Genomic DNA, 288,358 nt, shown 5'->3' with positions numbered 1-288,358 from the left:
GTCCGGGGGGTGGGGGGGGTGGTGTTTGCCGAGCCCCTGTTTCCGGGCGAGGGAACAATTCTGCCAGCCGACCCTCGAGCCCAGTGAGGTGATGTTCGGTCGGTACTTTGAAAAAAATCTAATATTAAAGAATTGCATTAGAGTTCGTTGCCCCAAATGTCTTCATTTGAATGCCTAGCTTCCCGTTCTAAGCAAGCCTATTGTGCATGCGCAGACCATTCTAGGGCGTCCTGCTGTTTTGAGCTTCTTGCAAAGCTACAATTTAATCATGGGGGCAATACTGACAATGCCATACCTCATGCAAGCCTTCTGTATGATGGTGCTGCGGAAGAAATGATTGATTCAATGTCATCGTATGAGGAACCTCAGAGCAGGTAGGGTCATGGGCAGGAGGCCTTACCCATGTCGGGTATATCGAGACAGGCGTTCATACCTGCACCCGAGTGATGCAGACTGTGATGAGAAGGCTGCGTTTCTACAAAGAAGTTGTAACCGAGATCTGTGAGTTAGTAAAAGCAGACCTGCAACCTAGAAGCGTCAGGAGAACTGCTTTGTCAGTTGAAATGAAGGTTACAGCTGCACTTTCATTCTATGCATCTGGATCGTTCCAGGCCACAACTGGGGATGTGTGCGCCATTTCTCAACATGGAACACATATCTGCATTCGGCAGGTGACTGCTGCACTATATGCCCGGAGCAATGACACTTAAAATTCCCCATGACCGCCCAGGCAATGCATGAAACGGCTGCAGGCTTCTCCAGGATTGCAGGCTTTCCAAAGGTACAGGGCTGCATTGATTGTACCCACATCGTCTTGCGAGCACCTTTGGAGGATTCTAAGATGTACAGGAACAGAAAGGGCTTCCACTCCCTGAATGTGCAGCTCGTGTGTGACAACATGCATCGCATCATGGCAGTTGATGCGAGATACCCTGGGAGCACCCATGATGGCACTCTCGCATAGGATGAGCGCATGTTTCAGCAGCAGCCAGAAGGGCAGAACTGGCTGCTAGGAGACAAAGGCTACGGCTCGCCACGTAGCTCATGATGTAGCTACGCGTAATCCGGATGGAAGCTGACCGGGAATACAACATATCACACATTGCGATGCGCAGTATAATACCATTGGCTTCTTGAAACAGTGTTTCTGATGCCTGGACCATTCCGAAGGCTACTTGCAATACTCCCCTGAGATTGTCGGTCAGTTCACTGTTGCATAACTTAGCCATCATGAGGCAGCAGCAGTTTCAAGAAGCCAATGGTATTATACTGCGCATCGCAATGTGTGATATGTTGTATTCCCGGTCAGCTTCCATCCGGATTACACGTAGCTACATCATGAGCTACGTGGCGAGCCGTAGCCTTTGTAGCAGCAGACTCAACTGAGGTGAGAGTGGCTGATGATGAGGAGAAGATGCAGATGAGGATGATGATGAGGAGGAGGAGGACGAGGATGAGAAAGCCATGCAACTACCTAAACCGGAGCATGACGGCGGAGGAGAGCGGGCCGTCGTGACCCTTTAACGATTGCTCGAGCTTTGCGCTAGCAGCTCATCTGTGAACGCTTCGTTGCCTGAAGGCCCAGCGGCAACTATTCCAAATGGACCATGTTTACTGTTTGGACCTGTTCCGTAATATTGTGTTGTGTTAATGGAACAAATAATGGATATGATTCTTCTTTACTTCAAAAAGTTGTGTTAATAATCGAACAAATAATGGAAATGATTCAGTTATAATTTAAAATATATTACATTCAAAAGTTTAACAAACACTTGTTTGTACTTAACTTAACTTTAATAAAAATAATCTTGTATCAAACTTAAACATTTTCAGTTAAGATCACTTACAAACTTTGAGGTCACTTACAAACACTAAAAACTGCCACATATTGGTTGATTGTTTCCCTCATGGAAGGCCACCAAGCTGTGAATGCTACCTTATAGAAGGTTACCAGGGCCGAATAATGTCCTGCCATGGTGTGGGAGTGAAAGAGGGAGAGCAGTTCCTGACCCACCTCTGGTGGAACACACACCACCGGGCAGGCGTTTGGCTTTCTTTTGAACATCAGGAACTGCTCTACTGAGTCAGGGGCAGTGGCTAGTAAGGTATTGGGAGCCCAGGCTGTCGGTTGAGGAAGGGATCTGCCTTTCTCGTGCCAGGCACTGACAACGGCATATGGCCAGTATTGCTGCTGCAGTGATTTTAAATCTAGGTGATCTGTTGGGGAGGCCTTGCTAACAGCTATATCCTCTATCTCCCCACCAATCGCAGTGTCCTTGACTACTCTATCTGCTCTGGAATTTCCCTCACTATGTGAACCCCCTTTTCTATGGGCTGCTATCTTTCCTATGAAACAGGGCTGGAATCACTGTTTAAGGTATGACCAGAGCAGGCGTAACCAGGGCCCATGGACAAGGGTTTTACCGTCTATTGTACGACAGTCATTTTTGTGGTATAGGGGCAAGGAGAGCAAGGTGTTTATAGTATAGGCACTATCGGACCAAATATTCACCGTCTATCTGACGTTTCTTTCACAGCGATTAGAAATGTGGCGAGTTCTGCATATTGTGAGGACTGTCGGTTGCATCTTCGCTGGATGGTTCTCTCTGGCAATACCACAGCATATCCGGTGTGAGGGGATCCCTCGATGTGATATGAGGACCCATCGATATAGACATCTGGGGCACCCTGTATGGGCTCTTTCTGCACAGGATGGGTCTCAAAGTTAATCAGGGGTAATGGACATTCATGCACATCCCCCTCCTAGATCAGAAATTGTGGCAGCATGTGATGGGTTTGAAAATGGCATCAATGTCTATTTCCCATAAATTCCAATGTCCATTTGCTGAGGTGCTGCGAGGAAACTAGCAAATCTCCAGGTTTCATCAGTAGTTTCAGAGGTGTGTGTCCGCTGTGCAGGATTGTAGCCTGTAACCCAGTAATAAAGGTAAAGTGATGTACCGACCAGGAGACAGCCAGTAGGTAGGCGGCATACCTTTTTTCTGCCCCCTGCAGGATTCGAGACGCATATGCAATGGGCTATAGTCGATGAGCTCGCGTTTGGCACAGAACTGCAGTGAGGCTTTGCTCTGTGGCCCCGACCTCCAAATGGAAGGACTGCGTGGGGTCAGGAGGGATCAGACATGTGGCCTGTATCATTGCAGTTTTAATTTAGTTACGGACTGGTTGTGAACATCAGTCCATGCCAGACGTGTCATCATCACCCTGCAGTTTTATCAAATCATACAGGGGCTTTGCGCACTCTGCAAAGCCTGGGATAGAGTTCCTTTGGTACCTCACCAAACCCAAGAATGATCGTAGGGCTGTTTTGGAAGTGGGTAATGGCAGTCACTGTATTATCACCACCTTGGGAGAGTCGGGGGATGATCTCTCTGGAGAAATGGACACTCCTAGAAATGTGACCCGTTCTTTTACTAATTGAGCCTTACGGGGTTTCACCTTTAGTCCCGTCTGAGCCAACAATGTCAACAGTTCGTGCAAAAGGGACAGATGCTCCTCCATGAAATCAGTAGACGGTTGTTTACATACTGTAGCAAGCAGGTAGGGTGGGAAAAGTCTATTAAATATCCAGCCATTCTTTTGTGGAAGATCGTTGGGGCATTGTGGAACCCCTGAGGCAGGCATGTCCAGGTATAGCTCTGGTACTCAAATGTGAATGCAAATTTGTACTGGTCTTCCCTCTTAACAGGGATACTCCAGAATCCATTGGCGATGGTGAGGGTCGAGAAGAACTCAGAACCAGCAGGAATTTGAGATAACATGGTGGGAGTTTTTCTTACTATCGGGGAGTAGACTGGTGTTACAGAATTTAACTTTCTGTAATCAATAGCTAACTGCTATCAGGCTTTTTAATCGGCCATGTGTGTGAATTGGTCGTGAAAGTGTCGGTTCCAACTGAAGTTCAGTGGCCTACGCGGTGATTGTATCACCATTAAACCCTTTAAGGGCCATACAACCCTTGCCTGCCACGGCATGGCGTTCAGGGTATGGGGTGTGAATGATGGTAACGGCTGAGCCAGTATCGATAAGCAAAATCTGCTGCCAGTCCCCGTTTAAGACAGCAAGGACTACTGGTCTCCCACTACCACCACAACAGAACCCCACTTCCGACCAATCTTTGGGGCTGGGCCCCTTCATGGGATGGATTCTTGGAGGGGTCCCTCCAATGGATGTGCATTGACGATTGTGTGCACCAGTAAATGATTTTGCATCCCCCCCAACCCCCCCCCATGACAATTTGAGCTTTTATGAGGGTTATCAACTAGTTCAATCGTTGATCCGTCCTAGAGGGTTTATGTTTGTCCCTCGGGAGGTATCTATGCGTTGCATCATGGTCCGCTGCGACTGTCTGGGTCCGCTGCAGTCTTTTGTTAGGTGACCTACCTTCTTACAATTAAAGCACTGCCCTTAAAAAGGTAGTACCTAGATCCCTCCACCGCTAACACTGATTTCTTGGTGGTGGGTGGTGATTTCACCTTTAACTGGTCTTTTACCATCCCCCAGGCTCTTAGAGCGTTGGTCTCTATATCTGTCCACTGATCAGCAGGTTTCACGGCTATGCCCAGGGTGGTTTTAAGTAAAGTGTGGAGTTGGGTCAGGAACATCGCTTTAAATTGTTCCTGATTCTTTCCTGCTGCAGCATTTGCGGGTGCCTGGTTCTCGGTACATTCATAGATACTATACTAATCGCCACTAAGTTTAAGTTTCAGATCGGTAAACGGTTTAGGATCTTGGTCATGACTACATCAGACGCTGTGCCATGCTGGAGGATTGGGTCTGGCAGATTATTTTTTTTTTTTTTTAAGAGCAGTGGAACAAGCGAAGAGGATTTGTGTTAAGTTTCCCTCTTGTAACTCGGGGTGACCCGTCCTGAAATCTGCCCACCTCCTATTAACTCCCAGTGGGTCGTCCCCCTCATTATTGGGCCCCAACTTATGGCTACCCGCTGTGGCGTCAGCACCAGATATGGGCCGTGAGTCGGTATGGTTACTGGTGATGTGGCCATGCACATTATGCCGTAAGCAAGTGGTTACTATAAGCAAAAGACGTAGCTGTAGCCAATCATGAGAAAATATATGAAAAGGTGTCCATAAGGGACTTACAAGAGTTACGGGCATGGTGCATCTGTAAAGGCCAACATGCATCCTTTGGGGAGCTCGTGGCATTTATCCAGGAGAGAATAGATCAAGAAAAGATACCTTGTGTCTGCAAGGTATCCTATCCTTCACCACCATCCTGGGGATTATACTGACTGCCTTCCTCATCCCAATCTGTTTCCCCCTTGAACCCTTCTTTTATGGCTCCCCGTATTACTGCGGATACCAGGGCCTGCTGCTGCCCTAACTTATCTTTAGCCTAGCTATTTCTAGTTGGCACTGGGAGTGGTCTGCCTCCGTACTACCACTACTCATCATTTTTTCTCTTACCTGGTGAGGCGGGGAGGCGAGCCCTGAGGGGATCTCGCTTCTGGTCGGAAGCGCCCAGGCGTGACCCGCTCCTGGCACAGTGGCAGATGCGGAGTTTGACTGGGGTGGTACACCTGTCACACCATAACACAGGTGTCCTAAGGCGAGCTCAGGGAGGACAGAAACCTCCCGTGGAGCAGAATGGCCATTATGTGGCCTCTTAATTGCTTCCTTTAATGCCCCCCTAACATCTTATACATCTTGCCGGAGCCCCAAGTTTTCCAATTTATATATTTTTTAGCTTCTATCTGTTTTCATTTGCGGCAGCCATGGCTGTTCCAGCATTTAAATTTGAGAGGCTTTGTTGCTGTATTTCGCCCTCCTTTAACTGCCTAATATGCTGGTTGTCTTCTTCCTTCTCTCCTTTTATGCTTTGAATCTCTTTTTCTTTTAGTCGAACCTCTTTTATTTGTAATTCTTTTAAATCTTTTAACTCTTCCCTTAAATTTTGAGACTCTTTTGCATCCTGACTCATTAGTTCCTCATCTCTCTGAGCACAGTAATTTGTGCCGAATGCCAAGAGACCATTTGTCCGTTTGGGCCTTATCTTTCCTTGATCTATTCTCTCCTGGATAAATGTCACGAGCTCCCCAAAGGATGCATGTTGGCCTTTACAGATGCACCATGCCCGTAACTCTTGTAAGTCCCTTATGGACACCTTTTCGTATATTTTCTCATGATTGGCTACAGCTACGTCTTTTGCTGGCTTTCTGTACATCACCATCCCTTCATCCTGTGTCTTTTGAATTTAACTACTGGTGGGTCCCCACTTAAACAATTCCAACTACCGAGATGACTGTTTCTAAGATGCAACATTCCCAATCCGTTTAACAGTTTGTAGTTTTAAGCTTCGCAACACAGGTTAGAATCGCAACTCCTGAGATATCCAATTGTTTAAAAGAATAATGAAAAGCTGACTCATCAGATCCTGGACGAGCCCCCAATTTTGTTAGATTTCTAAATCTCTGGCATTAAATTGACAGCAAGACCAATTCTTTCAAAACAATTTGGAATAAGTTTATTAAGCACACACACGTAGGCTATCAGACAAACAGAAGTCGACGAGTATCCTACGGATTCTACTTAGTTACAACAGATACAATTATGTTACAATAATGAGTTACAGATTTAGAAAGACATATAATTCCCTCTGAATCAAGGCAAAGCACACTTCCTTGCTTCTGGTTCTGTGCAGGGAGATTTCCTGCTTTGCCGTGTGGTCCGAGAAGAGAAAAGATGGCGAGCAAACTTTGCACTTGAGTTTTTATCTCCAAGTCCATTGTTTCTCAGAAAGCCCCAGGATTGGGTCTTAGTTTCAAGGCAGTCTTTTATTGGCTTTCCTCACACACGTGACTGACTGGGGGATTGGTGCCATTTCTTGATTAAGTTAATTGCTTTCCAATTAACACTTTTTCTAGTTTGGTGAGTTTCGATGGGTTTCAAAGCCATGCTTCTTTTGTCCCTTAAGCTCCGCCCAGACAGACAAGACATAAACTTGGGAGGTATCCATTTTGTCTCTTCTTAAGTTTAACCTGCAACCTTCAGTTACATGGATCGACTGGAGCAGCTTATAGCAGAGAAGATTGAGAGGAGATTTGTTAGAGGTGCTTAAAATCATGAGTGGTCGAGACAGAGAGAAACTGTTCCCATTGGAAGAAGGGTTGAGAACCAGAGGACACAGCTTTAAGGTGATTGGCAGAAGAACCAAAGGCGACATGAGGAAAAAAATTTTACGCAGCGAGTGGTTAGGATCTGGAATGCACTGCCTGAAAGGGTGGTGGAGGCAGATTCAATTCTGTCTTTCAAAAGGGAGTTGGATAAGTACCTGAAGGAAAGATTTGCTGGGCGGAGGAGTAGGACTAGCTGAAGTTTCTTCTTACATAGAAACATAGAAAATAGGTGCAGGAGTAGGCCATTCGGCCCTTCTAGCCTGCACCGCCATTCAATGAGTTCATGGCTGAACATGCAACTTCAGTACCCCATTCCTGCTTTCTCGCCATACCCCTTGATCCCCCTAGTAGTAAGGACTTCATCTAACTCCTTTTTGAATATATTTAGTGAATTGGCCTCAACAACTTTCTGTGGTAGAGAATTCCACAGGTTCACCACCCTCTGGGTGAAGAAATTCCTCCTCATCTCGGTCCTAAATGGCTTACCCCTTATCCTTAGACTGTGTCCCCTGGTTCTGGACTTCCCCAACATTGGGAACATTCTTCCTGCATCTAACCTGTCCAACCCCGTCAGAATTTTAAACGTTTCTATGAGGTCCCCTCTCATTCTTCTGAACTCCAGTGAATACAAGCCCAGTTGATCCAGTCTTTCTTGATATGTCAGTCCCGCCATCCCGGGAATCAGTCTGGTGAACCTTCGCTGCACTCCCTCAATAGCAAGAATGTCCTTCCTCAGGTTAGGAGACCAAAACTGTACACAATACTCCAGGTGTGGCCTCACCAAGGCCCTGTACAACTGTAGCAACACCTCCCTGCCCCTGTACTCAAATCCCCTCGCTATGAAGGCCAATATGCCATTTACTTTCTTAACCGCCTGCTGTACCTGCATGCCAACCTTCAATGACACCCAGGTCTCTTTGCACCTCCCCTTTTCCTAATCTGTCACCATTCAGATAACAGTCTGTCTCTCTGTTTTTACCACTAAAGTGGATAACCTCACATTTATCCACATTATACTTCATCTGCCATGCATTTGCCCACTCACCTAACCTATCCAAGTCGCTCTGCAGCCTCATAGCATCCTCCTCGCAGCTCACACTGCCACCCAACTTAGTCTCATCCACAAATTTGGAGATACTACATTTAATCCCCTCGTCTAAATCATTAATGTACAGTGTAAACAGCTGGGGCCCCAGCACAGAACCTTGCGGTACCACACTAGTCACTGCCTGCCATTCTGAAAAGTCCCCATTTACTCCTACTCTTTGCTTCCTGTCTGACAACCAGTTCTCAATCCATGTCAGCACACTACCCCCAATCCCATGTGCTTTAACTTTGCACATTAATCTCTTGTGTGGGACCTTGTCGAAAGCCTTCTGAAAGTCCCAATAGACCACATCAACTGGTTCTCCCTTGTCCACTCTACTGGAAACATCCTCAAAAAATTCCAGAAGATTTGTCAAGCATGATTTCCCTTTCACAAATTCATGCTGACTTGGACCTATCATGTCACCTCTTTCCAAATGCACTGCTATGACATCCTTAATAATTGATTCCATCATTTTACCCACGACCGATGTCAGGCTGACCGATCTATAATTCCCTGTTATCTCTCTCCCTCCTTTTTTAAAAAGTGGGGTTACATTGGCTACCCTCCACTCCATAGGAACTGATCCAGAGTCAATGGAATGTTGGAAAATGACTGTCAATGCATCCACTATTTCCAAGGCCACCTCCTTAAGTACTCTGGGATGCAGTCCATCAGGCCCTGGGGATTTATCGGCCTTCAATCCCATCAATTTCCCCAACACAATTTTCTGATTAATAAGGATTTCCCTCAGTTCCTATTCCTTACTAGACCCTCCGACCCCTTTTATATCCGGAAGGTTGTTTGTGTCCTCCTTAGTGAATACCGAACCAAAGTACTTGTTCAATTGGTCCGCCATTTCTTTGTTCCCCGTTATGACTTCCCCTGATTCTGACTGCAGGGGACCTACGTTTGTCTTTACTAACCTTTTTCTCTTTACATATCTATAGAAACTTTTGCAATCCGTCTTAATGTTCCCTGCAAGCTTCTTCTCGTACTATATTTTCCCTGCCCTAATTAAACCCTTTGTCCTCCTCTGCTGAGTTCTAAATTTCTCCCAGTCCCCGGGTTCGCTGCTATTTCTGGCCAATTTGTATGCCACTTCCTTGGCTTTAATACTATCCCTGATTTCCCTTGATAGCCACGGTTGAGCCACCTTCCCTTTTTTATTTTTACGCCAGACAGGAATGTACAATTGTTGTAGTTCATCCATGCGGTCTCTAAATGTCTGCCATTGCCCATCCACAGTCAACCCCTTAAGTATCATTCGCCAATCTATCCTAGCCAATTCACACCTCATACCTTCAAAGTTAGCCTTCTTTAAGTTCTGGACCATGGTCTCTGAATTAACTGTTTCATTCTCCATCCTAATGCAGAATTCCACCATATTATGGTCACTCTTCCCCAAGGGGCCTCACACAACGAGATTGCTAATTAATCCTCTCTCATTACACAACACCCAGTCTAAGATGGCCTCCCCCCAAGTTGGTTCCTCGACATATTGGTCTAAAAAACCATCCCTTATGCACTCCAGGAAATCCTCCTCCACCGTATTGCTTCCAGTTTGGTTAACCCAATCTATGTGCATATTAAAGTCACCCATTATAACTGCTGCACCTTTATTGCATGCACTCCTAATTTCATGTTTGATGCCCTCCCCAACATCACTACTACTGTTTGGAGGTCTGTACACAACTCCCACTAATGTTTTTTGCCCTTTGGTGTTCTGCAGCTCTACCCATATAGATTCCACATCATCCAAGCTAATGTCCTTCCGAACTATTGCCTTAATTTGCTCCTTAACCAGCAATGCTACCCCACCTCCTTTTCCTTTTATTCTATCTTTCCTGAATGTTGAATACCCCTGGATGTTGAGTTCCCAGCCCTGATCATCCTGGAGCCACGTCTCCGTAATCCCAATCACATCATATTTGTTAACATCTATTTGCACAGTTAATTCATCCACTTTATTGTGGATACTCCTTGCATTAAGACACAAAGCCTTCAGGCTTGTTTTTTAACACCCTTTGTCCTTTTAGAATTTTGCTGTACAATGGCCCTTTTTGTTCTTTGCCTTGGGTTTCTCTGCCCTCCACTTTTCCTCATCTCCTTTCTGTCTTTTGCTTTTGCCTCCTTTTTGTTTCCCTCTGTCTCCCTGCATTGGTTCCCATCCCCCTGCCATATTAGTTTAACTCCTCCCCAACAGCACTAGCAAATACTCCCCCTAGGACATTGGTTCCGGTCCTGCTCAGGTGCAGACCGTCCGGTTTGTACTGGTCCCACCTCCCCCAGAACCGGTTCCAATGCCCCAGGAATTTGAATCCCTCCCTGCTGCACCACTGCTCAAGCCACGTATTCATCTGCGCTATCCTGCGATTCCTACTCTGACTAGCACGTGGCACTGGTAGCAATCCCAAGATTACTACTTTTGAGGTCCTACTTTTTAATTTAGCTCCTAGCTCCTTAAATTCGTTTCGTAGGACCTCATCCCTTTTTTTACCTATGTCGTTGGTACCAATGTGCACCACGACAACTGGCTGATCTCCCTCCCTTTTTAGAATGTCCTGCACCTGCTCTGAGACATCCTTGACCCTTACACCAGGGAGGCAACATACCATCCTGGAGTCTCGGTTGGGGCCGCAGAAACGCCTATCTATTCCCCTTACAATTGAATCCCCTATCACTATCATTCTCCCACTCTTTTTCCTGCCCTCCTGTGCAGCAGAGCCAGCCATGGTGCCATGAACTTGGCTGCTGCTGCCCTCCCCTGATGAGTCATCCCCCTCAACAGTACCCAAAGCAGTGTATCTGTTTTGCAGGGGGATGACCACAGGGGACCCCTGCACTACCTTCCTTGCACTGCTCTTCCTGTTGGTCTTCCATTCCCTATCTGGCTGTGGATCCTTTCCCTGCGGTACGACCAACTCGCTACATGCGATACTCACATCATTCTCAGCATCGTGGATGCTCCAGAGTGAATCCACCCTCAGCTCCAACTCTGCAACGCGGACCGTCAGGAGCTGGAGGTGGATACACTTCTTGCACACATAGTCGTCAGGGACACTGGAGTCGTCCCTGAGTTCCCACATGGTACAGGAGGAGCATAACACCCGACCGAGCTCTCCTGCCATGACTTAACCCTTAGATACACTTAAGTTAAAGTTTATTCACTGTTATAGAAGAGAAAAAAGAAAAGCTACTCACCAATCACCAGCCAATCGCTTACCCCCTTGGCTGTGACGTCACCTTTTGATTTCTTTCTACTTCTTTTTTGCCTTCTCTCCCTGCTGCAGCTGCACAGGTACGCCTCTCGCTGCCGCTGGGCCTTTATAGGCCTCACCAACGCCAGGAACTCCCGCCTCTCGGACTGCCGCCGCCAGGCCTTTATAGGCCTCACCAACGCCAGGAACTCCCGCCTCTCGGACTGCCGCCGCCTCTCGCTGCCGCTGGGCCTTTATAGGCCTCACCAACGCCAGGAACTCCCGCCTCTCGGACTGCCGCTGCCAGGCCTTTATAGGCCTCACCAACGCCAGGAACTCCCGCCTCTCGGACTGCCGCCGCCTCTCGCTGCCGCTGGGCCTTTATAGGCTCACCAGCGGCAGGATTAATTGAATAACTCTACCAAAGAGCTGTCACAGGCAGTCCCTCGAAGACTTGCTTCCACACCAAAAATGAGTTTTCAGGTGACTGGAGAGCCCAATGCGGGACCTACAGTCTCTGTCACAGGTGGGGCAGATGATGGTTGAAGGAATTAGTGAGTGGGGTGCTTGGGTTGCTGTGTGCTCCTTCGCTGTCGACGCTTGGCTTCAGCTTGCTCCCGGTGAAAAGACTCGAGGTGTTCAGTGCCTTCCCGGATGTTTTTCCTCCACTTTAAGCGGTCTTGGGCCAGGGATTCCCAGGTGTCGGAGGGGATGTTGCACTTTTTCAAGGAAGCTTTGAGAGTGTCCTTGAAGCGTTTCCTCTGCCCACCTGGGGCTCACTTGCCGTTTTGAAGCTCCGAATAGAGCGCTTGTTTTGGAAGTCTCGTGTCAGACATGAGAATGATGGGGCCCGTCCAATGGAGCTGATCGAGTGTGGTCAATGCTCCCAGCAATCCCCAGCATCGAAGCATTGACCACGCTCGATCAGCTCCGTTGGATGGGCCACATCGACCGCATGCCTGAAGTGTACTTGCACAGAGCAAGCACAGGCTCGATGGGCCGAATGACCCCCTACTGTGCTGTAACATTCTATGATTCTATAGTGCCTGTGACAGCTCTTTGGTAGAGTTATTCAATTAATCCCAATCCCCTGCTCTCTCCTCATAGCCCTGAAAACTTTAGAGCAAATTTATGTTTTTGTGCATTTTCGCTATATATGCCGAATAGGAACTGAATTGGAACTGTGCAAAATAATTTTACAGCTACAATAACAACAACTTGAATTTATATAGCACTGTTAACATAGTGAAACATCTCAAGGTGCTTTATGTCGAGCCTCCACGGCCAGCAGGTATAGACAGCTTTCCTCCAGCTCATTAGTTTGAGCTGGATTTGAACACAGCTCGTAGAGGCCAAAAGTCAATGAGGTGACCGATTGTACCATCCAGTTCTTGCTATGTTAGTTAGACTTGACTTTTAAGGGGAACTTAAGCCACTATCAAAAGCTATAGCTTCAAAAGATTTATTACAGCCCAGTAACAACGAAAGGTCATCACAGTAGAAGGCAAGCAACACACAATTGTTGCAAATCTGTGGATGTGATGGCGGTCGTTTTAAAGAATTCAGACAGTGACTGCTGTTTTGAATTGTTAACGACTGCTCAGGTGTAAACAGCAAATTATTCCTGTATTCTGAATGAGATATTAGAGTTTACCAATTGTGTTTTTCTGCTAACATGGAAATATCTGCCAATCTATGTGTAGATGAAAACATATCTTAGTTCTGTGGTGCACTGTGAACATACCATCTTCCTCCAAGACCTCTCCTCCATTGTCCAGCTGAGAGGGACTGCTTTGCCTGGTTCCACTCTTGCCTATCTATCAAGCTCTGTCAAGCCCGTGTGGTGGCTGGTGTGCAACGGCCACCACACTTTAAAAAAGTCCAAGCACAGGCATCTTCCACCCTCCAAGATGTAGTTCGGGATCTGGAATATTAGGTCCTTCATTGAAACACCTGTGAACGCAGCCCTTTTTGGCGTGGAATCAAGTCATCCTCGCTTCAAGAGACCGCCCATGATGATGATGATGATGATGATGATGATCTAATTGTAGCCAGAGAATCTTCTGCAATGGCTTCTCTTTCCACCCTCGCATCCTTACCTCTGGAGTCCCCCCAAGGTTTTATCCTTCGTCCCACTCTATTTCTCATCTACCTGCTGCTCAACAACAATATCATCCAAAGACACAACACCAGGTTCTCCATGTACACTGATGATGGTCAGCTCTACCACACCACCTCTCTCAACTCTTCCACTGCCTCTGCATTGTCACACTGCTTGTCCGACATTCAGTCTTGGATGAGCCGGAATTTCCTCCAATTAAACTTCGGGAAGACTGAAGCCATTGTATTCGACCCTTGCCACAAACTCTATTTGCGAGCCACTGATTTCTGCCCCCACCATCCCCTGTCTCAGGCTGAACCAGACTGTTCACAACCTCAGCATTTCACCCAGTGATGAGCTTCCAATCCCACACCCTCTCCATCATAAAGACCACTTACTTTCACCTCTGTATTAATCGCCCATTTTCACCCATGCTGTTGAAACCCTCAGCCATGCTTTTGTTACCTCCAGACTCGACTATTCCAATACTCTCCTGGCTGGCTTCTCATCTTCCTCCCTCCATAAACTTAAGCTCATCCAAAACTCTGCTGCCCATATCCTAATTAGCACCAAGTCCATTCACCCATCACTCACCCTTGTGCTGACCTATTTTGGCTCCCGGTCTAGCAAAGTTTTGATTTTAAAATTCTTATCCTCATGTTCAAATCTCTCTATGGCCTCACCCCTCCCTATTTCTGTAACCTCCTTCAGCCCTACAACCCTCTGAGAACTCGGTGTTCCTCCAACTTTGGCCTCATGCATCCCCCGAATTCCTTTGTGCCCTCAGCTGTCTTGGCCTTAAGCTCTTGAATTCTTACCCTGTATATCTATGGCTCTCCTCTTCTCTCACCTCCTTTAGGATGTTGCTTAAAACCTACCTATTTGACCAAGCTTCTGGTCACCTGTTCTAATGTCTCCTTCTTTGGCTCAGTGTCACTTTTTCTCAATTTTTGAGGGCCTATGAGAGGAGTTGAACATGAGGATGAAAATTTTCAAAGCGAGTCAGTAGTGGATCAGGTGCCAATGTCGGTCAGTGAACAGGGGTGATGTGTGAATGGGATTTGGTGTGGGTTATGATACAGGCAGTAGAGTTGAATGAGCTCAAATTTATGGATGGTGGAAGATGGGAGGCCATTGAATAGTTTGGAGGTAATAAAGGCATGGACGAGTGCTTTAACAGCAGATATGCTGAAACAGGTGGGGAGATGGCCAATGTTACATAGATGGAAGTCGGCAATTTTTGTGTTAGAGAAGATATGGGGTCGGAAGCTCAGCTCAAGATTAAACAGGACATTGAACAGGACAGATCTGGTCTGTCACAATGCTCAATTTTATTTTGAATGACCCCATATTTATGCCTGTATTACCTTGCTGGGTAAGCTACATTTCCCAGGAGCTTGCCATTGATTGTAAGCCCTATTGATTGTGAACTGAATTAAATGGTTAAGCCTTGCAAATGTACTATGGAACCACTTACCGACTGCAATCTTTTCTTTGACCTACAACTTTCAAGCTTTTATACCTAAGGCTGCCTGATGTATCAGTAAATGTACCTAGTGAATAGTTGAGTCAGACAGAGCAGGAAGATTACAGACTTGATCCTAGTCCATAGGAACAGGCCATTCAGCCCCTCAAGCCTAGTCCACCAGTTAATTAGATCATGGCTGATTTGTATCTTAATTCCATCTACCTACCTTGGTTCCGTAACTCCGAATACCCTTGCCAAACAAAAATCTATCAAACTCAGTTTTGACATTTTCAGTAGGTAGGTTAACATCTTTTTGGGAGCAGAGAGTTCTAGATTTCCACTGCCCTTTGTGTGAAGAAGTGCCTCTCGTCATCACCGCTGAACCAACTAGCTCTAATTTTAAGGTTATGTCCCATTGTTCTGGACTTTCCCACCAGACGAAATAGTTACTCTCTATCTATCCTATCAGCTAATTTAATCATCTTAAACTCCTGAATTATATCACCCCTTAATTTTCTATGGTAGAGGGAATACACGCCTAGTCTATGCAACCTGTTCTCATAATTTAACTCTTTTAGCCCTGGTATCATTCTGTCTGCGATGTAATCTTCCTTACTCAAGGTAATAGAGCTTTCATAATTTCCTTCAGTTTTCCTCAGGGGGAAATGAGATACCCACCCCAGATCACTATCCTCAGTGATCTGTATATGGACATCAGGCTTAGCAGTCCTTTTCCTGTCTACCAGTTAGTTCCATAATGGATCATTTCTCGCCTGCTCCTCACCAAACGTCAGCGCACTCCAATTCTCCCAATAGGATGGAGCTACCAAGATTGAAAAGAATAAAAGGGAAGATGAGGTGCATCGGGAAAGAGCAATTAAATGACACAAAGCTTTTTTTTCCTGGAAATTTCCTCCTTATTTTCCTCGCTCCCAACTCTCTCGAAGGGATTGGACCCTCTCTACCTTCACTCTGTAACTTGGTTTATCAATTTAAAACATAGATGAGAGTAAAGGGAAGATTTTCTGCGACCCATCATTGGTGAAGAGCAGCCTAGAAATGAACCATAATGGAACTAATCTATCTTGGTAGTAAAGGCAGCCGCCAGGCCGAGATCACTGTGATTAACTGTACTGATTGGCTGTAAAGCGCTTTGTGATGTCCGGTGGTTGTGAAAGGCGCTATATAAATGCAAGTCTTTCTTTCTTTCTTAACAAGAGCTCAGACATTTGGAAAATTAAGAGTAAAGAAAGTTCATAGACTAAGAGCAGGACACGTGGCATGTAGGTACTGGGATTTCACTTTACAAGAATATTTTAAAAGCTATTAGAGATAAATAAGGAAACAAATACAACTCTAAAATTAGATATTAAAGAGAATGGGAACAAAAGAAAGAGACACAAGCAATGAGAGTCTGCAGTGTAGTAGTTGATAAGGTAACTAAGCGTAGCAAAACACCATTAAGGAGCATATGGGAACTCCAAGTGATTTGTCAATTGGAGCCTGACTGTCTAGTTTGTCTGAGAACTGTTAAGTCAGGTTTCCAGCAAACAGCACACAGAAATCGACTGTCTGTTCCCTGTTCTTTAACATGTCGCATCCACCTGTTTTCAGTAAAGTGTATAAGACGTTCAGAAATCATAGTGATGTCGAGTTTTATTTGTAACTGGGGCAACCCCCAATTTTGGTGACAAAAAATTGCTTAACGAGGATCAATAAGGGACATTTTTCAGCCCCAGTTGCAGCACTGGTACTTACACATGTTCTAAACAGCTGTCCTGGCCAGCTCGGAGAGTTGTTAACCTGTGGAATTCCCTGCCGCAGAGAGTTGTTGATGCCAGTTCATTGGATATATTCAAGAGGGAGTTAGATATGGCCCTTATGGCTAAGGGGATCAAGGGCTATGGAGAGAAAGCAGGAAAGGGGTACTGAGGGAATGATCAGCCATGATCTTATTGAACGGCCTACTCCTGCACCTATTTTCTATGTTTCTATGATTAGCCCTCATTTATTATTCAAGGCGAGCTCCCCGGGCATGGGGTTTGCATATCTGGCGTGGTTGGGTACGGTAGTGTGGTGGTTATGTTAGTGATCCAGCAGGCCGGACTATTAATCCACCTGGAACACGAGTTCAAATTCCACACAGCATCTGAAAATAAAAGCTGGTATCAGTAAAAACTGCCATATTGCCAAAAAAGACACAACTGATTCACTAATGTCCTTTAGGGGAAGAAACCGCTCGGCATTACAACTTGTGGTTGACTCTTATCTGCCTCTCGAAGTGGACTAGCAAACCTCTCAATTGGTCAAACCACTACCAGCTGCTCAAGAAGAATGTCCACCACCACCATCTCAGGGAAACTAGGGATGGGCAATAAATGCCGGCTTTGCTATCGACATCCGCCACCGAGAATGAAGTTAGAAAGAAATGTCAGCAGCCATTAGATTAAGCATTTAAGGCTACTTAAAGACAAGTGGGGACAAGAAATTGTTGGCAGCCTTTCCTAAGGCCGTACGGGGTAAAAAATATATGTAAATAGCTGTCAAAACCAGTGGCGGGAGGGAGCAATTTTCCCCCCAACTTACTTTTGGATACACGGTCCCTTTAACGGGCTGCGGGGCCTGTATTTATTAATGGCTTGGATGAAGGAATAGAAAGTTGTATATCCAAGGTTGCAGATGACACTAAGTTAGGTGTCAAAGTAAGTTGAGTAGATGGGAGCAGGAAGTCACAAAGGGGCATAGACAGATTAAATCAGTGGGCAAAAGTGTGGCAGCTGGAGGTTATCGTGGGGAAGTGGGAGGAAATACATTTTGAAGAAATGCAGATCAGAATATTTTCTTCCTCCCTAGGAGCTGTGGAGGAGGAAAGTATTTTTGGGTGTCCTTGTATACCAATCACTAAAGCCAGTGCACAGGTACAAAAAGTAATCAAAATGGCTAATAGGATTTTGGTCTTCATTTCAAGAGGGGTGAAATACTTTGAGGGAGAACGTTATGCTTCAGTTGTACAGAGCCTTGGTTAGGCCCCATATGGGAGTAGTGCATTCAGTTTTGATACCTCAGGAAGGGGTGCAGTGCAGATTCACCAGAATGATACCAGGGCTTAAAGAGTCCAAGTATGAGGTTGCCTAAACCCCTCAAATCCCCTCTAAACCTCCCACCAATTACTTTGAACCTATGCCCCCCTGGTTGTTGATCCCTCTGCTAAGGGAAATCGGTCCTCCCTATCCACTCTATCTAGGCTCCACTTACCCATGTTTAGTCCAGGAATGAGAATTTTGCGCAGAACTGCCACTGATGTAACAATTTCACAAATGGAGACCGTTGTCCACAGTCCACTATTTCCATTTACTGACATACATTTGCTGGCTGCCATACTGGGTCAGCGTCTATAGAACAGTGCATCACTCTAAGGTGTGGCAATCATCAGCCAGGAGTGCTTTCATTAATCTTTGATGTCTGTTCTGAAACTTTAACACAGCTGTAAAGCTGATGGCAGCCAAGATGGCAGCGGCCCAACCACCGGGCATCTCCAATCCGCTGACATTGGGTGGCAAGGGACGAAGTAATTGATAAAAAATGGTAAAAAACGCAGCACCGGGGGCCGGGGCGGTAAGAATTGGAGGAACGGTGGGAAACGGCGGGCGGCGAGGACCCAGGGAAGGTACAGCACGGACCAGCAGCGAGGTCATGACCCAGGGAAGGTACAGCACGGGCCAGCAGCGAGGTCATGACCCAGGGAAGGTACAGCACGGGCCAGCAGCGAGGTCGGGACCTGAGGCCAGCAGTGAGGTCGGGACCTGAGGCCAGCAGCGAGGTCGGAACCTGAGGCCAGCAGTGAGGTCGGGACCCAGGGAAGGTACAGCATGGGCCAGCAGCGAGGTCGGGACCTGAGGCCAGCAGCGAGGTCAGGACCTGAGGCCAGCAGCGAGGTTGGGACCTGAGGCCAGCAGCGAGGTCGGACCTGAGGCCAGCAGCGAGGTCGGGACCTGAGGCCAGCAGTGAGGTCAGGACCCAGGGAAGGTACAGCATGGGCCAGCAGCGAGGTCGGGACCTGAGGCCAGCAGCGAGGTCGGGACCAGGGGAAGGTATAACACAGACCAGCAGCGAGGTCGGGACCCGGGGAAGGTATAACACGGACCAGCAGTGAGGTCGAGACCCAGGGAAAGTATAACACGGACCAGCAGTGAGGTCGGGACCTGGGGAAGGTATAACACGGACCAGCAGTGAGGTCGGGACCTGGGGAAGGTATAACATGGACCAGCAGTGAGGTCGGGACCTGGGGAAGGTATAACACGGACCAGCAGTGAGGTCGGGACCTGGGGAAAGTATAACACGGACCAGCAGTGAGGTCGGGACCTGGGGAAGGTATAACATGGACCAGCAGTGAGGTCGGGACCTGGGGAAGGTATAAGATGGACCAACAGCGATGTCATGAGCCAGGAAAGGTACTGCATGGACCAGCAGCGAGGTCGGGACACTAGGCCAGAATACGCGTGGTCACTAGTAAAGAACCAACAACCAAAGTGTGAGCAGCTGGAGAGAGTGTGGAAACATGCAGGAGAGCAGCGTGTTGGAGCCTGGGGTCAGTATTCTATGGACAAATTCTCAAGCTGCTCTAAGATTAATGCACTCACCTGCACTGTGAGCTCTGAAAAACAGGGAGATCTTGGATCCCTTTGCCATTGGACCAAGTCCTTGCTCTGTCAAGTTCGTGTGGTAGCTGGTGTGCAATGGTCACCTCACTTTAAAAGAATATTATTTGAATGGGGAGAAATTACAACATGCTGTGGTGCAGAGGGACCTGGGGGTACTTGTGCATGAATCCCAAAAGGTTAGTTTGCAGGTGCAGCAGATAATCAGGAAGGTGACTGAAATGTTGGCCTTCATTGTGAGAGGGATGGAGTACAAAAGCAGGGAGGTCCTTCTGCAACTGTACAGGGTATTGGTGAGGCCGCACCTGGAGTACTGCATGCAGTTTTGGTCACCTTACTTAAGGAAGGATATACTAGCTTTGGAGGGGGTACCGAGACGATTCACTAGGCTGATTCCGGAGATGAGGGGGTTACCTTATGATGATAGATTGAGTAGACTGGGTCTTTACTCATTGGAGTTCAGAAGGATGAGGGGTGATCTTATAGAAACATTTAAAATAATGAAAGGGATAGACAGGATAGAGGCAGAGAGGTTGTTTCCACTGGTCGGGGAGACTAGAACTAGGGGGCACAGCCTCAAAATACGGGGGAGCCAAGTTGAAACCGAATTGAAAAGGAATTTCTTCTCCCAGAGGGTTGTGAATCTGTGGAATTCTCTGCCAAGGAAGCAGTTGAGGCTAGCTCATTGAATGTATTCAAATCACAGATAGATAGATTTTTAACCAATAAGGGAATTAAGGATTACGGGGAGCGGGCGGTAAGTGGAGCTGAGTCCACGGCCAGATCAGCCATGATCTTGTTGAATGGCGGAGCAGGCTCGAGGGGCTAGATGGCCTACTCCTGTTCCTAATGCTTATGTCCTTATGTTCTTATGTCCTAATTCATGCACAGGCATCTTCCACCCTTTAAAATGAAGTTCGGGACCGATAACATCAGAACCCTCATGGACAATCCCAACGGCGACAAATCGGAACGCTGCACTGCTATCATTGGCCGGGAACTCAGACGCTTCGACATCGACATCGCTGTACTAATAAAAGTGTTTATTGATTGATTCTGTGTATGTATAAATGTAAAAGTGTAATTAACGGAAAAGCCTGTTTGTGTTGAGATTGCCAACGTGGGCTAAGTTTTGTAAGAAACAAAATGAAAGCCCCCAGAGCTGCCACATGGGTTTTGTGTCTTGGAAAGCCATTTAAATGAATCAAAGATGGCTGAGCCAGACCAGACAGCCACATGTACAAGGAGAGCCAATAAGGAGCTACCTGGAGCCAAGATCCAATCGGAAGGCTTTCTGAGGACAATAAAAAACGCAAGCCAGGAACTTTTCTCCCCTCTTTTCTCTCTTGGACACATGGCACGAGACATCCCTAAAGACCAGATAAAACAGCAAGCCATGTGTCCAAACCAGCCAGCAAAAGAGACGCAACGTATATCACTCGTTATTATAACCTCATTGTAGCTCTGTCATAACATAATTGACAACTGTCGGTAATGTGCATGTGTGTGTCTTTTTAAGATAACTGATCACCTGATCACTGCTGCTGATGTGCATGTGTGTATGTTTTTAATAAACCCTTCCAATTGTTTTGAACGATTGTCTCACTGTCAAATATAAGCCCAGAGAGATTCAGAAATCCTACAAAATTGGTGGAGAATGCGGGCAACTGGTGAGACAGCTTTTTGATGATTGTTTTGAACAATTGAAAATCTCGGGAGTTGCGGTTATAATTGAAACAATTAAACAGATCGGGAGTTGCGTCTTAGGGAAGCAGTCGTCTCGATAGTTGTAACTGTTTATGTGGGGTGGGTTGGAGCTGTTTAAGTGGGGACCCACCAGTAGTTATATTCAAAAGACACAGGATGAAGGGATCGGTCATGGACAGAAAGCCAACAATAAAAAGTAATGTTGAGCTAGTTTATCAGGAGAGGTTGTCCAAAAAGCTCCCAATACAAGACACAGAAGAGTTAAGGGCACAGGCACAGTACGAGGGTAGACATGCATCATTTGGGGAGATGGTGAAACTCATCCAGGAAAGAGTAGATAGGGGAGAGCTGAGATCAAAATGGGCAAACAGTCTCGTGGCGTTTCGCGCTTTTTATTGTGCCAGGAAGGATGAGGAATTAATGAGGCAAGACGCCAAAGTGATGCAAGAATTGAAAGAATTGCAAGTAAAAGAGATTCAGTTAAAAGAAAGAGAGATTGAAGGTATAAAACAGCAAAAGGAAGAACGTCTCCAACTTGTGAAGCACTTAAAAGAGGGAGAAAAACAGCATTTAAGACAAGAAATTGGCCACTTAAATCACAGTATTAAGCAATTAGAAAGAGGGGCCGAACAGGCAGCTTCACTACTACAGCAACAAAGTCTCTCAAACTTAAATGCCAATGCAGCTGTTGTTGAAGCAAATGAAAACAAATTAGAGTTAAAAAAATATAAATTGGAAAACTTGAGGCTCCAGCAAGAGATAGAAGATGCAAGAGGTGCACTGAGAAGTCATTAAGAAGCCACATAGGGAGGCAGATCACTCCCAGTGCCAACTAGAAATAGCGAGGCTAAAAAGTAAGTTAGGGGAGCAGCAGGCCCTGGTATCCGCAGTAACACGGGGAGCCATAACAGAGACAGCAGAAGGGGAAAAGGGGGAAACAGATTGGGAAGAGGAAGGCAGTCAGTATAATCCTCAGGCTGGTGGTGTAGAATGGGATACCTTGGAGACACAAGAGTCAATCGGAGCCGTAGTAACCACTTCTTCACGATACTGGCAACATCACCAGTAACTATATCGACTCACGGCCCATATCTGGTGCTGACGCCACGGCGTGTAGCCACGAGTTGGGGCCCGTTAATGATGGGGACGACCCACTGGAACTTAATAGGAGGTGGGCAAATTTCAGGAGGGGTCACCCCGAGTTGGAAGAGAGAGATTTAACATGAATCCTCTTCTTGGCCTGTTCCACTTCATTAAAAGATAATCTGCCAGAAGCAGTCCTCCAGCCTGCGGCAGTGGTCAATGCACTCATGACTGAGATCCTAAACCATTTAGGGATCCAAAACTTGAACTTAGTGGCTCTGCTTAATCAGACCAAGCAGCGCACAGAAGAGACCCCTAGAGCCTTCAGTAATCGCCTGTACGATATATATCAATGTACGCAGAACCAGGCACCTGCAAATGCTACAGTAGGAAAGAATCAGGAACAATTTAAATCGATGTTCCCGACCCAACTCCATCCTTTTGTTAAAACCACCCCAGGAATAGCCATGAGGCCCACCAATCAGTGGACAGATATAGAGATCAACAGTCAAATAGTCTGGGAGATGGTAAAAGACCAGTCAAAGGTGAAGTCACCACCAACTGCAAATAAACCAGTGTCAATGGTGGAGGGATCTCGAAACTACCCCTTTTAAGGGACAGTGCTTTAATTGTAAGAAGGTAGGCCACCTAGCAAACGACTGCAGCAGACCCAGACCAGCACCGAACCATGATGCAACGTATAGATACCTCCCGAGGAACGAATCCAAGCCCTCTGGGACAGATCAAAGATTGGACAAATTGATAACCCTTATACAAACCCAAATTGCCACGGGGAGGATGCAAAATCATTTACCGGTGCACGCAATCGCCGATGCACACTCATTAGAGACACCCATTCCAGGATCGACCCTATGACAGGGTTCGGCCCCCAAAGATTGGTCGGAAGTGGGGTTCCGACGTGATGGTAGCAGGAGACCAGTCGTCCTTGTTGCCTTAAAAGGAGGCAGGCAACAGATTATGCTTATCGATACTGGCTCAGCCGTTACCATCATCCACGTCCCATACCTTGAACGCCATGCGACGGCGGGCAAGGGTTGTATGACCCTTAAAGGATTTAACGGTGATACAACCACCGCGTATACAGGGAAGGTCACTGAACTTCAGTTGGGAGGCCTCACCTGTAAGGTCCCAGCACCTATGCTGATGACCACCCCCGACAAAAGGGGAATTTTAGGGACTGATGTGTTGGATCAGTATGGCGCAATTATAGATTATAATCAGGACTGTGCCTAGATGGGATTGGGAGATGAGGCGGGAGTGATAGAAATTTCAGATGTTCACTCGGTTTTTACTGTTAAAAAGCCTTCTGAGTATGACCCTCCAGGGAGCGAAAATGAAGCTGTGGCGAAATGAATTCAGGAACACCTAGCGGTGTTTGCCACGTGCAAGCATGACTGTGGAAAAATGGCAGGTGAGGAATCTATTGAGGGACCTCCCCACTCATTCACTGAACAGTACCCCATCCCAAGGGAGAGTCACCCTTACATCCGAGACATCATACAATCCCTAGTCGAGCAGGGTGTTCTTAGGACAGGCACTTTCACGCCCAATTTACCCGCATGGCCGGTTAAAAAGCCTGATAGCAGCTGGCGACTGACTATTGATTACAGAAAGTTAAATTCTGTAACACCAGCCTGCTCACTGGTAGTAAGAGAAACTCCCACCACATTATCTCAAATTCCTGCTGGTTCCAAGTACTTCTCGACACTCGACATCACCAATGGATTCTGGAGCATCCTTGTTAAAGGGGAAGACCAGTACAAATTTGCATTCACATTTGAGGACCAGAGCTACACCTGGACATGCCTGCCTCAGGGGTATCACAATACCCCCACGATATTCCACAAAAGAATGGCTGCAATTTTAAAAGACTTTTCCCGCCCTACCTGCTTGCTGCAGTACGTAGACGACCTACTGCTGGCAACCGACAGCATGGAGGAGCATCTGTCCCTTTTGCACAAACTTTTGACATTGTTGGCTCAGACGGGACTAAAAGTGAATCCCCGTAAGGCTCAATTAGTAAAAGAACGGGTCACATTTCTTGGAGTGTCCATTTCTCCAGAGGGATCATCCCTCGACTCTCACAGGGTGGAAATAATACAGCAACTGCCATTACCCACTTCGAAAAAAGCCCTACGATCATTCTTGGGTTTGGTGGGGTACCAAAGGAACTTTATCCCAGGCTTTGCATAGTGTGCAAAGCCCCTGTATGATTTAATAAAACAGCAGAGTAATAACATACACCCGGCATGAACCAATACCCAAACCCAGTCTGTGGCTAAATGAAAAACTGCAGTGATACAGGTCGCATGTCTGATCCCTCCTGACCCCACGCAGCCCTTCCATTTGGAGGTCGGGGCCACAGAGCAAAGCCTCACTGCAGTCCTGTGCCAAATGCAAGCTAATCAACTGCAGCCCATTGCATATGCATCTCGAATCCTGCAGGGGGCAGAAAAGGCGTATACCGCATGCGAGCGCCACCTACTGGCCGTCTCCTGGTCGGTACATCACTTTACTTTTATTACTGGGTAACAGGCTACAATCCTGCACAGCGGACACACACCTCTGAAACGACTGGTGAAACCTGGAGATTTGCTAGTTTCCTAGCAGCGCCTCAGCAAATGGACTTTGGAATTTATGGAAAGAGACATTGATACCATTTCCAAACCCACCACCTCGCTGCCACAATTTCTGATCTATGAGGGGGACCCGCATGAATGTCTGCTAGCCCCTGATTAACTTTGAGACCCATCCTGTGCAGTAAGAGCCCATATAGAGTGTTACGTCTTGAATAGTCAAACTAGGTACTGCAAGCTCAAAGTAAGTATGACCGTAGTCCTTTATTGCAGATCTCAGAGTGCCTCTCCAGCCTGTGAGGCCTCCTTATATACAGGTGCTCCCAAGGGATTATGGGATCCCTTGGGACTCTAGGGGATAAGCCCTCTGGTGGTTAGACATGGTAATTACAGATTTACATACGTAACACAGGGTGCCCCAGATGTCCAAGTCGATGGGTCCTCATATCACATTGAAGGATCCCCTCACACCGGATATGCTGTGGTATTGCCAGAAAGAACCATCCAGCGAAGATGCAACAGACAGTCTTCACAATATGCAGAAATCGCCGCACTTCTAACTGCTGTAAAGGAGACCTCAGATAGACCCATGAATATTTGGTTCGATAGCACCTATGCTATAAACACCATGCTCTCCTTGCCCTGTACCACAAAAATGACTATTGCACAATAGACGGTAAGGTCCTGGGCCATGGGCCCTGGTTACGCCTGTTCTGGTCATACCTTAAACAGCGATCCCAGCCCTGCTTCATAGGAAATGTAGCAGCCCATAGAAAAGGGGGTCCACATAGTGAGGGAAATTCCAGAGCAGACAGAGCAGCCAAGGACGCTGTGATTGATGGGGAGATAGAGGATATAGTTGTTGAGCCCTGCAATGCTGTTAGCAAGGCCTCCCCAACAGATCACCTAGATTTTAAATCCCTGCAGCAGCATACTGGTCAAATGCTATTGTAAGCGCCTGGCACGAGGAAGGAAGACCCCTTCCTCAACCAACAGCCTGGGCTCCCAATACCATACTAGCCACTGCCCCTGACTCAGATGAACAGTTGCTGATGTTCAAAAGACAGCCAAACGCCTGCCCGGTGATGTGTGTTCCACCAGAGATGGGTCAGGAACTGCTTTCCCTCCCACCCCACAGCAGGACACTAGTCGGCCCTGGTAACCTTCTATAAGGTAGCATCCACAGCTTGGTGCCTTCCATGAGGGAAACAATCGACCAATACGTGGCACGATGCCTACCGTGCCTGCAACACAATCCTCTCGCCTGCACTAACCCAGCCTTGCTTCAAAGCGCACCCCCACCTCAAGGGCCATGGACTCACCTCCAGGTAGACTTCATTGGGCCACTTCCACAGGCACAGGGCAATTTTCAGCATGCCCTAGTGGTAGTGAATCAATTCACTAAATGGATCGAAGCATTCCCCTGCTGCTCCAACACCGCAATCACAGCAGCCAAAACACTATTGAATCATGTATTTTGTAGGTGGGGAGTACCAGTACAAATAGACAGCGATCAAGGTTCACACTTTACCGTAAAGCTTTTACCCACCTGCAGGAAATGTTGGGGATAAAACACAAATTATATATTGCTCACCATCCCCAGTCATCCGGAGGGGTCGAAAGGGAGAATGGGAGTCTCAAGTTAATGTTAAAAAAATTGTGCGCAGACCACCCCACTCAATGGGCTAACATGCTGCCAATGTGCTTAATGGCAATGAGGTCCACGCCTCATAGAACAACAGGGGTCTCCCCATATCAGGCCATGATGGGGAGGCTCATGCGAACACCAGGCCAGCTAACACTAACGGGGAAGAGTCCCCTGACAATGAAAATATGTAGTTCCAAGTGGCTGGAACAAGCGATAGATCACACCGATCAGATCAATCGATTTGTGGCCACCAAATTGGGGAAGTCAAAAAGACAACTTAAAAAATACTTTGACAAGAAAGTACGTCCCTTTGAATACAAGGTGGGAGACTCAGTGATGATTCCAAATTATGGGAAAAAGAAGCTGCCTTTGAGCCCAGGGGGTGAGAACCGCATAAGATTATAGACCAATTGAACCCCGCGGTTTATTTGATTCAGTTACCGGAGGAAAAGGGTGTTAAGTACAAGAAGTGGTTTCACATTAATCAGTTAAAAACTGCCAAAGAGTAAATACTGCACTGATTTGTTTCCCCCGGACCATGTTACGGATCCTCACGATTGTCAGGACGACGCTGGCCAAGACCGAAGCCGAGGGAAGATGGAGACGCGGGAGCTGCAGCATGACTCACGGACATCATCAATCATCAATGTGCTTTGAGCAGCGACGGTGCAGTGAAGATACGGGAAGGGGAGAGTCTCCGCTGGAGATGTTATCGGACTGTTATTAAATCACCGGCACCTTACGAGGTGGGGACCAAGTCAGGCCACCCACTTTGATGGTACGAGACGTGAATTGGCTAGAATAGACTGGCGAATGATACTTAAAGGGTTGATGGTGGATAGGCAATGGCAAACATTTAAAGATCACATGAATGAACTTCAACAATTGTACATTCCTGTCTAGAGTAAAAATAAAACGGGGAAGGTGGCTCAACCGTGGCTAACCAGGAAAATTAAGGATAGTGTTAAATCCAAGGAAGAGGCATATAAATTGGCCAGAAAATGCAGCAAACCTGAGGACTGGGAGAAATTTAGAATCCAGCAGAGAAGGACAAAGTGTTTAATTAGGAGGGGGAAAATAAAGTATGAGAGGAAGCTTGCCGGGAACATAAAAACTGACTGCAACAGCTTCGATAGATATGTGAAGAGAAAAAGATTAGTGAAGACAAATGTGGGTCCCTTGCAGTCAGATTCAGGTGAATTTATAATGGGGAACAAAGAAATGGCAGACCAGTTGAACAAATACTTTGTTTCTGTCTTCACGAAGGAAGACACAAATAACCTTCCAGAAATACTAGGGGACCGAGGGGCTAGTGAGAAGAAGGAACTGAAGGAAATCCTTATTAGGCACAAAATTGTGTTAGGGAAATTGATGGGACTGAAGGCCGATAAATCCCCGGGGCCTGATAGTCTGCATCCCAGAGTACTTAAGGAAGTGGCCCTAGAAATAGTGGATGCATTGGTGATCATTTTCCAACAGTCTATCGACTCTAGATCAGTTCCTATGGACTGGAGGGTAGCTAATGTAACATCACGTTTTTAAAAAGGAGGGAGAGAAAATGGGTAATTATAGACCGGTTAACCTGACATCAGTAGTGGGGAAAATGTTGGAATCAATTATTAAGGATTGTAAGAGAAATTTGGCATTAGGGGTACCAGCGGGACAAGGGTTAAAGTGCTGGTTCCTGCAATGGCCCATAAGGAGGTAAAAGGCCTCTCTTCAGCCTTGTACCAAGGCTCCAGAAGTTATCAATTCAATAATATTCCGACAGGATACGATGTGAGAACCTAAACAGACATTGATAAGACCTTGTGAAGAGGCTCGAGGCGACTCACAGGCACCAAGGAAATGTATAACAAATTCCGACCTAATGAAGTAATTCTAGTCATGGCCTAAAGCGGTCACGAGGGTCTTGGCCTGTCAATCCAAAGTAGCACTAATAAGGTAGTCCAATTAGAAAAGTAGCACTGATAAGGTAGTTCAATTAGAGAAGTAGCACTGATAAGGTAGTTCAATTAGAAATCTAGGGAGTTTTTGTCCGGGAACAGAGGGGTTTTGAAATGTATAAAAGTTGTATGATTGTGCTGTTCAGGGAGCATCTCCACTCACAGGCGACTGTGATAAGAGGTGTTCCCGGACGTTCGTAATAAAGATCGTTATACTTTGCCATCCGTCTCTGTCTGCTAACTTCAAGAATTGCTACATGGACTGGGGCGAGCGTCGACCCTCTATATCAGTGGGCCCGCTCGTGGGAGAGGAAGCCTTCCCATCTCCCCCTTACATTTGGCGCTGCGAGCAGGGTACAGACTTCCCGAACGGAACAATGACCCAGCTGTTGGGGTGAGTATGTTTTAATTTACCACCTTCAAGTTAGAGCTGTGGCATTGTAAACCTCGAGGGAAGGACATCTGTACAAAAGAACCATCTGTAGTGGAGGGACGGAGACGGAGGACAAGGATGATCTAGGGGTAAAAGGGGGGTCAAAAGGTGCATCCTAAAACACGCGCGTGGAGGTAGCACGGCAGTGCGAGGGTACGACGCAAGGGAAGATATAGAGGGAGGTCTATTGACCCGAAGCGGTACGAGCGCACGGTGCTGGGGCGAGAGAACGGCAGTGCGATCAGGGTACGACGCAAGGGAAGATATAGAGGGAGAGAGAGGTCTATTGACCCGAAGTGGTACGAGCGCACGGTGCTGGGGCGAGAGAACGGCAGTGCGATCAGGGTACGACGCAAGGGACGATATAGAGGGAGAGAGAGGTCTATTGACCTGAAGCGGTACGAGCGCATGGTGCTGGGGCGAGAGAACGGCAGTGCGATCAGGGTACGACGCAAGGGAAGATATAGAGGGAGAGAGAGGTCTATTGACCCGAAGCGGTATGAGCGCACGGTGCTGGGGTGAGAGAACGGCAGTGCGATCAGGGTATGACGCAAGGGAAGATATAGAGGGAGTGAGAGGTCTATTGACCCGAAGCGGTACGAGTGCACGGTGCTGGGACGAGAGAGAGAGGGAATAGAGACAACGTCCCTGAGCAGTGATGGGATATATTGACCCAAAGCGTGCAGTGGTACGAGTGCACGGCGCCAAGGGAAGACATATAAATAGCGTCCTGCACCCCTGACACGAATTTAAGGGAGTACCCAAGACCCTCATAGCCCGAAGAAGATGGGTAACACGGCTAGTAAAAAAGCAAATAAAACCAATCATTAATTGTAACTTGCGTAATTACATAAGGCCATAAAAAAGCTGATAATGACTATCTTAAGTGACATATGGATCCAAAAATAGAACCGGCCAACCAATTAATAAGCTTTGTTGAATGAAGAGAGACTTTTATGAATGTCTGTCATTGAGTGAGAGTCCCTATGTGATTATTTGACTGCGGAATGAACTTTTCGTGTTTTCCAAACAGAGTGAAAGTTTTTTAACCCTTTGTAGTGTTGTCCTGTATGTGGGAAGTTTTAAGGCATTTTAAGTTAGAAACGCAGGTGTGGATTTATTCGGTAAGTTATGGAGCTAGGAAATGCACAAAGGATAGATTTGTTGAGCAGAAAACAGCAAGCTTTAGCAGTTTAGAAGAGACATTGTAACGACCTTGAAACTGGAATTTGAGATAACGAAAAGCAGCCCTCCATGTAAAATACAAAACCTAATTTGAAGAAAGGAGATCTAAAAAAAAAAAAAGACGTAACGTACTAAATAGGTGCTGACAAAAAAAAAGTGGTGTTTGCGATGGAAAAAGACATACTAGTTGATATCGGCTGTGAAAAGAATATTTGTTTAATTGGAAAAAAAAAGAATTTGAAGAGGTAAAAGACACTCTCCATTGATGAACGTTGTTTATCAAGAAAAGTCCCGAACAGTCTAAACAAGCAGGAGGGTTTTGAATTTAATGAGGAGAAAAGATCTAAGCTATGTGAACTCAGCACAGAAAGGAAAACTGGAAATTAGAGAACCTTACTGAATTTTTAAATTCTTATGGAACTGGCACGGAAGTTTAGATTTTGTGCTGAGAGAGAGAGAAATAAAACACAAGATTTGCCCAGCGAACGGGACCGTAAAATAAAACGAAATGTTGGAATGTATACAGCTTGTGTGAAAATTGGATTTCAGTAAACAAAATAGCTATTAAAAATGTGTGGTCTCGTTTTTAAAAAAAAAATCTTTGGCAAGTACTTGAATTAGAAGTTAAAAAAAAATTTGGAGTTTAATCTAAAATGCCATCTTTCCTGATGAGAAGACTGTTATTATGACGGCTTTACTAATGATTTCTGCTGTTTTAACGGATTCCTAATTTCTAAGCAAGTTTTGAAGGCACAAAGACTTAAAAAATAATTTTACGCGAAGTCACATAATGACATCAGGCTTTCTTATAAACCTGTAAAGGAGTTAACCCTTTCCATTGACAGCTGTTTTATACTGGACATTATTAATTTGGATTTCTAAATAGAATAAAAAAGGCTCACCTGACAGAGGAAATGGTGGGATAGTCGGAATAAAAATAAAAACAGAACTAGCCTATGTAATAATATTCGCCTGATACAAATAAAAGAAAGATACTCAAACAAAACAAATTCAAGAGTTAAAAGCTAAGATAAATAAGCTGGAAGAGATTTTTTTTTTTTAAATGGGACCAGACGGATAGTGCAGTGCGCAGCCATAGCACCATCACCTATGGCAATAGAGCCCACGGTGGACAAGTGTAGTCCACAAACCCAACCTAACTCTTACCTCCGATTTCACAGATTGACCTCAACATGCATGGATAAAAGATGAGTATCCCAGAATCTAATACCTGGTGATGACCAGGCTATCTGTTTAAAATTTGCAGATAAAACACTCACCGAGATGGGACCGCAGCGGCTACTTCGACTCTGGAGACTCAGGATACTGGGGACCTTGAGACCCACGCAGGCACTGGATAATACGAGAGATATAGCACACGCAGGAAAGACACAACTACATGAACTAGCTTTGTTTAATTTAACTGCCGAAATATGCATCCCAGCAGCCAAGAACTGGAGCAAGGACAGAACTTATTTTAACGCATGGCTATGTATGGTGTATTAAATAAGGTTGTAATGCAGCAGGCTGCCGATGCTATGGGCGCCAGTATGGGGAAGGGCGCAGAAATCCAACTGGATGGAATTTCAGTTCTAGAAGCTCATGCCTGGGCGGTCGAAGCTGCAAAACAAGCCGCCAAATCCACCCGCAAGAGAAACAGAAGGGTGGGAACAGAACGGAGCAAAAAGGGGGGCGGATGGAGTGTGAAGCCCTACCACTGCCCCAACAACCACCCTGGGGACAACAACTCTTCCCAGCACAACCACGCAAGTCCCCCCATAAGCCCGTCCATAAAGACTGAAGCCAAAGGGGGGCTAGTAATAAAAGAATCTAAAGAAAGGATATAATTAGGATGCGTCAGCGACTACTTAACCGAAATCTAATGGATATCATTCTTCCTAGCTTCTGTGGGAATGAAACTATAAAGTCTATACCAGAACCTGGCACAACGGATCCTCGAAGGCCCAGAATCCACTACCCTGAGATGCGGCAGGGGTTATGACGATGAATTCCATAGACCTGTATGCAATATCTGACCGGGCTAACAACTTAATGGCGTAGTCTTGAGGGGTTTACTGGGGAGGGACTTGGATAACCAAGCCCTACATGCGCGGTGGGGAGATGGCGCGGAAGGGGAACTGTTACAGGTGGCCCATATGATGTAACAAAGGGAGACCCCTTATACCAGATCGATAATATCGGTGAAGTAAGAAACCAAACTCGGTTGCGTTACCATCAGCCTGCCAGACGGGTGATTAAGGTTAACAATAGTACCAGAGGCATTGCCATAACCGACTGTTATAAAAATAACCAAGTGGTTTTATGTCGAGGTACACCACGAATGACGAATGATGATTGCGGATTCCACCAGATAAACGGATGTATGCTGAGTATTACTCCTCTTGAACACGACCTGGAGACCATCGCTGCCCCGCAAGGGAACGGAGAGTGGTGCGTGAGCACGGGGGCAGCCAACTTAACCATATACATCCCGAGACAATGGAAATCATCCATGGAACAATACCGGAATTAAATGAGGAACAATTACGTCTGGTGCAAGGAATCCAGAATCAAAGATGACAGTATATCCGGCTGATGGAAGAAATAGACAATTTACAGAGAGACACTAACGCAATGCTGGCTGATTATCCCTGGTACTCAAAGCTGTGGGACATTGGACTTGATAATCAAATTCATCCATGGATAAAAATAATATCACATGTACTTATAGTAATACAGTGCCTGGTTCTGATGGTCATGATGGGATTAACATGTGCACGAATTAAACAGGTCAAACGATACGTCAGGGCACGCACTATGATTAAGGCCATAAGGGATGAAAATTTAAGCAGCCTTACAGGAAGGACTTACCTTATATAACTCTGTGGGAAGGTTTCAGGAGGTCCCGAAGCTTGGGAGATGGCCACCCGGGTGAACGAACCTATCTGGAACTCGCCTACAGGGAGATAGTTATCGGGAAATATGGCCAGCTTGGCGTATAGCCAAGGACCAAAAGGGGGGAATTGTAAGAGAAATTTGGCATTAGGGGTACCAGCGGGACAAGGGTTAAAGTGCTGGTTCCTGCAATGGCCCATAAGGAGGTAAAAGGCCTCTCTTCGGCCTTGTACCAAGGCTCCAGAAGTTATCAATTCAATAATATTCCGACAGGATACGATGTGAGAACCTAAACAGACATTGATAAGACCTTGCGAAGAGGCTCGAGGCGACTCACAGGCACCAAGGAAATGAAAAACAAATTCCGACCTAATGAAGTCATTCTAGTCATGGCCTAAAGCGGTCACGAGGGTCTTGGCCTGTCAATCCAAAGTAGCACTAATAAGGTAGTTCAATTAGAGAAGTAGCACTGATAAGGTAGTTCAATTAGAAATCTAGGGAGGTCTTGTCCGGGAACAGAGGGGTTTTGAAATGTATAAAAGTTGTATGATTGTGCTGTTCAGGGAGCATCTCCACACACAGGCGACTGATAAGAGGTGTTCCCGGACGTTCGTAATAAAGATCGTTATACTTTGCCATCCATCTCTGTCTGCTAACTTCAAGAATTGCTACGTGGACTGGGGCGAGCGTCGACCCTCTATATCAGTGGGCCCGCTCGTGGGAGAGGAAGCCTTCCCATCTCCCCCTTACAAGGATGAAATAGCAATGCATTTGGAAAGCAGTGACAGGTTTGTCCAAGTCAGCATGGATTTATGAAGGGGAAATCATACTTGACAAATCTTCTGGAATGTTTTGAGGATGTAACTAGTAGAGTGGACAAGGGAGAACCAGTGGATGTGATATATTTGGACTTTCAAAAGGCTTTTGACAAGGTCCCACACAAGAGATTAGTGTGCAAAATTAAAGCACATGGTATTGGGGGTAATATACTGACGTAGATAGAGAACTGGTTGGCAGACAGGAAGCAGAGAGTTGGGATTAACCCATCCTTTTCACAATGGCAGGCAGTGACTAGTGGGGTGCCGCAGGGCTCAGTGCTGGGACCCCAGCTGTTTACAATATACATGAATAATTTAGATGAAGGAATTGAGTGTAATATCTCCAAGTTTTCAGATGACACTAAGCTGGGTAGCGGTGAGAGCTGTGAGGAGGATGCTAGGAGGCTGCAGGATGACTTGGACAGATTAGGTGAGTGGGCAAATGCTTGGCAGATGCAGTATAATGTGGATAAATGTGAGGTTATCCATTTTGGTGGCAAAAACACGAAGGCAGAATATTATCTGAATGGTGGCAGCTCAAGAAAAGGGGAGGTGCAACGAGACCTGGATGTCATGGTGCATCAGTCATTGAAAGTTGGCATGCAGGTAGGAATAGCTGGTGAAAAAGGCATATGGTATGTTGGCCTTCATAGCTCGGGGATTTGAGTATAGGAGCAGGGAGGTCTTACTGCAGTTGTACAGGGCCTTGGTGATGCCTCACCTGGAATATTGTGCTCAGTTTTGGTCTCCTAATCTGAGGAAGGACATTCTTGCTATTGAGGGAGTGCAGCGAAGGTTCACCAGACTGATTCCCGAGATGGCAGGACTGACATATGAGGAGAGACTGGATCGACTGGGTTTGTATTCACTGTAGTTTAGAAGGATGAGAGGGGATTTCATTGAAACATATAAAATTCTGACAGGACTGGACAGATTAGATGCAGAAAGAATGTTCCCGATGTTGGGGTAGTGCAGAACCAGTGGACACAGTCTAAGGATAAGGGGTAAGCCATTTAAGCCATGAGGAGAAACTTCTTCACTCAGAGAGTTAATCTGTGGAATTCTCTACTGCAGAGAGTTATTGATGGCAGTTCATTGGATATATTCAAGAGGGAGTTAGATATGGCCCTTACAGTTAAAGGGATCAAGGGGTATAGAGAGAAAGCAGGAAAGGGATGATAAGGTGAATGATCAGCCATGATCTTATTGAATCGCAGTGCAGGCTCGAAGGGCCGAATGGCCTACTCCTGCACCTATTTTCTGTTTCTATGTTTCTTCCTCTCCCCCTCAATGTTTACAATATATGAGGGGCCAATAAGGATATTTCCCCCTCAAGGTGGGGAGTTTGTAAGAATAAAAATGTTTATTAATTGATTCTGTCTATGTATAAATATAAGTGTAGATTAACGGAAAAGCCTGTTTGTGTTGAGATTGCCAGCATGGGCTAAGTTTTGTAAGAAACAAAATGAAAGCCCCCAGAGCTGCCGCATGAGTTTTGTGTATTGGAAAGCCATTTAAACTAATCAGAGATGGCTGAGCCAGACCAGACAGCCACATGTACAAGGAGAGCCAATAAGGAGCTGTCCTGGAGCCAAGATCCAATCCGGAGGCTTTCTGAGGACAATGGCCTTAAGGAAGATAAAAAAACGCAAGCCAGGAACTTTTCTTTCTCTCTTCTCTCTTGGACACACGGCATGAGACATCCCTGAAGACCAGCTAAAACAGCAAGCTGGGTGTCCAAACCAGCCATCAAAAGAAACGCAACGTATATCACTCGTTATTATAACTTCATTGTAGCTCTGTTATAATATAATTGACAACTGTTGGTAATGTGCATGTGTGTATGTCTTTAATAAACCCTTCCAATTGATTTGAACGAATTGTCTCACCGTCAAATATAAGCCCAGAGAGATTCAGAAATCCTGCATCGCCGCCCCGAGCGAGACATGGCGGGCAGGAGAAGGTCAGTTCAAGGAACAATGTGGTGGATACACCACCTTCTGGAATGGCAAACCAGAAGAAGAATGCTGTCTCTGTGAGGTTGGCTTCACCATCAAAAATGAGCTAGTTAATGTCTTAGAGATTCCCCCTATGGGATAAACAAATACCTCATGATCCTTCGGCTCACTCTAACCCAGAACCAATATGCTACGGTCATCAGTGCGTACGCCCCAACCCTGGAAGCTAAGGATGAGGTCAAATAAATTCTACTCCAGCCTTGAACAATCACTGTCCCGAGTCCCAACGGGCGACAAACTGATTCTCCTCGCCAACTTAAATGCCACATTTGGAAAGGACACAGACTTCTGGAGAGGGATGATTAGCAGGGAAGGGGTAGGGAAAACCAACTCCAATGGTATCCTACTGGGCCCCTCATAATTTTATACACTTCAATAAGGCCTCTTCTCCACCGCTTCTGTTCCAAAGAAAAAAAAAACAGCCCAACCAATCTTTTCTCTAAGTTAAAATTCTCCAGTCCAGACAACATCCTTGTAAATCTCCTTTGTACCCTCTCTAATGCAATCACACCTTTCCTGTAATGTGGTGACCAGAACAGCATACAGTTCTCTAGCTGTGGCCTAACTAGTGTTTTATACAATTCAAAATCTGGCCCAATGTAATAAGGCTCATCGTTACTTATCAGACTTGGTGGGCTCTGACTCCCTCACACTACAATAGTGACTACACTTCAAAAGTACTTCATTGGCTGTAAAGCGTTTGAGACATCCGGTGGTCATGAAAGGTCCTATATAAATGCAAGTTTTCTTTCTTTCTTCAGTGTTCTTTGCTCTGGATGTTAGCTTTCTTAAAACAATTGCTTAGAAGTACGCCCTTGAGCTCATCCAAAACTCTGCTGTCTGTATCCTAACTCGCACCAAGTCCCATTCACCCATCACCCCTGTGCTCGCCGACCAACACTGGCTCCCGGTCCGGCAACGCCTCAATTTAAAACTTCTCATACTTGTTTTCAAATCTGTCCATGGCCTCGTCCCTCCCTATCGTTATAACAAAAGCAAAATACCGCAGATGTTGGAATCTGGAAAAAAACAGAAAAGGCTGGAAATCTCAGCAGGTCAGGCAGCATCTGTGGAGAGGAAACAGATTTAACGTTTCGGGTCAATGCCCCTTCATCAGAACTTCATCCCTATAACCTCCTCCTTGACTCGGTAAATAACCCACCGAGATATCTACGTTCCTCCATTTCTGGCCTATTGTGCATCCTAGATTTCCATCGCTCCATCATTGGGGGCCAAGCCTTCAGTGACCGAGGCCCTAAGCTCTGTAATTCCCTCCCATACCTTTTCACTTCTCCAGCTCTCCTCTCCTTTAAGATGTTCCTTAAAATCCACATCTGTGACCAAGCTGTCCTAATATCGCCTTATGTGGCTCTGTCAAATTTTCTGTGATAACAATCCTGTGAAAAGCCTTATAAATGTTGTCTGAAATGGACTAGCAAGCGATTCAGTTGTACTTAGGACAAAGTCAGCACTGTGAGGTCAAGTTTCGGGCTGCACCTAGAATGGCACAGCCCCGCGAGCCACGCCTGATTTCCGCGCTCAAAACTGCGCAGAAAACTTACCTCGGTATTCTCCACTCCCTCAGGTCGATCCAGGCCCTCAGCGCGGCGCAGCACAAGCTGTGGGGGGCGGAGTCAGGTCATTGCGCTGAAAACAGTGCCGGGCCTCTGCACATGCACGCTACACTGTGTGCGCATGTGCAGCAGCTCCAGGCGCCCGAAACTGTCTGGGAGGGGCCCGAAGCACGCCGCCCCTAGCCCTGGCCGAATGGGCTCACTGGGGCGGCGAAGATCGGACTGCACCTCCCTCCTCCAGCTAGTGCTCTGGCTCCAGCTCCCCCCCACTGTTCAGCTCCTGCTCCCTCTGGCTCCCTTCCCCCACCTCCCGCTCTGCTGCCTGCTGCTGCCCTCCCCCGTCCCCAGCTCCCGCTTCGCAGCCCTCCCCGCCCAACTCCCGCTCCGCTGCCTGCCACTCACCCCCCGCCCCCAGCTCCCGCTCCGCTCCGGGTACCCCCGCCCACCACACCCCCTTCAGCTCCGGTCCGCTCACTCTTCACGTTTTCGGCGGGGCCCGCCCAGCATCTTGCTGGGAGCGGGCACGGCCCGAAGTCTTCGGCCCGGCTTTTTCTCGTTGGCCGGGACCATTCAGCCTCCCCCCTCTCCTCCCTCTCCCTCTCCCCCTCCTCCCCCACCTCTCCCCCACCTCTTCCCCCCTCTATCTTTCTCCTCCCCCCGTCCCTCTCCTCCCCCCCTCCTCCCCTCCTCTCCTTCCTCTGCCTCTCCCCTCCCTCCCCCCACCCTCTCTCTTCTCCTCTCCCTACCCTCTCTCCCCCCCTTCCCTCTTCTCCTCCTCCCTTCCTCTCTCTCCTCCCCTCCCCTCCCCCTCTCTTCTCGCCCCCTCTCCCCTCCCCCCCTTCCTCCCTTTCCTCCTCCCCTCTCTCTCCCTCTCCTCCCCCTCCCTCCTTCTTCTCTCTTCCTCTCCCCTCTCCCCTCCCCCTCTCTCCTCCTCCCTCCCCTCTCCCCCTCCCTCCCCTCTCCACCCCCTCCTTCCCTACCTCTTCTCCCTCCACCCCTACCTTTTCTCCTCCCTTTACTCCCCCCTCCTCTCCCTCCGTCCCCTCCCTCCCTCTCACCCCCTCTCTCCCTCTCCTCTCCCCCCCTCTCTCCCCCCTCTGCTCTCCCCCTCCCTCTCCCCCTCCCCCTCTCCCCTCCCCCCATCTCTCCCTCCCCTCCCCCTCTCCTCTCCCCCTTCTCCCCTCTCCCACCCTCTCCTCACCTTCCTCCCTCTCCTCTCCTCTCTCCCCCTCCCATCCTCTCCCCCTCCCTCCCTCTCCTCTCCCCCCTCTCCCTCTCCCCCGTCCCTCTCCTCCCTCCCCTCCCCACGCCTCTCCCTCTCCTCCCCTCCTTCCCCTCGCCTCTCCCTCTCCTCCCCTCCCCCTCTCCCTCTCTGCTCCCCGCTCCTTCCCCCTCCCTCCCCCCCCCCCCTCCATCCCCTCTCTCTCTCCTCTCCCTCTCCCCCTCTCCCTCTCCTCCCGTCCTCTCCTCTCTGCCCTCTCCCCCCCTCTTCTCTCTCCTCCCCTCCCTCCCTCTCCTCTCCCTCTCCTCTCCCCCTCCCTCCCTCTCCTCTCCCCGCTTTCCCTCACCTCCCCCTCTCCCCGCCCTCCCTCTCCCTCCCCCCTCTTCTCCCTCCCCTCTCTCTCCCTCTCCCCTCTCCCCCCCTCTCTCTCTCTCTCTCTCCTCCCCTCCCTCTCCTCTCCTCTCCCTCCTCTCCTCTCTCCCTCTCTCCCCCCCTTCCCTCACGTCCCCCTCTCCTCTCTCGCCGCCCTCCCTCTGCCTCTCCCCTCCCTCTCCCTCACTCTCCCCTCCCCTTCTCCTCCCTTACCTCTCTCTCCCCTCTCCCCCCTGCCCCCCTCTTTAGCTCTCCTCTCCCCTCTCGCCCCCTCTCTCCCTTCTCTTCCCCTCCCCCCCCATCCTCCCCCTCTCACCCCCTTCATTTCACCCCCTCCTCTCACCCCACCCTCTCTCCTTCTCCCTCCCTCTCCCCACCCCCCTCCCCCTCCTCCCCTCCCTCCCTCTCCTCCCCTCCCTCTTCTCTTCCCTTCCCCCCTCCTCCCCTCACCCCCCTCCCTCTCCCTCCCTCTCTCCTCCCCCCTCCCCTCTCTGCCCCTCATCCCCCCTCCCTCTTCTCTTCCCCCTCCCCTCTCTGCCCTTCATCCCCCCTCCCTCTTCTTCTCCTCCTCTCCCCCTCCCCCTCCTCCCCCCTCCTCTCCCCCCTCTGTCTCCTCCCCCTCCCTCTCCTCCCCCCCTCCTCAATCTCCTTTCCCCCCTTCCGCCCTTTTCCCCCCTCTCCTCGTCCTACTCCCTCTCCTCCCCCCTCCTCTTCCCCCTCCTCCTCCACCCTCTCTCTCCTCCCCCTCTCCCCTCCTCCCCTCCCATCTCCTTCCCCCTCTGCCTAAACTTTCAAAACGGGCGTAAATGGCTGGACACGCCCCCTTTTGAAAAAAATAAATCTGTTCCAAAATGAAACTTCCAACTGACTAGAACTGGAGCAAACTAAATGCCAAGAATAAGGATAAGCGGTAAGACATTTAGGACCGAGATGCGGAGGAACTTCTTCACCCAGAGAGTGGTGAACCTGTGGAATTCTCTACCACAGAAAGTTGTTGAGGCCAATTCACTAAATATATTCAAAAAGGAGTTAGATGAGGTCCTTACTACTAGGGGGATCAAGGGGTATGGCGAGAAAGCAGGAATGGGGTACTGAAGTTGCATGTTCAGCCATGAACTCATTGAATGGCGGTGCAGGCTAGAAGGGCCGAATGGCCTACTCCTGCACCTATTTTCTATGTTTCTATGTTTACAATTTCTAAGATACTCCATTCTAAACCAGTTGCTCCAAAAAAATAGGAGCAACTCAGGCCGAAACTTGACTCCTGTGTGTGTACCCTCAGCATATGAACTGCAGCGGTTCAAGAAGGCTCACCACCACTTTCTCAAAGGGCAATTAGGGATGGGCAATAAATGCTGGTCTAACCAGCGATGCCCACATCCCATGAACAAATCAATTTTAAAAAATGAAATCCAATGATGCCAAAACAGAGGGATCTCTATTCTGTGACTGATTCAATTATAACACTATTGTTACAGCTTCAGTTCTGAATTTTTGTTTGCAAAATGAAAATTAAACGAGAATCTTAATCTTAGTAACTGATGCCTCCAAGCTATAAGACATTGGTAACATATTGAAACATTTTGGCTTCAGGAAATATTTTGATTAAATCTAAGTACAGGCTTAAGCTTGTGAAATTGTTGATTTTTACATCCTCATTTTACATGTTTCTTCACCATCTGTTGCTGTTGCATTTGCAAAAAGGACTTTCTCATTTTCCTGTGCGGACTTTGGTTGAACAATCGCATCACAAATATTAAGAGCTTGATAAGCTTCTTATGGAAACAATAAAGCCATAGTTTTGTCCAGGAGATACTTGTGGTTTCAGCTGTTACGGTCACAACACTCACAGAACACTGCAGGACAGAAAAGGTTAAGTTCTTTGTCCTCATCCTTATAGCTCTGCTAGAGGAACCAGATTTTTCTACAGCTCATTTTTCACTGGGAAAAAAACGATATTTGTGCTGGAATTCCATCAAAGGCAGAGATCTGTCTGACAATTGAATCTGAGGCAAGTTCAAATCCCACCATTAATGTGCAAAGTTAAAGCACATGGGATTGGGGGTAGTGTGCTGACGTGGATTGAGAACTGGTTGTCAGACAGGAAGCAAAGAGTAGGAGTAAACGGGTACTTTTCAGAATGGCAGGCAGTGACTAGTGGAGTGCCGCAAGGTTCTGTGCTGGGGCCCCAGCTGTTTACATTGTACATTAATGATTTAGACGAGGGGATTAAATGCAGTATCTCCAAATTTGCGGATGATACTAAGTTGGGTGGCAGTGTGAGCTGCGAGGAGGATGCTATTAGGCTGCAGAGTGACTTGGATAGGTTAGGTGAGTGGGCAAATGCATGGCAGATGAAGTATAATGTGGATAAATGTGAGGTTATCCACTTTGGTGGTAAAAACAGAGAGACAGACTATTATCTGAATGGTGACAGATTAGGAAAAGGGAAGGTGCAACGAGACCTGGGTGTCATGGTACATCAGTCATTGAAGGTTGGCATGCAGGTACAGCAGGCGGTTAAGAAAGCAAATGGCATGTTGGCCTTCATAGCGAGGGGATTTGAATACAGGGGCAGGGAGGTGTTGCTACAGTTGTACAGGGCCTTGGTGAGGCCACACCTGGAGTATTGTGTACAGTTTTGGTCTCCTAACTTGAGGAAGGACATTCTTGCTATTGAGGGAGTGCAGCGAAGGTTCACCAGACTGATTCCCGGGATGGCGGGACTGACCTATCAAGAAAGATTGGATCAATTGGGCTTGTATTCACTGGAGTTCAGAAGAATGAGAGGGGACCTCATAGAAACGTTTAAAATTCTGACGGGTTTAGACAGGTTAGATGCAGAAAGAATGTTCCCAATGTTGGGGAGGTCCAGAACCAGGGGTCACAGTCTGAGGATAAGGGGTAAGCCATTTAGGACCGAGATGAGGAGAAACTTCTTCACCCAGAGAGTGGTGAACCTGTGGAATTCTCTACCACAGAAAGTAGTTGAGGCCAATTCACTAAATATATTCAAAAGGGAGTTAGATGAAGTCCTTACTACTCGGGGGATCAAGGGTTATGGCGAGAAAGCAGGAAGGGGGTACTGAAGTTTCATGTTCAGCCATGAACTCATTGAATGGCGGTGCAGGCTAGAAGGGCTGAATGGCCTGCTCCTGCACCTATTTTCTATGTTTCTATGTTTCTATGGCAGCTGGGGAATTTAAATTCAGTTAATTAAATAAATCTGGAATAAAAAGCTAGTATCAGTCATGGTGACCATGAAACTGCTGGATTGTCATTAAAAACCCATCTGGTTCACTAATGTCCTTTAGGGAAGGAAATCTGCCATCCTTACCCAGTCTGGCCTATATGTGACCCCTGACGCACAGCAATGTGGTTGACTCTTAACTGCCGTTTGTGAATTTGTACCCACAGTAGCTGGGGAATTTAAATACAGTTAATTAAATAAATCTGGAATAAAAAGCTGATGTAATTATAACCATGAAACTACCAGATTGTTGTAAAAACCCATCTGGTTCACTAATGACCATTAGGGAAGGAAATCTGCCATGCTTACCGGGTCTGGGCCTATATGTGACTCCAGACCCACAGCAATGTGGTTAGCTCTTAACTGTTCTCTGCGGTTCAAGAAGGTGGCTCATCACCACCTTCTGAAGCGCAATTAGAGATGGTCAATAAATGCCGGCCTTGCCAATAACGCCCACATCCCATGAGCGGATAAAAAATTCTGGCATCTTGTGCGTCCTCGATTTCCTTCACACCACCATTGGTGGCTGTGCCTTCACGGCCTCGGCCCTAAGCTCTGGAATTTCCTCCCTAAACCTCTCTGCCTCTCTACCTCCTCCATTAAGATGCTCCTTAAAACCTACCACTTTGACCAAGCTTTTCTAATATCTCCTTATGTGGCTCGGTGTCAAATCTTGTCTGATAACGTTATGGTTAAACATCTTGGAGACGTTTTACTATATTACAGGTGCTATATAAATGCAAGTTGTTGTTGCAGCTCGTTGGCCAAACTTGAAAGTGTTTTTGGGCCTCTCAACACAGGCTTCAGCCAACAGACACAACCGCCCTGCTGACTTCAGCATTGTTTCACATGAAAGTTGAAGAGTTCCACCCATAACTCAAAAGCACACGACTGTGAAATAAATGAAAGAGCCATATGAAGTCAAAGCTTCTATCAAGATATTCTGCTTTGCTCTGGGCACAAAATGCCCAATAAGTTGTTGTATCCCTATTCTCAGCTCTTTGTCTATACCAGTTTTAAGAATTCATTCACTGGATGTGGGCATCACTAGCACGGAGAGCATTTATTGCCCATCCCTTGTTCGGCCATTTCACAGGTAAGTTAAGAGTCAACCCCATTGCTGTAGGTCTGCAGTCACATAGGCCAGACCAGGTAAGGGCAGCAGATTTCCTTCCCTAAAGGACATTAGTGGATCAGATGGGTTTTTACAACAATCCAGTAGCTTCATGGCCACCATTACTGATATCAGCTGTTTATGCCACATTTATTAAATTTACTGAATTTAAATTCCCCAGCCGCTGTGATGGGATTTGAACTCATGTCCCTGGCCTCTGAATTGCTAGTCCAGTAACATAACCACTATGCTATCATTCCTGTTTAGAAGGTTTGGTGGATTCCAGGTTTATGCACTTAGTTTCATCTTTCTCTCTGAAGAAAAGTATCTGACTTCCAGTCAGTACCAGTCATTACTTTCTCCAATAATACAGGTCAGGTCAGGAACTCTATTTCGCTTTTTTTCTGCGCTCTGCTCTTGAGTTGCTGACTCTTCAAGCCCTCTGGTACATCATGGAAATAATTTTTCTTGAAAATGGAGGACATCACAGCCAATTCCAATCCTACTCCCAACCGACATGTGCAAATGTGCATTTTCCAGAAGGAAAGGTGGTCACTTGATGGCGATCAGAAGAGGGTGCCTCAGATGATTTCCCCCTCATTACGGTAAAGTATTGCGGCCACTTATAGCATTCCCATTTCCTGGCATCTTCCTGCAATGGCTCAGTTCCAGTCAAGAACTCACCATTTGAGCAGTTATTTCTGTAAATGGTCTAGTCCTTTACATTGCAGCCCTTGCGACATTTACCTTTTCATAACTACACATATTTATTGGCCTCCTTAACTCCACCCCCCCTCCCCACCCAGCTATCGTCTCCGGGGGACGATAATGAGGCATTAACGACTTACCGACCGGGCGCGGCAAGATGAACGACTCCCGCTAACTTGGGCCAGAGGATTGCGGTGGTGGTAACACTTTACACCACGATCTCCTTCGCCCAGAGATCGTGACGTCATTGCCTTGCGCATCGCCCCAGACCCGAATTTCAGTTCCGCCCCTTGCAGCATCGCCGGGTGAAAACACAGGCAGCTACAGGAGGCGTTGTTCGGGAAGCTGGGAGCTTTGAGGGCGGAAGTTAAAGGGGAGGTTGCCAAAGTCAGTAGGAAAATTGTTGATCATGGTTCCTTGCAATTCTTTTGCTTCCTCTTCGGCCGCGCTCGATCAGCCCAGAGGTACTGAGTCCCCATCGCTTATAGTGAGTGCGTTGGAGTGCATGGGGCTGATCGGGCCGGATCGAGGCTACTGACGGGGGCCAGCTCACTGGTTCCAATGCAGAGCCTGCAGCGATGGCCCTTGCCTTTAAGGGAGGGAAGGAGGCTCAGATCGCGGCGACGCTGCACGGCCCCATTGTACACCGTTGCACCACTATCGCCTCGCCTGTGTCCTTTAGCACTCCAGGAAGGAAGTGGAATGCTTGATTTAGTGCAAAAACCGAATTTAGAAAAAGCTGAGAATCATTAGTGCCTGACACTAATTTTCCCAGCTTTCAAAAGTTAATCATAGACAGTACCTCAGAATCGAGGAAGACTTGCTTCCACTCCAAAAGTGAGTTCTTAGGTGACTGAACAGTCCAATACGGGAATTACAGTCTCTGTCACAGGTGGGACAGACAGTCATTGAAGGTAAGGGTGGGTGGGACTGGTTTACCGCACGCTCCTTCCGCTGCCTGCGCTTGGTTTCTGCATGCTCTTGGCGATGAGTCTCGAGGTGCTCAGCGCCCTCCCGGATGCTCTTCCTCCACTTAGGGCAGTCTTTGGCCAGGGACTCCCAGGTGTCGGTGGGGATGTTGCACTTTATCAAGGAGGCTTTGAGGGTGTCCTTGAAACGTTTCCTCTGCCCACCTTGGACCTGCCTGCCGTGTAGGAGTTCCGAGTAGAGCGCTTGCTTTGGAATTCTTGTGTCAGGCATACGAACAATGTGGCCTGCCCAACGGAGCTGGTCGAGTGTGGTTAGTGCTTCAATGCTGGGGATGTTGGCCTGTTCAAGGACGCTAACGTTGGTGCATCTGTCCTCCCAGGGGATTTGCAGAATCTTGCAGAGATATCGTTGGTGGTATTCTCCAGCGATTTATGGTGTCTGTTGTATATGGTCCACATCTCTGAGCCATACAGGAGGGCGGGTATCACTAAAGCCCTGTAGACCATGAGCTTGGTGGCAGATTTGAGGTCCTGATCTTCGAACACTCTTTTCATCAAGCGGCTGAAGGCTATGCTGCCACATTAGAGGCGGTGTTGAATCTCGCCGTCGATGTCTGCCCTTGCCGATAATAGGCTCCCAAGGAATGGAAAGTGGTCCACGTTGTCCAGGGCCGCGTCATGAATCTTGATAACTTGATGACGCTTGTACTGATGTGAACAGAGGCAACAAACTGTAAGCTGCTCAAATAGAACACAGATGGAATGAAAAATCTTAGCATCTGCAATTGGACTGTGAAATGCACATACTTGAAGCAGCCACCAGATGGGAGCAAAGCTGTAGTATTTGGTATGGGATCTGAATACATGCAGCTTCAAGGTCACAGAACACATTGAAGTAGAAATAGGCAACTGCAGTCCATTTGCTGCAGAGCTTATGCTGTTTCACCTTGGACCAGGATCAGCCTCAGCACCAACAACACCAGCCACACAAGCAGCCTTCTCCTTGATGCACCACAGGAGAAAGGGGATCAGTATAGGGCTGCACCGCACTGGAGGCAATACCCCAACACAGTGCATACAGGCAGAGGATGAGCTTCCTGGACATGACTGAGCAGCAGTGCTTCAGGAGGTGCAGGCTCTCGCACCATGTCATCGCAGACATTTGTAGTTTGCTGGAGGACCTGCTGGACACGCCTTACTAGTGACTGTCAAAGTCACCACTCCTTTCGCTTCAGGCTCCTCCCAGGGATCTGCAGCGGACATTTGCAGGACCTCGCAGTCAGCCACCCACAAATGCAACACCCAGGTGACCGATGCCATGCTTCACAAGTCAGTCACTTATGTACACTTTGCAACTGATGAAGCCAGTGTGACTCAGGGGGCGCTCAGTTTTGCAGTACTGGCTGGCTCCCCACAGGTGTAGGGAGTCATCAACTGCACACACGTGTCCATCAAGGCACATCACCCAGCAGTGCTCATGAACCGGAAGGACTTCCACTCCTTCAATGTGCAGCTCGTCTGCAACCACAAAAAGATCATGCAAGTGTGTGCCAGAGTCCCAGGGAGCCATCATGACTCTTTCGTCCTGTGCCAGTCCACCCTCCCTCAGCTCTTCGCACTTACATAAAAACATAGAAACATAGAAAATAGGTGCAGGAGTAGGCCATTCGGCCTTTCGAGCCTGCATCACCATTCAATAAGATCATGGCTGATCATTCCCTCAGTACCCCTTTCCTGCTTTCTCTCCATACCCCTTGATCCCTTGAGACATAAGGGCCATATTTAACTCCCTCTTCAATATATCCAATGAACTGGCATCAACAACTCTCTGCGGCAGGGAATTCCACAGGTTAATAACTCTCTGAGTGAAGAAGTTTTTCCTCATCTCAGTCCTAAATGGCCTACCCCTTATTCTAAGACTATGTCCCCTGGTTCTGGACTTCCCCAACATCGGGAACATTCTTCCCGCATCTAACCTGTCCAGTCCCTTCAGAATCTTATAAGTTTCTATGTGATCCCCTCTCATCTTTCTAAACTCCAGTGTATAAAGGCCCAGTTGATCCAGTCTCTCCTCATATGTCAGTCCCGCCATCCTGGGAATCAGTCTGGTGAACCTTCACTGTACTCCCTCAATAGCAAGAACGTCCTTCCTCAGATTAGGAGATCAAAACTGAACACAATATTCCAGGTGAGGCCTCACCAAGGCCCTGTACAACTGCAGTAAGACCTCCCTGCTTCTATACTCAAATCCCGTAGCTATGAAGGCCAACATACCATTTGCCTTCTTCACCGTCTGCTGTACCTGCATGCCAACTTTCAATGACTGATGAACCATGACACCCAGATCTCGTTGCACCTCCCCCTTTCCTAATCTGCCGCCATTCAGATAATATTCTGCCTTCGTGTTTTTGCCACCAAAGTGGATAACCTCACATTTATCCACATTATTCTGCATCTGCCATGCATTTGCCCACTCACCTAACCTGTCCAAGTCACCGTGCAGCCTTTTAGCATCCTCCTCACAGCGCCACCCAGCTTAGTGTCGTCTGCAAACTTGAAGATATTACACTCAATTCCTTCATCTAAATCATTAATGTATATTATAAAGAGCTGGGATCCCAGCACTGAGCCCTGCGGCACTCCACTAGTCACTGCTTGCCATTCTGAAAAGGATCCGTTTATCCTGACTCTCTGCTTCCTGTCTGCCAACCAGTTCTCTAGCCACATCAGTACATTACCTCCAATACCATGTGCTTTGATTTTGCACACCAATCTCTTGTGTGGGACCTTGTCAAAAGCCTTTTGAAAGTCCAAATACACTACATCCACTGGTTCTCCCTTGTCCACTCTACTAGTTACATCCTCAGAAAATTCCAGAAGATTTGTCAAGCATGATTTCCCTTTCATAAATCCATGCTGACTTGGATCGATCCTGTCACTGCTTTCCAAATGCTATTTCATCTTTAATAATTGATTCCAACATTTTCCCCACTACTAATGTCAGGCTAACCAGTCTATAATAACCTGTTTTCTCTCTCCTTTCTTTTTTAAACAGTGGTGTTACATTAGCTACCCTCCAGTCCATAGGAACTGATCCACAGTCGACAGATTGTTGGCAAAACGTCTCAGACTTCGTGGCGGAACTGCGGCGTTTGGCCAGTCTCTGTAAGTTCTCCGATGACTTCAGGGGGGAGATGTTAAGGGACTTTTTCATCGAGGGCATTAATCATGCCGCCATTTTCAGGAAGCTCATAAAGACTAAAGATTTGACTTTAGAAGGGGCGGCGTTGATAGCTCAGACCTTTATGGCAGGGGAAGAGGAGACCAAGCTAATTTACGCATGCAGCCCTGGTTTTAACGTTGCGATGAACCAGGGAGTTAATGTTGTAAAAGTGATACAGAACCCAGAACACAGAACCGCAGGCAGGCAAGGGCAATTCGACACCGCCCAGGCAGGCAGACGAGGGCAATTCGACACCGCCCAGGCAGCAACAAGCTCCAGGGTGGGCCTGCAACAGGGACAATGGAAAGGGGATCGGCAATTCACGCCATCACGAGGAACAATACATCCTGTGATGGGACCATGAACACCCTCAGAGTGCTTAGAAACAGTCAAAAGGGCCATCAGAGAGGAATGCCTGGAAATAGTCCTTTTGTTAACAGCAATCTCAGCTCATGCTGGAGATGTGGGGGGAGACACACTGCCAAAAGCTGCAGGTTCCAGCTTTATACCTGTAGGATTTGTAATGTCAGTGGACACTTGGCCAGGGTGTGCAAAAAGGCAGTAGCGAGGCTAGTCTGCGAGACAGAGGAACCAGACGAGGGGTCTGAAATGCAGGATGAGGCCTGGGGAACAACCATGGATGCTGAAGTTCAAAGAGTTCATGTGGCTGACGTCCACAGCTCATACACTAAAACGCCACCCATGATGATGAAAGTCTTACTGAATGGCATCCCGCTGCACATGGAGCTGGATACGGGAGCTAGCCAGTCTCTCAAGAGCGCCCAACAGTTTGAGAGACTATGGCCACACAGAGCTAGCAGGCCCAAACTGGAACGCATTGAGACGCAGCTACGTACGTACACCAAAGAGATCATCCCAGTACTGGGCAGTGCAAACTTGGTGGTAACGCACAATGGATTACAGAACCGTCTGCCACTCTGGATTGTTCTAGGAAATGGCCCCGCACTTTTGGGGAGGTGTTGGCTAGCCGAGATGAATTGGAAATGGGGGGATGTGCACTCCATTTCATCCGTGGAGCGAAGTTCATGCTCGCAGGTATTGCAAAAATTCGAGTCATTCTTTCAACCTGGTGTCGGAACGTTCAAAGTGTCGGAACACTAAAGTAGTGATACACATCCCTCCGGACGCCAGACCAGTGCACCACAAAGCCGTACGTGATGCGTGAGAAAATTGAAAGTGAACTGGACAGGCTGCTCAGAGAGGGCATCATTTCGGCCGTTGAATTCAGCGACTGGGCAAGTCCCATCGTTCCCGTCCTCAAAGCAGATGGCTCGGTTAGGATTTGTGGTGACTACAAAGCCACCATCAACCGAGTGTCGCTACAAGACCAATTACCCGCTTCTGAGAGCAGAGGACCTTTTTGCCACGCTGGCAGGTGGAAAGCTGTTCACGAAGCTGGACCTCACTTTGGCCTACATGACTCAGGAACTGGCTGAAGATTCCAAGCTTCTGACCACCATCACGACACACAAACGATTATTTGTCTACAATAGGTGCCCGTTTGGCATTCGTTCGGCAGCGGTCATCTTTCAGTGAAACATGGAAAGCTTGCTCAGGTCCATACCTGGAACGGTCGTATTCCAAGACGACATCCTTATAACAGGTTGAGACACCGAGGAACACCTCCGCAACCTGGAGGAGGTGCTACGCCGATTGGATCGGGTAGGCTTGCGGCTGAAAAAGGCCAAGTGCGTGTTTTTGGCCCTAGAGGTCGAGTTCCTGGGCAGGAGGGTTGCCGCAGATGGGATCCGGGCCACTGTATCAAAAACTGAGGCGATTCGCCGGGCGCCCAGGCCCGGCAACACGTCAGAGTTGCGATCATTCCTGGGACTTTTGAACTATTTTGGGAACTTTCTGCCGAACTTAAGCACATTGTTGGAGCCGTTACACATGCTCCTCCGTAAAGGTTGGAGCGGATTTTTAGACATATACTTGATTGTATACGGGACCAAACATGTGTTTTATTTTCCCCTTTAAATGAATTTTGTAAGGGACAATACTGATGCATTATGCTTTAAACAGTTAGACTTTAAGGTCGGCTGGCCTTGAGTTAATGGAGATAGGAAAGTGAGATCATGAACACTGGAAAGTTAAGTGCTGGGTATGTTTGTTTATACCGGTGTCAAAAGCCTGCACTTGTTTATACTGCCCTGTCACAATGCAGGATGGGTTATATCAAAAGCTTAGCCTTCGATAGTCAAAGCTTTGTAGTGCTAAAGCATGTGTTGTAAAGTGACGTAATTTGTAAGATAAAAGAACTTCACTGCAGATACCAATTTGAGAAGATGGTTCAAAGACAGGGGTCTTTAACACTTCTCCCAAAGCTTTGTCTCTGATTTAATAAACCTCTCTTTATATATTATACAGTCTCGGAAATATTTTTCCACAACAAAATGGCGTAGTCGACAGGATACTGTCTGATCAGACGTGATCACTTAAGACAGTATCTGGAATCTGGTGTTAGAGACTGAAAAGAGAGGTGTACGGGCACGACGGGATAGTGTATAAGATACGAGTAAACAGATAGCGGGAAGAGGCTGACTAACCAGTTTGAGTTGTCTCTTTAGTAAATAAGGTCGGTGCGGAAGGGAACTGATCACTCCAACCTAGAGCCGAAAACTCCGGTGGTAAGGAAACACGCTAGCTTTGTTGCGAAGACAAAGGGTCTCCACAGAGTAGTCGTGGCCGTGAGTATTACAGAAACAAAGGGAAACGTCCGAGACTGGCGAACATTGAAAGTAAGGAAGGGAATGTAAAACGCGGGCTGCCCGGGTCATTAATTAATTCCTATCATTAATTGTAACTTGCGTAATTACGTAATGCCATCTTAAGTGACACATGGATCCAGACATAAGCTTTGTTGAATGAAGTGAGACTTTTGTGAGTGTCTATTTTGAATGAAGAGAGTATTCGAGTGATTTTGACTGTGGAATGAATGAAAGCCTGCTTGGGAAGGTGTGGAGTTGCCTGCCTGTTTTAGCTCCACCCACTCTTTCCAAACAGAGTGAAATGTTTTTTAACCCTTCGTAGTGTTGTCCTGTATGTGGGAAGTTTAAGAAACTGTGAACCTTATGGTATTACATTTTAAGTTAGAAACGAAGGTGTGGATATATTCGGATGATAAGTTACGGAGCTAGGAAATGCACAAAGGAAACGTTTGTTGAGTAAAAGATAAAAATACATGGTCCCGGTAGTAAAAAAAAAAAAGAATTTGACACGCTCACTTACTTGTCGAAAGAAAACATGCAATTGGGTTGAAAGACATAAATTTAGTCCAGGAATGAGATAAAGAATGCCTTTTAAAACGCTCCCATTTTCCTTTGTGTAAAACCTTGACACGAAAGCTTCTAGCTCAGTAACAAAAAAAGAGTTTTAAATTTAGAAATACTTCAGGGATCAGGTCAAACTCCTGGGCGAGTGGTGAGCTATCTGTGAAGGTGTAAAAGGGACTTTTGAAAAAGGCTAAAACAGTAAGCTTCAGCAGTTTGGAAAAGAAAAAGATAAAGCAGGAAAAGATCTCTGCCACGGGAACAGGAGGAGGGCAGAAAAGGGGGACTTGCCATAATACCCTATAAGACCTGAAGCTAGAACAGCGGTTGTCGAAATAGTAAAAGGGCTAGTGGAAAAGGGTATCTTAAAAGAAACAGTTAGCACCACTAACTCCCCAAAAAGGCCCAGGTAGGGAAATCCCAGGTCCTGTACCTAGGGTACTGCCTCTCAAGGGGCTGAAAGAAATGCCCTCGGATAGGAAAAAGGCTGTCAAGGACATGCCTAGACCAGTAACGGTAAGGGGGTGAGGAAAGTACTGGGCCTCTTTAATTATAGCCGGAACTTTATCCCTGATAAAAAGAGACCTATAGCCTATTACTCTACCACCGAAAGCCCGGTGGTGACTGGGTTATCCAGATGTATAGCCGCGCTAGATTGCGCAGCCTGTGGTGATGACTGGAAACATCATTCTCCACACTAAACACACATTGGTAGAAATGTTAAACACAGGAAAACTGAGAACCGTATCTAGTTCGTGTTAGGTCCGGCCTGCTAGCTAGACCGAAACGAGCGTTACATGTGAATACCTTTTTGTATATGTCTTATGTTTATGCGCAAAATGAGAACTTTTCCAGTTGCTGGGTATGTTCGCACATCCCCATACATAGCAAAGGAGGCATCCCTTTGAGGTCAATCTCCCTTAACATTTCGGAGGTAGCAGAGTGGGTAATGCGACTAAACGGTACAGGGGAAGTAAATGATACTTGGAACCAGAGTGGGGATAAAGAAACGTGGAGATCGGGGGGTTACCTTTTGGATGCATTGACGGATGGTACCAGCCGGAATACAATAGGTCGGTACGACCCCGTTCCTGGTTTTGACCAACACCTCAGGAGTTGGAAGGCCCACCGCTGACATTTGTTGCACTAGAAACCTGACCGGTGAGGAAACAGGTTTTGTAGCAGGATACTTTAACCTCGCCAGGTGGAACATAATAGCCAGTGAAACAACAAACCAGGGGTTCTTTGAAATAGAGGGTTTGAAGAATCAGACAAGTAGCCAGGACTGGGACCCTAAGATTAGGTGGCGACGGGGGCTGAGAGAGAGATTGGGATCGAATCTAACAGCATACAATGGCACTTATTTTGTGTGCGGGCATAAGGCCTACCCCTGGTTGCCTCAGAACTGGAGGGGGTCCTGTTATTTGGGATATGTGGTTTCCTTTTGTCAGACGGGTATGTACTTTAGCAAAAGTACAGACACCAGGTCGACTAAGACGAGATCTTACTCCGGTAGAGAGGCTATTTGGGGTCATGATGCTCCCATTCGGGATAGGACGCACCATGGATGAATTTAGTAACCTAGAGAAGGTACTGGAACAGATAGTTAACGACACTGCTGAAGCAATAGAGGGCATAACGGCTGAAATGGTAGCCATACGCACAATGGTACTCCAGAACCGAATGGCCCTAGATTATATACTAGCACAAAGTGGGGGCACATGTGCCTTAATTGGAGCTGAATGTTGCACTTACATTCCCGATAATTCAGAAAACATAACCAACCTCGCTGATCACATAAGAAGGGAGGTAAAGAAGTTATCCACGACAGCAGGAGGATCTGGCTGGTTTGACTGGCTATTAGGAGGATCCTGGGGATCCAATCTTATGCATGGAGTAATTATTCTGGTTGTAATAATAATTACTTGCTGTTTGATTATCGGGTGTTTTAATATCTGCTGTAAAGTTATGATGGCTCGACTGATGCCAGTAACCAGTGTAATCGCCGAAGAAGCAGCACACCTGATGGAAATACCTGAAGACACCATGGATGAAGAAACAGATGACGATGACACCGACCACTATCTTTGAAGGGTAGCCTAGAGCTACAGGCAAGGTGGACATATGGAACATCAGGGAAGTAACATACCCCAAAGGACGAATATATGACAATATGTTGCTATCATTGTGGTCATCTGGATTTCGTAAACATCCTCCAGGACCAAAAGGGGGAATATTGTTGGAGCGGATTTTTGGACATATACTTGATTGTATATGGGACCAAACATGTGTTTTATTTTCCCCTTTAAATGAATTTTGTAAGGGACAATACTGATGCATTATGCTTTAAACAGTTAGACTTTAAGGTTGGCTGGCCTTGAGTTAATGGAGATAGGAAAGTGAGATAATGAACACTGGAAAGTTAAGTGCTGGGTATGTTTGTTTATACCGGTGTCAAAAGCCTGCACTTGTTTATACTGCCCTGTCACAATGCAGAATGGGTTATATCAAAAGTTTAGCCTTCGATAGTCAAAGCTTTGTAGTGCTAAAGCATGTGTTGTAAAGTGACGTAATTTGTAAGATAAAAGAACTTCACTGCATATACCAATTTGAGAAGATGGTTCAAAGATAGGGGTCTTTAACACTTCTCCCAAAGCTTTGTCTCCGATTTAATAAACCTCTCTTTATATATTATACAGTCTCGGAAATATTTTTCCACAACAAGGTTGTGAATGGTTTTGGGGGGATTGTCAAGAACGGGCTTTCAATAAGGCGAGGAACCTGCTGTGTTCCAACAAACTATTGACTATGTAAGACTCCTGTAAAAAACTGGTTTTAACATGTGATGCGTCATCCTACGGGGTTGGGTGTGTTTTGCAGCAAGGTAACGATGACGGCTGACTCCAACCGGTGGCTTACGCCTCCAGGTCGCTCTCCCAGGCAGAGCGTGGATACGGCATGGTCGAGAAGGAGGCACTCGCGAGTGTGTACGGTGTGAAAAAGATGCAGTAGTACGTTTTCGGCAGATAGTTCGAGCTAGAGACGGACCACAAGCTGTTAACATCCCTGTTGTCCGACAGCAAGGCTGTCAACGCTAACGCGTCAACTTGCATACAGCGATGGGCCTTCATGCTGGCTGCGTATGACTACACCATACGGCACCGGTCAGGCACCGAAAATTGCGCTGATGCACTCAACAGGCTCCCACTGGCCACCACTGAGGGGGCGTCGGAGCAGAGCGCCGAGATGGTCATGGCCGTTGAGGCTTTTGACACTGCGGGCTCCCCCATCACAGCCCACCAGATCAAACTCTGGACCAACAGGGACCCCTCCTATCCATGATAAAGAAATGTGTCCTGACTGGGAATTGGGCGCCCGCACACAGGGCATGCCCCGAGGAAGTCAGGCCGTTTCAGAGACGGATGGATGAACTCTCCGTCCAAGCCGACTGCCTGCTATGGGGCAGCTGGGTAGTCATGCCCCAGAAAGGAAGGGAAGCGTTCATCAGGGAACTCCACAGCGAGCACCCTGGCATTGTGTTAATGAAGGCCATTGCCCGGTCACATGTATGGTGGCCGGGGATTGACTCAGACCTGGAACACTGGGTTCGCAGGTGCACGACGTGTGCCCAGCTGGGCAATGCCCCCAGGGAGGCTTCACTCAGCCCGTGACCCTGGCCCACCAGGCCATGGTCATGCATTCACGTAGATTATGCGGCCCGTTCATGGGGAAAATGTTGATGCATACTCGAAGTGGATCGAGTGCATCATATTGAACTCGTGCATGACATCCATCACTGTAGAGAGTCTGCGTACGGTTTTCGCGACCCACGGCTTGCCAGACATCCTGGTCAGCGACAATGGCCCGTGTTTTACCAGCCATGAATTTCAGGAGTTTATGTCGGGCAATGGGATCAAGCACGTCCGGACAGCGCCATTCAAGCCGGCTTCCAATAGCCAGGTGGAACGGGCAGTCCAAGTCATAAAGCAGGGCATGCTATGCATCCAAGGACCCTCCCTTCAGTACCGCCTATCACGCCCCCTGCTGGCCTACAGGTCCCGGCCACACTCGCTCACAGGAGTCCCGCCAGCGGAACTCCTCATGAAACGCATGCTCAAGATGTGGCTGTCCCTCATTCACCCTGACCTGGCAGACATTGTTGAGGGCAAGCGCCAGTGCCAAACTGAGCTCCATGATCGAGGTTCAAGGGGGAGGTGTATAGAAATAGATGACCCGGTATTTGTTCTTAACCATGCTTTGGGACCCAAATGGCTTGAGGGCACTGTAATCGGCAAAGAAGGAAACAGGATCATGGTGGTCAGACTAAACAATGGGCAGATATGCTGCAAACACTTGGACCAAGTAAAGACAAGGTTCAGCATAGACACGGAGGAACCGGAAGAAGAACATGATGAGATAGCAACCACACCACTGCCAGTGTATGAGCAACAAAGACAGCCCTCAGCATGCACAGTCCCTAGGGCCAGCCCGGACAGGCCGGAATCACCTCAAGTGACAGAGACGTGTGCTGAGGCTCAGTCACCAGAGCCACAACTGCGGCGCTCCACGAGAGAGCGTCGACCACCTGACAGACTTAACCTCTGAAACTAAAAGACCTAAGGGGGGAGGTGATGTCATGTATTTCACCATCTTGCAATGACAATAGTTATGTAACTGTAACTTATGCACACTGTACATGTACCCCTGAAATGCACACCCTGACCACAGGGGGTGAGCTTGCAGGAGACACTCCTCACGTGAGCTTCCAGGTATAAAAGGGGAAGTCCTACCCAGGGTCAGCACTCTTTGGTCCTGGGAATAAAGTGAAGGTCACAGAGTGACCGTGTCTGATATATACATGCCTCGTATGAGTTTGCAACAAAGTGCAGAGACACTACAGGAGTGATGGAATGAGTATGGATGCAGGTCAACATCCCCAGCACTGAAGCACTGACCACGCTCGATCAACTCCGTTGGACGGGCCATGTCATCCACATGCCCGATACGAGACTCCCAAAACAAGCGCTCTACTCAGAGCTCCGACACGGCAAGCGAGCCGCAGGTGAGCAGAGGAAACACTTCAAGGACACCCTCAAAGCCTCATTGAAAAAGTGCAACATGCCCACCGACGCCCGAGAGTCCCTGGCCCAAGACCGCCTTAAATGGAGGAAAAGCTTCTGGGAAGGTGCCAAACACCTCGAGTCTCGTCACCGAGAACAAGCTGAAGCCAAGCATAAACAACAGAAGGAGTGCACAGCAACCCAAGCACCTCACCCACCTGTTCCTTCAACCACCATCTGCCTCACCTGTGACAGAGACTGTCGGTCCCGCATAGGACTCAGTCTCTTGAGAACTCATTTTTAGTGTGGAAGCAAGTCATTCTCGACTCTGAGGGACTGCCTAAGAAGATAATCAGAGATGGATGGGCCACATCTGTAACGATGAGGGAGTGGAATGAAATTGACAAATGGCCTACTTCTGTGGCGTTACTTTGTAGGATTGCATTAGGCTGAGCGTGAGGGTGAGTGGCAGATAGTCAGACGGGGACATGAGTAGGTGCACAGACAGTGAGGGGTGGGGTGCACCTTGCAAGGTAGGTTGGTGTGAGGAGTGACGTGCAGGAGTAGGCTTGGGAAGGCAGAGTGTTGGAGTTGGGGTGAGAGGCACACCGGGATGTAGTTGAGTGTGGCATTGTACTCACCTTTCCTGACTTCATGAGATCATTAAATCTCTTCCGGCACTTTTTCCAGGAACGGCTCACGACACCCCTGCAGTTGACTTCTTGGGCAATCTCCAGCTATGCCCTCGGTATCACTGGCTGACCTCTTCCTGGAGTCACCAGGGAATGGGACCTCCTCCCTGGAGCAGGAAGTCCAGGGAGGAATCTGAAAACCTGGGCGCTGAGGTTCAGGGACTGAGATTGCATCATTGCCTATCAATGCTTGCACCCTCACAGTCAAAGTATTGGATGTAACAGAGATAGGCACCTCTCACAACCACCTCAAACCATCCTACAACAACCTTCACCTCTGATGTGTGCAAGGGTCCTTTAAATAGACAAGCTGAAGGAGTCCTCTGTGACGTCATCAGACCCGCTCCAGTTAATCGGCCGGGAAACCAGCATGACTCAGTCAATTGATCTATTTAAGTTAAACACGCAGTGGAGAGCACGCCGATGGAAAGCTCATGATGGCGACTGTTGTGTATGGAGAAAGTCAGACTGAACAATGTGAGCTCAAAGTAAAGTGTGACCTTAGTCTTTTATTGCAGATCTCCAGAGTGCCTCTCCAACCTGTGAAGCCTTCTGAAATACCTGTGTTCCCAAGGGATTATGGGATCCCTTGGGACTCCAGGGGATGAGCGAGTAAATACAAGCTTACATATATAGCAGCACTCCTCCCCCCAAAAAGTCAATAGTGTAACTATTTACAATGTGAGTCCATCTGGGGCCCTTCTTGCCCTGGTTGATCGTCTCGGAATGAAAGCTGGTGTTAAGAACATAAGAACATAAGAATTAGGAACAGGAGTAGGTCATCTAGCCCCTCGAGCCTGCTCCGCCATTCAATAAGATCATGGCTGATCTGGTCGTGGACTCAGCTCTACTTACCCGCCCTCTCCCCGTAACCCTTAATGGTTAAAAATCTATCTATCCTTGACTTGAAAACATTCAATGAGCTAGCCTCAACTGCTTCCTTGGGCAGAGAATTCCACAGATTCACAACCCTCTGGAAGAAGAAATTCTTTCTCAACTCGGTTTTAAATTGGCTCCTCCGTATTTTGAGGCTGTGCCCCCTAGTTCTAGTCTCCCCTACCAATGGAAACAACCTCTCTGCCTCTATCTTGTCTATCCCTTTCATGATTTAAAATGTTTCGAGAAGATCACCCCTCATCCTTCTGAACTCCAAGGAATAAAGACCCAGTCTACTCAATCTATCATCATAAGGTAACCCCCTCATTTCTGGAATCAGCCTAGTGAATCGTCTCTGTACCTCTTCCAAAGCTAGTACATCCTTCCTTAAGTAAGGTGACCAAAACTGCACGCAGTACTCCAGGTGCGGCCTTACCAATACCTTATACAGTTGCAGCAAGACCTCCCTGCTTTTTTACTCCATCCCTCTTGCAATGAAGGCCAACATTCCATTTGCCTTCCTGATTATCTGCTGCACCTGCAAACTAACCTTTTGGGATTCATGCACAAGGACTCCAAAAGAGTTTCATGCACAAGGACCCCCAAGTCCCTCTGCACCATAGCATATTGTAATTTCTCCCCATTCAAATAATATTCCCTTTTACTGTTTTTTATCCCAAGGTGGATGACCTCACACTTTCCGACATTGTATTCCATCTGCCAAACCTTAGCCCATTCGCTTAACCTATCCAAATCTCTTTGCAGCCTCTCTGAGTCCTCTACACAACCCGCTTTCCCACTAATCTTAGTGTCATCTGCAAATTTTGTTGCACTACACTCTGTCCCCTCTTCTAGGTCATCTATGGATATTGTAAACAGTTGTGGTCCCAGCACTGATCCCTGTGGCACACCACTAACCACTGATTTCCAACCGGAAAAGGACCCATTTATCCCGACTCTCTGCTTTCTGTTAGCCAGCCAATTTTCTATCCATGCTAATACATTTCCTCTGACTCCGCGTACCTTTATCTTCTGCAGTAACCTTTTGTGTGGCACCTTATCGAATGCCTTTTGGAAATATAAATACACCACATCCATCGGTACACCTCTATCCACCATGCTCGTTATATCTTCAAAGAATTCCAGTAAGTTAGTTAAACATGATTTCCTTTTCATGAAACCATGCTGCGTCTGCTTGATTGCACTATTCCTATCTAGATGTCCCGTTATTTCTTCCTTAATGATAGTTTCAAGCATTTTCCCCACTACAGATGTTAAACTAACCGGCCTATAGTTACCTGCCTTTTGCCTGCCCCCTTTTTTAAACAGAGGCGTTACATTAACTGCTTTCCAATCCGCTGGTACCTCCCCAGAGTCCAGAGAATTTTGGTAGATTCTAACGAATGCATCTGCTATAACTTCCGCCATCTCTTTTAATACCCTGGGATGCATTTCATCAGGACCAGGGGACTTGTCGACCTTCAGTCCCATTAGCCGGTCCAGCACTACCCCCCCAGTGATAGTGATTGTCTCAAAGTCCTCCCTTCCCACATTCCTGTGGCCTGCAAATCTTGGCATGGTTTTTGTGTCTTCCACTGTGAAGACGGAAGCAAAATAATTGTTTAAGGTCTCAGCCATTTCCACATTTCCCATTATTAAATCCCCCTTTTCATCTTCTAAGGGACCAACATTTACTTTAGTCACTCTTTTCCGTGTTATATATCTGTAAAAGCTTTTACTATCTGTTTTTATGTTTTGCGCAAGTTCACCTTTGTAATCTATCTTCCCTTTCTTTATTGCTTTTTTAGTCATTCTTTGCTGTTGCTTAAAATTTTCCCAATCCTCTAGTTTCCCACTAACTTTGGCCACCTTATACGCATTGGTCTTTGATTTGATACTTTCCTTTATTTCCTTGGTGATCCACGGCTGGTTATCCCTTCTCTTGCCGCCCTTCTTTTTCACTGGAATATATTTTTGTTGCGCACTATGAAAGAGCTCCTTAAAAGTCCTCCACTGTTCCTCAATTGTGCCACCATTTAGTCCTTGTTTCCAGTCTACTTTAGCCAACTCTGCCCTCATCCCACTGTAGTCCCCTTTGTTTAAGCATAGTACGCTCATTTCTGACACAACTTCCTCATCCTCAATCTGTATTACAAATTCAACCATATTGTGATCACTCATTCCGAGAGGATCTTTTACGAGGAGCTCGTTTATTTTTCCTGTCTCATTACACAGGACCAGATCGAAGATGGCTTGCTCCCTTGTAGGTTCTGTTACATACTGTTCTAAGAAACAATCCCGTATGCATTCTATGAATTCTTCCTCCAGGCTACCCCGTGCGATTTGATTTGACCAATCGATATGTAGGTTAAAATCCCCCATGACTACTGCCATTCCTTTTTCACATGCCTCCATTATTCCCTTGATTATTGTCCGCCCCACCATGAAGTTATTATTTGGGGGCCTATAAACTACGCCGACCAGTGAATTTTTCCCCTTACTATCTCTAATCTCCACCCACAATGATTCAACATTTTGTTCATTGGAGCCAATATCATCCCTCACAACTGCCCTGATATCATCTTTTATTAACAGAGCTACCCCACCTCCATTCCCTTCTTGCCTATCTTTCTGAATCGTCAGATACCCCTGTATGTTTAATTCCCAGTCTTGGCCACCTTGCAACCATGTTTCTGTAATGGCCACCAAATCATACCCATTTGTAATGATTTGTGCCGTCAACTCATTTAATTTATTTCGAATGCTGCGTGCATTTAGGTAGAGTGTTTTCATCCTAGTTTTTAAACCATGATTTTTAGTTTTGACCCCTCCTGCAGCCCTTTTATATTCAGTGGCCATTTTTGTTTCTTGCCTTTGGTTTCTCTGCCCTCCACTTTTCCTCATCTCTTTTCTGTCTTTTGTTTTTGTCTCCTTTTTGTTTCCCTCTGTCTCGCTGTATTGGTTCTCATCCCCCTGCCATATTAGTTCAACTCCTCACCAACAGCCCTAGCAAACACTCCCCCTCGGACATTGGTTCTGGTCCTGCCCAAGTGCAGACCGTCCAGTTTGTACTGGTCCCACCTCCCCCAGAACCTGTTCCAATGCCGCCCGAATTTGAATCCCTCCCTGCTGCACCACTGCTCAAGCCACGTATTCATCTGTGCTATCCTGCGATTCTTACTCTGACTAGCACGTGGCACTGGTAGCAATCCCGAGATTACTACTTTTGAGGTCCTATTTTTAAATTTAGCTCCTAGCTCCTTAAATTCGTCTCGTAGGACCTCATCCCTTTTTTTACCTATGTCGTTGGTACCAATGTGCACCATGACAACTGGCTGTTCTCTCTCCCTTTTTAGAATGTCCTGCACTCGCTCGGAGACATCCTTGACCCTTGCACCAGGGAGGCAACATACCATCCTGGAGTCTCGATTTCGGCCGCAGAAACGCCTATCTATTCCCCTTATGATTGAATCCCCTATCACTATCGCTCTCCCACTCTTTTTATGTCCTCCTGGACAACAGAGCCAGCCACGGTGCCATGAACTTGGCTGCTGCTGCTCTCCCCTGATGAGTCATCTCCCTCAACAGCACTCAAAGCAGTGTATCTGTTTTGCAGGGGAATGACCAGATGGGACCCCTGCACTACCTGCTTTGTACTACTCTTACTGCTGGTCTTCCATTCCCTAGCTGGCTGTGGATCCTTCTCATGCGGTAAGACCAACTCACGACACGTGCCACTTATGTCATTCTCAGCATCGTGGATGCTCCAGAGTGAATCCACCCTCAGCTCCAATTCCACAACGCGGTCCGTCAGGAGATGGAGGCGGATACACTTCTCACTCACGTAGTTGTCAGGGACACCGGAAGTGTCCCTGACTTCCCACATGGTACAGGAGGAGCATATCACGTGACCGAGCTCTCCTGCCATGCCTTAACGCTTAGATACCCTTAAATTGGGAATAACAATGTTACAGTTTACTTAAAAATAAAAAGAAAAGCTACTCACCAATCACCAGCCAATCACTTACCCCATTGGCTGTGACGTCACTTTTTGATTCCTTTCTACTTCTTTTTTGCTTTCTCTCCCACTGTAGCTGTACAAGTACGCCTTTTATAGGCCGCTCCGACACTGCTCCCGCCTCTCACCAACTGCCGCTAGCTCTCGAGTGTTGTTCGATCATTTGTTGGGCCCTCGCTGGGCTGCCTGGTGTATTGGGCCTTGCTGGGCAGCCTGGTGTGTTGGATCCTGCTGGACTGCTGTGGATGATGGGTTCTGCTTCATGGTCAACCGTAGTGCGGGTTGCCACTGGTATGTATGTTGGGGGATCAAAAAAGGTAGGGCCAAAGGTGGATTGCTCAGGGTAGTCCGTGAATCTGAGTTTGATTTGGTCCAAGTGTTTGAGCCCATTTGAAAGTTTGACCCGAAACACCCTGCTCCCCTCTTTGGCCATGACAGTGCCGGGAAGCCACTTGGGACCTTGTCCATAATTTAATACAAATACAGGATCAGTGATTTCAATCTCGCGTGACACATTTGCACTATCATAGTATGCACTTTGTTGAAGCCGCCTGCTCTCTACCTGTTCATGTAGATCAGGATGAACTAATGAGAGCCTTGTTTTAAGTGCTCTTTTCATGAGCAGTTCAGCAGGTGGGATCCCAATGAGCGAGTGGGGTCTCGTGCGGTAGCTAAGCAGGACTCGGGATAGGCGAGTCTGCAGTGAGCCTTCAGTTACCCTCTTCAAGCCTTGCTTGATGATTTGCACTGCTCCCTCTGCCTGACCATTGGACGCTGATTTAAACGTGGTAGATATGACATGTTTGATCCCGTTACGGGTCATGAATTCTTTGAACTCAGCAGTGGTAAAAGATGGCCCGTTGTCACTCATCAGGACATCGGTTAGGTCGTGTGTGGCAAACATGGCCTGCAGGCTTTCAGTAGTGGCAGCGGACATGCTAGTCGACATTATCTCTCATTCGATCCACTTGGAGTACGTGTCTACAACCACGAGGAACATTTTACCCAAGAACGGACCTGCATAGTCGACGTGTACCCTAGAAACATAGAAACATAGAAAATAGGTGCAGGAGTAGGCCATTCGACCTTTCGAGCCTGCATCACCTTTCAATAAGATCATGGCTGATCATTCCCTCAGTACCCCTTTCCTGCTTTCTCTCCATACCCCTCGATCCCTTTAGCCGTAAGGGCCATATCTAACTCCCTCTTGAATATTTCCAATGAAGTGGCATCAACAACTCTCTGCGGTAGGGAATTCCACAGATTAACAACTCTCTGAGTGAAGAAGTTTCTCCTCATCTCAGTCCTAAATGGACTACCCTTATCCTTAGACTGGGTCCACTTGTTCTGGACTTCCCCAACATCGAGAACATTCTTCCCGCATCTAACCTGTCCAGTCCCGTCAGAATCTTATATGTTTCTATGAGATCCCCTCTCATCCTTCTAAACTCCAGTGTATAAATCCAAGTCGATCCAGTCTCTCCTCATATGTCAGTCCAGCCATCTGGGGAATCAGTTTGGTGAACTTTCGCTGCACTCCCTCAATAGCAAGAATGTCCTTCCTCAGATTAGGAGACCAAAACTGTATACAATATTCCAGTTGAGGCCTCACCAAGGACCTGTACAACTGCAGTAAGACCTCCCTGCTTCTATACTCAAATCCTCTCGCTATGAAGGCGAACATAGCATTTGCCTTCTTCACTGCCTGCTGTACCTGCATGCCAACTTTCAATGACTGATGAATCATGCACCTCCCCCTTTCCTAATCTGCCGCCATTCAGATAATATTCTGCCTTCGTGTTTTTGCCGCCAAACTGGATAACCTCACATTTATCCACATTATACTGCATCTGCCATGCATTTGCCCACTCACCTAACCTGTCCAAGTCATGCTGCAGCCTCTTAGTGTCCTCCTCACAGCTCACAATGCCACCCAGTTTAGTGTCATCTGCAAACTTGGTGATATTACACTCAATTCCTTCATCTAAATCATTGATGTATATTGTAAAGAGCTGGGGTCCCAGCACTGAGCCCTGCGGCACTCCACGAGTCACTGCCTGCCATTCTGAAAAGGACTCATTTATCCCGACTCTCTGCTTCCTGTCTGCAAAACAGTTCTCCATCCACGTCAATACATTACCCCCAATACCATATGCTTTGATTTTACACACCAATCTCTTGTGTGGGACCTTGTCAAAAACCTTTTGACAGTCCAAATACACCACATCCACTGGTTCTCCCTTGTCCACTCTACTAGTTACATCCTCAAAAAATTCCAGAAGATTTGTCAAGCATGATTTCCCTTTCATAAATCCATGCTGATTTGGACCGATCCTGTCACTGCTTTCCAAATGCATTGCTATTTCATCTTTAATAATTGATTCCAACATTTTCCCCACTACTGATGTCAGGCTAACCAGTGTATAATTACCCATTTTCTCTCTCCCAACTTTTTTGAAAAGTGGTGTTACATTAGCTACCCTCCAGTCCATAGGAACTGATCCAGAGTCAATAGACTGTTGGAAAATGATCACCAATGCATCCACTATTTCTATGGCCACTTTCTTAAAAATTCTGGGGTGCAGACTATCAGGCCCCGGGGATTTATCGATTTTCAATCCCATCAATTTCCCTCACACAATTTCCCGCCTATTAAGCATATCCTTCAGTTCCTCCTTCTCACTAGACCCTCGGTCCCCTAATACTTCCGGAAGATTATTTATGTCTTCCTTCGTGAAGACAGAACCAAAATATTTGTTCAACTGGTCTGCCATTTCTTTGTACCCCATTATAAATTCACCTGCATCTGACTGCAAGGGACCTACGTTTGTCTTCACTAATCTTTTTCTCTTCACACATCCATAGAAGCTTTTGCAGTCAGTTTTTATGTTCCCGGCAAGCCTGCTCTCATACTCTATTTCCTCCCTCCTAATTAAACCCTTTGTCCTCCTCTGCTGTATTCTAAATTTCTCCCAGTCCTAAACTTTGCTGCTTTTTCTGGCCAATTTATATGCCTCTTCCTTAGATTTAACACAATCCTTAATTTCCCTTGTTAGCCACAATTGAGCCACCTTCCCCATTTTATTTTTACTCCAGACAGGGATGTACAATTGTTGAAGTTCATCCATGTGATCTTTAAATGTTTGCCATTGCCTATCCACCATCAACCCTTTAAGTATCATTTGCCAGTCTATTCTAGCCAATTCACACCTCATACCATCGAAGTTACCTTTCCTTAAGTTCAGGACCCTAGTCTCCATCTTCATAAAGAATTCTACCATATTATGGTCACTCTTCCCCAAGGGCCTCACACAAGATTGCTGATTAGTCCTTTCTCATTACACATCACCCAGTCTAGCATGGCCAGCCCTCTAATTGGTTCCTCGACATATTGATCTAGAAAACCATCCCTAATACACTCCAGGAAATCCTCCTCCACAGTATTGCTACCAGTTTGGTTAGCCCAATCTATATATAGATTAAAGTCGCCCATGATAACTGCTGTACCTTTATTTCATGCATCCCTAACTTCTTGTTTGATGCTGACCCCAACCTCACTACTACTGTTTCGTGGTCTGTACACAACTCCCAGTAGCGTTTTCTGCCCTTTGGTATTCCGCAGCTCCACCCATACAGATTCCACATCATCCAAGCTAATGTCCTTCCTTACTATTGTGTTAATTTCCTCTTTAACCACCAACAGTACCCTATCTCCTTTTCTTTTCTATCTATCCTTCCTGATGTTGAGTTCCCAGCCTTGGTCACCCTGGAGCCATGTCTCCATAATCCCAATTATATCATATTCGTTAATAGCTGCCTGTGCAGTTAATTCATCCACCTTAATTATGAATACTCCTCGCTTTGAGGCACAGAGCCTTCAGGCTTGTCTTTTGAACACACTTTGCCCTTTTGGAATTTTGCTGTAATGTGGCCCTTTTTGATTTTTGCCTTGGGTTTCTCTGCCCTCCACTTTAGACCATAGTTTGGAGGGCCAAGACGATAAACTTAGCGGCACCTCCCTGAGTACATTGCTTAACTGCGAGCATGTATTACATCTGTGAATGCAGGACTCTAAGTCCGCATCGATACCGGGCCACCACACGTGGGATCTGGCTATCACTTTCATCATCACAATGCCTGGGTGGGTACTGTGGAGGTCATTGATGAAGGTGTCTCTGCCCTTCTTGGGGACCACTACTCAATCGCCCCACAGAAGGCAGTCTGCCTGTACAGCCATTTCATCTTTGTGCCGTTGGAATGGCTTTATCTCTTCCTGCATTTCCACTGGGACATTGGACCAGCTCCCGTGAAGCACACAACTTTTGACTAGAGATTATAAGGGATCCTGGCTTGTCCAGGTTTTGATTTGCTGGGCAGTGATGGGTGATTGCTCACTCTCTAACCATGGCTAGATCTGCGGGCTGCGCCATTTCTACCCCCGTGGTGGGCAATGGCAGCTTACTGAGAGCATCGGCGCAGTTTTCTGTACCTGGCCTGTGGCGGATGGCGTAGTTGTATGCTGATAACGTGAGCGCCCATCTCTGGATGTGGGCTGATGCATTGGTATTTATCCCTTTACTCTCGGAAAACAGGGATATAAGTGGCTTATGGTCAGTTTCCAATTCGAATTTTAGCCCAAACAGGTATTGATGCATTTTCTTTACACCATAAACACACGCTAACGCTTCTTTCTCAATCATGCTGTAGGCTCTCTCAGCCTTACAGATTCCTGGATGCATAAGCAACCAGTTGCAGTTTCCCGAAATCATTAGCTTGTTGCAATACACACCCGACGCCATATGACGACGCATCACATGCTAGTACCAAATGCTTACATGGATCATACAACACAAGCAATTTGTTTGAGCATAACAATTTTCTAGCTTTTGCAAAGGCATTTTCTTGGCTTTTGCCCCAAACCCATTCATCCCCTTTTCGTAGTAAGACATGCAGTGGTTGCAAGAGTGTGCTAAGACCCAGTAAGAAGTTACCAAAGTAGCTCAGGAGTCCCAGAAACAACCGCAGCTCTGTCACGTTCTGTGGCCTTGGTGCATTCTCGATTGCCTCCATCTTCGCGTTGGTGGCCCTGATGCCGTCCGCCACAATCCTCCTTCCCAGGAACTCCACTTCAGGTGCCAGGAAAATGCACTTCAAGCGTTTTAACCTGAGCCCCACGCGGTTGAGTCGACTAAGAACCTCCTCCAGATTCTGCAGATGCTCGACTGTGTTCTAACCTGTGACCAAGATGTCAGCGTGGAAGACCACGGTGTGCGGGACCAACTTCAGTAAACTATCCATGTTTCTCTGGAATATCGCCGCCGATTGGATTCCAAACGGACATCTGTTATAAACAAAAAGACCTTTGTTCGTGTTGATGCAGGTGAGGGCCTTTGATGATTCCTCCAGTTTCTGCGTCATGTAGGCTGAAGTCAGATCCAGCTTCGTGAATGTCTTTCCTCTCGCCAGCGTTACAAAGAGGTCATCGGTCTTTGGTAGTGGGTATTGGTCCTGCAGGGAGAAACGATTGATAGTTACTTTGTAATTGCCACAGATTCTGATAGTGCTGTCTCCCTTGAGGACTGGCCCACTCGTTGAACTCGTTTGGGGAAATTATGCCCTCTCTTTGCAGCCAGTCTAGCTCTATCTCTACCCTTTCTCTCATCATGTACGGTACTGCTCTCGTCTTGTGATGGATGGGTCGTGCTCCCGGAATTAGGTGGATCTGCACGTTTGCTCATTGGAATTTCCCGATGCCTGGTTCGAACAGCGAAGGAAATTTGTTTAAGACTTGGGCACATGAAGTGTCATCAGCGGGCGATAGCGCTCGAATGTCATCCCAGTTCCAGCATATTTTTCCCAGCCAGCTCCTACCGAATAGCGTGGGACCATCGCCTAGTACCACCCAGAGTGGTAGCTTGTGCACCGCTCCATTGTAGAAGACCTTTACGGTAGCACTGCTGATTACAGGAATCAGTTCTTTTGTGTAAGTTCTTAGTTTCGTGCAAACTGGAGTTAAGACCGGACTTGAGGCCTTGTTGCACCACAACCTTTCGAAAGTCTTTTTGCCCATGATGGACTGGCTCATGCCTGTGTTCAGCTCCATTGACACTGGGAGTCCATTTAGTTCAACATTCAGCATTATTGGGGGACAATTCGTGGTGAATGTGTGCACCCCATGTACCTCTGTCTCCTCGATTTGAGGCTCTGGTTTGTCGTGATCCTCCGTGGATCTGTCCTCCTCTGCAACATGGTGGTTTTCAGGTTCAACAGGCTTTGCAGCTCGTCTGCACACTCGTTGGAGGTGTCCCATTGTTCCTCAGCCCTTGCAAACGTACTTTTGAATCGGCATGAATGGAAACGATGATCACCCCCGCAGCACCAACAAGGTGTTAATGGCCTTGCATTCATTACCCTTGGTGGTGGACTCAGACATCTGCGGATATGCAGCTGCAAGTATGTGTGACCTGCCCTGTATGTTACGATTCGAAAACAACATCACTTTGTTCACAGTACTTGTAGCAGCACTTGTGTGCTGAGAGATTTGCTTCGTATTGGCACTGGTGACAATGAACGCCTGGGCTATCGCTATGGCCTGACTCAAGGTTGGGGTCTCTACAGTCAAAAGTTTGCGAAGTATGGTTTCGTGGCCAATGCCAAGTACGAAAAAGTCTCTGAGCATGTGCTCCAAATGTCCTTCAAATTCGCAATGTCCTGCAAGGCGTCTTAGCTCTGCGACATAACTCGCCACTTCCTGGCCTTCAGATCTTTTGTAGGTGTAGAACCGGTACCTCGCCATCAGAACGCTTTCCTTCGGGTTCAAATGCTCTCAGACCAGTGTGCACAAATCGTCGTACGATTTCTCCGTGGGTTTCGCTGGAGTGAGCAGATCCTTCATGAGGCCATACGTTGGTGCCCCACAGACAGTGAGGAGGATCGCCCTTCATTTGGCAGCGCTCTCTTCCCCATCTATCTCGTTGGTCGCGAAGTATTGGTCGAGTCGCTCCACAAAAGTTGCCCAATCATCTCCCTCCGAAAATTTCTCCAGGATGCCCACTGTTCTCTGCATCTTTGGGTTCGCTATCTGTATCTTGTTGCCAGTTGTTGTGTATGGAGAAAGAGTCAGACTGAATACTCTGAGCTCAAAGTAAAGTGTGACATTAGTCTTTTATTGCAGATCTCCAGAGTGCCTCTCCAACCTGTGAGGCCTTCTTAAATACCTGTGCTCCCAAGGGATTATGGGATCCCTTGGGACTCCAAGGGATGAGCCCTCTGGTGGCTGTACAGAGTAAATACAAGTTTACATATATAACAGCGACCTGCTATGCAGTTCCCCCGCACCCGAACCCACTCACAGGTAAGCATTCAGCCCAAGGTGTTAAAACAAACACAGTCGAAGGCACAGAATATTCATGCCTTACAGCTTGCAAGGGAGACATCTCCGAAAGCTCTGCTGCCCCTTGTCCTAACTCGCACCAAGTCCCGCTCACCCATCACCCTATGCTCGCTGACCTACGCTGACTCCCAGTTAAGCAACGCCTCGATTTTAAAATTCTCATCCGAGCTTTCAAATCCCTCCATGGCCTCGCCCCTCCCTATCTCTGTAATCTCCTCCAGCTCCACAACCCTCTCAGATCTCTGCGCTCCTCCATTTCTGGCCTCTCAAGCAATTGCTCCACCATTGGCGGCCAAACCTTCAGCTGCAAGAGGCCCTAAGCTCTGGAACTCCCTCCCTAAATCTCTCCGCCTCTCTAGCCTCCTTTAAGATGCTCCTTAAAACCTCTCTCTTTCTGTCCTAATATCTCTGTGTCAAATTTTGTTTGATAACATTGGGAAGTTTTACTATGTTAAAGGTGCTATATAAATACAAGTTGTTGTTGTCCATTCCCCAATTTAAGGAGGCAACAGCACAGGAGGGTGTAGCACATTTACCAAGTGGTAGGTTTCCCAAAAATGTACAGGTGGAGTCAAAGCAGAGGAATGGAATAATACAGGTAAATGTTGGATCCACAGGTGGTAGCAATGAAGCCTTTACTTTGCGCCAGTCTACTGTGCGACAACTATTTCAAACAAGGTGACATTGTTAGAGGAATGGGGCTATCTCTCCAGCCTATTAACGCCAGTAAGTAACCACCCACTGCCCGCACCCCCCCCTCCCCACCACCTCCCAAACAGAGGTGGTAGGGACATACAATGAGCCTCATGCTTCCCCCTGAATTCTTGGAACATAGGAACAGGAGTAAGCCATTCAGCCCCTCAAGCCTGTTCTGCCATTCAATGAGATCATGGCTGATCTGCGACCTAACTCCATATACCCATCTTTAACCCATATCCCTCAATACCTTTGGTTAACAAAAAGCTATCAATCTCCAATTTAATATTAACAATTGATCTAGCATCAATTGCCATTTGAGGAAGAGAGTTCCAAACTTTTACCATCCCTTTGTGCGTAAAAGTGTTTCCTAATTTCACTCCGAGAAGGTCTGGCTCTAATCTTTAGATTATTCCCTCTAGTTCTAGAATCCCCAACCAGCAGAAATAGTTTCTCTCTATCTACCCTTACTGTTTCCCTTAATATCTTGAAATCTTCGATCAGATCAACCCTTAACATTCTAAATTCTAGGGAAGACAATGCTAAAATCTGGAGGAATTTATAACTGGAATATTGAAACAGAGATTCTGCTGTTGGACAGATTAGAGGAGGTATTAAATTAGTGTGCCGAGAAAGTGTCAATAATTATCCTACATAATTTGTATACCTTCTAGCCAGAAGACCAGGAAGGTTGGCTTGAATGGACAATGATAGAGATTGGCCTATACAATGATACATCAATTATCACTTAAAATATAGCTCTGCGCAAACAGTCCTTCATAATATGTTGGCCAGGGTGAGTTATAGAATCATAGAATCAAAGATTTCAGCCCATCATGCCTGTGCCGGCTCTTTGGTTGAGCTATCTAATTAGTCCCACTCTCCTGCTATTTCCCCATAGCTCTTCAAATTTCTTCCCTTCAAGTATTTATCCAATTCTCTTTTGAATGTTACTATTGAATCTGCTTCCACCATCCTTTCAGGCAGAGCATTCCAGATCACTGTTGGGGAAGTCCAGAACCAGGGGTCACAGTCTAAGGATAAGGGGTAAGCCATTTAGGACCGAGATGAGGAGAAACTTCTTCACTCAGAGAATTGTGAACCTGTGGAATTCTGTACCACAGAAAGTTGTTGAGGCCAGTTTGTTAGATATATTCAAAAGGGAGTTAGATGTGGCCCTTACAGCTAAAGTGATCAAGGGGTATGGAGAGAAAGCAGGAATGGGGTACTGAAGTTGCATGATCAGTCATGATCATATGGAATGGGCCGAATGGCCTACTCCTGAAACTATTTTCTATGTTGCTATCACAATCACTTGCTGTGTAAAAACATTTTTCCTCATGACCTTTCTGCCACTGGAACAGTTTCTCCTTAATTACTCTACCAAAATCACACATCTATCAAATGTCCTCTCAACCTTCTCTGCTCTAAGGAGAACCACCCCAGCTTCTCCAGTCTATCCAAATAACTGAAGTCCCTCATCCCTGGTATCATTCTAGTAAATCTCTTCTGCACCTTCTCTGAGGCCTTGATATCCTTCCTAAAGTGTGGTGCCTAGAATTGAACACAACACTCCACCCGAGGCCTAACCAGTGCTTTATAAAGGTTTAGCATAACGTCCTTGCTTTTCTACTCTATCCCTCTATTAACAAAGCCAAGCATCATATATGCTTTTGTAACAGCCTTCTCACCTTGTCCTGCCAAGATTTGTGTACATACACCCCCAGATCTCTCTGGTCCCGCACTCCCTTTAAACTTGTACCATTTCGTTCATGTTGCCTCTCCTCATTCTTCCTACCAAAATGTATAACTTCATACTTCTCCGAGTTAAATTTAATCGGCCATGTATCTGCCCATTTCACCTGTCTGTCTATGTCCTCCTGAATGCTGTTACTATCCTCCGCATTGTTTACTCCATTTCCGAGTTTCAGGTCATCTGCAAACTTTGAAATGATGCCCTGTATACAAAGGTCCAGATCATTAATAGATATATGAAAAAGTGCAATGGTCCTAATGCCAACCCTTGGGTAACATCACTGTTACGGAATACTTGTGTGATCTAACAATCTTGGTCATAAAACTAATTTTCCTACAGACCTGGCTCTGCATTGCTCCCGGCTCATGCAAAGTAGCACACATGTGGAATCGGCTCACAGATATCCTGTTACCTTTCTTTGTCAGCAAAGAGCTGGCAGAACTGTTGACTCCTCAAAATGAAGTTTTAGAAGTTCTCAGGTGCTCCAACCAGCTAGTTTCCCCCTGTTGTTCTACTGTGAGCTTACCTCTTCGAAGTGGCATCACATCACCGCATTCTCGAAGACTGCTAGGGATGGGCAATTCATGCCGGTCTTGCCAGCGATGCCCATATCCAGCAAATAATTAAAAATACACCCATTGGCAAAATTTTGTTTGTGGTGACTTCACTCTTGAACCAACACATTGTGTCAATGCAAAGTTCAAACCTTTTACCACTGATGCAAAATGTGTGGTTTAAACCGCCAATAAGGCCAATCCGCAGTGGAATATGTAACTGCTGCATTACAACAGTAACTACACCTCAAAAGTACTTAATTATCTGTAAATCGCTTTGAGATGTCCTGAGGTCATGAAAGACACTATTTAAATGCAGGTCTTTCTTCCTTTCTTTTTCTTTCTTAATGGGTCACTAAATAAAGATCTACAAAAAAAATAAAAAGCTGCAAATTCTAGAAATCTGAAATAAAAATGGAGCAGCAGCTGAACTCAGAAATGTCTACACTTTTTTGAAGCGTAGCTCATTCAGACCAAGTTCTACATCTCAAACATTAACTTGTCTTTTCTTTTTTACAGGTGCTGATGGATCTTCTTTGCATTCTCAACTTCTTTATCTTTTTTAAAAATATTGCAGTTGTTTAGGGCAACAGCCTTTATTGTTGCAAACTGTCTCATCTTCTGGCATATGCCTCCAAGATTGATACCCACGTTTACAGGTAGGCAGACTGTTATGTATGTGAACCTCACCTGTGTGTAAGACTTGCCACTAGAGGGCACACCTGTGGAAGACCCATGAGTCACCTGTGTACCCTGGTGCAAGCAAGTATAAAAGGCAGGCCACCATGTTGCTGCCTCACTTTGGAGTTATATTAAAGAGACCAAGGTCACAATGGTTTGACCTTGGAGTTATTCTGAACATAACATAGACAGTGCCCGAGTTCACAGTCGATTGTATTACCTGCACGCATGGTAACAGCCCTTTGACCCACCGGCAAAGGATGGAAGATTCAATATCGGAGGAGAAGCAAATATTTTCCACATTTATTTATGTAGTATAAAGACAGACCAGCAGGTGGAATTATTTTTTACCTTACACAATGACTTGAGGTATTGTGCATCGTAAACATTTAATAGCTATGCCTGAAAAGCCATTGGACGTGATGACTGTGGAAAGATACTGACTGAAAATGTTACAGTATTCCTTCAGCTAATTAAATGTAGTATCATGACTGAAACATTTAAGGGAAATTTGGCAGTCAGAAGGCAGCCCCATCAGGTTCCCCAGTTACCCATAGAATCATTCAGCGCAAAGGCCAATCTGCCCTTTTTGCCTGAGCCAGCTCCTTGCAAGAGCTATCCAATTAGTCCCGCTCCCCAACTCTTTCTCCAAATTTAATTCCATCAGTGTCAGCTGGATTTGAACCTCAGATCAGAGAGCACAGAATCCAACCCACTGCACCATCCAGTTCTTCGGCAGTCCCTCGGAGTCGAGGATGACTTACTTCCACACTAAAAATGAGTTCTCAGGAGACTGATGAGTCCAATGTGGGACCGACAGTCTCTGTCACAGGTGGGGCAGATGGTGGTTGAAGGAACAGGTGGGTGAGGTGCTTGGGTTGCCTTCCGCTCTATACGCTTGGCTTCAGCTTGCACTTGGTGATGAGACTCGAGGTGTTTAGAGCCTTCCCAGATGCTTTTCCTCCACTTTGAGCAATCTTGTGCTAGGGATTCCAAGGTGTCGGTGGAGATGGTGCATATTTTCAAAGAGGCTTTGAGGATGTCCTTGAAGCGTTTCCTCTGCCCACCTGGGGTTCGCTTGCCATGTCAAAGCTCTGAGTAGAGCGCTTGTTTTGGGAGTCTTGTATTGGGCATGCGGACGATGTGGCCCATCCAACGGAGCTGGTTGAACGTGATCAATGCTTCGCTGCTGGGGATGGTGGCCTGAGCGAGAACACTGACCATGCGGAGTAGGCATTGGTGGTACTTCGCCAGTGTTTTGAGATACGTAGTCCATGTCTCTGAACCATATAGGAGGGCGGATATCACTACTGCTCGGTAGACCATGATCTTGGTGCCGGTTTGAGGTCCTGGTCTTCAAACACCCTTTTCCTCAGGCGCCAGAAGGCTGCGCTGGCACACTGACGGCGCTGTTGGAACTCGTCGTCGACATCTGCCCTTGTTGACATAGACTCCCGAGCTATGGAAAATGGTCCACATTGCCCAAGGCACGTCGTAAATTTTGATAATCGGGGGGCAGTGCTGTGTGGCGGGATCAGGTTGGTAGAGGACCTTTACCTTACAGATGTTGAGTACAAGGCCTATGCTCTTGTACACTTCTGTGAAGGTGTCGACAATGGTTTGGATTTCGGCTTCCGAGTGTGTGCAAATGCAAGCATCGTTTGCGTACTGTAATTCGATGACAGAGGATGGGACGACCTTGGATCTGGCCTGATCCTCAGATCTACTGACCATCAAACTGCGGAGAGGTTTGCATTTGCCCGTGCTTCCAAATCAGTCCCAGGCTAGCCCTGCATGCTGAGCCCCTTAATCCATACATATAGACACCGACAAGACCAAAGGCCCCTAAAATGTCTGGAAACATTGTCCTTAAAAATTAGATTGTGAGAAATTAGCATATAAATGTTTGTATGAAACTCCTTTTCAGGAAGGAATTGACCTGTTTATTTCAAGCAGATTGATGCCTCAGTCAAAGTGGTGGATAAAGGAACTTTATAGAAGTGCGGACTTGCGTATTCTACAATGCAGTTTTGAGGGCCGTTAAATGACTGGCATATTTTAAAAGTAGGAAATGATCACAATCTTTCAGTGTGTTGCAAACACAATCAGCTTACGACAGTGTTTCGATGAAGACCACATTTCAAGACACCATTCTGGATTCTGGAAACAGGAGGCAAGTGTTCACAAGTCAAATATGGAACAACAGGAGCTCCAGACTTCACTGGTGCTACATTTCCACCAGCCTGTGTCAACATGGACACACTTTCCCCAGAAGACACATGAATCCCGAGGAGACAAGGAAGGATGGCCAGGGTCCAAAACCTAATGTATTACAGAGCTAAACATGGCTGGTCTTCCCCTGCCCTCCCTCTCTCCGCCACATACGCACGCACACAACGCACACACGTGTGACAGCAGTACAATTTGTAAGCTGCAGGAAGGAACAGATAGTACTGCAGCCAAAAGGAAGCTCGATCAATCTTCTCCAGCCACCCGCCTCGACTTGCAGGCTAGAGCACATGTTTGGGGAGCGGGCGGGTAAGTGGAGATGAGTCCACGGCCAGATCAGCCATGATCTTGTTGAATGGCGGAGCAGGCTCGAGGGGCTAGATGGCCTACTCCTGTTCCTAATTCTTATGTTCTAATTAAGGACTTACACCAAAGAAATCGTTCCGGTGCTAGGCAGTGCAATGTTGGCTGTCACGCACGATGGCTTAGTGAACCGGCTGCAGCTCTGGATTGTCCCGGGCAATGGTCCCGCACTGTTGGGGGGGAGCTGGTTAGCCGAGATGAACTGGAAATGGGGGGACGTTCACGCAATGTCCTCGGTGGAGCGAAGTTCGTGCTCACAAGTCCTTCAACAATTCGAGTCACTTTTCCAACCGGGCGTCGGGACTTTCAAAGGCATGTAAGTATTGATACACATCACCCCGGACGCCAGGCCAGTGCACCACAAAGCCAGAGCGGTGCCGTATGTGATGCGGGAGAAAATCGAGAGCAAATTGGACCGGCTATTGCGAGAGGGCATCATCTCGCCTGTTGAATTCAGCAACTGGGCGAGCCTCATCGTCCCTGTTCTTAAAGCGGATGGCTCTGTCAGAATCTGTGGCGACTACAAGGCCACCATCAATCGGGTGTCCTTACAAGACCAATACCCGCTCCCAAGAGCGGAGGACCTCTTCGCCACGCTGGCAGGCGGCAAGCTGTTCACCAAGTTGGACCTCACTTCAGCCTATATGACCCAGGAACTGGCTGACGAATCTAAACTACTGACCACTATCACTACGCACAAAGGACTGTTTGCGTATAACAGGTGCCCGTTTGGCATTCGATCAGCGGGCACGATTTTTCAACGCAACATGGAAAGCCTGCTTTAATCCATCCCTGGAACGATCGTATTCCAGGACGACATCCTCATTACGGGTCGAGACACCGAGGAACATCTCCACAACCTGGAGGAGGTGCTGCGCCAACTGGACCGAGTAGGCCTGCGACTCAAGAAGCCTAAATGCATGTTCTTAGCTCCCGAGGTTGAGTTTCTGGGCAGGAGGGTTGCTGCAGATGGGATTCGGCCCACCGAATCCAAAACAGAGGCGATTCGACAAGCACCCATGCTCTGCAACACATCGGAGCTGCGTTCATTCCTGGGACTGTTGAACTATTTCGGGAACTTTCTGCCGAACTTGAGCACGTTGTTGGAGCTGCTGCACGTGCTCCTGCGTAAGAGTTGTGATTGGTTTTGGGGGGACTGTCAGGAACAAGCTTTTGATCGGACGCGAAACCTACTGTGTTCAAACAAGCTGTTGACCCTGTACGACCCTTACAAAAGTTTAGTTCTGATATGTGATGCATCGTCCTATGGGGTTGGGTGCATGTTGCAGCAGGGTAATGTTGAGGGTCAGCTACAACCTGAGGCTCATGCCTCCAGGTCGCTCTCTCAAGCAGAACGGGGCTATGGGATGGTTGAGAAGGAAGCGCTTGCATGTGTCTATGGTGTAAAGAAAATGCATCAGTACCTCTTTGGTAGGAAGTTTGAATTAGAGACGGACCATAAGCCACTCACATCCCTGTTGTCAGACAGCAAGGCCAACGCATCAACTCGCATACAGCGATGGGCTCTCACGCTAGCGGCCTATGACTACTCCATCCAGCACCGGCCCAGCACTGAAAATTGCGCTGATGCGCTCAGCAGGCTCCCACCGAGGGGGCAGCTGAGCAAAGCGCTGAGATGGTCATGGCTGTCGATGCCTTCGACAGTGCAGACTCCCCTATCACAGCCCGCCAGATCAAAATCTGGACAAACAGGGATCCCCTCCTATTCTGATTAAGAAATGTGTCCTGACCTGGGGATTGGGTGCCCGCACACGGAGCATGTCCTGAGGAGGTCAGACCATTCCACAGACGGATGGATGAGCTCTCCATCCAAGCTGACTGCCTACTATGGGACAGCCGGGTAGTCATGCCCCAGAAGGGCAGGGAGGCGTTCATCAGAGAACTCCACAGCGAACACCCAGGCATTGTGATGATGAAGGCCATTGCCTGGTCACACGTTTGGTGGCCTGGAATTGACTCAGACCTGGAACACTGTGTTCGCAGGTGCATGACATGTGCCCAGCTGGGCAATGCCCCCAGGGAGGCCCCGCTCAGCCCGTGGCCCTGGCTCACCAAGCCATAGTCACGCATTCACGTTGACTATGCGGGCCCATTCATGGGGAAGATGTTCCTTATCGTTGTAGATGTGTACTCGAAATGGATCAAGTGCATCATCCTGAATTCATGCACGTCATCCACCACCGTGGAAAGCCTACGTGCGATCTTCGTAACCCATGGCTTGCCGGACATCCTGGTTAGTGATAATGGCCCGTGTTTCACGAGCCATAAATTCCGGGAGTTTATGTCGGGCAATGGCATCAACCATGTCAGGACTGTGCCGTTCAAGCTGGCCTCCAATGGCCAGGCAGAACGTGCAGTCCAAATCGTTAAGCAAGGGATGCTCAGGATTCAAGGACCCTCCCTACAATGCCGCCTATCGCGCCTCCTACTGGCCTATAGGTCCCGCTCGCACTCGTTCACGGGGGTCCCGCCTACAGAGCTACTAATGAAACGGACACTCAAAACTCGGTTGTCCCTCATCCACCCAGTCCTGACCGACATTGTTGAGGGCAAGCGTAAGGCACAAAACGAGTACCATGACCGTAATTCGAGGGGGAGATGTATAGAAATAAATGATCCTGTATTCGTCCTCAATCACGCCATGGGGCCCAAATTGCTCGAGGGTACCATAATTGACAAAGAAGGGAATAGGGTCATCGTGGTGAAACTCAACAATGGCCAGATATGCCGTAAGCATCTGGACCAAGTAAAAAAAAGCTTCAGCTTCGACACGGAGAAACCTGAAGAAGACCATGAGATGGGGCTCACACTACCGCCAGTGAACGTGCAACAAAAGCAATCAGAGGAATGCACAGTTCCTGAGGTCAGCCCGGACAGGCCGGAATCACCACAGGTGACAGACACTCACGTCAGTGTCCAACAACCAGAGCCCCAACTGCGGCGCTCCAAGAGGGAGCGCAGACCACCTGAAAGACTAAACCTATGATCCCAATAAGACTTTGGGGGGGAAGGTGATGTCATGTTTGTAACGACAATGTAACACCACTGTATTACTGTATACACTCAGCACAGATGCACACCTTGACCACAGGGGGTGAACACTCCTTGTGGGAGACACTCCTTACCTGATCACTCAGGTATATAAAGGGAGGTCCCACGCAGGGTCATCACTTCTGGAGTGCTGCAATAAAGAGTTAAGGTCACTGAGTGGCCTTGTCCCTGGAATGTGCCTCATGTGGTTTCATACTATAGAGTAAGGACTTACACCCTGCCCACATTAGCCCTTCCTCTCAATAAAGATAGTCACCTCTGAAAAACCCTGTTTCATGTTGAAGCAGAGGATACTGCTCTTTCTTGGTGATGGTGCCAGATATTCCCATCACATGCAAACCCATTCACAGCCTCCCTCTCAGCAGATTTTCCAGCACATGCCAGAGTTTCTGAAAAGCTCTAACACAGTCTATAGTTCACAGAGGCTTTGACAGATAATGGCGATGTTTGGTCAGATGCAAGATGCACTGATGCCTGGTGGCATGCCAAGTGCATCATTGCCCGTCAGTATGACGTAAATACAGACGGTAACAATTTGGAACAGCTCCTTTAGGAGGGGTCAGTAGTTGCTATAAATGCCTTCACTTATTTATAGGGAAAGGGAAAATGAAGGAGAAAACTAATCAAATCAATGGAAAAAGCAAGCGCGGTGCACCAGGCAGAGTAACAAGAACCCAGTGCCACCCAAGGAATTACAACAGCAAAGAGTAACATCTGAATCAAATAAACTCTTGCAATACACAAGGAAGTCATATAGCAATAGCTGGTGCCATGCAGTCTCGGTATGGAAGCTCTCCCATTTACACTGTGTCACCAATGGTGACACCATAACTTAATGGTCCAGTAGAAATTTCCCATCTGTTCTCGTCTCTCTTGCCAAGTCTGACTGCTCAATTATCAGGGCTGGCATGAACAGGAGCTTATGTTTGGCATTTGAAGTACTCTGTATTTACTTCAACTCTAACACCTTTCAGTGGTAGTGGACCGGTCGCATACTCATTGTCTGATGACACTCATGTGAAACGTCTTTTACTGCGTTAAAGGCGCTATATAAATGCAAGTTGTTGTTGTTGCTGCTGCTGCTGTCTCTTCAGTGCTCAAATAAAACCACTGATACAACCAGAATGGACAGGGGTAAAGCATAGAAAAAAGCAGGCAGGCAATCGTAGTTTGGTTGGCTGTTTGTCTATCCTATCGCATTTCATGAGGCCAGCTCACATCTTTTGTTATTGCTGGTGTCTCTAACCAGAACCATGTGTAGGGCGACCATTCAGCAGACTGCCAAATCACATCACATTCTAGTGTGGGCAGTGGTGGTAACATATCCAATGTTTACTTTTGTGGGGTTGGTAGGTGAGGTAATAAAATATGCCTGCCTACTTAAGGCCAAAATCTTACATAACTTTACGTAATAAGGAGAGTGTTCCTTTAAAAAAAAATAACGGAACTGTAGAGGAACAGGAGGTCACAAGACCTGGCTGGAAAAAGACAGCAAGCCAAGAGGTTGTAAATTTCAACAGGAACATCCCGTAGCAAGTCACCTGGCTCTAAAGGGAAAAAGTGTCGGCAGATCAAAATAAGACATCCCTCCGGTAAAGTAAACAGATGGGAGTCCAAACGCCGCCTTTATCCGCAAAACAGAAATCCTGCCCTGATTAGCTGATAGAGTATCACTGCCCGCTGCTGCTGTGATGTGTATGTGGAAAGCCGAACACAGACACAAAAACATGGAAACAGGCTTCTTCCTACTGAACTCATCTGAACTTTGTCCTTGAAGGCAGGAAGGCTGCTGACTGGAAAATATCATCCAGGGACCAGGAAACAGACTTAAAAGTAAGCAACTGCCAAACTCTTTTTGTGTTTGTGACTGAACTCCAATTAACCCTGTGAGGCCAGTTTGGGATCCGGCTCAAATCCAGGCCCATGCTGATGACGTACCCTCACTTCCTGATGACGACAGATGGGAGACTCATTCCAGTGCTCAGTCCATTTAAGACCACCACAAAGGCCTTGTCCTGGTGAACTCAAATATGACGATGACTTGGTGCCAAATACTTCAAAATGCTGGTCTTGTTTTTCCCCTTTCTTTAGACTAACCCCGATAGAAAGATCTGACTTTGAGATAGTAACTTATTATTTCTCTCAAAAATCTCAGGTAAAATTTATTATTCTGAAATGCAGGGATTGTTGTTAAATGGGAAAACTGAGTGGCTTCAGCCCGGTTAGGTATTAGCTACTTCTGTAAATCCCTAACTCTGGTGATCTTAGCCAAGTTAGAATTTCTAAAAACACAGGACACAGGAGATAATTGCCTCCACAACAAAAGCAAAATACTGCAGATGCTGGAAATCTGAAGTTTAAAACAGAAAATGTTGGAACTGTTCAGCAGGTCAAGCAGCATCTGTGGGGAGAGAATCAGCGTTAACGTTTCAGGTCGATGACCTTTCGTCAGAACTGGAAAAAGTTAGAGATGTACCAGATTTAAGCAGGTGCAGAGGCAGGGAAAGGTGGGAGAGAGGAAAGAACAAAAGGGAAGATCTGTGATAGAATGGAAGGCAGGAGAGATGAAATGACAAAAGCGAAAGAAGATGGTAATGGGACAAGTAAAGAAACAAAAGATGAGTTCAGAAGAGGTGTAAATGGGAATGACAGAATCATCCTTCATAGCAAGGGGATTTGAGTATAAGAGCAGAGAGGTCTCACTGCAGTTGTACAGGGCCTTGGTGAGGCCTCACCTGGAATACTGTGTTCAGTTTTGGTCTCCTAATCTGAGGAAGGACGTTCTTGCTATTGAGCGAGTGCAGCGAAGGTTCACTAGACTGATTCCTGGGATGGCAGGACTGACATATGAGGAGAGACTGGATTGACTGGGCCTGTATTCACTGGAGTTTGGAAGGATGAGAGAGGATCTCATAGAAAAATATAAAATTCTGACGGGACTGGACAGGTTAGATGCAGGAAGAATGTTCCCGATGTTGGGGAAGTCCAGAACCCGGGGACACAGTTTAAGGATGAGGGGTAAGCCATTTAGGACTGAGATGAGGAGAAACTTCTTCACTCAGAGAGTTGTTAACCTGTGGAATTCCCTGCCGCAGTGAGTTGTTCATACCAGTTCATTGGATATATTCAAGAGGGAGTTAGATATGGCCCTTATGGCTAAAGGGATCAAGGGATATGGAGAGAAAGCAGGAAAGGGGTACTGAGGTGAATGATCAGCCATGATCTTATTGAATGGTGGTGCAGGCTCGAAGGGCCGAATGGCCTACTCCTGCACCTATTTTCTATGTTTCTATGTTTCTAACAGCTGGCATGTGTAAAAATAGGGGCAGAGGTTATGGTCTGAATTCGATGTTGAGTCTTAAAGGCTGTAACATGCCGAACGAAAATTGAGGTGCTGCTCCTCATGCTTACGTTAAGCTTCGTTGGAACAGTGCAAGAGACCGAGTACAGAAGTCAGAGTGGGAGTGGAGCGGAGAATTAAAGTGCTAGGCAACCAGAAGCTCGGGGTCATGCTTACGGACTGAATGAAGGTGTTCCACAAAACGGTCTCTCAATCTGCATTTAGTCTCCTCAATGTAGAGGAGGCTACATTGTGAGTAAAGTATACTAAATTGCAAGTACAAGTAAATCGCTGTTTCACCTGGAAGGAATGTTTGGGGTCCTTGGCACTGGGAAGGGAGTAGGTAAAAAGGAAGGGGTTACATCTCCTGCAATTGCATGAGAAGGTGCCATGGGAAGGGGAGGTGGTGTTGGGGATGATTTGAGCAATGAACCAGTATGTCTCGGAGGGAACGGGTTCCTTCAGAATGCTGAAAGGGGAGGGGAGAGGATGATGTTTTTGCAAGTGGCGGAAATGACAGAGGATGGTCCATTAAATGTGGTGTTTGGTGGGGTGAAAGGTGAGGACAAGGGGAACCCTATTGTGGTTCTGGGAGAGAGGGGAAGAGGTGAGAGCAGATTTGCGGGAAATGGAACGGACACGGTTGAGTGCCATGTCAACCACGGTAGAGGTGAATCCTCAGTTGAGGAAAAAGGAAGACATATCGGAAGCACTAGTATGGAAGGTGGCATCGTCAGAACAAATGCAGCGGAGACGAAGAAACTGGGAGAACGTTTGTCGATAGCATATCCCCAGAAATGGTGACAGAAGTCAAGGAAGGCAAGGGAAGAGTTGGAGATGGACTATGTGAAAGTGAGGGAAGGGTGGAAATTGGAAGTAAAATGAATGAAATTTTGCAGTTCACCGATAATCATCAATGTACTGGAAAAAGATGTGAGGGAGGGGACCGGAGTAAGATTGGAACAAAGAATGCTCCACATACCCCACAAAGGGGCAGGCATAGCTAGGACCCATGCGGGTTCCCATAGCAACACCTTTAATTTGGAGTAAGTGAGTGGAGTCAAAGGAGAAGTTGCTCAATATGAGAACACGTTCAGCCAGGCAGAGGAGGGTGGATGGGGATAGGTTGGGTCTCTGCTCGAGGAAGAAGTGGAGTGCCCTCAGGTGTAGAGGGATTGCACATCCATGGTAAAAAGGAGATGGTTGGGGCCAGGAAACTGGACACTGTTAAAGTGGCAGAGAGCATCGGATGCGTTGCGGATGTAGGAGAGAAGAGACTGGACAAGGGGAGAAAAAATAGAGTTGAGATAGGAAGAAAACAGTCCCGTGGGAAAAAACCAGGCTGAAATGATGGGTTTACCAGGGCAGTCCTGTTGTGGATCTTGGGAAGGAGGTAGAAGTGGGCTGTGCAGGGTTGGGGAACTATGAGGTTGGTGACTGTGGAGGGAAGATCTCCAGAGGAAATGAGGTCAGTGTCAGTCTTGGAAACGATGGCTTGCTGTTTGGCAATGGGTTCATGGACCAGGGGGAGGTAGGAGGAGGTGTCAGAGAGTTGGCAATCAGCCTCTGCATAGTAGAAGTTTGTTCGTCAAACAACAACAGCGCCACCCTTGTCAGTAGGTTTAATGAAAAGTTGGGGTTGGATCTGAGAGAATCGAGTGCTGCAAGTTCAGAGGGAGGTAGGTTGGAGTGAGGGAGAGCAGCAGAGAAATTGAGATGGCCGATGTCATGCCGGAAGTTCGCAATAAAAAGATCTAGAGAGGGTAAGAGGCCAGAGGGTGGGGTCCAGGTAGAGTGAGAATTCTGAAAGGGTCAGCTGTGCGGGTGGAAGACTCCAGGCCAAAGAAGTGGGCACGGAGATAGAGGCGATGATAAAAGAGCTCAACGTCATGCTGAGCTCGAAATTCATTGAGGTGGGGGCATAATTGGATGAAGCTCAGACCTTTGTTCAGGGTCAGAGAGGGGAAGATCAAAGGGGATAATGAAAACATGGCAGGGTTATAATTGGGAGAAGTGACTGGGTCAGAGGAAAGTGAAGGAGAAGGTGGTTCCGGAGAGGCGTTGATGTCCAACAGTTGTTGAAGCTGGTGATAATTGTCTCTCATGGAGATAAAATAGTGGCAATTATTTAAAATCTCTGAACTACTGTTGGCACAACATACCATTACAGTGCCAGAGCATATAAAATAATTAAAGGACTGAATAGCATACCTATTGAGAGAGTATTCCAGTTTAACAGATTGGGGAGGATCGGGGATGTAGGTTTAAACTATGTAAGAGTCGGAATAGAATGAATGTCGGACAGTTCTTCTATTCCCAGAGAGTGATGAGCCTCTGGAATACATTGCCGGCTCGTGTGGTGTGACTCTCTGTAAGCCTTCAAGAGGGAGATTGACTGCTTCTTGACTGGAGTAGAGATTGCATCATATAGGCAATGTCTTTATAGGTAACACTTGCTCAATGTGATCTCCTGGACTGGAGTTGATCGCCTGGGGGAGGTAGAGTAATTTTGCAGAGGATTTTTTCCCTTATTGGCCCTGGGTTTTGTCTCTGGTTTTTTTTGCCTCTCCTAGGGGATTATTTGGCTGTGGGGAAGGAGGAAAGGGGGAAAAAGAGTTTAGTTATCACAAGGTGTAGGGCAGGCTTGATGGACCAGCTGATCTTTTACTGCTCGTCAATTCCGTATGTTTGCAAGCTTTTAGTCACCCTCCCAATAATAATAGACATTAGCTCGCTGCCCATTTTTTGTCTTTGAAGCACCTTGGGTTGGTTTCTTATGTGATGCAACGTTAAACCGAGGTCCCGTTTGCTCTCTCAGATAGACGTAAAAGATCCCGTGGCACTATTTTGAAGAGCGGGGGAGTCTCCTTGTCTCTCTCTTTCCCCCCCCCCCCTCCCCCGCGATATCCTGGCCAATATTTATTTCACAACCAACATCTAAAAACAGATTATCTGGTCATTATCTCATTACTATATTTGGGATTTTGTTCTGTGCAAATTGATTGCCACGTTTCCTACATTGCAACAGTGACCACACTTCAAATGTGCCTCATTGGCTGTAAAGTGCTTGTGGACATCCTGAGGTCATGAAAGGCACTATATAAATGCAAGTCTTTCTTCCTACATAAATGAAAGTTATTGTTGTTCATTACCCACTAGCCCAACATGGGATACCAGCAAAGGGGAAGAAATTGCCTCGTTTTTCAGAGGCCTGTTAGCGCCTGCAGCCCGCGAGGCTGACGCGAGCGGATGTCAACACCAGCTGGCCGACAACTGCTCGCAGGGCGGAAGTTAAAGAGGAGGTCGCGAGCGACTTGCGCATCATCTTAATTGATTTGCCGACTCTCTGGTCGGCTCGAGTATCTAATCCCTAGCGTGGTTTGGGCCGCCATCGTGCAGCCCAACACTCTGTTTTCAGTGCCAGGCTGCAGGCCCGGTCCCACACTGCCCTGCTCTCTAGTGGAGTCCATCAGAGGCCTTGCAGGGTGCACAGCAACCTCCCCTTAAACGAAGGGGAGAGGCATTGAAGCGCTGCAGTACTCACCTCAATAGCAGCCCGGGACCCACCCCTAAAGGAAGTGGAGTGCGCGAGATTGCGCCCCACTTCCTTTGAGGGGTGGTAAGCCCAATTCAGCGGCGGGTTGGGACTTCTGCACCGGGTGCAGGAAGTCCTGGCCCCAGCAGGTTACCGACCCCAATTTTGCCCTGAAAGTTTTCACAATGAATTTAGGGCTAAATTTCTCTTTTAGTAAAGAAATGGGAGTTTCTTTCTGTATTTCAAAACCCACTAGCAACCTCAGAAAAGTTACACATTTCCATGATCGGTTAGACAAAAACAGGTGGTCTCCTGTTTTTACGTCAAGAAATTTCAGTCCCAATTTTCTGAACAATTTGACATCAGTGTCATTCAAACTGTTTATGGTATAATTATTACGTAATTCATGGTGCGTTTTATGGTTTCTGGTATACCAGACACTATTGTCTATTTGGAGGTGTCATTTTGTTGGCCATACACTGTGGGACCCACCGTGAGTGCTCAGTATTTACAGCAGTAATATAGCTCAAAAATGCAGCTGGTCCACAATAGAGTTTCTGCTAATAACTGGAAATGTAATCACATGTTGCATTGCTCAGCAACTCATTTCACACTCCCTTCCCCATGTTAGCACTTCCTCCCCTCTGCAAAACCCTGTTTCACATTGAGGCAAAGAGTTCTTTCTAAGCGATGGTGCCAGATACTGCCAACACATGTAAACCCATTCACAGCTTCCCTCTCAGCAGAGCCTGTCAGCAGATTATCCAACACATGCCACAGAGTTTATAAAAAGGTTCAACACAGCGCTATAGTTCACAAGGCACCAAGTTACTATTAATAATGAAGAGATGTATCTTTACAGTAATAGGGCGAAACTAAATACAAGAAGGAAACAACCAGATCTGCTGCAAATGAAGCAATACATAGGAAAGTGATTTTTCAGGCATTTAAGTAAAATCATTGGGCTAGAGTTTCTGCTTTGGTTGCAATTGGCAATTTCAGCACAAATTGTGTCCAAATTTGCATCTGTTTTGAAAAGGGTATCCCCCCCCACCGAGTTTCCGCTTAAACTCCCATGGTTGTGTTTTCAATTATGAGTGTGTTTCAAGATGCATCACATATCACATATGCTGAACGTAAAATCTGCCGTGAACCAGCGCAATTGGGCATGATTTTAAAATGTAATTGTCTTCAAAAAATTTTGCTTTAAAAAAATTCCTTGATACATTTAAGAGTGGTAACTTGGTGCAGTTTAATTATTACAGCTGAAAATATGTTTATCACAAAAAAATAAGTGTTTTAATCACAGTGTCAATCCACCACCTGTGAGTAATCTGATCTTAAATTACTGAAAATGACTTTTGCAAAACATACAAAACTATTTTCTAGTTTTATTGGGGTACTGCTGTCAGTTCCTTAGTTATTTAAAAAAATGACTTTCAAAACCTTCTAAAACATTCCTAGTAGTGTCCTTGTGCCCAAAAGATCCAGCTTAATTTTTGGAGCCTCCTCAAAGGGCTGCAAACGGGCACAATTAATGGAAATTCCCAATGGTGATTGATTCACCCTGGGGCATGGCCAGTTTTGTGAGCAGGGCCTGCTTCGAGCACAACGTTTTTAAAACTAGTGCAAACTTGCATTGTGCTGAATGTAATTTGCGCTTAAAATTCTGCGATATTTTGCGCTGTTAACTTCAATTTCAGGCAAATCGTGCTGAAAACAGCGGTGTAATCGAACGGAAACTCGAGGACATTGCGTTTGTACCTTGTTATTGTTACCTTTAAGTTGTTCAGCTCTTTACCGCTGAGGAGTAAGACACAAATATTTAGTTGCAGTTTTTCACTAGTGCAAGCTGTGGCTCAGTAGGGTAGCACACTCGCCTCGGAGTCAGAAGGCTGACATTCCAGTGCAGTGCTGATGTGTGCTACATTGTCGGAGGTGCCGTCCTTTAGATGAGACGTTAAACCGAGGCACTGTCTGCTCTCTCAAGTGGATGTAAACGATCCCATGACACTATTTCGAAGAAGAGAAGTGGAGTTATCCCTGATGTCCTGGCCAATATTGATTTCTCAATCAACATAACAAAAAAATTATTACATTGCTGTTTGTGGGAGTTGCACTTTATCAGGGAGGCTTTGAGGGTGTCCTTGTAGCGTTTCCTCTGCCCTTTGGCTTGTTTGCCGTGAAGGAGTTCCGAGTAGAGTGCTTGCTTTGGGACTCTCGTGTCTGGCATGCGAACAATGTGGCCTGCCCAGCGGAGCTGCTCAAGTGTGGTCAGTGCTTCAATGCTGGGGATGTTGGCCTGGTCGAGGACGTTAACGTTGGTGCGTCTGTCCTCCCAGGGGATTTGTAGGATCCGGCTGACACCTGGGAGTCCCTGGCCAAAGACCACCCTAAGTGGAGGAAGTGCATCAGGGAGGACACTGAGCAACTCACGTCTCATCACCGAGAGCGTGCAGAAACCAAGCGCCAGCAGTGGAAAGAGCGTGCTGCAAACCTGTCCCACCCACCCTTTCCCTCAACGACTATCTGTCCCACCTGTGACAGGGAGTGTGGTTCTCATATTGGACTGTTCAGGCACCCTAGGACTCATTTTTAGAGTGGAAGTTCCGAGGGACTGCCTATGATGATGATGATGATGTTTGTGGGAGTTGCTGTGCGCATATTGGCTGCCGCGTTTCCCACAATCTTCTGACTCAGAGGCGAGGGTGTCAGCAGCCACTATCAACAATAGAATAGTGCTGATGAGGTGAAATATCAAACAATTTAACCTGGTTTAAAACAAAGGAGAAAACAATGGCACATTATCTGTAAAAAAAAATGACGTGATTTTCTCACTGATCACATCAGGTTTTAACAGTTGTTTTGCAGACTGGCACTTGTTTGACAGTGCAACAAACACAACAGCATAATAGTGTCGATGACTCACTGCAATGAATCACCATCTCCCAGTCTGACCTCAAAATATATCAAACTTTTAGAGGAGCCACCTTTGGAATAAAGACAGAGCGGGTCTGTTATAGTGCACTCCCAAGGTTGTGTTTTCAATTATATGAGTGTGTTTCAAGATGCGTCACATTATTAATGCCATCCGGTCCTGCCGGTCTGATCTAATCCCTGCTGGCAGGGTTCCCTGTAGCCCAAAAATGATGAGATGAAAATTGTCCTCCCTACAAGCTATATATATTCTGAGAGAAATGAATTTAGGCCACTGCCTAGAGGGTTAGAGTTCATGTCACCAAACTGTCGACAGCTTGCTCCTAAATTGTATTGTTCACTTAGAGAGGCCACACAAAGATGGCTGGTTAGGAAATGTCACAATTCTACAACACCTTGTAGGGGGTTGGATAGTTTAATATACTTGTGACTTACATGGTGCAGGAAAATATTGACACTGCTGGAAAATAAAGGAGGAGCAGCAATGATGCATTTCTCCGTATTGGCATTCTTCACTTTGCTCAGCACAAGCATTCACTAAAATTTAAAAAAATCCAATCATATTGACTTTTTAAAATGTGTTCTTGGGATGTGGGCAGTGCTGGTAAGATAATATTTATTACCCACCCTTTATTGCCCTGAGTGCATGAAGAATCTACCATATAGTGTGGGACTAGAGTTACATTGTAGGTACACCAGAAAAGGGAGGAGAAAAGTTAGTGAACCAATAATGGTGGGGAAGGTGAATCCGAACAAGACATAAAGAATATGAATTTTTGTTGCAGTTTTAATAGAGTGGTTGTCAGAGCTGAAATAGCGTCAGAAAATTTCAAAAGGGAAATTCTTGCTTGACGAATCTTATTAAATTTTTTGAAGAGGTAACAGAGAGTAGACAGGGTAATGCAGTAGATGTAATTTATCTAGATTTTCAAAAGGACTTTGATAAGGTACCACATAACAGACTAATCAGTAAGGTTAGAGAATGCAGAATCAGGGGACAAGTAGCAGAATGGATAGCTAACTGGTTTCAAGACAGAAAGCAAAGAGTAGGGGTAAAGGATAACTATTCAGAGTGGCAGAAGGTGGGAAGTGATGTTCCACAAGATTCAGTGCTGGTCCCACTGTTGTTTATCATTTATATTAATGATTTAGACTTTGGAATCAAAAACACAATTTCTAAATTGGCGGATGACATCAATTGGGGGGGGGGGGGAGGGAAATAGTTAATACCGAGGAGCACTGCAACAAATCACAGGAAGACATTAATAAAATTGCAGAATGGGCATATGAAAATATGAGGTTTTACATTTTGGTAGGAAGATTAGGGAGGTCACTTATTACATAAGAACATAAAAAATAGGAGGAGGAGTAGGCCATATGACCCCTCGAGTCTGCTCAGCCATTTAATAAGATCATGGCTGATCTGATCATGGACTCAGGTCCACTTCCCCCCCCCACTTCCCATAACCGCTTATTGTTTAAGAAACTGTCTATTTCTGTCTTAAATTTATTCAATGTCCCAGCTTCCACAGCTCTCTGAGGCAATGAATTCCACAGATTTACAACCCTCAGAGAAGAAATTTCTCCTCATCTCGGTTTTAAATGGGTGGACCCTTATTCTAAGATCATGCCCTCCAATTCTAGTCTCCCCCATCAGTGGAAACATCCTCTCTGCATCCACCTTGTCAAGCCCACTCATAATCTTATAGGTTTCGATAAGATCACCTTTCATTCTTCATAATTCCAATGAGTAGAGGCCCAACCTACTCAACCTTTCCTCATAAGTCAACCCCTTCATCTCCGGAATCAACCTAGTGAACCTTCTCTGAACTGCCTCCAAAGCAAGTATATTCTTTTGTAAATATGGAAACCACACCAGTATTCCAGGTGTGGTCTCACCAATACCCTGTATAACTGTAGCAAGACTTTCCTGCTTTTATACTCCAGCCCCTTTGCAATAAAAGCCAAGATTCCATTGGCCTTCCTGATCACTTGCTGTACCTGCATACTATCATTTTGTGTTTCATGTACAAGTACCCCCAGGTCCTGCTGTGCTGCAGCACTTTGCAGTCTTTCTCCATTTAAATAATAACTTGCTCTTTGACTTTTTTCTGTCAAAGTGCACACTTTCCAACATTATACTCCATCTGCCAAATTTTTGCCCACTCACTTAGCCTGTCTCTGTCCTTTTGCAGATTTTGTGTCCTCCTCACACATTGCTTTTCCTCCCATCTTTGTATCGTCAGCAAACCTGGCTGAGTTACACGCGGTCCCTTCCTCCAAGTCGTTAATATAGATTGTAAATAGTTGGGGTCCCAGCACTGCTCCCTGCGGCATCCCACTGGTTACTGATTGCCAACCCGAGAATGAACCATTTATCCCTACTCTCTGTTTTCTGTTCGGTAGCCAATCTTCTATCCATGCTAATATATTACCCCCAATCCCTTTTGGGGGGTGCGAGTCTGGGTGGGGTAGAGGAGCAAATGGACCTCGGAGTACTAATACACAAATCACTAAAAGTAACGACACAAGGGCAGAAAAAAAGGAAACCCGGAACTGATGTTTATTTATAGAGGGATAGATTTGAAAAATAGTGACATTATGCAAAACATGCATCGAAACTTAGTACTCCAAGTGTGGTCGAACTATGTACAATTCTGGTCACCATATTATAATAAGGATATAGAAGCACTGGAGAGGGTGCAGAGTAGATTTACAAGGGTGATACCAGAGGGTATAGCTATCAGGAAAGGATGAAGAAACTGGGTCTCCTTTTCTTTTGAAAAGAGAAGGCTGAGGGATGACCTAACGGAGGCCTTTAAAATTCTGAAATGTTCTTATCTACTCTATCAAAACCTAACAGCATAAGAAGTAGGAGCAGGAGTAGGCCATTCGGTTGCTCCAGCCTGCTCTGACATCCATGAAGATCATAAGACCACTTTCCTGCACTGTCCACATATCCCTTGCTGTGACTCAGTGGGTAGCACACTCACCTCTGAGTCAGAAGGTTGAGGGTTCAAGTCCCACTCCAGGAACTTGAGCACAAAAACATAGGCTGACACTCCCAGTGCAATGCTGAGGGAGCGTTGCAATGTCAGAGGTGCCATCTTTCGGTTGAACCGTCTGCTTTTTCAAGTGGATGTAAAAGACCCCATGGCACTATTTTGAAGAAAATCAGAGGTTGGGTATTCTGTGACGAGTGTCTCACCTCCTGACTCCCCAAAGACTTTCTACCATCTACAAGGCACAAGTTAGGGAATACTCTCCCTCTTGCCTGGATGAGTGCAGCTACCAACAACACTGAAGACGCTTGACACCATCCAGGACAAAGCAGCCCACTTGATGGCACCCCATCCTCCACACCTTAAACATTCACTCCCTCCAGCACCGGCGCACCGTGGCCGCTGTTTGTACCATCTACAAGATGCACTGCAGCAACTCACCAAGGCTTCTTCGGCAGCACCTCTCAAACTCGTGACCTCTGCCACCCAGAAGGACAAGGACAGCAGGCACATGGGGACACCACCACCAAATTCCTCTCCAAGTCACACAGCATCCCGGCTTGGAAGTATAGTGCCGATCCTTCATCGCCGTGGGTCAAAATCCTGGAAAGGTTGAACCGCACTGTGGGAGCACCTTCACCTCACGGACTGCAGCAGTTCAAGGCGGAGGCTCACCATCTTCTCAAGGGCAATTAGGGATGGGCAATAAATGCTGGCCTTGCCAGCGATGCCACATCTCATTAGAAAAAAAAAAGAGCACGAGAGTTATCCCCGGTGTCCTGACCAATATTTATCCCTCAATCAACATATCAAAAACACAGATTATCTGGTAATTATCACATTGCTGTTAGTGGGAGCTTGCTTGGGCGCAAATTGGCTGCCGTGTTTCCCACATTACAACAGTGACTGCAATCCAAAAGTACTTCATTGGCTGTAAAGTGTTTTGAGACGTTCGGTGGTTATTAAAGGTGCTCTATAAAGCCAAGTCTTTAATATCCGAAAATCTGTTGATCTCTGTCTTGAATATACCCAATGACTGAGCCTCCACAGCCTTCTGGGTTAGAAAATGACAAAGATTCATCACTCTCTGAGTGAAGAGATTTCTTATCTCAGTCCTAAATGGCTGACCCCCTATTCTGTGACTGTGGCCCCTGGGTCTAGACTCCCCAGACAGGGGAAACATCCTACCCTGTCAAGCCCTGTAAGAATTTTGTATGTTTCAATGAAATAATTTCTCATTCTTCTAAACTCTAGAGAATATAGGCCGAGTCTACTCAATCTTTCCTCATAGGACAATCCCCCCCATCCCAGGAATCAGTCTGGTGAAACTTTGTTGCAATCCCTCTATCACAAGTATATCCTTTCTTAGGTAAGGAGACCAAAATTGTACACAATACTGCAGGTGTGGTTGAAGCGAATAGCATAGATGCATTTAAGGGGCAGTTAGATAAGCATATGAGGGAGAAGGGAATTGAGTGTTTTGCTGATAGGTAGGTAAGGAAAGAAGGGAGCTCAAGTGGAGCATAAGTGTACTGTGACAGGATCGGTCCAAGTCAGCATGGATTTATGAAAGGGAAATCAAGCTGGACAAATTTTCTAGAGTTTTTTGAGGATGTAACTAGTAGAGTGGATAAAGCGAGAACCAGTGGATGTGGTGTATTTGAACTTTCAAAAGGCTTTTGACAAGGTCCCACACAAGAGATTAGTGTGCAAAATTAAAGCACATGGTATTGGGAGTAATGTATTGACGTGGATAGAGAACTGGTTGGCAGATAGGAAGCAAAGAGTGAGAATAAATGGGTCCTTTTCAGAATGGCAGGCAGTGACTAGTGGGGTGCCGTAGGATTCAGTGCTAGGACCCCAGCTATTTACAATATACATTAATGATTTAGACGAAGGAATTAAAGGTAATATCTCCAAATTTGCAGATGACACTAAGCTGAGTGGTAGTGTGAGCTGCGAGGAGGATGCTAAGAGGCTGCAGGGGGACTTGGACAGGTTAGGTGAGTGGGCAAATGCATGGCAGATGCAGTATAATGTGGATAAATGTGAGGTTATCCACTTTGGTGGCAAAAACAGGAAGGCAGATTATCTGAATGGTGACAGATTAGTAAAAGCGGAGGTGCAAAGAGACCTGGGTGCCATTGTACATCAGTCATTGAAGGTAGGCATGCAGGTACAGCAAGCAGTAAAGAAAGCAAATGGCATGCTGGCCTTCATAGCGAGGGGATTTGAATATAGGAGCAGGGAGGTCTTACTGCAGTTGTACAGCGCCTTGGTGAGGCCACATCTTGAGTATTGTGTGCAGTGTTCGTCTCTTAATCTGAGGAAGGATGTGCTTGCTATTGTGGGAGTACAGTGAAGGTTCGCCAGACTGATTCCCGGGATGGCAGGACTGATATATGAAGAAAGACTGGATCGGCTAGACTTATACTCACTGGAATTTAGAAAAATGAGAGGGGATCTCATTGAAACATATAAAATTCTGACAAGACTGGACAGGTTAGATGAAGGTAGAATGTTCCCGATGTTGGGGAAGTCCAGAACCAGGGGTCACAGTCTAAAGATAAGGGGTAAGCCATTTCGGACCGAGATGAGAAGAAACTTTTTCACCCAGGGAGTTGTGAACCTGTGGAATTCTCTGCCACAGAAAGTTGTTGAGTCCAGTTTGTTGGACATATTCAAAAGGGAGTTAGATGTGGCCCTTACGACTAAAGGGATCAGGGTGTATGGAGAGAAGGCAGGGGTGGGTACTGAGGTTGCATGATCAGCCATGATCATATTGAATAGCGGTGCAGGCTCGAAGGACCGAATGGTCTGCTCCTGCACCTATTTTCTATGTTACTATGTTTCATTGTAATCCTATGTGATGGACCATTTCCAGTAGACACCTCAAATCACTGGAGAAATACTACCACCAACGAAGTCTCTGCAAGATCCTGCAAATCCCCTGGGAGGACAGATGCACCAACATCAGCATCCTCGATCAGGCCAACACCTCAGCATCAAAGCACTGACCACACTTGGCCATCTCTGTTGGGCGGGCCGCATTCTTCACATGCCTGACACAAGACTCCCAAAGCAAGCACTCTACTCGGAACTCCTACACGGCAAGCGAGCCCAAGATGGGCAGAGGAAACGTTTCAAGGACACCCTCAAAGCCTCCTTGATAAAATGTCACATCCCCACCGACACCTGGGAGTCCCTGGCCAAAGACCGCACTAGATGGAGAAGGTACATGCAGGAGGGTGCTGAGCACCTCGAGTCTCGTCGCTGAGAGCATGCAGAAAACAGGTGCAGGCAGCAGAAGGAACGTGCAGCAAACAAGTCCCACCCACCCCTTTCCTTCAACGACTGTCTGTCCCGCCTGTGACAGAGACTGTGGTTCCCGTATTAGACTGTTCAGTGACCTAAGAACTCACTTTTAGAGTTTGTATAAATCTTTACAGTAGAGGACACTAATAATATTCCAACAGTGGATAGTCAAGGGACTATAGTGGGGGAGGAACTTAACATAATCACAATCACTAAGGAGGTGGTACTCAGTAAGATAATGGGACTAAAGGCAGATAAATCCCCTGAACCTGATGGCTTGCATCCTAGGGTCTTAAAAGAAGTAGCGGCAGGGATTGAGGATGCATTGATTGTAATTTGCCAAAATTCCCTGGATTCTGGGGAGGTCCCAGCAGATTGGAAAACTGCAAATGTAACGTCCCTATTTAAAAAAGGAGGCAGACAAAAAGCAAGAAGCTATAGACCAATTAGCCTAACATCTGTGATTGGGAAAATGTTGGAGTCCATTATTAAAGAAGCAGGAGCAGGACACTTAGAAAAGCAAAATTCGGTCAGGTAGAGTCAGCATGGATTTATGAAGGGGAAGTCATGTTTGACAAATTTGCTAGAATTCTTTGAGGATGTAACGAGCAGGGTGGATAAAGGGGAACCAGTAGATGTGGTGTATTTGGACTTCCAGAAGGCATTTGACAAGGTGCCACATAAAAGGTTACTGCACAAGGTGAGAGTTCATGGGGTTGGGGGTAATATATTAGCATGGATAGAGGATTGGCTAATGAACAGAAAACAGAGTCAGGATAAATGGTTCATTCTTGGGTTGGCAATCAGTAACCAGTGGGGTGCCGCAGGGATCAGTGCTGGGACCCCAACTATTTACAATCTATATTAACAACTTTGAAGAAGGGACCGAATGTAACATAGCCAACGATCCAAAGGTGGGAGGAAAAGCAATGTGTGAGGAGAACAAAAAAAATCTGCAAAAGGACAGACAGGCTAAGTGAGTGGGCAAAAATTTGACAGATGGAGTATAATGTTGGAAAGTGTGAGGTCATGCACTTTGATAGAAAAAAATCAAAGAACAAGTTATTATTTAATTGGAGAAAGATTGCAAAGTGCTGCAGTACAGCAGGATCTGGGGGTACTTGTGCATGAAACACAAAAGGTTAGTAAGCAGGTACAGCAAGTGATCAGGAAGGCCAATGGAATCTTGGCCTTTGTTGCAAAGGGGATGGAGTATAAAAGCAGGGAAGTCTTGCTACAGTTATACAGGGTATTGATGAGGCCACACCTGGAATACTGGATGCAGATTTGGTTTCCATATTTACGAAAGGATATACTTGCTTTGGAGGCAGTTCAGAGAAGGTTCACTAGATTGATTCCAGAGATGAGGGGGTTGACTTATGAGGAAAGATTGAGTAGGTTGGGCCTCTACTCATTAGAATTCAGAAGAATGAGAAGTGATCTTATCGAAATGTATAAGATTATGAGGGCGCTTGAAAAGGTGGATGCAGAGAGGATATTACCACGGATAGGGGAGACTAGAACTAGGGGGCATAATCTTAGAATAAGGGCCGCCCATTTAAAACTGAGATGAAGAGAAATTTGGGGTTGCAAATCTGTGGAATTCGCTGCCTCAGAGAGCTGTGGAAGCTAGGACATTGAATAAATTTAAGACAGAAAGAGACAGTTTCTTAAACGAAAAGGGAATAAGGGGTTATGGAGAGTGGGCAGGGAAGTGGACCCGAGTCCATGATCGGATCAGCCATGATCGTATTAAATGGCGGAGCAGGCTTGAGGGGCCGTGTGGCCTAGTCCTGCTCCTATTTCTTATGTTCTTACGTTCCTTGATTTCGAGGGACTGCCTATGATGATAATGTAATTTAACCATGTTCAAAAACGGAGGAGAAAACAATGGCTCACCATTATCTGTAAAAACAAAAATGACTTGATTTTCTCACTGATCACTTCAATTATTTATATTTTAAAGTATACAGTCTTAATGCATATAAAATGTTCAAAATCAAAAATCGAACATTCCACAATAGTGAAGATTACACAGTGTGGCAGAAGAGTTTACAAAGGATGCTGTTCATGACACTGAGCAGTCCGTACTGAGCAGGCAGTGGCTACTTATCTCATTGAACACCAGAATAGACTGACAATTCTGCAGCTCACTCTACCTAGGACACGTGAAGAAACAATAGGTGCAGACAGTACTTTTAAATCTCACATTAAGCCCTGGAAACATCTGTATCCTGGCATATCCTAGGAGAGTGCTCAGCAACACCCTGCATCACAGCAGCATTTATTTAAAGTGCTCGCTTCCCAAACTAAAAGAAAATAGCTTGATGCTATTTATTACGAAAATATGTTGGTAGAAAATGGGTTACAGAAATATTGATCTCTATTTACACTTTAATGTATACAGTTTTAATGCACATAAAATGTTAAAAATCAAAAATCGCACATTCCATAACAGTGAAGATTACACAGTGTGGCAAAAGAGTTTACAAAGGATGCTATACAAAGGATGACATTACACACCATCCAGTCTACCTTGCATGGTCATAGCTAGATCAAATAAAGAATTGTTGGAAATATTTAATTAGCATTTCAGTTGACGTCTCTGGGTTTCATGTTTCATACAGGTAACCTGCTTAATTGATAAAAAAGGATTATTTTAATTTTATCAGTCTATCATTCAAAAGTAAAATCCTGTTAATGACAGGAGCACCCCCCCCCCCCCCCAACGATCTATTCATGGCCCTCCACTCTTCCTCATCTACATGCCGTCCCTTGACATCATCATCCAAAGACATGGGGTCAGCTTCCACATGCATGCTGACTAAATCCAGCTCTACCTTTCCCCCCAGCTGTCTCTCTCTCTCTCTCTCTCTCGAGCCCACCACTTGCTTATGAGTACTAATATAGGAGCCTTAAAACAATTGGCACAAACCACAAAGATAGAGGATCAAACTAATGTACACTTCCAGTATTTTGGAAAGAAGGGAGGGTCACCAAAAGAATTGGGATGGAAAGCAAGAGGCCAGCAGTATTGCGTGAGAACAACAGGGCCACCTTCATAAATAACTGGGAATGCTTCATTAATAAAATGTACAGGTACAGGAGAGATAGGCTACACATAAACCAAGCAAGGACAAAGAGACTCACGACTAAAGAAATAAAGACTTGGATTTATATAGCTCCTTTCACAACCACTGGACGTCTCAAAGTGCTTTACAGCCAATGGAGTACTTTTGGAGTGTAGTCACTGTTGTAATAAGAACATAGGAAATAGGAGCAGGAGTAGGCCATATGGCCTCTCGAGCCTGCTCCGCCATTTAATACGATCATGTCTGATCCGATCATGGACTCAGGTCCACTTCCCTGCCTGCTCCCCATAACACATTATTTAAGAAACTGTCTATTTCTGTCTTAAATTTATTCAATGTCCCAGCTTCCACAGCTCTCTGAGGCAGCAAATTTCAGATTCACAACCCTGAGAAGAAATTTCTCCTCATCTCAGTTTGAAATGGGCAGCCCCTTATTCTAAGATTGTGCCCTCCAGTTCTAGTCTCCCCTATCAGTGGAAACATCCTCTCTGCATTCACCCCGTCAAGCCCCCTCATAATCTTATAAGGTTCGATAAGATCACCTCTCATTCTTCTGAATTCCAATGAGTAGAGGCCCAACCTACTCAACCTTTCCTCATAAGTCAACCCCCTCATCTCCAGAATCAACCTGGTGAACCTTCTCTGAACTGCCTCCAAAGCAAGTATATCCTTTCTTAAATATGAAAACCAAAACTGCACGCAGTATTGCAGGTGTGGCCTCACCAATACCCTATACAACTGTAGCAAGACTTCCCTGCTTTTATACTCCATCCCCTTTGCAATAAAGGCCAAGGTTCCATTGGCCTTCCTGATCACTTGCTCTACCTGCACACTAACCTTTTGTGTTTCATGCACAAGTACCCCCAGGTCCCACTGTACTGCAGCACTTTGCAATTTTTCTCCATTTAAATAATAACTTGTAGAAAACGCAGCAGCCAAATTGCGCACAAGCAAGCTCCCACAAACAGCAATGTGATAATAATCAGATCATGGCCTTGAACTTGGTACACTCACCGCCCGCTGCCGCCAAGTTTGTTTGGTGATCTCCCGTGTGCCAGTTTCCTCTCGTTCTCCCGCCGGCAGGAGGGGAGGACTGCTGGGAACTGCCCACTGATGTCCGCAAGCACGCAAGGGTCCTCCCGCCCATCGAGCTGCCAGAGTCCTCTGGTCGAGAGTCGGCGGCAGCAGGGGGAAGGTCCGCTGCGTGGAGGAAAGTCTAACCCCAACGGCAGAGTATGAAGACTTGCAAAAAGGTTAGTAAACATTTTACTTCAGGTGGATGGGGTCCCCTGAAGGTTTTCCAGTGTTTTATTTTGCGTAAAATTTTACGTGTTCCCCCTTTCTTGGGCCCGACTCAATCCTCGGCGGCATTTTGGCGAGGATTGCAATTGCTGCCGAGATTGGGAGCTCCCACTTGCTGCCGCTCACATTCAGGACATAAGTCGATTGTTTGCCGCCGGGCAGTCTTTGCAGATCTTTTTGAGCAATTTCCCTGCCAAAGTACCACCAGGTCTCTCGGCGGTCCTTTGGGCGGCACTTGGGCTGGCCTTAGCTTTGACCAAGTTCAGGCCCAATCTGATTTTGTTATGGTGATTGAGGAATAAGTATTGGCAAGAACACTGGGAATAACTCCCCTGCTCTTCTTTGAAATAGTGTTATAGGATCTTTTACATCTACCTGAGAGAGCAAACGGGGCCTCGGTTTATTGTCTCATCTGAAAGACGAAGATTGAGACACAATAGAGAATAATTTAAACTTGACAAGTGAGGGAGGAAATAGGATCTCATATAGACAGATATAGGATAGAAGACTATGAACAGGTAGGTATGGATACAGGTACCCAGAGAGAGTTACACATGAACCTACTTAGTCTCTTATAAGAGTATCAAAATATCTTAATTACATTCAAGTTCTAATTTAGCAATAATATCCTATCTACTCTGGAGAAGGAAGATGTAAAATTGTCTAATAGAAGAGCAAAATTCCTCAAGGAAGCTTAGCCCTAACACATTTGATAGCTTTAGTGTCAGAGGTAAAGAGAGGTGGTGGTGTGACAGAGCTGCATGCCTGTACCTGTATCCATAGTTTATAGGCCCCAAATAATAACTTCACGGTGGGGCAGTCAATAATCAAGGGAATAATAGGGGCATGTGAAAAAGGAATGGCAGTAATCATGGGGGATTTTAACCTACATATCGATTGGTCAAATCAAATTGCACGGGGTAGACTGGAGGAGAAATTCATAGAATGCATACGGGATTGTTTCTTAGAACAGAATGTTACAGAACCTACAAGGGAGCAAGCTATCTTAGATCTGGTCCCGTGTAATGAGACAGGAATAATAAACGATCTCCTAGTAAAAGATCCTCTCAGAATGAGTGATCACAGTATGGTTGAATTTGTAATACAGATTGAGGGTGAGGAAGTAGTGTCTCAAACGAGCGTACTGTGCTTAAACAAAGGGGACGACAGTGGGATGAGGGCAGAGTTGGCTAAAGTAGACTGGGAACTTTAGCAGACTAAACGGTGGCACAATTGAGGAACAGTGGAGGACTTTTAAGGAGCTCTTTCATAGTGCTCAACAAAAATAGATTCCAGTGAAAATGGGCGGTAAGAGAAGGGATAACCAGCCGTGGATAACCAAGGAAATAAAGGAGAGTATCAAATTAAAAACCAATGTGTATAAGGTGGCCAAGGTTAGTGGGAAACTAGAAGATTGGGAAAATTTTAAACGACAGCAAAGAATGACTAAGAAAGCAATAAAGAAAGGAAAGATAGATTACGAAAGTAAACTTGCGCAAAACATAAAAACAGATAGTAAAAGCTTTTACCGATATATAAAACGGAAGAGAGTAACTAAAGTAAATGTTGGTCCCTTAGAAGATGAGGAGGATGATTTAATATTGGGAAATGTGGAAATGGCTGAGACCTTAAACAATTATTTTGCTTCGGTCTTCACAGTGAAAGAAACAAAAACCATGCCAAAAATTGCTGGTCACGGGAATGTGGGAAGGGAGGACCTTGAGACAATCACTATCACTAGGGAGGTGGTGCAGGACAGGCTAATGGGACTCAAGGTAGACAAGTCCCCTGGTCCTGATGAAATGCATCCCAGGGTATTAAAAGAGATGGCGGAAGTTATAGCAGATGCATTCGTTATAATCTACCAAAATTCTCTGGACTCTGGGGAGGTACCAGCGGATTGGAAAGCAGCTAATGTAATGTCTCTGTTTACAAAAGGGGGCAGACAAAAGGCAGGTAACTATAGGCCGGTTAGTTTAACATCTGTAGTGGGGAAAATGCTTGAAGCTATCATTAAGGAAGAAATAGCAGGACATCTAGATAGGAATAGTGCAATCAAGCAGACGCAACATGGATTCATGAAGGGGAAATCATGTTTAACTAATTTACTGGAATTCTTTGAGGATATAACGAGCATGGTGGATAGAGGTGTACCGATGGATGTGGTGTATTTAGATTTCCAAAAGGCATTCGATAAGGTGCCACAGAAAAGGTTACTACAGAAGATAAAGGTACGCGGAGTCAGAGGAAATGTATTAGCATGGATCGAGAATTGGCTGGCGAACAGAAAGCAGAGTCAGGATAAATGGGTCCTTTTCCGGTTGGAAATCGGTGGTTAGTGGTGTGCCACAGGGATCGGTGCTGGGACCACAACTGTTTACAATATACATAGATGACCTGGAAGAGGGGACAGAGTGTAGTGTACCAAAATTTGCAGATGACACAAAGATTAGTGGGAAAGCAGGTTGTGTAGAGGACAGAGAGGCTGCAAAGAGATTTAGATAGGTTAAGCGAATGGGCTAAGGTTTGGCAGATGGAATACAATGTCGGAAAATGTGAGGTCATCCACCTTGGGGAAAAAAAACAGTAAAAGGGAATATTATTTGAATGGGGAGAAATTACAACATGCTGCGGTGCAGAGGGACCTGGGGGTCCTTGTGCATGAATCCCAAAAAGTTAGTTTGTAGGTGCAGCAGGTAATCAGGAAGGTGAATGGAATGTTGGCCTTCATTGCGAGAGGGATGGAGTACAAAAGCAGGGAGATCCTGCTGCAACTGTACAGGGTATTGGTGAGGCCGCACCTGGAGTACTGCGTACAGTTTTGGTCACCTTACTTAAGGAAGGATATATTAGCCTTGGAGGGGGTACAGAGACGATTCACTAGGCTGATTCCAGAGATGAAGGGGTTACCTTATGATGATAGATTGAGTAGACTGGGTCTTTACTCGTTGGAGTTCAGAAGGATGAGGGGTGATCTTATAGAAACAGATAGACAAGATAGAGGCAGAGAGATTGTTTCCATTGGTCGGGGAGACTAGAACTAGGGGGCACAGCCTCAAAATATGGGGGAGCCAATTTAAAACCGAGTAGAGAAGGAATTTCTTCTCCCAGAGGGTTGTGAATCTGTGGAATTCTCTGCCCAAGGAAGCAGTTGAGGCTAGCTCATTGAATGTATTCAAATCACAGATAGATAGATTTTTAACCAATAAGGGAATTAAGGGTTATGGGGAGCGGGCGGGTAAGCGGAGCTGAGTCCACGGCCAGATCAGCCATGATCTTTTTGAATGGCGGAGCAGGCTCGAGGGTCTTGATGGCCTACTCCTGTTCCAAATTCTTATGTTCTTATGTTCTTAACATGTGGATGAGGATGATGTTGGGGAAAATCATAGATTCTTTGAGGACTTCAGAGATGACACTGTGAGAGTGGGAAGAGAAGCCAATGATAGAGATGCTCTGGCTATGACTAGACCAGTTTCACTGCACCTCGAAAGATATATTGACCTTGGAAGGGGTACAGTGCACATTCACTGGAATGATACTGAGGCTTCAAAGTTAAATTATAACAGGTGGCATAAACTTGGGTTGTATTCCTTGGAATTTAGAAGGCTGAAGGGTGATCTAATCAAGGTACTTTAAAATAATCAAGTGCTTTGATAGGGTAGATCGAGAAATTATGTTGTCTGGTGGGAGAATCTAGAACAAGGCAACATAACCTTAAAATTAAAACTAGGCCATTTAGAGAAAAATTAGGAAGCAATTTTTACACAAAATCTGGAAACCTCACCCCTGAAAGGGTTATGAATGCTGGTGGTCAATTGAAATTTTCAAGATGGCGATCAATAAGTTTTTGTTAGGCAAAGGAATCAAGGAATATGGAGAAAAGGCAGATAAATTGAAGTACAGATCAGCCACGATCTAATATGATGGCTGAACAGGTCAAGGGTTTGAATGGCCTATTCCTGTTCCTATGATGGGTAACAGTGGAACCATGAGAGGGCTGCCTATGGAACTGGACAAGAGAGGCATTAGAGGAAGATGGTGTGATCAATTGTATTCAAGGCTGTGGACAGACTGAAGAGTAAAGGGAGGGATAATGAACCATTGGCAGTCACAGAGAATATAATTCCTGTCTTTGGTTAGGGCCATTTCAATGCTGTGGGAAGGGCAGAAAACTGGTTGGAAGGATTCAAACTATATGTTGTCGGAAAAGTAGGCACAGATCTGGGATGGTACATCTTTGAAGGACTTTGAGAACAGGGAGATGGAATTTGAGACAGTAACTGGTGAGGACAGAACAGTCCTGTTTTGGAGGAGAGGAGTGATGAAGTAAGCTGGAGGTGAAGGAAATATTTATACAATATCAGCTAAAAGTGGGGCCAGGAAGGGAAGCTAGGTGATCAAAATATTAGTGTATTGGAGCCAAGAGGTTGGTCTCATGGATGAGGTGAGCTTAGAGAGGGCAGGGTATGAAGGTGAGGAGAAACTAGAGATGAGGTTTGGGACTTTTTTCATGTGTAAGTTTATACAGTATCACCAAGCTATGGTGGAGAACAATCACAACTGATCAGAACCCTATCCTCACCAAACACATCCTCTCAGCAGGGCCCTGTTGGATAACAATGAGGAGTTGAAACACTAGCTGAATTGCCACACCCAAGGCAACGAGTAACACCTCAGCTAAGTCAGCAAACATCTGGTCTGTCAGGCTCAGCTACTTTACCTTAACTCGTTGAACCCTCAGTGGACCCAGCAGAAGAAAACTGATGCTATAGGCTGAATTTTCTGGGTTGGTAGAAGACGAGATCGGTTGTGGGTCGGGTGGGAAAAAGTTGCTATTTTGGACAGTGGGTTAGGAAAAAAAAATGGGGAGGGGGAGGGGGTCAGGTGAAGGGAATTCTAGAAAGTTAAAGAGAAAGGACAAGGCAATAGTGCAGGGTAGCGATATGGGTAATGATAACCAGAGTGTGACAGGAAGGGACAGAGCGTAAAAATATAAGAGTGCATCGGCAAAAAGGGTCAGAGTTTGAAAAATTATAATAGTAAAAAGACAAAATTAAAGGCTCTTTATCTGAATGCACGCAGCATTCGTAACAAGATAGATGAATTGATGGCACAAATAGAAATAAATGGGTATGATTTGATAGCCATTAGAGACATGGTTACAAGGTGACCAAGGCTGGGAACTGAATATTCAGGGGTACTTGACATTTTGGAAGAATAGGCAGAAAGGAAAAGGAGGTGGGGTAAGCTCTGTTAATAAAGGATGAGATCAATACAGTAGTGAGAAATGATCTCAGCTCGGAAGATCAAGATGTAGAATCAGTTTGGGTGGAGATAAGAAATAGCAAGGAAAATAAGTCACTGGTGGGAGTATATAGGCCCCCTAACAGTAGCTACACTGTAGGAGAGAGTATAAATCAAGAAATAATGGAGGCTTGTAAGAGAGGTACTGCAATAATCGTGGGTGACTTTAATCTTCATATAAATTGGACAAATCAAATTGGCAAAGGTAGCCTTGAGGACAAGTTCATAAGGTGTATTCGGGACAGTTTCTCAGAACAATATATTGTGGAACCATCAGGCTATTTTAGATCTGGTAATGTGTAATGAGACAGGATTAATTAATGATCTCACAGTAAAGGATCCTCTCGGGAAGAGTGATCATAACATGATAGAATTTCACATTCATTTTGAGGGTGAGGAACTTGGGTCTGAAACTAGTGTGCAGGGTGGATAAAGGGGACCAGTGGAGTTTGTGTATTTAGATTTCTAAAAGGCATTCGATAAGGTGCCACATAAAAGGTTACTACACAAGATAAGAGCTCATGGTAATGGTTAGAGGATTGGCTAACTAACAGAAAGTCGGGATAAATGGGTAATTTTTCGGTTGGCAAACTGTAACTAGTGGGGTTCCACAGGGATCAGTGCCGGGGCCTCAATTATTTACAGTCTATATTAATGACTTGGATGAAGGGACAGCGTGTAATTTAGCCAAATTTGCTGACGATACAAAGATAGATGGGAAAGCAAGTTGTGAGGAGGACACAGACTGCAAAGGGATATAAATAGGTTAAGTGAGTGGGCAAACATTTGGCAGATGGAGTATAATGAGAGAAGATGTGAGGTTATCCACTTTAGTAGGAAGAATAGAAAAGCAAAATATTATTTAAATGAAGACTACAGAATGCTGTGGTACAGAGGGATCTGGGTGTCCTCATACATGAAACACAAAAAGTTAGCATGCAGGTACGGCAAATAATTAGTAAGGCAAATGGAATGTTGACCTTTATTGCAAGGGGGATGGAGTATAAAAGTAGGAAAGTCTTACTACAACCATGTATACTTGCATTGGAGGAAGTTCAGCAAAGGTTCATTAGGTTGATTCCTGGGCTGAAGTTGTCTTATGAGGAAAGGTCGAGCAGGTTGGGCCTGTACTCATTGAAGTTTAGAAGAATGAGAGGTGATCTTATTGAAACACAATAATCTGAGGGGGCTTGACAGAGTGGATGGTGAGAGGATGTTGCCCCTCATGGGGGAAATCTAGAACTCGGGGGCAGAGTTTCAGAATAGGGGATCGCCCATTTAAGACAGAGATGAGGAGGAATTTCTTCTCTCTGAAGGTTGTGAATCTTTGGAATTCTCGACCACAGAGTGCTGTGGAAGCCAAATCATTTAATATATTCAAGGCAGAGATAGATTGATTCTTGAACTATAGGGCAGTCCAGGGTTATGGGAAACAGGTAGGAAAATGGAGTTGAGGCCAAGATCAAATCAGCCATGATCTTATTAAATGGCGGAGCAGGCTCGAGGGGCCACATGGCCTACTCCTGCTCCTATTTCTTATGTTCTTATGTCACCTCACTCCCATGCGCCTTTCCTCCAGGCCATCTATTATCACGGAGCTGACCCGGCCGGCAAGGGACCCAATTGAGATAACTATCAGGTAGTTTACAGGCACCAAAGAGCCATTTTTCACTTACTTTTTAAATTTCCCTGTATGGCCATGGGATTCACACAGCTTGGGAAACACGTTCGTCAACCCGAAGCATGAGTTCCGTGGCCATTGCTCCAGCTGATTACTTGACAGCATGAAAAACAAACCCAAATAAAAACATGTTGATTACATCAGCTAACAGATTGATGGAGATTCTGTTCTACTTGAAACGCAACTGGTAAATGTTAATTCAGAAATTCCTGAAGGGATGCGGGTGCTGAAGCCTCCTTGGATAGTGAGCAAAATACATTTTTCACTGGCCATTCCCGGCTGTTGCCTATCAACTCGACAATAATTGATGTGAATTGATTTGCACTATATTAAAAAAATTACATCCTATTTAAATAAATGTTTTTGGTCCGGTTTTTCACAGTATACTGTGATTGTCCAGTTACAGATTAATTCAAGTCATCAACCATAACAATTTCATTCTCATCACTCATTCCACTGGTTCAATTTCAGTCCCTGAATGTAACTAATTTAATTTTTCAGTCTGAGACTTTGGGGGTGAACTTCTGCAGAGATTCTCTCCAATATCCATTGTTAACTTCAACGGAAGGGTTGAAGAAATCCCAGAAACACATAAGCAGGCACCACTTACACTGTTTGTCAGTGTTTCCGCAGCTCTACTGCTGAACTTGCATAAGATTGTAAATCCACCTCTTTACAATTAATTTAAAATCTGCTTGCATAAGAACATAAGAATTAGGAACAGGAGTAGGCCATCTAGCCCCTCGAGCCTGCTCCGTCATTCAACAAGATCATGGCTGATCTGGCTGTGGACTCAGCTCCACTTACCCGCCCGCTCCCCGTAACCCTTAATTCCCTTATTGGTTAAAAAATCTATCTATCTGTGACTTGAATACATTCAATGAGCTCGCCTCAACTGCTTCCTTGGGCAGAGAATTCCACAGATTCACAACCCTCTGGGAGAAGAAATTCCTTCTCAATTCGGTTTTAAATTGGCTCCCCCATATTTTGAGGCTGTGCCCCCTAGTTCTAGTCTCCCCGACCAGTGGAAACAACCTCTCTGCCTCTATCTTGTCTATCCCTTTCATTATTTTGAATGTTTCTATAAGATCACCCCTCATCCTTCTGAACTCCAACGAGTAAAGACCCAGTCTACTCAATCTATCATCATAAGGTAACCCCCTCATCTCCGGAATCAGCCTAGTGAATCGTCTCTGTACCCACTCCAAAGCCAGTATATCCTTCCTTAAGTAAGGTGACCAAAACTGCACGCAGTACTCCAGGTGCGGCCTCACCAATACCCTATATAGTTGCAGCAAGACCTCCCTGCTTTTGTACTCCATCCCTCTCGCAATGAAGGCCAATATTCCATTCGCCTTCCTGATTATCTGCTGCACCTGCAAACTAACCTTTTGGGATTCATGCACAAGGACCCCCAGGTCCTTCTGCACCTCACCATGTTGTAATTTCTCCCCATTCAAATAATATTCCCTTTTACTGTTTTTTTCCCCAAGGTGGATGACCTCACACTTTCCGACATTGTATTCCATCTGCCAAGCCTTAGCCCATTTGCTTAACCTATCCAAATTTATTTGAAGCCTCTCTGTGTCCTCTTCACAGCCCGCTTTCCCACTAATCTTTGTGTCATCTGCAAATTCTGTTACACTACACTCTGTCCCCTCTTCCAGGTCATCTATGTATATTGTAAACAGTTGTGGTCCCAGCACCGATCCCTGTGGCACACCACTAACCACCGATTTCCAACCCGAAAAGGACCCATTTATCCCGACTCTCTGCTTTCTGTTCGCCAGCCAATTCTCTATCCATGCTAATACATTTCCTCTGACTCCGCGTACCTTTATCTTCTGCAGTAACCTTTTGTGTGGCACCTTATCGAATGTCTTTTGGAAATCTAAATACACCACATCCATCGGTACACCTCTATCCACCATGCTCATTATATCCTCAAAGAATTCCAGTAAATTAGTTAAACATGATTTGCCCTTCATGAATCCATGCTGCGTCTGCTTGATTGCACTATTCCTATCTAGATGTTCTGCTATTTCTTCCTTAATGATAGTTTCAAGCATTTTCCCCACTAGATGTTAAACTAACCGGCCTATAGTTACCTGCCTTTTGTCTGCCCCTTTTTTAAACAGAGGCGTTACATTAACTGCTTTCCAATCCGCTGGTACCTCTCCAGAGTCCAGAGAATTTTGGTACATTATAACGAATGCATCTGCTATAACTTCCGCCATCTCTTTTAATACCCTGGGATGCATTTCATCAGGACCAGGGGACTTGTCTACCTCGAGTCCCATTAGCCTGTCCAGCATTACCCCCCTAGTGATAGTGATTTTATATATTACCTATACAAACACATCTTTTATTTGTACCAGTTACTGATACAAAAATCTATAGAGTTGTGATTAAAGCACAATAACTTCCCAATTAATGTACTTTTTAAATTGTTCTTTCTTGATCGTATTTGTAGATGGTGTCATATTACTTAATGATATTAAATATTTCTTTGTCACTCATATACAACTTTGATTATATTATTGTAAAGCTTCAACACACGCTTTGTTAGATGAAACTTAAAATGTACCGTGGCCATAGTCCCTTTAAAGATTCCGGCTGAAAACGCGTCACGAATGATGTCACCAGACCCGCTCCATCTAATTGAGCCGGCTCACTGGTTGGGCAGGTTTAATAAGCCCCAGTTCATTTTCAACAGCGGGAAGGAGCCAGCAGTGAGGTTGCGACCCGCCAAGATAAAGAAAATTACGGTCAATGAGTATGGCGCCAAGCCACAAGCAGCATTTAGTAATATCCTTCAGAAATATAAAATATCTGTTTAACCAGAATTGAAATATTGGTCAGCAGTAAGGATTTGGAAACAAAAACATTCATGTTTCTATTTCTTAACTAACAATGGTTAAATATTCTGATTCTGCTACTCCAATTAAGATATAAACATTATTACAAGGACTTTGTGGGCTTGGAAGGTCTGTTTACAGTAAGATTTAAAATTTTGTCTTCATGAATTTTTGGTTCAGTTCACAGTGCAGTTACTGTGTAATAAAATGCCCCTCACAGAATGTTAAAAATTCATTTTACTCACTTGTTCGTTACCTACCTACATAAACAAAAGGTCACTTTTTTTAAAAACAGGAATGGTTTTGTTCAATTGCCAAGTCTATAATCACTTAGATTTAATCATCGAAAGTCATACTGCAACTGTTGCAAAATGTGTGGGATTGGCTTCTGCACAAGTAGACGTGGAGCAAAGTAATTTAAATGTCTGACAAATATACTGATGTTCTGCATTAACGTAGAAGTGGCAAGGGGGAAAAGCAGTGTGACAGCAGTGGGATGGAGGCATATGTTCACGATCGCCTACATGGGGTGTTACCAATCTCTTAGGATGAGAAGAGAGTGAAAGCCATATGCTTCCTGGAAGGTGAGCAAAAAGTTGAACAGGTAATTCCTAGATTTTGTCCAGACATGCTCCAAACAGCATCAGCACAAGTGCTTTCTCAAAAGCTTCTGAAAAATTACAGGTGGTGTCAAGAGTGCTCACTCAATTTGGATGCCAGTTTGAAACAATGTCATCTGTCATCCCACCACAACCACAGCAAGCAGAGATGGGGTTGAGGAAGATCGGAGAAAATGCTGCAAATGTGGTACAAGCAGCTTATGCAAAAGGATTGCTACAAGTTTGTATATACAGGGAAGAGGAAGTTTTGTGCCCTTTTATGAATTCATGCTCCTATCTTCTAGTTGCCTCCTGTTATAAACTAAATATGTATAAAACAGATAGGAATGCTGCATTTTAAATCATTGTTTAGAACTGGAGACGAAGTGTCTACTCAGAATGCTTAGAAATACCAAGGTCTTGGTACCTGCTGAGATTCTATAGCATTCGACACTATGACAACCATTATCTGTGGATTTCAAGTTAAAGCTTCAGTTTTGTTTATGCATCTTTAAAACAATTTGTTATAGACTTAGAATGGATGAAGTTTGTAGGATTTAATGTAAACACAGGCAGTTCGCTAGATCATAAAGAAGTTAATGATTGTTTAAAAGTGAAAAAGCTCTGCTTTAGGCCTCATAGTTCAAAGGGTAGAGGACTAGGCTTTGTATTGATTGTAACCGAGAGACGAGGGAGAGAGCTTAAAGGAATTCCATAGAAAAGCATCTTCGGAAAGGTATAAACAAAGACATGTGGCCAAAATTGTAAGACATTTTAGGGCACGTTCTTGAAACAAAAATCGAGACAAAGAACACGATACAGTATTGGAATACACGTTTTTAGGGGAACCTCTATAGGTCAACGGTCTCGTCAATATTCCAGTTCAGGCCCACTCCTAAAAGTAGGTTAAAAGTGACCTCCCGGAAGCTTGTACCCAAGATGGGAGAGAGAGGAGGTTCACAGGAGTGAAGAAAGCCCTAGACGAAAGGAAGAGAATTGCTCACGTGTGTCAACCGTCTGTCTGATCGGATCGGTATCAACTATTGTGACGGTAGTATGTTTTTGCTTTATAACTAATGTTATATTCCGTCTTAAACTCTGATTAAACACTATATAGAGCTAAAAATTCGTCTACCTTGCACCTGTTTTTTGGCAATATTTCGCCCTTTTTGGCGAAAAATGGCAAACTGGGAAATTCGGAGAAGTTTTGCGTGGCGGTTTTTAAATATCGCTGGGGAGAGGACCACCGGCGTGTGCAAGACTTAAAACAGCGCTTTCGCCAAAAATTTGCCTCACAGTGCACCTATAGTTAGGACAAAAAAAAACCTGCCTGGGAAAAATCTGCGTTACAGCCCTTGGAACAGCGGTAGGTGTGAAGACCTGCAAAAATGGTAACTTAAAGTTTTATTTTTAAAATCTTTTGCAGCGATTCAATAGTTAAGTGTCTTGTCATTTTTTATTTTTAGCAATTTTTTTTTTTGTTGTTTTCCTCCCTCCCAAGGCCTCTGTCACAGCGATATTGGCCTCGGAGAAAAGTTGCAGAAAATTTATGGATTGCGCCACGAATCCTCGTGCAACGTCGATTTTTTTACCGCTGGGCGAACCAAAGCCCGAATTTTCGGCCTCGTAGCAGTAGCAGAGTCATAGCGATATTTTGTTGTCAAAAAATGCCACTATCACCAAAAATTGATTTTCTAGCCCAATATACCCAACCATATTGGTTTGCACTTGAACCTGATTATTTAAAGTGACTAGAGATAGCTGTAGAGGGGCTATTTCTAACACTCCAGCCAGGCAAACCCTCGTGGAAATGATGGATTCTCATGCATCAAATTAAAAAAAAAATTTACTTGGCACTGCTCACAGGTAGTCCAAATCGGAAGCGTGGTTGTGACTTTCAGCTGCTAATCTGATCTGCTGCTTTTTAGGCAATCGCTCAAATAGTTCCCATAGGGAAGTGGTATAAACAGGAATATCCAGGTAATTGCAGCTGCTCGTAAATTTCTGCTCTGGGCCATAACAACCCATTAGGAAATGAGTGGCTTTAAAAAAAAGTTTTTCCATCGCCAACAAAGTGAACTAGATACAAAACTTAGATTAAAGCTCTTCATACAACATAACTGAAATTTACAGAATTTAAAAAAAACAATACACTTGAAAATGAGAGCCCTTTTTTATTTACCTTACTGGAGGTGAATTCATCAAATTGCAATTACAATTATTTTGCACATCAAAAAGTGTTAATTAAAAAAAGAAATCGCAGAGTTTGACATAGGACAACACTTTATAGTCTACAAAAAACTATTAAAAGGGCTGGATCTCAATTCTCATCCACACTGAGCTCCATTTAAGGACAGCTGAACAAGTTCAGATTCATCTTTAAATTGGACAAGTCTTTCGGTGTAGCAGATTTCAGCTTTTTCTTTCATTTCTCCAAAAAACATTAATGCCATTTCCAGAGGATATTTCTTTCTCTACAGTGGTTCTATCTGTGCAGTGCAGCCTGTAGGACTTTGGGAACAAATTAAGAGAGTATGTGCAGCTATCACTCTGGAATACATTAAAATGCTTGGGTTATTGAATACAATATGCAATAACATTCTATTAATACATTTCAAACCATTGTTACAGATAAGACAGAGAAAAAACATTTTATTCATCTTCTATCAGCTAACTATGAGCATTTAATTTTCTCTTTGCCCATGTGGTATGCTGGGGGGGTGGGGGGAAAGAGAATTGGGTGTTGCAGCTTCAATACAAGATAATGTTCCTATTCAGATGGAAATCACGGTTAGCATTTTTGTTCTTCTCTAATTGGAACAAAGATGATGTCAAAACAGACCACACCCCATACACAATTTAGTTCAATCAGCTGCAAAAACCATTATTGGAATATAACGACAACCCAGCTTTTCACACACTTCCCCATTCGCGAAAATACACAGGCACTTATACTTTTCAATAAAAGATTGGCACCTGGGCTCAAACTAGCAGGTTTATACACTGAAGACTAAGTACTTTTCCTGCAGGCCTTTATTGCAGACACCCTGTAAAACTATGCCGTACAGTTGGAGTCTGTGTACTCAACACCATATAAACTATTCTAATGCACACATTTAAAATGTATGTGTTATAAATGCTACTTTGATAAACTGAAGGCCACAGTGCTTTAAGCAGAGGTTTGTTGTGCGATACTTTGGGCACAAAAATAAGGGCTAATTTAACACACCACTTCTAGCACAGGGCAGGACTGCCCACCAATACTATGGCTACCAACTCTTCTGGGCTTATTAGTTTGTAATCTGTTTATGTACAAGTAAATGTTTTTTTAAAACATCTCAGATGCAATTGAAAATGAAGAGTGAATATATTTACAAAATAAGTATATCCAGGAACTTCTGGTCACTAAACTTGACTGTTCAATTCATACAAGACTGAATACTGGCATGAGTTTATTCGTCAACTAAGTTAGCTAGTTGAGCAACAGAAAGAAAAAGCCACTTCAGACAAAATGGTGAGATATAAGTTAGCTACTGGATCTTAAATTCTGCCCGAGTAAATTAGCACCCAACAGCGGTGTGGGAGTAATTTCACCACACGGACTGCAGTGGTTCAAGGCGGTGGCTCACCACCATCTTCTCAAGTGCAATAAATGCCGGTCTTGCTAGTGACGCCCACATCCCGTGAATGAATAATTTTAAAAAAGCATGGCAAGCGAATCTAAACCTCTGAAATATTTGACATCCTTTCAGCTGACTGAAAACCTGCAGTCATTCATTAAAGAGCTATAGATAAAAGCAGGTAAACTGATTTCATTGACACACTCCAATTATTTTGAAAAGTCATCTCTTCTCGAAGTCTCCGAATCTTATCGGGATACATCGACACGGGTAGCCCTCTAGAATGTTCATTATGTGCATGCCTGGACAATAGAGCTGACAGGCTATTCAGTTTTAGACCTGGTTAGCCATTAGTTTATGCATCCTTTGATTCAATGCCATGAGAAGCTCACTAGGTAACACAGCCTATTCCACCACACAAAATGCTTTGCTTTGAGGGCCATTAGCAAAGCTGGAGTGTACTGCTGTCTTTTCAGTCTACATTTATGCAAAACACCAAGACTGCGACACAAAAAAAAACTGTTGGTCTCTTCAGGAAATATATTTTCAACTAAAGAAGAAATTAAAAGGATGTTGAGGCAAATTTGGTTAACTTCAATGAGCCTGCAGTACTAAATGAGCTCGGCTTCTCCCTGTGAAATACTCCTTGACCACGAAGGTGGGGAATTCTGAACTAAATGCTTCTCCACAATCTTTCAACAGGAAGTGCAATTCAAGTGAGGCCAGTTTGGTTCGCACAGCTGTTTCCCATTCTCGTCCCAAAAGGCATTAGACCACAATGTGACACACCAACCAAACTCATCCAATTAATGAGCCAGAGTTAAGAGGGAGTGCCTGTGACTCATCATCAAAGGAGGTGAGATTTCATTCATGCTAGGCACGATACTAACCTACATGTATGTGAATGCTCAGAAGCTTTATGCAAAAACTACATTTGTGGAAACAGCATTGTTTGTACTTTGAACAAATATAAACCAAATTTCTTAACTCTTATTTTCTCATTCATGTCTGTTCATTTCTTACCTTGTTGTAGTCTGGCCAGAAAAGAGTGTTATTCTACCCTTCCCATTTAAGTTGCTAAATACAGTATTAGTTGTACCAATTGTATGGAGTTTATTACAATAGGGTAACCATTAATGTGCTTAAATAACCAAACAAGCAGGTTTGATCACATTTTTTAAAAAGTCAGTCTATTTCAAAACCAGGCAAAATGCCCACGAGTATTAAAAGCACACTACAGTATTAAGAAGGGACAGAAGTTTGTGGTGGTGTCAAAGCCCCAACCATAGAGCTGTTTAATTCACTGCAAACTTACACTTTTCGTTAGTTTAAAAAAAACAAAATTAAGAAAGGAAGAGTTTAAATTGCTCGAGGTCTGAAGATTATGAATGCTCATTACCGTGACGGTTGCTGAATAATGGGGTATTCCATTAATAAAATGTGGTAGTGTGAGTTGATAGTCCAAGGCAACAGAGTGGGAACTCTGCTTGCAATCATTTGGCCTGGTCTTCCTTTTATTATCGCAGGATTGGCCCAAGAGCAGTTTAGTGACGCCATATAGTTGGGTACAACCAATCCTCTGTCAAAAAGAACACCCTGCACACAGATTTTTAAAGAATTGAAAAATTGAGGACAAGTGGTCAGCAACAGAAAGCACGAGCCTGATTTTGGCCTTCTGTACTGGCCCCATTTGCAGCTTTCGATCCAACAGGAAATTCATGTGCGTAGTATCTTCCTATTTCAGTGCCCATTTTCCCCTTTACATAGGGAGAACAAACTTGCATTTAAATAGCACCTTTCACAACCTCAAGATGTTCCAAAGCACGTCACAGCCAGTCAATTCTTTTTGAAGTTCAGTCACTGTTGTAATGTAGGGAAATGTAGCAGCCAATTTGCACACAGTAAACTCCTACAAAAAAACAATGACCAAACTTTAAAGTAAAAGTGATATTGATGAAGGATAAATATTGGCTAGGATACCAGCAGAACTCCCTTCCTCTTCTTCGAAAAGCGGTATTGGATATTTTACACCCATCCGAGAAGGCAGACAGGACCTCTGTCATTAATTTCTCTTCCGAAAGATGGCACCTTGCTAGTACTGCCTGGAGGAGTCGGCTGAAATTAAGTGCTCAAGTCTTAATAGTGGGGCTTGAACCCATGACCTTCTGATTCAGAGGCAAATGTGCCATAAGTGAACCATAACTGACAGATCTACATATTCACTGGGAATATATTTTTTGTCTACTTCTACACCCCATCAAAAAAAAACCTCACAAAATCCCAAAGTAATTGTGCATTACAGAGCAATTCTTCCCAGTTTCAATCCAACAACATTTTCTCGCAACAGGACCCAAAATTAGATAGCTTGATGCTTTAAACATAGACCTAGCCTAAAATGGATTGAACCCCCCCCCCCCTTCCCCAATCAACATGACAGAGCAAACAACAACAACTTGTATTTATATAGCACCTTTAACGTAGTGAAACGTACCAAGGCGCTTCACAGGAATATTATGAGACAAAATCATTTGACACCGAGCCGCACAAGGAGAAATTAGGGCAGATGAAAAAAAGCTTGGTCAGAGACGTAAGTTTTAAGGAGTGTCTTAAAAGGAGGAAAGAGAGGCGGAAAGGTTTAGGCAGGGAGTTTCACAGCTTGGGGCCTAGGCAACGGAAGGCACGGCCATCAATAATTGAGCGATTATAATCAGGGAGAGGGCAAAATTAGAGGAGCGCAGACATCTCAGGGGTTGTGAGGCTGGAGGACATTAAAGAGATAGGGAGGGGCGAGGTCATCGAGGGATTTGAAAACAAGGATGAGAATTTTGAAATTGAGGCGTTGCTTAACTGGGAGCCAATGTAGCTCAGTGAGCACAGCGGTAATGGGTGAGCGGGACTTAATGAGAGTATCATTTAAACACTTAAATGATAGCACCATTACCCCAAATAGCAAACTTAGATCAAGTCTATTGTGTTGCATTTGTCAATCAAAGCACTATGCAAAAAAGGTAAAGGGAAAATATTTCCTGTTTGTGCAAAGCTGCAGCATCCTTTGGGGAGGGTAGGCAAAAAGTGAATAATACTGTCATTATACTGTCATGTTGCAGTCACTGATGAGTAGAAAGTACAGTAATGCATAGTGAAACCCTGCACAGCTACTTTTCAGAAATTGCAAAAAAACTTCCATGCTTCCTCATAAATCACCATAGCTGCTTTTTGATTACTTAACTTTCAAAAAATGTTTTAATGTCAATCGGGGCGATTTCAAGTGATGCTCGATCACTTTGTACTGCAATGTTTAAACATAGTTTTACTTCAAGCTACATCTAGGAATATGTATGCATCAATAATTAATAAAATTGAACAGAACTGCATTACTAAATGTCTGCTAACTGTTGAAGCAGGTGGCCAAGTAAATGCTTCTGTTTTTAAGGCATACTACATACATTTGAAAAGAAAAGGTGCACGTGGCTGTGTATTACATGATAGATGTCTTATTTGTCTTGCTGCAGCAACCTAGTTTACATCTAATAAATACAAATTTTTCAAATGGAAATTTTATGAAAATCTCTCGAGTTTGTGAAAAATAGTAACTCCTAAATGAACAAAATTGGATGCTGTGATTTGAAGGATTGTTATAGGGGGAGGGGACGTCTAACAAGAACACATACAGGTTCCATTTTGATGGGATAAATGGAACCAATAATGCCATATCACTTAATTTCAAAGCAAGGTTTACCATCATTTTACTTAGCTCGATCTCTGCCATTATATGTGCAATATGATAATGTACCTTGGTTTAATGATCATGATTTTTAATACTTCTATTACCATAATAATATTGTAGAGAAGATTATGCCAAATACAGTAACGATACAACGCGGCCTTTCTTTTAGAGGGCAAAGAATTCTCAACTCACAGGCCTCCTCAGGCTCTGCACTGACTGTGGCCAAGGGGGCATGTTGGATGATGTCCCAGTGTCACTGCCTTGGACACCAGGATGTGCACAAAAATGGGTGGATGTTAAGTGTATCTAATCTCTCCTCCTCTCTATCGCACACCAGGTGTTTGTCGACAGCAAAGAGATAAATACTTATCTATTTATCTATCTCAGGAACTCGGAGGATTGAACCTGCATTCCACCATTATTGTGTGTTGCAAGTCGATGCTTCAACTTGTTAACCATCACCATACAGCGTGTCTAAAATGTAAATAGTGGTTACAAGTTTAATGAACACAGCCTAGAAATTCGGGCGTGTCGAATACTGGGCCTCTGATTTTTTTAAACCTTTACCGATGTATGAGCGTGCACTTCTGGTCTGTCATATTGGAGGCTTAGAAGGCCGCTTAGTGACAGAGACAGACACTGTGTGGTCAAATTTCTACACCCACAAGTTTGAAGTTGAAGTTACACAATTTCCACATAAGAAATATTGTAGGACATTAACTGCACCCTGAAGAGATCAAGAATATAATCAGAACTTGTAAAGAGAAAATTCAGCAAATCTGCCATATTTTATAATCAGTTTTTGTTTCCATTAATTTAAAATGAATGGACTTTTACAAACTAGAAAGCAGGCATGGAAATATGTTTTTTTTAAAAAAAGTTAAATGACTTTCCATTTGTGGAATATTTAAGCAACCAATATTCTAACCTCAGTGTTAAAGGCATTGATGCAGGGTTCAAAGAAAGGTGGTGCAACTTTAATAAACCAATAAACCAAATGTTACTTGTACTGCCCTATGATTGGCATTACTGAAAAGGACTAATTATTTTTCTCTCAGCCAGATTGGTTTCCAGCACTATTATGGAGATGATGAATAGTTGAATGAAACCTCTATCATTCACATAGCTTTCTTTCACCATGCATAAAATAATCAATCCAGAGTGATGAAAAATCAATCGGATTGGCACAAAAAGGGAACATTAAATGTCCATGTTACTTCTTAAATGAGGCATTCCTCAGAGCTTGCAAATTATAGGTTGTCTTCAGAAGCATCCAGTTTAACCTATTAGAAAGGCTAGTTTACATATCTACCCATTCATTAAAAAACATATTGAAACCACAAAACACTGGGAAAAAAGTTAAAGCTTTATTTACATGGCATTCGTAGGACAAGTTTAGCGTCAGTGCAAAGTGGCTTCGGTTACTCACCAATGTTAAACCTGAAGTATAAACTGGTTGTAAAGGCCCGAACAGTGGAGCGCAACTCCTTCCTCTAGGGATTCTCACTCCACTGCACTCTGTTGATTTTGGCTGAACTATGGCTGCAAAACCGCTTCTCACTGACACTATACTTGTAGTATGAATGCACCCGTAGAAGTTTCCTATGCTGCTATAACCTCTGAAAGGTTGAGTTCTACTGCCGAACTTGGGATATCAGTAAGCTTGCAATGTGTTTAAAAATCCCTTTGTTAAAACCTATCCACTTGTACTCAAAAGAAAATAATGGATTTGTGTTCAAGACTCACCTGCAAACCAACTTTGTTTATAGAAAGTAATATCCATTTGCACGGAGCACATGCACCATGTTTGTCTGTAACAGACCTCTGCTTACCGGAGTCCGATCAAACAGGTAAAACAATTTTTTTTTAAAAAAAGTATACACTGTGTGTGTCTGGAATAGTCAAAATCAAAACTCTCTTTTCCTCTCTCCCCTTTCTGTCTAGTTAGGGGCTAGCCTTCAGGAACCTTAATCAGTGGTTGAAAGTTACTGTTAAATTGAGGATTAGCACACTATTAGTGACAACATTCAATGTGAAACAGGAAAGAGTGCGTTTGTGGAACAACCCCCCGCTATTAAAAAATGGTTGCAACACCCACTCAGTGCTAGAAACATAATATACACGTTAGTAGTTCTAGTACAGGGATATTATTTATAAAAGATAGGAAAGTGGGGATACTAGGATCCAAACTCCCTTCTGGTATGAAACCTGGCCCACGAATGCAAATTATCCATCTGCATTAGGTGCATCAAGCTTAAGGAAGCACTTTACCAGAGTCATCAATTTAACTGCACAGGCCACAAAACAATGTTTCACGAGAATATCTGTACCAGTCAACCAGTAGACCACCAATATTTAAGTCAACTCGCATCTTATTTACAATTATCTTCCTGGCTTCATATTCTTTAGGTCATCGCACAAGTTTGCTATTTGAATAAAAGCCACACAGATCAAACATCCTGGAGGAGTTTTTTTTTTAAAAAAAGCATACATAAAATTGCAGGTGGTGAAGTCTTAGCCTGCCTCTTATGGCAAACTTTCTTACAACTTTTAACTAGAGTCAACAAGCCTCCATAAAGAATTGTACTTCCTTCTAGATGGTGATTTTAGAATAAATAAATATTCAAGTTACTAAAGGCGGAAAAAAACATCCGATTGGATTTGAAGACAGGAAACCCAACGGCATTTTATTTTTTATAAAAATCACTGTAAACCATTGTTGGCTGAAAGTGTTCAAGTTCATACGATGGCGCAAGAGTTCTTGTGATTATTAGGGTCCTTGAATCGAAGTCTCATCTTTGGCCGATATTTTTCCAAGTATGAGAGTTGTTTGCTGTTGATGGCACCTCTGCGTTTTCTATTTCGATAAGGGAAGACAAAAAATAAAGAAGTGAAATGAAATGCAAAAAGTTGAAGATAGTGCTTTTTAATTCTTTATATTGCAAATATGCCCATTTTATAGACCAGGTCATAGGTGTGTCCCTGATGTTTTTCCAATCTCAACTATAGGAGATTCAGCATCGGGAACCTCCAGCAACTCGTCTCAAACCAACTTTTCTTCACCCTAGCTACAGTGCAATAGTTGTCAGTACAGTAAGAGCAGACTTTCAGAATGCTACTGTGCAGGCAGAGTAAACCTTGAAAAGATAATGAGGGATTAGGCAAGGTCTCAATTAAAAAAAAAATGGCATGAATAAAGGGAGAAGAAATACAATTACACTGGTTCAATTCGTACTTAGCTGTCTTACTATTAGTGACCAAGGGATGGGTATTACAAGGCTATATTTTTTTAAAAAGTTAAACACATCAATAAGATGGCAGCTGTACAATGGAGAAAGGGCACAACCTGCGTGTTTATTGCATCACAACAGGATCATGTTACACACTGGGGGAAGGGAAGGAAGAAAATAGTTTCCTGCTTTAAAGAGGAATGGATGGGTGGGACTTTTCAGCCGCAGAGAATTCAAAAGACTTTCCTCTGCATTCAGGCTTACGTTTGTGAAAGGGGAAATGCCAGGGTGGGATTCGTTGCACGCTAATGGAATTGTGTGCCTGCCAGCTCATGTCCGATCTCTGAACTTTCATGTACAAGTTAAAATCGGGGTTTCCAATGCCCTTTATGTGCTGTGCAGAGAGAAAGCAGCCAGGTAAAGTTTGCCAGGAGCGGCTGCAGTGCATTCTGGAGGGGGAAGGTGAACAGCCAACTGTCATGGTACATATAGGTACCAACGATATAGGTAAAAAAATGGGATGAGGTCCTACAAGCTGAATTTAGGGAGCTAGGAGTTATATTAAAAAGTAGGACCTCAAAAGGTAATCTCAGGATTACTACCAGTGCCATGTGCTAGTCAGAGTAGGAATTGCAGGATAGCTCAGATGAATACGTGGCTTGAGGAATGGTGCAAGGGGGAGTGATTCAAATTCCTGGGACACTGGAACCGGTTCTGGGGGAGGTGGGACCAGTACAAACTGGATGGTCTGCACCTGGGCAGGACCGGAACCGATGTCCGAGGCAAAGTGTTTGCTAGTGCTGTTGGCGAGGGTTTAAACTAAAACGGCAGAGGGATGGGAATCTATGCAGGTGGCAGAGAAATGGGAATCTATGCAGGGAGGCAGAGGGAGGTAAAAAGGGGGCAGAAGCAAAGGTAGGAAGGAGAAAAGCAAGAGTGGAGGGCAGAGAAATCAAGGGCAAAAATCAAAAAGGGCCACATTACAACATCATTCTAAAAGGACAAAGTGTTAATAAAACAAGCCTGAAGGCTCTGAGTCTCAATGCGAGGAGCATTTGTAATAAGGTGGATGAATTGACTGCGCAGATAGCTGTTAACGGATATGATGTAATTGGGATTACGGAGACATGGCTCCAAGGTAACCAAGGCTGCGAACTCAACTTCCAGGGGTATTCAATATTCAGGAAGGACAGACAGGAAGGAAAAGGAGGTGAGGTAGTGTTACTGGTTAAAGAGGAGATTAACACAATAGTAAGGAAGGACATTAGCGTGGATGATGTGGAATCTATATGGGTAGAGCTGCGAAACACCAAAGGGCAGAAAACGTTAGTGGGAGTTGTGTACAGACCACCAAACAGCAGTAGGGAGGTTGGGGATGGCATCAAACAGGAAATTAGGGACACGTGCAATAAAGGTACAGCAGTTATCATGGGTGATTTTAACCTACATATTGATTGGGCTAACCAAACTGGTAGCAATACCATGGAGGAGGATTTCCTGGGTTGTATAAGGGATGGTTTTCTAGACCAATATGTCGAGGAACCAACTAGAGAGCAGGCCATCCTAGATGGAGAGTGATACAGTTAATTCAGAGACTAGGGTCCTGAACTTAAAGAAAGGAAACTTCAATGGTATGAGACGTGAATGGGCTAGGATAGACTGGAGAATGATACTTAAAGGGTTGACAGTGGATAGGCAATGGCAGACATTTAAATATCACATGGATGAACTACAACAATTGTACATCCCTGTCTGGAGTAAAAATAAAAAAGGGAAGGTGGCTCAACCGTGGCTAACAAGGGAAATTAGGGAAAGTGTTAAATCCAAGGAAGAGGCATATAAATTGGCCAGAAAAAGCAGCAAACCTGAGGACTGGGAGAAATTTAGAATTCAGCAGAGGAGGACTAAGGGTTTAATTAGAAGGGGGAAAAGAGAGTATGAGAGTAAGCTTGCAGGGAACATAAAAACTGACTGCAAAAGCTAAATAGAGATGTGAAGAGAAAAAGATTAGTGAAGACTAATGTAGGTCCCTTGCAGTCAGAATCAGGTGAATTCATAATGGGGAACAAGGAAATGGCAGACTAATTGAACAAATACTTCGGTTCTGTCTTCATTAAGGAAGACACGAATAACCTCCCGAAAATACTAGGGGACCGAGGGTCTAGCGAGAAAGGGGAACTGAGGGAAATCCTTAATAGTCAGGAAATGGTGTTAGGGAAATCGAAGGGATTGAAGGCCGAGAAATCCCCAGGGCCTTGATAGTCTGCATCCCGGAATACTTAAGGAAGTGGCTCTAGAAATAGTAGATGCATTGGTGGTCATTTTCCAAATTCCATGGACTCTGGATCAGTACCTATGGATTGGAGGGTAGCTAATGTAACCCCACTTTTTAAAAAAAGGAGGGAGAGAGAAAACAGGGAATTATACATCAGTTAGCCTGACATCGGTGGTGGGGAAAATGCTGGAATCAATTATTAAAGATGTAATAGCAGTGGATTTGGAAAGCAGTAACAGGATCGGTCCAAGTCAGCATGGATTTATGAAAGGGAAATCATGCTCGACAAATCTTCTAAAATTTTTTGTGGATGTAACTAGTAGAGTAGATAAGGGAGAACCAGTAGATGTGGTGTATTTGGACTTTCAAAACGCTTTTGACAAGGTCCCGCACAAGAGATTGGTGTGCAAAATCAAAGCACATGGTATTGGGGGTAATGTATTGAAGTGGATAGAGAACTGGTTGGCAGACAGGAAGCAAAGAGTGTGAATAAATGGGTCCTTTTCAAAACGGCAGGCAGTGACTCGTGGGGTGCCGCAAGGTTCAGTGTTGGAACCCCAGCTATTTACAATATACATTAATGATTTAGAGGAAGGAATTGAAGGTAATATCTCCATGTTTGCAGATGACACTAAGCTGAGTGGCAGTGTGAGCTGTGAGGAGGATGCTAAGAGGCTGCAGGGGGACTTGGACAGGTTAGGTGAATGGGCAAATGCATGGCAGATGCAGTATAATGCTGATAAATGTGAGGTTATCCACTTGGTTGGCAAAAACAGGAAGGCAGATTATTATTTGAATGGTGACAGATTAGTAAAAGGAAAGGTGCAATGAGACCTGGGTGTCATGGTACATCAGTCATTGAAGGTAGACATGCAGGTACAGCAGGCAGTAAAGAAAGCAAATGGCATGCTGGCCTTCAAAGCGAGGGGATTTGAGTATAGGAGCAGGAAGGTCTTACTGCAGTTGTACAGGACCTTGGTGAGACCACACCTTGATTAGTGTGTGCAGTTTTGGTCTCCTAATCTGAGGAAGGATGTTCTTGCTATTGAGGGAGTGCAGCGAAGGTTCACCAGACTGATTCCCGGGATGGCAGAACTGCCATATGAAGAAAGACTGGATCGACTAGGCTTATATTTAGAAGAATGAGAGGGGATCTCATAGAAATATATAAAATTCTAACGGGATTGAACAGGTTAGATGCAGGAAGAATGTTCCCGATGTTGGGGAAGTCCAGAACCAGGGGTCACAGCTAAGGGTATGGGGTAAGCCATTTAGGACCGAGATGAGGAGAAACTTCTTCACTCAGAATTGTGAACTTGTGGAATTCTCTACCACAGAAAGTTGTTGAGACCAGTTCGTTAGATATATTCAAAAGGGAGTTGGATGTGGCCCTTACGGCTAAAGGGATCACGAGGTATGGAGAGAAAGCAGGAATGGGGTACTGAAGTTGCATGATCAGTCATGATCATATTGAATGGTGGTGCTGGCTCAAAGGGCCGAATGGCCTACACCTGCACCTATTTTCTATGCTTCTGAAGATTTGATCACTGAATATCACTCACACAAACGACAGTCAAAACAGTTTTTCAGGAACAAGTGGCACTTACTGTCTGATGAACTGAATGGCATCTTCATACATCATTCCGCTTTCGATAAGGGCAACTGCTACCAATACAGGAGCTCTGCATTTTTAAAACAAGTCAGCGTAAGCATAGCATAGCACAGAACATTGATCCGTTTCTTTCATTAGGCTATTGTGCAAAACAATGCAATCCAACATCCAATTATTGATCATTCATAAAGTTTTAGTTAAAATACAGCTGTTGGGAACAAAACTAAAAATGCGAAAATGAATCTCTAGGCTAAGTTGAAAGAAGTTACTCTAACCCTGTACATATCACTGGTGAGACTACATTTGGAACATTGTGGAACCATACAAGTTTACAACACAGAAGGAGGCCACTTAGCACCTTGGGGTAGATTTGACTTTGCGCGAGTATAAAACTTCAATGGAAATAAAAAATCAAAAAAATCAGGAGATGTAAAATGGGATGCCGATTTGCTATCATCCACTTTACATGATTGCACAAAGTCAAAATCTACCACATTGCGTCTGTGCTAGCTCCTTTACAAAATAAATACAACAATCTCACTGCTCCACTCCCTCCCCATAATCTTACACGTTTTAAAGAATGTTTTAAATATTTATCCACTTTTCCTTTAAAAGATGCAGGCCACAATTATGTCCTGTAGCTCCACCTGCTCAACCAATCCTCTGCGGAAAGAAATTTCTCCTAATTTCTCATTCTCCTAGTTATTATGCTAAATTGCTGATAAATTCCCCCTGCCCCTGTTACTGCCTTCATCACCTGGCTTATTTCCATTATGGTATGTTTTGGGTAAAGGAAAAGCTTTTCCACATTAATTGCTCTTGCTACCTGTCTGACCATTTTGTTAACCTATGCCCTCATGAATTATTTTATAGACTTCTCATCCCACCATAGGTAGTCCCTCGAAAAACAAGACAGACTTGCTTCCGTTCCAAAAGTGAGTTCTCAGGTGACTGTACAGGAATTAGTCTCTGTCACAGGTGAGACAGACAGTGGTCGGAGGAAAGGGTGTGGAGACTGGTTTTCCACACGCTCCTTCCGCTGTCTGCGCTTGTTTCCTACCTGCTCTCGGCGACGAGACTTGAGGTGCTCAACGCCCTACCGGATGCTCTTCCTCCACTTAAGGTGGTCTTTGGCCAGGGACTCCCAGGTGTTGGTGGGGATGTTCCACTTTATCAAGGAAGCTTTGAGGTGTCCTTGAAAAGTTTCCTTTGCCCACTGCGGCTCGCTTGCTTTGGGAGTTGTGTGTCAGACATGTGAACAATGTGGCCCACCCAATGGAGCTGGTCGAGTGTGGTCAGTGCTTCGATGCTGGGGATATTGGCCTGATCGAGGACACTAACATTGGTGCGTCTGTCCTCCCAGGGGATTTGCAGGATCTTGCGGAGACATTGTTGGTGGTATTTCTCCAGCGATTTGAGGTGTCTACTGCACATGGGCCACGTCTCTCAGCCATACAGGAGGGCGGGTATCACTACAGCCCTGTGGCTTGGTGCCAGATTTGAGCGCCTGATCTTCGAACACTCTTTCTCAGGCGGCCGAAGGCTACGCTGGGGCACTGGAAGCGGTGTTGAACCTAGTCGTCGATGTTTGCCCTTACTGATAATAGACTCCCGAGGTACGGAAAGTGATCCACATTGACTAGGGCCGCGCCGGATCTTGATGACTTTGGGGGGGGGGGGGGGGAAAGGGGAGTGCTGTGTGGCGGGGTCAGGTTGGCGGAGAACCTTTGTCTTACGGATATTTAGTCTTATTCACCATTTGCCAAAACCCCTACTTTTAAGTCATCAGCAAATTTTGACATTGTGCTCTCTGCACCTATTATAGCAGCTGGATAGACTACAGACTGCATTTTTGGATTTTTTTCCTTTAATTTCTCCACTTGCTACATTCCTCCAGTCTTACTTCACCGACCACACTTTGTCACAACTCTGCTTCCTTATTCCTAATTAGTGTCTGATTTTCCACATCTATTAACCATCATTGGTATGTTTTGTTAGTTTGAAGAGACTACACAAATTGTTTAGGCCACTGTCACTTTATTTGAATCACTAAGCTGTTGGAGAACACCACCCCTTATTATTACACTAAAAACCAACTCCTCCTTAATAAAAGACATGTGGTATGTTAGACATTGGCCAATGTTTTTGTATACCTACCGCCCAAGGCCAGCAACACAATGCACTGCGACACAACAACCAGGTTCTTCGGTAAACTTCGTTTTAAGCAAAGTAAGCCAATCATCCACAATTTTCGATGGAGGTGAGCCACCATCATCAAATGGCCAATCCTTAAAAAAGGTAAAAGTAGAAGTAAAACACTTGGCTTTATGCTGCAACAAAGAGAACTTTGCTATCGACTTGCCCTCATATTCAATACATGCCTGCTGCTTAAAAAATGGTACAAGATGAACCTGTATTAAACAGCTAATGAATGATGCTTTTCATAGCAAGACACCTGAAAAAAATCTCAATTAATGTTCCAAGATATAAATAAGTGAACCTGAAAGGACAAACACCATCTTCAATCAATTCCATAACTGATTTGTGTGCATGTTTTTTTTTTTAATTGAAAGGAATTGTGTGGAAAAGAAAGGGAAAGAAACACAAAAAATTGTGCATATTCTGGTGAAAACAAATTATTTACGTCTGTTACGTTATAACTTCCAATTGTAGTTCTTTTCCCACTTGCTCATCGTAAACATCCGACTGCTAATCTTTTATCATTCCGTTCAGTAGTGGGAAAGAGTTCACAGATCATTAGGAACCAACAACAACTTGTATTCAAACAGCACCTTAAATGCAGTGAAAAGTTCCAAGGCGCTTCACGAGTATGAAGACAAAAAATTTGACACCGAGCCACAAAAGGAGAAATTCGGGTAGATGATCAAAGGCTTGATTATAGTGTTCGGTCTTAAGGAGCATCTTAAAAGAGGAAAGAGAGGTAGAGAGGTTTAGGAAGGGAATTCCAGAGCTTAGGGCCTAAGCAGTTGAAAGCACGGCCACCAATGGTTTAGCAATCATAATCAGGGATGCCCAAGAAGGCAGAATTAAGGAGCGCAGATATCTCTGGGGGTGGGGTTATGGGGCTGGAAGAGATTACAGAGATAGGGAGGGGCAAGGCTATGCAGGGATTTGAAAACAAGGATGAGATTTTTGAAATCGAGGTGTTGCTTAACTGGGAGCCAATGTAGTGAACGGGACTTGTTGCAAGTTAGGACCTGGGTAGCGAGTTTTGGATGACCTCAAGTTTATGTAGGGTAATATGTGAGAGGCCGGCCAGGACTATTCAAGTCTGGAGGCAACAAAGGCATGGATGAGGGTTTCAGCAGCAGATGAGCTGAGGCAGGGACGGAGATGGGCGATGTTACAGAGGTGGAAATAGACAAGTCTTATTAATGCCGCGGATATCATAAATTTACAGCACGGAAGGCGGCCATTTTGACCCATTGTGTCCGCACCGGCTGACCAAGAGCTATCTACCTAATCCCACAGTCCAGCTCTTGGTCCGTAGCCCTGTAGTTAATGGCACATCCAAGTATTTTTTAAATGTGATGAGGGTTTCTGCCTTTACTACCCTTTCATAGAAACATGGAAAATAGGTGCAGGAGTAGGCCATTCAATGAGTTCATGGCTGAACATACAACTTCAGTACCCCATTCCTGCTTTCTCGCCATACCCCTTGATCACCCTAGTAGTAAGGACTACATCTAACTCCTTTTTGAATATATTTAGTGAATTGGCCTCAACAACTTTCTGTGGTAGAGAATTGCACAGGTTCACCACTCTCTGGGTGAAGAAGTTTCTCCTCATCTCGGTCCTAAATGGCTTACCCCTTATCCTTAGACTGTGACCCCTGGTTCTGGACTTCCCCAACATTGGGAACATTCTTTCTGCATCTAACCTGTCTAAACCTGAGTTCCAGATCCACACTACCCTCTGGGTGAAGAAATGTCCCCTCATATCTCCTCTAAACCTCCCTCCCCACCAATTACTTTAAATCTATGACCCCTGGTTGTTGACCCCTCTGCCAAGGGAAACAGGTCCTTCCTATCCACCCGATCCAGGCCCCTCAATTTTATATACCTCAATCCTCAATATGTGGTATGACAAGTCTGAAATCTGTCCTGTTGATGCCATAGGAATCTATTTTTTAAAAATAAGGCCGAGAACGTACCATTTGAAAATACTCGGATGCATTCATGGTGCTATTGTTTCTCTCTGGCTGGAAATGCCACATATGGACAGTTTGTCCTCATTATGGCTGATTCTTGCAAGCACTCAGTCACATAGGCCTCTGACAGCATGTTACAGGTCTGGATGCTGCAGACACATATCATTATTCCCAATATCTAGGCTCACAGAGGCGGCTATATTGTACAAAGAAGCCAGCCAGGCGCTAGTGTGTCCATTGTTTGATAACTGGAAATCCTAAACATGAAGGGGTTTGACAGGATAAATTGGGAAAATTATACCCTTTGTTTGTGGAATCAGTGGTAAGGGGCCATTCATTTCAAAGTGTTACCGGGCCAGCAGGGAGATAAGCAGAAATGTCTTTTAGTTGTTGCACCATTAAAGTTAGTTCCATTTCCTAGATCCCTCTTCTCCATTTTTCACTACCAGCATGAACATAACCCCCGCCGCCCCCCCACCACAGAATTTCCTGCAACAGAGGAATTGGCGATGTACACCGTAAATCTCACCGATATTGTCGTTGCTAACTTGCTCCAAATTCTGCTGGTTTTCTGATTAGAAAAGGTGTCAAGAGTATGGAATCCTTTGCAGATAGCACTATTTTCCAAGGAAAAGCAGATAAGCATTTGAAGCAGAGTAAAATACTGGGCTATAGTGACAGAGAATGGGGCAGTGGGATTAGCTTTGGATTGCTCTGGCAAAAAGCTGGCAGACACCATGGGACAAATGACCGATGTTGCAAATCTATATGCTTCTACAGTGAAATCACCTCCTATTACTTCATGAACTGAGGAGTTGTAAAGTTTTATGTAATAATCCAGTAGAATTTGCTCTGTTGATCTTTTGCTATTTAATTTTTTACTTTTAATATAAACCTGATTCATGAATTTAAAGGTACATGGTTTAACAGAGCATTTATCTTTCTCTTATCCAAAGACCAGTATGACATGAAGACTTGTGTCGTTTGAACAGAGCTTATTAATGGTTATAATGGTATTCTGTTTTAACTTGGGCAAAGCTACATTACCACATATTGTGGATCTAATGGTCACACTTCTGTTCATGTGGAGTGAAGGTGAGGGCTTGCTTACAGGAGTAGATCTTGGCATTGAATTTGAGATATAACAGCCCAAAATTGTAATAGCAAATGTCTCCAATTTTTTTGGAAACAAAACTCAACTGACAGCAGACAGACCAAATCTCATTACACTTAAAAAAACAAGTCCATTCCAGTTCAACCACAGGAAGGAAATTTGTTTTCAAACCACAACTTGAGGAAATGTATAGTCTATTTCACATGTTCAAAAGCTGCAATACAAAGAATACAACTGAACTTCCTGCATCTCACAATCTTTAGGTTAGCAAACATCAGCTGACTATGACTTGGAAAGGAGGGCGGGTGGTCTTGGTGGAGGGGGAAGAAGAGCACAAAGGATACTCAGATTGTTCATCTACCACTGCTGGGTAATTGTAACTAATTAAAGGATTGATCGGCTCTCGGAATATTGCCTAAGTGCACATTGCATAAGTTTGTTTCATCTCTGGAACCGGCATAAAAGAACATTAGTTGCAGACTCTAAACAGTTCAGAGAAGAGAGCGCTTTGTCATTGAGTTGCGAATGCTTTATGCATTCATTAATTACACCTATACAACTTTGAGGGGGGCGAAAGAGGGGAAGAATAAGGAGACATTTTTGCACCGTTTATTAAAAGTTAGTTCCATTTCCTAGATCCCTCTTCTCTATTTTTCACTACCAGCATGAACAATATACCGCAACCCCCCCACCCCCGAAAATTTCCTGCAACAGAGGGATTGGAGACGTACACTGTAAATCTCACCGATAACGCCGTTGTTAACTTGCTCCAAATTCTGCTGGTTTTCCCATTAAAAAATGAGCGAGTGTAACGGTGGATCAGGCACTCAAATGCTGATCTAAAAAGTGAAGTGACGGCACAGTCACCATCTTAAAAGTTCTCCGTTTGATTAAGACTGAAGATCTCAATTTTCAAATTGATTGGGCTGCAGATGTATGGTGTGGCAATATTAAGATTGAAAATCCCAGGTGCAAGTAGTGGATACTCAAAATATCCTAGTTGCTTAATCTTTGCTAACAAGGGAGTTGAATCTTGATCTTGAAGCAATAAATATTGCCATTGACATTTTTTTTAAGTCGAAGTGGTAGTGGGCATGAAAACTGGCTTAAATGCAGGAAAATTGCGATCACCATTGATTTTAAAGAGGAGTGGGCTACGCGAATTAACTTCTAACTGTTTTCGGTGAGCGCAACGCCAGAGCTGTGCGTAGGAAAATATGCATTGGCATAAATCGGCAGGAAATCTTTTGCCAATATCTTCTAGTACTCTACCAATGTACCTTTAGAGCAGGTTGTTCTGTGATGCAGTAAGTGTGTTCTCAGGCAACTAATCCTTTCTGTAGGAGTAGCTGGCAGCACAGTCGAGATTGAAGTGACAACCTTTTGTAAACCTTAGTGTCTGTAGCAGTTATCAAAAGTTCCCATGTCGCTTTTGCTTTTTGAAGTTGAACACTTTGCCATATGCTGTATCTAAAAAAAAAAATGTTGCTCAAAGTGTGTGTGTGTTAAAAGTGTTCAGTGGGTCAGGCAATGTCTGTGGTAACAGTTAAATATGCACGATGCAAGATTTACAACATATCAATTCTTCTGAAGAAACCCAAGTGCCTGATGATGGGAAGTTAAATTCATAAATGTGAGAAAAAAACCATATACAGGAAGACATCCGAGGTGGGGAATTAGGGGGGGGGGGGGGGGAGAGAAAGGAGAATATTTGGGTGGGGTGAGGGGGTGCGATGGCAAAGAGAATGGTTCTTGGGAGGTTTTTGAACAGAGATGGCAAGAGTACAGTTGACTACCAATTGCACGAATGGATCCAAATGTACCTTTATAGGATTCCAGAAAAGTAAGGAAAGCTAGTAAGGAAAGTAATGCTTCAACAGTTTATATTATTTGAACGAATATTAGGAGAGTATTAGAGCTGCGTAAATCCAACCAGTTTCCATCGCTGCTACTTTTAAAAAAAGGACCTCGATGTGATAAGAGGCATTCATTTATTAAGTTTGGCTTAATTCCAGTAAGTATGAGGTGATCCAGTGCCACAGCATGTTGATTACATAGGGTCATGACTAATTCCCGAGATAGTAAGTTTCCAATGGAGCAAAAATGCTTATTTATTCACAAATCTTTAACAGCGCCAAGTTTTTATTGTTTTTGCCCTGTTAAAATTTTAGAATTTTTGAAAATTTCAACCTGCAAACGTTCATATGATTGCTTGGACCAAATGGAAGTTTAAAATGAAGCCTGTACTTACCATTACTGCAATACCTTCATTCTCCAGTGGAGTCTTGTCATACGAGGCATCACATACTCTCACAACAGTGGTCACACCATACTTTTGCAGCTCCTAAAGGGGAGGAAAGCACATGGAAACGTACTATTTAAGAACTAATACTGGAAGAGACATTCTGGGAGACGATTGAAGGAATCACAGACACTTGGGCTTATATTCTCCTTGTGACAGGAGACGATTTTTTAAATATAGTTACAGTCTGCATCAAACTAATTCAAATTAAGATCTTTCTGCTTTGATTCTCACTTTCTTAGAAGGAAGAAAAAAAATAGAACTTTGCAAGAGTGAAGATGGAGTTGATTCTCATCAAGCAAATGGGAGTCAGTAAAATTTGACTGCAGGTTCTTCATTTTGGCCATATTCAAAATGCCCTAACTGGTGGCTACAGAAGTTGAAAAACATTATTTTTTAATTGAAAAAGCATGATTAATTCATTTGCAGTATTAGCTGTTTATCACTACTGCCAATTAGGCAGACCGATCAGCTAGCACATGGTTTGCAATGAACTTGAAACTACTGAAAGAATTGTTTGACCTCGAGCTGAGTTTCTGACCCCATATCCCTTACCACCACCAAGACCGTCTCCGTCTTATTGCCCCTTCCTCAGCCCATTGGCTGCTGAAATCCTTCTCCAAGCCTTTGTTATCGCCAGACTCAATTATTCCAATGTTCTCCTGGACGACCTTCCATATTCCAACCTCCATAAACTTAAGCTCATCCAAAACTCTATCGTATCCTAACCCGCACTATGTCCCACTTACCCATCACCCCTGTGTTCTATGACCTGCAATGGCTCTCAATCGCTGAACATTTTGATTTTAAAATGCTCATCCTCCTGTTCAAATCTCTCAATGATTCGCCCTTCCCTATCTCTGTAACCACCTCCAGTCCTACAATCTTCTTGGAACTCTACCTTCCTCCAATTTTGATCTTGTACATCTTCAACTTCTTTAAACCTTCAGCTGTCTCGGCCCTAAGCTGTGGAATTCCCTCCATAAACCTCTTTGCCTCTCTTCCTTTAAGATGCTCCTTAAAACCTACCACTTTGATCAAGCTTTGTTACCTGCCCTAATGTCTTCTTCTTTGGTTTGGTTTCAAATGTCTTGGGATGTTTTACAACATTAAAAGGTGCTATATAAATACCAGTAGTAGTTGTTGATGCAGATGTAACAAAAATTATGAACTAGGCTCAACGTATCAGTAATTGCAAGACTTCGGTTTTCCATACTTTCAATCCTGGGATTTTAATAGCCAACACTGCTAAATTTTAGCATTAGAAACATAGAATAATATAGCACAGAAGGAGGCCATTCAACCCATCGTACCTATGTCAGCTCTTTGCAAGAGCTATCCAATTAATATCTCTCCCCTGCTTCCATAGTCGTGTAAATTTTCAAGTATATGTTCAAATTCTTTTTTAAAGTTATTTTTGAATCGGTTTCCATAGACAGTGCATGCCAGATCATAACACACTGCATGAAAAAAAAACTCTCATCTCGCCTCGGTTTCTTTTGCCAATTTTCTTAAATCTGTGTCCTCTGATTAATGACCCTTTGGTCAGTGAAATCAGTTTCTCCCTACTTACAATCAAAATCCGTCATAATTTTGAATGTCTCTAATGGGCCGAAAATTGCAGCCTTGCCAGAAGAGGCCTCGCAAATGCTGGTTCTCAGAGTGAGAAATTTATTTTGACAGATCGAATGCATCTCCATAGGAAGGACATCCGCGGGGCAGAGATTGGGCTATTTGCCCAACTCTTGCCCAGCGAATGTCCTTTAAACTTAGTCCTGGTAAAAACAGGTATATGGACTACTTTTAACAGCGCAAGAGCTTTAAAATATAGAAAAATTAAATTTAATCACTCATTTTTATAGTAAAAACCCTGTCCATTAAGGTAAATTTATTTTTAACCCTATTAAAACACATTAAAATATTTCAAAAAATATATATATTTAAAACATTTAATCACATTCAATTTTAATTAATTTTGAATAGGAGATGTTTTTATATTTATTGTGTTGTGCTTCTTGTTTTAGGAGGGTATTCTCATCGATAGTAATGGGAGCTCGTAAAAACGGAATTCCCATTATTATCAATGGGAATACTGGTCCAGGCCGTGATTCCAGGATACGAATACGTACCTGGAGGACAAGTTCCCGTATGCTGCACTGCGAATGAAGGTCTCCGACCGGTATTCTACATTCCTCCGGGACCACCAGGTTTTCGTTAAAAAATTTCTGGTCGGAGACGTTCGTCAGAAGAAAGCCTCCGACCGCAATTTCCCCCCCCCCCAACCCCCCCATTAAATCTCCCCTTAACTGTATCTGCTTGAAAGAGAACCACCCCAGCTTCTCTAGTCTTTTTACACAACTGAAGTTCTTCATAGCTTGGATCATTCTGGTAGACCTCCTCTGCACTCTCTAAGGCCTTGACATCCTTCCTATAGTGTAGTGCCCAGAATTGGACACAATAGTCCAGCTGAGGCCTAACCAGTGACTTAAAGGTTTAGCATAACATCCTTGCTTTTGTACTTGTGTCTCTATTTATAAAACCAAGAATAGGAAACCGTTTCATGCCACAAATACGTGCACTCAGACCTTTCCTGAAATGGTCTCGAAGTATACGAAGCTAAAATTAGTTAAGTACACAATCTGGTCATCATACAGAGGAGGGATGATCAGCTAAGAGGCTGTGTAGTTGGGACACACATGACCAGCAGGCATTGTTCAAAGATTCCTGCATTACTGCAAAAGATACACTATTGGGCACTGATGAAGGATTCAAAAACTAGGAGACATCATTTTTTTTAAACTGGGAAATTGTTGGTAAATTCAGTCAGTATTATTTCACAAAGATAAATAGATTTCACATACAGTGTGATAGAAGTACTGAATAAATTACCAGGGGAGCAATTATTATAAAAGGGTTCAGTTGACACACAAATGAGAAACAAGAAAAATATATATTTTTTGAAGAGGGGTGGAGAATAAGAAAGATAGAGAACAAGAGAAGACAGTAAAGATTCTGAAAGTTCAGATTCCAGCACCTTTGACAGTGCAACACGCCACTGAAGTGCCAGCCTGGATTATACATTCCAAGTCTCCGGAGTGGAGCTTGAACCCATGACCATGTGACTCAGAGGCAAGAGTTCCACCACTACTAAGGCAGACATATTTTACCAATTTATCTAACAGTATTCCCAGATCTCTCTGCACCCCGACACCATTTAGTTTCTTGCCTTCCAAGGAATAAGTGGCCTCCTTACTCTTAACAAAATGAAACAATTCTCACTTTGCTATATTGAATTTAATTTGCCATTTATCCACCCATACTGCGAGCCTGTTTGTTGTCCTGTATTTTGGTGCAATCCTCCACATTGTTAGCTATAGTCCCAATTTGATGCAATTTGCAAATTCAGACACCATCCTCCAATTCCCGAGTCCAAATGATTTATGCATATGGTTAACCAGTGGTCCCAGCACAGATCCCTACGACTTTCCACTTTCTGCCACTCTGAGAAACTTCCCTCAACTCTTACCCTCTGTTTTGTGTTTTCTAACCAGCTTTCAAATATTCTGCAACCTGGTCCCCGACTCCATCTGCCTTGTCCTTTGTTAAGCATGTCGTATGTGGCACCTTATCTAAGGCCTTCTGATAGTCCATGTATACCACATCCACTGCATTGCCCATGTGTACTCTGTCTGTTATTTCTTCAAATAATTCAATAAGGTTGGTTCAACATGACCTTCCTTTTAGAAATCCAAGCCTCATTCTTTAGCAAAGATTCTAGTATTTTTCTGGTAAATGTCTTTAAACTAACTGGTCGCTTATTTTATGTAGAATTTATTATTTTCCTTTAGTTTTCCCTCTGTAAATCCCCATGGGATATTTTTCGATGTTTAATATGTTAATATTCCAACTATATTTGTAATTAAGATTTTGGAAATTGTACAACATTTCATATCTGAAGTGCAAGTGAGAATTGAACCATTGCTTTCTTCAGATTATTCCCATTTTTATCAGCCCTTTAATTTCCACTCAATTCCAGGATTGTTTTCTCCAAGGTCAAGAATGACAAACGGCACATAATTCCAAACTTCTTATTGCTCCTCAAGCTAAATTGTACCATTTAGCTTGACCTACATAAGTCTACCACTTCTCATCAGCACGCTTAGTAACTGCAGCTGAGACTGGTGCTATCCAAACACTGAAACTTTGACTGTCCAAGAAAGAATGCTGCAAATGTGAAAATTACATTTATTCCACTGTTTACAGTTCAGTTTGCAGCATTCATAGCAATTTTGCATCCAATTTGACATTGGACTGTTGTGTCTGTCCAGTGATGGTGTGCAAAATTAATGCACATGGTATTGGGGGTAATGTATTGACGTGGATAGAGAACTCATTGGCAGACAGGAAGCAGAGAGTCGGGATAAACGGGTCCTTTTCAGAATGGCAGGCAGTGACTAGTGGGGTGCCGCAGGGCTCAGTGCTGGGACCCCAGCTATTTACAATATACATCAATGATTTAGATGAAGGAATTGAGAGTAATATCTCCAAGTTTGCAGATGACACTAAGCTGGGTGGAGGTGTGAGCTGTGAGGAGGATGCAGGGTGACTTGGACAGATTAGGTGAGTGGGAAAATTCATGGCAGATGCAGTATAATGTGGATAAATGTGAGGTTATCCATTTTGGGGGCAAAAACACGAAGGCAGAATATTATCTGAATGGCGGCAGATTAGGAAAAGGGAAGGTGCAACGAGACCTGGGTGTCATGGTTCATCAGTTACTGAAAGTGGGCATGCAGGTACAGCAGGCGGTGAAGGCAGCAAATGGTATGTCGGCCTTCATAGCTAGGGGATTTGAGTATAGGAGCAGGGAGGTCTTACTGCAGTTGTACAGGGCCTTGGTGAGGCCTCAATCTGGAGTATTGCATTCAGTTTTGGTCTAATCTGAGGAAGGGCGTTCTTGCTATTGAGGGAGTGCAGCGAAGGTTCACCAGACTGATTCCCCGGATGGCAGGACTGACATAAGAGGAGAGACTGGATTGACTGGGTCTGCATTTACTGGAGTTTAGAAGGATGAGAGGGGATCTCATAGAAACATATAAAATTCTGACGGGACTGGACAGGTTAGATGCAGGAAGAATGTTCCCGATGTTGGGGAAGTCCAGAACCAGGGGACACAGTCTAAGGATAAGGGGTAAGCCATTTAGGACTGAGATGAGGAGAAACTTCTTCACTCAGAGTTGTTAACCTGTGGTATTCCCTACCGCAGAGAGTTGATGCCAGTTCGTTGGATATATTCAAGAGGAGTTCGATATGGCCCTTACAGCTAAAGGGATCAAGGGGTATGGAGAGAAAGCAGGAAAGGGGTACTGAAGTGAATGATCAGCCATGATCATATTGAATGGTGTTGCAGGCTCGAAGGGCCAAATGGCCTACTCCTGCACCTATTTTCTATGGTTCTATGTGACAAACTGAAAAAAACCAGACAGACTTGCATTCAGATAGCACCTTTCATGATCACTGGACGTTCCAAAGCACATTACAGCCTTTTGAAGTGTAGTCACTGTTGCAATGTAGAAAATTGTTTTCTTATCGATGAAGCAGGGCCCTTCCAGGGAGTCTCACTCAAGACCATGTTTGGGCCCTGACTCTGGACTTACAAAACACCTTCAGTGTCAGTGCAAATGGAAACTGCAATGTAAAAAATTTGCAATGTGAACATGCTACCAAACTCCACACATCTCTACATTGTGTGTGTCATGTGATTTCACTGTTTTTGTTATCTATGTAAAATGTGCACTCAGAATTCGAGAGAGAAACAAATCAGACACTTCATGCCTGGACATAGATTTGAACCACTAAACAGTAGGCAACATTCAGTCTTGAACAGGACTGGATGCAAGCTACCTCCCTTTCCAAAACAAGAGTCTCAAGAATGAAGCTGAAGAATTGACCTTTTCAGGCAACATCTTAAAGGGTAAGAGAGGGTCATATTTTGGATAGGATCTTCCTCAGAATTACAGTGGTAAAGTGCCTCCTTGAAGACCTTTGGGATCCACAACTAAAACCGAATCTTCTAAGAACGTACCTAGATTATTACATCAGGTTTATCAGGGTTAGTTTGGAGAATTCAGGGAACTCTGAACTGGAGGCAGGTAAATCTGTAAAGGTCCATAATGGAACAGTTGGCTGTTTATGAAATGTTATCTACATTAGTAGGCGTAATCTAGTAAATTATAAGAAACCATTCTTATTTCCATAATGGCTCCAGAATTGTATAATGCCTCAATTCTACAAAACTATTGTTTTAACTTGAGAAATGTGCGTCTTGCCATTAACCTGACATTTTCTCTATTTCGTCTGTACAGTATAAGAAAAGACCACTAGAGAAACAGATAGATTCTCATTACTTATGCTAACACTATAAATCCTGCCGTCCCCCAAAGAAACAACTCCAGGTCCTCCCACAGTATTTTAGTGGCAGACATTCTCAAAATACTGCCGTCCTCCACTGTAGTTTAAACTGGCAACACTTCCAAGTTAGAATTAATGAGCTCTCTGCAGTACAAACTTCCAGCTGAGGGGCTACATACACATTCTGGTCCAATGAAATAGGATTGCAGTACTGGTTAAATAGAATCCTTCTTCTCTTTATACTCTTATAGCATACACTGTCGACCCACTCCTTTCAACCTCTTCCTCCTGCTCCTCAAATGTAAGATGTTTACTCTGCCGTTCTGGAAAGAAATCACTTGAAATCATGCAGCCAGCAATATTGACTCTATACTGGTACAGTAGCATCAGGATGGTTACACTGGAAAACCACTTTCTTTGTGTGCTTAATATACAGGCGGTTGCTATTTAAATTAGCACAGAGCTTTGTTTGTACTAAAGGTGAATTAGTTTGAAATCAGAGCAAATCAATCGTCAATAGCAACAAGTCGGCACACTGGCGCCATGGTATCAGGTTGTGCGTCTTTCTGTATTGTAGGCTCATTTCTTTCGATTTATTTTTAAAAGCAAATTGAATATATTTATTTAAAAATATATTCAAAGAAAATTTTAGCTGGTATCAAATAGTTCCATTGCATTGGTACATCCAGACTGGGAATGATGCCAATTTTATTGCAGTACAGACAGCTGGCTGAATACTGATTCTTTGAATACATCCCCTGACCAGAACATCTTACCTAGTGAGTTTTCAGTGGGCCATTTATGAAGAACGCATCTGGCACTGAATGTGCTTTTTCTTTCCCACCTCCAAAAAAGGGTCCATTTCTACTTCAGTGTAGTGGACTACAAAAATACAGTATATGCATTATATTATTCCTCTGAGTATAGTCTTTCCCACTTCAGAACGATGGTGCTTTTATATTTGATGCAGTTAACCTGCACTTAATTTTGAATCAGATGAAAGGTCACACCCAAAACATTAAGCTATTTCTCCTTCAGATGCTGACTAACCTACTGTACATTCACAGTAGTTTTTACTTATTTTCCCCTTGTACTTCATACTTCTATTGAAGAGATTTTGCATGTGTTGAATTTGTGCAGGGGAGCAGGGAAAGTGAATATTCCAATTCAGATTATGACAATGCAAATACCTCTCGGAACTCCACTATTGAGCAGCTTATGAGAGTTTCATATTAAATATTAGTTTCATTTTAACATTATTGTTACAAATTTCTGAAGCAGTAACATTTCCTTACTATAAGGCCTGGACATTATTAAGATTAGGATCAGCCTCTTCAAGCTGAATGCAATTTAGTAGTTGTTGCAAGCTATTCACCCCAATCAAGCAGAGTAAAAGGTCAGTAAATATCCACAGGAACACTTGCACATGTCTGGCCTCCCAGAAAAACAGCAAAAAGGAAACTAGATCAGATATTCAACAGCACTGCAATCTGAAATATGCCACGGTTTCAGTTTGGATCCTTTCAGGTTGAAAGCTTTCAGTTTATATGTCTAAAATGCAATTTAAAAGGTATTCATTCCCTGCTCAAGTCTTCAGTAATTATTGTAAGAAATTCTACAGCTATAATCTACAGGTCTCAACATGTTGGAGCCCTGTCTGTGAAATTCAAAGATGGCTTAATGGAGAAATTAACAATTTATTTTTAATGAATTCAAAGTATTTATTACATTTAGCAACACTGGTTACCAAGGGAGAGTGAATAAACCCAAGTTATTGAACATAACAATGTAACAAGACTTTCTGCAATCCCACAAAATGGTATAGGGCAGAACAGATGGAATTTTACATCATCCTGTCAGTAAGAGACTGGTATCTATCTTGCCCAAAGCAGACATCCTTTTTGCATTATCCTCGATATCAAACTGTTAAACTCTGGAAGTAAATATCCCATCCTCCTTCACCATCTACATTTGTTCAATTCCAGCAATGTCACTGGATAGTAATCAGCAGTGAGACATCTGGATGTTTTCCCATTTCTCTAACCCAGGGTACACACTACAGCCAAGGTACACCGGTGGATGTTTAGGCTAGTGGATGAGGTGCCGATTAAGTAGACTGATTTGTCTTGAATGTTGTCAAACTTCTTGAGCATTGCTGCAGATGCACCCATGCAGTCAAGTAGAGTGTATTCCATCACATTTCTGACATGTGCATTGTAGGCGATACAAGAGGCTTTGGGATTGAACCACCCGCCACAGAATACCCAGCCTCTGACCTGCTCTCGGAGCCACTGTATTTATGTGGCTGGTCCAGTTGAGTTTCTGATCAATGGTGACCCCCAGGATGTTGCTGATGGGGGAACTCAGCAATAGTAATGCCATTGAATGCCATGGGGAGGTGGATGGACTCTCTCTTGAGCATAAGAAATAGGAGCAGGAGTAGGCCATTTGGCCCCTCGAGCCTGCTCCGCCATTCAGTAAGATCATGGCTGATCTGATCTTAGGCTCAGCATCATTTCACTGCCCGCGCCCCATAACCCTCAACTCCCTTATCGTTCAAAAATCTGTCCATCTCCATCTTAAATATATTCAATGATCCAGGCTCCACAGTTCTCTGGGGTAGAGAATTCCATAGATTTACGACCCTCTTGTTGGAGATGGTCATTGCTTGACACTTAAGTGAAAAGTAACATTCACGTCACACATCAGCTCAAGTCTAGAGGAGTTCTTTGCTGCATGACGGCAAGGAACAACAAATGAAAGTCAAAAGTAGTGTAAAAATCAGTAAGACACAAGCAGGGTAAGATGGAAACTTGAGACCAGATCTCCCCCTGTCAAACAAAAACATTGGAGAAGTTATTTGAGAGTGAAGGAACTAATAAGACAGATGGCATAATTTCAGGACAATCCTATTGAGCTTCAAACTTAAAAGCAATTCATCAATGGACATCAGTTCTGATGGGGTTCTACCTGAAATTCTAATCTTTTACTTTCAGATTTAAGAAATTGAGAACAGAGAGCAGGAGAAGCTTTTTTTTAATAAAAGAGGGTTATGAGGCTGTGAAATGCACTACCAGAGTTAGTGACTGAAGCAGAGACTAAGTCAACATTTAAGAGGTTAGATAAACTGTTGAAGGCAAAGAGAATTGGACAAGTGTGTGTGTGAAAGATAAACACCAACATGGACTGATTGGGCCAAACAGTCTGCTCCCGTGCTGCAATTTCTATGTAATTCTAGATGTTGACCAATTTGTTGTGCATTATTATTCCTGTTTTTATTCCAAGGATACCAGGACTCAAATACAAAAATCACTAAAAAGCTCATTTTGAGATCACCAACAGGCACGATTCTCTGAAATATGAGTGAGTGGGAACCACAATCTATCATAACACATAGTGGCTCTTCAGCTGGTCATATTCAGAGTTTTAGTTTGAACATCTATTAGATTACTTTTCGAATACTCCAAACCATAAATATTCTGTTTAGCTTCAAGACTCACCTCTATAAATGCACTCAGTGTGGCATTTGTAGGGTTGTGGGTAATGAGAAATCTCATGTGTTTGTAAGAAACTTCCACGGGTGCAGGGCGATTCATACGGGCCATGGGGTTGGAACCAGTGGCGCAGAAGTATATCAGTACGAGGTCTACAAATGATCCCAATCTCTCCAAGTTAGTACATGCGCACTGTCTTCATAGGATTTTGGACGACTTACTGCAGCAAGAGAATGAAATATTATTTTGAACCTTTTTGTCAGTCTCCTCTTTTCACTTCTCGTTATTCACTCTCCTTCAAACCATGAACGATTCTACATTCAACCCAGTCACCCCATTTGGAGATGCATTGCAAGGCAGTAAGAATACAACTGGAGATACTGAACAGGCCAAGTCTGTTATCTCTCCTCTTCTTATCAAAAAAACTTTTGATGGTTAATCCAAAGTGGTCTTCTTCAGGATCTTGCTCAGATTGACTTGTCTGCAGAGATGCTATGTTGTGCTGGGCAATAGCCACTGCTGTTTCTCACAAACTCCATAAAAGTGTGCTGAAAGGAGCTGTTGAACCACTATAAAAAGAGAAAGAAATACTAATTTTAGAACTGCACAGCTGGAAATGTATACATGCAATATCATCTGAAGTAACTGCCAGGACCAGGGTGATATTATGCTGGAAGAGCAAAATGGATGACTTGTCTCATTTTCTTGTTGCATTACTGACCAGTGAATACATCTACAAAGACTTTGCATCATACCACACCTAAAAGTGTCAAAATGATTTTGTAAAAGCCATATGACCAGTGTTTCTTGCTTTCAAAAGAAAACGTCAACACTGTACTGTATTTAGTATAAACAAACTAGGCACAGTGGGATGTGCAAAAATAACTACTTATGATAAGACTCACCCTTCAATTATATTACATGTTCCCAACATCACTGAGCAAGTTTTTGCATTTTCTATTGTTCTCAAGTTATACTACTCATCATACCAGCTAACTTCTTGCACCTATTCCTTGGATGCAATCAAGTGTTTTGGTAGTATCTGCCTTAACCTGTCTTGTGGGTTTGCTAGTTGGACAGCACAAGGTGGCTAAAATACAAATATGCTTTAAAATTAAAAACTCATTAGGCTTGTATTAATATTCTGACTCTGAAGACTGGTAATTATGGGATAAAACAGGAGAACAAAACTTCTTTAGATGCAGATCATAAACTGGAATTAAAATCATTTGACTGCTGCCAACTGAACATAGCAAAATAATAATTTATTACAGTAATTACTATTCATTAATGGGAGACCATGCCTGCTTTGACTTTTAGGTAAAGTATTGACGTGTACTTTCCATACATTACACATTTAGTATGAATTAAAACAGATTAACAGCTCATGTACATACAGAGACACAAATACAGTAAATACTGCCATCCGTACTGCTTTTAGCTATAAAAAAAAAGAAAGTGATTAAAAGGGGTCATTGTCTGATTCAGTACAAAGGAGATGATCAACTGTGCGGGCCATAACGAACTTGGGGTGCTTAAGTGGCAACAGTTTTCATTCAGCTTCCTTACAACAATTGGTTCAATAAATACTCTTATCGTCAAAATAGAATCATAGAATAGCACAGAAGGCAGCCTGGCCATTCAACCCATCGAGTCTGCGCTGGCTCTTTCGAAGAGCAATTCAGTTAGTACCATTCTTTTCCTGAAATTGTTTCTTTGCACTGCCCTCAACCACCCTCTGTTACCTCATCAAAAACCTCAATCAAGTTAGTCAAACATGATTTGCCCTCAATAAATCTGTGCTGGCTCTCCTCAATGACTCAATATCGAGTTCAAAAATTTCAGAGCATAACTGCTGCCAATCTTTGGCTCCCTTCCCCCCGCACCCCTCTCTGGAAGATTGAGGCCATCACCACTACCATTTCTACCCATACTTCCTTCAACAACCGAGGATGCAATCCATCTGGACCGGGTGACTTATCCACTTTAAGCACTGCTAGCCCCTCTCTATTTTTTTCTCCAGACCTGTCCAGTCCCATCAGAATCTTATAAGTTTCTATGAGATCCCCTCTCATCCTTCTAAACGCCAGTGAATAAAGGCCCAGTTGATCCAGTCTCTCCTCATATGACAGTCCAGCCATCCCTGGAATCAGTCTAGTGAACCTTCGCTGCACTCCCTCAATAGCAAGAACGTCCTTCCTCAGATTAGGAGACCAAAACTGAACACAATATTCCAGGTGAGGCCTCACCAAGGCCCTGTACAACTGCAGTAAGGCCTCCCTGCTCGTTTACTCAAATCCCTTAGCTATGAAGGCCAACATACCATCTGCCTTCTTCACCGCCTGCTGTACCTGCATGCCAACCTTCAATGACTGATGAACCATGACACCCAGGTCTCGTTGCATCTCCCCCCCTTTTCCTAATCTGCCGCCATTCAGATAATATTCTGCCTTCGTGTTTTTGCTCCCAAAATGGATAACCTCATATTTATCCACATTATACTGCATCTGCCATGCATTTGCCCACTCACCTAATCTGTCCAAGTCACCCTGCAGCCTCTTAGCATCGCCCTCACAGCTCACACCGCCACCCAGTTTAGCGTTGTCTGCAAACTTGGAGATATTACACTCAATTCCTTCATCCAAATCGTTAATGTATATTGTAAAGAGCTGGGGTCCCAGCACTGAGCCCTGCGGCACTCCACTAGTCACTGCCTACCATTCTGAAAAGGACCCGTTAATCCCGACTCTCTGCTTCCTGTCTGCCAACCAGTTCTCTATCCACGTCAGTACATTACCCCCAATACCATGCGCTTTGACTTTGCACACCAATAATAACCATAAAAGCATAAAAAACCATCAATAATAAATAAATAAAAAATAAAACTCAAGTCCTACCTGGCCGGGGAAGTCAGTGGATCGGGCCGGTGGGTGAGGCCACTCGGCCGGGGATATGGGCGGGAGAACGCACCGACTCGAGAACACACTGGCAAGCCCTTTGGCCAGGGCTGGGGGTGGGAGAACGCACCGACTCTCTCTCCACGAGGGACTTCTCCGAGGGTTGGACTTCTCTGAGGGCTGGACTTCTCTGAGGACTGGACTGGATTTCTTCCCGAGGGACTTCTCTCCGAGGGACCTCTGGCTGGGGGCAGGAGCTACTGTGCATGCGCAAAACCTCCAGTGCACATGCATTGAGCTTCCGGCACTGTTTTTCACGCAAGGCCCTAGCTCTGCCCCCTAATGGACGCGCCAAGCCATGGGAGAGGCCACAGAGCGCGGAGAATACGGAACTACATTTTCGGCGCCGTTTTGGGAGCAGAAAGTCGGCATGCCTCAGGTAAGTGCGCCGAAAAAACCGGAGGGCCAAACTTGGGCCCATTATGTGGTCATATCATGTGGACACCAGGATTTCCCACATGGAGGAGACATTGAAGAGTCATCCATAACCACTCTCTCATGCAACCACTCTCATGCACCTCCTTTGAACTAGTTTCAGAACAATGGAGGCTAGAAAATGGATATGTGCACTCCATCACAAATAGTACTTTGGTCTCTTTGCTTTAGGTATAAAATGTTTAGGAAAACAAGTGTGCAACTGGTAGCAATTACAGTAATAATGGTGACAGAAAACAAAAAAAAACTTACAAATGTTTGATTTGAATTTACTCCTGAGAAACATTACAGTACTAGATTATGTGAAGAAAATGTGGCACAGAGCTGTACAATAAAACAATGTATTAACATACAAAGTTAAGCAGCTACAAATGTAGTCAAGAAACACCCCCCCCCCCAATATATTTTGCTCTTTCTGGAAATATAAAGAGAGAAAAACACTTTGGGACTTATTGTATACGTGGGCAGTGATAAACATGATGCATCTATGTCAAGGTTTAGAACTGTTTGACTGGAGTTTAAGTCATTGCTCTGTCCATCCTATGTTATTTGAACTCCACTCATTTACAATACTGTACAACAATTTTGTATACTCAAGCAATCTTCTCTTCTTGCCAGGTATTTGCTGTAAACCAATCATAACTACATTTTAAAATGAACAAGCTGGCCGATATATATTTTACCAACTTCCTATCATATTAATGCTCAAAGGAAATTGCAACAATTATTCACCGTCTACCCCACGCATGGACTATTTAACCACATTAGAAACACTGATGTGCAAGGACAGGACCCACAAACCTTAAAATCCTTTAAGTGTCATTAGAACTGGGTTTTCACAAGCCCTTTAAAGGTGAAAAGTCATCGACCTGAAAAGTGAACTCAGTTTCTCTCGCCACAGAGGCTGCCTGACCTGCTGAGTATTTCCAGCAATTTTCAGTTTGTATTCTTTTTAAATCTGGGTGTACCGGTTTCTTAAATTCGGAAGGTTTAACCAGGTTGCAGTCAGCTCTGCAATGCACAGGAGGAAATGGCGGTGCTACCACAGCTGTCATTGAATTTAAAAGCAGCTTAAAAAGAGTGATCACAGTAGGCCTTTTGTCAGCACTCATCTCCTTCGATGTAAAGAAAATGCACGCTGCATTTTCTGCAAAACCTGACATGCAGTGCAGCATCAAGCAGCCATTTGAACTTTTTTCCATGTTGAATCTCGATAACATGCAATAGCATGTGAAGTTGTTACATAGCTGCACTCATTTTTAATCAGTATTTCAGGAAGGTATAATGATGGACATGAAATTTTCATACTATGTACATAACGTGAAAAATATTTTTTCCTGTGAACTTGGGTTTGTTTGGAGAGAATTTGGAGCTGTACCACACTAGGGTGGACCAATGGTGGTTGTATTAGTAGGAATAATTTGATTAAAACCATCACACAAAAAGCATATCATTTTCTTGCAGCATATCGGGCTCAAGTTTCGGACGGCCGCTAAAACGGCACACATCGGAGAGGCCCGCCTAATTTATAGAACAAAAATTGCGCCGAATACTTACCTCGCGATTCTCAGATAGCTGTAGGCCCATTTCCACCTCGGCGCGGCGCAGCAGGAGCTGCTGGGGGCGGAGCTACAGTCCTGCGCCAAAAACAGTGCTGGCAGCAGCGTGCGTGCACAGTAGCTCCCAGCGTCCCGTCTCCGGGCGACGACCCTATCCCTGGCCGAAGGGACGTCGCCCCTATCCCGGGCCGAGTGGCCTGACGCATCTTACCTCGGCGGCAGGGCCCGCTTGCCCGGGCTCTCGCTGGGGGAGGGGCCCGAAGTCCCGTTGGAGCCGGCGTCGGCGGGGCCCACGGCCTCTCACTGGGGGCGGGCCCCGCCCGAACAGTCGTCGGTGGCCCGGCATCGGTTGCATGCGGGCCCCACCTGAAGTCCTCGGCGGGCCCGGCTGCCCGCCCTATATCTCGCTGGGGCGGGCCCCGCCCAAAGAGTAGTCTGCGTCGGCGGCAGCCCAGCATCGGCTGCATGCGGGCCCCGCCTGGAGTCCTCGGTGAGGCCCGGCTTAGTCGTCATCTTCTCCTCCCTTCCCCGCCCCCCACCGTTCTTCTCCTTCCTCCCTCTCCCTCTCACCCTCCACCCCGGTTCTTATTCTCCTGTCTAGTTTGGAGTAAGTTTTCGCTGCCTAAACTTGCAAAACAGGCGAAAGTGGCTGGACATGCCCCCTTTTGGAAAAAAAACATCTGTTCTAAAATGGAACTATTCTAACACGCTAGAACGGGAGCAAACTAAATGCTGAGAATTGCAAATTCTAGGATGCTCCATTCTAAACTAGTTGTTCCAAAAAAACAGGAGCAACTCAGGCTGAAACTTGAGCCCATAGATACTGGAACAATAAATGATCCCAGTCACAGCACTGTACTCAAATGAAAAGCAGTTAAATCTAGTAGTTTATCTACTTTTTGCTAAAGGCTACTAAAATTAGGTGTGAAACCCATCGGTCTCAGTGGATGGGCTAACGTGCCACTGTAATGGTTTACCTATTACAGCAAATATTGTAAACCTTTGCTTCAACCGGCCATTTGAGATAAACAATATGCTTCTCATGAAAATTTCAGTATCCAAATCAATATGCTAATTCTTTGTGGAGATAGCAAGGGGTTGACCATTGAAATGTAGGACCAAAATAGCTGAACGGTGCCAATGAAGGCAGAGCAGGAGTTGACAGAAGTGAAAGAGTGGGAAGGCCGACACTGGCAAGTACAGATACAACGTCTCAAATCCGGCTGTCCGAAAATCAGAATTGTCCGAAAACCACATTTGATATTCAGTAAAATAAAATCCGGAATTATTGTCCAAAAACGGTGGGCCGGACTAGTTATCGGCCTCGCCGCTATGTCTTAAATGGTGTGCGATTGGTCCGAGCCTTACCGAATGAACCTCAACCCAGCCCGACCTGACCCACGCCACCATTAGTATTTTGATCTTAGGATAGCCTACTGATTTTAGGCTACTTGTCTTAAGATAGGTTACTGATGTTATTGATTTTCTTGACCGAAATCCGGAAAAATCCAAAAACTGGGTCCAGAGATTGCCAGATTTGAGACGTTGTACCCATAGGGTAAAACAAAGTTGTAAAGCTTGCTTTACAGAAATTTGTAACTAGGGTGGAGGCAGACACTATTGTTGAGGTAGAAGTAGGTGTTCTTGGTGATAAACTAATTAAGTGCCAGCTTAGTTCAGTGGTAGCACTCTTGTCTGGGTTCAAGTCACACTCCAGGAATGGAGCACATAATCCAAATTGACACATCATTGCACTACTGAGGGAGTGCTGGATTCAAGAGGTGCCAAATTCGGACGAGGTGTTACACCAAGACCCTGCGAATGTAAAAGGCTCCATGGCACTATTCAAAGAGGAGCAAGGGAGTTCTTATGTCATGTCCAACATTTATCCTTCAAGTGATCATTTATTTATTGCTGTTAGTAAATCTCTCATATCCTGCAAGTCCACCGGAATCTTCCTCGAGCCATCGGAATCCAAAAGGAGAAAGGAAAGGAGAGAGAACTTGCATTTAAATAGCATCTTTCCTGTCCTCAGGGCAACCCTAAAGCAATTCACAGCCAGCCAATGAAGTACTTTTGAAGTGTGGTCATTTGTAACCGAGAAAGGTTTTACTATTGCTACCAGAGTTATCCACAATCTTCTCTTCTACTGATCTTTGTGACTTGGACTGGAATTACTACAACGACAGGGCTGAGCTACATTCTTGCTTGGGTCTCAGTGGAAGCAGAGCTGCTGAATAAGTGCAATTGTTTATTGCTAGGATTTCTGAGCTCAGACTTGAAAGGACATGAACAGGAGTCCTGGGAGGGGAGTGTGGAGCTGGGTGGCAATGAGACATTTGAAGCTTTGGGAGAGGAAGGGGAGCTTAGATGGAGATGACAGAAGGTTCAGGTCAGGGTGGACTTTGAGGATAGAGGGGTGGGGGGTACGCGCGGGGAGATGATGACAGCAGTTTTGATGTGCAGGCAAACAATATAGGGGGATAGTAATCTGTTGACAAGTCAGCATCCAGAGGGCTATGGTAAAATTAATTGTGATTTTAGAAGACTTAAAATTTCTTCATACAGACATGAGTTTCAGAATGTCTTAGTGCCCATGATACAGTTGAGCAGTCAGTGTATCAGTGTAACTTAGGCACATTAAAGTGGCAGCTATACTTGCAGCAGCTAGTGTGCAGGCCTATTTCACTTAACGACACAAATAAGTTAAGTCTGTAACACAGTAAGCAGATAGGGGAATTATAACATAATAAAAGTGGCTTCCTGGGCTGTTGTGTTGGCTCCAACTTATTCTGAAAGTGGCACAGGACTGCTATATTCTTGCTTGGGTCTCACTGGAGGCAGAGTAGCTGAATCATAGTTCTACGCTGGGATTTCCGCTGAGTTTACGTTGTTAATTGTCAAGTTTGGAATTAATCTCCTAATATAAAATGAGCTTATTTAAGTATCTAACTTGCATAACTATTAGAGCAACCGGTTGAGTTGTTAAATTAAGCAATTAGAACATGCGGAAAAAATATTTCTTCTTTTATTACCCACAATATGCTTTGAAGTGTGCCTTCATTTAAAAAAACGTAGCAAAAAAGCCTATCTAGCAAACAGTTCATGCACCAGCACAAATCAGCTATAAAGCTTCAACTAGAGCTTTGAGTAGGCTGTTCCCATTTTAACAAGAATGTCATGTCCTGATTTTGTACTGATTCTGACTAGATACTAGTTTGAAAAAACACACGTGTAGCAAGCCAGTCAGATTTTCCATGTAGTACCATTGTTGCAAAGAATCTATCTATACAGCAAACTAGAACAGCTTCTCTCGTCTCTGCCCACCCCCTCCCCCCATCTATTTGAAATACAATACAGCAGGATACCTGGCAACACTATTAGGAAACTGTTGAATTTGAGCAAAGCTATATTATTGTATTATGGTAACCAATTCTGTCCTCCTGAGATTTGTTTTGACACTTCATTACACATCTTCCAGCTATAAACATGCTAGCTCTGCCACTGAATCTCATTCGAAAGCAGAGGCAGCAGGTGCTAGTCAAACATTAGCTTGTGCAGTGGCAAACCTCATTCATTTTCACTTGTGCAACCCGAACTAGTTTATTATGCCGATACACGTCTGAAAATATATTGCTACAGAATATCAGATTATTAAATAGTCAAATATAAACATTTCCCTTCAGCTGAAAATCTCTTACCTTAGCACTGGAGCTCAGAATGAGATCTCTGTAGAATATGCTGTGTAAACTGCTTCTAATCCTGGCTTCTAATGACTATCTCTGCTCCAAACCAGTTGTGACTGCATAAACCAGCCATATGACACTGACAGCAGTTATTGCTCATGTCAGAAACAAATGTCTCCTTAATACTATTAGGCCAGGCCTGATTAAAGCCAAGAACATTCGGGTCACACAACTTAACTGTTCTCATATAGCAATTTTAAAACTAGTATTGGATGTTTTTATGTAAAATGGTGAGAGGTTTATATTTGGACTTGTGTCCATCAATATTCACATGAACTTTGCAAGAAAATACATTATTGTGGCTCCAGATTTAAGTCCCATGTTCACTTTCAGTTTCCATTTTAAGTAAGCACTACATTTATTGTACCTTAAATTACTTTGTAGTTAAAAAGTAATCATAAAAGACTTCAATAGTATTATACAATTTGACCAATTCAACTTGAAAAACATTAACCAATTATTAAACGGTAGTAATGTAATAACAGTAACAGTTCAAGCGGAAAACCTTCGCTCCATCTAGGCCATCAATCCATAGCATTCATTTGGTGTATTTCTAATAACCCGGAATCCCATTTGTTGTTTCTTTCTTGAAAGCCATTAAAGTTTCTTGTACCACTACTCGTGCTAGTAATCTGTTCCACATACTTATCACCCTTTGAAGTCAAAAAAAGTTCCTCCTGCATTTCCTAGTTTCTTTTGTTGCATTTAATTTGTAAATATGGCCCCCTTGTGCTTTAAAATTTTGTACATGGCAGAAAAGCTCAGTAAATTGTTAGATTACACATGAGGATACAAGGCTATTAGTTCCAGAACCACAGTAAGAAACTGATGGGTGCTTTGAAAGGGCAGGCTAGAAGAATCAATCGTCTTCCCCTGTCTGAAACATCACGGTTAAAATGCTTTTTAACCTACATGAAACATGTTCTGTCAAGAATAAGGCACAATGCAAGTAGTCTCCACCAGACAGCAAACAGACTTCCACTTTAATCGATCTGCCCTGGTAAAGAAGTGCTAAGTCATAGAGCTAGAGTTTCCTGAACCTGTTTTTCTGGCGCCCTCACCAGAGGTGCGCTGCTTTTGTCCGCCTCCAAGCGTGCCGAAAAAAAGACGTCCGTATTCTGGCTGCTCCCCAGCCTCTCCTAGGTAGTGGCGCAGCGTGGTCCAATGGATTGGGGGCAGAGCCAGGTCCCGGCGCTGAAAACAGCGTCGGGACCTCTGCACATGCGCACTAGCTCCTGGCAGGCCGTTTCTGCAAACCCCGCAGGCTGTGTGGGAGGGGCCCGAAACACGCCGTCCCTAGCCCTGGCCGAATGGGCTCCCTCATCGGTGGCCCGCTGTGTTCCCGAAGGTAGGACTTCTATTTTTTAATGTTATTTACTGATTGATTTTGATGCTTTAGGTGCAGGGTACCTTCTATTTTATTTGTTAATTAATTCCTTATTACTTTTTGTGCTTTGTTTGGTGCTTGGTGGTGCTTTAAATGGAGTTACTTGCACCGATTCCTTAACTCTAGGTAAGGTTTTTCTGTGCGGACAGAAGTGGCAACATACGCTGGCCTAAGTTAGTTTGGAGCAATTATTTGTTGGCCAAATGCGTAAAACAGGGGTAAGTGGTTGGGAACGCCCTCGTTTGAAAAAAAAAACTGAACACAAAAAAACCCCTAACTAACTCACTTACACTGGCGCAAATTAAATGGCCAGAATTGCAACTAAAAAGATAGTCCGGAAAAACCAAGTTGCTCCAAAAAAATGGAGCAACTGTTGGGGATACTTGGGCCCTCTGTTTCCTGCCTCTCCAATAAGGGAGCAGACAGTTGGGCCCTTACCGAAAATACATCCAATCCCATGCCCATTCTGCCGATGTCAAGTTACGCCGAATCTCAATAGAATACACCCAATTGCAAAAGGACAGAAATCAACATAAGCAATACATTACCTTAGCATGAAAATTAAAAGTTTCAACTCATTTGACCATCATTCAGACACAGCATATTTAAGAACCTGCAATGGAGGGAAGCCTTTCAATTTTTAATGTGACTTTTACTTGTGTCATAAAAATGCATTCAAAAACAAAGTACAGTGCAGGTCTCACTGACGATAAATTAGACAAAAAATGATTGTTTCCTGCTGCACTTAAAAATCTGGTCACTAGTTTGAAGAGGGCCTAGGAGTCAGTGGACTAGCGGGATACTACAATTTGTATTCTGGGGCGGGGTCAGTTTTGTGAGCAGAGATATGTTCAGACGAAGGGCATTGTAGACAAACGTAAACGATCGAGGACATTTGGCCGTACGCGAGTTAGGCGTACAACTCACTAACGCACAAACTTCTGTAATCTTTTAGGCCGTGTATTTGATTCATGCCCCGATTGCTCAGGTTTCTGGGTGCAAATATGGAGGTGATTCATGCCCCTGAAACTTGCCATGTTGGGACCAACAGAAATTGCACCTTCCACTCAGATAGGGCACATTGGTGCATCAAGGTACACATGCACAACAGTTTTTGATTATAGCACAGTCCAAAATGAAACCACTTTTATACCAATCATAAAGTTTGGATTCTGTAAATTCAGCAAGCCACAGAACAAGTCCAGCTTGGGCCACTGGCGACAGCTTTAGAGGAACAACACACCCATACTGTGGCCAAGACAGTTGCTGCGACAGATACGATTTCAATAACCCTGGTTCTTCAAACTGTAGATCCACAAGGGAATAAAGACTAACTCTCTCTGGTTTATTATATCTTCAATACCTTACGGGCACTTAATCAGATTCAACAAGAATCAAATTGAGCACAGAGGACATTTTAAGAAAGGTTCAATAAGTAGCCATTACTGATTAGTGATACTTAAAAAAATAGGTATTTGAGCTGCACCTTTCTTTGCAAAGGGACAATTACCAGAACCTCTGTGCCTCATTCTCACATTGCCCTTACATGCAGGTAATGCAACGTTTCTGTGACACAATAATGATCTTTGACTGGAATAGAGGCATCATGTGGAATACCAGGTAACAAAAAAAAAAGCCAAGTTTTGAATAATTGTGATCAGTTAGTCTAAATATGAAAGCAGTCAGAATTTAAGAAAACTTTTGCCCATACAGGTAGAACATCCCTTGATCGGAAACCTTGGGACAGAGGCCATTCCGGTTTTCGGGTTTTTCCGGATTTTGGAGAAGAAATCCGAGGGGAGTACGTGGGTCAGGTGGGGGTCGGCTCGGGTCACAGGTGGGGCAGGTTAGGTCACACGTAGGTCACGTTGAGTCGGCTCGGGTCACCCATGGGTCGGCTCAGGTCACCCGTGGGTCGGGTGGGGTCGGCTCAGGTCACACGTGGGTCGCGGTCATGGGGCATTCCGAAAGGCTCAGAAGCAGGTCTGTACGTACCCTGTATTTGCAGCGTTTAAAAAATAAGGTCCGGTTTTTGGAACAGATTTCTGGATTCCGGACAACTCTTTGCCTTCCATGCGCCGCTAAAAAAAAGTCCAGTTTTCGGAGCAGATTTCTGGATGCCGACTCCTGCGATCTGCCCAATGTCCGTTTTCCGGACAGTTACGGTTTTTAGAACTCCGGATTTCGGGCGTTCTACCTGTACCGTTTTATTAAATACAAATTCAACAGTAAACACATTTTTCCCCTTATTCAACTGAAAAAAGTACCACTTAACTTAATTGGTGACTTGACTAGCAACTTTTTGAAATACAGTTCGTTCCCATTCCATTCTTCCACATTTATTCAAACAAATAAAAGATATTGTAGGTTCCAGTAATTCTTTTAAATGAACTGATTAACAAGACCCCCAAGCTGCATGTGCTCAATCTACCATTAACTTGAATAGAGAGGAAGCATTTTATTATTAAATGTGCAAACTAATAAAGGGATGGAAATTCCTGAAATGAGGTAACTGACAATTGGCACCAAAATTTATGCCCGTTGTGACGCTGATCTTGCCAATGGGAAGTTATGTCAAAGTTTCCAGTGGACCTCATTTGACTGTGCCAGAACGCAATAGTCAAATGTAAAAAACAAAATCAGCATGATTCAAGCTTAACCAATGAGGCACCAAGGAACTCAGGCTGGGCCTGATAAATGGGGAAGGGGGAAAACCCCCAGCTTTCTTCAGTTGGAAGCTTGGCAGTTCAACACGAGTGGCAAACAGTTCTCCCTCTCTTGCTTTTTTTAGAAATGCCTTTTTCCAGAGACTTGTGTCTTAACAGCATTTCCCTTCTCAGATAATCATACAAAATCGGGACTAAAGCTGCCAATTTTGCTGAGGACTACCTGCAGGCCCTCCTGGTAGAAAGAGAGGAAAGAGGAACCTATGGCTCTCGGAAAGTGAAACCAACAGATATAGTTAGCTGACAGGCATGGAGAGAGGTGTCAGCGGCAACGAGTCAACCTTCACAACCCCAGGTTCAGCGCAGCAGTGCCGCAAAAATTTCAACAGCCTTACCAAAGCTGGAAATGCAAGACATTCACCATGCTCTCCCTTCCTTCCTCACCCACCATGGGCACCACCACACACACAGTGAATGTCACTTCAGTCACAAGTTATTTTAGGTAACTCCTATCTACCACAAGATCTGAACCTACGCAGTTCCCTGATAAATAACTTACTAGCAGACCCTCTGAAATGCTCCACAAGTTTGAACCATCGCTCTTCAACTTGTTGCATACTACCCCTGCAATGACTCGGTACACACTGTGATAGGCTGCAGGTCGAATGTTTCTTCCCTTCTGTCTTTTCAAGGCAAAATGGCACACAATGCCAGAGAGCAGTGGAGGACACGTGGTGGGATCACGATGCTAAGAGCTCTCACTTCCCTCCCCAGTGAGCAGAAGGCAGTCCAGCTCTTGGGCTACTGCATCACTATGGCCATGGCAGAGGTGAGTGGTGACAGTCCACACGAGGGGAGTAACGGAGTCCATTATCGTTTCACCCCAAAGTGCAGCCATTATAATCCTCTCCATTTTCCTCCCATAGGTCCAGTGTGGCCCAGGAGGAGGAGGTCGAAGAGGAGCAGGAGGTGACGGAGCATCTTCCAGAAAAGCAGGAGGAAGTGGACCCAGGCCTCATCATCCACCTTGTCCCTATTGAGCTGGCAGATGGGGAGCAAGTGGAAATGGAAGTGGCTGGGAGCGCACTTTCCATGCCAACGACAGGTAAGCTCACAGGCTTTTTTCTATATAGCGTTGTTTAATATATTAACAATACTTAGAATGGCGCTGTATCTCCCCTTCTGTTTTTGAACAGGCTTGATTAATATTTCTCTGTTCAAAGGCTTATTGAAGAGGGAATTTATGTACCTGTAGTACTTCAATGATTTATTAGATTATTTAGATGATAAAAGATTTAGAAATAATGTGTATGGAATTGGAGGTAATTTGTGACGTGGGTAACTGTTGGGAGGCAGGAGACAGATAGGAGAGATAAAGGGTTAGTTCTTTGATTGGTGGGGTGTTCCATGGCAAGTGATGTTGCCCGGGGTTCTGTACTGGGGCCTCAGCATTTCACCATATAGATTATGAACTTGGATGAAGGAAGAGAGAGTTATATAACTATATTTGCATGATTTCTCCCATATAAAAGCTGGTGAGCGGCCTGCGTGGGATCTCCAGGCCGCTATGGGGCCACACAGCTGAGCAGAAACATTGCTTGCATTCCCTAGAGTATAGAGAGGTGATCTAATCGAGGCATTTAAAATGATTCATGGATTCGATAGCGTAGATAACAAAGAAACTATTTCCTTTAGTTGGGCATCTAGAACAAGAAAGCCTCGCTAACATTAGAGCTAGGCCATTTGAGAGAGAAAAATCAGGAAGCAATTTTGCCACAAAGAGTAGTGAACATCCATAACTCATGCCCTAAGAAGGCTGTGGATTTTAAGTGAAATTTCAAGTTTGAAATTGGTAAGGTCTTTTGTTAGGCATGGTTTCAAGGTATATGGAACAAATGCAGGCAAATGGAGTTAAGGTATAGATCAGCCATGATCAAACTGAATGGCAGACAGGCTCGAGGGGCGGAATTCAGAAACTTAGAATTCAGTTTCAGTTGAGTATAATGGGATGTGTGGACTCCCTGTAATGTGTAGGAACATTGCCTCACCCACATACAGGTCTATGAAAGCCTGATTTGCTCTATAAATATTTATTCGAATGTGCAAAAAAATGTTGAAAAGATATTTAAACCAGAGGGTGGGTTTAGATTTTAAAACAGTTTTCTAAGTATTTATACTGCTAGTTGCTTTTTGTATACTTTTGCTTTTGTGCAATTATGAATTCTAGTAAATAAATTCAATTTTAGTTTAAGCCTGAATAACACAGTCTGACAATGTGCCGCTTTCCACATTTTAGAGGGTACAGGGCAAACCATGCATTTTCCTGTGGGAAACAGAGGTAAAAGGCTCCTGGTTAAACTTGGAACACTTTATACACAGAACATAAGAAATAGGATAATAACTTTTACAACTCTAAATGTTGTTCTAATTCAACATTACAGGAATCTTTAAATCACTAAGATGTTAAAGTAGTGAAAATTTGCTGAAACTTGATGAGGGACACTTGATTGATGGGCTAAAATGCTGCAAGATGCCCCTCGAGCCTGCTCCGCCTTTTAATATCATGACTGATCCGATCATGGACTCGGGTCCACTTCGCTGTCCGCTCCCCATAACCCCAAACTAGGGCATTTTCAATTCATACGAGATATAGGCCTTCTTATGGATACAGTGTTTTGCTGTTAAGTCAGAGTTGAAGCGCTTGCAGAAAACCTGAATTATATCAACCATTTGTGTCAATTGAGCGTGACAGCCAATCTCGAGACCCCAACCCCTCCTTCAACCTGTGATTTAAAAAATAAAAACAAACTCCCAATTCTGATGTGACATTTTACCAAAAACATTTCTATTATAGTCTGGGGCTTTGTTGCACTTTTGCTAATTTTCAGAAAGTGCAACCTACAAAGACCTGGGTGCTCCAATATAGAGTTAATATAACAAAAAGCTCAAACATTTGGTTTTCCTTTTGCTGGGCTGAAAGTTAAGTTTTTAGAAAAGGTATGCCAAGCATTACTTTTTTTTTTATGCTGAAGTATTTCCGTTAGATGACCATATTCTGTAACTATATTGTTTTCTCGATGCAAATTATGAAAAGTTCACAAAATTGGATTTTGTAGCAAAAATTCACTTTACATATAGACAGGTATATCACGGATGTCAATCATTTAAAATTCACACATTGGATCAATATACAGGCATGTTTTTAAGACTGGAAAACACAAGCATCTGAACTTTCTGTTGCCATGGAGGAGTCTCTGTAGAGATTTTGGGAGAGAGACTTAAAAAAAAAACCACATTACTAAGCCCTTGAAACAGATTGAACCCAAGCTCAAGGGCCTGTATTACGGCAGAAGAATTGCATCACTCACGAGTAAATCATTATCTTCGGAGTGAGCACTAGATTTCTGTAGGAATCCGAATGTCAACATATACTACAGTTTATAGCAAATTGTTTCAGTAAGCTGACCTTACTCTTCTGGTGTTTTATGATCACAAGACCTGAGGCACAGGGTAAAACCCTGGGAAGAGGTTTTATTATTCCAGCTGGGCTTTGTATTTTGCATTTCAGTTCATATTCACCACATTTAATGAAGCACATGACTTTAGAAGCTGACAGTGGAGCCCCCGAGTAACTCATCAGGACCAGTAAAAAAAACATGCATGTCAAATTCTCTGACAGAAGTACAGCATGGTCACCCAGTGGTTATGGTACTGGACGAGCAACCTAGAATTCAAAATCTGCCATGGCAAATTAGAGGCAGAAACTCTCACCACATTTAAAAAGTACTTGGCTTTTCACTTGAAGTGCCGTAACCTACAAGGCTACGGACCAAGAGCTGGAAAGTGGAATTAGACTGGATAGCTCTGTCGGCCGACACAGACATGGGCCGAATGGCCTCCTTCTGTGCTGTAAATTTCTATAGAAACATTGAAAATAGGTGCAGGAGTAGGCCAGTCGGCCCTTCGAGCCTGCACCGCCATTCAATGAGTTCATGGCTGAACATGCAACTTCAGTACCCCATTCCTCTGCTTTCTCGCCATACCCCTTGATCCTCCTAGTGGTAAGGACTACATCTAACTCCTTTTTGAATATATTTAGTGATTTGGCCTCAACAACTTTCTGTGGTAGAGAAATCCACAGGTTCACCACTCTCTGGGTGAAGAAGTTTCTCCTCATCTCGATCCTAAATGGCTTACCCCTTATCCTTAGACTGTGACCCCTGGTTCTGGACTTTCCCAACATTGGGAACATTCTTCCTGCATCTAACCTGTCTAAACCCGTCAGAATTTGAAACATTTCTATGAGATCCCCTCTTATTCTTCTGAACTCCAGTGAATACAAGCCCAGTTGATCCAGTCTTTCTTGATATGTCAGTCCTGCCATCCCGGGAATCAGTCTGGTGAACCTTCGTTGCACTCCGTCAATAGCAAGAATGTCCTTCCTCAAGTTAGGAGACCAAAACTGTACACAATACTCCAGGTGTGGCCTCACCAAGGCCCTGTACAACTGTAGTAACACCTCCCTGCCACTGTACTCAAATCCCCTCGCTATGAAGGCCAACATGCCATTTGCTTTCTTAACCACCTGCTGTACCTGCATGCCAACCTTCAATAACTGATGTACCATGACACCCAGGTCTCGTTGCACCTCCCCTTTTCCTAATCTGTCACCATTCAGGTAATAGTCTGTCTCTCTGTTTTTAACCACCAAAGTGGATAACCTCACAATCATCCACATTATACTTCATCTGCCATGCATTTGCCCACTCACCTAACCGATCCAAGTCACTCTGCAGCCTCATAGCATCCGCCTCGCAGCTCACACTGCCACCCAACTTAGTGTCATCCGCAAATTTGGAGACACTACATTTAATCACCTCGTCTAAATCATTAATATACAATGTAAACAGCTGGGGCCCCAGCACAGAACCTTGCGGTACCCCACTAGTCACTGCCTGCCATTCTGAAAAGTCCCCATTTACTCCTACTCTTTGCTTCCTGTCTGCCAACCAGTTCTCAATCCATGTCAGCACACTGAGTATTACGAATCATGCAACTTTAAATTTAATTTCTTCAGCTCAATTTCTGGCCCCAAGTTTCCACATGATTTGCTCCTGATTTTTAGGAGCAACTGGTGTAGAACGGAGTATCTTAGAAATCGGAATTCTCGTCATTTAGTTTGCTCCAGTTCTAGTCAGTTAGAACAGTTTCACTTTGGAACAGAATTTTTTTTTCAAAAGGGGGCGTGTCCGGCCACTTACACCTGATTTCAAAGTTTCGTGATTGAAAACTTACTCCAAACTAACTTAGAATGGAGTAAGTGAAGATTTTTGTACGCTCGAAAAAACCTCGTCTACATTTTAGAAAATCAGGCGTAGGTTACAAATCAGGCGTAGGGAATGGGGGGGATGTTTAAAGGGAAGTTTACAAACGTTAAACACTTTACAAATAAAGAGCCATCATCAATAATAAATGATAAATACATCAATAAATCAACCAATAAATCAATCAAAAAAAATTAAAAAGAAATAATTAAAAAAAAACATTTTCTACTTACCGACTGCAGCACCGGGAGCTCTCCAACAGCGTGCTGGGATGCCCCCCTTCAGTGTGTCTCTGTCAGTGTCTATCTCTCTGTCTGTCAGTGTCTGTGTTTCTGACAGCGAGGGGAGGGGGAGGAGGGGGGTAGAGGGAGAGAGGGGGGGGGAGGGATGGGGGAGGGAAGGAGATGGGTGGGGGGAAGGAAGGAGATGGTGGGGGGTGGAAGGAGATTGTGGGGGGAGGAAGGAGATTGGGGGGGGGGAGGAAGGAGATTGGGGGGGGGGAGGAAGGAGATTGGGGGGGGGGAGGAAGGAGATTGGGGGGGGGGAGGAAGGAGATTGGGGGGGGGGAAAGGAGATTGGTGGGGGGGGGGAAAAGGAGATTGGGGGGGAAAGGAGATTGGGGGGGGAAAGGAGATTGGTGGGGGGGAAAGGAGATTGGTGGGGGGGAAAGGAGATTGGTGGGGGGGAAAGGAGATTGGGGGGGGAAAGGAGATTGGTGGGGGAAAGGAGATTGGGGGGGGAAAGGAGATTGGGGGGGGAAAGGAGATTGGGGGGGGGGAAAGGAGATTGGGGGGGGGAAAGGAGATTGGGGGGGGGGGGGAAAGGAGATTGGGGGGGGAAAGGAGATTGGTGGGGGAAAGGAGATTGGGGGGGGAAAGGAGATTGGGGGGGGGAAAGGAGATTGGGGGGGGGAAAGGAGATTGGGGGGGGGGGGAAAGGAGATTGGGGGGGGAGAGGAAGGAGATTCGGGGGGGGAGGAAGGAGATTCGGGGGGGGAGGAAGGAGATTCGGGGGGGGGAGGAAGGAGGAAGGAGATTGGGGAGGGGGGAGGAAGGAGATTGGGGAAAGGAGATTGGGGAGGGGGGGAAGAAAGGAGATTTGGGGGGGGGGGGGAGAAAGGAGATTGGGGGGGGGAGAAAGGAGATTGGGGGGGGGAGAAAGGAGATTGGGGGGGGGGGGGGAGAAAGGAGATTTGGGGGGGGGGGGGGAGAAAGGAAAAGGGGGAGGGAGGCTGAACGGGCCGGGCCCGAGACTTCGGGCAGGGCCCATCCCCAGCACCAGATTTACAGGTAGGTGGCGTTGGGTCGGGTCGGGGGGGTGGTGGGAGGGAGGTCGGTTCGGTTCGGGTCGGGGGGGGGGGGGAAGGGAGGGAGGGAGGGAGGGAGAGGGAGGTCAGGTCGGGGGGAGGGAGGTCAAGTCGGATCCAGTCCGGGGGCAGGGGGGGGGGGGGGGGGGGCGGGGGAGAAAAGAAGAGCGGGTGTCGGGTCCGGTCCGGGGGCAAGGGCGGGGGGGGGGGGGGGGGGGAGCAGGTGTCGGGTCCGGTCCGGGGGCAGGGGGGAGCGGGTGTCTGGTCCGTTCCGAAGGCGGGAAGTGGGAATCGAGTCGGGAGGAAGCAGGAGCTGGCCGTGGGAGGAGCCTTATTCACACAGCCCCAGTGAGGCCATTCGGCCAGGGCTAGGGGCTGCGTGCTTCGGGCCCCTCCCACTCAGTTTCGGGCGCCTGGAGCTCCTGCACTTGCGTGCCCACTGTAGCGCGTATGTGCAGAGGTCCCGGCACTGTTTTTGGCGCAGGGACCTGGCTCCGCCCCCTACAGCTCCTGCTGTGCTGCGCCGAGGGCGAGAGGACCTGCAGGGAGGTGGAGAATCTGGAGTTTTTTTTTTTAGGCGCACTTTGTGGCGCGAAAAACAGGCGTCCAGGTTGGGACTGCGCCGTTCTAGGCGCGGCTCGAAACTTGGGCCCTCTATTTCATCCTCTCTAACTTCCTCATATAGAAATAAATAGATAAATATTCTTTCACGCACAATCTGGACTCTTATTGACCATGGTGGTCCACTATATTTGGCCTTCAGGGAGGGCAGGGCATAGATTGAAGAAAGATCTCTTATTCCAGTTCTTGGATCAGTTAGATGTGCAATTTCCAGATCAATGAATGAGGAAAAGATAATTAACATGGAGATGTTTCTGAAGCAGAATGGGCTGGGCTATCATATGCCAAAGTGTACAAGAGTAGATCAGTGTAAATTAGTTTTTAGGGAGGGGTTTGAGAAAAGGCATATTTGGTGCTAGAAAAAAAATTACCACAGAAAATTAAAATACCAGCTTTTGTGAACAAAACTAATACAGGTTATGTTCCAAATCAACATGGTCTTAGAAGTATATGATTTAACCAGCTTTGACTTAAATTTAACTCAATCTTCATTCAAAATAGTTTATTTGCAGTTAGACAAGCTGGGAACAGGAACAATGAAGTGAAGGTAGCAGTTACTGGATTAAGGAAAACAGGCAAGACCAACACAGAAAGAGACCCCAATCCAGCACACAATTTTCACACTCAACTCGTTGACAGGGCGGTGGACAATGTAGAATGTGTCACAAGAACCACCTTCAGAAAAATAGCATACAGGATTCCCCTGGTAGGGTTCCAATACTACTTTAAAATAAATTTCTACCTATGTGCCAAGATTCTCACATTGGAGACAACACAGTGTTATATTTGTTGTGATAGATATCAATGATTTGAAATCCAGGACAAACACTGTCCAGTATCATGTGCAAAGGCAGAAACAATGCAGGGTTGAGTGGACACCTGCCAACCAAATTAAACTCACCACCACCTGTCAACTAATAAATTCAGACACCCTAAATAAAGCAACTGTAGCTAAAGATAACTCAAAATAATCAGTGTACAACACTCACGTTCTTCGCGTTTTCTAAAAACGTAGTCATTTTGGACTAGTTGCCAAAATGTTGGTAGAATATCAGTGGATAACATTCAGATTTTACAAAACTGACCAGCAGAATATTAGTGTTTAACTCAGTACTAAGACTTTGTTGCGTTGTTATAACAAAGGCTTGGTGATGCAGCACAGTACTGCACTAATTAACATTAGCAGTGCAAGCAATTATAAGATGCAAGCTCATATCCCAAATTCCCTACACACAAATTCCAGAACTTGGGGATGTGGGGCAGAATACTGCATGTGAAGGAAAGGCACTTCTGCAGCAGGAAAAAACAGCAGGGAATCTCAACCACTAAGGCTGCTTTTTAAAACTACCCAACAAGTGACTTGAACATTATTAGAATAGACTTGCCCACTCACTCGGGAAACTGGAGTTTTTTTCCCACAAGTGGGCAAGAGAAGAACTTTTAAACATACAAGCTTTAAACCAGATACAATATTTTACAAAGCCTTTCATCGGCTCACAAAAAAAAACAAGAAACACCCCAAAGAAAATCAAAGGGATTATAAAATTCACAGTAGGAAGAAACTTCCAAATTTTAAATTTAAGAAGCCCAGATGAATAGTACTGCAGCATCCTTGCAGAATCAATGAGAACTAAAATGAGCAAGAAAATAATTAGAATCTCCCCCACTCCAGCTTTGTCACGAGGCTCCAAGAGATTTACAGCTATCACACTGAAAGCTCGAGTCAGATTTGGAGAACAGATGATGTTTCTTATTTGGTTAATTGGCAAGGTTTTGTCTTGTAGACAAAACAGACAGTTTAATTAGCTGTATATAAAAAAAAAAGCTCCCCCTCCAGAATACTCTCAAATTTAACAGATACAATGCCACTATAAACTCCTAGTTAACCCAGTACAGGTGTCAGCCATGGCTCAGTGATAGAACTCTCGTCAGAGTCAGAATGTTGTGAGTTCATGTTCCACAGTAGAACTTCCACTCCAGAGATTGGAGCACAAAATCTAGGTAGACACTCCAGTGCAGCACCGTCGGAGGTACAGTCTTTCGGAGAAAACATTAAACTAAGGCCCTGTTCGTAAAGAATTTCATGGCACTATTCAAAGAAGAGCAGTAGAGAGTTCTCCCCAGAGCCCTGGTCAATATTTATCCCTCAAACATCAGTAAAACAAATGACCATGTCATTATCTTCTTGTTGTTTGAGGGACCTTGATGTACAAATTGGCTGCCGCATTTCCTAAGTACTTCATTGGCTGCAAAGTGCTTTTGACATCCTGAGGTTGTGAAAGGTGCTACATTATCAGACTTAATTAAGGCACTGTGAAAGTGGCACTCTTGTTAGGTTCACAGGAAAGCACCATTAGTGTACCAGCTCCCTATGTTGTTATGGGACCATAATTCTGAGATTAGGGAGCCAGTTTTAGCTGGCACAAGCTTCACTCTCCCGCGTTTCAAACAAGCGCCAAAACAAAAAATGTTCTTACTGTAGCTGCTTCTTGCTAGTTATTTGACAAGATGTAGCTAGAGAGAGAGCAACTTAGCTTTTTTGCTGCACAACAAAGAGAAGACGAAGAGTAGTTTATTAACAAAGAGCAAAAGGTTAGCAAATGTAGTGGGCTCTATGCCTCAAATAGCAGATTAGAGTTTAAAACCAAGCAAACCAAAAAGTACTGTAATGAGATAAATAGCAAGTTTCACAATTAGCAATTACTGTGTGACAATGGAAGGAAACAAGTTCTTTGACGTATTTATGACCACACGTGCATTTCCAGAATTTCAGTCATTAGTATATCTTTAAAACTAAATTAAAAGAGTAAAGGCTCCTGTGACTTTACTCAAAAATAACCGTGCCTTTTTAAGTACTACATCTCTGCTTCTCTCCTACTATAGTGCATAGTTTTCCTCTCTACTTTCATCATCTACACTGTCTTACAAACTTTCTCATTGTTTCAGCGACGGAGAAAACATTCAAGTTTTCTCTCGCACTTTCTATTATTTCTCCTTCACTTTACACCTCTTCTGTATATCCCAATGTCTATGTGCCTGTCATGTATGCTTCTTTCTGGAATAACTCAATTTGCACTCTTTTATCTATTTAAAGCCCAAGACATCCATACAACAGCCTGCAACTCATCTTGGTCAGCTTTCTGCCTTCAACCATCTCCTAAAGGCTCCTCACTGACCATGCCTTTGGGCTTCCCGCCCCTCTAAATATCCTCATTGTGAACTGCTTTTAAATGTTCTGCTGCATAAAGGCAAGTATTTGGTTAGGTGAATACAGAGGTCAGGCTGAGAGTCGAAAGTGACTGCATGTGCGTGTGTACCTGTATGTGTGCGAACGTAGTACAGTGTTTATTAGTAAACACAAAGTTAATGCTGAGTAGAGGAAGGCCAGGGTTAGATACACAGGATTGATCCAGTCAGCGACATAATTGATAATGAATCAACTGTCATGTGGTTTCCACAGATATTAAAGGCTCTCCAAACAGACAGACACAGAAATTTTTGATATGAACAGATGGATTTGCTGAGCCTCTTTCAGCGACATTTCCTGCTGTGTAACAGTAACATGACCATATTTTTCTACGCATTTTTGCTACTTAATTAAAAAATTCTTTAAGGGATTCAACAAAGGCAATATTCTCAAGCAAGCCCAACCCTTGCGACTGAGCCTGCAAATGATGGCCATGGCAAATGTACCAATAGACCATGAGCTAATTTCTGCGCTGTAAATTGTATGTATGTAATGTCAAAATATATTAACAGAAGTTCTGTTTTCAAAGTATAAAGAATATTGAGTAATTATTCACGAACAGTTTTAACACAGGCATACTGCTCCTTTTCAGTATTCAAGGCATGTCATTTCATTTATCCAATAATATTCATGTGATATTTCTTAAGCTTTTCTGCAATTGCTCCTGTGAGAGATCCAGAAGCTCAAGCAGCCGTTAAACTGTGGACGGCACAAGTACTGCTCTGAATACTCCGATCAATCTCTCGCCTTACTGCAGGGCATTTCTTTCCGTAGATGCCATGAGAGCAAGAGTTGCTGGGGGGAAATGTACTGTGCATGGACAACTTTCTAACACTAACTGGAAACCAGAGTTCATAATGCCAACCTTTTGCCAAGCCCAGAACCAGACAGGGGGAGGAGGTTAGATCACATTTCATAAGCTTGAAGAGAGAGAGTCTAATAATTTTGCTCTTGGCCTACCTGAAGGCTGCCCCAATTTGAGAGTTGGAGGAGATAAGTTCACAGCTTAAGCTCTATTTTTGTTTATGCTGTTGAAAAATTATTCAGTAACTAAGCATAAATACTACCAAGGAGGAAAAAAATTAAAATATTTAACGTTAATATCTTAGAAATTTTCAGAAAGCTCACTCTCAAACAGGGGCAGCCTTCAAGTAGGCCAAAAGCAAAATTAATATGAAGAATTTCTTCTTCATGCTGATGAAATGTGCCGTAACTTAGCACTGTAAATACTGGTTGTTTTGAAGTATTCAGAAAAGAATTGAATTAATTCAGCAAAGGGGAATGTGGGTCAGGCGTTAAATTGACAGATCAGGTCCTGAAAAAAGGACCAAGGTAACAAAGTGAGATGAACAAATTAATTACTTTTTCTTCTTAGAATCATTGAATGGTTGCGGCACAGAAGGAGCTGATTCAAAATGACTGCAAAAAAAACTAATAAATCGTATACTCCAAATACAGTATGTTTTTTGGAAAGCTGGTTTATGTACAAAGCATGAACTAAGTTTGATCATTTAGAAAATTATTGTAACTACTTTCACCCCTTTCCCAGGAGTTACTTTTTTTTTTGATCACCTCACTTTATAATGATGTTCATCTGAATCCGAGAGTGTTAATATTTAGATAGATCCTTTGCTGAATTTGGTTGTAACCTTCCCCAAAACATTAAAAAAAGACTAATCTACAAGATGCAGGAATTTAAAATAGGTTTCCTGCACTCAACAAGACCTTTACTGATTGTAGCTATGTTCATTAATAGCGAGAAAGTTGCTTAAAACTGAAATTATTTTCAAGAGCAGTTTGCTCCTTCTTGAAAACCACAGATGAAGAAATTTTCTCTCCACATCAATTCCTCTTGTGATCAGCTTGTGACCCAACCACAAACTTTGAAATTTTCTTTGAGTGGACCATAGGCATTCATGCAAATAGTTTCTTGTATTGCCTCCATTACTAAGCAACTGCAGGTAATGGATATTTCACACCTGCAATAGTTCAGGGTAGAGGAGAAGAAAGCACCGTAAAGGGACAGAAGAAACAGAATGCGAGATGACAACATTGCTGTATCCTATTTCAACATCATTCGACATTTGCAAACTTCGCTCACAGAAGCTTTTGATATTTCAGTGTGTTGTATTAGGACTCGACAAATATTCTCTAATGAGTGAAGAATTTCTTGTAATAAGCATTACAAATGTAATGAATGATGTCCTAAGCACAAAAGGAAAAAACAGAATTCTGGATGGGCTTTCTATATTGGTCGGAGAAATAAAAAGTTAAATCTTTGGTTGCTCCGGTTTATGTCTGTAGCAACCTAATCTGGCAGAAAAGCACCTAAATATTTGGAGTTTTTAAAAAAGTTCAAATGTTTGAATAAGGTAATTACTATTTACATACACCTGATCTGTTACCTGAACAAATGCAAATTTCTTCTTCCAGGCACAGGCTGTCTGTCTGCACTAGTACTTCATTGGCTGTAAAGCGCATTGGGACGACTGGTGGTCGTGAAAGGTGCTATATAAATGCAAGTCTTTCCTTTTTTTGTGTGCCTAAAAATATGAAATAGGAGTAGAGCTCAGACCTCAGATCGGGGCCCTTCCTGCATATGGAGATTGTCCTTGCAGGGTGGAAGTAGGGTGTGGGGTAAAAATAATTTAAAAAAAATATCTTAACTGGACTTCAAGTCTTCAGTCTGCCCTGTAACCCCCACAGTTCCTCGGGTCAGTGGAGGGTGACAATGGGACAGGCTACAGCTGAGACTTCCAACAAGCAGATTCACAGAGGAAGAAAGGAGACCAGGAACACCATCGCCCACCTCAAAAATTGCTGTGCTAGGCTTGTGCCTACTACAAGCACACAGGAGCAAGCCCAGTTTTTCCTGGTGGTCAAGCTCCAGGACACTTTGTGACAATATAATGGGGGCAAAGATCTGATGCAACGAATCCCTGGCCCTTTCATCTTCGTCCTGTGCTTGGTGAACACCAATTCCTCAAGTGCATGACAGAGGAAAATCTACCCTTTTTTTTTTAAATGAAGAAATTCAGGTGAAATTCAGGCCTATTGTTCTGAAAACTACCAAGGCTGAAAAAATAAGTGTGTTAGCTTGGGTATTCAAAGGGCTATGGATTTGTCAGAGATTTAGGAGTTCTAGTTTTGAGGTCTGAATAGACAACAATGGATTTCAACACTGTCGTGCAAGAAAGAAGAGAGTGTGGGCCAGTTCATTTAGAGCGGAGGAAGAAATGAGAAAAAAAGTTCACAGGTGTAATGGTTACAATAGGGAGTTTGACAAATAGCAAGAAGAACTTCAAAAGACTTCAGGAAGATACACGGGTTAGTAGAATTGGCAGGCAAATGGCACATGCATTTTAATGTGGAGAACTGTGAGGCAATACCTATTGGAAGGAAAAAACAAAGAATGGAATTATAGACAATGAACCCGAAATTGGTCAACATACCGCCCACAAATGCGATTTTGGTCAAAAACACCTACAAGAAATGGGCGGACCATATGCATTGACCAATTTCGGGCCCAATAACTGTGGCCCAACCAATGCTTTGTACAAATGTATTATTTTACTCTATGCCAGATTTATAAATCCCAAATTCTTTTATGGCTTTATCTATCTTCACTAGTAGAGAATTATGTATTTGAATCCCCTAGTGTCTTTAGAAAAATGCTCAACAGAAATGTTTGAAAATTCAACAAACAAAACTGTTATAAAACACACTCCCTAAGAATTGAAGCAATTTTGAACATTGATGAACACGAGAATAAAATTGGGTGCAATCCAGTGTTCGTGAGTTCCAATCCTGAAACTGAATTCAATAAATCTGGTACTATAAAGACGGTCATTAAATACCCAACTTCTTTAATATCCTTCAGGGAAGCAAGCTTGCCACTGCTAACCAGCCTGGCTTATATGCGAAACCAGCTCTATACTACGGGGTTAACTTTTATTGCCCTCTGAAGTGAGCAAGCCACCCAAGTTGTAAATCGCTACAAAGTTCAGTAATAAGAAATTCAGGCACACTTATTGGCAACGACCCACGCATTGCATCAGGACAAGACTAAAACATTCCCATCTCAGTCAACCCTGAAAAATCCTCCTCACTATCACCTGGTGGTAGAGACAGAGTGAGGGGGAGAGATAAAGAAAGAAAGAGAGAGAAACGAAACGAGAAAAAAAATCTTGCATCTATACAAGATCTTTCACACACTCTGGACACCCCAAATTCCTTCACAGCCAATGAAGTAGTTTTGAAGTGAAGTCACTGTTGTAATATAGAAAAAGCAGCTGCCAACTTGCACACAGCAAGGTCCCATGCCCTGGCCAAAATCATTTAACTCAAAGAACGGGGGTTGAACCTAGCACCATTGCCTCAGCTATTAAAAGAATAAACTCCACCATCGGGGTTCTGTTGAAATATGCCTCTGAAAACCAACTATCCAATTGGATTTATGTATTCAAATTGGTGTTCCTTTGTCAAAAGACCTCCCCATGTAATAAGCTAATGGTGACTGAAGGATACCAAACACTTTTACCTAGGGTATACCAGAAGAGAATACTGTACAATGCTCTCTCGGTAACTGGATGCGCAAATTGTCATGATGCGGGTCCCAGTACAATTGAATTTGTGCTGCGAAGCTCAATTTAAATACTGTACCATCTTCAACAGCCCAACATCCAAAACCTCATACTTAATCTTAAATCAGGGTTATTTCAAAGAATACCAATAGGCTTAACATTCAAACCAAATTTTATCCCCGTCTATTTTAGCAACATCTTGTCGCCATGGGAAACGAGTTTGATCCCCAACATACTGATCTCGGATTTTAGCCACATCATGGAATGTGAGCAAATGGAAGCCAAGAACTTTCCAAAAGAAAAGCAGCTAACAAGCCTCATGTTCCTCTAGTGGCTGGCTTGGAGCAACACTGGAAGAGACCCAAGAGTGGATTGCTTACCCTCTTGTTCACAAAGGCCAGGGAGACTCGAGTGTTCACCAAGAGAAAAAAATTAAACAAAAACAGGATCAATAGTCTGGTGTTTAAACCACTATCCCAGAGAGAAATGTCCTGATCTAATAAGGCAGAGTGGTTAAGCAGTTCAACTACTTGCCCCACCGTTGTTTTTATTGAGTAGCCTATTTGTGCTGCATTCAAATATTTCTGCCTCATGAAAGCTCTCAATACTCCATACATACAAGTTGTGATCTTACCATGCAGCACTTGACGAGAGACCTATGCCCATCTGAGTTTAGATTTAAATCCTCAAAGTTGGAATTTTTCAGATAGGGCAAAACTAACAATGTTATTATTCTTCTACATCAGCATGTAGATCTGAGCAGGCCAAATCCAGATAGAGCCTGGATCTGGTCTGGAACCGTCTTGCAGTACAAGCATTCGTGGTACTTAACAAGCAAGGTTAAGTGTGGATTTTGGAACACCATTGTTCATTGTGACAAAGCAAAAGGGACAATAAATGTATACCACATATTCATTATCTTCAGATGACTATTGGTTTTCCTGTATGCCTAGTTAGAAGAACTACAAATATTCAAGAGAGTTTGTACTAAAATCGTCAGATATAGAAAATATTTTGTTGCTCCTCTAATGCATGTCATTTATTTTGAGTACATGATTTAACATTTTATTTCTGGTTCCAAGCAAGGTTAGAGGCAGGTTGGGGGAGGGACAGAAAAAGGAGGAGACACAGTTAGAAAGGACATGCAGTGAGAGCTGGAACTATTTGTTGATATTTCCACAGTACTATCTAATTATACCGTGAAACTTCATAAGCTGAAACTTCATCAGAAACTTTGTCATTTATTAAGGTTTTTTTTTTCATAATCTCTCATTAAAATACAAGGACTTACTTTGAGAGTGGTATCTGAATGGCCCAGGAAGAGTTGTAGCACAGTGCTGTTAAGACACGCACCGGTTTTAACAGGTTATGGGGGTGAGAGAGGAGGGTTAATTGGACTTTAGTCTATTAAATACAACTGTAGAACATTTTAATTTCCACTTTAGTTAGGGATGACTATTTGATCTGTGCACACATCATGAACTTCAACAGCTGAATCAAGAATCTTCCTTTACAATGGCATAAACGTAATGCAAGAAACAGAGGGGCTAAAATTCAGCCTCTCAAAAAGGCCACTTACCGCCAGAAAGCGGTGGCTAGGCGGCGGAATCGAGCGACCGCCGACATCTGGCCCAATGACCGCCACGATCGAAATTCACCTCAGGGATTTTTCTGGTGGTCCCCACTTCCGCCACGTTGCTGCCGACCGTCCTAAGTGCATCATCAAAGGGCGCACTGCCGATCTCCCGCACCTCCATCACACCTCCGTGAAAAAACATAAACCCGCCACACGGTGCCAACAGCTTTTTCTGTCGGTGCACCTTGCTTTCGGTGTGGGGGACTTGGCTGTGTGGCGGCCATTAAAGGCGAGGTCGGCATGTTTTTTTTTGCCGGCCGACTGCCCGATTGGCCCGACAATTAAGCCCCCGGAGTCGGCTGGGCCACCAACAGACAGCTTGGCACCCCCTCTTGTGTGCCAGACTACCGGCCCGGCCGAAACCCTCCCTGGTGGCTCAGTGGGCCAAAGTTTCTGAATGCCAAAGGCTCTCCCTTTAAGTGAAGGGGAGAGCGTGGTGATGCACATGCATTGTGACATCATCTCCACTCCACTGCTGACTGACAGCGGCGGAGACTCTGTCCCGCCTCCACTTCTGCCCCTCTGCAGTACTTACTGCCCCACTTTTGCCCCCACTATGAACGGCTTCCGGACCGCTCCAAAATAATTGTCAAAGAGCTGAAAATCAATCAAGAGTCCACCTCGTCTGACGCGGCGGTAAAAACACTTTGAAAATGGTAGACGCGGCAGGTTTCCGGCGGGGGTGAATTTCTACCCCAGAATGTTTGCTGTTATATAGCACATCATCACATCAGTCAGAAATGTCCCCAAAGTGCTTCACAGCCAATGTATTATGTTGGAGTACAGTGACTGTTGTCAAGTAAGTAAACATGACAGATATTTTGCACACAGCAAGATCAACAAACAGCAATGAAATGAATCACCAGTTGATCAATTTTTGGTGGTGTAAGTTGAGGGAAGAATGCTAGTCAGAACACTAGGAGATATTCATTGCTTTTCTTCAAATAGTGTCATCGGATCTTTAATGTCCACCAGAACAGGCAAGCTTGGTTTAATATCTCATCGGAAGAATAGCACCCCACAAAGCAGCACTCCCTCAGTACTGACTAGATTATGCACTCAAGTTTTGGAGTGGGCCTTTATTAAAAAGCAATAGATTAGAAGAGTAAAGAAGTCTTACTACAGTTATATAGGGCCTTTATTGAGACCATACCTGTACTACTGTGTACAGTTTTGGTCTCCTTATCGAAGGAAGGATATACTTGCCTTAGAGGGACTGCAAGGAAGGTTCACTAGACGGATTCCTGGGATGAGCGAATTGTCCTACGAGGAGAGATTGAGTAGGCTAGTCCTGTATTTGCTAGAGTTTAGAAGAATGAGAGGTGATCTCACTGAAATCACCCTTGACAGAGTAGATGCTGGGAGGATGCTTTTCCCTGGCTGGGGAGTCTAGAACTAGGCTTCAGAGTCTCAGAATAAGAGGTTGGCCTTTTAAAGCTGAGATGAGGAGCAATTTCTTCACTCAATGGGCCTAAATTTGCCCAGCAGTTGCTCAGTTTTTTTTTGGAGCAACTTGATTTTTCTGGAGTATCTTAAAAAATCCCCATTTTGCACAAGTGAGTTAATTAGGATTTTTTGAGTTTAGTTTTGTTTTGTTCAAAAGGGGGCGTTACCAGCCACCTACAACTGTTTTGGCCATTTAAGCCAGTTTAGACAGCTAACAGTTGCCCCAAACTAACTTAGGCTAGTGTATGTGGCCACTTGTGGCCGCACAGAAAACCCTTGCAGAGAGCTAAGAAATCAGCGCAGGCAGGTACTTAATGACTTAACTAAAGAACATGAATAGGATCCAACAGCTATACAGGACATATGACAAACTTCGCAAAGTTAATTTACTATACAACAGAAGCATTCATGGAAGCTTGAACTACAAAAATAAAAGTAAAGAGACAAAACATATTTACATAATTTTTTCAAAATTTGCAAATAATAAAAATAGAAGTACCTCCTGCTCGTAAGAGTATTTTCATCAACGGAGGCAAGGAAAGTCTTGAGTAAGCGAAAATTACTGGCTACACAGTTATCACCACCCCCTCCCCCCATCAAAACTCTCCCCCTATTCCGCACCCCCATCCCGGATCAAAACTCTGCTCCCCCTCCCCGGATTAAAACTCTCCTCCTTTCCCCCCCCCGATCAAAAGTCTCCCCGCACCAACCTGTTTCTTGTAGCCTCAGCGCTGGAAAGCAGCGGGCCGGCCTGTGTGGCAGCCACTTGGCCCAGGATAGGGCGGAATGCATCGGGTCCCATGCTGCAGCACGCATCGTCATCATGGGAGGAGCTACTGCGCATGCGCGAACGCTCTACTGCGCATGCGGACAGCTGCCGGCACTCTTTTAGGAGCAGGGCCCTAACTCCGCTCCCCAATGGACTCGCCACGCCACGCCCCGGGAGAGTCGACAGAGGAGCCAGAATCCGGGGACATCTTTTTGGCGCCGTTTTGATCCTAGGAAGTCAGCGCATCTCTCGTGAGTGCGCCGAAAAAAACGGGTGGGCCAAATTTGGGCCCAAAGGTGGTGAACCTTTGGAATTCTCTATTCCAGAGGGCCGTGGTTGCTCAGTCGTGAAGTATATTCAAGATCGATACACTTTTGGATACCAATGATATGGAGATAGTGCGGGAAGGTTGAGTTGAGGTAGATCAGCCATGATCTTACTAAATGGCAGAGCAGGCTCGAAGGAATAAATGGCCTACTTCTACTCCTAAATCTTAATGTTCTTATGAACCTACAACCTTTCGACAGAATCTAAATGTAATTAATGCAAAGGTAGGTCCCAGAGATCATTGCTTAACTGACATGAATGGTCAAGAATATTTGTGCAGAAATGGAGTACACATACTTGCACTCAGAATAGCAGCTGCCATATTTTAGATACAAAGCCATTACAAAAATGGCTTACAGTAGAACATGTTTTACAAACTTGGCATGTAATCCACCCTTGAGCCTCTGAAGGACCATCTGTTCGGGAGTTCCGATTGCTGTCAAGCTATTTGTATTGCTATACGCGGATGCCAAGTGTACAATCACACGCAACTTTTGCATTCTTCAAGTGATCATTGATTTTGCTTGCACACAAAGCTGGTGGCAGAGCTGAACTAAACTTCTTCATAACATGCCAAAAGCTCTTAATCAAAAAGCTTGTTGTGTCACTTTAAATTTTACTGGTTCTGTTTTTCAAAGCTCTGCACATTACGTGATACATTACTGAAGTCCCCGATAAGTTTTAAAATGAATTAATTTCTAAGATTTTTCTTTCAAACAGATCACAAAGTACTGAAAAAGTACATGCTTGAATGGTTCATGTTGATTTAAACTGCAGAACAGAAATAAATTGACCACGTGCTAGGGCTCTCAGTGCAGTGGAACTGCCCCATTTAAATTGTGGGTCAATTCCAGGGCACCAAAAATAGCGTGTGCAGATCTTTAAATGATATAACACACACTGATTTTCTAGCTGTGTACTTGTCCTAGTGTCAGGGAGGACTGAACACTCGCTTTTGCCCGCAACAGATAAAGGTGGGCCTGGAATTTCTTGCGATGGAGAGATTGGCAGTGCACAATGTAAATTTTGCCGTTTTGCACACTGATCTCGCCGTTGCGAACTTACTCCAAAGTTTTCTAGGAAACCAATATGAATCCACCACTGCAAGGACAGTGGCATATCAGGAGCAGCACAGCTGTTCAGATGTAGGCCAACAGGTCAGCTTCATCTGTACAGGTTGGCTTTTGAAGACCGTTGCCATATTATTTATAAGTTTAAAAATTAAATTCAATACTGAAATTTGAAAATAGATATAGTTGCTTCATTCGCTAATTGGAAACAAAACTTTTCCTAGCCGAATACAGGGTTAGCTTTAGGTTTCATCATCTTGGGCCTACTATATTCTATCCCACTGGCTCAAGCAGTCAAATTAGACACCATGACACCTTAATCAAGTGTACTGTTGGAAATTGGATGTAATATTATTAAATACAGACTCGTTTAAATTTTCTTTCTAAAGATCCGATTCATGAATGCTTTGCAAGTGGATGGGAGTATGTGTGTTAATTGCATACAGCGCATTATTAACCTTGTACTCGGCTTGTGATTAACCAGAATAACCATTAATATGTCCAGAGTTAAGCAGCTATGTTTTTTGTGGAACAACCCAAAATATATATTTACCATTATGGACTCAATGTTGTAACAGTGGAATGGTGCCACGTCAGAGCAATAGAATCTAGGTGTAAATTACAACACACATCTCACTCCTAGTAATGCTTCAGGTCGCGAGCTAATTCCAATGCAAACTCAACAGCAACTCGGTCAGACACTTCAACTGCTCGTCAATTTGTTTGTCAACTCCATTCAGGAGACTTCCAGGTTTTTCCTCCAAGGGGGCACCTAAACTTGTCTCAGTGCATAAGAGAGATTAGTTTTCCAATATATCACTTTCTCAACCAAAGGATTGCCCTTCAAATATTAAATATGGAGCAATCTTTGTAAATATTTGTTTTCATTGCAAGGTGACTCAAGTATCATCTCTCTTTTGAGAGAGCTCAAAAGGGAAATGACAGGCACAATGTCAGGATAAGGAGATGGCATTTATCTTCTGAATACATTTAAAATTGTTTTCACTATTTTCTTTAGCAATAACGTCATTTCAGTTTGAGTTTAGGGAAAAATAAATTGATTGCAACTTAACTTGGTGTGATAAATTATTGGTCAGCTATTGAAAATACAATAATTTATTTAGTAATTAAATCTAGTTTTATTTCAGCCATAATAAACTTTTAATTGTTTTGGTCAGGGTTTAGGTCGAGGGTCAAAATGGCTCAGTATATTTTGGTGGTGTGGCGTAGAAGCTAGAGTAACTCATGTTCGCCATATTTTCCTGGAAAGTGTGTGTTAGAATAATGGAGTAGGCTGGGAAATCGCCATTACTGTAGCGCTAGTTTTCAGGAAATCCTAGGCAATGGAGCCCTATTGCTGCCATATATACCTTCAGTAGTTCAAAGAAAAACAAACATCCCTCAAGATCACCATGTGCTTGGGGGCACAAATACCGTCTCATTTCTATTACACCACAGCTACTGAAGTCAGTGATAATACAAAACACCAAATTTATACCACATGCCCTCAAAACCCCTTTTTATGTCTTCATCATAACATTTTATGATTATTATTCAATTGAAATGCTTATAATTGAAGTTCATAATGGTGATTTCAGTCACAGAAGGGTCATCATAACACAGGCACGTAAACTACTAATTTGATATTTATATGCACACTATCTGACCCATTGTCTCCCCCTCCTTCAGTCTGGTGCTCCTGAAACACAGACAATAATCTTGTCAACATTGGCACATATGGTTCCTACCATATGGATCAAAAAGAGAGATCCGAATAGCATCAACCAGCACAAGAGCAAACCAGGTTCCAAATCCTTCCAATTGATTTCCCTGCTCCTGCAAAATTAAACTTGTACCAAGGTGTACTTTCCTGATCAGTTTAAGAATGTAAAAGTATGGAAATACAGACAGATCATGCACACTTCACTTCCTTAACTGATCTTACCTAAATTCATGACTGAAATTCTGTCGTCTTAGTTGCTCAAGAAGCAATATTTTGCAAACAACTCATCTTCATCTCCATCTATATATATATAAAATATAGATCGATAGTTAAAATCCCATTCCTAATCAGATATTCAGTATTCTTTAAGAAATCAGCTTGGCGGAAATTGCTTTACCGAGGAATTTATTTTACACATCTCGACTTCAAGCAGGTACACAATTTAGTTTGCACAGATTGCTATAACCTTATTAGCTGGAAAGATTACCAGACTGTTAAATGTGATGCAGCAGTTGATAAAAGCATGGCAGCATTGCAGAGAAAATATCACAACACGCCATCGAACAAAGAGCTGCTTAAGGAAAAGACAGAGGGCAACGAAAATAAATTCTCACGTGAAGCGGTGCACACTTGCACTGGTTGAAAGTTCATCTAATTTTGCACCAAGTCCTCTGAACTGCATAAATATTCCTTTATACCATGGGCTACATTGTTCAGTATGCGAGATAAACACCCATCAAATGATTTTTAACCAAATTATTTTAGTTTTGTTTGCAGGCATATCAGAACGCACCAAATGCTTAAAACTCCAACAGCTGTTTCCCTTTCATTTGCACTATAGGAAACCACACACTAAAACAAGCGTTTCCTTAGCAACCACACTACCACCAATACGCAGGGGACTGAAGTCAACCAATTGAAGATGCTCCATTTTACCCTCAGTCATTACAACAGCACCAATGTTTTTTTTTGCTGCTTTGAGGGAACATGTCTTCACTTTTTTCTTACTTCAGGCCTTTACATTTTTCTCTACTTCAGGACTTTAAGCTTATAGAATTAATATTCAATTTGCAGCCACAGTAAACACATAAAAAGATCTACTGTACACCGTATCTATCCAACAGTTTAATCCAATACCTGTACAACATACTTGTAAGGAACAGTTTTGTAAAACATTGCATTTGACACACCTTCTGTTGAAACCAATAGATGAAGTAATCTTTCAGAGAAGTTGAAGGCAGTTCTTTTTTGTCTCTGGTTTCAGTTTTTAAAAACACACACAAGCGATCAAATTTAAACGTTTGAACTGTCCACAGGACTCCGTTAGGCAGCTGGTTTGAACATCTATGCAAAATATCTAATGCTGCAGTATGGGGATAGGGAGCAGGCTTTCTAAACTAAACTGTTACACCTCTCGGCAGCCTTGCTCTAAAGTTCAAGGCTTTTGAACAGATTCAAACATTCAATGACGCAGTCTAACCAGTCATTATCAAATGTAAAATTACTGACCCAGTTAACTTTGTGAACTGACAGAGCTTTTTGACGAAACTAGAGTAAAATATTAGACTTTGATTTCCAAAATTATAAGCTAGGCAGACTCACAAAAAAATACTTGCAGTGCTCTTAGCCTGGAGCTGTAAATACTGTGTTTTACATACTGTGTGCGTATTTTATACTTTTGTAAAATGGTCTATATCCTTTTCATGGTCGACACAGCATTGTTTTTAAAATAAGTTCTTAAAAAATAGAACCTGGTTATTTTCCACTAATTTATTGTACAAGCAAATTCTACCATTTTTCAGGGGAGAGTGTGTCATTTTCATCATCATCATCATAGGCAGTCCCTCAAAATCGAGGAAGACGTGCTTCCACTCCAAAAGTGAGTTCTCAGGTGATTGAACAGTCTAATACAGGAATTACAGTCTGTCACAGGTGGGACAGACAGTAGTTGAAGGAAGGGGTGGGTGGGGAATCTGGTTTGCAACATGCTCCTTCCGCTGCCTGCGCTGGTTTTCTGCCTGCTTTCAGCGATGAGACTCGAGGTGCTCAGTGCCCTCCCGGATGCTCTTCCTCCACTTAGGGCGATCTTTGGCCAGGGACTCCCAGGTATCGGTGGGGATGCTGCACTTTATCAAGGCGGCTTTGAGAGTGTCCTTGAAACGTTTCCTCTGCCCACCTGGGGCTCGCTTGCCGTGTAGGAGTGCAGAGTAGAGCGCTTGCTTTGGGAGTCTTGTGTCGGGCATGCGAACAACGTGGCCCGCCCAAAGGAGCTGGTTGTGTGTGGCCAGTGCTTCGATGCTGGGGATGTTGGCCTGGTCGAGGACACCAACACTGGTGCGTCTGTCCTCCCAGGGGATTTGCAGGATCTTGCGGAGACACTGTTGGTGGTATTTCTCCAGCAATTTGAGGTGTCTCCTGCATATGGTCCACATCTCTGAGCCATGCAGGAGGGGGATATCACTACAGTCCTGCAGACCATAAGCTTCGCGCCAGATTTGAGGGCCTGATCTTCGAACACACTCTTCCTCAGGCGGTCGAAGGCTGAGCTGGCGCACTGGAGGAGGTGTTGAACCACGGCGTCGATGTCTGTGCGTCATTTTATCTGCTAAATGGAGCATTCTGGCCAAAGAAAATTAAAATGCTTTCCACTGTCAGCAACTCCCAGAACAATCGGTCTGATACTGTTTATGGTTAAACTAACTTTGCTGTATACATTGCAACAACTAATGGATACAGAATGATTTCAATGTAACGACCCCAGCCACTTACTCACTGAATAAAACACGATTAATAGCAGATTAGACACAGGATGTTGGATGACTGTCAATAACTTTCACAAAACAGTGATTCAATCAAGACGTTCTGACGGCATAACCTTGTGTACATAAACCAACCTAACTCAAAGTGCATCAGGTAGATTAAATTACTACCTTAAATTTACTGCTAAGTATTTTGATTAAGGTGTGTTTCTTTGGTGACCTGTTCCCAAGCTGTTCAATATGACTGCTAGTCTGACCTCTAGGATGTGCATGAGAATATCTATACTGCCTCCCTTCAATCTTCCCCCACTTACATGTGGGAAGCATCTGGTCGCTGCTTGGCTCCTCCCCATAACAGTGCAACTAGCAACGGATACTGTTTGAGAATTATACACAAGAATGCCACATCCCTGCAGCACACTGCCGCTTTTAGAGTGGAAGCAAGTCTTCCTCGATTTTGAGGGACTGCCTATGATGCACTGCTCCAAAAATCAGCTTTACATTTAATGTATGAAAAAGGTTACACCTAAAATATGAACATCTTTTCTCTTTACCAATGATAACTGATCAATGTATTTCCAGCATTTTCTGTTGCCATTTCCAATCTTGCAGAGGCTGTTAAATGCTGAAACAATATTTAGGAGAATCAAATCCCTATTGTTTTGAAATATTAATTATGGAGGAGTCACACATTTTCCTCTTCAAAGTTAGCACCAAACTTTTAGATAATTAGCATAATTGCCTGTTGTTGATAATTGATTACGAGCTGGCGCATCTGTAGTAGTCATAGGATGGCTCCTTAAGTTATGAAGTCAACAATGGAGGTGTCGAGCACAGCTTTTGCTGAAGTACTTTGTAAGTAAATAACTGGATGTAGAATAGATTGCCATTTTGTTTTGACATTCTATAGGGTAGATACATAAATCAGAAAACAAAAAAAAAAACATAGGTCCTATGTTTGATCAGTGAATCACTTACTGGCAAATTTACTGTTGCGGATCATTACTCATCCACAACATGTAAAATTGAACGACACCAAACAAAGAACACAAGTCAGGCAATAAATAGGAACCATTAAAAAAAAATAGATTTATACCCACACAATCTGGCAAATATGGTACAAGACAAAATCCTAGTTTAATAATGTAAATCTAATTTTCATACAGTTTACCTTTATTACTAAAATAGTTGAATCATAGAAGGTTACAGCATAGGAGGGGGCCATTCGGTCTGTCGGCTCTCTGCAAGAGTGCTTCAGCTAGTTCCACTTCAGCACCCTTTCCTCATAGCCCTGCAAATATTTTTCTTTCAGATACTTATCCAATTCCCTTTGAAAGCCACAATTGAATCTGCCTCCACCACCCTTTCAGGCAGTGAATTCAAGATCCTAACCATTCACTGCCCAAAAATGTTTTTCCTCATGTCGTGTTTGGTTCTTCTGCCAAATCTTAAATCTGTCCCCTCTGGTTTTCAACCCTTCTGCCAATAGGAACAGTTTCTCCGTCTACTCTGTCCAGACCCCTCATGATTTTGAACACCTCTATCAAATCTCCTCTCAACCTTCTCTGCTCCAAGGACAACAACCCCAGCTTCTCCAGTCTATTCACGTAACTGAAGTCCCTCATCCCTGGAATCATTCTTGTAAATCTTTTCTGCACCTTTTCTAAGGTCTTCACGTCCTTCCTAAAGTGCAGTGCCCAGAATTGGACAATACTCCAGATGAGTATACTCCACTTTATCAAACGCCTTTTGGAAGTCCATGTACACCACATAGAAACATAGAAATTTACAGCGCAAGAGGCCATTTCGGCACATCGTGTCCGCGCCGGCCGACAAAGAGCACCATTGCCCTCATCAACCCTCTCGGTTACCTCATCAAAAAACTCAATGTAGTTAGTTAAACACGATTTGGCTTTAACAAATCTATGCTGGCTTTCCTTAGTCACTTGTCCAAGTGACTGTTAACTTTGACCCTGAAATTGTTAAAATAATGCATTTATACTCCACAAACTGATTGGAGGACAAATCTCTCCAAGTTCGCTGGTTCTTCTAATCTGGTTCTGAGCTCCCCGATTAAATGCATTAAAAAAGTTTCAAAAATATATTTATTATTTTTTTAAAATTTTTTTAACGGTTTATACATTTAAATGTAATTGACTGAACTACAGTAAAACACATCCTTAAAAAAACCTGCTAATTTACCATTATTCAAAAATGTTAAATAGTAGCATGTAGTTAAAAACTTCATACCATGTGCACAATGGCAAAGGAAAAAACAACACCAAGGTTGCAACAGTCTGGTTCAGCCTCCTCAGACAGTTGCCAGGGATAGGGATGGAATCGGTGGCTAAGGAATTTCATCAAATGAGATGTTCGCGCAGGAGAGAAGAACACTTTCCATTTTAGTTAGTCAGTGTTACTCCAAGTTCACATTTAGCACATGAGTAAGCTTTATTCTGCACTCCCGGGTAGCCAGCCTTAATCCCAACCTCACTGCACCATTTCCCATGCCAGCTATGCTTAGAGAGTGTCAATTAGAGGCAGATTTATGTTGTGGACTTTTACTAGGAACAGGACCAAAATTGCCCAGACAAGTTTCACATTTGAACCTTACAGCCAGTGGACTTTCATCTCAAATCTTCAATTCCTTTGAACCAAGTTATCAAAGATCTAAAGCATTGCACCAGCCATTCCATCCGCATGACTTGGAAACATAGAAAATAGGTGCAGGAGTAGGCCAGTCGGCCCTTCGAGCCTGCACCGCCATTCAATGAGTTCATGGCTGAACATGCAACTTCAGTACCCCATTCCTGCTTTCTTGCCATACCCCTTGATCCCCCTAGTAGTAAGGACCACATCTAACTCCTTTTTGAATATATTTAGTGAATTGGCCTCAACAATTTTCTCTGGTAGAGAATTCCACAGGTTCACCACTCTCTGGGTGAAGAAGTTTCTCCTCATCTCGGTCCTAAATGGCTTACCCCTTATCCTCAGACTGTGACCCCTGGTTCTGGACTTCCCCAACATTGGGAACATTCTTTCTGCATCTAACCTGTCTAAACCCGTCAGAATTTTAAACGTTTTTATGAGATCCCCTCTCATTCTTCTGCACTCCAGTGAATACAAGCCCAGTTGATCCAGTCTTTCTTGATAGGTCAATCCCGCCATCCCGGGAATCAATCTGGTGAACCTTCGCTGCACTCCCTCAATAGCAAGAATGTCCTTCCTCAAGTTAGGAGACCAAAACTATACACAATACTCCAGGTGTGGCCTCACCAAGGCCCTGTACAACTGTAGTAACACCTCCCTGCCCCTGTACTCAAATCCCCTCGCTATGAAGGCCAACATGCCATTTGCTTTCTTAACCGCCTGCTGCACCTGCATGCCAACCTTCAATGACTGATGTACCATGACACCCAGGTCTCGTTGCATCTCCTCTTTTCCTAATCTGTCACCATTCAGATAATAGTCTGTCTCTCTGTTTTTACAACCAAAGTGGATAACCTCACATTTATCCACATTATACTTCATCTGCCATGTATTTGCCCACTCACCTAATCTATCCAAGTCACTCTGCAGCCTCATAGCATCCTCTTCGCAGCTCACACTGCCACCCAACTTAGTGTCATCTGCAAATTTGTAGATACTACATTTAATCGTCTAAATCATTAATATACAATGTGAACAGCTGGGGCCCCAGCACAGAACCTTGCTGTACCCCACTAGTCACTGCCTGCCATTCTGAAAAGTATGGCATGAAGGATGTACATGAAGGATTCATCTCCACATACAGAATCCAGCTTTTGTGGTGCATAAGCTTGCAGATATTGTAGCTGCACACACTGTCATTTGCAAAACAGCAAATGGGCCATACTTACATCAGTTCAAACCATTTCGGTACATTTGTCTGCTGGTGGTATTTAGTTGGTTTCTTATTAAAGTTGATCTCAAAATATATTTTAAGCAAATTGCAACGTCTTATTGTTTTTTTCCTTTTCTTAGAGATTAGGACTGCAACAAAAACACGAGAAGTAAACGGTTCATTGATTTAAAATGCTGCTGGAATAAGGGTTCTTGTTAATAGAGTACTGAACTATTGATTATCAACTTGAACAAAATACTGCAGGCAGTAACCTAAATACGGTTTCTCTTTCTTTGTTCTTGGCAGCAAGAGCAACTGGTGGAGCAGCTGATTTCCTTCTGCACGTAGCTCAAAGTCTAATATTTTGTTTTTCTCAGAATTGCTTATCCTCTGAAATGAAACAGAACTCCATATCACGCAGACAACACACATACTACTAGTACTCCAAGGGTTAATTGTTTTAAGCACACACTCCACCTTTTTCTAGGTAATCGTCCTCATCTCTAATCCCTCTCGCACAAACATGAAATTGCTTCCCCACCATACAGTTCCCTAGTAACTTGCCCACCAGCTCGCAAAATTCATGCAATCAGAATAGCCTCGTCTTCGTAACCACCTAGTCTACACATTGAGTAGTTTACATTCAGTTTTAACTTGGCGCTCTTGCATAAAGTTGGTCACTCCCAAAGATCCGATGGGCCATTAACAATAAGTGGGGGGAGACTAATGATAAAGTTATTAGATGAGCAGCAGAACCAGAGGAGCAAGTGCTGCATGGAGGTTATAGATTATAATTTCAACAATACTCTCCTAGGACTGGATACAGATTAAAATTGCCTTAAGGTTGAAAATTAATGAGAGAAGGGAATTTACCTTGCACGTCACATGATTGGTACGGACAAGAAAATGCCTGTCAAAAAGTGCAAATGGTAAAGAATAATTCCTAGAATCATAGAATTTTACGGTACACGAGGAGGCTATTCAGCCCATCATATCCGTGCCAGCTCTCTGAAAGAGCTATTAATTTAATTCTATTCCTCTGCCATTTTCCCATATCCATTTAAATTTCTCTTTGGCAAAAACACCATTTACAGTGACCACATTGGTGTTAACGCAATTTGCCCACTCTAAGCCAGTTGGTTGTGGCTCAGCTAGTAACAATCTTGTCCGAGTTAGAAGATTGTGGGTTCAAGTCCTAATCAAGAGACATGAGCACTGACACTCCTGTGTAATACTGAGAGAGTGCTGCGCTGTCGGAGATGCCATCTTTTGGATGAGACATTAAACCAAGCCTGGCTTCTTAGGTGAACCCAAAAGATCCCATGGTATTATTTCGAAGAGGAGCAGGGGCATTTTCCCCAGTGTCCTAGCCAATAATTTATCCCTCAACTAACGTCACCGAAACAGATTATCTGGTCATAATCACACTGCTGTTTGTAGGTCTTTGCTGTGCATAAATTGGCTGCTGTCTCACTTCAAAAGTACGTCATTGGTTGTAAAGCGCTTTTGAACGTGAACACGATATAAATAGAAACATAGAAAATAGGTACAGGAGTAGGCCATTCGGCCCTTCAAGCCTGCACCGTCATTCAACGAGATCATGGCTGATCACCCACCCCAGCACCTCTTCCCCCCCCCCCCCCCCAGCACCTCTCCCCTCCCCCACACCTGCCCCCCGACGCCCCCAGCCGCAAGGACCACATCCAACTCCCTCCCAAACACATCCAATGAACTGGCATCAACAACTCTCCGCGGCAGGGAACACCGCAGGCCAACAACTCCCCGAGTGAATTAGTCTCTCCCAATCCCAGCCCCAAACAACCCACCCCCCCATCCCAAGAGCGTGCCACCCCCCGGCTCCGGACTCACCCAACACCAGGAAACACTCCCCCCCGCACCCAACCTGCCCCGTCCCGTCAGAATCCTTCCCAAATGCCGAACGCCCCCGGATGTCGAGCCCCCAGCCCCGGCCACCCCGGAGCCATGCCCCTGTGACGCCAACCACACCACATCCACCAACCGCCATCTGCGCAGTCAACCCGTCCACCCCACTCCGAACACTCCCCGCACCGAGGCACAGAGCCCCCAGGCCCGCCCCTCCAACACACTTCGCACCACCACCGCCCCCCCCCCCGCCCCAGACCTTCGCTGCAATGTGGCCCCTTCTGTCCTCCGCCCTGGGTACAATGCAAGTACATGGTGGATGGTAAAACAAAAATGGTATGTAACCAACATATTTTTTAAAAACAGGCAATCACCATTTAGCAACTGCCTCTCCTACTTCTTGGCAGATGCATCCAGAATCTCATCACTAAAGTAAGTCACATTTTAATGAGGTACAAACAACTGATTGAAGACCCAATTTTGGCTGAAAATCAGCAAATCTTTAGAAATCGTTCAACACAGTCCAGGGAATTAACAGGCGTTAACAGCTGGTTGAAACTAAAGCAAAATGCAGCAGATGCTGGAAATCTGAAATAAAAACAGAAAATGCTGGAAAACACTCAGCAGGGTCAAGCAGCATCTGTGGCGAGGGTTCAGTTGAGATGAAAGGTCATTGGGCTGCAACGTCAACTCGGTTTCTCTCCTTAAATGCTGCCTGACCTGCTGAGTCTTTTCCAGCTTTTTCTGTTTTTATTAGCAGAAGTATTCAATACTGACCATACATGGCCATACTGCAGCAGGCCAGAAATACAAGCTGCAAATTACAAAGAATCCACTAAACTCTCAAAAATGGGATCAGATAACAAATCTTTCTAGCACATCTACCTTACATGCACCTACTGATATACCTGGGCTGCAGGATGGGCAGACGTCACTGAATGCACTTCTAACTTGTGAAATCTCAAGACTACTTCTCTATTTTGTATTAAGTTTTACTACGTTAAGGGTGCTATATAAACACAAGTTGTTGTTGTAGTTACAGGTCAGATGGCACATAATAAAATGGAACAGATCCAAACTAGAGAAAGGCCAAGAAATTAAATCCCTCGACTTCTTTTGAAGAAGCCACATTGGATGTCAGAGTAGATTACTTAGGCGGTTGGGGGAAAAATAAAGCTAGACTCCTCCCAAATCTAATACCATCTGTTCTTCGATTCCCTCACTCAACCACAAAAATATCACATAGCATATCTCAATGCCAGCACAACAACACATACCCCTCCTCTATTTTTGGTCTGAAGGACAGCTTGCCAGTATCACCTCAGAGAAGTTTAGTTATTTTCATCAATTGTCACAAGCACCAGCAAAAACTAAACATCCTGGAGGATTTAGATGGTGAACTTGGAGACCACTAGGTGACTCATTGTTCAGTTACTTTTTAACTAAGGTACCAGGGCATACATACAGTACATCACTGTTCAAGAGGACACCAACCCCATCCCCTGCCACTGTCTCAGGCCGAAACAGACTTTTTGCAACCTGGGCATCCCCATTAGATCCCAAACCTCTATACTCTCCATTACAAAGCTTGCCTACTTCCAACTGCATAACATTGTCCCTCTCTGCCCTTACCCAGCCCATCTGCCACTCAAACCTCATCCAGGTCAATTACCTCCAGACTCGACCATTCCAATGCTCGCCTGGCTAGTTTCCCATCCTCTAAACTTAAACTCATCTAAAATCTTATCCCACCAAGTCCTGTTCACCCACCACCTGATTTTTGCTGGTCTATATCGACTCTGTCCCCCAATGACTCAAATTAAAAACTCATCTCTTCATAACTTCCAGCTGCAACCTCAGTAGCCTATGGTTATGGTACTTGATTAGCTATTCAGTGTTGAAATCCCTCAATGATTTTAGTGGATTCTTTGTAATTTGCAGCTTGTATTTCTGGGGAACTGGGGAAACTGAATTCAATAAATCTGCTAATTTGTGGCCAGATACCAGAAAATTACCACGACATCTGCAGTACTGTTATAAAAATCTAACTGGTTCACGATCTTTAAGGAAAGGGAACCCACCACCTCTACCCGGTCTGGCCTACAAGTGAAACCCATCCCATACAATGTGGTTGATTCTTAATGCCTTCCGGACAACTAGGGATGAGCCTCATTCTGCATTCTTCCTCCCCCCCCTTATCTTCAGCCACCTCGGCACCAGGGAATTTCTTGCTAAAGCCCTCAGCCTCTCCAACTGCCTGTTCTCCTTTAAGACCCACCATAAAGCCCATCAGATTGGCCCAGCTTTTTGCCACCCTCACCCAATATCTCCTCCCTTATTTCAATGTCTTCTTTTATTCCCCTTTACATCTCAGCGAAACACTTTGGGACATTTTTCTATGTTAAAGGCACTACATAAATACAAGTCATTATTGACCAAAATATTCTGATAGTAGTATTTTGGCATTTGCATAAGCACATTTAATGGGATTTTTAATAATCTACAAGGCAAAAAAGACTGCTGAGCCAAAGGAGGAGATGGAGGGATGACTAAAAGCATGTTCAAAGTTGTGGGTTTTAAGGACGGTCTTAAAAATGAGGAGGGGGAAGTGGAGAGGTTTAGGAAGGATGGCTGTACTATTGTTAATGTAAAGTTTTGCACACTGGTTGACAAACATGCATCATAAGTATACACAATGAATGGGATTGCATTGGAGGAGGGAGTTTAAATGAAAGTAGTATGGGAGGGAGTGTATAATCATCACTTTTAATGTCTAGACAACTGTGGCAAAGCAAAAATACTTAACAGAATGTTGGAACATACAGCCAGAGTACAAGGAATTTTGAGATTATGCTGAGGCTTCACAATGTACTGGGCAGAGTTCACTTGCAGTAATGTGTTCAGTTTTGGTCACCACATAACAAAAATACAATTGTTGGAGAAGGTGCAGAGACTATCGAGGCTGATTCCAAGTGCAAAAAGCGATAAGCTAAGAGAAAGAAGCTAAAGTGCTACAGTCTAGAAAGGCGATGACCTCAGATATATAAAATATTCTATGGCAATGATATGGAAAACCCTGTATATTAATTCAAAGTAAACCAATTAAAGTAGTTCAGAGGACATGAATTCACATTAGGGTAGGGTGCCCATGATACAACATGTAAATCTATGGAATTTGCTGCCTCAGAGAGCTGTGGAAGCAGGGTCTTTGAATAAATTTAAGACAGAGATAGACAGTTTCTTAACCGATAAGGGAGTAAGGGGTTGTGGGGAGCGGGCAGGGAAGTGGACCAGAGTTCATGATCGGATCAGTCATGATTGTGTTAAATGGCGGAGCGGGCTCAAGAGACCATGTGGCCTGTTCATGCTTCTTATGCTCTTATGTTAAGTCCTATGGCTCATGTGCAGCATAAACACTAGCATGGACCAGTTGGGCCAAATGACAGGTTTCTGTGATGCGAAATCTATGTAACCCTTTAAGTCTGGCAATTTGGCCCTTGAAGCCAAGACACTTCATCCTTTTTGGGCTTATATATTTCTTATGTGTTTGTTTTATCGATCTGGAGGTTTATCCATTCTTAGCACTGATTATTTATGAATAATTCACAATTCAGAATACCAAAATTAGCAACATAAAGTATATACAAATTAAAGACCTCTAAGGCTACACAGTATGCACTTGAGCATTTCTTGAAGGCAAAATTCTTGGACCTCCCCTGCATTACTGGTAATTAATTTGACAACCAGTACAAGAACTAAATTTTGGAAAAGTCTATAGGGTAGTAAAGGAAAAAAAAAAAATAGGACAATTGAAACTGCACCTTACTTCCTGTGATATTTTTGTCACACTTTTGGGTCAACCTTTCCATTATAAGTTCCTATGTATACATTTATCAATGGAAACAGACTATGTACCCTGTCACACTGTAATTACACTGTCCAGTGGCAGCATCTTCGCACTGCAGTGTTGTATCTTCCAACTCTTCAGTCTGTAGTAGAGAAATATCTATGCTTCAACCAACTCTGATTCTCAAACTGCCCAAGTTTTTATATTTAACTATAAATAATATGAAATCAAACATTTTACATTAACATAAAGACAGAATATACAGCTTTAGAATGGGGACAGACTGCTATCTGCACACCCTGGTCCAATTATCATCTCCCCACTAATGCCACAGGGCCCAAGATCTATACTTGGGGCTTGATGCCCCATGGGTGATGTTGCAGGAGATTTATGGGTATATATAAAAATATACAGATGAGGAAATTTGGGGGGACAGAAATGTTTAAACTCATTTCACAGTCCCTCAGTCAGCAGAGAGAACAGATCTGTATACGAGATTTAACTCCAAGTTCTGGAGGTTGAACAGTGTACTAGCTCATAGCACATCCCAGCTGCTTCCCCCCACTGCCAGCCTTGCATTTTTAAATTTCCATTTTCAAGAAGGTTGCTGTGGTGAAAAACCAGAAAGTACATAAAGATTTTTGTAACTGAATTCCACAGGTTAACAATTCTGAGTGAAGAAATTTCTCCTCATCTCGGTCCTAAATGGCTTACCCCTTATCCTTAGACTGTGACCCCTGGTTCTGGACTTCCCCAACATCGGGAACATTCTTCCTGCATCTAACCTGTCCAGTCCAGTCAGAATTTTATATGTTTCTATGAGATCCCCTCTCATTCTTCTAAACTCCAGTGAATACAGGCCCAGTCGATCCAGTCTCTCTTCATATGTCAGTCCTACCATCCCGGGAATCAGTCTGGTGAACCTTCGCTGCACGTCCTTCCTCAGATTAGGGGACCAAAGCTGAACACAATATTCCAGGTGAGGCCTCACCAAGGCCCTGTACTGCTGCAGCAAGACCTCCCTGCTCCTATACTCAAATCCCCGAGCTATGAAGGCCAACATACTATTTGCCTTCTTCACTGCCTGATGCACCTGCATGCCAATCTTCAAGGACTGATGTACCACGACACCCAGGTCTCGTTGCACCTCCCCTTTTCCTAATCTGCCGCCATTCAGATAATATTCTGCCTTCATGTTTTTGCCACCAAAGTGGATAACCTCACATTTATCCACATTATACTTCATCTGCCATGCATTTGCCCACTCACCTAACCTGTCAAAGTCACCCTGCAGCCTCTTAGCATCCTCCTCACAGCTCACATCACCACCCAGCTTAGTGTCATCTGCAAACTTGGAGATATTACACTCAATTCCTTCATCTAAATCATTGATGTATATTGTAAATAGCTGGGGTCCCAGCACGGAGCCCTGTGGCAACCCACTAGTCACTGCCTGCCATTCTGAAAATGACCCATTTATCCCGACTCTCTGCTTCCTGCCTGCCAACCAGTTCTCTATCCACGTCAATACATTACCCCCAATACCATGTGCTTTAATTTTGCACACCAATCTCTTGTGTGGGATCTTGTCAAAAGCCTTTTGAAAGTCCAAATACACCACATCCACTGGTTCTCCCTTGTCCACTCGGCTAGTTACATCCTCAAAAAATTCTAGAAGATTTGTCAAGCATGATTTCCATTTTAATAAATCCATGGTGACTTGGACCAATCCTGTCACTGCTTTCCAAATGCGCTGCTATTTCATCTTTAAAAATTGATTCCAACATTTTCCCCACTACTGATGTCAGGCTAACCAGTCTATAATTCCCCGTTTTCTCTCTCCCTCATTTCTTAAAAAGTGGTGTTTCATTAGCTACCTTCCAGTCCATAGGAACTGATCCAGAGTCGATCAACTGTTGGAAAATGATCACCAATGCCTCCACTATTTCCAGGACCACTTCCTTAAGTACTCTGGGATGCAGATTATCAGGCCCTGGGTATTTATCGGCCTTCAATCCCATCAATTTCCCCAACACAATTTTCTGCCTAATAAGGATTTCCTTCAGTTCCTCCTTCTCGCTAGCCCTCGGTCCCCTAGTATTTCCGAAATGTTATTTGTGTCTTCCTTCGTGAAGACAGAACCAAAGTATTTGTTCAATTGGTCTGCCATTTCTTTGTTCCCCATTATAAATTTATCTGATTCTGACTATGTTTGACTTCACTAATCTTTTTCTCTTCACATATCTATAGAAGCTTTTGCAGTCAGTTTTTATGTTCCCAGCAAGCTTCTTCTCATACTCTATTTTCCCCCTCCTAATTAAACCCTTTGTCCTCGTCTGCTGAATTCTGTTGGCATACTTGTTCACTCAAATGGTTAAAGGAAGCATTCTTTCTAATCGATTTTGGGAAAAAAAAGGTTGCAATGACTTCTGAAATGAAATTAAAACATTTTAATTGTGGGCCCACTACATATTAGGGTCTTCAATGTCCATGCAAACTGAATTATAATGTATGGAAACTAATCAACAAATAGTAAAGTTTTAGGAAATGTATCCTTTAAAAATTATTTTGATGGCACTCTCTCATATTCCATAATAAAATCAAAGTATGTATACATTTTCCAATAGCCTCCCTAAATTCACATTAAATGTGACCTTCAGAAGATGACTGTTACTGTTTAATGAAGTATTGCTGTTTTGGGTAGGGAAGAGAGTCTTGCACCATTTCTCACATGCACATGTTCATGCAGCAGTTAGACAGAGTTGGAATTTATATCAAAATACTTGTATGTTAAGTTTGAAATACTTTTCAATATATATATATATATATATATACATGCATGCACAGATATGCGCATATTTTCCATGTGAATTTTCCCTTCACTGTTGAAATGGAAAAGCATTACTTCGTTGAAATTTAACAAGAATGTACACCAATACTTAAGAACTACTTTTATGTTATACAGTTGTTACATTTGGCAAGTCTTTTAAAGTTAGCAGACAGGGAGGAGTGAAGGCTCAGCACAGTATAACAAATAACAACCAGGAGACAGTTTAGCAACTGGCTGCAGTATCAAGTGTTCCTACATTAATAGATAGTTTACCCACACCAATTGTAATACTGTACTTACCTATTTCATGTTTAAATCTCAATAGTCAACATCAATCCTTGAATTAGAATTCTCGCTTAGCACACCGATCTCTAATGCAAAATGTACTTAACCAAGCCTTTTAAATGTGGAACAAAAATAAACTTACTGAGTGGCAAAATGTAGTGATTACTTCCTGCTCAATAGCCGTAAAATCTTGTTGACATTTTCTTGGAGTATCCCCTGATCAGCAGAGAAAGATTCACAAACTTCCCAAAGTTTTTTGCTTTGACAGTCTGAACACAAACAATGTGGTTTTCAAAAACTTTTGATAAAATATACGCACACAATGAACGCACGAATACCTCATCTGGCAAGCCAGCGAAAACTGACAAATCACACTGTGCAGCTGCACGGAGATGTTCTTTCCCTGTCTCAGCTTATCCGAAAGCTTCGGATCTTCCCTTTACTACTCAGATAAACCCCAAACCATGTATTTCCTGCAAGTCAATGTTTGCCTATGCAAAGTCTGTGTCCAATTAGCAATCTCAAATGACAGCTTAGGGAGAAAAAAAAAAGAGGCCGCCTCAGTGGGGAACTGAGCAGCCATTCAGTTGGCTGTAGCACAAATCTGTAAGGTCTAGTTGCTCTGGCCGAATGCCAGCACCTAGAGCAGTCCAACCCTTTGACAGAACAGTGTGTTACTCATTTTGGTACAAGTTCTGGAACATGTCATTCAACAAACCAGAAAAAGGAGTTTACTCCCATTGCTGATAAACACACAAATAGGGAAGACAATGCCCGGAACTCTACATGGGTTGAGTCTGCCCAAGTCATTCATAAAAAGGAAACCACTCTCTGCTAAGTTAGTGGGGGGAGGGGAGGGGGGTGCATTTTGAAGCAACTTAAGATCTAGTGTAATTTTTATCAACAGATTGCAATTTCATTACACATTTCAAAACATAGTTGAAAAGCTTGAGCAATAATGTTCTGATGGAAATGACCACCCTATCCTTTTTCAGGAGGGCCTAGAACCGTTGAGTGAAACAGATTTCAGTTACAGTATGTAGTGGATTCAACAGCACCAAACCATGCTCAATCGGCAGTGGCTTGAAAGTTGAGAATCAAGACTGCAGTCCTTCCCCAATATCTGGAAGTCGTCTCTGCGGATCAACAAACAGAAAGCTACAAGCAGGCCCGTTCATGGCGAGAAAAGATGTTGATTCCAAATAAATGCGAAAGTTGCCATGTCAATCATCGTGCTGCCCTTGGAAGAGCATAAAAACTACATCGGATGGTTCGCCACATTGATCCCTTTACATTGCAGGCTGCTGACAATGTTCCCTGTTGGGACTTTTTACAGATCATGTACCAACCTTTCATTTGGATTCTTCAAATTATTTCTATTGATCATGTAACATAAGTTCATAGACTTTTTCATGGCTGTAATCCTCAAGACTAGTTCACAGGTTAGAAGCTTCTGGGGCACAAACCATCTTCAACAGTTTTTCTTCACCCCATCTGGTGGCTCAGTTCAGAAATGTCAAAGCTTACCTAAAGACTGCTAGAGCATCTTCTTGCCTACTTAAGAGTCAGTGCACTCAAGTGAAGTAATTCATTATTTCATGTGCTTCAAGATAGTACAAAGAAATGTGATATGGAATAAATGCACGCCTTTTTCTTCGAGATGGCATAACAAGTTGCACAGAGGCAAGTGTAACACAAATGTGTTTCATGAATTTTATCACAGTCAAGGCACAATTGCAGAATCAATAAAAGTGACCATAAAGCTATCGAATTGTTGTAAAAACCCAACTGATTAATTAATGCCCTTTAAGGAAGGAAAGCAGTCATCCTTGCTCAGTCCGTCGTATGTGTAATTCAGTCCCACATGAACGTGGTTGACTCTTAGCTGCCCTCAGTTGCATAAAACTGCTGCAGACTGCAATAGGTCAAGAAGATGGGGGGTGTTACCAGTAACGTCCATATCCCAAGGATTAATATATATATATTAATCCTTGGGATATGGACGTTACTGGTGAAATGTTTATTACACATCCCCTTCTTCTTGACCTATATATATTTTTTTTAATCAGTGGATTACCAAGGTGCAAGTCAGATTTCCTGTGACTCAACATGTAATGACTAATTCAGCATTTTTTAATTTTCTCAATGCAAGGGAAGAGTTCCTGGGTAAATCACATGATTTAAGAGCTTCACAGGCAGGAGAAGCAGTGCATGAAGCTTGAACATTCTAACCTGTCAAGGTACACTTTTTGTACTGCTGATAAAAGCAGAGTGTTCTGGCTTAATTGCTAGCAAATCTTAGTCCAGACATTCAGAATGGACAGCCTGGCCACATGGATGCTCTTATGGGTGGGTACTTCTGTGCAATAGAGAAACCTCCAACGTGCTGTTTGAAAAGCTTTGTACTATTCTATAGATAAACTTTCTCTACAGCCTGACAAACATGACTAATTAGTATTCCCTCACAGTGTGGACATGAGCTTTGTCGAACAATGAAGTTTCACAAAAGTTGGGTCAAGCTTTAAGTGTCTTCCACTTACTCTACATGCCTTCTGTAGTTTTTTTCACTTGTTCTCAACATAGATCTAGTAGGGAGTTTCAAACTCTCAACGCTTTGCATGCCAATATTTTACAACATGTTTTCTTACAACAGTAAATGAGATTGCGAAAATGTGCCATCTCCAGGTTAATATTTAGTAATGGGTACTTATATTTAACATTGCGTGGTGGATGTAAATTGTACATGTGGTGAAAGAGAAGCAGCTCATTGCATACTGAAATTCCATGCGCACAAACGCATACTTATATACATACAGCAAGGGCATTGCAATTAGCTACAGCGCCTCGATAGGGAAGAGAAAGTTTAATCAGGGTCCCCCCTCATGATTGCTACACAGCAACTCTTACTGGAAGTAAATACATGAGTACACCAGTTGAGGACTGGATCAGTCTACTGGTCCTTGTACTGAGACTCACACAGGCATAACAGTAACTTGGGTAAACAGAGTGAGCGGCACACTGCATCTGTACCTCAGTAAGCCAATGATTTTGGGAAAGAAAGAAAATTCAAAGGCAAGAACAGTTATGTAAATCATCATAGGCAGTCCCTCAAAAATCGAGGAAGACTTGCTTCCACTCAGTGAGTTCTCAGGTGACTGAACATGTAAACAACAGGTCTAGCTTGCAGGAATCTAAACGTATGGATCTCATGTATGTGCAATACCCCAAAGCTGCCATATCTGCTTCAGTATAAAACAGGGCAGATTAAACACAATTTCTCTTTCATTTCAATGTTCAATTACTTGACAAGAATATTTAATTGTGTACAATATAGTATACGCATGCAAATAAATAATAAAGAGTATGTTACAAGACTCATCTATATCTACGCCTCAGCTGTGAATGTGCTCATCTATCTCGAAGCCTGTCTTTCATTTTTCCCTTGGCAGGCTTGCCTCTTGTCTTCTGTTGCCACACCCGACTGATATGATGATTTAATTCTGCTGTGCGGTTTCCCATCACTTAACAGGGAGGGACAGTTTCACTAGAAATAAAATGCAATGGTGCTGGTATTTGCATTTCTTGAGGTAACTCTCTGGGTTCATTGAAAAATTACAAATGAAGCTCATAAATAGGCAATGACTGCATTTTACAGTTAGAAACTGAAAAAAAATTGAAAAGCACCAGGTAGAATACAAAAACACTGTTCACCAGCTATACATGACCACACTCAACATTATTCAGGAATGCATGACTTTTCTATATGCACTCCAAAATTACATCAAGACCATTAGTTTATTCATGTCCAAATAAGAAAAAAAAAGAACTTGTATTTATAAAGTTTTCTTCATGTCCTCAGGATGTTCCAAAGCGCTGGACAGCCAATGAACTACTTTTGAAGTGTAGTCACTATTGTAATATAAGCAATCGCAGCAGCTGTCCAAAACAAGTTACTTACATCATAGACTGCCTCAAACTGCACTCTTGCTGTTGGAGGTAGACTTGTAGCATAAAATAACATTAGAGGTGTGGACATAAAACTATAGGATCCATGTAAGTTCCCATGTTTCAGCATTAAGCTTTGTATTCTTTAGTACTTTTCAAAAGGCACTCCACCACCACATACATGACTGCAGAACTTTTGTCAATAGTTTTCAAGCTACCCTGTCTGGGGACCAAGTGCGAATACTGACACTTTCCAAGTGACCCAACTTCGGAACGATAACTTGGGCAGCCCAAAGGAAAACTTATTGTAGAAAAAATTTCATCATCAGTATACAACAGAAGTAATATGGTAGCAAAGATGCAAATACATTAAAATACAAAGATTTGGTGACGCATAGATCCGTGTTTTTTGCTTTCGTTTTTCCCCTTGTCTCGAATGGCATTTGGTCATTATCCCACCATTCACACCCTATCTTAACTAATGTTTTTCTAACTCCTGGCATTACCATTTGAATTTGGGCCATCATCCCGTTTGTCTCTAATCTCTCCTGTCTTCCAATCTATCACAGACCTTCCCTTTTATTCTTTCTTCCCCTCCCCCTTTCAGTGCTTGTTAAGAATATGTTCTTTCCGAACACACTCCAGTTCTGATGAAGGGGAAAGAGAGCAATGAAGCAGCAGTGATTCAGGTTCAGGTGGATAAAGGGGAACCAGTGGATGTGGTGTATTTGGACTTCCAGAAACCATTTGACAAGGTGCCACATAAAAGGTTACTGCACAAGATAAAAGTTCACGGGATTGGGGGTAATATTAGCATGGATAGAGGATTGGCTAACTAACATAGAACAGAGAGTCGGGATAAATGGTTCATTCTCTGGTTGGCAACCAGTAACTAGTGGGGTGCCACAGGGATCAGTGCTGGGACCCCAACTATTTACAATCAATATTAACGACTTGGAAGAAGGGACTGAGTGTAATGTAGCCAAGTTTGCTGAGATACAAAGATGGGAGGAAAAGCAATGTGTGAGGAAGACAACAAATCTGCAAAAGGACATAGACAGGCTAAGTGAGTGGCAGATGGAGTATAATGTTGGAAAGTGAGAGGTCATACACTTTGGCAGAAAAAAAAAATCAAAGAGCAAATTATTATTTAAATGGAGAAAGATTGCAAAGTGCCGCAGTACAGCGGGACCTGGGGGGTACGTGTGGATGAAACACAAAAGGATAGTATGCAGGTACAGCAAGTGATCAGGAAGGCCAATGGTATCTTGGCCTTTATTGCAAAGGGGATGGAGTATAAAAGCAGGGAAGTCTTACTACAGCTGTACAAGGTATTGGTGAGGCCACACCTGGAATACTGCATGCAGTTTGGGTTTCCATATTTACGAAAGGATATACTTGCTTTGGAGGCAGTTCAAAGGTGGTTCGCTAGGTTGATTTCGGGGATGAGAGGGTTGAATTATGAGAAAAGGTTGAGTAGGTTGGGCCTCTACTCATTGGAATTCAGAAGAATGAGAGGTGATCTTATCGAAACGTATAAGGTTATGAGGGGCTTGACAAGGTGGATGCAGAGAGGATGTTTCCACTGATGGAGGGTGACTAGAACTAGAGGGCATGATCTTAGAATAAGGGGCTGCCCATTTAAAACAGAGATGAGGGGACATTTCTTCTCTGAGGGTTGTAAATCTGTGGAATTCGCTGCCTCAGAGAGCTGAGGAAGCTGGGACATTGAATAAATTTAAGACAGAAATAGACAGTTTCTTAAACGATAAGGGGATAAAGGCTTATGGGGAGCGGACGGGGAAGTGCAGCGGAGTCCATGATCAGATCAACCATGATCTTATTGAATGGCGGAGCAGGCTCAAGGGGCTGTATGGCCTACCCCTGTTCCTATTTCTTATGTTCTTATGTAAGGCTTGTGAGCTCATGTCCACAATGGCAACAAGCCTGAACCTGAATCACTGCTGCTTCATTGCTCTCTGTCTCGATCTCCAAGCCTTTCACGGAGGAGCCAATGCAGTTCTTTACACCATAGGAGCCTTCTGTCCATACCACTAAATTACCAATATACATAACGGAGGTCAAGAAAAATATCTTAACTGTAATACTTAGTAATAAGGTATTGGCGTGAAACTTGAGCAATTTGCATCATAGATTTATGACATTTCCCCTCTTTACCATACTCCTTTGTCTCCACTTTCTTCCCTTGTACTCAAGTCCAATTTCAGTCACTCCTTAATTTCCTTTCCTTTGACTTGTTCTAATTCAAGACTCACAGTGGACTATTTTGCTACAGTACCTCTCAAGCTTGGATCTCTCCACTCTACAGTCTTTGTTTCCCAGCTTCACAGCTTATTCCTGAATTCTATCTTCTCCTGCTCAACTCTTTGTAGATGGTGCATTCCTGAGCTCTCAGACATATTTTGTTGTTGTTCACAGATCCTGTGTGTGATCACAGGATACTAAGCTTTGACCCCAGAAGTCACACTGTTGCCACTGTGGGTCAGCATGTTTAACAGATAGCTGTAGAACCAATCAGAAGAATGCAGCACTGCAACACAGCAGCTACAGGGTCCTGGTGCCCATTATGTATTGGAATTTACAATCGTCGCAAGTGCCCTTTACATTAACATAAGCCTCAGTACTTTGGCATAATAATATACTGAATTGTATGATTAACTGACTGTTCTCAACTAGACACAGTATCCAACACAGTGGGGCTGAAGCAGAATTGTAATTTTTGTAAATCCCCTTTATAATCTTTAAAAGTTCAATTAGATTACCTCAAGGTTGTCTTTTCAAGTAAAATAATCTGAACCTCTTCCTCACAACTTATGTAGAATAATCTTTGTTGCTCACCTTTGCAATCTTTCAAGGGCAACCTGACTCCGATGATTAGGTGACCAGCAATGCACATAGTACTCTCAATGGAAACATAACCAATGATATCTATAGCAACAGTAGAACCTCTTCAGATTTGTACTCTATCCATCTGAATGCATCCCAGGACTTGTGGTTTAAAAAAAACTGGATCAGTTTTATAGATGCACTATAACCGCTAGATCGCTTTCTTGAGCAGCAAACGATTCCTTCCCCCGACCCACACACTAATCATTTTATAGTTATCCATATTGAACTGCAACTGCTACTTCAGTTACCTAGACCCCACATCCTTCTTAAACTAGTTACACTGTTCTTCATTATTTGCTTGGCTTCCAATTTTGGTACATTCAACTTTGAGAGATATTTATTGCTACACAATTCTCCATGTTTTTAATCCATCAATAAAACAGCACAAGTGTAACACTTACATTCTGTTACACTTTGTTGACTGGCTGACATAAAACAGCAGCGGGTCAGACCTGAAGAGGTGAGGAATGTATCAATCAAAACAAGGAAAATTACTGCTGCAAAACTACCAAGGACTTATGAAATCAACCGCTCAAGAATGGTCGGTCATGAATGCTTACAAATAAAAGGAGAAAAACCAAATCAAAGTGCAGGAAAATTTCTACGACAATACTGGTTGTTTATCTTTGCTTGGTTTTGGTCATCCTCTAATTTTACAACAATAATCTTAAGTTTTCTCATGGAAAAATAAAATTGTGTCTCCGTGTAGAACAGCATTTCAATTATCTTTCAGCTGATGTTTTACATAAAAGTTGTATTTTCAGAAAACAAGTCAAGCAGAGAGTGCCAGAAGGAAAGAGAGATAGAAACAGTGTTTCAACACCCATCTCCGGTTATTATTTATATTTCAAATTCCAAAGGAGTTCCTTTCAAAAAATATTAAATGTGTTCTTACAGCTGCAGTGCGTAAATAATTTAACAATTCTTTATTTTCGAAGAACTTGTTTGCGGTTTCTGGCATATATCTTAAGAAAACAAGCAATCCACCAATTTTGTGACATTATCTTAGGTAAGATATATTTTTCAATAAGATAAATTTTAGACCACAAAAATACTGGCCATCAAGAGGATGCGGTGTAAACCCACCCCTCCCACTTTCCAAGAGATGTAAACATTGCTGAAAGAATACTGTTGCTTAGAAGCAAAACAAATTTCATTTATTAAGGGAAATTAATTTACTATTTACTGTTCTGGAATCAGAGAGGAATTTTCTAATTATTAGTCATTGTAATTTTTATATTCCAAGAACCAACCAACTCCCCCTTCTCACTAAACATGTGTTTTCCTCCAATCTGGTATATCATACCTACCAACATGCATGTTTCCTGGACTTCAAAAAAAATAAACACGTAGTTAAAGAACAGATTATAATAATGACCATTTTTGTTTATGACAAATAATGAAGCATTTTTATGAATGTAAGAAATAGGAGTAGGAGGCCATTCAATAAGATCATGGCTGATCTTTTACCTCAACTCCACCTTCCCACACTCTCCACGTATCCCTTGATTCCCTTAATATTCAAAAATCTAATCAATCTCAGGCTTGAATATGCTCAACAGCTGTATATCGACAGCTCTCTGGGGTAGAGAATTCCAAAGATTCACAACACTTTGAAGAAATTTCTCCTCATCTCAGTCCTAAATGGTCGACTCCTTATTCGGAGACTGTGAACCCTAGTTCTAGGCTCTCCAGCCAGGGGAAATATCCTTGCAGCATCCACCCTGCCAAGCCTTTTAAGGATGTTATGTTTCAATGAGATCACCTCTCATTCTTCTAAACTCTGAGGAATAAAGGCCTAGTCTACTCAACCTCTCCTCATAGGATGACCCCCCCTCATCCCAGGAATCAGTCTAGTGATCTTTTATCCATGATTCAGCACAATATTGCTTGATTGTTGGTACATAAGGGGTTAAACACCAGCTTCACTCTCAAATATTAGGTACCAGTTTAACTTGACAATTTGTCGCTGGTTGTTGTTGAGCAGTTATGTAAGGAAGGAGGCCAAGCCATCCAAACAAAATACAAACATCTTGTGGAATTTGTTCAAACATACTTTTAAATAACAGCTCCCTTTGCATTTAACAAGTTATTTAATATCATTGGGTCTTGATAACTGGTTTGAAGGTATTTATCAGGCTGCCTTTTTCAAATCATGGAGTCTGTCTGGAACCTCTAAAGGTATTTAGCCAGGACTGAATTCTTCTGTAGCGGTGACAGAGAAAAAAAGGAGCCACTATGCAAGAAAATGACTTGTATCTTTGTTTTGCACAGCAGTTATAACTATTTATTACTTTCTATTATAATGAATAGCAAACAAAGCTTAATATCAACCATAAAAATGCTACAGCTACTATTTGTTAGGGAGCGAACTGCTCATTAAGTGATTGATGTAATTATGCCCTCCAACCAGAGGTGGCACCAGGTTTGCATGTTCAAACGCCACAGCCTATATGACATAGAAATCACTATGCTCCAACTTACTCCTTTACTTCTCTCATTTCCCCAAGGTTTCCAATTCATTTATAAATAATACTAAATCTAAGTAAGGGCATAATATATAGGACTTTTTAAATGGGGATTAAATTGAGTGTGCATGTCCTGGTCCAAAAATCCCCCATCCACTTCACCTTACCTGGTCTTGACTCCCCATGTACAATACCTTGAGTAATGGATTGGTATCCTTAGATACAAAATTGTTAAATGGTTTGACAGTTAGTTAAAAACTTTAGCAAGATGATGGTTAGGCCAATTGGAGTACTGTGCAGCCATTATAGAAAGGCTGTTTTAAGTCACAGGTGTACAACAAAAATTCACCAGAATGAGAAAATAGATTTGAGGAAAGACTGAAATATTATAAGAACTACTAAATAAACATTTCCACATCACAGATAATGTCCAAACAATTTATATTCTATTTCCTTTAATCCTAATTAGGTTAAGGAGCATATTTAAATTCAACACATAACAATATTTAATATGGCATCCTGAAGATATGAGGCCAAAATTCAACTTCTGTCAATACACTGAATTCCCAATCTGAGCTGTGCTATTAAATGGAGGGGGGAAAAGGGGGAAATCCAATCTTTACTAAGTCATTCTTGTTCTTAGCTAGCCACAAGGAGCACAAGCGTAGAGTGGGCATGAATTCCCCTTCAGCCTCAGGATAAATATAACTGGAAAGATACAAGGGCAGGAAATCGGGCAAAGATTATGGGCTGGAATTTGGTCAGCATTTCTGGCGGTAAACCACCCGGTAAGAGTCTGATCAAAGTGTTCCGCCAGTGGTTTTGAAATACCGCTGGGGAGCGGACCGCTGGTGGCAACACTTAAGAAACCGCTTCCACCCGAGTTTGGTAGTAGCGGTGTTCCATAGTTGCTGAAAAAAAACACCACCCAGGAAAAACCAGCTGGAGCAGCCCTTCGATTGGCGGTAGGTATGAAACCCTGCAAAAAAAGGTATGTGAAAGGTTGCAGCGATTCACTGGAAAAGGGTCCTATAAATGTTTTCCGATGTTTGATTTTTTGAAAAATTGTGTTTTCTCCTCCCTCCCTAGGCCCAACTCGGACTAAATACCGCCCAATTTGACCAAGATTGCGTTTTCCGCCGAGAATCCACGTGGAACGATTTTTCCCACCGGGCGGATTTTTCCCCCATTTTTTAAAAATCACTCTTCTGCCGTTCTTAATTGAATAATCTTAGTGGGTTTTGGGGCGGTTTTTGATCAAATTCCAGCCCATGGTATTTTTAACCCCATAATCCCATTATCTACCACCGTGGCTCCAATTCCAATTGAAGAACAAATAGGATGTATTTTCTTGTTCACATCTTAAGACTGCCGAAAATATCCCACATAGCCAAAAAAAATCCCAAATCACTCCAAGGCTACCAGTCAATAATTCACATTTTTGGAAAATTAAAATGTTTCATGAATGGTTTCTTGTGGTTTGAAGGTATTTTTTTTCCTACTGGTATTGGAATTATGTAACTTGTAAAGACAGCTGGTTAAAAGTAAAACAGAATTTTGACTGCATTCAAAACAATCAACTTTATAACAAATTATTTTTCTACAAGCTGAGCTTTACAACTTTCTTCCTTTTCCGTCCTCGCCCCCCCTGCCCCGCCCAAGGATGCTTTAACACATGGCCACACAAATAGAACTAGAAAACAAATAGGTTTCATTAGGTCTGCAATTTGGAGAATAGAGTTTCTAGGTTAAAAAAAAATTATATCCTCAGGAGTACTGCTAAACTACTGGAGATTCTACCTGTCTAGAACTGAGCGGCAATAATTAACTTTAGCTTGATCTCCACCTGTCAGCTGCAGTTATACCATTTTCAGTCCCAGGACAGATTCTTCTGGGACATTAGCCAAAAATCAAGGCCAGACAGCTGTGGGGGAAATAAGCCAGGATGGTGAGCACGGGGCAGGAAGTTTTGCCTGCTGGCTGAAGTTCAGATCCAAGCAGCCAGATCTATTGTGCTGCAAGCCAAGCAGGAAACTGATCAAATTTATACATTACAGCAAACCAGCTCTATTGTGAACCTTCTCCCTAAAGACCACAGCCACCTACATCTGTGGGGCCTTTAAGGGAGGCAAGAGGAAGCAGAGATCTTATAATGTACGTCAGAACAACAGTGTTCTGGGTCATGAGTTAAAAGCTGTAACAGCTTCTTTTACCGTAGGCAGACTACACTATCGCAAATTAAAACTTAATGTGCTACTGTGCGTTTCCATCATTACAAGCTAGATGGGTGTAACTCTTTACAAACTAAAAGTTAGAATAAACCACTTCAAAGCTCTATTCGCTGCATTTAGAATATTAACTATACAATATTCACTTTTATTCAGAAGGTTAAGCATGATTCAAATGTAAAAGACAGCCTGTAGCAGTAATTGTTTTTGTCTGCCCTTACAACAATTTTCAATTACATAGCACCTTTAATGTAGTTAAACATCAGACGGTGCTTCACAAGAGCAATTAACAAAATTTGACATTGAGCCGATCAAGGAGATTTAGGACGCGTGACCAAAGGATTAGTCGAAGAGCTAGGTTTTAAGGAGCGACTTAAAAGGAGAGGCAGAGAGGCTTAGGGAAAGAATTACAGAGCCTAGGTGCCAGACAACTGAAGACACGGTCGCCAATGCTGGAGCGATTAAAATTGGGAATGCGCAAGAGACTAGAATTGGAGGAATGCAGAGATCTTGGAGGGCAGGAGGAGGTTAAAAAGATAGGGAGCGAAAGGCTATGGAGGAATTTGAATACAAGGATGAAAATTATTAAAATAGAGGCATCCCCAGACCAAGAGCAAATGTAGGTTAGCGAGCACAGGGTGATAGGTGAACGGGGCTTGGTGAGAGTTACGATATGGGCAGAGTTTTGGATGAGTTAAAGCTTTTGGCAGGTGAAAGATGAAAGATCAGCCACTCAAGTCTCGAGTTAAGGGCATGGGTGAAGGTTTCAGTAGATGAGCTGAAGCAGGGGCAGAGACGGGTGATGTTACGGAGGTGGAAGTAGGCGGTGTTGGTGATGGAAAAGATGTGTTCGGAAGCTCATCTCGGGGTCAAATGAGATTAAAGAATTGGGAAATAAGTACAGAAAGGACCTAGAAGGAGGGTGAATTAAAGGTATTGAATTCAGTCAAATCAGGTACCAAAAGAAAAATAGAAAGAGAGGGAAAGACAGATTGGATTGAGAGAGAAAGAAAAAAATGACAGAAATAAAAGAATTACATTTTTAAAAGAACACACTTATTTGTACTGCAAAAATGGCTACAGGCTCCACCCCTTATTTCTGATTGGTCCACTTGGAGGATAAACCACACCCTGAAGTTTCACAGGAATGTGTCACTGGATCCGCCCATCCCAAGGTTTCACTGACTTTGCAAATCGTAACTCGATCCACTTTGACTTCCTGGAGCGACAGAGGACAGAGCTCCCCAGATGACAGCAACTGAACTGCCTTACCCCACCCAGTCCAGATGTATGCCTTCCCCAGCCAAAGTGCCTTACCTCAGTCCATGCCTCCCACAGTCAAAGTGCCTTACCCAAGTGCAAGTGCAAGTGCATCATCTACCCCCCCAATAGATGGGGTATTGTGTATGGATTGTTAACAGGTTTATTGGGTATGAAGTGAACAGTGAGTGTCGTGACTTCTGGATATTATCCACTTCAATATTGTCCCTTGTAGAGGGTTGGAAAAACGTGATCCGTCTTTCCAGAGTTCCCTCTCTCCATTCCAATCCCCACCCACCCCAACCTTGTGCCTCTCTCTCCTTCCTTCCCTCCCTCCCCCCTCCTCTCTAACTCTCCACCCAGCCTCTCTCTTGCGGGCCCCAGGCCCTCCGACTCGTGGCCCCTTCCCTCCCCCCCGCCATAATTTGGCCAGGAGGGAGGCGCGGAGCTTGATAGGGGGCGGAGCTTGTCGCCTGTTGGTCAAAAAAAGTGCAGAACAAATAGTTAGACCCTTTTTAAAATCTCCCCCCCAAAAAATTCAAAACCTGAAGGAATGAGACTCCATCATTATCATCATCTTGGCAGACTCTTGAAATTGAGGAAGACTTGCTTCCACTCAAAGTGAGTTCTTAGGTCACTGAACAGTCCAATACGAGAATTACAGTCTCTGTCACAGGTGGGACAGTCAGTCGTTAGAGGAAAGGGTGGGTGGGGGAGTCTGGTTCCACTGCCTGCGCTTGGCGACGAGACTAGAGGTGCTCAGTGCCCTCTCGGATGCTTTTCCTCCACTTAGGGTGCTCTTTGGCCAGGGTCTCCTCGGTGTTGGTGGGGATGTTGCACTTTATCAAGGAAGCTTTGAGGGTGTCCTTCACCTACATGGGGCTCACTTGCCGTGTCAGAGTTCCGAGTAGAGCGCTTGCTTGTCGGGCACGTGAACAATGTGGCCCGCCCAACAGAGCTAGTCGAGTGTCAGTGCTACGATGCTGGGGATTATTGGCCTGATCAAGAACAATGACGTTGGTTCGTCTATCCTCCCAAGGGATTTGCAGGATCTTGTGGAGACATCGTTGGTGGTATTTCTCCAGCAATTTGAGGTGTCTATTGTACATGGTCCACGTCTCAGCCATACAGGAGGGTGGGTATCACTACAGTCCTGTAGACCATAAGATTGGTGCCAGATTTGAGGGCCTGATCTTCAAACACTCTTCCTCAGGCGACCAAAGGCTGCACTGGAGCACTGGAGGCGGTGTTAAACCTCGTTGTCGATGTCTGTCCTCGCTAATAATAGGCTCCCGAGGTATGGAAAGTGGTCCACATTGTGCAAGGCCACGCCGTGGATCTTGATGACTGGGGGGGCAGTGCTGTGTGGCGGGATCAGGTAGGTGGAGGACCTTTGTCTTATGGATGTTTAGTGTAAGGCCCATGCTTTCGTATGCCTCGGTGAAGATGTTGATGATGGCTTGGAGTTTAGCCTCTCAATGTGCGCAGACACAAGCGTCGTCTGCGTACTATAATTCAATGACAGAGAATGGAATGGTCTTGGATCTAGCCTGGAGGCGACGAAGGTTGAACAAGTTCCCACTGGTTCTGTAGTTTATTTCAACTTGAGCGTGAGGTGGAGCATTGCACCGAGGAAAATTAAGAGGGTTGGCGCGATGACGCAGTCCTGCTTGACCTCGGTCCCGATGTGAATTGTGCCTGCGGTGGATCTGTTAGTCAGGATCACGGCTTGCATGTCGTCGTGGAGCAGGCGGAGGATAGCGACAACTTTTGGGGACAGCCGAAGCAAAGGAGGACGCTCCATAGTCCCTCACGGACAGTGTCAAAGGCGGTCATATACAAGGGTTGGTGCTGCTCCCTGCATTTCTCTTGCAGTTTTCGTGCCATAAAGATCATGTCCGTTGTACCCCGTAGTGGATGGAATCCGCATTGTGATTCCGGAGGAGCTCCTCAGCCACGGGAAGAAGACGGTTGAGGAGGATTCTAGCAATGATTTTCCCAGTGGCTGACAACAGGAAGATTCCTCTGTAGTTGCCACAGTCGGACTTGTCTCCCTTTTTAAAAAAAAAAATGGTCACAATTACTGCATCTCAGATCTCCCGGCATGCTGAAGGAATGCCGGGAATGACCTGAAGGAATGAGACTCCACACTTATAATAGTTAATGCGCGGTGCCAGAGAGGTTGATAGCCAGTCATTAACACTTATCACATCATTAAAAGGCTGTAATGACGTGACTTAACTTTCTGTGGCGAGTTTGGTAGACAATTATGGGCAAGTAAAGCAAGTTCCTAAAGTAACGGAGAGGGGAGAGACTAAGGAAGCGTTGTGTTTTCGCGATGCTAACAATGGAGTGGGCACAACTTGGACGCTACTTTGGATATTCCCATTTAACCACGCATCTGCTCCTCGCCTGAAGTTGCTGTACTATGTACCCATAAATAACGGTGAGCGCCATTAGCATTTAATTCCAGTTAACAATCTAAGCATCTATTTTCTACTGCAAACCAACCCGAACATAATCCCAAATAAAACATCTGATACATTACTATTGCACTGAATAAAGACCAGAGAATGAATATAAACTTAGTTAAGTAACCTCTGGATGCTCATCTGTACAAAAGAGATTATTTTTAGAAGAAACACTATTCAAACACCACAAAAGTGTCATTTAATGAATGCAGGAACTCAATGTACCGACAATGACAATTCAAGTTATTCAAATTAATTATTCTGACAGAACTTGCGAAATCTTGATAGTTTGCTGGGTCTTTGATTTAAAAAGTTACTCTCCTTATCTAAAGACCACAAGATGTACAACATGCTGCAGACTATAAGAAATGTGTTTGAATATTATAAACAAACAATGCTGCCAAGCCCTCAATTCTGGGGATGAGCCAGTGTAACTATCAGCGTGCGTATGCAGGGTACAAGGTCAGACAAATTTACTTCCTTTCCCGTCATTACTATCATTACTATTGCAAATGTCTTGCGTTCTCTCCACAGGGCTGCAAAATCATTGATGGATAGGTTGGGACTGTGAAAGAAAACGAAATTACAGAAAAACACACAATTCTCTTACTAGTGGATAGTCCATATTGTGTATAATGTACATTTTTAAACATAAATCTATTTAAAGATGTATCATATAATGTGGGCATTAAAAGTTCCAAATTTAATTAAATTGCCAGATCAATTCCTATAGTCATAGGCACACTGATAGTCCATCTGCACATCCACAGGTTGCAGCATTGTTATGACGTTCAAGAGTCATCTAAGAGCTGGAATCAAAGAATAATTATTTTTCTGTTTACATCACTGCAGTTTGAATCCATAACATACCTACATTATATCCACTTTGCAGAGCCAGGAACTTATATAAAAACTATAATACAACAAAAGCTGCAGAGCAGTGCCCATTATTTCCCAGCAGAAACTACCAAGAGTGCAAAAGCAACACCATACATGAAAAGTTTTGTTTTCCATTTCATTGTTAAAAAGTCCCAAAGCGACGGGCATTTGCTAAAAATGTTGCATGGCGGCTCATTTCAGAAACTATTATTTATTTCATACCTTGCAGTCTTTCCGCCCATCATCTTTTCAGAAAACAAAAATCTAGAATTAGTGCTCACAAACCTAAGCATATTCTATTAGCAACACCATTGGATTGAAACAAACATTCAGATTGCAGTCATCTTAAACTCCATTACTTTTTAAAAAATGTACAATAAATATGGATCATGAAGTACTTCTTCCAAAAACAGTAACTTCTGGGGAAAAAACACATTTTTCATATGATTTTCCTGCTCTTTTATAACTGCATGGATTGTACTACACTTCTAGCCTGCAAAAAATAGCCATTATAAAATGCTTAGTACAATGCAAGTAAAATGCAGGCAACACAAAACTTGCTTCACAAAGAAATCTTTAAAATTGACTTCTTTTAGACCAAAGTCACAAACTAAAAGATTTGAAGTGATTTAAAAAACATAATGCTACCCTGAAAGCAATTATACTTACTGTAATACATGCTGAACTTGTCAAAAAAATCACATGACTCAATACTGCAATGTTACTGTTTGTACATTGCCCATGCAGTGAATCGCTATGCCAAACAAACTTTGGAAAGTACAACATTAAGGGAGGTCTACACATATTTTCTCAGACTACATGTGAACTTTGAAGTGCCCTGGAACATTGCCCAAACCACAGTTCGGAATCCATGTCCCCATCTGCAAAATGAGAAACGGTCCACATGGCCAACTTCTGACCTCAAACAAGGGGAACCACTGAAAAGGATTTGAACGTCATTACTGTAACTTGAAGGGAACTGCTGTGGCGTTCTCATTTTCAGCTAGTTACGGTCATGTGGAAGTATTTAGAACTAAAGGTCTCACTAGGGAGCCATTGCCATGTACCATCAGTCTTGAGAAAGGCCCTTGTCAAATACTGAAGGTTTTGTTAATCTAACAGGAGTCACAGAGCTTACATTGCTTGCTACAGTGTTATATCTACTTCGCAGTACATCCAAGGATACCCACAAGTTTAGTTCCCATAAATTCATGGGATGTTACAGTTCATAAAGCAATCTTACATTAAAATACACATTTTAAATCTATTCCAACACTATGATATACAGTGCACTCAGAACCCCCTGCCCTTTCCCCACACCCTTTTAAAATTGTGTTTTACAAATATTTATCCAGTTCTTTTTCAAAAAAAATTGCTTCCACCATCATTTCTGAGGGGGCATTCCAAACTTCTGCCTTCATTCTTTTGACCGTGACCTTAAATTTATACCGCTTAGTTATCAACTTTCTGACCAGAAAAATATATATATTTTTTTATTTGCCTCATCAAAACATCTCTGATTGTTTTAATGAAGTGTCCCAGTTTCTCTAGTCTCTCATTTTCATCATCCGAGTAAATCTCTGCCTCTTGTTGGCCTGGATACCCTTGCTAAATCAGAATGCCCCTCCCCCCAAAAAATTTTCAAATTGTGATCGAACTAATGATTTCCATAGGTTTGTCACCTTTTTGCTTTTGCACTCTGTCTCAGAAAATCTAGCATACTATGGGCTGAATTTTCAGCTTTGATGTTTTTGGGGAGGTAATGGTGGCGGGGCCCGGGAACAGTTTGCGTCTCAGTAAGTAACATTGGGTAGCTGGGCTCAGAGTCAGGGGGCGCAGCGCTAAGGGAGATGTTGTACATCTCTCTTGGGCGTTAGCGCGGGAAATTCCGAGCTAAAGAGCCGGGCGGGGAGCATTCAGAGAGATGCCTGTGGGGCAAAAAAAAAACACTTTAAAAAGCCACAAAAACATTCCCAAAACGTTGCCCACGCCACCACAACACAAGTGGCAAAAAAAAATTAAAAGAAAAAACAATCACACTTACCTTAGGAGTCCATTACTTAATCCTCTGAAGCCGGTATCATTGGACCACCTGATTTCACAGGCGTTCACTGCGAGATGCACGGGTCAGGCAAGAGTCAAAACTCGCGCTGCTGTCGCAACGAGGGGTGTTGTACACCGGCGCAGCTCTTCCAGGCGGTGCTGTTTGGCGCCACCGCAAAACCAGACCCGAGGATCGCTCAAGGGCTCTATGGAGGCTGACCGCTCACCCAAAAGACCTCACCGCCGCCACTGCTGCGGCTCCGGGGTGAAAAATGGAGCTGAGAGGAGCTGAAAATCTGCCCCTATAGGTTTTTTAAAAAATAGCTTATCCCCCATTTTGAAGATTTGAGTATTTGAAACTGAAAGTTCCTTTTTTCTTCTACAGCTTTCAAGTTTAACCATTAGTTATGGGGCAGCTATTGCGGTCAGCGACGAACTTGAATTTGCCCATAAAATGGGCTTTTGCGCTGGAAGTTTTTGTCAACCAACTAGCGAAAAAGTGCAGCGCTCTCTATAGAGTATCTAGGAGCTGTATGAACATGGAAAGCAAATGTGCATCACCTTAACCAATCATATTGAAGAATCATTAATGAGCAGTGCACAGTCTGAACTAGGAAGTGTCAAGTAGAATAGTTAATTCAATATCAAATCAGGTACAGAAAGTGAAATAATGCGAGGGTAAGAAAGATTGGATTGAGAGAGAAATGAGAGAAAAGTAGTTGAATTAAAAAAAAAATCCCCTCCAATAATTAAAATTTCCAGTGCCACAGAGGTTGTTTGGCAGTAATTAAGACTTGTTACGCTGTAAAAAAAAGGGTACTTACACTGGAATGGACAAGCCCTGACTTTTTCTGGCGAGTTTAGTTCATATGTACCACAGTAACTTCACATTGTTCCATATATTTGGTAAGTCTCTTGGCAAGATACCGTTATCACGCAGCTTCTGAAAGAGCAGGGCATCTCTGACAGCAACTTCCTGATTTCTGCAATTAACTGCGCATGTGCAGTCGCTGGAAACTGTCATCTGATTTACACATAAATTACGGCGAGCGCCATTAGCCTCATCGTTATTTTTACCACAAACTCTGGTCCTGTATTTCCTCTCATTATTCTCACAATGCATTTCTCCAGATTAAATTTCACCATCCATCTGGCCAATGTGCTAACCTGTCTATATCCTCTTGATGTCGCTTGCACTCCTTCCTATTCACCGTTAACTTGTCATTTAGAGACACTCCTGTCTGAAAAACATTGATTAACCAAGACTACTTTCTGCTCTGTAGCCAACTTCTTATCCATGCAGCCCTGTGTGCTTTTAACTTACTAACAAGCTGTAGTCTCATATGTATCTGTTTGTCAAATGCCTTTGGAAAATTCTTATAATGCAACATTTAATGCCTTTCCTTTATCAATATACTCCATGAATTCCTTAAAGAACTCTTAAACTTGTTACATTTGAATTACCTTTTACAAACCTGTGCTGGTTATGTTTAATTAACCAATGTGCACATTAACTTTATCTTGTATTATGGCCCTTAAAATCTCATCCTCTACCCTTGGGGGCCGATTTTCAGCAAGGCCTCCGCCCGCCAAGGCACTGAACGGTACTTTGGGCAGGATATTCATGAAGAAGGTCCCTTCGAAGGTCAGCGGGCGGCAAATGGAAGACGTACGGCGCCAATCTGGGCGGCAGCAGGCGGGAGGTTGCATTCTCGGCAGCAGAGGCACTTGCTGCCCAAGTGCCACCGAAGATGGAGTCAGGCCCACTGAGGGTCGAAGACCTGAAAATAAAAATCACAAATAAAAAAAACACAAAAACTATCTGAAGACCTTCAGGGGACCCCAGGCAGGTCACTGTTGAAAATTTAAAAAAAATGTTCACTTTCCTTTTTTTCAGGTTCTTCAGGCTTACCATTGGGGACAGACCCGCCTGCAGCCCACCCCCGTTCTGCCACCGACTCCTGCCCACAGAATCTGGCAGGATCTCAGTTGCGCCACTCGGCCATCCGCTGACGTCAGCGGGCGGTTCCCGGCAGCTCTCCCCTCCCGCCCGCTCCAGGCCACCTCCAAAGTGGCAGTGGGCGGATCTGCAGGAGGAACGTCGGCAGAAGTGAGCGGCAGTGGGTGGTGGGCTGCTGAAAATCGGCCCCTTAGTGTTTGACTGCATGACAGTCATCAGGTTTATCCATACCTCACTTCTTCAATAGAAATGTTATGTTGCCAGAATTCTAGTCCTCTTATAGAACTTCCAAATCCAAGGATGTTTAAAAGATTATGGTCAGAGCCTCTGATTTATATCCATTCTAGAAGCCTGCCAGTGAGCCCCAGTGCCTTTTCCATTTTGAGTAGCACCAATATTGCCAGTATTACTTCCTTACCTAAAACTATTCTTTTAAATTCGCCCAATCCTCCTTTTGTACCCTCTAACTCCCACTACCACATTCTTGTGAAAATAAATGAGTATTCATTTAGGTTTTTTTTAATTAATGGAATTTGGGCGTCGCTGGCAAGGCCAGCATTTATTGCCCGTCCCTAATTGACCGAGAAGGTGGCGGTGAGCCGCCGCCTTGAACCGCTGCAGTCCTTGTGGTGTTAGGGAGGGAGTTCCAGGATTTTCACCCAGCTATGATGAAGGAACAGCGATATATTTACAAATCAGGATGGTGTGAGACATGGTGGGAAACTTGCAGGTAGTGGTGGTCCCATGTGCCTGCTGCCCTTGTCCTTCTAGGTGGTAGAAATCGTGGGTTTGGGAGGTGCTGAACTGCATCTTGTAGAGTGTACAAACTGCAGCCAGGGTACACCAGTGATGGTGTTGGGTGGAGGGGGGGGGGGGGGGTGGGAGGAATATCTCTGCCATCCCTTCATCCGACACAAGATTTCCTTTATCTCCAATCAGCCCTACGTTTCTTTAGCTATTTTTACTTCGCATTGATAAAATCCTTTTATTACTTTCCTTCACATTTCCAGTTAGTGTTTCTAATCTATTTTTGCTCCTTTATTTTTCTATATTTTGTTTGATTTTCTGGTCTTACAAGCCACAGATTTTTATTACGTCTTGAACCTCATTTTAATTGCTCTACTCATCCAAGGTATATGTAGTTTTCACCTTTAACCTGCTGAAATATTTCCCATTGTCTTATCTGCTTTCCATTTTATCTAGGCTAGTTCCGCTCCCCCTTTCTTTTCTCTTTATAGCTACAGAATACCATAAAGTCACATACAGAAGCGAGTACAAAGACAAAAATCTCACGAATATCACGTTTTTGCACCTGATTCACGCAGACAGCTTGTGTAGGAAATGACCATCACAAATAGTACCAAGTCAATAATCTGGCATTGCCACAAATAAAAGTGCCACAAACTATTTTACATATGCTTCATACCATCATCCCAAGACATACTGAGGTTGCAGCCATTACTGGCATTTGTCACATTCCCCGCTCTTGCGGCTAATCTCATTTACTTACAGCTGATGTGTTAATTCATTTTTGGGAACAAGACTATTTTTCTTCTGCCGAGCATAGAATTTACATCAACTTCTTCATGCAATCCATTAAACTAAACAACTATTTTCCTCAAAATCACCTGAGATTTTACTGCAATATACCAGAGAATTTTACCCAAGCCCTTAACCGAAGAAGAGCTGATTCTAACTATGCTGTGCACCTAATGATTTGGTAGGGTATGCCTTGAACAAAGGCAGAAAGGGCTATGCTAACTGATTTCAGCCACAGCAGGAATGATGCACTAAAACTGGCCTCAGATTAGAAATGGGGTGGGGGAGAAAGTGTCAGCATTCCTAACCAACATCGAGTGATCGGAAGTACACATGCATTGATGTAAAGTAATAATTGGATCTGGCTTGGCTGAAGTAAGCTCCACACTGAAATGGCCTGACTGTCTAGGCTCATACATGAACAATAGCCACTTTAAAAAATTCCTGTAGGATTGCCCCACTATCCCAGAGTCAAGATAGGAAAAATATCTCATGTTCCGATTATGATCACTAACCGGTGATCTCTGCTTTCAAGTGAGTGTGGATAGCAGGTGAGAATAGAATTGGGTTCAGCTGTGATGCCACCCTTTACTCTTTAAAAAAAAAAATCAGATTGCCTGCTAACAGCTGGGAAATTAGAAGGTACCGGGGGGGCTGATACAACCCTTGGACCCATACCCTAGCACAAGTCAATACTTTGAGAGGAAGGGAAAAAAGAGAGAGAAAATCAAAAGGTGTAAATTAGTGAACTATGGTTTAAATTCTGCACTGCTTATGGCCATTTCTGCACAGTACCTGTGTGCAAGACACAGAAGAAGCTACCCAGCATTTGAAGGTACCCAGACTACAGTCAAAAAGGTGTCCAACAGGAAAACATGTAGAGCATCTCCAACGGGTAGCAATGTTAAAAATGAGAAACATATAAAGACAACTGATTGTGTTTATTTCACTGCTACTATTAGCGGCAGCCTTGAAATTATACAGCATTTCTCAGGAGTCATTCCCATTATAAATCCGATATAGGAATTTACAATGGGAATAAAAAGATGAGAGAATGTACAACTTTAAAATGGGAACTATCGTTTGCATGCCGTGGTCCAATTATTTCCTGCCGTTTAACCCCACTTCACCAGAAGGGACCGCTGCTCCCTCCGCGATACCCTGGGCCATTCCAGTCACCCCCAGCACCCCCTCTCCTGCCGACGGCACCTTCCCGTGAAAGCACAGGAGATGCAACACCTGACCTTTTTACCTGTCCCTTCCCACTGTCCAGGGCCCCAAATACTCCTTCCAGGTGAAACAGCAATTTACTTTTACTTAATTCAATTTAGTATACTGCATTCGCTGCTCACGATGTGGTCGCCTCTGCATTGCGGAGACCAAACGCATTGGGTGACCACTTTGAGGAACACCTCCGATCAGTCCGCAACAGTGACCCCAAGCTTCCGGTCGCCTATCACTTTAATTCTCCATTCCACTCCCACTCTGATATCCCCGTCCTCGGACTCCTGCACTGTTCCAATGAAGTTCAAGGAACAGCACCTCATCTTTCGTTTAGGCACTTTACAGCCTTCTGGACTCAACTTAAGAGTTCAATGATTTCAGACCTTAACTTCTGCCCATATTTTACTCTAATATATTTTTTCTCTGTTTCCCATGGTAGCTGGTAATTATCCTGCCATTCACACCCTATCTAAACTAATCTTCTAACTTCTACTATTACCATCTCAAGTCAGCCCATCATCCCTTTTGTCTCTCAAATCTCTCCTGTCTTCCACCCTGTCAAAGACCTACCCTTTTATTTTTTCTCCCCTCCTCCTTTCAGTGCTCCTGAAGAATGTGTTTATTTCGAACATTCGCCAGTTCTGACGAAGGGTCATTGACCGAAAAGTTAACTCTGCTTCTCTCCACAGATGCTGCCTGACTTGCTGAGATTTCCAGCATTTTCTGTTTTGTTTGTCACCAGTAGATTTGTTGCTTTAGACTCGTGTGCAATGCCAAGGAGATCAAACTAGTAGTAATGTATTTTTCTTCGGGCCACTTTTGGTCATCACAAGCTGCATCATTCAACCGGATTCAAAATTCTGACGGGATTGGACAAGTTAGAGGCAGGAAGAATGTTCCCGTTGCTGGGGAGTTCCAGAACCAGGGGTCACAGTCTAAGAATAAGGGGCAAGCCATTTAGGACCGAGATGAGAAACTTCTTCACTCAGAGTGGTTAACCTGTGGAATTCTCTACCGCAGAAAGTTGTTGAGGCCAGTTCGTTAGATATATTCAAAAGTGAGTTAGATATGGCCCTTACAGCCAAAGGGATCAAGGGGTATGGAGAGGTTGAATGATCAGCCATGATCTTATTGAATGGTGGTGCAGGCTCGAAAGGCCCTGCTCCTGCACCTAATTTCTATGTTTCTCTGCTGCTCATAACCCTGGTGAAAATGTATTGGTAAAATAAAAACTACAGAGCACGAGCAAGGAACACAGAAACACTTCAATAAAGTGGAAAATTTTGCTCCCGATTACAAAAGCTAACCTCCACATACCATGGCCATTCAACCTCAGCCACTACATGACCACAACTAAAGTATTCTGCCATAACATGACATGAGATCACATGGCTTCGGTTGGGGTGGAGAGTAGAATGTTTCAGTATAAGGGGTGTCGCAGTTGTGTGAGGCGGACTGGTTGGGCTGGGTGCTCTTTGCCTTTCTGTCATTGTTCGTAGGTTTATATGTAACCTTTAGAGCTGCTGACCAAGAGCCATGCAGCTCTTTGTCGGCCAGTGTGGACATGATGGGCCGTAAATTTCTATGTTTAAGCGGTTTTCACTTCTATTTCACATTTATTTCACTTTTGCTCAGTTTTCCAAATTTTATTTGTCCTATGAATACCACTTATACATATTTATTTTAGACAACCTGACTAATCAGAACATCTACAACTCCATCATTTATATTTTGTGTCTGGTTCTACTCTTTATTCAAATGTGATACCAGCTGGGGCTTATGCGGTATTTATTGGACTTGACCCTTACAACCTATGAAATCGTGCTATGAAAAGCATATATTGTGCAATTAATTGCTATGTTCCTTTGCTGGACACAATTCCCATAATTTAAAACTGAATTAATGTGCACACAAGTGAATAAAGCAGTACAATCTGCATATAAAGGGGCCCCATGTTAAATTTGGGGTGTAAAATGGGGGGGGTGGGGGGAAGAGGACGACAATTGCAACCAGTGGATTCAACAAGGTTTAGGACAATTAGCAGTAATTATGTCTTTAAGCTTTATCTCAATTATTAAGACTAGCAATGAACAGAAAAATCAGGACATAAAACATCTTTGCATGACCATCTCCAACCAATAATTTCAGTTACAGATTCAAATTCGCACACTCATACAGGCCTCTCAAACATATGGAATAAAGTAAGCACCAAACGAGACACTGGATTTTTGAAAACTAGAGCAGTCATTGTATACACAAATGATTGACTAAATATTGAGATATAGCGGTTATCCTCTGAAATATATTGTGCACAGGCAAATACAAAATTTTAAAATGTACCCAATACAGCAAAGCAGTCAAAATGTCAGATTAGCAGCACAGTGCAGAATCTTAGCAGGCTAGCCAGTTCAAATTCTCAAGCTCCCTCGACACTTATCTTTGTGTTCACACATACTGCAGAAACTTCATACAAAAACTATGTGATGCCAAGGCCAAAACCACCTTGAGATTCTCAATTTAAAAAGTGGAATGATAAACAGGGATAGAAATGTGCTGCAAAAGTACACCATGGGATAACCTCAGTTCAATTCTACCCAATGCAAATGCTGAAGAGTAAAGATAAAAGACAAAGACCCTGGTTAGACAGAATAACTGTACCTTCTTCCATGTCCCCCACAATCTTAACCTGTACTCAAATATTGAAATCTTCTTTCCATACCACAATCCATAGGGAATCAGTCAAATTTATCACAAGTACACTAGCATAACATAGGAATTGCTAGATCAATAAAGACCAAGGTCCATCAAGTTTATCTTCTACATGCTGGTAGTCGCATGACAGTGATAACGCAGTTGTTCACTAATCATAGCAATCAATCCCCATCAATTAGTCTACAACAGACTTATACATAATACAAGGAAAATCCCAGTGGAGGAGAGCTTTGGGAACCATAGGTCCAAAGTCACCTGTTCCTCCCAAGCATGCTATACCTTACCACGTTATGTCTCAAATTATTCATATAATGCATCCCAAAATGTTATCTTCTGAAAGAAATCTATTTGTATTTGAATTAATCAATAATAACTGCTTCCATCATCTTCCGAGGAAGCCTGTTCGATAGATTGACCACTCGGTCAATGAAATATTCTTTCCGCAGATTAGTTCTGAATTTACCCCTGCTTCATGTGCAGGCCATGTCCTCTGGGGTTCTACTGTTCTGGACAAGGTGAAACAGCTTGTTATGGTTTACATTATCAGTTCCTTTAGAATCCTAAAAACTGCAATCATATCACCTCGCAACCTCCACTTTCCATCAACATATCCAACATAAATCGCTCCTCATAATCCAATGTCTCCATTCCCCATAATCATTCTGATTTCTCTCTTCCGTATCCTTTCAATAGCTGCAATATCCTTTCAGTACTCTGGCGTCCAGAATTGTCCACTGTATTCCAAGTACAGTTGTACCAATGAATTATAAAGGGGCAGGATTACCTCACTATTTTGGCTCAATTTTGATGGTTTAATATATCTCAACATCTGATTTGCTTTACTCACTACCAGGGAGCATTGTTGCAATAGTTTCAATTTAGAGTCAGTCAATCAAGACCCTCTAGATCTTTCATTTTTCATGCACATTATTTTCTTTTATTAGAGCAACAGTCCCTTCCTGGATTTTGTTTGTCCCCATGGAAAGCACTTTGTATTTTTCCATCTACCACCTGTCTGCCCAATTTCCAAGTATATTCAATTCCTCCTGTAGCTTATCCTGTTCAGCTTTGGAGTCTACCACCTTCATCAGCTATTCCAGAAAAAAGGTTTCTCAGAATCCATTGCACACTTCAACCATATCTTTTAGAAACAGGACCACTAACTACACTCAAAAGTGATAGCAATAAACTAGGCTCAGGTTTCTAAAATGACTCGGTTTTACTGTTCAAAGTTGAACGATGAGATGATTACAAAGATCATATCATTTTTATGCCCTTCAGCAAATTATTTACTGTATAATTTCCAACAGGTTATACTGCACCCTTAGACCTACTTATTTGCAAGCAAATTCTAATTATACAGAGCAGCACTGAACTAGTGTTAATGTGGTGGGACATAGGTCATCGACTTGTGCAGCATGACTGTGTGCAATATGCTCAGATCCTCAAATTCGACAAATGATGTACAGAATTTGCTGCCATTGCCATAATACACAAAACAATTTAACAGCAGATGAGTAGTTTAATCCCATCTCAGAACTTTTAAACATTTGTTTATAAAGCAAACACAGATTTGAACAGTCAATTCCTCTTAATCCATTAATTTATTTAAGGGAAGGCTGTTTGCATGCCATGCGATTTTAAGAAAGTTAATGTTACAGCGTTGATATTAAAACTCTTATGACAGTGTACACTTTTGGTTACGCTATAATTATACCCTTCCACCTGTGGTACTGCTGTAACATCTTAGTTTTGCAACTCCCGGCTTTTCAGCCTATACAGGGAAACTCCCGTGTTTCAAGCAACTCTACTTCCCAAACTGCCGAAAGTTTTGCTATTTAATCAACAAATGTAAAATCAAAGAATTAGACAAAACTAATAAGAAATGTATGGTTTCAAAATGATGAATTATGCCTGCTTGCCCTGGTTCAATGACGCCTCGCCTTCTAACCCTACTTCACCTGACGGCTACACTTGGTCTCAACTGTGTGTGTGCAATGCCACAGGAAAATAATTAGTATTTGACTTTTTAATAGATCTGGAAAATACACAGTTAAGTACCAGCCATACCTCTGGACAAGCAGAATTAACAGGTTAGCTTTTGGATCTCTGGAATCATTTTACAAAGCGACTACATAATCAAAGTATTCAAAGAGGCAAGGTATTTGAAGTGACAAGCAAGAGTGCAAGGCAAATGTCTCAATATGTGATGATCTTGAAACACATCTTGTATTTAAGTGTGAAATATATTCTGCATTCCATATGAAATATATTTTGCAAGATTCACCAGAATAGAATTTTTCTTTTGAAAAGATGAATAGATACAACTGTTGAGGCCAGAGTGGTGGGTTTTATAAAAGGGAAATTGTGTTTAACAAATTTATTCGAGATCTTTGAGGTTGTATCGAGCAGGGTGGATAAAGGGGAACCAGCAGATGTGTTTTTGGATTTTCAAAAGGCATTCAATAAGGTGCCACACAAAAGGTTACTGCACAAAGTAAGAGCTCATGGTATTGGAGGTAATATATTAGCATGGATAGAGGTTTGGCTAAACAGAAAACAAAGAGTCGGGATAAATGGGTAATTTTCAGGTTGGCAAACTGTAACTAGTGGGGTGCCACAGGGATCAGTACTGGGGCCTCAACTATTTACAATCTATATTAATGAAGGCAAGTATTCCATATGCCCTCTTAACCACCTTATCTAGCTGGCCTGCTACTTCAGGAATCTGTGGACCTGCACTCCAAGGTTCCTTTGTTCCTCGACACTTTTCAGTGTCGTACCATTTAATGTGTATTCCCTTGCCTTGCTAGACCTCCCCAAATGCATTATCTTACACTTAAACGGATTGAATTCCATTTGCCACTGTTCTGCCCACCTGATCAGTATATTATCTTCCTGCAATCTGCAGCTTCTTTCTCCATTATCAACCACACAGCCAATTTTAGTGTCATCTGCAAAGTTCTTAATCATAACCCCAACATCAAGTCGAAGTCATTGATATATACCACAAAAACCAAGGGACCCAGCACTGAGCCCTGCGGAACCCCACTGGATACAGCGTTGGTCACAAAAACACGTATCAACCATTACCCTTTGCTTCCTGCCTCTGAGATAATTTTGGATCCAACTTGCCTCTTTGCTCTGGATCCCATGGACTTTTACTTTCGTAACCCGTCTGCCATATGGGACCTTATCAAAAGCTTTGCTAAAATCCGTATCATCATAGGCAGTCCTTCGGAATCGATGAGGACTTGCTTCCACTCTTAGAATGAGTCCTTAGGTGGCTGAACAGTCCAATACGAGAACCACAGTCCCCGTCACAGGTGGGACAAGTCGTTGAGGGAAAGGGTGGGTGGGACAGGTTTGCCTCACATTCTACCGCCTGCGCTTGATTTCTGCATGCTCTCAGCGATGAGACATACACTATATTCATATACACTACACCATATGCACTGCCCTCATTGACTCTCCTGGTTACCTCCTCGAAAAATTCAATCAAGTTAGTCAGACACAACCTTCCCTTAACAAATTCATGTTGACTGTCCTTGATTAACCAATGTCTTTGCGAATGCAGATTTATCCTGTCCGTCAGGAATTTTTCCAATAATTTTCCCACCATTGAGGTTAGGCTGACTGGCCTGTAATTGCTCGAATTACATAAGAACATAAGAATTAGGAACAGGAGTAGGCCATCTAGCCCCTTGAGCCTGCTCCGCCATTCAACAAGATCTGGCCGTGGACTCAGCTCCACTTACCCGTCCACTCCCCGTAACCCTTAATTCCCTTATTGGTTAAAAATCTATCTATCTGTGATTTGAATACATTCAATGAGCTAGCCTCAACTGCTTCCTTGGGCAGAGAATTCCACAGATTCACAACCCTCTGGGAGAAGAAATTCCTTCTCAACTCGGTTTTAAATTGGCTCCCCCGTATTTTGAGGCTGTGCCCCCTAGTTCTAGTCTCCCCGACCAGTGGAAACAACCTCTCTACCTCTATCTTGTCTATCCATTTCATGATTTTAAATGTTTCTATAAGATCACCCCTCATCCTTCTGAACTCCAACGAGTAAAGACCCAATCTACTCAATCTATCATCATAAGGTAACCCTCTCATCTCCGGAATCAGCCTCGTGAATCGTCTCTGTACCCACTAAAAAGCTAGTATATCCTTCCTCAAGGTGACCAAAACTGCACACAGTACTCCAGGTGCGGCCTCACTAATACCCTATACAGTTGCAGCAGGACCTCCCTGCTTTTGTACTCCATCCCTCTCGCAACATTCCATTCGCCTTCCTGATTACCTGCTGCACCTGCAAACTAACTTTTTGGGATTCATGCACAAGGACCCCCAGGTCCCTCTGCACCTCAGCATGTTGTAATTTCTCCCCATTCAAATAATATTCCCTTTTAATGTTTTTTTTCCCCCCCCCAAGGTGGATGACCTCACATTTTCCAACATTGTATTCCATCTGCCAAACCTTAGCCCATTCGCTTAACCTATCTAAATCTCTGCAGCCTCTCTGTGTCCTCTACACAACCCGCTTTCCCACTAATTTTTGTGTCATCTGCAAATTTTGTTACACTACACTCTGTCCCCTCTTCCAGGTCATCTATGTATATTATAAACAGTTGTGGTCCCAACACTGATCCCTGTGGCACACCACTAACCACCAATTTCCAACCCGAAAAGGACCCATTTATCCCGACTCTCTGCTTTCTGTTAGCCAGCCAATTCTCGATCCATGCTAATACATTTCCTCTGACTCTGCATACCTTTATCTTCTGCAGTAACCTTTTGTGTGGCACCTTATCGAATGCCTTTTGGAAATCCAAATACACCACATCCATCGGCACACCTCTATCCACCATGCTCGTTATATCCTCCAAGAATTCCAGTAAATTAGTTAAACATGATTTCCCCTTCATGAATCCATGTTGCATCTGCTTGATTGCACTATTCCTATCTAAATGTCCCGCTATTTCTTCCTAAATGATAGCTTCAAGCATTTTCCCCACTACAGATGTAAAACTAACCGGCCTATAGTTACCTTCGTTTTGTCTGCCCCCTTTTTTAAACAGAGGTGTTACATTAGCTGCTTTCCAATCCGCTGGTACCTCCCCAGAGTCCAGAGATTTTTGGTAGATTATAACGAATGTATCTGCTATAACTTCCGCCATCTCTTTTACTATCCTGGGATGCATTTCATCAGGACCAGGGGACTTGTCTACCTTGAGTCCCATTAGCCTATCCAGCACTATCCCCCTTTGATAGTGATTGTCTCAAGGTCCTCCCTTCCCACACTCCTGTGACCAGCAATTTTTGGCATGGTTTTTGTGTCTTCCACTGTGAAAACCGAAGCAAAATAATTGTTTACGGTCTCAGCCATTTCCCATTATTAAATCCCCCTTCTCATCTTCTAAGGGACCAACATCTACTTTAGTCACTCTTTTCTGTTTTATATATCGGTAAAAGCTTTTACTATCTGTTTTTATGTTTTGCGCAAGTTTACTTTCGTAATCTATCTTTCCTTTCTTTATTGCTTTCTTAGTCATTCTTTGCTGTCGTTTAAAATGTTCCCAATCTTCTAGTTTCCCACTAACCTTGGCCACCTTATACACATTGGTTTTTAATTTGATACTCTCCTTTATTTCCTTGGTTATCCACGGCTGGTTATCCCTTCTCTTGCCACCCTTCTTTTTCACTGGAATATATTTTTGTTGAGCACTATGAAAGAGCTCCTTAAAAGTCCTCCACTGTTCCTCAATTGTGCCACCGTTTAGTCTGTGTTCCCAGTCTACTTTAGCCAACTCTGCCCTCATCCCACTGTAGTCCCCTTTGTTTAAGCATAGTATGCTCATTTGAGACACTACTTCCCCACCTTCAATCTGTATTACAAATTCAACCATACTGTGATCACTCATTCCGAGAGGATCTTTTACTAGGAGATCGTTTATTATTCCTGTCTCATTACACAGGACCAGATCTAAGATAGCTTGCTCCCTTGTAGGTTCTGTAACATACTGTTCAAAGAAACAATCCCGTATGCATTCTATGAATTCCTCCTCCAGGCTACCCCGTGCAATTTGATTTGACCAAATCGATATGTAGGTTAAAATTCCCCATGATTACTGCCGTTCCTTTTTCACATGCCTCCATTATTCCCTTGATTATTGCCCGCCCCGTGAAGTTATTATTTGGGGGCCTATAAACTACGCCCACCAGTGTCTTTTTTCCCTTATTATCTCTAATCTCCACCCACAATGATTCAACATTTTGTTCATTAGAGCCAATATCGTCTCTCACAACTGCCCTGATATCATCCTTTATTAAGAGCTATGCCACCTCCTTTCCCTTCTTGTCTATCTTTCCGAATTGTCCGATACCCCTGTATGTTTAATTCCCAGTCTTGGCCACCCTGCAACCACGTTTCTGTAATGACCACCAAATCATACCCATTTGTAATGATTTGTGCCGTCAACTCATTTACTTTATTTCGAATGCTGCGTGCGTTTAGGTAGAGTATTTTAATACTAGTTTTTAAACCATGATTTTTAGTTTTGACCCCTCCTGCAGCCCCTTTATATTCATACATATTTTCCCTTCCTATCACCTTGTGGTTTACACTTACCCCAGTGCTACTCTGCTCTGTTGCCTCCTGCCTTTTGCATTCTTTCTTGGGGTCCTGTTCATCTGAGCTCTCACCCACTCTAACGAGCTCAGAGCCCTCTCCTGAAATGGTTAATGTGGCTCAGAGAAGTGAGACAACTTTTAAAGCATGGATACATACTCCATCGAGAAACTATTAATGAAACAAGCAGGATAGAATGAAACACACTGGTTTGTCAGACAGATTGAAGGTGTGTTAAGTAAAAAAAATTAAAATTTAAGTAAAAAAATGGTATAAAATTTTAGATTGGGACAATTGAAGGCGAGGGAGAAATAAATTTACTTAGAATTATCCACAATGGATGGATACGAGTAAAAAAAGAGAGATCTGGAGAATCTTTTAAGTCACTGGACTTACTGATTTGATGTTGAACTTCAGCTTTCTTTACAATGTCTAATTTCTTTCTCTGCATCAATTTTGCTGGAAATGTATGTACTTCGTCGGCGTGAAAGACTGAATTATAACTGTAATAATTATGTTTTCTAGGTTACAGAACGTGGGAAAAGCCAGTACGAATCCAGTCTGAGGGTTTTGATGCCTCCTGTACCATGTTGTACGGATCTTACAGAAGCCGTCTCAAAACCTATGCTCAAGTGAAACCAACAGTAAATGAGATACTTAAGTATAAACTACACAATTATGTGGCACAACTGGTATGACAATTCACACTGATTAATAGATCAACACACCCTTGGGTTTGAATTATTTCACACGCTCTGGTAGTTTTCTAACTTGTAATGATGGAGTACATATATTAAATACACTGTGTAGCAAGACTTTGATGCATAAGCCAATGTCAATGACTAGAGAGCACTAAAAAAAAGTGATTAATTGAACACACCGAAAGAGAAGATCCGAAGCAACGCAGAGGAGACCCAAAGTGGAATAAGATCAGGAAAGATACAAGAAAGAGAGGATACTCCAGGCGGGGCAGAATTGGAACACCGGAACAGTGAATTGAATTTGAGAAAGGGATCAGAGGTTGCTTCTCCCCTCAAAAGGAATGGTCTATAAGAAGGGAAATCTTCATTTCTGACTCTCCCTTATCAAAATTTAGAGATGGCATGATGGATGTGAAAATAAAAATGAGAGTTTGAAAGAGTTTTCTCTCTCTCTCTTTCTCTCTCTCTCTCGAGGAATGTGTTAGAAATCAGGGGTTCAAAATATATAAAACGGACACGAAGGATTGTGTTAAAATTGTTGTTTTGAACTTGAGATGGTGTCGACTCAGAATGCTAATGTTTTGGTACCCTGCTGAGATGTTAAATGACAACCATTATCTCTTGTTTTCAAGTTAAAACTTGCTTGTTTATGTATCTTTCAGACAATTTGTTATAGAAAGACTTAGGATGGATGAAGTTGAGAGTGTTAACGTAAACACGTCGAAAAGGAGATAACCACTCTGGGGCAAGCAGTTTTCTGGTTTGGCCTCATGCCATCAAAGGTGAGAATAGGGACAAGAGATACGATATGAATTTCAAAGGACGAACTTTGGGAAAGTAAACAGAGACACGTGTGACCAAGAAAATCAGGAGACATCTTTAGGGAGGGTTCTTGATTCAGAAGTGAGGCAAAAAACTAGAAGCCTTATTGGATATTAAGTTTTATGGGGAACCTCTATAGGTCAAAAGGCCTCATAAATATCCCAAGTCAGGCCCACCCCTAAAAAGAGAATAAAAGTAGCCGAATCAAGATTGTCACCACAATTGGTGTGAGGGGAGAGTGAAACAGAAGTTGAGCTGATTGAACACTCTTCAAGTGATCCCATGCTTTACCGATGGAAGCTCTAGACAGAGAAAGAGACTGCAAACCAGAGAACTGCTCATGTGCGCCAACTGTTTGTCCTATCGGATCGATATCAACTATCTGTTACGGTCGTATATTTTTGCTGTATAACTAATGTGTTATATTCCATCTTAAACTCTGATTAAACACAATATACTCACCAGATTGGTTTAGTGCCGATCCTGATTATTAAAGTGACCAGAGATAGCCTTAAACTTGGCTATTTCTAACACTGCATACAGGTTTGGTCTCCTTATTTCAGGTGGGATATACATGCATTGGAGGCAGTTCAGAGGACCACTAGGTTGATTCGGAGAAGTACTTGTCTTATGAGGACAGGTTCAGCAGGTTGGGCCTATACTCATTGGAGTTTAGAAGAACGAGAGGTGATCTTATTGAAACATACAAGAATCTGAGGGGGCTTGACAGGGTAGATGCGGAGAGGATGTTTCCCCTCGTGGGGAATCTACAAATTGGTGGCAAAGTTTCAGAATAAGGGGGTCGCCCATTTAAGATGATGGCGATGAAGAGGAATTTCTTCCATCAGAGAGTCGTGAATCTTTGGAATTCTCTACCCCAGAGAGCTGAGGAGGCTGGGTCATTGAATATATTCAAAGCAGAGATAGATTTTTGAACTACAGGGGAGTCAAGGGTTATGGGGGACAGGCAGGAAAGGGGAGTTGAGGCCATGACATTATTGAATGGCGGAGCAGGCTCGAGGGTCCAAATGGCTTACTTCTGCTCCTATTTCTTATGTTCTTAATCTGATTGTGGAGCTCAAAAGTAAATGGGAGATGGCAAGAGGAGCAGACTAGACAGGGAAGAGATTGATTGTTGCATCACCATTAACAGCCAATAGCAATTTGAGAGATAGGTTTGAGAGATGTATATAATGTACTTATTTCTTTCATCATTGATTTGAAAGCTCTCCGTTAATCTCTCCAATAGACATTCTGCATCGAAGTGTTCATCTGGACTACTATAGATTTCAATCTCCATAATTCTGATCTTTGGAGGTTATTATTTGTAATTGGAATGAAGTATCCAGTAAAGAATGTTTGCATGAAAAATACTTGCATTTTTATGTGCCTTTCACTACATCAGGACATCCCAAAGCGCTTTACAGCTAATTAAGTACTTTTGATGTGTCATCACTGTTGTAATGTAGGAAACGCGGCAGCCAATTTGCATACAGCAAGCTCCCACAAACAGCAATGTGAAAATGAACAGTATCTTCTTTTAATTATGTTGATCGAGGGATAAATATTGGCCAGGTCACCGGGGATAACTCCCCTACACTTCTTCGAAATAGTGCCATGGGAACTTTTACATCCACCAGATAGAGCAGACATCTCATCCACAAGATGGCACCTCCGACAGTGCTGTACTCCCTTAGTACTGTGCTGGAGTGACAGCTGAGATTTTATGTTCAAGTCTCTGGAGTGGTACTTGAATGCCAACCTTCTGACTCAGAGGCGAGTACGCTACCAATTCAGCCATGGCTGTAGGAAGTGGTTAGACAACTTTTACTGTTTGTTGCAAAACTGGGAATCCACCCACCCACCCACCCACCCACTTGGGTTATCAAAACACTGAACTAGTAAATTCCAATTCGGTTTTTATTTTAATCGGATTTTTATAACCTGTTTTTTGGAGTTTGAATTTTGCAATTTCAACCATTTAAAAAGTTAGGGGTCAATAATTTAACAACTGAAGTCAAATTCTGCTTTATTACAGGGAATTCTTGTATTTTCACCGTGTTTTGTATAACATTTGCGATTCCATCTTTTTTTCTGTGAAAACTGGAAATGAGTGTTTTTGGTCATTCAGCAAGTAAGCAATAATAAACAGCAAAGTATAGTTATTACTACAGTTAGTAATCAGACTGCAGTGTCCACAATTAAAATGTTAGAGGTTATAATTTAACAATGTTAAAAATTACTAGTTTCCTCCCCAGAGCATTTCCATAAATAAGGACAGTGAAAATGTGTGAATGTTCGGTTATACTGCCTGCTCTCTCTTGCCAGGAAGGCACACCCACCCTAGTGTACAATGCCTGCTAAGTAACTATAAATTCATAGCAAGGGAAGCAAACAACAAGTTTATTTTCTATATGTTTGAGCTTCCCCTTTATAAGTGAAAACCATAATACTGAGCTAAAATTGCAAAAGGAAAGACTTTTGTAAAACGTTAACACCATAATACGCTATGTTGGCAAACAAATACCAAATAACCCTATTATCTATGTCTTATACACCTATTTTTAAATTCTCATCCTTGTTTTCAAATCCCTCCATCGACTCGCCCCTCCCCATCTCTAATCTTCTCCAGCCCCACAACCCTCCGAGATATCTGCGCTCCTCCAATTCTGGCATCTTCAACATCCCCGAATTTAGTCGCTCCACCATTGGCGGCCGTGTCTTCAGCTGCCAAGGACTGAAGCTCTGCAATTCCCTCCCTAAACCTCTCTGCCTCTCTTCCCTCCTTTAAAATACTCCTTGAAACCGACCTCTCTGCCCCAATATCTTATGTGGCTCGGTGCCAAATTTTGTTTGCCAATGTCCCGGTGAAGCGCCTTGAAACGTTTTACATTAAAACGCTACATAAAATGCAAGTTGTTGTTCTGCTGATCATTTCAATTTTCTGAGTTTTAATCATCAATACAAAAACAGCTCTAAATTAGAGTCTATTTTTATAAAAAGTTAATATCCAAATGAGATTACAATAGAAAAACCAAAAGGCACTTTTACCCCCATCTGCATTAAACTAAGCTCGAGCAGCAGTCTGTAGGGCAGTCATGCCATGTACAGTAGCACACAAGATACAATGTATCCAATGGTAGTAGTTAGTGGATGCCAAACTGGGGTTTCAACAGTCTGTATATTGTAGGATAAAAGATTGAGGATGCTTCTGCGGTCCCAGGAAAGCAACCATCTACAACTCATTTACATAACTCTGCCCCCATGCAATAGACCAGTTCACATGCATTTGCTACCTATACACCAGGAATGCACAAATTTGTGCTCAAAAATGAAGGCACAGCATGGTTCAAGGTCACCAGATATTGGCATAACTGACATTTCTGGAGTTTGACAATTTTCTTTGCCATTTTCTTTTAATTTTTCCATCAGTCTCAGTGTCCCCTCCCCATGCATTCAGAAGCACCAAGCAGCTAGAACGATCTTCCCAATGGACATTCCTCTGTTCTGCAGAATAAATCGAAGAGGAAGAGGAGCAGCAGATGCAAAAGGCTCGGAGAGTGAGACATCATGACAGAACACAGCAGCCTACGTGCTACAAGCCCTATGGGTAGCACTGCACAGGCCCTTATTTTACGACGATTTTTACGTTGTTACGTATGGACAAATTAGCTCCACAGGAAATTTGGCGACAAGTTCAATTGGCAAGATCGCTGTGGAAACCGGCTTATATTTTAGCGTAAATAGCGTCGAAGAATTGAGGAAATTCTGAGCTTTTATTCCATCTAATTTAGCACATGGGGGTAAATTTCCTCAGGAGCTCGGCCATAACCTCAGCAAAAGCTCCATTTGCGCACTTTAGCATGGTTATGCCAAAGTTGTGGCAGCTGATTGGGAGAAACTCAACAGTCAGATGGAAAAGTTACATCAAAATATAACTTACATTGGAAATTTCTATGACAGAGCAGCTACTATTTAATTAAATTGGACAGATAAATACCCAAAGAGACACAAAGTACACAATATCTGAAGCAGGATTAGGGTTCTAAAACTGAAGTAAATGAACCATGGTAGGCTGATTGAGACAGTTAAAAACTGGAGAGAGTGAAAGAAAAGTATATTCCACATCAGCAATTTATGAGTCAGCAGACTGTGGTTCCGCAGTTGATCCACCAAAATATGATACTAATGCAGTATTGTACCACTTTTAGTGGAAGCCAAAGCAGAAAATTGTTATAGACCTCAATTGCTGGGTTAGCAAAAATTAAGAAATCATTGCCTTACATCAAGATATCGAGTAACCGCTCAATGAATCTTCCTGCCCAAATTGCAGCACCTGGAGTGGATTTAAATTATAGTGTCTGATCTGTGCCACCCAATCCCAAGCTGTGAATTTTTTTGGATTTATTTTTCACAACTAGCGAACTATGCATTGACACAAAGGGCAAAAAAGAAATGAGTATCATCCAGAATCGACCATTTACACTGACCAATTTCTGTGATGCCAGAACAGCGATGGCATAACCAAGCAATAACATCCAGCAATCCTCAAGTTCTAATGTTTTCTGAATTTGTACCCTTTAGTCCTTAGTCATCATCATCACAGGCGGTCCCTCGAACGAGGATGACTTGCTTCCACATGGGTTCGCAGATGTTTCAATGGAGGACCCGATATTCCAGTCCTGAACTCCAACTGAAGTGGTGGAAGATGCGTGTGTGTGGATTTTTTTTTTTAAAAACATGTGGTGACCATTGCACATCAGCGACCACACAGGCTTGACAGAGCTCGGCCTTTATGCAGTAGCAAGAGGTAACCAGGACGACTGGAGACCTGCTCTGCTGCACGGACCAAGTGTGCACACATATCGCAGTGTGGGCTGGCCCGCGCTATCCCTGGACCCTTGGCTCTTCTGGGCCCTGTACCGTCATTTGCCAGACCTCCGCCACGATCTCTCGCCGTTCCTCCGTCAGAAGTCACGGAGTGCAGCAGCATAGAGTGGCATTTGTGAGTTTGGGAAGTGGGTGAGTTTTAAGGGTTATTCTCTTTAAACCATTTGGAGGCTAGAGTAAATTGTTAGTGGCAATTGCCAGTAGCTTCTAAGTAAGTAGCAGTTTAATTTAAAGGGGAAAAGTTAAATAGTTGGGAATATTTCAGGTTTAGGCAGAGAAAAACAAGGTAACTCTCCATAGGAGGCAATTAGCAGCTAGTTAAAACCAATTCTGTAAACGATGACCAGTAGTGAGTCATCTGACCAAGATACAGTTTAAAAAGAGGCAGCTCGTGCAGAGCAGAGTGCAGCAGCATAGAGTGGCATTCGTGAGTTTGGTAAGTGGGTGAGGCAGGTGCCGTTTTGTCTTGTTTGTCCTACAAGTGCTGACACTAGAGCAGCTGATAAGGAGTGCGATAGTAGGAGACGGAGGCCCAGAGAACAGCCCAAACAACTGCAGACAAAGATAGAGTGGTGCGAAATCGAGAGGTGATGGCACAGCCAAGCTGGTAAGTGGTTGGCTGTTCGACTGGTAAACATAGAAAACATAGAAAATAGGTACAGGAGTAGGCCATTCGAGCCTGCACCACCATTCAATGAGTTCATGGCTGAACATGCAACTTCAGTACCCCATTCCTGCTTTCTCGCCATACCCCTTGATCCCCCGAGTAGTAAAGGACTACATCTAACTCCTTTTTGAATATATTTAGTGAATTGGCCTCAACAATTTTCTGTGGTAGAGAATTCCACAGGTTCACCACTCTCTGGGTGAAGAGGTTTCTCCTCATCTCCGTCTTAAATGGCTTACCCCTTATCCTCAGACTGTGGGTTCTGGACTTCCCCAACATTGGGAACATTCTTCCTGCATCTAACCTGTCTAAACCCATCAGAATTTTAAACGTTTAGATGAGGCCCCCCTCTCATTCTTCTGAACTCCAGTGAATACAAGCCCAGTTGATCCAGTCTTTCTTGATAGGTCAATCCCGCCATCCCAGAAATCAGTCTGGTGAACCTTCGCTGCACTACCTCAATAACAAGAATGTCCTTCCGCAAGTTAGGAGATCAAAACTGTACACAATACTCCAGGTGTGGCCTCACCAAGGTCCTGTACAACTGTAGTAACACCTCCCTGCCCCTGTACTCAAATCCCCTTGCTATGAAAGCCAACATGCCATTTACTTTCTTAACCGCCTGCTGTACCTGCATGCCAACCTTCAATGACTGATGTACCATGACACCCAGGTCTCGTTGCACCTTCCCTTTTCCTAATCTGTCACCATTCAAATAATAGTCTGTCTCTCTGTTTTTACCACCAAAGTGCATAACCTCACATTTATCCACATTATATTTCATCTGCCATGCATTTGCCCACTCACCTAACCTATCCAAGTCACTCTGCAGCCTCATAGCATCCTCCTCGCAGCTCACACTGTCACCCAACTTAGTGTCATCCGCAAATTTGGAGATACTACATTTAATCCCCTCGTCTAAATCATTAATGTACAATGTAAATAACTGGGACCCCAGCACAGAACCTTGTGGAACCCCACTCGTCACTGCCTGCCATTCTGAAAAGTACCCATTTACTCCTACTCTTTGCTTCCTGTCTGCCAACCAGTTCTCAATCCACGTCAACACACTACCCCCAATCCCATGTGCTTTAACTTTGCACATTAATCTCTTGTGTGGGACCTTGTCGAAGGCCTTCTGAAAGTCCAAATACACCACATCAACTGGTTCTCCCTTGTCCACTCTGCTGGAAACATCCTCAAAAAATTCCAGAAGATTTGTCAAACATGATTTCCCTTTCACAAATCCATGCTGACTTGGACCTATCATGTCACCTCTTTCCAAATGCGCTGCTATGACATGCTTAATAATTGATTCCATCATTTTACCCACTACTGATGTCAGGCTGTCCAATCTATAATTCCCTGATTTCTCTCTCCCTCCTTTTTTTAAAAAAAAAGTGGGGTTACATTGGCTACTCTCCACTCCATAGGAACTGATCCAGAGTCTATGGAATGTTGGAAAATGACTGTCAATGCATCCGCTATTTCCAAGGCCACCTCCTTAAGTACTCTGGGATGCAGTCCATCAGGCCCTGGGGATTTATCGACCTTCAATCACATCAATTTCCCCAACATAATTTCCCGACTAATAAGGATTTCCCTCAGTTCCTCCTTCTTACTAGACCCTCTGGCCCATTTTATATCCAGAAGTTTTTTTGTGTCCTTCTTAATGAATACCGAACCAAAGCAATTGTTCAATTGGTCTGCCATTTCTTTGTTCCCCGTTATGACTTCCCCTGATTCTGACTGCAGAGGACCTTTGTTTGTCTTTACTAACCTTTTTCTCTTTACATATCGATAGAAACTTTTGCAATCCGCCTTAATGTTTCCTGCAAGCTTCCTCTCATACTCTATTTTCCCTGCCCTAATCAAACCCTTTGTCCTCCTCTGCTGAGTTCTAAATTTCTCCCAGTCCCTGGGTTCACTGCAATTTCTGGCCAATTTGTATGCCACTACCTTGGCTTTAATACTATCCCTGATTTCCCTTGACAGCCACCTTCCCTTTTTTATTTTTACGCCAGACAGGAATGTACAATTGTTGTAGTTCATGCATGCGGTCTCTAAATGTCTGCCATTGCCCATCCACAGTCAACCCCTTAAGTATCATTCGCCAATCTATCCTAGCCAATTCACGCCTTATACCTTCAAAGTTAACCTTTTTTAAGTTCTGGACCATGGTCTCTGAATTAACTGTTTCATTCTCCATCCTAATGTAGAATTCCACCACATTATGGTCACTCTTCCCCAAGGTGCCTTGCACAACGAGATTGCTAATTAATCCTCTCTCATTACACAACACCCAGTCTAAGATGGCCTCCCCTCAAGTTGGTTCCTCGACATATTGGTCTAGAAAACCATCCCTTATGCACTCCAGGAAATTCTCCTGCACTGTATTGCTTCCAGTTTGGTGAGCCCAATCTATATGCATATTAAAGTCACCCATGATAACTGCTGCACCTTTATTGCATGCACCCCTAATTTCCTGTTTGATGCCCTCCCCAACATCACTACGACTGTTTGGAGGTCTGTACACAACTCCCACCAACGCTTTTTTCCCTTTGGTGTTATGCAGCTCTACCCATAAAGATTCCACATCATCCAAGCTAATGTCCTTCCTAACTATTGCATTAATCTCCTCTTTAGCCAGCAATGCTAGCCCACCTCCTTTTCCTTTTATTCTATCCTTCCTGAATGTTGAATACCCTTGGATGTTGAGTTCCTAGCCCTGATCATCCTGGAGCCACGCCTCCAAAAAGCGTTGGTGGGAGTTGTGTACAGACCTCCAAACAGTAGTAGTGATGTTGGGGAGGGCATCAAACAGGAAATTAGGGGTGCATGCAATAAAGGTGCAGCAGTTATCATGGGTGACTTTAATATGCATATAGATTGGGCAATGGCAGACATTTAGAGACCACATGGATGAACTACAACAATTGTACATCCCTATCTGGCGTAAAAATAAAAAAGGGAAGGTGGCTCAACCATGGCTATCAAGGGAAATCAGGGATAGTATTAAAGCCAAGGAAGTGGCAGACAAATTGGCCAGAAATAGCAGCGAACCCAGGGACTGGGAGAAATTTAGAACTCAGCAGAGGAGGACAAAAGGTTTGATTCGGGCAGGGAAAATAAAGTACGAGAGGAAGCTTGCAGGGAACATTAAGACGGACTGCAAAAGCTTCAATAGATATGTAAAGAGAAAAAAGTTAGTAAAGACAAACGTCGGTCCCCTGCAGTCAGAATCAGGGGAAGTCATAACGGGGAACAAAGAAATGGCAGACCAATTGAACAAGCACTTTGGTTCAGTATGCACTAAGGAGGACACAAACAATCTTCCGGATATAAAAGGGATCAGAGGGTCTCATAATAAGGAGGAACTGAGGGAAATCCTTATTGGTCGGGAAATTGTGTTGGGGAAATTGATGGGATTGAAGACCGATAAATCCCCAGGACCTGATGGTCTGCATCCCAGAGTACTTAAGGAGGTGGCCTTGGAAATAGCGGATGCATTGACAGTCATTTTCCAACATTCCATAGACTCTGGATCAGTTCCTATGGAGTGGAGGGTAGCCAATGTAATCCTCCTTTTTAAAAAAGGAGGGAGAGTGAAAACAGAGAATTGTAGACCGGTCAGCCTGACATCGGTAGTGGGCAAAATGATGGAATCAATTATTAAGGATGTCATAGCAGCGGATTTGGAAAGAGGTGACATGATAGGTCCAAGTCAGCATGGATTTGAGAAAGGGAAATCATGCTTGACAAATCTTCTGGAATTTTTTGAGGATGTTTCCAGTAGAGTGGACAAGGGAGAACCAGTTGATGTGGTGTATTTGGACTTTCAGAAGGCTTTCGACAAGGTCCCACACAAGAGATTAATGTGCAAAGTTAAAGCACATGGGATTGGGGTAGTGTGCTGACGTGGATTGAGAACTGGTTGGCAGACAGGAAGCAAAGAGTAGGAATAAATGGGTACTTTTCAGAATGGCAGGCAGTGACTAGTGGGGTACCGCAAGGTTCTATGCTGGGGCCCCAGCTGTTTACATTGTACATTAATGATTTAGACGAGGGGATTAAATGTAATATCTCCAAATTTGCGGATGACACTAAGTTGGGTGGCAGTGTGAGCTGCGAGGAGGATGCTACGAGGCTGCAGAGTGACTTGGATAGATTAGGTGAGTGGGCAAATGCATGGCAGATGAAGTATAATGTGGATAAATGTGAGGTTATCCACTTTGGTGGTAAAAACAGAGAGACAGACTATTATCTGAATGGTGACAGATTAGGAAAAGGGGAGGTGCAATGAGACCTGTGTGTCATGGTACATCAGTCATTGAAGGTTGGCATGCAGGTACAGCAGGCGGTTAAGAAAGCAAATGGCAAGTTGGCCTTCATAGCGAGGGGATTTGAGTACAGGGGCAGAGAGGTGTTGCTACAGTTGTACAGGGCCTTGGTGAGGCCACATCTGGAATATTGTGCACAGTTTTGGTCTCCTAACTTGAGGAAGGACATTCTTGCTATTGAGGGAGTGCAGCGAAGGTTCACCAGATTGATTCCCGGGATGGCGGGACTGACATATCAAGAAAGACTGGATCAACTGGGCTTGTATTCACTGGAGTTGAGAAGAATGAGAGGGGATCTCATAGAAACATCTAAAATTCTGACAGGTTTAGATAGGTTAGATGCAGGAAGATTGTTCCCAATGTTGGAAAAGTCCAGAACCAGCGGTCACAGTCTAAGGATAAGGGGTAAGCCATTTAGGAACGAGATGATGAGAAACCTCTTCACCCAGAGAGTGGTGAACCTGTGGAATTCTCTACCACAGAAAGTTGTTGAGGCCAATTCACTAAATATATTCAAAAAGGAGTTAGATGTAGTCCTTACTACTAGGGGGATCAAGGGGTATGGCAAGAAAGCAGGAATGTGGTACTGAAATTGCATGTTCAGCCATGAACTCACTGAATGGTGGTGCAGGCTCGGAGGGCCGAATGGCCTACTCCTGCACCTATTTTCTATGTTTCTCTAAACATTCGCCGCACCTTCGCCACGATCTCTTAACCTGCATATACAATGCTATGGAGGCAAAATTGCCTCTTTTTACAGCCTCGTTTAATGCCCCTCTGGAGGCGTTAACGAGGCACAATGGATTTATCGCCCAGGTGAGGGGGGTGATGGCACCTCCTGGGAAATTGCCCTGTACGTTTGGGGGAACACTGTCCTGGTAGCACCGTGCCCCGGTGGTAAGTCTTCTTACCACCCCGCGGGGCTGGCGCAAATCCGCCACCGGCGCACCCCTTGAAGACGAGGCCTTTAGCAGCCTGGGCCGTCATTTTATTTTGCCCGTCAATTCTGGAGTCGGCCCGCACCTCAACCGAGCCGCCATGCCGTTTTGTGAGCTGGGCTGCTAGCCCAATCGACCACTAAAGGGCCTGTAGTGCGCGCAGCGGCCCTCCCCTTTAAATGAATGCTCCGCGTAGGGCTGGGCTCCTGAGCGAGGGGCAATTTCATCCGTTACGTCCATTTTCTCAGGTAGACGTAAAAGATCCCACAATACTAGAGCAGGGGAGTTATCCCAGTGTCCTGGCCAATATTTATCTCTTAACCAACATCACTGAAACAGATTATTTGGTCATCACCACATTGCTGTTTGTGGGAACATGCTGTGCACAAATAGACTACTGTTTTTCCTACATTGACCTCAAAAATACTTCACTGGCTGTAAAACACTTTGTGATGTCCTTCAGCCACGTCCGGACCGGGGTCAAACAGGGCTGATTCATTGCCCCAACCCTCTTCTCAATCTTTCTCGCTGCCATGCTCCACGTCACAAACAAGCTCCCCACTGGAGTGGAACTAAACTACAGAACCAGTGGAAAGCTGTTCAACCTTCGCCGTCTCCAGGCCAGGTCCAAGACCACCTAAACCTCTGTCGTCGAGTTGCAGTACGCTGACTACGCCTGCGTCGCACACATTCAGAGGCTGAACTCCAGGACATAGTCGATGTATTTACTGAGGCATCCGAAAGAATGGGCCTTGCGCTAAACATCCACAAGACAAAGGTGCTCCACCAGCCTGTCCTCGCGGCACAACACTGCCTCCCAGTCATCAAGATCCACACGTGGCCCTGGACAACGTGGACCATTTCCCATATCTCAGGAGCCTCTCATCAACAAAAGCAGACATTGATGAGGAGATTCAATGCCTCCAGTGTGCCAGCGCAGCCTTCGGCTGCCTGAGGAAAAGTGTGTTTCGAAGACCAGGCCCTCAAATCTACCACCAAGCTCATGGTCTATAGGGCTGTAGTAATACCCGCCCTCCTATGTGGCTCAGAGGCATGGACCATGTACAGTAGACACCTCAAGTCGCTGGAGAAATGCCACCAACGATGCCTCCGTAAGATCCTACAAATCCCCTGGGAGGACAGATGCACCAACATTAGCATCCTCGAGCAGGCCAAGATCCCCAGCATTGAAGCACTGACCACACTTGATCAGCTCTGCTGGGCAGACCACATTGTCCGCATGCCAGACACGAGACTCCCAAAGCAAGCGCCCTACTGGGAACTCCTTCATGGAAAACAAGCCAAAGGTAGACAGAGGAAACGTTACAAGGACACCCTCAAAGCCTCCCTGATAAAGTGCAACATCCCCATCCCCTGGGAGTCCCTGTCCAAAGACTGCCCTAAGTGGAGGAAGTGCATCTGGGTGGGCACTGAGCGTCTCGAGTCTCATCGCCGAATGCATGCAGAAAACAAGCGCAGGCAGCAGAAAGAACGTGCGGCAAACATGTCCACCATTAATGACCGGCTGTCCCACCTGTGGCAGGGACTGTGACTCTCGTATCGGACTGTTCAGCCAGCCAAGGACTCATTTTAAGAGTGGAAGCAAGTCTTCCTCAATTCCGAGGGACTGCCTATGATGAAGTCATGAAAGGCGCTATAAAAAGGAAATTCTCTTTCTTTATTGTCCTTAAAAGGTATTGCTTTTGTGCTCAAGTGAAACCCTCCCGTGTCAATATAATTAAGTCTTCCCCTCATTGTTTTGGGTTGGCCTTTTTAAACTTATACACTTGCACCACAGATTTGCAGCACTGGATTAACTGGGAAGCCTTCAAATTTAATCTGTTATGGTGTCACTACTTCCACTCTGAATATCTGGGTCACTTGCCAGGTCGAGAGGAGAGTTGTCTCTTCGGGCATCCCGAACCTATAGGGTCAGAAAGCAGTAAGGAGTTATATTTACTGGCTGAAATTCTAGACTAGTTAGACATTCCCGTTTCTATCAGGTTGGTTAAAGAACCCCTGTTTGCACATACCTTTATTTATTTGTAACATAAGTTACCATCCTAATATAGACTTGGTGATGAATAATAAAGCTCTAGAATTCCTTCTTTAGCACTACATACTTCTACAACTAAACTATGTCACTGGAATGTAAATGCTGCACCACTGTCTACACCTGAGAACTACTCCACCTTCTTTCCCATCTAGTTTGTGCTTTGTGAAAGCTCCAAACCTGTCAGCACCATGTAATAAGGATCTCGGAAATCTAGTTCCCAACTGCCACAAGTCTCACATTGTCATCTTGTTGCAAATGTACCTTAATAACCAATTCAAAACTAGAGATAAAAATCTTATTTTAAAACTGTCACATTTCTATAACTTGGCATAACATACCCCACACAGCAGAAGCCTAGGTTCAGGAGGTAAGTGAAATGTTGCAAGTGTACAAAAACCAGAAAATTGCAGTGACACGAGGACTCATTAAGAATAAAACCATTTTGAATAAAGAACTGAAGAAATATCCACACTGGCCATCATTTTGCATCTTCCAACTGGTGGCTTAAGAAACAAAGGCCTTTGGTAGGTCAATAAATCTGGCTTTGTGACTGGAAATAGCACAAGACTCTAGATTTTTGAGAAAGGATGTTTTTAAAAATTGGAGTATATGTTCAGATTTTCTTTAGGAATTTGATATGAAATGTTTTAAGTATTAAAAGGCACAAGGCAAAGACAAGTTAAACGGAGAAAAATCAAGTATCAGATTTCAGAGGACACATCGGAGGACTGTGAATGATGGACAGACTTCAGTGCGACAGATTTCAATCAACACTAGACATATAATAAAGCTGGAAATGCTGGTTTTGAAACAAGGACATGCAGGACAACAAGTTTTCTATTATGTTGTCACTATCTCAAACATTGATGATTTCTGCACTAGCATGTATAGTAGGTTCACTAGGGGTTGTAATTTTAAGTACAAACCAACAGAAACTATTTCTTAGACAGTTTGCAACTCCGAATCGCCACTTTGGAGTTCAAAACTACCAAGATTTTAAAATCAATAGCAGGCCCTAAAATATCCATTAAAAAAAACATTCCAAGAAATCAGATTCAAACAGCAGCATTAAAAAAATGGTGCTGCTGTATAACTATATAAATATATAGTGAGAAACTGTGGGGCAGAATTTCCTGGAAAGATTAGACCAAACCACAGAAGAACGACATAATAACAACTTTGAGCGCAAGTTCAGACAGCAAAACGTTGAGTTAAGGTTTCTTTGATCTTTTGCACCACTTCAATGAATCCTTCGCTGAAACCTTTCATCACTCATTAACACAGCTCCGCTGCCATTGAAAAGAGCAGTTCGCCCAAATTTCTTCCATTTACATTGGCTGTGGTTAAATTGAGAAATCCAGGCGCAGCGGGTGCTGAGTTTAGCAAACACCAGTGTCGCTCAGGCTCAAAGTTTCCAAACTTTGCAGCTGCATCTGTGGAGTTGTGTAGCAATTTTATCCATGATTTTTTAAGAATTTCTCCTTCTGGCATCTGTAGTTTTCCTGAGCAGAGTCCTGTGAATCTCTGCAACACAGATATTTTGCACTCCCAGCCCTCAAACTTGCGCAGAAGGCCAAAGGAGCGGAGAGCAGCTTTTCCACGAGGAAAGCGGGAGGAACAGAGCCTGGAGGCACAGTGAGTCAGGCACCATGGCAGGAGACATCAGCACACAAGCTGTTTATAAACTCTTTGGGGGAACATTAAGAGCTATGGTCAGACCAGTACTTCTCAGAAGTGCGTGTGGAGACTTTGGCCCCAAGTTTCCACATGATTTGCTCCTGATTTTTAGGAGCAACTGGTGTAGAACGGAGTATCTTAGAAATCGGAATTCTCCACATTTAGTTTCCTCCAGTTCTAGTCAGTTAGAACAGTTTCACTTTGGAACAGAATTTTTTTTTCAAAAGGGGGCGTGTCCGGCCACTGACGCCTGATTTCAAAGTTTCGTGAGTGAAAACGTACTCCAAACTAACTTAGAATGGAATAAGTGAAGATTTTTGTACGCTTGAAAAAATCTTGTCTACACTTTAAAAAATCAGGCGCAGGTTACAAATTAGGCGTAGGGAACGAGGTGCGGGGGGAGGGGGGGGGAGGGAAGTCATTAAATTCTACAATCAATCCTTTGTTATACTTATACAAATAAATCCAACCTGAATAAAAATTTATAAGCAAAGAAATGATTAAATAAACCATGTTCCTACCTGTGTGAAAGTGCTTCAGGCAGGCCTTTCAGGCAGCGGTGTGGCGTCAGTGTTTCGACGGCAGCGGCAGCAAGCAGCCTTCGAGCTGAGCTGCGGTGCTTGAGGCAGGCCTTCATTCCCCGCGAAGATGCAGCACCCGGACGGACTTGAGGCCATTCGGCCATGGGATTGCAGCGGCGTCAGTGGCTGGCCGGGAGCCGAAGAATGAACACAAGACACACGCAGCTGCAGATTTAAAATTCTTTAGGCCCTTCGGCCACGCTTATGGGGCGGCGTCAGTGGCTCGAAGGCAGCCGAAGAATCAGCAGCGGACGTGAGGCCATTCGGCCATGGGATTTCAGCGGCGTCAGTGGCTGGCCGGGAGCCGAAGAAAGAACAGCAGCAGCCTTCGAGCTGTGAGGGGGACTGACGGAGGCCATTTGGACAGGGAGAGGCAGCTACATCGACATCTTTATATTTAAATTTGCAGACTGGGTGCTGCATTGTCAACACCACATATTATGCAATGGTTTGCTTCCTCATGCAAGAAATTCTTTGTTCTTGGTGGACGTTGATCCATTGCAAAGTTGAATTGGCACTTTTATTTCTCCAAACATGCAGTCCTTAATTTGCAGGCACCGGTTCTGTAAGTTTAGCAGTGAAAAGCTGAACTCACTGATTTCAGCAGGTGATTTATTCAGCAGTGCTGCTAAAAGCACTCCCTCACACACAGAACTATCAAGAAAATTAAAGTACAAGCCTTTGCAGGGGTCCAAGAAACAAATCTTCACTTTTTCTGCAGTACTTTTAAAAATGGCCGAGTGCCAATATGTTTACTTCAGACTGCGCATGCGCGAACGCTCCAACGCGCACGCGCAGGGTTGCCGGCACCAAGAAGCCTCATTTCAATTGTACCCGCCCCCTCCTACTTACAAAATCGGCGCGAGTGGTAGACTCCGCCCCGTGCGCCGCGCCAAGCAGACATAATACCGCACTTTCTTTCCGGCGCGAAAAACAGGCGCCCAGCTCTGAGGTGCGCCTTTATCGCCGCGTGTGGAAACTTGGGGCCATTGATTCGGGAAAGAAGTTGGTGGCCCGTGGAAAGACCTGAAGCAGGCCCTTATCAGTTGAGATTAAAGATCACCAAGATTGTCGGAAAGAGAGGTTAGAGCCCTTCCAAGTGCTGCCGTCCTGTCAGTCTGCAGCTTCTGCACTTGAACTATGACCGACACCATCCCAATGGGCACAGGATCGACAGGTGTCAGCATCAGCAGAATGCTCGGTGCCAAGGCTACAGCCACATCCTGCAAGCTCAGAGTGCCCACTCGCGTTACATACTGGAAGGCATGATTTAACATGCCCTCCAATCTGTCCCCCAAACCAGCCATAAATCGCAGGTAGCTCCTGCGTGGCCATTTCTGTGCAAAAACTTGATGCTCCTGGAGCGTCTATCTTCTGAAGTGTGGGCCTATGAACTCGGCATCCTATGCCTCCTCATTCCCAAGCCGTCCCTACCCTGCCTCAAGTAAGAAGTGGGCGCATTATCCAACGACTCCCCACAACTGCCTGATTCAGCTGGTTCATTTAAGTCTTAACGGCTGCCCCGGGTGCTGGTGTCTGCGCTCCTGCATGCAACAGCCACAGCCTGGAGATAGCAAGTAACTCGTGCTCCGAGAGGAGAGGGATAGATTCTCATCCCTTCACATCAGCATTCTCATGACATACAGGGATGAGGTGGCGCAGGCTCCTTTTCCTCACTTTCCCCTATAGCTGCTCCTCATCCTTGTCCTCTTCTGTGTCCTCCACTTCTCACCCTCCTGCTCCTCCTTTTCCTTGTACTGCCCTCACTTCCAGGACTGAGTGCTTGGGTTTTCTGAACCTATGGGAAGGACATGAGGTTAGAATGGTTGAGCATATTCCTTTTGGGAGGCTGGCTCCATTTTCAGGCCAGGTCTGTGCTCTGATGCAGAGTACTTCACTGGAAACAACTTTTTGAAAGTTTAGTGTCCCCCCAAAGAAAAACTGAGCAAAGAATACCATGCCGTACTTGCCTACCACACCCAAACATCATTGAGGAATAACATTTGTTCTCACCCCTCTATACTGCTGCCAACGTTTTCCCAGGCCCATCATTTCTTTCGCTATTTCCAAGATCAGGTTTTACCGTGGCTTGAACGTTGTGGCATATACTAGAGATTTCCAGGAAATTTCAGTGTAGGTTGCTGTTGGAAGGATTGGCATGGAGACCACCATAATTGGTGGCATAAATTGCTGACCACGCCGATCCAGGAAATTCTACCCCTATGTGGCTTTACAAAAAGGCAGAGGGTTATGACCCGATTTACTGATTACAGCACCTCAACCAACTGGATACTTTTCAGATATGAACTTAAACAGCATGTGTATTCAACAGTGAGGCATTACTGCCGAATCCAATTCACCAGGTGTCTACACCTACCTTTTCTAGCAATTATTTTTTTTAATAGTGCTCCTCATACGCAGAGACACATTTCAGAGTGCTTTAGAAAGAACAAACTTGCAATTTATTAGCAACTTTCACGTTCTCTGGTCAATCCAAAGTGCTTCATAGCCAATGAATCCTTTTGAAATGTAGTCATTAGGAGGCTTCATAGTAAACGGTGTCAGCCATGGCTCAGCAGGTAGCACGGTCGCCTCAGTCAGTAGGTTGTCCCACTCCAGAGACTTGAACACATAATCTAGGCTGACACTTCAATGCAATACTGAGGGAGTGCTGTATGGTTGGAGGTGCCGTCTTTGGGATGAGACATTAATCATTCATAGGCAGTCTCTTGCTTCCACTCAGTAAATTCTCATGTGGCTAAAGAGTCCAATGCAGGACCTACAGTCTCTGTCACAGGTGGGGCAGATAGTGGTTGAAGGAAAGAGGGTGAGGGGTGGGGTGGGGGGTGGAAACCTTGGTTGACGCACGCTCCTTCCGCTGTCTGTGCTTAGTTTCTGCTTGCTCTCGGCGATGAGACTCGAAGTGCTCAGCGCCCTCCCGGATGCTCTTCCTCCACTTTGGGCAGTCTTGGTTCAGGGATTTCCCAGGTGTCGGTGGGGATGTTGCACTTTGAGGGTATCCGTGAAGCGTTTCCTCTGCCCACCTGGGGCTCGCTTGCCGTGACGAAGTTCCGAGTAGAGCGCTTGCTTTGGGAATCTTGTGTCAGGCATGCGGACGATGTGGCCTGCTCAATGGAGTTAATCGAGCGTGGTCAGTGCATTGATGCTGGTCTGAGTGAGAACACTGACGTCGGTCCTCCTAATGGATTTGCAGGATCTTGCGGCGGCAATGCTGGTGGTACTTCTTAGGTGGACGTAAAAGATTCAATGGCACTATTTTGAAGAGCAGGGGAGTTCTTCTGGCCAATATTTATCCCTCAATCAACATCACTAAAGCAGATTATCTGGTCATTATTACATTTGTGGGATCATGCTGTGCCCCAGTTGGCTGTTGTGTTTCCTACATTACAACAGTGACAACACTTCAAAAGTACTTCATTGGCTGTAAAGGTATAAGCTGTTTTCTTTCGAATTAATAGTCAGAAACCGGTCAGGTACTGGTCGTTAAAAGTTAAAAACATGCTTCCATTTGATATATTTCTCTTTCAATAGTAAAGACAGTATGATTTGAGCCGTTCAGACACATTCCATTTAATACACAATCAGGAAACTATACATTGTACCACTATTTCAGCATCACAGGAAAAAAAGTGCTTTGTTTTTTAAGCCACATTATAAAGCACCACAGGCATAGGCCTCATCTTCAGGTTGCATGCAATGTATCAGGCAAGCATTTGTAAACATTTATGGAATTGTAAATAATCTGAAACAGCACATCTGTCAGTATTAGTGGGCAAGTCCAAATTTGTTGGGTCTGCAAGGCTATAGTGGCAAAAAGGGGAGCTGAATCAGGTTATCTGGCTCTCATTGCTATAAATGGCATAATAATCGCATTAGCAGATTTGCTTAACAAAAAATTGTTGAAGAAAAGACATTACTGAGAACTAAAAGTCACATAAGGCTCAGTAATGCAGCTTAACTTCCAAACAACAGAGATGATGGCCATTCCTCTACCAGGAAATGGGCCACGGTTGAATCAAAGGTCACATCCCATTACAATGTTTTACAGTCCACCCTTATGACGTGGGAGTCTTAAGCCAAGGAAACATGAAACCAAGGGAACAAATACCAGGTACCCTCAGGAAGTGTTTGGTTCCAATTGGGATTATTGAACACAGAAGGGACAAAGTGATATGGGTAAGGCTGTATACGAGGAAGAATGAGAACAAGCAGACACCTGTGGAAGTCAATAGAGAGGAAGGCATAAAGATAATGCCTTGTGCATTATTCATGAAACATCTCCATGAAGAAATCTTAATCACCGAATCGTGCTGAATTTTGATATGAGGAAGGTATTGCTGGAAGATACTAACACAGGTTGTTCCTCTCTGGTCCGGCACCCTTGGGACCTGACCGATGCCGGACCAGAGAATTTTACGGATCACGGGAAGTCAGGCCGAGCCTAGACTTATCGGGTCCTGATGACAGCGCTGGGGTCGCCGAACGCCTCCGCCACACTCCGGCTGCAAAACTCCGGCCTCATGCCTTCCCCACGCTGGTTTACTGATCTTTTCCAGACAGGATGGAATCCCGACCTAGATTTGGGCATGCGCTGCGCAGAAGGTGCTGTGCAGCATTTTGTCGCTCAGAATTTCTCCGTTTTTCAATCCTCGGCGTCTCAGTCAGCTGCCTGCCCTACTTACCTCAATGAACAGCGCGGGACGTGACCCCCGCCAGGAATGATGCCGGACCAGGTATGTTTCCAGACGAAAGAGACCCGGACTGGAGAGGTACAACCTGCAATTCCAAACTGACTGGTGCACACAGACCAAGAGTCAATATGCTGAGTAGTCATCTATTAATTGCTTGCAAATGGCAGTTCTTCAGAGCCCTAATAAAATGTGTGTTCGTCTCAGCAAATCTTGAACAGAGAGGGTGTTTATTTTAATCCGTGATTCCAACTCAGTTTTTTTCCTCTGCCTTCTTGTTAGCCCATAAACTGCTGTTGCTCTGGTATTCATGAATAAGAGGCTAAACAAAGATAAGCAAGCAACAAAATTACACATTAGAAATACTCCTTTCATCTTCAGCTGCACCAGAGGTCCAACTGTTTGCTACAGGGCCTAAAATCTAGTCTATTGAATTTTTAACTTTTTGCAGAACTATATGCAAAGTGCATGTAGACACCAAAATGCATGCCATAAAATATAATCTAGCATCAAAATCATTAGGTGGTTCCAAATCAAACAGGAACAGGAAAAATTCCATGCCAATGCTATACTTTACATGGAATGACACTACAGTGCCAATTTACAATTATATCAATAGGAAACAAATGCATACCCCACTAAACTAAGTGAGTGCTGCTGTCTCCGGAGAGTCTGAGGACAACGAAACGAGGCAGCTACTGTGGGTGCCTCCGGAGGTAGCACCACACCCAATCACACAGTATAAACATTGCTACTGGAGGCATAGGTATTTTCTTGCAGCCAGCAAGCCGAGTGTCTCAGCCCAAGCCTACAAACCAGCAATACAGTTTTGGGTTCACCAACTTGCGCAAAGAAAGTAAAAGCAAGTGCACATGCATGTTCCAGCTACTGTGAAATCTACCCTGAAATACAAACAGGGCAGTTTCCACAACACGGACTCTGAGGCACAAATGATGAACCACTTCCATAAACACACCATTAGAGCGGTAAATAATGACTCAACTCAAATCTGTTAAAAGTAAACAGACATCTTTCTAGAATAGATGACAGATAAACTGTTCGTTTGAGCTCTGAAACAGACCTGGATAAAATGAATGCTCTTCTTATTCCCATACTCTTACTTCCATTTGCAACCAGATTAATTTCAAAATAAAGCCCTGTGCGGCAGTGTGGTTAGTTTGGAGCCGGGGAGGGGGGGGGGGGGGGGGGGGGGGAGGAAAACTTAGCTTGAATTCTCACTTCGGATCATTGTCCAACGACTTCCTAGAATAAATGATATATTGCACTTAAATACATGCACACACAATCACGTGAGGACAGTGATAGACGATGGATCAACAGCCTGCCCACCAATCACAGTGCGATTAAAATTAATGCTCAAATTTAAACCAATAATCACCGAGAGATCAGTTTTAAAATTTGAGCTAGATCCCTAAAATTTGTTGAAAACATCAAGTAACTTTCATAGAAATGAATGAGTTTTGTGACAAACGATGCACAAGAGAAGTGAAGGGAGAATCTGTTGGATCCAATATTTCATCTCATCTTTCATTTAGAACTCAACATAGAGTTCAACAATTTCAGACCATAACCACTGCCCATCTTTGGCTCCCTTTCTCTTCCCCCCCCCCCCCACCATTCACACCCTATTTTGACTAATCCTTTTCTAACTCCTGGCATTACCATTTCAATTCGGCCCATCATTCCTTTTGTCTCTCCAATCTCTCCTGCCTTCCACCCTATCAGACCTTCCCTTTTATTCTTTCTTCCCCTCCCCCTTTCAGTGCTTCTTAATGTGTTATTTTCGAACTCTCCCCAGTTCTGACGAAGGGTCGTCGACCCGGAAACGTTAACTCTGCTTTTTTCTCCACAGATGCTGCCTGACACGCTGAGATTTCCAGCATTTTGTTTTTAATTCCAGATTCCAGCATCTGCAGTAATTTGCTTTTGTTTATACATTACATATATTGGTTCTCAGGATAAGACTAGATTCACAAATGCCAGAGCAGATAGGTGGCAGGTTCCCTTCCCTGAAAGTGATAATGACAGCAGAGCATCTTTCATGATTATTTTGTTTTTAATATTAAATTCAAATTTACCAGCTGGTCATAGTGGGATTTGAACTGAGCTTCTGGATTACCAACCCAGTACAATAACCACTACACTACATTAAGCATAGTACATAGTAACAAATGGGGACGAAAGACTGTTTCGCAGGAAGATCATCATAAACAGGTTCTATGGCAGTGTTGCAGGTTGTAAATAAGGAGAGTACTACTGTACCACCTAACTTTTCTGGTTTCCTTTTTCCATCCTGCTTAAAAGTTAATTTTATTTTCCTCCACCTGTAAAAAGCACCAATGTCATTGTGTACACAAGGAGTTATCTAAATACAAATCATTATTCTTCATACCACCATTAGAGAATTTATAGCACATTTCAAAAGGCAGTGATCCGAAGTATCGTTAATTGCTAATCAGAGACTGTCTTGGGTAGCTTGCTGTTATGACTGCTCTGTGTGCGTTTATATCCAAACTGCTTACAATAATGTCCAGTCAGCAGAAGCAGGGTGACTATCTGCACACAGCCTTCATGGTTTAGAAACATACAATTAGAAAGTTTCCAAACACACTGATCATTTGTTTACAGGGGCAGACGCACAATTCTCAACACAACTGAAGCAAAGCCAAGAACAGTTCAGAGGAGCTGTACCAGACTACACCATGGACGTTACAATACTAATCATGTTTCATAATTTATGGAAATTAGTGATGCCCTTGTATAATCTCCCTACACCAAACACCTTCCCAATGGAATGGGCTGTTTTCAGGCTTTCACTCGTATGGTGTCCAATTCTGGGCACCACACTATCATCATCATCGTAGGCAGTCCCCATGGGCCCAAGTTTTGGCTGGATTTGCTCCTATTTTTTTGGAGCAACTTAGAAATCGCAATTCTCGGCATTTAGTTTGCTCCAGTTCTAGTGAGTTAGCTTAGTTTCATTTTAGTTCCGTTTTTTTTTCCAAAAGGGGACGTTACCAGCCACTTACACCTGTTTTGCAAGCTTAGGCAACGATAAGTTACTCCAAACTAACTTAGAACGGAGTAAGTGTCGACTTTTGTTCGCTCAGAAAAACCTTGCGCACACTTTAGAAATTAGACGCAGGTAGCCAGAGATTTTGGGGCGGGGGGGGGGAAGAGAAGGGAAGTTAGAGGGAAGTTAGGGAATTTTCCAAAGCTTTAAACACTTCACTTTTAGCAATAAAGAGCCATCAATAATAAATGATAAATACATCAACCAATCAACAAATAAAAAATTATTACTGCAGCACCTATCCGTTTGAGAGCACCAGGAATCCTCCAACAGCGCATGCAGCCCTGCCCGCCGAGGTGGTGTTCGGGCGGGGCCCGCCACCGGGGAGGAGTTTGGGCGGGGCTCACCGCCAAGGAGGTGATCGGGTGGGACCCGCCGGAGAGCTGGTCGGGCTGCCCCGTCGCGGAGCAGGTGGTCGGGCAGACCTGCAAGGAGGCCTCAAGGTAAGGGCAGTGGTGACGAGGCGAGACCAGAGGTCGGGCAGCGGTGAGGCAGGCAGGCCACTCAGCATGGGATAGGGGCGGCGAACTTCGCGACGTCCCTTCGGCCAGGGATAGGGTCGCCCGGACACAAGACGCGCTGGGAGGGACAGGCACTCTTTGACGCAGGGCTATAGCTCTGCCCCCAGCTGCTTGTGCTACCCATGCCGACTGCTAAACAGGCCTGCTGAACACGGAGAATTGCGATGCAAGTTTTAGGCACACTTTTAATTCTACAAAATAGGCGGGCCACTCGGAGGTGAGCCGTTCTGCAGGATAGCTGAAACTTGGGCCTTATATGTGGTCAGAAATAATCGAATCATTCCAAGTTTCAAGTCCTTCCATATCTGTAGGTAAAATATCAATGTGAACAAACCTAACCTGTCCATGATCAACATCTTGACCAAATATTTTCACCACTTTATGGTGATGGTTTTTCACTCTCGCCTTCTGATTTAATTTCACACTTCTCTCTCTTACTCTACGCCTATCGCGATTCTCTTTATGCTCACTGGCACTGAGAGTGTGTGAAGCAAAAACAATTGGTCTCTCCTCCCCATGATGTAGCACATGAGAGATCACTGCCCCAATTCCATATGGCGAGGCATCACACGCTAGCTTGATGCCTCGCCATATGGAATTGGGGCAGTGACTTGACCCATCCACCTCCACGGAGGTGTGTGGGGTTGCTGACCCATCCACCTCCATGGCACGAACCTGGTATTGCAGTACTTCCAGGAACGGTGCTTGGGCTCTAGGCCTTTTGGCTAAGAGCATTAGCGCAGGGTGATCCTTGATGTGTGCAAGGTGACCTCTGGCGTTTGTGATCTGACAAAGAATTGGAAAGATTGGCTACGAAAAATAAAAAAAAAAACACGCTAGCTTGATCTTCTTAGATACGTCATAGTGAACTAACATGGTGCTCTCTACCAACTGGCTTTTACATTCCTTGAATGCTGCGTTGCATTCTTCTGGCCACTTCCACTGGACCCGTTTTTTCAACAGCTCATTTAATGGATGTAACACTAGCCAAATTTGGTAGGAATCTCCCATAATAGTTCAAAAGACCCAAAAATGATCAAAGTTCAGTGACATTCTTGGGAGTGGGTGCATTTCTAATTGCATCCAGCTTTTCCTTGGTTGGATGTAAACCATCTTTGTCTAGTCTGTGCTGTAAGTACCCCACTGAGTTTTGAAATAATTCACACTTGTGAGCAGTCACTTATACTCTCTGCTTCTGTAGCCGTTTGAGCACTTCATTCAGTATGTTATAATGGATTTGCCTGTTTGGTGCTGAAATTAGTAACTCATCTAAACAACAATATCTTGCAAAATCTGGTTCACCACCTCTTGAAATATAGCGGGGGCGGAAGACACTCCAAATGGTTGCCTATTAAATTGATATAGGCCTAGATGAGTATTTATAGTCAAGCATAACTTGGACTCCTCATCTAGCTCCAGTTGTAAGTAGGCATTTGTAAGATCCAACTAAGATCTGACCACCTGTCAGCGTTGTGAACAAATCTTCTACATTTGGCTATGTATTGGGTAGATTACCCTCGAGAACCTGGTTTACGGTTACTTTATAATCACCACACAACCTTACCTTACCATCTGACTTAGGTACAACAACAATGGATGTAGCCCAATTACATAGATCTATCTTAGAGATAATGTTCTCAGTTTCTAGTCTTTTGAGTTCTTGCTCAATTCTCTCAGAGTGCAAATGATATGGTACATGGCTTGCAGTAAACTGGTCTAGCATCCTTCTGTACCCAGACACTTGCCTTGAAGCCTTGGATTGGACTGCCTGTTTCACAGAACACCTTCGGGCATCTTGATATCATCCTTCGATGCAAATCTCGTTTCAACATGAAAAATCTTATTCCTATCCAGCTTCAGTGATCCCAACCAATTTCTACCTTGTAAGGCAGGTTTGTCTCCTGCCATTACTAAGAAAGGCAAGCTCTTAATTGATCCTTGTATTTCACCGGTACGGTGGTACGACTTATCACAGGAATTTGCTCACCCGAGGAGCCTCGCAGCTCTTCCTCGGATGTCTCCAACGGATGCATCGGTGTCAATTTCCATGGGTATCTTGGTTTCTGCAACATCTACTGTGATGATGATACTTTTTGAATCGCTGTTCGATATCCTTGTGCTCCTGATGACGTGTACCTCCTCGTCCTGTTGTTTTTCTTCCATGCTATGTACTCTCTGGGGATATCTACTTATAGCCTTGAAAGTTGGTTTACTCTTCAGTTGGCATGCCTTTGCAAGATATCCAGTTTTCCTACAGAAGAAACACTCTGCCTTCACATATGGGCAATTTTGAGCAATGTGTTGTCCCAGGCACTGATAGCAGGACTTCAATGTATTGTTGCCTTGGCCAGTTGCTGAGTCCTTGGGGCCCAACTGCCTTTTACTTTTAAACTGCAGGCGATTCACCTCGGTTTCTGACGACTGAAAATGGTACGAAATTCTCGGGAATATTGGTCGGCGATGTTACCGCAGTTGGACTTGTCCCTTTTTGGAAGATGATTACGATGTCAAGAGATCTCCTGGTATACTCTCCTCCTTCCAGATAAGAGAAATTAGGTCATGTATTCGTACCAAAAGTGCTTCTCTGCCATGCTTTCCATCTGCTCCTGTTGCCTGGTTATTCATCAGCTGATGAATGGCCTTTTCTACCTGATGCAGGGCTGGGGTTGTGCTGAGATGGTGGTGGGTAGCATGCTGCGGGATGGAGTCGAGGGCACAGGCGTCGAACACAAAGTCTCGGTTAAGGAGATCTTCGAAATGCTCCTTTCAACGGGCACTGACTGCCTTTCTGTCCTCGATGAGTACCTCACCGTGAATCCATGCACGTCTTGGTGGTCAGCTAACTGCTGGATCTCCTGTGCTTTCTCCATCCACCATCTGTTTTTTAGGTCGGCAGTTTTTTGTTGGATCTCAGCCTTTAGCCTTCTGTAGAGCTGCTTTCTTGCTCTTGTGTTGGGTTGCTGTTTTAAGTTCAGAAAAGCCTTGCCCTTGCGCCAAATTAGCTCCTGGTCATTCTTCGAACTAGTCTTGTTCAAGTGACCGAGCATCTTTTCTCAGGTGCTGATTATGGAGGCCTTCAGCCCACTGCTCAACCCCCAATAATGCCTGCTCCTTACCTCCACCTGAGCGCGCCAGATTTACCACCCAGATCGACCTTCCTGCTGCCAAGACTTTAGCTCCGCCACTGGATGTGGCTGACTCAGCTGCTTCACTCGATCCCAATGGCGTCTGGCGAGTCTCCGACCAGAGGTTTGGGCCCTACCCTCTCTCTCCGCCCTCACACTCGATCCCGGCGGCATTCTGGACTGGACCCTCTCTCTCCGCCCTCGTACCCGGCTCCGTTGGCTTTACCCTCTCTCTTTGTACCCGACTCCAACGATGTGGTGTATTTGGACTTTCAAAAGGCCTTTGACAAGGTCCCACATAAGAGATTGGTGTGCAAAATCAAAGCACATGGTATTGGGGGTAATGTACTGGCGTGGATAGAGAATTGGTTGGCAGACAGGAAGCAGAGATTCGGGATAAACGGGTCCTTTTCGGAATGGGAGGCAGAGACTAGGAGTGCCGCAGGGCTGAGTGCTGGGACCCCAGCTCTTTACAGTATATATAAATGATTTGGATGAAGAAATTGAGTGCAATATCGGCAAGTTTGCAGATGACATTAAACTGGGTGGCAGTGTGAGCTGTGAGGAGGATGCAAAGAGGCTGCAAGGTGACTGAAAAAGGTTAGGTGAGTGGACAAATGCATGGCAGATGCAGTATAATGTGGATAAATGTGAGGTTATCCACTTTGGTGGCAAAAACACGAAGGCAGATTATCTGAATGGCGGCAGATTAGGAAAAGTGGAGGTGCAACGAGACCTGGGTGTCATGGTTCATCAGTCATTGAAAGTTGGCATGCAGGTACAGCAGGTGGTGAAGAAGGCAAATGGCATGTTGACCTTCATAGCTAGGGGATTTGAGTATAGGAGCAGGGAGGTCTTACTGCAATTGTACAGGGCCTTGGTGAGGCCTCACCTGGAATATTGTGTTCAGTTTTGGTCTCCTAATCTAAGGGAGTGCAGCGAAGGTTCACCAGACTGATTCCAGGGATGGCTGGACTGACATATGAGGAGAGACTGGATCAACTGGGCCTTTATACACTGGAGTTTAGAAGGATGAGAGGGGATCTCATAGAAACGTATAAGATTCTGACGGGACGGGACAGGTTAGATGCGGGAAGAATGTTCCCGATGTTGGGGAAGTCTAGAACCAGGGGACACAGACTTTGGATAAGGGGTAGGCCATTTAGGACTGAGATGAGGAGAAACTTCTTCACTCAGATGTTAACCTGTGGAAATCCCTGCCACAGAGAGTTGTTGATGCCAGTTCTTTGGATGTATTCAAGAGGGAGTTAGATATGGCCCTTGTGGCTAAAGGGATCAAGGGGTATGGAGAGAAAGCAGGAAAGGGGTAATGAGGTGCATGATCAGCCATGACCTTATTGAATGGTGGTGCAAGCTCGAAGGGCCGAATGGCCTACTCCTGCACCTATTTTCTATGTTTCTATATTCTGGCCTCCCTCCGGCCGCTGGTCCCAGTCAACTGCGGAGCCCCTGTTGAGAACGTGGTACGTGCAATGGCGGCGGCCACTCTGACCTCTCCTTCTCCTACGAACTGGATCTCTGGCCATTCCAATGTCTGCCATCAGCGAGGAACTAATTCCTGGGAGAGGGAAGCATTGCCTCACATCTCTCACCCCCACTTTCCACACCTTGGATTTCTCACCATCTCTCTAAAAGGCGCTGTTCAGTGCCGAGCTTACGGCTCACACCCCACCGTCGGCAATTAGGCCCATACAGTAGAGCTTGGTCTCCCTTGCCACTGGGCCAAGACCTCATTCTGCTAAGCCCGTGTGGTAGCTGGTGTGCAACGGCCACCCCTTGTTGAAAAAACACGCGCACAGGCATCTTCCATCCTTAAAAATGAAGTTCAGGACCTGGAACGTCAGGACCCTCGTGGACAACCCCAACAGCGACAGACTGGAACAACGCACTGCTATCGTTGCCCGGGAGCTCGGACGCTTCGATGTTGACATCGCCACCCTAACCGAGACCCCACGGGCAAGGGAAGGCCAGTTCAAAGAGCAAGGTGGTGGTTACACCTTCTTCTGGTAAGGCAAGCCAGAAGAACGCCGCCTCCACGGAGTAGGCTTCACCATTAAGAATGAGCTGGTGGGCTGTCTCAAAGGCTCCCCTTGCGGGATAAGTGAACGTCTCATGACTCTTCGACTCACTCTAGCGCAGAACCAATGCGCTACGGTCATCAGCGCGTACACCCCAACACTGGATGCGACAGATGAGACTAAAGAGGAATCGACTCCAGCCTCGAACAATCCCTGTCCCGAGTCCCAACAGACAACAAGCTGATCCTTTTGGCGATTTCAACGCCAGAGTCGGAAAGGACACAGACCTCTGGGGAGGTGTAATCAACAGAGAGGGGGTAGGGAAAACCAACTCCAGCAGTACCCTGCTCCTGACAAAATGCCTAGAACATGGCCTTGTCATTACCAATACCTTGTTCCGTCAGAGGGACAAGTACAAGGCATCATGGCAGCACTCTTGCTCCAAGCACTGGCATCTGCTCGACTACGTCATTGTCTGAGACTGCAAGGACGTGTGCATCACCCGCGCCATGACAGGAGCCGACGACTGCTGGACGGACCACCGCCTAATCCGCTGTGTCATTATCAATGTAGCCCCAAAACAGCGCACGACAAAAACAATGCCGCAGGAAAATCAACACAGAGGCACTCAAAGACCCTGTTAAGAAAGCCCTATTCAGCCAGCGCCTCACTGCCAATCTGGCGACCCTCGATAACCCAGAGACGCAGAGTGCCCACAGCGCCTGGCCTGCCCTACCACACTTTAGGAAGGATGTGAAGGCCTTGGAGAGGTTACAGAAAAGATATACAAGAATGATTCCAGGGATGAGGGACTTCAGTTACATGGCCAGACTGGAAAAGCTGGGATTACTCTCCTTAACGCAGAGAAGGTGAAGATGAAATTTGATAAAGATGTTCAAAATCATGAGGGGTCTAGTCAGAGTAGATAGAGAGAAGCACTTCATGTTGGCAGAAGGTTCGAGAACTAGAGGACACAGATTTAAGGTGATTGGCAGAAGAACCAAAGGCGACACGAGGAAAAACATTTTTACACAGTGAGGTTAGGATCTGGAATGCACTGCCGGAGAGGGTGGTGGAGAGGGATTCAATCATAGCTTTCTATAGGGAATTGGATAAGTACCTGAAGGAAAAAATTGCAGGGCTACGGGGAAAGGGTGGCACAGTGGGATTAGCTGAAGTGCTCTTGCAGAGAGCTGGTACAGGCTTGATGGGCCGAATGGCCTCCTTCTGTGCTGTAACCATTTTAAGCTCTTAAGCCCACTGCCAATGGCTAAATGACAGATTTGTAATGCCTTATGCAAAATCGTCCTCTTCAAGATGGTTAAGATTAGAGATACATAGTGCTGGGAAACAACAGCATGTATTTATATAGCACCTTTAACGTAGTAAAACGTCCCAAGGCACTTCACAGGAGCGTTAGCAAACAAAATTTGACCCGAGCCATATAAGGAGATATTAGGGAAGATGACCAAAAGCTTGGTCAAAGAGGTAGATTTTGAGGAGAGATTTTGAGGAGAGTCTTAAAGGGGACAAGAGAGGTAGCAGGGTGGAGAGATTTAGGGAGGGAATGCCAGAGTTTAGGGCCATGGCAGCTGAAGGCACAGCTGTCAATGTTGAAGTTGGGTGGTCAGCAGTTTAGTGGGAATATGGTCGAGGGAGCAGGAGGTGGGTCTCATGGAAAAGATGAGCTCGCAGAGGGCCTGAGGGAAGATCAGAGAGAAACTGGAGAAAGGTGCGAGTTCAGGGCTGGGACGGGGTTTTGGCCCGGTGGGCTAGGGGAAGAGAGGGAAGTGGCAGAGGCAGCTGATCGGATGGTCTTAATCTGCATGTTGTATAGCCTCTAGTGTTCAAACTTCTTTTACATACTACAGAAATAATCATGGTTAATATTTTGTGATACTAGAGCATTTCTCATCCATGTACCTTCTAATTCTCAGAACAGCGCTCAGATTTATTGACCAAGTTTCAGCTTTGTATAATTTCGGTTTTGTATAATTTTCTCTCTGCTTTTAGAAATTCCATAGAAGCCCAACTCTTGAACATGATAAAATAGAATAAATACATCCAGATTTCCTCATAACTCAGATCTCTGACACTAGGGATCAGCCTTGTGGCTCTTATTTGAATTGCCTCCAGCTCACGAATGCATGTGTCTCAAGTGGCCTAGCTGGACAGTTTTCAAGACGTGTTCTGATGAGCACACTGCACAATTTGAGCATGACTTCCTCTGATTCGTACTCCACTGCTTTGGCTATATAACTCCATTTACAGGCTTTGCCAACTGCTACTCTCTCGATACCTATGCTGTCTTGACACACATATTGGCGTATGTCACCATTTTCTTTTCCCTAACGCTGACTTAATACTTATCCATATTAAATTTCATCTGCCATGCCATGAGATGTTAAACCAAAGACCTGCCCACCTGTTCAGGTGGACACAGAAGATCCCATAGCAGAATATGACAGACAGTTCTCCCAATTACCCATTTCTCATCTACATACTGCCCTTTAGCAACATCATCCAAAAACACAATGCAAGGTTCCATATACGCTGACTACACTCAGCTCTATCTCAGCACCATCTTTCTCGACCCCATCACGCTGCTCATCAGACATCCAGTCCTGGATGAACAGAAATGTCCTCCAACTAAATATTCGGAAGACCAAAGCCAGTGTCTTCCGTCCCTGCCACAATCTCCTTTCCCGAGCCACCAACTCCATCCCTCTCCCTGGTCACTGTCTGAGGCTGAACCAGATCATTTGCAGCTTTGGCGTCCTACTTGACCGACCAGGTTCCATCACCAAGACCACATACTTTCACATCCGTAAAATTGTCCCGTCTCGGACCCTGCCTCAGCTAATCTGCTGCTGAGACCCTCATCCATGCCTTTGTTACCTCTAGACTTTACTATTCTAATGTGTTCCTGGCTGACCTCCCATATTCCAACCTCCATAAACTAGAATTCATCCAAAACTCACACCAAGCCCCGTTCATCCATCATCACCATCATCATAGGCAGACCCTCGAAATCGAGGAAGACTTGCTTCCACTCTTAACATGAGTTCTTGGGCGGATGTACAGTCCAATACGAGAACCACAGTCTCGGTCACAGGTGGGGCAGATAGTCATTGAGGGAAGGGGTGAGTGGGACTGGGTTGCCGTACACTCTTTCCGCAGACTGCGCTTGATTTCTGCATGCTCTCGGTGATGAGACTCGAGGTGCTCAGCGCCCTCCCGGATGCACTCCCTCCACTTAGGGCAGTTTTTGGCCAGGGACTTCCAGGTGTCAGTGGGGATGTTACACTTTATCAGGGAGGCTTTGAGGGTGTCCTTGTAATGTTTCCGCTGCCCACCTTTGGCTCGTTTGCCGTGAAGGAGTTCCGAGTAGAGAGCTTGCTTTGGGAGTCTAGTGTCTGGCATGTGAACTATGTGACCTGCAGTAAGACAAAGGTCCTCCACCAGCCTGTCCTCGCCGCACAGCACTGGCCTCCAATCATCAAAATCCATGGCGCGGCCCTGGACAACGTGGACCACTTCCCTTATCTTGAGAGCCTCCTATCAACAAAGAGCAGGCATTGACGACGAGATCCAACACCGCCTCCAGTGCGCCAGTGCAGCCTTTGGTCGCCTGAGGAATTATGTTTGAAGACCAGGCCTTCAAAACTGTCACCAGGGCTGAAGTAATACCCGGCCTCCTGTATGGCTCAGAAACATGTACAGTAGACACCTCAAATCGCTGGAGAAATACCACCAACGATGCCTCCGCAAGATCCTACAAATCCCCTGCGAGGACAGACACACCAACGTTACCGTCCTCGACCAGGCCAACATCCCCAGCATTGAAGCACTGACAACACTTGATCAGCTCTGCTGGGCAGGCCACAGATCCATCACCTCTGTGTTCACTGACCTACATTGTCTCCTGGTCCAGCAACAACTCAATTTTAAAATTCTAATCCTCGTTTTCAAATCGCTCCCTAGCATCGTCCCTCCCTACCTCTAACCTCCTCCAGCCCTACAATCCTTCAAGATTTCTGTGCTCCTACAATTCTGGCCTCTTGCACATTCCTAATTTTCATCACTCCACCATTGGCAGCCGTACCTTCAGCTGGCAAGATCCTCGCTCTGGAATTCCTTCCCCAAGCCTCTCCCCGCTCCTTTAAGACACTCTTTAAAACCTACCTCTTTCCTGTCCTAATATCTCATGTGGCTCAGTGTCAAATTATGTTTGATAATGCTCCTGAGAAACATCTTGGGATGTTTTATGATGTTAAATATGCTATATAAATGCAAGTTGTTATCCTGGCCAACATTTCTCCCACAACCAGATTAACTGTCATTCCTTTGTTGTTTGTGGGACCTTGCTGGGTGCAATCTACATTCACCTACACACCAACAGGGACTATATGTCAATGAATGTGAAACACTTTGGATGGCCTGAGGACAGGATAAGACAATATATAAATGCAAATTCTTTCTTTCTGTAGCGTTTAGTAAGCAATTTTTTACAATTTTTTTTGAAGTCTAGCTTTCCAGTCCACTTGGGATATCACTCCTCAAAAGTCAAAGATTGGTAAGCGAGGCTCTTCCTTTTCAGAATTAATTTTGACTTTATTGTTGTACAAATAATATGCATGTTTACTCCTGTTCGGTTTGATTTTAAAATTAACAGTTCCATCAATGGGATATAATGATTTACTCCTGTTTGGTTTGATTTTAAAATTAACAGTTCCATCAATGGGATATAATGATCCAATAACCTTGCGTTCAAATAGCTCTTTTTCGACGAACACGATGGGCTGAATGGCCTCCTGTGCCGTAATTGTCTATGATTCTATGAACAGCTTTTACATAATTATTGTTCAGATTTGCACACCGCTATTATGGAATGAATTCTAGAACCAAATTTTGGAAGCAGCTGAAGTAAATACGTCACAACAGTGACAAAACATAAGAAAACAATTAATAAGTTATACTAAATGACAGCAAATCAGGATAGTCAAAAGACGAATACAAGTAAATAGCCTTGGGCATGGTATCTCATCATGCTGCATCACTGCATTTAGATTTTTTTTTCCCCTTCAAAATAACTAACCCTTGCTCATTGCCATAAAGACTCTAATCATAAAGTACATGAATAACAGACTCATTTAAGGTACACCTCACGATATAATTTTCAAATAAAGTGCCCCTGGTTTGGGTTCAGCTTTTAATGTAAAATAGTATGCATTGCATTTAAGAGTTATTTCTTCTGTGGTACTGACCATTGTTGAGACAATTTTGATGAGTATTTAACAGCAGCAAAGCTGCATTAAATGCAAATTTCAGAACATTTTAAAGACTACAGCTTTTGGTGTGAGCAAATATATCCACGATTTTTAACACTTATTTCTACACCAATGCTACCAAAATCTAATCCAAGTACTCTAGCATATTAACTCACCCATTAGGGAATCTTAGATATTTTAAATAATCCCAATGGTTTGAATGAAAAGGAATAAAGGGACATGGGAATAGAACAGGCACATGCAATTGGTCTACCGCCTACATGGTGGATTAATGCCAAAACTCATTAGTTGGGCTGGGCGGCCTTTCTCAGTGTTGGAATTTTTGTATTATTCTATATTAAAGACCATTTCACATAAAATCAGCTGAATTATATTGCAAAGATAGTGGATAATTGGGTAGCATTAAATCAAAAATTTTCTTTTAACTGTGTTGGGAATCAGAGGGCCATTAAGGACTGCACAGGCCTGTTGATAGATTCCTCAGTGCAGTCAGGTGAACTCCCAGGATATGGCAAATGTGTTAAATTGTTTACTCTAACAGACCATGCTCAATTACCATTAATGTAATGTACAGTTGACTCTAAAATTGCAAGTGTCAAAATGGGTGCAGATATAATCCTGGATAGAAGAAAGGGTCTCAAAACACCCCGATGGCATTTACCCAAGGGTGTTTCAAGAAATAGCTGTGCTCGTTGAGCCCTTTGCCGATTGCCTTTGGAAATAGCGGATGCATTGACAGTCATTTTTCAACATTCCATAGACTCTGGATCAGTTCCTATGGAGTGGAGGGTAGCCAATGTAACCCCAATTTTTTAAAAAAGAGAGAGAAAACAGGGAATTATAGACCGGTCAGCCTAACATCAGTAGTGGGTAAAATGATGGAATCAATTATTAAGGATGTCATAGCAGCACATTTGGAAAGAGGTGACATGATGGGTCCAAGTCAGCATGGATTTGTGAAAGGGAAATCATGCTTGACAAATCTTCTGGAATTTTTTGAGAATGTTTCCAGTAGAGTGGACAAGGGAGAACCAGTTGATGTGGTGTATTTGGACTTTCAGAAGGCTTTCGACAAGGTCCCACACAAGAGATTAATGTGCAAAGTTAAAGCACATGGGATTGGGGGTAGTGTGCTGACGTGGATTGAGAACTGGTTGGCAGACAGGAAGCAAAGAGTAAGAGTAATTGGGTACTTTTCAGAATGGCAGGCAGTGACTAGTGGGGTACTGCAAGGTTCTGTGCTGGGGCCCCAGCGGTTTACATTGTATATTAATGATATAGACGAGGGGATTAAATGTAGTATCTACAAATTTGCGGATGACACTAAGTTGGGTGGCATTGTGAGCTGCGAGGAGGATGCTATGAGGCTGCAGAGTGACTTGGATAGGTTAGGTGAGTGGGCAAATGCATGGCAGATGAAATATAATGTGGATAAATGTGAGGTTATCCACTTTGGTGGTAAAAACAGAGAGGCAGACTATTATCTGAATGGTGACAGATTAGGAAAAGGGGAGGTGCAACGAGACCTGGGTGTCATGGTACATTAGTCATTGAAGGTTGGCATGCAGGTACAGCAGGCAGTTAAGAAAGCAAATGGCATGTTGGCCTTCATAGCAAGAGGATTTGAGTACAGGGGCAGGGAGGTGTTACTACAGTTGCACAGGGCCTTGGTGAGGCCACACCTGGAGTACTGTGCACAGTTTTGGTCTCCTAACTTGAGGAAGGACGTTCTTGCTGTTGAGGGAGTGCAGCGAAGGTTCACCAGACTGATTCCCGGGATGGCGGGACTGACATATCAAGAAAGACTGAATCAACTGAGCTTGGAGTCACTGGAGTTCAGAAGAATGAGAGGGGATCTCATAGAAACGTTTAAAATTCTGACGGGTTTGGACAGGTTAGATGCAGGAAGAATGTTCCCAATGTTGGGGAAGTCCAGGACCAGGGTCACAGTCTAAGGATAAGGGGTAAGACATTTAGGACCGACAGGAGGAGAAACTTCTTCACCCAGAGAGTGGTGAACCTGTGGAATTCTCTACCACAGAAAGTTGTTGAGGCCAATTCACTAAATATATTCAAAAAGGAGTTAGATGTAATCCTTCCTACTAGGGGGATCAAGGGGTATGGCGAGAAAGCAGGAATGGGGTACTGAAGTTGCATGTTCAGCCATGAACTCATTGAATGGCGGTGCAGGCTCGAAGGGCAGAATGGCCTACTCCTGCACCTAGTTTCTATGTCTATGTCTCTATATAGTTAACATCTCCCTAGGACCTGGGATTGTTCCCATGGACTGGAAGGAGGCTCTTTTTGAATATTAACACAAATCAGAACTGAGAAATTATAGGCCCATTAGTTTAACTTTAGTTATAGATAGGTTGCTAGAAAGGAGTATTCTTATTTTTTTTAAATACTTTTGACAAGGTGTCACACAATAGACTACTTTTTAAAAGAGATAATTGGCAGCGGATTTTGGGTAGGAAAAAGAATTGGTTGCATTCTTGTCAGTAGAAGGTAAATATTAATGGTAGTAGTTCTGCATGGAGACCAGTTTGGCGTTGGGACTACTGCTGTTCGTAAACATTATTAATGGTCTGGATGAGATGTTAAGGGAACTGTCCACAGATGACATAGAAACATAGACAATAGGTGCAGGAGTAGGCCATTCGGTCCTTCTAGCCTGCACCACCATTCAATAAGATCATGGCTGATCATTCCCTCAGTACCCCTTTCCTGCTTTCTCTCCATACCCCTTGATCCCCTTAGCCCTTAGCCATAAGGGCCATATCTAACTCCCTCTTGAATGTATCTAATGAACTGGCATCAACAATTCTCTGCGGCAGGGAATTCCACAGGTTACCAACTCCCTGAGTGAAGAAGTTTCTCCTCATCTCAGTCCTAAATGGCCTAACCCTTATCCTAAGACTGTCCCCTGGTTCTGGACTTCCCCAACATCGGGAACATTCTAACCGCATCTAACCTATCCAGTCCCGTCAGAATTTTATACATTTCTATGAGATCCCCTCTCATCCTTCTAAACTCCAATGTATAAAAGCCCAGTCGATCCAGTCTCTCCTCATATATGTCAGTCCTGCCATCCCGGGAATCAGTCTGATGAACCTTCGCTGCACACCCTCAATAGCAAGAACGTCCTTCCTCAGATTAGGAGACCAAAACTGAACACAATATTCCAGGTGAGGCCTCACAAAGGCACACAGATTTGAGAGTATTAGGACCTTGGATGAGAAAAAGCAATTACAATGAGATCTAGATGATTTGGGCGAATTAGTCTGCAGTTATCCATTAATATAGATAAATCTCATGTTAAGCACATGGACAGGATTAATGGAAAGCATCTGTATAGCATGCAGGGTTCCAAACTAAAAGAAATGAGCCACTAGATTGATACCCTTTTTAAAACTTCAGCTCCTCCAAAACTCTGCTGCCTGTATCCTATCCTGCACCAAGTTCTGCTCACTCATCACCCCTGTGCTCATTGACCCACACTGGCTCCTGGTTCTCCAATGCCTCAAATTTAAAATTCTGATCCTTTTGTTTAAATCCTTTCATGGCCTCACCCCATCTCTATCCAACCCTTCAAGAACTCTGCTTTTACTCCGACTCTAGCCTTTTGCCCACCCAACTTCTTTCACCCCAGCATTGGCAGCTGTACCTTCAGTCACCCATTTTTAGTTCAAGTTTAGCATCAAAAATTCCAAGATCAGCTACAGCAAAGAATACTCCTTACACCTACAGAATGCACTATAATCCAACCTCAGAATATCATCCTCTATTGCATCAGTGTGCCATTTCCATAATCCCACAACAATTAGTCTGTACAGCTGAACGCAGCGAGACTGCGAAGTTAGGAACAAATTATGGAAGACCTATTGCATTATTGAGTCAGTTGCATTAAACAAATCACCCACTCTACCCAATCTAGTCAATCTTCTAAAACAGTGAAGCTTTTTTCTGACCCTCAAAGCTATTTAAGCGGTATTTATTTCATATCATCATCCAACATTATTTAAGCTTGGCCAGTTACATTTTATAAGTGATATTCCCACGATCCCAACATAACTGGAGCCATTGCCCCTTAAAGAAATAAAATCACCTAGGGCTACAACAGTCAATTTCATCCTGCAAGACAATCGTTAACTTATTTTTTTTTTAAAAAGAGCAGCTCAATCAACACTCCACTGGATACTTTTGATGAGCGTCTCATCAATACATCTATTTCTCATCTTGCTCATGGCTTGTCAGTTATGCACTTATTTCCCCTCTGGCAGTTATTTTTTTAAGTTAAATAATCTGCTTACATTTCCCTTTCCCATACCTCAATATTTTAGAGATCGCTGTTCTCCAATAAAAGTATAAATCTATCAATCACTTTGCATGAGAATTTGCAGCCCAGAATTATCCTCATTTCTTAGTGGGTAATCATGTGGTGTGGACTCATGCCCAGTTGAAAGGGAGAACATAGATAAAATAACTGAAGTCAGTCTTAAGGAACTATATTCTAATCTGCTGCTACATCCCAGCCACTGATTTTCCCTTTTGGGAATTAGAAAGAGCTTGCATTTATACAAAGGCCTTTGACAAGGTCCCACACAAGAAATCGGTGTGCAACATTAAAGCACATGGTACTGGGCGTAATGTACTGACGTGGATAGAGAACTGGTTGGCAGACAGGAAGCAGAGAGTCAGGATAAACTAGGCAGTGACTAGTGGGGTGCCACAGGGCTTAGTGCTGGGACCCCAGCTATTTACAATATACATTAATGATTTAGATGAAGAAATTGAGAGTAATATCTCCAAGTTTGCAGATGACACTAAGCTGGGTGGCAGCGTGAGCTGCGAGGAGGACGCCAAAAGGGTGCAGGGTGACTTGGACAGGTTAGGTGAGTGGGTAAACGCATGGCAGATGCAGTATAATGTGGATAAATGTGAGGTTATCCACTTTGGTGGCAAAAACATGAAGGCAGATTACCTGAATGGCAGATTAGGAAAAGGGGAGGTGCAACGAGACCTGGGGTGTCATGGTACATCAGTCATTGAAAGTTGGCATGCAGGTACAGCAGGCGGTGAAGGTGGCAAATGATATGTTGGCCTTCATAGCTAGGGGATTTGAGTATAGGAGCAGGGAGGTCTTACTGCAGTTGTGCAGGGCCTTAGCGAGGCCTCACCTGGAATATTATGTTCAGTTTTGGTCCCCTATTCTAAGGAAGGAGCTTCACCAGACTGATTCCCGGGATGGCAGGACTGACATATTAGAGACTGGATCAACTGGACCTGTATTCACTGGAGTTTAGAAGGACGAGAGGGGATCTCATAGAAACATATAAAATTCTGACGGGACTGGATAGGATTAGATGCAGGAAGAATGTTCCCAATGTTGGGGAAGTCCAGAACCAGGGGACATAGTCTAAGGATTAGGACCGAGATGAGGAGAAACTTCTTCACTCAGAGTTGTTAATCTGTGGAATTCCCTGCCGCAGAGTGTTGTTGATGCCAGTTCATTGGATATATTCAAGAGGAAGTTAGATATGGCCCTTACGGCTAAAGGGATCAAGGGCTATGGAGAGAAAGCAGGAAAGGGGTACTGAGGTAAATGATCAGCCATGATTTTATTGAATGGTGGTGCAGACTCGAAGGGCCGAATGGCCTGCTCCTGCACCTATTTTCTACGTTTCTATGTCCCTGTCACAGGTGGGACAGTCGTTGAGGGAAAGGGTGGGTGGGACTAGTTTGCCGCACGCTCTGTCCGCTGCTTGCGCTTGGCTTTGGATTCTCTCGGCGATGAAACTCTAGGTGCTCAGCACCTTCCCGGATGCACTTCCTCCACACTTAGGGCAGTCTTTGGCCAGCGACTCCCAGGTATTGGTGGGGTTGTTGTACTTTATCAAGGAGGCTTGGAGGGTGTCCTTGAAACGTTTCTTCTGCCCACTCTTGGCTCGCTTGCCATGAAGGTGTTCAGAGTAGAGCGCCTGCTTTGGGAGTCTCGTGTCAGGCATGCGAACAATGTGGCCTACCCAGCGGAGCTGATTGAGTGTGGTCAGTGCTTCAATGCTGGGGATGTTGTCTAACAAATCACAATGAGATAAATGACCAAATAATCCATTTAGTGGTGCTGACGATTGCAGGAAGCCTTTGGACGACTTTGTCGTTAAGATTGAGACCATCCGTTCAACTACCTCTGCCACATCCCACCCTTCCCCATGCACACTAAGCCAAAGCTTCCCCTTGCCCCAGTCCTGAACCCACATCTTTCTATATTTTCTCTCCTATCTCCCCTCATGCCCTCGCAAGAGTTCATCTTGTTCATGAGATCTCTTGACCTCATTCATTCTCACTAAACTGCTGACCACCCAACTTCTATGCCCGATTCCCATGTTGGCTGACACAGTAAATGGTTCCCTCTCTTCAGGTACTGCTCCTATCCATTTCAAAATCATATCCTCACACCTGCTTCAAACAACACACCTTTGACCCCCTCGGTCCTTGCAACGTCCTGCAACCTGCCGCTTTTAATTGGTGCCCATTATTTTCACAACCCCATGTTTGAATCTCTGGCACACCTGCCACAGCATTGAAATGGCCCTAATCAAAAAGATATCCTTTGTGACTGTGACCATGATGGACTGTTTGCCCTCATCCTTCTCTACAGCCTTTTTGACAAGGTCAGCCACATCATTCTCCTCCAACATCTTCCCTTCACTGTTGAGCTCAGTGGGTCTGTCCCACTTGGTTCCACTCTTACTGATCGAATCATAGCTACAGCATCTCCAGCAATGTCCTCTCTTCCCAGCCCCACAAAGTTACCTTTGGAGAGCTTCCCTTTGCCTCACTATTGGAAGCCATACCTTCAAATGTCCAGGCCATACACTGGAATCCTCTCGTCCTCCATAAAACCTATCTTTTTGACCAAACTTTTAGTCACTCTTCCCAATATCTTCTTCTTTGGCTCAGCATTCATTTGTGTCTGATTACCCTTCTTGGCTGGGCCAAGTCCACTAAACAGTTGTGTGCCATATACTTTTAAATCGGTATCCTTTGGACCTACGGAGCGAAGATGGGGGCCGTACCAAGGAAACGACCAGGGTGGGAGAGAGTAAGGGTTTTACTAAGGACAGTGGCATCAAAGGTTGACATGAGTGTGTGATTCAGCATCTCACTGTATTTTTATTTGCAATGCAGAATTGCTACCAATTTAAAATCACACCTTAAAAATAACCCAATAGCAGGATCATGTAAGTTCCCACACTTGAAATTTGAGAGAAATGCAATAACACTTATCCACAACGCCTTGTTAACAATCAAAAGAATTGTGACACAAACCAAGTGTGCAGCATGGTTCTATCCAAACCCACCGGTCCATTGCCAAAGATCTGTTAAGTGGACCACCTCATGCTTGCAACACATACCTCCAACCTGTTCACCAAATGAAATAGCTACAACCAAACACCATAGTTGGAAGGTCAGATTATTATAATTACTAGTTACAGTAAATGAAGCAAATTCAACTTATTTCAATACTGTATTCAACTATAAATACTCCTCCCCTCCCAAAATAAAAAAAAAATTGGCACATACTTCTTCAGTTTAGAGGGTGAACAAGTGACCTTCTCCCAGGGCCCCTGCCAATTCCATTCTGTAACAGGTCACTATTCCGTTCACTAACAAATCAGTACAATGATCTACTGACCCATCTAAAAATCTGATAGGATATATTTTGAAATTTAAAACAAAAAGGCTCTTTCACTATACCAATAAAAAGTTTTGGAGACTTGCAACAGATTTTCAAAACCGTGACTTCCACAATTCTACCATAGTCGACTACAATTGGTAAACATCACAAGACAACATTTCTCATTAAAAACAAAATATGAAATCTACACATTTCCTTTTTAAAATCTGAAGACTTCTAATTTTGAACATTTAAAAGGAGCTGGCTGGAGTGAGTTCTGCAGATATAACTTTAGCATTTTTCTTTCACTGTGTAAAAATCTGTCTCCGAATCCAAGCAACTGACCTAGAATTCAAATCTCTAAATGTATAGCTCAGAACATCTGACTCACGCTCACCTGTGACCTACAATTCATTCACATCACACTAGCAAGGCAAATTAAGCACAGAATAAGATAGAAAACCAGCTTATTGCAGGTGAGTATAACTCTTCCCAGCCCTAAAAATGTATATGAAGATGAGAGAAAAGCCAGAATGATGTATGAATTCAAAATGTAAATATTTTCTCTGCAGATACATGTATATTAAATATTATAAAAGCAATATACTGTAACACAAAGGCTTTGACAGACTTCCCAACCTTTATGAAGGTAAAAACTTTGCTAAAGACAGGCGATGCAACCAAATTTCTGAGGACTTGGGGCCCTCAAGAGCTTTGAGTGGTCATACAAAGCCTTCAAATAGACTGTTACAAAATGTAAAGGATGTAACGAAATATTCTAGTAATGCAGGTGATCCTTCACAAACAAGCGTGCAGTGCACGAATGGGGGAAGAGTTGGAAAATCTGCATTGCAATAAGTCTTCTGAACCAAATGGATTATTACTTGGAAAGATGCAGCCATCTAGTCACAGTGTAACCTTGTGAGAGCAGAGTTTCGCAGCTTTGCACAAATTTCGAGTTTTCCTTCAGACACCAACTGCAACATTTATAAGAGGGGAAATGTATATATATTTTTTAAGTTACATACAATAAACACAAGAATTATACACCTCCGCAGTGTGCGGAACATACTTTGCAGACAGAGAGAAAGGGGAAAAAAAATCTCCCATTGCTTGCAAAGGTTTAAAAAGGCAGGAGAGACAAAGGAATGGGGCAGCCACAGACTCAAAAAAGGGGATCGAGAAGTGACGCACTGGCCTCCTTAACTCTTGTTCAAGAGGCCGTATCCAGAAAGGAGGGGGGGGGAATCATTTCTTACTTTTAAAAAATCAGAAAAGGGAAAATTTGAAATAAATTGCAACAAACCAAGGCGCTCCAGTGACCTAGAGGTAGGTTGGGCTCTGTGTTTTTGCAGTGAATGCTAACTTCCCCCAGCAGAGCAAGAGAATGGAGGTTTTATTACTCACTGCGCGACGCCTGTTCATTTAAAACCCGAGCAGTATGGTTGTTATTATTATTAGTAAATGCTACTAATGGTGGTGTTGCTGAGGGCGGGCGGCTGCTGGCACTCAGTCTCTGGCTCCTCTCACAGCCCGGCCCGAGTCACCATGTGTTCCAGCGGCCGTCGCTAAGGGACGTCAGCGTTGGGTCATAGGTCAAGCACAATAACAGCTTGCCCTCCAAACCATGCCATGGCTGTCCGCCTGCCTCTCTTTCCTTCTTCCAATTGTGAAAAGAGTGTTGCAACTTTTTTTTTCTTTGCGTTTCTTTTTCCCATTCCTTTCATTTATTGTCAGTGAGAAATTAGCTCTTTGTTGCAGTGTTACGTCATTTCCGTCCTTTATACTTTGGTATGTGGAGTTATCTCCCCCTATTTTATTGTTAACTAAAGGGTTTGGGCCTTCTTTATAAAAAGTGACATTTCCATTAATACTGGAAACTGGTTCAAATGGATTGTCAATGATTGAAATATATATATATATATATGTATATATAGAGCAAGTTTTGGTCAATATTTGTCTGCTTATGTTGTACTGTATTTTTAATATAAAAACAAAATGCTGGAAATCTCAGCGGGTCAGGCGGCATCTGTGGAGAGAAAAACAGAGTTAACGTTTCGGGTCGACGATCCTTCATCAGAACTGCCGAATGTTCGAAAAGAGCACATTCTTAACCACTGAAAGAGGGATGGGAAGAAAGAACAAATGGAAGGTCTGTGATAGGCTGAAAGGCAGGAGAGATTAGAGAGGCAGAAATGATGATGGGCCGAATGGAAATTGTTATATATGTAACTATGTAATTCTTGCCACCAGAGGGCACGACTGTTGGAATGGTCACCTGCACACACATGCAGGGACAGTATAAAAGGTTGGCTGCCATGTTGTTTAGGCACTCTGGAGTTGTGATAAAGACTACGGTCACACTAAGTTTAGCTCACAGTACTCAGCCTCGTGGAGTTCTTCTATACACAATAGAAATGGTAATGATAGAGGTTAGAAAACCCGCTGAGATTTCCAGCATTCTCTTGTTTTTATTTCAGATTCCAACATCCGCAGTATTTTGCTTCTGTATTTTTAATGTTGGGCTCAAACATAAGAACATAAAAACATAAGAAATAGGAGCAGAAGTAGGCCATTCGGCCCCTTGAGCCGACTCTGCCATGCAATAAGACCATGGCAGATCTTCTATCTCAAACCTGCCTTCCCTGCACTATCCCTGTTGTGTATGGAGAAAGAGTCAGATTGAACACTGTGAGCTCAAAGTAAAGTGTGACCTTAGTCATTTACTGCAGGTCTCCAGAGTGCTTCTCCAACCTGTGAAGCCTCCTTAAATACCTGTGCTCCCAAGGGATTATGGGATCCCTTGGGACTCCAGGGGATGAGCCCTCTGGTGGCTGTACAGAGTAAATATAAGTCCACATATATAACAACACTCCCCTCCCCGCCCCCGTCAAAAGTCAATAGTGCAACTATTTACAATGTGAGTCGATCTGGGGCCCTTCTTGCCCTGGTTGATCGTCTCGGTGTGAAAGCTGGTGTTGTTGAATCATTTGTTGGGCCCTCGCTGGGCTGCTGTGCAGCTGGCCTTGCTGGGCTGCCTGGTGTGCTGGGCCCTGCAGGGCTGCTGTGGATGATGGGTTCTGCTTCGTGGTCAACCGTGGTGCCGGTTGCCACTGGTGTGTATGTTGGGGGATCAAAAAAGGTAGGGTCCAAGGTGGGTTGCTCAGGATAGTTGGTGAATCTGAGTTTGATTTGGTCCAAGTGTTTCCGGTGAATGAGTCCATGTGAAAGTTTGACCCGAAACACCCTGCTCCCCTCTTTGGCCATGACAGTGCCAGGAAGCCACTTGGGACCTTGTCCATAATTTAATACAAATACAGGATCATTGATTTCAATCTCGCGTGATACATTTGCAGTATCATGGTATGCACTTTGTTGAAGCCGCCTGCTCTCTACCTGTTCATGTAGATCATGATGAACTAACGAGAGCCTTGTCTTAAGTGCCCTTTTCATGAGCAGTTCAGCAGGTGGGATCTCAGTGAGTGAGTGGGGTCTCGTGCGGTAGCTAAGCAGGATTCGGGATTGGTGAGTCTGCAGTGAGCCTTCAGTTACCCTCTTCAAGCCTTGCTTGATGGTTGCACTGCTCTCTCTGCCTGACCATTGGACGCTGGTTTAACTGGGGCAGATGTGACATGTTTCATCCCGTTACAGGTCATGAATTCTTTGAACTCAGCACTGGTAAAACATGGCCCGTTGTTGCTCACTAGGACATCGGGTAAGCCGTGAGTGCAAACATGGCCCGCAGGCTTTCAGTATTAGCAGCGGACGTGCTAGCCGACATTATCTCACACTCAATCCACTTGGAGTACGGTCTACAACCACAAGGAACATTTTACCCAAGAACGGGCCTGCATAGTCGACATGCACCCTAGACGACAGTTTGGAGGGCCAAGACCATAAACTTAGCGGCATCTCCCTGAGTACATTGCTTAACTGCGAGCATGTATTACATCTGTGAACGCAAGACTCTATAAGTCCGCATCGATACCGGGCCACCACACGTGGGATCTGGCTATCGCTTTCATCATTACGATGCCTGGGTGGGTACTGTGGAGGTCATTGATGAAAGTGTCTCTGCCCTTCTTAGGGACCATTACTCGATTGCCCCACAGAAGGCAGTCTGCCTGTATAGACATTTCATCTTTGCGTCGCTGGAATGGCTTTATCTCTTCCTGCATTTCTACTGCGACACTGGACCAGCTCTTGTGAAGCACACAGCTTTTGACTAGAGATAATAAGGGGTCCTGGCTTGTCCAGGTTTTGATCTGCCGGGCAATGATGGGTGATTGCTCACTCTCAAATGCTTCCATAACCATGGCTAGATCTGCGGGCTGCGCCATTTCCACCCCTGTGGTGGGCGTAGTTGTATGCGGACAACGTGAGTGCCCATCTCTGGATGCGGGCCGATGTGTTGGTATTTATCCCTTTACTCTAGAAAAACAGGGATATAAGTAGCTAATGGTCAGTTTCCAATTAAAATTTTAGCCCAAACAGGTATTGATGCATTTTCTTTACCCCATAGACACACGCTAATGCTTCTTTTTCAATCATGCTGTAGGCTCTCTCAACCTTAGACAGACTCCTGGATGCATAAGCAACCGGTTGCAGTTTCCCAAAATCATTAGCTTGTTGCATTACACACCTGACGCCGTATGACGATGCATCACATGCTAGTACCAACCACTTACATGGATCATACAACACAAGCAATTTGTTTGAGCATAACAATTTTCTCACTTTTACAAAGGCATTTTCTTGGCTTTTGCCCCAAAGCTATTCGTCCCCTTTTCGTAGTAAGACATGCAGTGGATCTAACAGTGTGCTGAGACCCGGTAAGAAGTTACCAAAGTAGTTCAGGAGTCCCAGAAACGACTGCAGCTCTGTCACGTTCTGTGGCCTCGGTGCGTTCTCGATTGCCTCTGTCTTCGCGTTGGTGGGCCTGATGCTGTCCGCCGCAATTCTCCTTCCCAGGAACTCCACTTCAGGCGCCAGGAAAACGCACTTCGAGCATTTTAACCTGAGCCCCACGCGGTTGAGTCGACTAAGAACCTCTTCCCGGTTCTGCAGACGCTCGACTGTGTTCCGACCTGTGACCAATATGTCGTCCTGGAAGACTACGGTGTGCGGGACCGACTTCAGTAAGCTTTCCATGTTTCTCTAGAATATCGCCGCCACCGATCGGATTCCAAACGGGCATCTGTTATAAACAAAAAGACTTTTGTGCGTGTTGATGCAGGTGAGGACCTTCGATGATTCCAGTTCCTGTGTCATGTAGTCTGAAGTCAGATCCAGCTTCGTGAACGTCTTTCCTCCCGCCATCGTTGCAAAGAGGTCGTCAGGTTTTGGTAGTGGGTATTGGTCCTGCAGGGAGAAACGATTGATAGTTACTTTGTAATCGCCACAGATTCTCAAGGTGCCATCTCCCTTGAGGACTGGGATGATAGAACTGGCCCACTCGTTGAACTCGATCGTGGAAATGATGCCCTCTCTTTGCAGCCGGTCTAGCTCGATCTCTACCCTTTCTCTCATCATGTACGGTACTGCTCTCGCTTTGTGATGGATGCGTCGCGCCCCCGGAATTAGGTGGATCTGCACTTTTGCTCCTTGGAATTTCCCGATGCCTGGTTCGAACAGCGAAGGAAAATTGTTGAAGACCTGGGCACACGAATTGTCATTTAGCGGGCGATAACGCTCGGACGCCGTCCCAGTTCCAGCATATCTTTCCCAGCCAGCTCCTGCCGAGCAGCGTGGGACGATCGCCCGGTACCACCCAGAGTGGTAGCTAGTGCACCGCTCCATCGTAGGAGACCTTTACGGTAGCACTGCCGATTACAGGAATCAGTTCTTTCGTGTAAGTTCTTAGTTTCGTGCGAACTGGAGTTAAGACTGGCCTTGAGGCCTTGTTGCACCACAATCTTTCGAAAGTCTTTTTGCCCATGATGGACTGACTCGCGCCCGTGTCCAGCTCCATTGACACCGGGAGTCCATTTAGTTTAACATTCAGCATGATCGAGGGACAATTCTTGGTGAATGTATGCACCCCATGTACCTCTGCCTCCTCGATCTGAGGCTCTGGTTCTTCATGATCCTGCGTGGATCTGTCCTCCTCTGCAACATGGTGGTTTGCAGGTTTAACAGGCTTAGCAGCTCGCCTGCACACTCGTTGGAGGTGTCCCATTGTTCCACAGCCCTTGCAAACATACTCTTTGAATCGGCATGAATGGAAACGATGATCACCCCCGCAGCACCAACAAGGTGTTAATGGCCTTGCATTCATCACCCTTGATGGTGGACTCTTGAGTCATCTGCGGACGTGCAGCTGCAGGTATGTGTAACGTGCCCTATACGTTACGATTCGAAAACAACATCACTTTTTTCACAGTGCTTGTAGCAGAACTTGTGTGCCGAGAGATTTGCTTCGTATTGTCACTGGTGGCAATGAATGCCTGGGCTATCGCTATGGCCTGACTCAAGGTTGAGGTCTCTACAGTCAAAAGTTTGCGAAGTATGGTTTCGTGGCCAATGCCAATTATGAAAAAGTCTCTGAGCATGTGCTCCAAATGTCCTTCAAATTCGCAATGTCCTGCAAGGCGTCTTAGCTCGGCGACATAACTCGCCACTTCCTGGCCTTCAGACCTGTTGTAGGTGTAAAACCGGTACCTCGGGATCAGAACGCTTTCCTTCGGGTTCAAATGCTCTCGGACCAGGGTGCACAAATCGTCGTATGATTTCTCCGTAGGTTTCGCTGGAGTGAGCAGATTCTTAATGAGGCCATACGTTGGTGCCCCACAGACAGTGAGGAGATTTGCCCTTCGTTTGGCAGCGCTCTCTTTCCCATCTAGCTCATTGGCCACGAAGTATTGGTCGAGTCGCTCCACAAAAGTTTCCCAATCATCTCCCTCTGAAAATTTCTCCAGGATGCCCATTGTTCTCTGCATCTTTGGGTTCGCTATCTGTATCTCGTTGCCAGTTGTTGTGTATGGAGAAAGAGTCAGACTGAATACTTTGAGCTCAAAGTAAAGTGTGACCTTAGTCTTTTATTGCACGTCTCCAGAATGCCTCTCCAACCTGTGAAGCATCCTTAAATATCTGTGCTCCCAAGGGATTATGGGATCCCTTGGGACTCCAGGGGATGAGCCCTCTGGTGGCTGTACAGAGTAAATACAAGTTTACATATATAACAATCCCCATATCCCTTGATTCCCTCAATATCAGCTGTGCCTCAGTGGGCAGCATACTCATCTCTGAGTCAGAAGGTCGTGGGTTCAATTCCGACTCCAGGAACTTGAGTACAAAAAAAAATCCAGGCTGATACTGCAGTGATGAGGGAGTGCTGCACTGTCGGAGGTGCCGTCTATCGGATGAGACGTTAAACCGAGGCCCTGTCTACTCTCTCAGGTGGGAGGAAAAGATCCCATGGCACTATTTTGGAAAAGAGTAAGGGAGTTATCCCCGGTGTTCTGGCCAATCTTTATCCCTCAATGAACATAACAAAAACAGATTATCTGGTTATTATCACATTGCTGTTTTTGGGACCTTGCTGTGCACAAATTGGCTGCTGCATTTCCAACATTACAACAGTGACTACACTTCAAAAGTACTTAATTGGCTGCAAAGTGCTTTGAGACGTCCGGTGGTCATGGAAGGTGCTATATTAAGACTCAAGGCAGATTTGAGATAGTACAAGCAAATGCAAATTAATGTTTGAAAATCTCTCTTATTCTACACCTTTTGCTTTGGCATATGGCAGGTCAATTGAGCTACTCAATCTTAGATTGTTTTGCTTTCTTACCAACATAAACAGATTGGAACCAGCCAGTCAGGGAAATAAAATGCTAACATTATTTTTAGATTGCCTGTACCACCTCAAACCTGTCTTGAGCCTCTGCATGGACCTCATCGTCGATAGCTTCTTCTGTAAAAGGTAACAGGACGACATGGCATGAGATCATTGTGTGATATCATTGCTAGGTACTCTCACAGAGACTGATACAATACATAGATGTAATCATGATTATTATGATAATAATCATTCTTTACCTAAACGACGTGCACCGTGACTGCAGGCTTTGACTACAACATTCCCGGTAAAAGTAAAAGACCTCTCATCTGCTGATAGTCACTCATGACTGTTACAAATCAAATTATATAAATACATAAGTATATGTAAATCAATGTAATACTTACTCTTGCAGATCCCACAAGATCATTTCATCGTTTGCGGCATTGGTTGCCCTCACGCACCTCGTTGGTCACCGACAAGAGCACCTCTGTTATCTTGGCCCATATCTTCTGGTAGGCCTTTAGGATGGGCTTCCCACGCCCTCCCTGGGTCAAATCACCCCTGCGTAACTCGACCTCCTGCAGGAGGTAGGCATTTGCCTCGTCTGAGAACCTCCTCGCTCTTTTGCGCTCTCCAATGTGCTCCTCTCCCAGCTCACTGCTCTCGCCAGTGTCAGTCTCCACAGCATCCTGTGTTGCCTCCTTCTCTCCCTCCATTATAGGCACCAAATTCGGGAAAATATCTGGCTGGTAACAGCTAATTTTTGTTTTCCTATTTGTTCTAAAGCTCTAAACTCTCCCTCCTTCCTCCCAAAGCAGCCACACCACATCCATACATGCCTTCACTCCCTCTCTATCTGTCTCCTCTTCTGCACATGTCATGATGACCCTTGACCTCCTGAATCGCGGGAATCTAGCATTGCCATGCCGTTGCTAAGGACGGGAACACTTTACGGCAAAAGGTCAGAGAGATTTAACGCTACCGCCCATTTCATATCACTCGCGGTAACGCCCAATTTCAAAAATGGAAACTAGGGGCTTTGAGAATGGGCGACAAGCCGGCGATCTGATAATCAATTTTTACCGCCCACGCCAGAAATACCGCCCATTTTTGGGCAATCTGCACAAAAGTGTAAAATCTAGCCCATAGTCTTTTATAGTTCAGTAAATTGATTCTCTGGCACGTCAAAGAGTGCTCTCGAAGCCAGTGTGAGCAGCATGAAGTCGCTGATGAATGTCAGATCTCAGGGGTGTTGCTATGACACAGCGATAGCCTTTGAAGACTATGCCATCCTGTGTTGTGAGTTCATCCTGAACTTTGAAGTATGCATGCATTTCAGGTGGGCATTCATGTGTCATTTCTGGCCATCCCGTTGTGATTTATTGTATGACCAGTTGTAGTGTGGAGTCACTTGAAGTTGCGCATTGTATGGTAGTCAGTCCTTGTTTGGAGAGTGGGAGGAAGTCCACCATGTGGATGCATTCCACTGCAGTTTCTGTCGGTGATCTCTCCATGTTTTCGACGTATGCGCGCGAGAGGGTGTCTGCTAGGTACATTTCTTTTCCTGGTTGATACTTTATTTCGACGTCATATTGGTTAAGCCGAATGAGCAGACGTTGTATTCACTTGGGTGCTGCAGATGTAGCAACCAAAGGCTTATGGTCTGTCCATAGCGTGATTTTGCGACCATATACATATTGATGGTTTCGATACCATTCCGAAGAATTGAGCAAGCAGCTCCTTTTCGATTTGAGAGTATTGCGTTTCTGTTGGAGTGAGCGCTCGGCTCGCATATGCAATTGGTTGTCACTGTTGCAAAAGGACGAACCCAAGACCTTTGCTCGAAGCATTTCCTTGACCTTTGATTGCAAGTTTGTGATCAAAGTACCTGAGCACCGGAGAATCTGTTACGCATTGTTTGATAGCTTCAAACGCTTTGTCTTGTTCTTCAGTCCGTTTCCAGACCGTATCTTTATGAGTAAGCCATCGCAGAGGTCTGAAAGATCTGGCAAGAATTTTGAGAGGTACTTTGTCATGCCCACAAATCATTGTACACCTGCGACATCCTGTGGTTTCTGCATTTCATTGATTGCGACCACTTTGCTTGGGTCAGCTTTGAGTCCATCACTTGACAGTATATGTCCCATGTATTTCATTTGGGGGCTCTTGTATTCAAACTTAGCAAAGTTCAGTTTGATGTTTCGCTCTCTGCATCTCTGCATCTCTGCATGAATTTGCCTAAGTTTGCGTCATGATCACGATTGGCCTCTTTACGTGTCTCACCGCGTCCAGTGATCAAGATATCATTTGCAATCTTGTAGACTCCATCTAGACCCTTGAGGTTCTGGTCTAGCTTCTGCTGGAAGATTTTTGGGACAGGACTGATGCCAAATGGCATTCTATTATATCGATATCGTCCCCATGGAGTTTGGAAGGTTGTGAGATAGGAGGACTCTGCGTCTAGTTCACATTGTAAGAAACCCTTCTTGCATTCTGCTTTAGTGAAGACCTTTACATTTGACATCTGCAGCAAGATGTCATCAATCACAAGAAGTGGATAGTGTCCACATTTCAGGGTATTGTTCAGATGTGGGTCAATACTGTATTGACTCAAGAGTCTGGTTACTGTAAACTCACTCAGGTGCAACCTGATCCATCTTTATTCCAGCCGAAGAGTGCCTGCTTAACAAAGACACCCAGCTTATATACAGGTGCCACATGTGTACAGCCCGATGACCTCCGACCGCGGCGCCATCTGGTGTCTGGTGACCCCCAAGCATTAATACATAACAACATCCCCCTTTTAAAATCTTAACAACAGTCTTTTTACAAATTAAGATGGTCTGGGGCTTTCCTCTCACGAGTTGATTGTCTCAGTTCAACTTTGGCTTTGGGCGAGCGTTCTAAGTCCGTTGAGACTGAGGGCTGAGTAGCCGATCTGATGGGAGTGGTCATGACCACATCAGAGACTGAAGATTCAGAGTCAGTAATGTCAGCAGAGTCCTCTGATGAGTGAACAATGGTTGGTTGGTAACTGACTGCATCTTCCTCATTTGGTTCCAGTTCATCCGTGTGCCGTGTTTCCTGCATGTTTTCCCATTCTTGATCACGACAATAAACACACTGTTACCCTCCTTGGCTGTAACAATGCCGGCGATCCACTTTGGACCTTGACCATAGTTCAGTACATAAACCGGATCGTTCACCGAGATGTCACGTGACACGGCAACACGATCATGACATCATTGCTGACTATGACGTCTGTTTTCAACACGATCATTCAAATCAGGATGAACAAGTAAAGCCTGGTCTTGAGATTGCTCTTCATCAGTAGTTCAACAGGAGGAGCCCCAGTAAGCGTATGAGGCCTTGACCTATAACTGAGCAGTATACATGACAACCGTCTCTGCAGTGAGCCCTGAGTTACACGTTTCATACTTTGCTTGATCATTAGAAGCAGGCTTGAATGGAGCTGATCTTACATATCTGATGCTGTTGAGTTTCATGAACTCCTGGAACTCAAGACTTGTGAAGCAAGGTCCATTGACGCTCACAACAATGTCAGGCAAACCATGAGCAGCAAACATGATACGAAGGCTCTCATTGGTAACTGTAGACGTGCTGGATGACATAATAACACACTCTATATGCATCTGCTATGACAAAAACATCTTTCCTAGGAACAGACCCGCAAAATCAATGTGGATCCTCGACCATGGTTTGGATGGCCACGACCAAAGACACAGCAGAGATTCTGCTGGTACTTAGCTACATGCAAGTATTGCACTGATGCACGCATGATTCCAGAGCAGAGTCAATTCCAGGTCACCATACATGAGCCCTAGCAATGGACTTCATCATGACAATACCAGGATGAGTGCTATGAAATTCACGTACAAATTTTTCTCTACCTTTCTTAGGCATGCTTACACGATTACCCCACAGAGTAAACAGTCTGACTGAATGGACAGCTCATCCTTGCGATGGTTGTAAGGTTTGGTCTCCTCACGCATCTCCATAGGTATGGCAGACCAATCACCACTGAGTACACACTGTTTCACAACCGATAAAATAGGGTCATGGCTGGTCCAGATCCTAACTTGTTGAGCAGTGACAGGGGTTCCTTCACTCTCAAAAGCATCCATTACTAACAGTAGATCTGCAGATTGAGGCATCTCCATCTCAGTTGTGGGTAAGGGCAGACGACTCAGTACATCGGCACAATTCTCAGTACCAGGTCTATGACGGATGACGTAATCATAGGCAGACAATGTCAGCGCTCACCTTTGAATGCAGGACGATGCATTGGTACCTTTGTTTTCTACAAACAATGAAATGAGTGGCTTGTGATCCGTTTCTAGTTCAAAACGAAACAGGTACTGGTGCATTTTTTTTACCCCATACACACAGGCCAAAGCTTCTTTCACCACCATACTGTAAGCTCTTTCCGCTTTAGACAGACTTCTCGAGCATACGCAACAGTTTGTAGCTTGCCCGTTTCATTTGCTTGTTAGAGTACGCAGCCAACTCCATATGATGAAGCATCACAGCCCAATACAAGACGCTTACACGGATGATGTGGAATCCTTATGGGTGAAGCTGCGGAATACCAAAGGGCAGAAAACGCGAGTGGGAGTTGTGTACAGACCATCAAACAGTAGTAGTGAGGTTGGGGACAGCAACAAACAAGAAATTAGGGATGCGTACAATAAAGGTACAGCAGTTATCATGGGTGACTTTAATCTACATATTGATTGGGCTAACCAAACTAGAAGCAATACGGTGGAGAAGGATTTCCTGGAGTGTATTAGGGATGGTTTTCTCGACCAATATGTCGAGGAACCAACGAGAGGGCTGGCCATCCTAGACTGGGTGATTTGTAATGAGAAAGGACTAATTAGCAATGTTGTTGTGCGAGGCCCCTTGGGGAAGCGTGACCATAATATGGTAGAATTCTTGATGAAAATGGAGAGTGACACAGTTAATTCAGAGACTAGTGTCCTGAACTTAAGGAAAGATAACTTCGATGGTATGAGACGTGAATTGGCTAGAATAGACAGGCGAATGATACTTAAAGAGTTGACGGTGGAGAGGCAATGGCAAACATTTAAAGATCACATGGATGAATTTCAACAATTGTACATCCCTGTCTGGAATAAAAATAAAACGGGGAAGGTGGCTCAACCGTGGCTAACAAGGAAAGTGTTAAATCCAAGGAAGAGGCATATAAATTGGTCAGAAAAAGCAGCAAGCCTGAGGACTGGGAGAAATTTAGAATTCAGCAGAGGAGGACAAAGGGTTTAATCAGGAGGGGGAAAATTGAGTATGAGAGGAAGTTTGCTGGGAACATAAAAGCTGACTGCAAAAGCTTCTATAGATATGTGAAGAGAAAAAGATTAGTGAAGACAAACGTTGGTCCCTTGCAGTTGGATTCGGGTGAATTTATAATGGGGAACAAAGAAATGGCAGGCCAATTGAACAAATACTTTGGTTCTGTCTTCACGAAGGAAGATACAAATAAAGTTCCAGAAATACTAGGGGACCGAGGGTCTAGTGAGAATGAGGAACTGAAGGGAATCCTTATTAGGTGGGAAATTGTGTTAGGGAAATTGATGGGATTGAAGGCCGATAAATCCCCAGGGCCTGATAGTCTGCATCCCAGATTACTTCAGGATGTGGCCCTAGAAATAGTGGATGCATTGGTGATCATTTTCCAGCAGTCTATCGACTCTGGATCAGTTCATATGGATTGGAGGGTAGCTAATGTAACGCCACTTTTTAAGAAAGGAGGGAGAGAGAAAATGGAGAATTATAGACCGGTTAGCCTGACATCAGTGGTGGGGAAAATGTTGGAATCAATTATTAAAGATGAAATAGAAGCGCATTTGGAAAGCAGTGACAGGATCGGTCCAAGTTAGCAATTATTTATGAAAGGATTTATGAAAGGGAAATCATGTTTGACAAATCTTCTAGAATTTTTTGAGGATGTAACAAGTAGAGTGGACAAGGGAGAACCAGTGGATGTGGTGTATTTGGACTTTCAAAAGGCTTTTGACAAGGTCCCACACAAGAGATTGGTGTGCAAAATTAAAGCACATAGTATTGGGGGTAATCTACTGACGTGGATAGAGAACTGGTTGGCAGACAGGAAGCAGAGAGTCAGGATAAAGGGGTCCTTTTCAGAATGGCAGGCAGTGACTAGTGGGGTGTCGCAGGGCTCAGTGCTGGGACCCCAGCTATTTACAATATACATTCATGATTTAGATGAAGGAATTGAGTATAATATCTCCAAGTTTGCAGATGACACGAAGCTGGGTGACGGTGTGAGCTGTGAGGAAGACGCTAAGAGGCTGCAGGGTGACTTGGACTGGTTAGGTGAGTGGGGAAAACACATGGCAGATGCAGTATAATGTGGATAAATGTGAGGTTATCCACTTTGGTGGCAAAAACACGAAGGCAGAATATTATCTGTATGGCAGCAGATTAGGAAAAGGGGAGGTGCAACGAGACCTGGGTGTCATGGTACATCAGTCATTGAAAGTTGGCATGCAGGTATAGCAGGCGGTGAAGAAGGTAAATGCTATGTTGGCCTTCATAGCTAGGGGATTTGAGTACAGGAGCAGGGATGTCTTACTGCAGTTGTACAGGGCCTTCGTGAGGCCTCACCTGAAATATTGTGTTCATTTTTAATCACCTAATCTGAGGAAGGACGTTCTTGCTATTGAGGGAGTGCAGTGAAGGTTCACCAGACTGATTCCCGGGATGGTAGGACTGACATATGAGGAGAGACTGGATCAACTGGGCCTGTATTCACTGGAGGTCAGAAGGATGAGAGGGGATCTCATAGAAACATAAAATTCTGACGGGATTGGATAGGTTAGATGCAGGAAGAATGTTCCTGACGTTGAGAAGTCCAGAACCAGGGGACACAGCCTAAGGATAAGGGGTAGGCCATTTAGGACTGAGATGAGGAGAAACTTCTTCACTCTGAGTGTTGTTAACCTGTGGAATTCACTATCGCAGAGAGTTGTTGATGCCAGTTCATTGGATATATTCAAGAGGAAGTTAGATATGACCCTTAGGGCTAAAGGGATCATGGGAGAGAAAGCAGGAAAGAGGTACTGAGGTGAATGATCAGCCATGATAGTATTAAAGCCAAGGAAGTGGCATACAAATTGGCCAAAAATAGCAGCGAACCTGGGGATTGGGAGAATTTTAGAACTCAGCAGAGGAGGACAAAGGGTTTGATTAGGGCATGGAAAATAGAGTACGAGAGGAAGCTTGCAGGGAACATTAAGACGGACTGCAAAAGCTTCTATAGACATGTAAAGAGAAAAAAGTTAGTAAAGACAAACGTAGGTCCCCTGCAGTCAGAATCAGAGGAAGTCATAACGGGGAACAAAGAAATGGCAGACCAATTGAACAAGTATTTTGGTTCGGTATTCACTAAGGAGGACACAAACAACGTTCCGGATATAAAAGGGGTCAGAGGGTCTAGTAAGAAGGAGGAACTGAGGGAAATCCTTATTAGTTGGGAAATTGTGTTGGGGAAATTGATGGGATTGAAGGCCGATAAATCCCCAGGGCCTGATGGTCTGCATCCCAGAGTGCTTCAGGAGGTGGCCTTGGAAATAGCAGATGCATTGACAGTCATTTTCCAACATTCCATTGACTCTGGATCAGTTCCTATCGAGTGGAGGGTAGCCAATGTAACCCCACTTTTTAAAAAAGGAGGGAGAGAGAAAACAGGGATTTATAGACTGGTCAGCCTGACATCGGTAGTGGGTAAGATGATGGAATCAATTATTAAGGATGTCATAGCAGCGCATTTGAAAAGAGGTGACATGATAGGTCCAAGTCAGCATGGATTTGTGAAAGGGAAATCATGCTTGACAAATCTTCTGGAATTTTTTGAGGATGTTTTCAGTAGAGTGGACAAGGGAGAACCAGTTGATGTGGTGCATTTGGACTTTTAGAAGGCCTTCGACAAGGTCCCACACAAGAGATTAATGTGCAAAGTGAAAGCACATGGGATTGGGGGTAGTGTGCTGACGTAGATTGAGAACTGGTTGGCAGACAGGAAGCAAAGAGTAGGAGTAAGTGGGTACTTTTCAGAATAGCAGGCAGTGACTAGTGGGGCACCGCAAGGTTCTGTGCTGGGACCTCAGCTGTTTACATTGTACATTAATGATTTAGACAAGGGGATTAAATGTTGTATCTCCAAATTTGCGGATGACACTAAGTTGGGTGGCAGTGTGAGCTGCGAGGAGGATGCTATGAGGTTGCAGAGTGACTTGGATAGGTTAGGTGAGTGGGCAAATGCGTGGCAGATGAAGTATAACGTGGATAAATGTGAGGTTATCCACTTTGGTGGTAAAAACAGAGAGACAGACTATTATTTGAATGGTGACAGATTAGGAAAAGGGGATGTGCAACGAGACCTGGGTGTCATGGTACATCAGTCATTGAAGGTTGGCATGCAGGTACAGCAGACGGTTAAGAAAGCAAATGGCATGTTGGCCTTCATAGCGAGGGATTTGAGTACAGGGGCAGGGAGGTGTTACTACAGTTGTACAGGGCCTTGGTGAGGCCACACCTGGAGTATCATGTACAGTTTTGGTCTCCTAATCTGAGGAAGGACATTCTTGCTATTGAGGGAGTGCAGCGAAGGTTCACCAGACTGATTCCCAGGATGGCAGGACAGACATATCAAGAAAGACTGGATCAACTGAGCTTGTATTCACTGGAGTTCAGGAGAATGAGAGGAGATCTCATAGAAACATTTAAAATTCTGACGGGTTTCGACAGATTAGATGCAGGAAGAATATTCCCAATGTTGGGGAACTCCAGAACCAGGGGTCACAGTCGAAGGATAAGGGGTAAGCCATTTAGGACCGAGATGAGGAGAAACTTCTTCACCCAGAGAATGGTGAACCTGTGGCATTCTCTACCACAGGAAGTTGTTGAGGCCAATTCACTAAATATATTCAAAAAGGAATTAGATGTAGTCCTTACTACTAGGGGGATCAAGGGGTATGGCGAGAAAGCAGGAATATGGTACTGAAGCTGCATGTTCAGCCATGAACTCATTGAATGGTGGTGCAGGCTCGAAGGGCCGAATGGCCTACTCCTGCACCTATTTTCTATGTTTCTATGTTTCTATGATCTTATTGAATGGTGGTGCAGGCTCGAAGGGCCAAATGGCCTACTCCTGCACCTATTTTTTATGTGTCTATGTTTCCATCATAATGAACAAGGAACTTGTTTGAACATAGCAGATTCTTGGCTTTCTCAAAGCTCTATCTTGAGACGCACCCCAGACCCAGTTGTCGCCTTTTCTTAGTAAAACATGCAGTGGCTCTAGTAAAATACTCAATCTGGGTAAGAAATTACCAAAGTAGTTGAGTAGTCCAAGCAACGAACGCAGCTCTGTCACATTCTGAGGCCTGGGTGCGTTTTTGATGGCCTCAGTTTTAGAATCAGTGGCTTGATACCATCAGCAGCAATCTTCCTCCTTAGGAATTTGACTTCAGGTGCCATGAATACACACTTCGAGCATTTCAGCCGGAGTCAAAAGATTAGTTTGCAGGTGCAGCAGGTAATCAGGAAGGCAAATGGAATGTTGGCCTTCATTGCGAAAGGGATGGAGTACAAAAGCAGGGAGGTGTTGCTGCAACTGTATAGGGTATTGGTAAGGCCGCACTTGGAGTACTGCGTGCAGTTTTGGTCACCTTACTTAAGGAAGGATATACTAGCTTTGGAAGGGGTACAGAGACGATTCACTAGGCTGATTCAAGAAATAAGGGGGTTACCTTATGATGATAGATTGAGTAGACTGGGTCTTTACGCCTTGAAGTTCAGAAGGATGAGGGGTGATCTTATATAAACATTTAAAATCATGAAAGGGATAGACAAGATAGAGGCAGAGAGGTTGTTTCCACTGGTCGGGGAGACTACACTAGGGGGCACAGCCTCAAAATACGGAGGAGCCAATTTAAAACCGAGTTGAGAAAGAATTTCTTCTCCCAGAGGGTTGTGAATCTGTGGAATTCTCTGCCCAAGGAAGCAGTTGAGGCTGGCTCATTGAATGTTTTCAAGTCAAAGATAGATAGATTTTTAAGCAATAAGGGAATTAAGGGTTACCGGGAGAGGGCGGGTAAGTGGAGCTGAGTCCACGACCAGATCAGCCATGATCTTATTGAATGGCGGAGCAGGCTCGAGGGGCTAGATGGCCTACTCCTGTTCCTAATTCTTATGTTCTTATGTTCTTAGTCCCACTTTGTCTAGACGCGGTAGGACTTCTTCAAGATTGTTCAGATGTTCAGCAGTGTCGCAACCTGTGACCAGAATGCCGTCTTGAAACACGACAGTTCTCGGAATGGACTTCAATAAACTCTCCATATTCTTCGGAAATATGACTGCAGCCCGACATCAGATCCAGTTTCGTGAACGACTTTCCACCAGCTAGTATGGCGAACAGGTCATCAGTCCTGGGTAATGGATACTGATCCTGTTTCAAAAATCGGTTAATCGTAACCTTGTAGTTGCCACAAATCCTGACAGTGCCATCACTCTTCAACAGAGGAACAATGGGACTAGCCTACTCGTTAAACTCGACCGGTGATATGATCCCTTCACGCTAGAGTCTGTTGAGCTCAATTTCAACCTTCTCCCTCATCATGTACAGAACAGACTGAACTTTGTGATAGACAGGCCTTGCATTGGAGTCCAGGTGAATCTGCACCTTGGCTCCCGTAAAATGACAAATGCCCGGTTCAAACAAAGAAGGAAACTTTTTCAATACTTGAGCACACGAAGTATCTTCCACCAAGGACAACATCTTGACATCATTCTGGTTCAGCTTGATTTTCTCGAGCCAATTCCTGCCGAACAGCATTGGAGCATTACCTGGGATGATCCAAAATGGTAGCTCGTGAGCCATACCGTCATATGACACCTAGAATGCTGCACTGCCAAGCACCGGTGTGAGTTCCTTAGTGTAAGTACGTAACCTGGCATTGACTGGACTCGGCTTCAGTTTTGCAACCTTAGTGTCCCACAGCTTGTCGAAAGTCCTTTGGCTCATTATCGACTGGCTCGCACCCGTGTCCAGCTCCATTGATATAGATATGCCATTCAGCTTCACATTAACAACTATTGGCTGGCTCTTGCTCAGGAACGAATACAGTCCATTCACTTCCTCCTCGATTGCGTATCCGGGCCATCACTGAACTGGTCCTCATCAAGCATGTGGTGAGCCACACCACGCTTGCTCCATTGTGGACACATCCTGTGAAGATGCCCCACTTTCGAACATCCATTGCATGAGAATTGTCTGAACCGACACTGATGAGGCCGATGATTTCCCCCACAACGCCAACAGGGTGAAATCTGGTTTGAACCAGTTGGCAGGCTCTGAGCAGTGGCAGGTTTCGCGTAAACAGCTCTGCCCAAAAAATGACACCATCTTGTTTACAGTACTTGCCGTGGAACTCTGACTCATCGATGATATCTGCCTCAAATTATCATCCGTCGTCATGCAAGCCTGGGCAGTCACGATGGCCTTCTTCAAATCCAGCGTCTCTGCAGCCAACAGCTTCTGAGGACCGCATCATGGCTGATGCCTATCACGAAGACATCACGCAGCATGTCTTCCAGGATGTTCCCGAACTTACACGGCTCAGCAACACGTCGCAAGTCAGCGACAAATCCCGACACGTTCTGGCCCTCAGCACGAACATGCATGTAAAAACGGTAGCGTGATATGATGATCTCCTCTTGTGCCTTCAGATGGTTACCCACCAACGTACACAATTCCTCGTACCTTTTTTCCGCTGGACGTACAGATGAAAGAAGGTTCTTGATGAGGCCATAAATTTTCAGACCACAAATGGTGTGGTGACCTGCCCTGCGCTTAACTGCGTAGTCCTCTGCCTCCATGCCGTTGGCCACAAAATACTGATTCAGGCGGTCAACAAAATCCGCCCAATCCTCGCTCTCCACGAATCTCTCTCTCATGTATCCGACCTGGTTACTGCTTGTACTATTACAAGGTGTGCCACTAGAGGGCACTGCAGCGGGAGACTTGTAGATTACTTGTACAGGTGTGCCAGGCCTAGTATGAAAGGCAGGCCACCATGTGTGATCCTCACTCTGGAGTTACATTAAATGGACTAAGGTCATTTCAGTTCAAGCACAACACATTGTCTCGTGGAGTCCTTATTAGAGCATCTGAAGACATAACAATTGGTGACGAGATTACGGACCTTCACGCGAAAATATCTAACATTGGTACGTTGCAGCAGTTCGCCGATGGTGATGATTAGAAAGCCTTTGTGGAGAGGCTCGACCATTTCTACACAGCAAACGACCTGGCAGGTGACAATCACATGGATAAACTTCAACAATTGTACATCTTGGTCTGGAGCAAAAATAAAACTGGGAAGGTAGCTCAACTGTGGCTAACAAAGGAAATGAAGGACAGTGTTAAATCCAAGGAAGAGGCAGATAAATTGGCCAGAAAAAGCAGCAAACCTGAGGACTGGGAGAAATTTAGAATTCAGCAGAGGAGGACAAAGGGATTAATTAGGAGGGAGAAAATAGAGTATGAGAGGAAGTTTGCTGGGAACATAAAAACTGACTGCAAAAGCTTCTTTCGATATGTGAAGAGAAAAAGATTAGTGAAGACAAACGTAGGTCCCTTGCAGTCAGAATCAGGTGAAATTATAATGGGGAACAAAGAAATGGCAGACCAATTGAACAAATACTTAAGTATTTGTGTCTTCACGAAGAAAGACACAAATAACCTTCCGGAAATACTAGGGGACCGAGGGTCTAGTGAGAAGGAGGAACTTAAGGAAATCCTTATTAGTCAGGAAATTGTGTTCGGGAAATTGATGGGATTGAAGGCC

The 288,358-nt window shown here is 44.1% G+C and overlaps 1 protein-coding gene across 9 annotated transcripts; it reads right to left on the bottom strand.

Moving 5' to 3' along the window:
• Window positions 1–120,024: 120,024 nt before the first annotated feature.
• On the bottom strand, window positions 120,025–269,218 carry LOC139277271 (protein tyrosine phosphatase type IVA 3-like). Of its 9 annotated transcripts, XM_070895534.1 has the most exons (7): window positions 269,072–269,218; window positions 211,931–212,247; window positions 142,000–142,562; window positions 132,038–132,130; window positions 126,659–126,789; window positions 124,497–124,571; window positions 120,025–120,241 (listed from the first exon to the last, which is right to left on the bottom strand). In XM_070895534.1, exons 3-7 carry the CDS (start codon window positions 142,102–142,104, stop codon window positions 120,124–120,126), a joined length of 522 nt encoding a protein of 173 aa, XP_070751635.1. In that variant the 5' UTR covers window positions 142,105–142,562; window positions 211,931–212,247; window positions 269,072–269,218; the 3' UTR covers window positions 120,025–120,123. The 9 variants fall into 9 exon arrangements, with proteins under 9 accessions (XP_070751635.1, XP_070751620.1, XP_070751678.1 ...); XM_070895519.1 differs by lacking the exon at window positions 211,931–212,247; XM_070895577.1 differs by lacking the exons at window positions 211,931–212,247; window positions 269,072–269,218 and adding an exon at window positions 268,971–268,989.
• Between the last annotated feature and the right edge of the window lie 19,140 nt (window positions 269,219–288,358).

This window comes from Pristiophorus japonicus, chromosome 1 (assembly GCF_044704955.1).
Source record: "Pristiophorus japonicus isolate sPriJap1 chromosome 1, sPriJap1.hap1, whole genome shotgun sequence".
Lineage (NCBI taxonomy): Eukaryota > Metazoa > Chordata > Chondrichthyes > Pristiophoridae > Pristiophorus > Pristiophorus japonicus.
The sequence above is the reverse complement of the archived record's forward strand: the minus strand, read 5'-3'. Positions and strand labels throughout refer to the sequence as shown.

Excerpts from the sequence above, each read along its gene's own strand:
- LOC139277271 (XM_070895534.1), bottom strand. The coding sequence starts at position 142,104 with ATGGCCCGTATGAATCGCCCTGCACCCGTGGAAGTTTCTTACAAACAC. Across the intron at positions 132,131-141,999 it reads CACTGAGTGCATTTATAGAG|GAGCTGCAAAAGTATGGTGT; the intron begins GTGAGTCTTGAA and ends CCTCCCCTTTAG. Across the intron at positions 124,572-126,658 it reads TGTGTTGCTGGCCTTGGGCG|AGCTCCTGTATTGGTAGCAG; the intron begins GTAGGTATACAA and ends TTAAAAATGCAG.